The 247300-nt window shown below is 42.7% G+C and overlaps 2 protein-coding genes and 2 pseudogenes across 7 annotated transcripts; 2 read left to right on the top strand and 2 right to left on the bottom strand.

The window, feature by feature from the left end:
- The first annotated feature begins 18945 nt into the window (after nucleotides 1–18945).
- On the top strand, nucleotides 18946–150464 carry FBXW11 (F-box and WD repeat domain containing 11). 6 transcript variants are annotated; one of them, XM_070774518.1, is made up of 14 exons: nucleotides 18946–19137; nucleotides 60720–60821; nucleotides 109411–109473; nucleotides 112498–112723; nucleotides 122136–122322; nucleotides 123198–123288; nucleotides 130283–130420; nucleotides 132398–132516; nucleotides 134143–134392; nucleotides 137208–137326; nucleotides 139014–139124; nucleotides 139987–140065; nucleotides 141108–141293; nucleotides 141624–142075. In XM_070774518.1, exons 1-13 carry the CDS (start codon nucleotides 19093–19095, stop codon nucleotides 141267–141269), a joined length of 1692 nt encoding a protein of 563 aa, XP_070630619.1. In that variant the 5' UTR covers nucleotides 18946–19092; the 3' UTR covers nucleotides 141270–141293; nucleotides 141624–142075. The 6 variants fall into 6 exon arrangements, with proteins under 6 accessions (XP_070630619.1, XP_019838366.1, XP_019838369.1 ...); XM_019982807.2 differs by lacking the exon at nucleotides 141624–142075 and adding an exon at nucleotides 148013–150464 and having other exon boundaries at nucleotides 18947–19137; XM_019982812.2 differs by lacking the exons at nucleotides 60720–60821; nucleotides 141624–142075 and adding exons at nucleotides 27687–27848; nucleotides 148013–150464 and having other exon boundaries at nucleotides 18950–19137.
- Nucleotides 92332–93316, bottom strand: LOC109574834 (small ribosomal subunit protein eS6 pseudogene; annotated as a pseudogene).
- A 5107-nt stretch (nucleotides 150465–155571) lies between the features above and the next one.
- Nucleotides 155572–196744, top strand: LOC109574661 (pyruvate dehydrogenase (acetyl-transferring) kinase isozyme 3, mitochondrial-like; annotated as a pseudogene).
- A 32832-nt stretch (nucleotides 196745–229576) lies between these two features.
- Nucleotides 229577–234782, bottom strand: SMIM23 (small integral membrane protein 23). The gene is made up of 4 exons (XM_019982662.2): nucleotides 234673–234782; nucleotides 230493–230544; nucleotides 230227–230294; nucleotides 229577–229984 (listed from the first exon to the last, which is right to left on the bottom strand). Exons 1-4 carry the CDS (start codon nucleotides 234748–234750, stop codon nucleotides 229772–229774), a joined length of 411 nt encoding a protein of 136 aa, XP_019838221.1. The 5' UTR covers nucleotides 234751–234782; the 3' UTR covers nucleotides 229577–229771.
- Between the last annotated feature and the right edge of the window lie 12518 nt (nucleotides 234783–247300).

Below are 247300 nucleotides of genomic sequence, written 5' to 3'. Positions count from 1 at the left end.
CCAAAACCAGAAAAGGATACTATCAGAAAAGAAAACCACAATAGGTACATTAAGTTACATCAGTACACAAAGATACATTAGGTTCAGTATCCCTAATGGATACAGATGCAAAAACTCTCAATAAAATACTAGCAAGTCAAATTCAGCAGCATATTAGGTTCATTCATCGTTATCAAATGAGATTTACACCTGGGATGTAAGGATGCTTCAACACATTCAAACCAATTAACAAGACACATCACATCAATAGCATCAAAGAAAAAAATCACACCATTTCTACAGACACAGAAAAAGCTTTTGACGAAATTTAATATCTGTTCATGATAAACACTCTTAACAGATTACATATGGAAAGAATGTACCTAAACGTAATAAAAGTCATATATGATGAGTGTACAGCTAATATACTCAGTGGTGAAAGCCTCTCGTCTGAAGATCAGGAACAAGACAAGGGTGCCTAATCTCAGCATCCCATAGTCAACATAGCACTGAAGTCCTACTTGAGCAATCAGGCAAGAAAAATTAAAAAAGGTATCAGACACAGAAAGGAAGAAGGAAGAAGTGAAACTGTCTCTCTGCAGGTGGGTTTTTTTTTTTTTTTTTTTTTTTTTTGTGGGGGGTGGTGGAAATCAAACCATTTTAATGAGAAGCTTCAAGAGAATAAATTTTGTTGTTCTCAGCCATGACATTTGTGGTAGTTTCTTACAGGATCCCCAAGAAGTTAATATAATAGAAAGCCAACGTCTTTAAGTGTGGAAAGAAAAAATTTCTTAACCGAGAATTCTAAATCTAGCCAAAATATCCTTCAAGGATGAATAAAGGCATTTTCAGATAAAAGAAAAAACAAAGTAATTCATTGTCAGCAGGGAGGTACTGAAAAAAATGCTAAAGAAAGACTGAAAAGAAATGACACCAGATGGAAAATTGGATATGCACAAAAGAATAAAGAGAATCAAAAACGGTAAATAACTGGGTAAACATAAAAGATTGTTTTTTCTTCTGACTTTTAAAAGAAATACTATTTAAAGTAAAATGTAGAGCTTTGCCTTGTGAGGTTTATAATGTATTTAGACATAATATTAGTAAATATGACACCTATGGCATAAAAGACCCCCTCCAGTATTCTTGCCTGGAGGATCCCATGGACAGAGGAGTCTGGCAGGCCATGGTCCATAGGGTCACAGAGAGTTGGACACGACTGAAGTGACTAAGCATGGCATAAAAGATGGGAAGGGATAAATGCATCCATACAGCTGCCAGGTTTCTGTATTTTAGGTGGTGTTAAAATATTAATTCTAAATACACTGAAAAGTTAAGGAGGTATAATGCAAAACCTGGAACAACCACTAAGAAAATAATGAATAGATACAGCTAAAAAGCCAGTAGAAAAAAAAAAATTAAAAAAAATAAAAAGCCAGTAGATCAGGACCTGGCACTAACTGCATTGAATGGAGTGCTTTAGGTGGGATGTGGCAGAGGATGTTAAAGATTCTTCTAAGGAAAAGGAACAAAAGCATTGGTAATAAAATTGCTTGTAGCAAAGGAGATTAGAATGGACACTGTAGCGGGCTGAATGGCGACCTCCCCCAAATATTTCTACACACAATTTCAGAATGTGACCTTATTTGGAATAAGTGTTTTTGCAGGCACAACTAAGTTAAAGATCTCAAGTTAAGATCATCTCAGATTAACGTGGCCAGTGATGGATATCTTATAAGAGACAGGCACAGAGGAGAAACATGGAGACAAAGAGCAGAAGGCCATGTGAAGACAGAGACAGAAACTGGAATCATGTTTCCACAATAAAAGGGACCAGGAACCACCAGCAACTGGAAGAGGTAAAAAAGCAAAAGAATGAAGTTGAACCCTCACTTTACACCATACACAAAAATGAACTCAAAATAGATCAAAGACCTAAATGTAAGAGCTAAAACTATAAAACTTAGAAGGAAATGGGAAAAGCTTCAAAACACTGGATTTGGCCGTTATGTCTTGGCTTTGACACCAAAAGTACAGGCAGCAGATGAAAAATATTTACATAAAATGTATAATTTATGTGCATCGGACACTATCAACAGAGTGAAAATATTGGAGGAAATATTTTTAAATCATATACTTGATAAGAAATTAAAATCCCGAATATATGAAGAACTTCTACAACTCAAGAATAACACCAACAAAACAAAGAATAATTGGGTTGAAAAATGAGTAAAGGAACAGATATTTCTCCAGAGATGATATGCAAATGGCCACATGAAATGATACTCAACGTCACTAATCATAAGGGAAATACGAATCAAAACCAGGGGATACACCACTTCACACTCATTAGGATAGCTATCATCAAAAAGCAGAAAATAACAGTTGTTGGTGAGAATGCAGGGAGACTGAAACCCTTGTACATTGCTGGTGGGAAAGTAAAATGGTACAGCTGCTACAGAAAACCGTACAGCAGTTCCTCAAACAATTAAAAATAAAATTTTCATGTGATCCAACAGTTCCACTTCTGAGTATATACCCAAAAGAACCGAAAGCAGGGACTTAAGATATTATATACACAGGCTTATAGCAGGATTATTCACAGAAGCCCAAAGGTGGAGGCAGCCCAAGTGTCCATCAATGGGAGGACAAAGAAATAAAAATGTGGCACACAAATCCAGGGGAATACAACTTACTCCTTTCTTATATGTTAAGTCCTGCCTTAAAAGAGAAGGACTTTGGACTCATACTACAACATGGATGAGCCTTGAGAATATACTAAGTGAGCAGAGCCCATCTCAAAGGACAAATAATGTATAATTCTATTTCATGAGGTACCTTGAGTTGTCAAATTCACAGAGATGGAAAAGTAGGATAGTGGTTTCCAGGGGCTCGGGGAGGGGAAACAGGGAGTTGTTATTTAATGGGTATGGAGTTTCAGTTTGGGAAAAAATTTCTGGTGATGGATAGTGGCAATGGTGGCACAACCATGTGAGCGCACTTAGTGCCCCTGAACTGCACACTTAAAGGTGGTTAAAATGATAATGCACACCTATTTTACCACAACTAAAAGACAGATGAAAAATAAAAAAAGAGGAAGACACGAATCTCACCTAGAGCCCTTGAGGGAATATGGTCCCGCCCATACCTCGACTGCAGAACTCTGGCTTCCAGAACGGCGAGAGGACGCGCTTCTGCTGTCTGAAGCCCCTGGGTTTGTGGTCGTTTGCTGTGGCAGCACAGGAAGCTGATATGGACACACTGAGACTGCAGGAGTAAAATAAGACAGAGACAGAGCCAGAAGACGCAAAGACTGGGTAGATGTGACACATCACTTTGAAGAAGAGCTAGAGCAGGACTTTGTTCGGTTCTCCTGTGAGTAAGGGTGAGAACTGGGGGCCGAATATGGTCCCTTAGAGGTCCTAGCTCAGCCTGTGTTCTCCCCCAGGCCAGCTGTAATGGTGAATGGCCAATCCCAGCAAGCTCAGCTTCATAAAGGTATGAGTATCCAGGGCCTCAGACCTCTCATGGATGAAGATCTGGGACACCCTGCAAGGCAAGCCACCTCGAACAGCAGAAACAGTATAGTCAAAAAAGTATACTGTATATATATAAAGTATTTTCTCGCCTAGAGAATCCTGTGCAGAGGAGCCTGGTAGGCTGCTGTCCATAGGGTCGCACAGAATCAGACACGACAGAAGCGACTTAGCATGCATGCATTGGAGAAGGAAATGGCAACCCACTCCAGTATTCTTGCCTGGAGAATCCTATGGACAGAGGAACCTGGTGGGCTACAGTTCATGGGGTCACACAGAGTTGGACACGACAGAAGCGACTTAGCAGTATATATATATACTTATTATTATATATTATGTAATTATTACAATATATATTATATATATAATTATACATATTTATAAATATATTTTTATATATTAATATATATTATATAATATATAATATATAATATAAATATATAATATATATAATAAATATATAAATAATTCTATATTATATAATTATATAATAAGTATATTATACTTATTATATATATAATATATATATATTAAGTATACTGCTATACTATATAGCAATATAAAGGAGGAAATCCAGAACAGAGAGAGGAAGATGACAAATTATTATTATTTACAGCCTTGGTACCAACAGCTCAGTGAGAGCTGTTGCTCATCCCTCTAACATCCTTCTTCTAGAAACTGTGACCAATTCAAATCTTGAAGTTGTGATGACGTGAACTTAATGTAAAAAACAAGTGGATCTGAAGAGTGTGCGGGGTGATCTGCAGCAGGCGCTGTTGAGTGCTCAGACCCAGATTCCCTTAACCTCCTCCTCTGGCCTCGTGTGCTTTTCTTTCCAAAGGCCATACCAGCTGCTCTCTGGAGGATAGCACCCTGTGCTGGTGACGCTCTGCACAGGCCAAAAGCGCCAAGGGGCAGCCTGCTGATCCACGACTATGAAAGCCGAGTTCCCTCCCCCCCTCATGACAGACCCTGAGGGGTTACTGACATTCTGGAGCACCACACCAGGATCAGTCTGCAGCTCAAACTCTTCTCCACGGAACTTTGCCTGAAAGCACAATTTCCCTTTCTTATTTTCCTCTCTAACAGGTTGGACAGTGCTGTGACCACTCCTGAATAAAGCCCTTTACAGGATCCTTGCCTCAGGGTCTGCATCTGAGGAACCCTATCTGAGGCAGGGGAAAAGATGTCTTGACTCGCCCAGTTATAAGCTGGCATCTGTATGTCCTAGGTGTTTCATGGCAGAGTGCTCTCATGGGCCACCCTGCGGTTCCTGTTATTCTCAGATGAGAGATACCTTCTCTGGCCAGATACCTGAACCCCCTCCTCTCTTAATCTCTGACTGTGGGGTACTCCCCCAACAAGGCACACCTGTTGAGATCACATTGGCCCCTCAGATGGTCCTCTTGGTCAGCAAATATTTCAAGACAATCTTTTTGCAAAATCTACAGCTGGCCCCCACAAACCATGAATTTTTGTCCCTCAGAACTCAAGAAGTATGAGCCTTCCCAAGACAGGTATTTCCCTCTGTGGCCACAGGCTGCTCCCACTCAGCCTCTGGCCTATGTACTTACTTTTCCGCACATGAATAAGGAACCACTGCCCATGTCTTGCAACTTCAGGGAACACATATCGGTGTACTTGCCCAGAACTGGGAGGGAAAAAGTCTCTAAATCCTCTCACACCTCTGCCAATCAGTCTCCACGGCTCTCCTGTACGCCCTCAAAGTCAGGGATGGGCTTACTAGCTGGCAGAACTGTTCTTTCTTCCCCTGCACTGTGAGGTTTGTGAAACTGTAGTTCTCCAACCAGGGAATGAATCTGGGCCCTCAGCAGTGAAAGCACAGAGTCCTAACCATTGGACCACCAGGGCATTTCCTAGGGTTTTCTTTTTCTTTTTGCAACAGTCTCTTCACAGGTCTTCCAAACTTCATGTAAGACTTTGCATTAAAATGACACCTATTGTTTTCGGCTTTGAGGCCACAACTGAAATTCTGGACTGAAAGAGTTGTATTTTAACATCCTGTTACATGGATAATGGTCCTGGTGCAGACACTTCACTCCAAGTTTGGTAATTCTGAGCCCCAACTGGTTACAAAGTTCTTCTAGCAGACAGAAAAAAGGCAAAAGGCAGACACACAACACTTCCATTCAGGTGGGAGGGACAGAATAAGGCCAGCAACGGACCAAACTTGAATACACAAGCACAACTCATTGGGATTCATGCCTGAAACCTCAGTCATATAAATTCTGTTCTTCCAGCTAGAATTTAGGTCATCAGGAAATCCCTATATAACTTCATCCCTCTGTATCTATTCTCTATATCTTATCTATATCTATCTTCAGAATTTAGGATATTCCTTAGGATAAATTTAATACCTGGAACACTCGAAGCTGTTCAGAGCCTCCAGAAAGGCCTGGGATAGGCTTTGGCAAAAAAAGACTCTTATCAAACTTGCTGAATTTTGCTCTTGTCAGTTCTCATTTCTCACCTCGTTTGCTAGTACCCAGCTCATCCTCCCCAGCATGGGAGAAGAAATGCCAGAAAGAGTGATCCCAGCAAGTATGGAGCTGTGAGGGAAGTGCAAAGAGCCAGAACACAGGTGGGGAGAGTGATTTTGAATGATTTTGAAAAGGTGTTAGACTCTTAACAGTCTTCAGTGGTAGGGTAGGTAGCCTGCGTGCAGCTACTCATGAGTCAGAAGTGGGACAAAAGGATTGACTATCTGATGGTTATTTCAACAGGTATGTCTTTGGTTATTAAATTTTTTTAAACATTTATTTTTATTTATTTGGCTGCACACAGTCTTAGTTGTGGGATCTTTAGTTAGTTGCAGCATGTGAGATCCAGTTCTCTGACCAGAGACTGAACCCCAGCATTGGGAGCAAGGAGTCTTAGTCACTGGACCACCAGGGGAGTCCCCCATTATTATTGAGGAGGTATATTATCCAAATCCAATTCTTTCACATTTAGGTCAAGGACTTCTTGGCAGATGTCTAGTCTTATTCAAGATTGAAGGTTTCAGATTTTGGCACTCAGAGTAGCAAGACCCTTTCTTTAGTCACCACAGTGATATTCAGTAGTAATCTTTAACCTTTTTTGCTTACATCACCACCCCCTTCAAATCTTCAAACATTATGCAGTTACACATTTCTTAAACTAAGATCATGGCATCTGGTCCCATCACTTCATGGAAAATAGATGGGGAAACAGTGGAAACAGTGTCAGACTTTATTTTTCTGGGCTCCAAAATCACTGCAGATGGTGATTGCAGCCATGAAATTAAAAGACACTTACTCCTTGCAAGAAAAGTTACGACCAACCTAGATAGCATATTGAAAAGCAGAGACATTACTACTTTGCCAACAAAGGTTCATCTAGTCAAGGCTATGGTTTTTCCATTGGTCATGTATGGATGTGAGAGTTGGACTGTGAAGAAAGCTGAGTGCCGAAGAATTGATGCTTTTGAACTGTGGTGTTGGAGAAGACTCTTGAGAGTCCCTTGGACTGCAAGGAGATCCAACCAGTCCATCCTAAAGGAGATCAGTCCTGGGTGTTCACCGGAAGGACTGATGCTGAAGCTGAAACTCCCAATACTTTGGCCACCTCATGCAAAGAGGTGACTCATTGGAAAAGACTCTGATGCTGGGAGGGATTGAGGGCAGGAGGAAAAGGGGACAACAGAGGATGAGATGGCTGGATGGCATCACCAACTTGATGGACATGAGTTTGAGTGAACTCCCGGAGTTGGTGAACTCCAACTTGAGTGAACTCCAGGGAGGCCTGGCATGCTGCAATTCATGGGGTCGCAAAGAGTCGGACACTACTGAGAGACCGAACTGAACTGAAACTGGTATCTAAAATTTTCAACATAAACAGATGAAAAGAATTTTCAGTGTGTTGATAGTGAAAAATTGTTTCAATACTCTTCTCAATGAAATTTAAATGAGAATTTTATACCATCAACCTTTAAAAATACACACGAATAAGCTCTTTTCCAATAGGAGGAAATTTAATATTCTTTTCTTTTCCTCCCTGAACTCGTATTTCCATTCCATTTTCCCCAGATAATTTTATCCTAATTTTATCCCAAACATATTCTAATGCTTAAAAGTGTTTTATTGATCACCCTATCATACTTCTCTTCTATATGCTGTAATTTGTATTTTCTGTGGCCACAGGGTCAACCTATTAGTAGAAAAAAACCTTTCTGGGTTAAAATAACATGATAATTATTATTAAATACAATTGATTAAACAATAAGTACATTCGAAGTTTAATAATGATTAAAGATAAACAGAATTTTATTAGAATTATATCTTTTAAATCAACAAATAATTTAAAAAGTAGTTTGCATATCCATTTTACCTTTTTTTTTTTTGCATTTCTTTTTCTTGGGGATGGTCTTGATTCCTGTCTCCTGTACAATGTCACAAACTTCCGTCCATCGTTCATCAGGCACTCTATCTATCAGATCTAGTCCCTTAAATCTATTTCTCACTTCCACTGTATAATCATAAAAGATTTGATTTAGGTCATACCTGAATGGTCTAGTGGTTTTCTCCACTTTCTTCAATTTCAGTCTGAATTTGGCAATAAGGAGTTCATGATCTGAGCCACAGTCAGCTCCCAGTCTTGTTTTTGCTGACTGTATAGAGCTTTTCCATCTTTGGCTGCAAAGAATATGATCAATCTGATTTCAGTGTTGACCATCTGGTGATGTCCATGTGTAGAGTCTTCTCTTGTGTTGTTGGAAGAGGGTGTTTGCCATGACCAGTGCATTCTCTTGGCAGAACCCTATTAGCCTTTGTCCTGCTTCATCCTGTACCCCAAAGCCAATTTGCCTGTTACTCCAGGTGTTTCTTGACTTCCTACTTTTGCATTCCAGTCCCCTATAATGAAAAGGACATCTTTTTTGGGTGTTAGTTCTAGAAGGCCTTGTAGGTCTTCATAGAACTATTCCACTTCAGCTTCTTCAGCATTATTGGTTGGGGCATAGACTTGGATTACTGTGATATTGAATGGTTTGCCTTGTAAACGAACAGAGATCATTCTGTCGTTTTTGAGATTAAATCCAAGTACTGCATTTCGGATCCTTTTGTTGACTATGATGGCTACTCCATTTCTTCTAAGGGATTCCTGCCCACAATAGTAGATATAATGCTCATCTGAGTTAAATTCACCCATTCCAGTCCATCTTAGTTTGCCGATTACTAGAATGTCGATGTTCACTCTTGCCATCTCCTGTTTGACCACTTCCAATTTGCCTTGATTCATGGACCTAACATTCCAGGTTCCTATGCAATATTGCTCTTTACAGCATCAAACCTTGCTCCTATCACCAGTCACATCCACAACTGGGGATTGTTTTTGCTTTGGCTCCATCCCTTCATTCTTTCAGGAGTTATTTCTCCACTGATCTCCAGTAGCATATTGGGCACCTACTGACCTGGGGAGTTCATCTTTCAGTGTCCTATCTTTTTGCCTTTTCATACTGTTCATGGGGTTCTCAAGGCAAGAATACTGAAGTGGTTTGCCATTCCCTTCTCCAGTGGACCACATTCTGTCAGACCTCTCCACCATGACTGGTCTGTCTTAGGTGGCTCCACACAGCATGGCTTGGTTTCAACTGAGTTAGACAGGGCTGTGGTCCATGTGATCAGCTTGGCTTATTGTCTGTGATTGTGGTTTCGGTCTGTCTGCCCTCTGATGTCCTCCCTCAGTGCCTACCATCTCACTTGGTTTTCTCTTACCTTGGACGTGGGGTCTCTCTTCACGGCTGCTCCAGCAAAGCGCAGCTGCTGCTCCTTACCTCAGACATGGGGTAGCTCCTCCTGGCCGCACTTGTGCACCGTCGCAGCCGCCTGCGCTGCAAAATGGCTGTCTGAGGAGGCCTTACAAATAGCTGTGAAAAGAAGGGAAGTGAAAAGCAAAGGAGAAAAGGAAAGATACATCCATTGAATGCAGAGTTCCAAAGAATAGCAAGGAGAGATAAGAAAGCCTTCCTCAGCAATCAACGCAAAGAAATAGAGGAAAACAATAGAATGGGAAAGACTAGAGATCTCTTCAAGAAACTTAGAGATACCAAGGGAACATTTCATGCAAAGATGGGCTGAATAAAAGACAGAAATGGTATGGACCTAACAGAAGCAGAAGATATTAAGAAGAGGTGGCAAGAATACACAGAAGAATTGTACCAAAAAGATCTTCACAACCCAGATAATCATGATGGTGTGATCACTCACCTAGAGCCAGACATCCTGGAATGTGAAGTCAAGTGGGCCTTAGGAAGCATCACTACGAACAAAGCTAGTGGAGGTAATGGAATTCCAGTAGAGCTATTTCAAATCCTGAAAGATGATGCTGTGAAAGTGCTGCTCCCAATATGCCAGCAAATTTGGAAAACTTAGCAGTGGCCACAGGACTGGAAAAGGGCAGTTTTCATTCCAATCCCAAAGAAAGGCAATGCCAAAGAATGCTCAAACTACTGCACAATTGCACTTATCTCACATGCTAGCAAAGTAATGCTCAAAATTCTCCAAGCCAGGCTTCAGCAATATGTTACCCATGAACTTTCAGATGTTCAAGCTGGTTTTAGAAAAGGCAGAGGAACCAGAGATCAAATTGCCAACATCCGCTAGATAATGGAAAAAGCAAGAGAGTTCCAGAAAAACATCTATTTCTGCTTTATTGACTATGCCAAAGCCTTTGACTGTGTGGATCACAATAAACTGTGGAAAATTCTGAAAGAGATGGGAATACCAGACTATCTGACCTGCCTCTTGAGAAATCTGTATGCAGGTCAGGAAGCAACAGTTAGAACTGGACATGTGACAACAGACTGGTTCCAAATAGGAAAAGGAGTACATCAAGGCTGTATATTGTCACCCTACTTATTTAACTCATATGCAGAGTACATCATGAGAAATGCTGGGCTGGATGAACACAATTGAGATTGCTGGGAGAAATATGAAGAACCTCAGATATGCAGATGACACCACCCTTACGGCAGAAAGTGAAGAACTAAAGAGCCTCTTGATGAAAGTGAAAGAGGAGAGTGAAAAAGTTGGCTTAAAGCTCAACATTCAGAAAACTAAAATCATGGCATCTGGTCCCATCACTTCATGGTAAATAAATCGTGAAACAGTGGAAACAGCGGCTGACTTTATTTTTCTGGGCTCCAAAATCACTGCAGATGGCGACTGCAGCCATGAAATTAAAAGATGCTTGCTCCGTGGAAGGAAAGTTATGACCAACATAGACAGCATATTAAAAAGCAGAGACATTACTTTGCCGCCAAAGGTCTAGTCAAGGGTATGGTTTTTCCAGTAGTCTTGTATGGATGTGAGAGTTGGACTATAAAGAAAGCTGAGCACAGAAGAATCGATGGTTTTGAACTGTGGTGTTGGAGAAGACTCTTGAGAGTCCCTTGGCCTGAAAGGAGATCCAACCAGTCCATCCTAAAGGAGATCAGACCTGGGTGTTCATTGGAAGGAATGATGATGAAGCTGAAACTCCAATACTTTTGCCACCTGATGCGAAGAGCTGACTCATTGGAAAAGACCCTGATGCTGGGAAAGATTGAGGGCAGGAGGAAAAGGGGATGACAGAGGATGAGACAGTTGGATGGCATCACTGACTCAAATGGACATGGGTTTGGGTGGACTCCGGGAGTTGGTGTTGGACAGGGAGGCCTGGCGTGCTGCAGTTCATGGGGTCGCAAAGAGTTGGACATGACTGGGCGACTGAACTCAACTTGCATATCCAAGTATGAATATTACTTGTTGTTAGAATGAGACAGGGTTCAGTGTCAAATATAAATACATTTTTAGATTTTATTTTTACCGATGTTAGTACTAAGAAAACTTGTTCATAGAAGAATGAACATTTCTCACAGAAATAGCATGCAACTTTAAAGATTATTTCCAAGTTGTCATGTCAAATACTACATAGTGGTCTGTTAGGAAAATTATCTTAAATTATCATTAAAACTCAATTCAATCCTCCAATTTTTTGATAGCAAAGTATTGGAAACCACCTGACTAGTAAAATGATTTTTTTTGTATATTCACTCATTTTTTTGTATACTGAACTCCTTTTCTCAATTTCTGGGAAATGTACTAAAAAATCTTAACCAAGATTTATGAAATGAATGTTAATTTTGCTGGTATAGCACAGATCCTCTACCAAAATTCCTTTGTGTTCATCAAATTCAGCTTCCTTTGCCGCTTCTTAGGGCCACATGATTAGGTACTAATGAATAGTGAGCAGGAATAATGTGCTTCTGAATAAACCAGTGAGCTTTTCCTCTATCCTAGCAATACCAGAGACCATGGATTCTAGATGGCGTACAGTAATATAGGATGCAAGGCTAGCTGACTCCATTAGACCTTGTATGAACAAGACATATATATGATGCCACTATGTTTCCAGGATGCGGAAGCTGAGTAACATCTCAGTTTGACTAAGCTAAACTACATTTCTCCAAATTCTGTTCCTATATGGTTCTGATCAGGGTGAGCCACCAGATGCCAGGATTTGGAAGGTGGAAGTGAAACTGTAGTCATTTTGTAGCCCACATACACTGTCACTGATCTGCTTGCTCACTTACCTCCTTCATGTGAGGAATAGCTGGGTCTGTAATCACTCCACCTTCCTCTAGAGACTCCTCCAGTTTCTCCAATTCCTGGGCAGATGTGTGTGTTCAGTTCCCTGACAAAGGGCTGCAGGCTCTGCAAGACATATACCACCAAGGTCAGGGCAGTGAGAACTGACACAGGTTTTTGTCTGACTTTTCATGCCTGCTCTCCCCAACCTTATATCTGTCTTCTTGTCTTGACTGCCTGCCCTGTAGACTTGAAAATCCAGCATCAACACAAAAACTGCAACCTTACAGAGATTGCTGAACTAAACTGGACAATTATGTGAGGCCATCTTGCACAAAAAGCCCCTTAGTAATCATCTTGCTGGTTCTGTTTCCCTGATTGAATTCTGAATGACACACAGTTAATTTGCCATGGTGGCACAGTGTACTCCACTCTACACCTTTTCTCACCCTTTCACTTGGAGGTCTTATGTAACTTGATAAGTTAAAAAAATTGGTGGGGAAGATACAAATGTTAATTTCAATACATTTGCCAGTAAATTAATTGATGGAGTGTTTTTCCTTATGTGCTTTAAATGTATCTTCCTAAAAATCACAGAACTAAAGATTTACCTCTCTATTAGTAACATCTATTAGTGGTGCTATCAAACCAGCCAAGTTAGAAAAAGTATGGCTTTGTCTTTCCTGTTCAAATAAATGTACTCATATGGGGCCGCACAGAGTCAGACACATCTGAAGCGACTTAGCAGCAGCAGCATGGATATCATAACAACTATCTTTTTTTCTAGATTCTATACATAGATGGATAAGGCATAGAACCTTGTCATGTGGATAAAATAAGGGGCTCCTATCTTCAATACTTCCCAACATTCTTTTTCCTTTGGTTTCACAAGATTCTTCTTCAAGAAAATTTTGTTCTTTACATTAGTTGGGAATGAGTTAAGTCAAAATTTCACTGTACTATCCTGTACAATGTATTTGAATTCAGAAAAGTCAGCACAGATCAAAATATACCATTTTAAAGTACGACTCTTTACCTTCAGAAGTATTCATAAGAAAAGGCAAGACACAAAGCCCTACCAAGGGTTTATGGTGCCTTGATTACAAGAGAACTCACCAAGTTCAGTATTTGAACCAACTCTTTTTGGGGGGGTGGGTAACTCTCAGCTTTCTGTTGCTGCATATCAAATTATCTAAAAATTTAGCAGCTTAAAATAAGAAACATTTATTATCTCACACAGCCTCTGCGGGGCAGAAGTTGAGGAATGGCTTGGATGGGTGGGTCTTGGCTCAGGGTCTCTCACGAGGTCAAGTTTCGAATGGGACTAGTCATCTAAAGGACCAATGGGGTGGGAGGAGACAGCTTCCAAGACGGCTTACTCACAGGTCTGGAAAGGTAGAGCTGGCTGTTGGCAGGTGGCCTCAGTTCCTTACCACACGGATGTTACGGAAGGCTGCTTAAGTGTCATCATGACACGGCAGCTTGCTTCCTCCACAGTGAGTAATCCAAGATAGAGGGAGCAAGGAAGAACCCACAACTCTCATGACCTAGTCTTGGAAATCACACACCCTCACATCTGCCATACTCTCTTTTGGGTAAATTTAATGTAAAAAATAATTAACTAGTAACAGGGTATTGGAGTAAAGACAACTCCGAAAAATACAGAAGTAGCAGTTACAGGGAGAAGCCACTACCTTTGAGACTGAGGCAGAGTACTCAAGGGAAGGAAGAGACTTGGAAGAATCCTCCCACCCCCACTGCTCGGATGAGATTCAAACCTTACTAGAGAGAGGACAGTTATGGCCCGCTGGATGGTGAAGTTTGCTGAGGTGCTACAGGTTGGGGCTGGTAAGTAGGAAAGTGCCTGCTAAGGTGCCCCTGAACTCACTGCAAGCATTCTCTGGATGTTCCCACCACACGCGTGTGCGTGGGTTCTGCGTGGGTTCTGTGCCACATTTGCTGCTGTGCCACAAAGGCAAGAAGGAAAAGACTATTCTGGAACAGGGAAGAGAAGACCCTTCATTTGGCTGTTTCCCTCTAGGGCTCTCTATTGACAAAGTTAAGCACTGTCAGCTGGCAAATATTTACAAGGTCCCACTCCAGTATTTCAAATCATGGAAAGGAAGGGTGGATTTGGAACTGAGAGGCTATAAATTGCTAATAGGCACTTACAGGTTCTGCTACAGAAAAATGCATGTATTTGATTATGAAATGCTGTCCGAGACCCCTTGGGAGTATCATGTTATATATACAGTATGTACATCACACTGCCTTTGTAGAATCTGAACAATTCTGAATATTGAAGCATATCTGGACCTCAAGGTTTTGGCTGAGGGATCATGGACCTGTATCAGTTTGTTTTTGGCATGTCATATAAACCCCAAGGTCTTCTGCCATTGTCTATGACAAATCTACTTGCCAGTTGCCATCAAGCCTGAAGAAATAAAAAAATATGTAAGTACCTGAGTTCTTGTTTGAGGAAAGAGCACAGTGATAGGTCTTGGCTCAGCTTGCCTCTTATATAGCTTGGGAATGATTTCTATCATATACACAACTTTTTCATCTCACTGAGCTCCTAGAATCTGACCCAATAATATTAGTATTTTTTTCCTCTTAAGGTGGGATATGGTTTTCATAAAAGGATAGAAACCTTGAGTTATCTCCATTACAGTTCCAACGCCCAGGGTTTCAAACTCAAATATCTATACGGGTTAAGTGTACAACTTAAACAAGTAAAGCATGCAGAAATAAGGCAACAGGGAGCAGTGGTAACACTGGCAATCTATAGAGTTCATGCTTTACATAAAGAAGGTAATTGCTATTCACGTGCAAGTGTGCTAAGTTGCTTCAGTCGTGTCTGACTCTTTGCAACCCTATGGACTATAGCCTGCCAAGCTCCTCTGTCCATAGGATTTCCCAGGCAAGAATATTGGAGTCGGTTGCCATTTCCCAGGGGATCTTCCCGACCCAGGGATGGAAACTGCATCTTGTAGGTCCCCTGCATTGGCAAGAAGGCTGTTTACCACTAGAGCCACCTCAGTTCAGTTTAGTTGCTCAGTCATGTCCGACTCTCTGTGACCCCATGAATCGTAGCATGCCAGGCCTCCCTGTCCATCACCAACTCCTGGAGTTTACCCAAACTCATGACCATCAAGTCAGTGATGCCATCCAGCCATCTCATCCTCTGTCGTCCCCTTCTCCTCCTGTCCCCAATCCTTCCCAGCATCAGGGTCTTTTCCAATGGGTCAACTCTTTGCATGAGGTAGCAAAGTATTGGAGTTTCAGCTTCAGCATCATTCCTTCCAGTGAACACCCAGGACTGATCTCCTTTAGGTTGGACTGGTTGGATCTCCTTCAGTCCAAGGGACTCTCAAGAGTCTTCTCCAACACCACAGTTCAAAAGCATCAATTCTTCGGCGCTCAGCTTTCTTCACAATCCAACTCTCACAACCATACATGACTACTGGAAAAACCATAGCCTTGACTAGATGGACCTTTGTTGGCAAAGTAATGTCTCTGCTTTTTAATATGCTATCTAGGTTGGTCATAATTTTCCTTCCTGCTGTTGCTGCTAAGTTGCTTTAGTCGTGTCTGACTCTGTGCAACCCCATAGATGGCAGCCCACCAGGCTCCCCCGTCCCTGGGATTCTCCAGGCAAGAACACTGGAGTGGGTTGCCATTTCCTTCTCCAATGCATGAAAGTGAAAAGTGAAAGTGAAGTCGCTCAATCGTGTGGGACTCCTAGCGACTGCATGGACTGCAGCCCACCAGGCCCCTCCGTCCATGGGATTTTCCAGCCAAGAGTACTGGAGTGGGTTGCCATTGCCTTTTCCAACTTTCCTTCCTAGGAAGCCCCAATTCTATTTAACCCCTGCATATTGCTGCCATGCAGATCCAATACAACCAGATAATCTAATTTTTCAAGACAAGTTAGAAATTCAGATTTGAAAATGTGGAACTGTTAACTTGAAACAATAAAAAAGTGCAGGACACACATATATAATGGGGGTTCATATTTAGTTTGTGATTCCGACCCTAGCCCTTTGCTAGCTCCTGTGGCAAGTGCTGATATTTTAAAGGTCTTGATTGGCTGTTACATTAGTGGGCCCCAGTGAACCATGCCTCTGAATTCACAACCTTGTATAGGCCCTTTCCACGCTGACTCTGGGCTTGGCCATCTGGCTGGTCTTAGCCAATGGAATGTGGGCAACCAAATCTTGGTAAGCATTTGCTCACTGGGGCTTGTCCTCTTGGAAGCTAGTCACCATACAAAAGCCTGAATGGTAAGAAGCTGGTAAAGAGAGGCCCTGGAGGATGAGAAACTGTTTTGATGAGCTCTCAGCTGATTGCGTTCCCATGAGTAACCGCAGCTTAAACTACGTAGGCTCAGCTGAGTCCAGTTAACCCACACAATGTAAATAATAATAAAGCGCTGTTATTTTAAACTACTATGTCTTATGGAAGCAACCTAGATGTCCATCAGCAGATGAATGGATAAGAAAGCTGTGGTACATATACACAATGGAGTATTACTCAGCCATTAAAAAGAATACATTTGAATCAGTTCTAATGAGGTGGATGAAACTGGAGCCTATTATACAGAGTGAAGTAAGCCAGAAAGAAAAACACCAATACAGTATACTAATGCATATATATGGACTTTAGAAAGATGGTAACGATAACCCTGTGTGTGAGACAGCAAAAGAGACACTGATGTATAGAACAGTCTTTTGGACTCTGTGGGAAAGGGAGAGGGTGGGATGATTTGGGAGAATGGCATTGAAATATGTATAATACCATATATGAAACGAGTCGCCAGTCCAGGTTCCATGCGCGATACTGGATGCTTTGGGGCTGGTGCAAAGGGACAACTCAGAGGGATGGTATGGGGAGGGAGGAGGGAGGAGGGTTCAGGATGGGGAACACACGTATACCTGTGGCGGATTCATTTTGATATATGGCAAAACCAATACAATATTGTAAAGTTAAAAAAAAATACTATGTCTTGGAGGTGGTTTGTAAGATGCAATATGTAACTGAAACAGAGGTCATTTATTTTAACCCCTTTATTCTACTAATGAACGTCTCAAGGCTCAGAGAGGCAAAGGGTATGGTGAAAATAAGACACCAAGTTAGCAGCAATAACTTTCTAATTCTGTGCTCTTTCAGTTCCTTCAGTGGAAAGCAGCAGATAAGGACTATGAAACTCAAAATCTACCTGCACAGAACTTTACACTGTGTCCTGCCTGCATATAAATTACTCTAATAACTTAATCCTTGGAAATGGAACGATTTCTAGGTCATCTAGTTCCTTCACTTTACAGGTGCAGAGAATGCAAAACACTTGAGAAAGGCTGACATTTGGAAGCCAGCCTGATACAATTGGACGGGTAGTGATGCAATTAGATGATAAATGTGGCCGTCTTAGCTAGGCTTTGTGTTCCTCTGTTAAATATAATTTCACAGAACAATTAACGTTAGACAAAGCCATTCTGTGACCATGACAGATCAATACAAAAGCAATACCACTCCTTAATTACATTTGAATACAGATAAAACATATACATTGTCCAAACCATAAAAAATGACCAAACATCCCCCAACCTGGCTAATGAGGGACTCCTGCTTCTCTACCAATTAGAGTTTTAGACTCATTCTAGCATTCCTTCTTTCTAGGTAAGGTTTATTGGGATACCCAGAGAATTTCCCCACTTCCTGACAGCATCTTATCCAGAATAAAGCCCCACTTCCTTAAACCCTCTTCCAAACCACCTGACAACTCCTTCTGAGATGTTCTACAGTTCTTCACGGTATGTGTCCTCCCTTCCTGCACCCAGTAGTAAACTCAACTTGCTCAGCTATCGGTGTGCCCTCGCTCCCCTTTGGTTAGAGGTACTGACAGACTTGACAAAGTTCACACAGAGCTGAAGGCAGAATTCACTGGAAGGCGTCTCCAGCTGTATTCCTTCTTAGCACCTGTCACTCCTGCGATTAATGCCTGTCTTCCCCTCACTGGAATTAAGCTCCTTGAGCAGAGAGGCCTTGTCTGTAAGGTTCAGAGTTGAATTTCCAGTGCCCACACTGGTACCCAGCAGAGGCTGGAAGTTTAAAAACGTATTTTCTGAACAAATGAATTAAAGGGGCTCAATATACACAGATTCCCTTTCATTTCTCAGTTCCTCCCGGTACGTGGTGCATATAGACCATAAACCTTCTCTTCCCCTACTAACTTTCCTAACACTCACTTCTAGGACGCCTCTACTGTCACAGCCTACCCGTCTGCCTGAGATCCTCCCGTTCGTTGGCCGCTCTCCCACGCCTGAGCCCCACGACCACCCCCTCCTTGTCGCACGTCGAACCCACCTGTCGCCCACACCTCACCCTATCCTAAACGCTAGCGGATCAGCAGCGCCGCTACTTCAGCGTCGAGTGGGCGCTGCAGACATCGAACGCGCATGTGCGGAAATCGGTCGCAGTATCTCTGACAAGTGAAGAGTTGCCTCGGAGTTTCGGTGCCGGTCCGGGTAGCCTCGGGCTGCCAGGAAGTCGGGGGAAGGTAGCCGGAAGGAGAACCCGAGAGCAGGGCTTTCTGGGACATGTAGTTGGGGCGCTGCCCAGGCCCTACTTTGAGAGAGCCCTTAAGTCTTCAGGTTTGCAAGTCTCGCATTCACAGTCCAATGCTGCTCTCCGCTCCGAATTCCGCTTCGAGCAGCTGGGAGAGAGTGGCCTGCTGTCGGACTCTGGTCCCCACAACGCTCTGCGGGGCCCGCGGCGCCTGCCGGGAGCTGTAGTCCTCGCTCTGCGTACTGCGTTCGCCGAAGGGGAGGGCGGAGCTGCCGGCGGCCCGGGCGGGCTGGCAGCGAGAGTGGGTGCGAGAGCCGCCTCCGCCTCTGCCGCCTCCGCCGTCGCCTCCTCCGCCCGGGCCGTTCGCTGCTGCGCGGGGAGAGCGAGGCGGGGCCGCCGGGGCCGCCATGGAGCCCGACTCGGTGATTGAGGACAAGACCATCGAGCTCATGGTGAGTGCGGCCCGCTGGACCGTCCGTTCTTCCGTCCTACCGGCCCCGGGCGGGCCTGCCCACCTCAACGTCCGGCGCGAGGCCAGCCTTGGCCCTTCCCTGCTGCCTCGGCCCGGACCTGGGCCCCCCGCCTTGCCTGGCCTCTGGCCCGGCGCGGTTCCTCCGGATCCCTCGAGCTCGCAGGCCGGACCTGGCCCGGCCCCCTCCATGCCACTCGGTTTTCCTCCCACCCTCCCTCCCTTCTATCTCCGGGCCCGTCCCTCGAACGACCCTCGCTCGCTCAGGCTGTGGCCTTAGCTCACACTCACTCTAGCATCCCGTTCCCCCTTTAGAAGGTGTTTTTTTATTCTTCCCTGTTTCTCCAGCCCAGGCCTGCATCGCTCTTGCCAGCCCCACTCAGGCCGAGTGAGATGGTGATGGGAGAGGGTACAGAGTAGATCGACAGGGCCGTGGCCTCCGCATCCCGGAAGGGGTCTCAGCACCCTCGTCTCGACCTAGGGCTGTATTGGTGCCGGCATCGGCCCTATAGGGGAGGAGGTGGAGAGCTCTGGGGTTGGAGGCTGTGACCGAAAAGGGGCCTCTTTCCCGGCCCCCTGTGGTGTCCGGCTTCTCGGACAAAGGGTTTCCTACTCGGCCGAAAGAGATGTTTGCAGAGCAAGGCCCTAGGTACTCTGGATTCCATCTCCCTGGAAAGAGAAACTGTAACTTCACGTTTTCCTCAGCTGCTTTGGGAAATTGGGGAGGAGGGGGGAGGGGCTGTCCTCATCACTGCCGCCAGTTCTTTCTTCTAGAAAAAAAAGGAGAGGGGGAGCCTACGGCCCAGGGGAAGCGATCTCTCTTCTGTTTAGAAACCTTTGGTAGCCAGGCCAGACTCCCTGAACCCACCAACACCCCAGCCCCCTTCCGCCTTAGGACTTGGATCCAGAATGGGTTTTTAGAAACAGGACCACGAGAGAGTGGCTAGTGGAAACGAAAAATTTGCTACTTGGTGGATGATTTGGCGCAAAAAGTAGAATATGGCAGCTGTTACTGCCAGTTTGAACATTAGGGAAATCAAACTGGGCTCTGGAGAGTTGGGAGGGGGAAGTCTTTGCCTCAGCAAATGAACATGCCCAGGTTTTCTTCCTGTGGAAACCTTGACAGTGCCTTTGTATCTCTCCAAACAGTAAGCTCTTCTACCCTAGGGTTGAGAAGAAAGATGAAAGAATCTACTTAACACAGCAAAATGTTTTCCTAGCCAGATTTTCTCCAGTGTGAAAATGTTTATTGAGTCAGTGATTCCACTGGGTAGGGTCGGTGACATCAGAGCTACTTCCCCCATTTAATGCTATAAATAATAAATGGTGACACTGAAAGTCTGCTGGATAGCTGCATGGTTTCTGTGGATGATGGTGTCTGGGGAGTTGATATGCATGTTTTAAAAATGGAAGTACAGTAGCGTAAATACAGAGGCAGCTTAATATTTGCTGTCCTTTGCATAATTCACTGCACTTCTCCAGCAGTCTTGGAAATTAGAGGGCAAAAAAAAGCTCTGGTAGTTTCTGATTTGTGTGTGTGTGTGTGTGTGTGTGCACACGAGCACACGTGTGGTTGCTTTCTAAGGGATACTGATACGAGTTTTTATTTGATTTTCACTTATTAGGTAACTTGTCAGTACAACTTATCAAACTTTTGTAATCAAGCTTTTGATATTCTGCAGATTTTGTAGGGATTATTTTGGTAAAATATCCTAATGGAATTACACATATAGTACATAGTACATATTCTTACATATGTACAATACCTGTACTTACAACAGGAGAAGTAGGACATAGCAAAAAATTGTAACTTGGTATCTCTTTGAAATTGGCTGTTAAATTCTCCTTCCATTTTCATTCATTTAAAAAATAACTAGGGACTTCCCTGGTGGTCCAGTGGGTAGAACTCACTGCGGAGGGCCCTGGTTCTATCCCTGGTCAGGAAACTAAGAATCCACAAGCTGCACAGTGCAGCCTAAAATAAAATAAGTAGAATGTTTTTTTCAAAAGAATTAAAGTACAGTGTAATCCATTTAATGTCTTTGAATGGATATGGAAAAAAAAAATTCTTCCTAAATATAACTGGCTTTCTGTGTGTTTTGATTTTACATGATTGTACTTGTCTGATCTGAAAAGATATTTCAGACTTTTCAGGGACATTATTAAGTGGAATTCTTAGAAAATTTAACAGAGAAGACTTAATCAGGTAATCATCTGGATCAGTTTTAAAAGTGGCTTTTCATATACGGATTGTGATATTCCCTCAAAGGGCTACCAGTTAAGACTCTTACGCATCTGTTTCGTAAACATATATGTATTTATTTTAGTGTTATAGATAGCACAGATACTTAACAACTGATTTAATAAATCCAGGATCAGGAGTAGGAATGATAATGCCTTAAAATCTAATTGCACGTGGCTTTCTGTATTCACTGCATTTTAATTACAGTTTCCAGAACTAGATTAAAAACACTTTTTACACTGGTTTCAAAATAACATGATGAAAGGAGTGGAAGGGGTTAAACTGACGGTATTTTGAAAGCCTAAAGCATGAAATATTTTTAGATTTTTATGAGTCAGCTTCAGTACTCAAATATTTGTGATTGTGCTGCCTGTACCAGTTCGGTACTTAATGGTTAACAGGGTAACTTTAAATTGGTATTCCAGAGTGTGCTCTATCAAAGAAAGGAAACAGGGTTTCACCAATTTCTTAATCTTCATCCCTCTACTTTCTTTGATTTTCATTCCTCCTTCCTTTTTTTCTTGCACTTTTTGAGTTTCCTAGGAAATAAAACTGGTGATAGAATAATTAAATATTCAAAATATAACCCCCGTTGTTACTCCTACGCCTGCCTGTGACCAGGTTCACAAAAAGTGCCTCTCCAGCTGACCTACCTCGTAGGTAGGATTCAGTCTTTAATATAGACTGTAAACTCTTGATTGAGACAACTGAATTTATAATTCCTGATGGTGAATAATTTAACCATCAGATGACTTTCATGGCCTTATATTGGCCCAATACATACCTAGTTTGTGGGACTGCTTCTTAAGCTTCTGACTCTGGTTTTCAGTTCAGTTGCTCAGTCATGTCCGACTCTTTGCAACACCATGGACTGCAGCACTCCGGGCTTCTCTCTCCGTCACCAACTTTGGTTTTAATTAGCCTTAATATTACTGAGCTAGACAAGGAGTAAACCATTTGGAAATACACAGAAGTTCACCAGGCTTTGTCTAGTGTGGTGGACTTCACTGGGAAGAATGAAAGCTGCATTATGTATCACATGATATTTAATGCTTGAATTAGAAGTATAAGTTGTGCTCAGGCCCTTATTACTAGAAAGCATTCTCAGACCTGCTAATTGGAAGAAATGATCATTAGGCCTGCCTGTTAGAAAATAGCAAAAGTTAATGTTAAAGGTTTGGGAAGGGTAATCCTGCCTCCTCTGTGGGTGTGAGAGTACCCTTTACCCCCTTTACTCAAGTAATGGGCAGTTTATCCTCTGTTGTTAGCTGCTTGGTTCACTTCTTGGCTAAGTGACCTTAAGTGAATCATTTCCCTTCTGGTTACCTCTGAATGGCTATATTACTTGTTGAATGTAGTAACATGGGTAAAATACATTGGATCTCATTAAGAACTTATAATATCAAATCTATTTTTAGAGCTGTTGAAGTACAGACAGGCCACAAGACCAAAGAGATGAAAGAAACTAAATGACATTATTGGAAGTAATTATCTTTTGTTCTTTTTACATCTCTCCCCCTGCCCCCTTCTAGTCTTTGGCTTTCTAAGTGAAATAGTGGGATTGTTTAGTGGCGCCTTTAAAAAATTGGGTCTTTGTCACCATCACTTATCCTCATTGCCTCTAGCCGTGTGCTGCTTTACCAAATGCAGATTAAATAGACAAAGGCTTAAGTAGGGTCCAAATGAAATAAATCACATGCTATTTATAGACCTCACTGACTGGCCTCAAGAGGCTTGTGGCTCAAATATTATCAATTTTTAGTCCTGATTTTGGAGTAGGTTAGATGTCCTTTCAGATTTGATAAGGATAAACCTGATCCTGCTCGCACGTCTTGGCACTCTTGGCCCCTGACTGCTGTCTCCTGGAAACCGAGAGAGCTCTGTAGCACAGGAGGATTGCTAGCCCATTTCATAGGTTTACAGAACAGCACGTGTATTCCTCTGAGTAGTTATGTTTGTTCCTATGAATTTTAGAAACAGACTTTCCTGCGCTGTGAGGAGCCTGGGATCTTGGCTTCCACCTGGTGATATTTACAGTTAAAGGGAAAGAAAGCATTTGAAGTCCTCACTATTCAGATTCCTGCCTCCCTTCCAGCTTTTTCTTCTCACATTCCTCACTTATTCTATATTCCAGCCAAAGTGTGGAGGACCATTGTTCTTCAGATTTCCTTTGTCAGCACTGATATGAACTGACCTAAGCCCGTGTCTCAGGCTACTGATATTAATGGGAAGGACCTAATAGCTCTCCAGCCAAATTGATTTAGGTGAGATCTCAGCAATCCTCTCTTTCACCCATGTTGATAACGTCCTCTTCTCTCCTCTCAGAACACAACTTAGATACCTCTTCTAGATGTCAATTTATATTATGGTGGCAGATATAATTTTGTTTTTGTATCGATAGCAATGCCTACATGATAATCATCGTTAAATGAATGAGTGCTGGCACTTTGGATTTATCCTGTGGCACTTGGCATCTTCTGCGCTTGTATTAGAGTTTCCTGTTTGTGTCCCCTGTTAAATGATAAACTCCTCAACAGCGCCTTCTTGTAGAAGGTGTTCAGTAAATGTTGAGTTGAGCTTTCCTGTTGGTTGCTTACTTGGGTTATTGCTGTCTGCCTGTATCTTAGCCATCTTCTTTTCTGGAAATTCTCACCTATATCACTAATTCTCATAATGACTTGTTCCTAATGCATATGGGACTTACCAGACCTTCCTGTGTATCATGGAAGTTTGATCATGTCTAAAGCTGATTGTCCTTTGAATCCTTCACTATGTTTAGCGCTTGGGTGTGCAATAGATATTGATTTAAATTAATGTTAGATTTTTTTTTCATGCTATGAAGCCTTTTTAGCATTTCTGTTTGATAATTCTTAAGACAAGTGGGGATAGATAGGGGAGAAAGACTGCTAAAGGGAAAAGAAGGGTGGTATGTGTTGCACAAACTTCTGTTCATGGACATTTTAACCATTATTTACAGACTCTTAAACATATACAAATTGAATTATATACATCCCAGAGCGTGGGTGATAGCAGAATATTGAGGAAACCAAATTCCTTTTATATCTGTTGATGTGAACTTGCCAAATGGTGATAAGTTCTAAGGACCTGTGACCTTAGAGACACATGATTTAACATAAAGGGCATGGGCTCTAGGGTGAAACACCTGAGTTTGTATCATAACTCTCACTTGCTGGCTGTGTGACCTGAAGAAAGTTAACCTTTCTCTGGTAAGATTTCACTGTGTGTAAAAATTAAAAAAAATGCAGGTATCGCTTCAGTGTTGGGAGGATTATGAGAGATGTATGTGAAAGGACCTTGCAAAGACTTGTCTCTCAGCAACTGTCTGCCAAGCTAACTCTCCCTGCAAGTACAGGGACCGTATTTTGTCAAGTACAGTCAAGACAGATGGTGTGAGAAAAGTTTTAGTTTTTGTCCCTGATGTGTGCATGTACTTAATTGTGAAGCTTTGCAGAGGCCTAAAATTCAGTTGCTTTTAGCCATGCATTTAATGAGGCTTCTTTGGGGAAAATGATGAAATCATACAGAGTCAATACTGCCTTGGAAATCTGGGAAATACTCTTTCAATTACTAAGAACTACCAATTAGACATAATTAGACCTGTACTGTTACGGAGAGAACCCACTTTAACCCTGTTTTACGTTTCCTGGTAGAAGGAGACTGGTAATTGTTCATACTAACACTGAGCATAGTGATTTATGTTTGATCAATTTAGTTTAGCCAAGGAAATTAGAATTTTTAAATTCTTATTCTTGTTTGCTGGTGATTTTGACCTTTAACAGAGTAAGCGGTGACTGGATACAAGATTTCCTCCTGAGTTCTATTGTTGTTCATTGAATTAGTTGACAAAAGGGGAAAAACCTGTTGGTCAAGAATGTGCTTGTTACCCTCAGTTCAGTTTCTGCTGATCACAGTTGCCTAACAGGAAGTTTGTAGGCAAATGAGACACCAGCCAGGTAGACCTGACAGTCCAGTAGGGTATCTACTCTGGATTTTATTAACAGAAGTCAAAGATTGCTGAGTCCAGTTATGTCAGCAGGAAGCATTTTTAGGAGATTCCCTCTCAGGGTTAGTCAGCAATGAAGACCTTCACAGAATGGAAAGCTGTGAAGTAGAAACTGTGGGACATTAACATGTAGGTGGAAAAAAAGTTTGTGAATAGAGAGATGTGCAAATACCTAAGTACTATGAATATCGAAAACTGTTCTCTAAGAGCAAACCACTGGTCCACGGAAGAAAAAAAATTAAGTGAGAACTCTGTTAAGAAAAAAGAACCCAAGTAATTATTATTTCAGAGTTAAATTGAGAACTCTTAACCAGTTTTGGGAACTAATGATAAAATGTGTTTTGGTTCTGTGAAATGATTGCTTGGGAGACTCAAAGAGGAAGGGGCAGAGGACGTGAAGAACTTAATCCTTACTATCCTGGTCTGACATCTGTTAATCTTTGTTTCTCTGGCGGAAGGCCTGCCACCAATTAGGCATTCAGTAAATGTTTATTTGAAGGAAAGAAGGGGAAGTTAACTCGCTAATGGAAGAAAAGGCCTGATGGTGCAGGAGGCTCAGAAGTGAGTCTGTTAGTCAGATTGTTTGTGGCTGTGTTTTGGTTGTAGCAGTGAGTTACGTGCTTTGAAAATCAGACTGTACTGCTCTAGCAGGTAACTACTAGCTGTAGCCCACTAGCATTTTTTGTCAAAATTGGGTTTGTAGTTTATTAGGCTCTAGACTAATGAGAAGGGCTTGAGCGCTTACTGTTTGTGATTTAAGTTGGGGGTTTTAAGGTATTTCTACCTATTTGCTATGAAGAGGTTACTCTTAGACTGGTACTTCAGTCACTTCAGTGCTTTGCCAGTACATGAAAAACCAGAACATCTTTAGTCTTTGCCTGTGGACTATTTATTGACCAATCTTGGAATTCAAGAATTCTTTGGTTTCAGCTGGGGTTGGGATTCTGTGTCTTTGTCACAGACACATCTTTGCCACTAGGCACACAGGCTGCGTGGGCAAGGGTATAAAATTCATGTTGTAGCCTTAGAATTGCATGAGTTTTTGATATTGAAGTGCTTTTAAGTGGCAAGATTAAGGGAGTTAGCCCTCTCAGGATGGCTGAACAAGTTCAGTTGTATTTTAGTTCAGCTAGGCTGAAATACTTATTGTTTTGTATTTTTGTGGTTCTCTGTTCTGACATCAGTTAGCTTAGAGCTTGGTTTCTTCTGCCCCAGGAATCATGGTCTTTTTGGTCCTTGGACTTTGGAGGCCACCGTATTCTATGAAAAGGGCATGGGCTCTACCACCTAGTGGATGTGGGACTTTGAGCAAGTTCTTTCTTCTCATATTTTTAAATATGAGTAGTGAATGTAAAAGGCCTGGTCCATTAGTAGCCCTTCAGGTATCATGGTCACTTCAGGAGCATTTTGGCAGTAGTATGGCAGTTGAGGAAGTAGCAAATGTATGTGCAAGCAGCTTCACAGTCTTTGGATTTTTAACTTTTTATCTGTGGCATCCTGTTGAATACCTTTTCCTGTCCTCCTTGTAGTTTGCTTAGAATTTATAGTCTAATTGTAAGAGTTGGTATGGTAATAAAAGAATGTTGATATAAAGTGGACCGGGCTGATGTGTTTAAAGGTGTTATCTAGTAAATTGTTTATTATGTTCTTTCTTTTCCCTGGTGTACCCAGTGACTGGCCATTGTGGGGGATTGGCCTTTACTGAGTTAGAAGTTCACTCTTAAAGTTATGTCACATGTTTTGAAATGTCCTATATTGTAGCTGAGAGTTTAAGATTTGAGTGATGTGTAGATGTCTTATGTGTAGCAAACTTAAAATTTTTTGTTAGGTGCTTAAATAAATTTTTATTAGGAAATATTTGAGCCTCCTCCCCTATTAATTATGACTGACAAAGTTTCTGTAATTGTAGAGGAATGGTTTTAGGAAATGGTTAAAATTCATTGTAGCTGAATGATCTGGGACAATTTATATGGATAGTAGAGGAAATTTTTATCATGTATTTGGAAACTGCATACTTGTCATGACTGAGTATTAATGTTAGGGATGCTTCCTTCTTTGTTTTGTGGAATTTCTTGTCCATCTCTCAGCACAGAGGTGAGCAGTGCTCCTGCACACCCTCTCGTATGAAACCGCAGACTCAGGGCTTGTACCTTTTTTCTGTGCTTCAGATCCACCACTCCGTTGACCCCTCCTTCCATTTCTTGGTGGCTGTCCTTTGCCACTGGTGCCATGGTGGGTGTATGGATTGCTTTCTGTCTTTCAACAGTTACCGAAGTGCATGTTTGGGATTTTGTTGAAGAAAGCTGGATACAGTAAACGGACAGAATCTTGGAAGCTGCTTGACTGCTGTCTTTTCTCAGACTAGTCTGAAAGGGAGTGCCCCCATTCATTCTGGATTGGTGGATCTGAAGTACAAAATATTGTCCAGGTAAGCAGTTACCTTGTATTGTTTTCTTATGTAGAACTCGACTCATTGAGAGAAACTTAAAATTCCTTTACTTCTTTTTCCAATATAATAGAGAAAGGAAAAAAATGTTAGATATTTATGTTTAGTGTTTATGTTTTGGTGTGGATTAGCTGGGTATTTGCTGGTCAAAACTTTGTTTCAGTGTAAGAAATGTAGTTATTTTTATTAAATAGGCCCAAAAGGTTTGTAGTCACAGCCTAACAGGAAATTCAGTTCAGTAAACAAGGGACTTTTTTTGAGGAATAAGTTGGAAAATAAGGGAGACAGATGATTATTTTGTATTATCTCATGATTTATAGTTATTACCTGGTCAAAATAATTTTTGTCTTTACTATGTAAAGTAGTGGTCTTTTATTCTTAAGACTCTTGGAGAGTCTTCTCTAATTAGCTACTGTTTACAGAGCAGCTACTAAGTACCAGCCACTACTGTAGGCTCTTTGCACGTTTTTCTTATTTAGATGGCCTGTGCTCCGTGTGTATTTTACAGACAATAAGATGAAGCTCTTGAGTTTAAGTAAGTACAGTAAGTACAGTGGCAGAGCCACTTCCAGCTAGTGAGTGGCAGAGCCAGGCTCTTAAGCTGGAGCCTGTATGTCTCCAAAGCTCTGGCTCTTTCCATCTGGCTACATTTGCTGAAGTTTGCACTTAACTTCAGGATTTTCATATTGTCTGTATACCGTTAGAGCAAGGTGTGGTTTTCTCCTGTGGGGTTCCACTTGGAGACCACCTGACGGGTCGCTGTTGGGTGTGATATTTTACTTACATCTGATGCTCTCTCTTCTTAATGAAAAGATTAGAAGATCTTTGGTCAGTTTATCAAGTGAACCTAAAGCTAACTTAGGAGAGGCTGTACGTTTAAATGTCAAAATGTGCTTTATACAGGGAAGTATCATTTGGTCTAGTGAACTCAAACCTGTATCTTCTCAGTTCGTCCTTAGTTTTCATTGGTTATTTAAATAGCTCGGTAGCTTATTATATAGACTAGTTTTGACCTGTGGTTTGTCAGTCTTACAAGTAAGACATTTTCAGGAAACTCATGACTTTTTCTGGTGTTTAAGCACTCCAGAGTACTCATTTCCTTTAATCTTAAAAAAATTCTTTATCATAGACTGACCCTATGGCTTTACGATCCTTCTTTTATTTTATTCCTTTATATTTGTTGATATTTCTTCTGGGTGAGCATTTTTCACGTTTCCACATGGAAAGTGAAGAGCTTTCAGGATGCTGATGCTGATAGTAAAAGCAGTAGCAGTTAACATTGGGCACTTACTCTGTATTGAGCACAGTTCTAAACACTGTGCACGTATAAACTCATTTTCATGGGAACCCGGTGAAGTCGGTACCCTTATTTCTACTTTGCATATGTGGAATCAGAAGGCTAGAGTACTTAAATAACATATTCAAGGCCACATATCTAGTAAGCGCCAAAGATGAGATATGAATCCAGGCAGTTTGGCTTAGAGAATGTGCTTCTAATGTCTGTGCCTCAAGTTTGTGGAGTATCATCTAGTGATAAAAAGAGGGGTGGAAATCCTGAAGACTAAAATTGTGTATTCTGATTCCATGAAATCATTACAAAGGGAAAGGAAACAATTGTTGAGTATCTATTTTGTACCTTCTGTAGAAGATAGTCTAGCTCTAGGATTCTGTGTCAGTCATCCAAGACTGTCTACCAGGCTGTTTCCTGAGAGGACTCACAATAGGGTGAGTTTAAGGTTATCTTCCAGAACAGTGCTGTCCAGTTAGAACTCTCTGGATCGTGGAAATGTTCATTATCTGTGCTGTTCAATATGATAGCCACCAGCTGCATGTGACGCTCTGTAACTGAGGAACTGGATTTAAAATTTTAATTTAAATAGCCACAAATACAGTTTAGAACTTAACTTCAATCTTATGTCTGATTCTGGACTTAACTCTTAGAAATCTAATCTTGTCAGCTTGCTGAAAGCCAGTTCCTTATCCCATGGTTGGACTTACAAGACTGATATGTAAAATCAGAATTCCAGTTTATTAATTTATAATGATATGTGCATGTTGGTGTGATTAATGTAAACTTTTCTGATTGGTAGATTTGCTTATTAGGTCCTATTCAACATGCCAGTTTAAGTTTTTCAAATAAGAAACACTAGTTAGAAGGACCTGAAAACTCAAGCCAATCAAATGGTTTAGTTAGCATGGACTTGACCAGGGAAGTGATATATTTGCTGACCTGAGACTGAGATGACCTCATTCATCTTTTACTTTAAGGATGGATGATTTTTCTGTCTTCTTGCAGCTTCTGTGCTTGCTTTTACTTCCCATATCCTTTTCTGATTATGGCATTCATTTTAGGCATGTTAATACATTCAGCTTGAATGCAGTCTTGTCTTACAGATCTGGGAAGCTCTTTGTTTTCCTTAAGGCACTTCTATCACTGTTAGGATCCATTTTGTGTTCCTTTTTGTCTCTAAGAAGGCAGTTGAGTTTTCCTTGCTTCCCTGAGGCCTCTTTTTACTGAAATACACTTACTAGCTCATTTAATTTGGTCCTATAGTGTGGGGGTAGAATAGGAACACACTCATATAAAAACGCCTGACACATTCTCTTTGTATTGGTTCATGCTATTAAATGGTCTTGTTTTTAGCTCACTCTATCATTGTTTTGGGACTTGTTCTTGAGCCTTTTGTTCCTTAAGTAGAAAGAGTGGTGTAACCAAATTTGCATTTAAGAAGTTAACTTTTCAGGTGTCTGCAAGATGGATTGAAGTGACTCAAGGCAAGGGGTCTAGTTAGTTCAAGTGAGCAATGATTAGGTAAACCAAAGCATTGACAATGGGCATGGTAGAGGTGGGGTGGACTTAAAAGAGACGTAGATGGTAGGACCTACAGACTTGGGGGTTGGCTATAGGAGTAAAAGATGGATGTAACAGGAATTTTAGATTTTTGCTTTGGGCGCCAGAATGGATATTTGTTCTCTTTTTCAAGATAGGGAAGACTAGAAGAATAGACTGGAGAGTGTGGAGGGATGAGAAAGGAGTGAGTTCAGTTGTTGTTCAGTGAGTTGTTCAGTGGGTGAATCCTCTAAAAGGAGAAGTATCTAGTAAGAATATTGATTGGGAACTCACCAGAGAGAGCAGAGAAAGAAAGGTTTGGGGATTTTTATTTAGCCTCAAGTGGTGGCTAACTTTATTTAGTGGAATTAGAAGATTAATAAATGGGGAAACAAATAGATGGGGAAACAATGGAAACAGTGACAGACTTTATTTTTCTGGGCTCCAAAATCACTGCAGATGGTGACTGCAGCCATGAAACGAAAAGACGCTTGCTCCTTGGAAGAAAAGTTACGACCAACCTAGACAGCATATTAAAAAGCAGAGACATTACTTTGCCAACCAAGGTCCATCTAGTCAAAGCTTTGGTTTTTCTAGTAGCCATGGATGGATGTGAGAGTTGGACTGTGAAGAAAGCTGACTGTCAAAGAATTGATGCTTTTGAACTGTGGTATTGGAGAAGACTCTTGAGAGTGTGGACTGTAAGCAGATCAAACCAGTCCATCCTAAAGGATATCAATCCTGAATATTCATTGGAAAAACTGATGCTGAAGCTCTAATACATTGGTCACCTGATGCAAAGACCTGACTCACTGGAAAAGACCCTGATGCTGGAAATGATTGAAGGTGGGAGAAGGGGATGGCATAGGATGAGATGGTTGGATCATATCACCGACTCAGTGGACGTGAGTTTGAGAAAGCTCTGGGAGTTGGTGATGGACAGGGAATCCTGGCGTACTGCAGTACACTGGGTTGCAAAGAATCGGACACGACTGAGCAACTGAACTGAACTGAAGATTAATAAGAGTAAATAAAGATTTGAGGAATCTATATCTGTGCCTGGAAATGCTAATATAAAGAAACGGGCTACAGCTCAGGTTATGATGTTGAACAAGAGGTGTTACTACTCTTTTTTCACACTGATCTGGGAATTCTGACAGCCTGTTCCCAGTCTTCACATTCGTCCCTTATGTTTGGATTGTGGTATTTTTTCCACTGTAATGATTTATTTCATTCAAAGAGATACAGTTTTTGAAATGTATTTTTAAAGAGCCATTTTGTCATTACACATCTTACCTGTGTGTTAGTCACTCAGTCGTGTCCGACTCTGCAACCCAGTGGGCTCCTCTGTCCATTCGTAGATTTGTCAAATTCATTTTTTACATCCAATGACAAAAACAAGGGGAAATTAACCTAAACAGTGAACGTTCTGGATTAAGTGTGAAATGGGAAATGGAAATTTGCTCTTCTCTCAACCTGTCTCAGTTCCTGAGTGCTTCTCATATGGCTGTGATAAGACACATTTCTAACATCACAGCAGGAGGCCTGAGTAGAAACCAGCTATTCAGCGTCTACTAGTCAGTCAGTCGAAGAAACAGCAAACTGTTCAAGTGCTTGTGTGAAAATTAGCTGTGTAGAAATAATTGAGATGATGTGTTGGTCCAGTGTGGCATATATTTAAGAGATTTTTAAGGCAGATTTTTTCTATGTGCTATTTTCATCTTATGCACAGACTTTAGACTGTAATTCTCAGGTGAGCTATAACTCCACTGTAATTAGGCTTTGATCATGAAAGCATGAAGATATGATGATTTCATCATAGCTACAATCAATAGTTATCAAAAAGCTTTTTTGAATATATCGTGTATGTCTGTGTTATAAGGTGCAAAAAAGAGTATTCAGTAAGAAGAAAAGTTTCCCATTCTCTTCAGTGTCAGCTTCTCCACCATCCCAAGGGAAAAAAAATGCAGGAAGGCAAGTGGTTGTCTGAGGAGGCTTTACAGATAGCCGTGGAAAGAAGAGATGGGAAAGGCAAGGGAGAAAGGGAAAGATATATCCAACTGAATGCAGAGTTCCAGAGACTAGCAAGGAGTGATAAGAAGGCCTTAGATGAACAGTGCAAAGAAATAGAGGAAAACAGTAGAATGGGAAAGACTTGCAATCTCTTCAAGGAAATTGGAGGTATCAAAGGAACATTTCGTGCAAGGATGGGCACAGTAAAGGACAGAAATGGTGAGGACCTAACAGCAGAAGAGATTGAGAAGAAATGGCAAGAATACACGGAAGAACTTTACAGAAAGGGTTTTAATGACCCGGATAACCATAACCAAAGGTGTGGTCACTCACCTAGAGCTGGACAACCTGTAATATGAGGTCAAGTAGGCCTTAGGAGGAGAAGGCAATGGCACCCCACTCCAGTACTCTTGCCTGGAAAATCCCATGGACGGAGGAGCCTGGTAGGCTGCAGTCCATGGGGTTGCTAAGAGTTGGACACGACTGAGAGACTTCACTTTCACTTTTTACTTTCATGCATTGGAGAAGGAAATGGCAACCCACTCCAATGTTCTTGCCTGGAGAATCCCGGGGACGGGGGAGCCTGGTGGGCTGCTGTCTGTGGGGTCGCACAGAGTCCACACGACTGAAGTGACTTAGCAGCAGGCCTTAGGAAGCATTGCTAGGAACAAAGCCAGTGGAGGTGATGGGATTCCAGCTGAGCTATTTAAAATCCTAAAGGGTAATGCTGAATATTTATTAGAAGGGCTGAAGCTGAAACTCCCAACACTTTGGCCACCTTATGGAAAGAGCTGACTCATTGGAAAAGACCTTGATGCTGGGAAAGACGGAAGGCAGAAGGAGAAGGGGCGGCAAAGGATGCCGGTTGGAGGGCATCACTGACTCAATGGACATGAATTTGGACAAACTCCTGAAGGTAGTGGAGGACAGATGTAACCGGTGTAATAGCATTACACTGTTTCTAAACTGGTTGCTTTTTAAATTGTTCTTTTATTTTTCTCATAGCTTCTTCTTATGAAGAATTTAATTTATATGAGAGTTGAGGAAAAAACAGTACAACAAACACTTGTATACTCTCTCCACCTAGGCTCAACAGTTACTAACATTTTGCCTTATTTGAATCACTTCTCTGCTCCCACCTTGGTCTTCCCTTCCCACCCTCTTCCCTTTTGTGTCCTCTCCCCAAGTAAGCACTCTTTTATGTTAAACAATTTGAAAGTACCTTGCAGACACTATACCTCACTCTAAATATTTCAGCATGTACCTTTTAAGAATAAAAATAACCTCTCCTCTCTGAAAGCCAACACGCACATAATACATGTACCATGTATATAGTATATATCTCCATATTACAACCAAATATTAAATATAGTCATATGCATTTTATACATAAAATAAAAACCACAAAAGCTATTTTTATCTGAGAAAATGAAAGTAATTCAATAATATAATATTCAGTTAAATTTTTCCACTTGTCCCAAGAATGTCTTTTCGAGCACACCTTCTTTAAAAAAACAAAAACCAGGTTCCAAGCAAAATAACCCCTTTGTATTTAGTTATGATGTCTTTTTAATTTCTTTTCATTTTAACAGTCTCTCTGCCCTTTTCTGTCTTCTGCGATTGACTTTCTTTTTTTTTTTTTTAAGTCCAGTTCAGTTGTCCTGTAGGATGTGCCACATTCTTCACTTGTTTGAACATTTCCTCATGGTGTTATTGAGCTTGCTTTTCTAGCTCCTGACTTCCTGTAAACGGGAAGTTATATGAGAGGCTTGATTGCAGCTCATTTAAACATTTTTGACAAGAGTGCTTCATCACAGGTGAAGTGTACTTTGGGTTGAGTCATGTCGGGAGGCACCTCAAATGACAAGTTATCCCATTATGAGCTGGGCTAAATTTGATGCTTTGTCTAAGGTGGCAGCATTCACATCTCTCCATTAAGGTACAGTTTTATCATCTGTTATTAGAAAGGACTCTATGGAATAATATTTCAGTACCTTGTAAATAACCTGTTACATTATAGCCTTTCACCCTGTGGTTTCAGCTTCCTGAGCCTGAAATCATTTATTACAATATAAATTACAAAATTTTGGCTTTCTGTCATTTCGTCTGTATTTATTAGCTAGCATTCACCGAGGCCGTCCCTGTTTCTCCTCCTCCCTTTTTGTGTATCACTGTACTCTTCATAGACGTTTATTTATTCAGTGTGTTAATGGTCAATTACAGTCTTTATGGGTGTTCACATTTGGCTAATAAGAGCCCCTCAGGGTAGCTCCTGCTTCCTTTTCAACGTGAGTCCATCAGTTTTGGTGTGCTCCTTGGTCTTCTGCTTTGCCTACATATCAAGAATCAACCATTTCTCCAAGAAGCTCTGGTTCCTTTTAGTGGAGAACGGTGTTTAGAAACCAAAATCAATACTATTGGGTTTTGTTGCTTCTAGATCTTTTCAATAGACAGAACTAAAATATGTATTTGAAAGAATCATGGGTTCATGTTAGTTCTGAATCAAAGTTAATATTACAGGGATATTTTTCTGAACCTGTTAGCCTTTTAATTTTCAGAATCCTAGGGATCATACTGTGTAATGGCCATCTAGTTGAAGTACTAATTGCCATGCATATAGGCAGATAAATAGCTCTATTCATTAATTATTAAGCACATAATCAACAGGTTCTGTTTGATCATGTAGGGAATACAGAACAGCATCAGGTGTATATCTTGTTTCTAGAATCTTGCAATCTTTTATGTTAAAAACTGTAGTACAATGTGAAAACTGCCAAGGATCATGAAAAGTGGATATACACTTTTGTGGAATACACTTTGTGTGGAAGCTAGAAAAAAAAGGAAATTCTATAAAGGACAATTTTAAAAGTTATCCTTTGAGGCCTGAGCAAAGTGGATGTGGATGTACTGGGTTGGAAGAGGGATTTCCTAGCAAAGGTGAGTGAGTGAACAGTCGTAGCTGGTGGGCTGTAGTGCGTGCTGTCTGTCAGGAGGTACGAGTAAGTGGTTGTGTGGACTCTTGTGGTGTCGTTTGTGTGAAGGAACTGAGGTAGATTGCAGATGCAAAGAGATTATAATCAGGTCTGGGGTTATCCTTTAGGTCAAAAGTTACAGACAAGTAGCCTGTAGATAGAGATCCACAGATGTAATTTATTTGATCCACATAGATTTTTAAAAATTGAGACATTTCTCATCAAAACACTGGTTTATCTGAAAACTGGAGCTGAGTCATGGCTGCTTTTTTGAGCCAAGGCTCGTCCTTTCCGGTTCACCACAGCTCCTGTAAGACTTTCTTTTGAACTTGTCCTCCCTGTAGGAAAGGAAGGATGAGAGAGTAGTGGGTGTAATGGGAGATGAGAGGTGACTTGAGTTTGAGCAAAATCCATGCTTTAGGAAGATCACTGTGGCAGTCAGCTTGGAGGATGCAGTGGAGCAGGGAGACCAATTAATAGACTGTTGTAATGTTTCAGGGAAGAACTCACAAGATAGTAACAAATGGTGCAGAGAGGAGGAAGTAAGACACTGTAAACGCAGAACGGGTAGAGGGTATTGATATGAATTTCTGTCTATGTATTGAAAAGAATGTAAATCAGACTCTTAAAACATGAAGTCCAGTTTGTAAAAAGCTTTGTACACATAAATCAGTATCTGGAGGTTTCTGGAAGTTAGCCACGTATTTTTTAATGTATTGGTTAGTTTTGGAAGACAGTGGTAATAGTTTCATCCATGGTCTCTGTGTTTAGTTTTGCTGTATGCACAATAACATGCTTCACCAAAGCCTCTGATACGCCTTTATTCCTGAAAGTTGTTTGTAAACTTTAGGGAACTAAACTTCCAAGCGAAATATTGGTGATGCTGGAACTTCTTTTCAAATGCTGGCTGCTTGTATTTAGTTTTCTCCACAATCTCAGCAAGAATTTAATCAACAGGGTAGTGAGTCAATAAGGGATTGCACCGTAGACTTAAAGTTGCACCTTTATTACAATCTTACATGCTGTTAATAAGTATTTGGGCGTCTCCCCTGTCTGGTTAGGGCGCGACTCTATCCAGTCCTGTTGGCAGTGGCACTGCCCCAGATACTTAGTGGCGCTGCCAGCTCAGATAACCTGAGGGAGGTGGGCACGAAGAGCATGGGCTTGAGGAGCCTGGGAGTGAGAGTGATGTACACCAGTGGGAACCACACCTGGGTACTGTGTAAAAGGCTTCCAGCTTCAGGGTTGAACAAAGATTGGTTACAGGGCAGCTGTATGTGTATGTGTGTGTGTATACACACACACACACACACGTGTGAGTATTTAACTTACAAAGAGTATAGAACACCAGTCTTAAGTGCACAGCTCAATGATTTTCTTTTTAACATAGGTATGTACTACATTGTGTAACCACTACCCAGATCAAGATAGAGAAGATGCTAGAGGCCCTTGAAATAAACCCTCCCAGATGTCTATTCTGGCCTTTTTTTTTTTACTATTGTTTACTTATGGCTGTTTTTGGATTTTACATAGATCGAGTTATACAGAATGTATTAATACATACTCTTATATTTCTGCCCCCACCCCCATCATGTCTGTATCTGTGAAACTCCCCATTCTGTTGTATATAACAGGTTTCCCCCCTTGGTCCATTAATCCATTGTGTATATAGTTCATCTTTATTTTATTGTTGACACATTACTTGGCTTGTTTCCAATTTTTGGCTTTTATTATGAATAACATTTCTAAGGTGAACATAAGCACTTGGGTCTCTCAGTTATAAAATGCCCGGAGTGAAATTACTGGGTCAGAGGATAGGCATGTATTCCGTTTCAGTAGATCTGTGGAGCTGTTTCCCAAACCCTTCTGTCCATTTAGATGCCCTCTCTAACGTGGAGCACTCCAGATATCCCCTTGGCTTTGCCAGTCCTTTTCAGTTTAGCCATTCTGTTCAGTGTGTATGGATGTCTACATTGTAGTGTTGTTTTTTTTTTTAATCAACTTGCTGCTGCTACTGTTGCTGCTAAGTCGCTTCAGTCGTGTCCGACTCTGTGCGACCCCATAGATGGCAGCCCACCAGGCTCCCCCGTCCCTGGGATTCTCCAGGCAAGAACACTGGAGTGGGTTGCCATTTCCTTCTCCAATGCATGAAAGTGAAAAGTGAAAGTGAAGTCACTTAGTCGTGTCCGACCCTCAGTGACCCCATGGACTGCAGCCTTCCAGGCTCCTCTGTCCATGGCGTTTTCCAGGCAAGAGTACTGGAGTGGGGTGCCATTGCCTTCTCCGTTAATCTGTACTCATTTCAGGTACACTATTTGAGTTTTGAAAACTGTATACACTTACATAACTACTACCACAGTCAAGATAGAACATTTATACCCCCAAAGAATTTCCCTCATTGCCATTGTCTCCTCAGCAGCATCCTTGGCTGCAGGTCGCCTGCTTTCTGTAACTGTTGGTTACTTGTGTGTGTTTCAGAATTTCATATAGGTGAGACAGGTACAGCGTGCATATACTACATGTATTCTGACTGTGATTGGCTTATTTTGCCCAACATGTTTTTGGGATTCTTTCTTGTTATATCAGTTGTTTGTTCTTTTTCATTGCTTAGTATTGTTTCATTTTAAGAGTATACAACAGTTTTGTTTATCCATTCTCCTGCTGATGAATATTTGGGTTGTTTCCAGTCTTTGGCTGTTAGTAATAAAGCTTACATGAACATTTGTGTTCAAAGTTTTGTTTGGACATTTCTTTTCTCTTGGGTATACCTAAGAGTGGAATTGCTGGCATAGTGTAGATGTATGTTTAGTTTTTCAAGGAACTGCCAGATCTTTTCCTAAAGTGGCTGTGCATTCTTAGAGTTCCTCTGACAGTGTATCAGAATTCTAGTTGCTGTATATCCTCGTCAGCACTTGATACTGTCACTGAATTTTAGCCATGCTGATAGGTGAGAAATAGTATCTCATAGTGGTTTTAATTTACACTTGTGTGGTGACCCAAGGATGAAAGAGCAGATAAAACCAAGGAGGGTCTTGGAATGCAGAAATAGAAAAACCAGACCCTCGTCCTTCCCTACCCCAAGTTGTAACTTTTAATGGATTTCAGGCCCTCCTGACCAGTATACCTGTCTCCACTCCTACCCCATAGGGAGAAGGTATTTGCCTTACTCTTTCCTCCACCCAGTATATGTGCCTCATCCAATCAGCAAATGACCTGCAAGACCCCATCCCGCTCTTTGTACCCTGGGTATAAAAGTGGAGTAAGGACCCCTGTTCAGTGTCAGTTCTCCTTTGAGCTGGCCTGCTGTTCTAACAGCGTCTCCCACTCTAATAAACTTTATTTCCCTCTCATTCTGTCTCATGTCTGGAAATTCTTTTCCAGCCTGCTCCCAGACCACGACAGTTTGCTCAGTGACTAATGATGTTGAGCATTTTTTCACCTGCCTGTCAACCAGTTAGCTATTTTGTCTAGAGACATGCCTGTTCAAATCTTTTGACCCTTAAATAAAAATTGAGTTGTCTTTTTCTTATTGATTTGTGGGAGTTCTTTATAACAGAGTGGAAATGAGTTCTTTATCAGATACACATATTGCAGACACCTCTTGTTCTGTGGCTTTTCCAGTGTCTTTTGATGGGCAGAAGTTCTTAATACTGATGAAGCCTAATTATTTTTTTCTTTCGTAGTTGGGCTTCCATGGTGGCTCAGATGGTAAAGAATCTGCCTGCACTACAGGAGACTTGGGTTAGATCCCTGGGTTGAAAAGATCCCCTGGAGGAGGGTATGGCAACCCACTCCAGTATTCTTGCTTGGAGAATCCCCATGGACAGAGGAGCCTGGCAGGCTGCAGCCCATGGGGTTGCAAAGAGTCAGACCTGACTGAAGTGACTAAGCACAGTTAATCATTTTTTTCTTTCATTGTTACTGGTTTTTGTAACTATTCCTGTTTATGAAAATTTTGCCTGCTCTAAAGTCTTAAAGATATTGTGTCTTCTAGACTTGTAATGGTTTTACTATCTCAAAATGATTGTTTTCTGTGGTTGAGATAAAGATTCATTTTTACTTCCCATGGTTATCCAATTAGCCTAGTACCATTATTTACACATACATTACAAAACTATTGAAAAACTGTTGAATAAGAAGTCTATTTATTTTTACAGAAGTAATCCATATTTATTATAAGAAAGTTGAAAATAAAAATTATGTAAAATAAGAAATAAAAAGAATTAAAAGTTCCCCTTATAACTACTGTTAGTATTTGATATACTTCTTTGCCTTCATATACGTATTTTTTTCCTTCATATACATATTTGTATGTTTTGAAACATACAAACGTATGTTTCAAACATTTGTTTTTCACATTAAAATTAATTTGCAAACTGCCTTTAAAGCTCAACAATATTTGTGACATCTTTCAGAACCATCATGTATTTCTTTATAATTTGAAGGGGTGCCTAATATGCATGGATATTCAAGTGGATAACTAGTTAAACTACTCATTTATTAGACATTTAAGTTATTTTTAATTTATAGCAACTTAAAACTGGTGCTCTTTCTTGTAGTTTAATCTTTGAACAAATCTGTGTTACCTTGGGGTAAGTTCTAAGAGGTGGAATTGTTGGGTCAAAGAGTGTACACATTTTTAAGAGCAAGTGCATTTTATACAGTCAAAAGTTTTACCCACTTTCTCCTGTTTATATGAACATGACATGTCACACCGACCATATTCTATGAAAGTGCTGTTTTCTTCATGTTTATGTTGTTTTAAGGTATTAATAATTGTTTAAAATCCCAATTTGGTTTAAAGAATTTAAAATTTTCTTTAATTACTAGTGATATTGCACATATTTTTCTTATGTTTATGGCTATTAGTTTCTTTGTGAAGAAAGAACTGTTGAGGTTGAGCTGTAGTTCTCTTCTGCTGATTCTCCATCCAGGTGCATTTGGGGAGTGGTGGAAGGAAGTCGCCAGGAGGAGCTTCTGAGTTTGTTGTGGCCAGGCCATTGCTGCTCTTTTGTGATTGAAATGGCCATTTTCATGGGAAGCCAGCTGCTGGAGCGTTTGCGTTACTCAGCACACTGTCTGCAGCTGGCTTATGCCAGGTCCCTGCTCTGGCTTGCCCTGGCTGCAGGTGCCTTTATGAAGCACTTCAGGACCTGTCATTCTGGCCTCACTGACAGCTTCAGGGACACTCGCTTCTACTAGCCTTTGCTGCTGTAGCTAGGAAGTAAGGTTCTGCTGGGAATTTCTTGCACTTTTCAGGTAGATTTTCTTTGTTTACATGCAGTAAACCCTATTTTCCAGTCCAGTTTTTCTCTGTTGAATGGAAATTCCTTGAAGCATCTTATATTTGTGGAGAGTACTATAGCTACGGTCCTGATACCATTGTCTTTTACTTGTATATTTCTTTGGTGATTTCAGCTGCATAGTCAGAAACTGCAGCCATGACATCCATTTTCCTCCTGCATCTTGTCTGTCTGCGCTCCTTTTCACTCTGTCTTTCCATGCTTCAGCCACAGTGATTTTCCCCCACCCCTTCCTCCAGAGCGCCAGGTTCTGTCTTGACCCAACAAGCGTTAACTTCTGTTATTTGTTATCAGGGATGCGTCATCCTTAATTCCTTTCTTGCCCATTTAACCTCTGCTAGTCTTTTAGAGCTGAGTTCAAGCATTATTTCTTCAGGGATTGTGTCTGGGCTCCCTATATACTCCTACGGGTTAGATTCCCTTTGTCATATTCCTATAGCACTCAGTTCTTTTTCTTCACAGCTGTTCACATAATTATAATTGATGAATGTATTGCATAATCCCCCACTAGACAGTCAGCTCCTTTATTAAGAAGGGATCTCTGTGGGGACAAGGATCATGTCTGTTACGTCATACAGTTCATACCATGTTCCCAGACTCTATCTAGCACATAGTGCGTACCGTACAACTAGTTGCCCCGTTGATTGAAGGAATAAATTTAGGAGGGCAAATGAGAATTACTATCTTGTATCAGAAGTTGATATGTACTTTTAAAATGAATACATTTACTCCATTTAATGCTTGGTGTTTTCTGTTTCAATATCATCTTAGTTTTAAGTGACTTGATTATGAAAATTAAGCTCTTGGCATCAGAAATTCCTTTCAGAAGATTAGAAAGCTTCCCTTCTTTCCCTCTCTGACTCTAAACCAGATTTTAAAACCTGTCATTGACTTCTAATCTATCCAGAAAGTCTTATTTCAGTAATACTTCAGCTGTCATTTTGAAGGATTTGCCAACTGCTATAAACTGCTAACCTTCCCCCCCCCGCCCCCCCACCGTTTCCTTGTGTGTGTGTGTGTGTGTGTGTGTGTGTGTGTGTGTGTGAGAGAGAGAGAGAGAGAAATTAATAGGATCATTCTTACTGAGAGTTGCTTCCTTAGGTCTGGTAATTTTAGTAAATGCTGCGTGTAATCTCCTCTAGGAAATTCATTTGATAATTGCCATTTTAATAATATGTTTCCCAACATATCCCACATTTTCTGACCCCAGGATTCCTCTCCTTTATTTTGGCTCAAAACTGATAGAACCCGAGGCTGTTCTTTACTATTTTTCTGTATTTCATCCTAACAGCTTTTATTCATCAAGGGTTTCCTTCACCCTGCCAAAGTAAAGAGGGAGGGAACTAACACTGGTTAAATGTCAGATTTACATCTACTGTATCTTTTAATCTTTTTTAATCACCATAACCTTGAAAGATAGACTTGCTTCCACATTTTAGCATATGAGGAAATGCAGTCTGGTGAAGGTAATTATTTTTTGTTTGAGGTCACGTAATGAGTGATTGTTTCTTTCTTGGACCTTCTTTGCTCTGTCCCTCTCTCCTCTCCCTTCCTGTCTGTGCAAAGCCTTGTGCTCTTTCTTAGATTCTGCACCTCTAGCTATCATCACCTTAGGTGAAGAGTGTTAGGTGGCAGCTTGGAACTCTAAAGAGCTCCAGAGACTCTGAGGCAACAGGGTTTCCAGGTTGTAGGTGGGCAGCTGCAGGTTATCAGTATTGGGGAGACTGAGCAGGAGAGGGGAAGCCTTGCCTGCCCTTGCCCAGATTGCCTTTGCAAGCCCTCATGCTTCCTTCCCTCCCTCATTCTGCACTTGACTCATTCTCCTCAATTCCAGTCTTTTCTGTTCTGTGGGAGTTCTAGATTGGCTTTTTATCAATAGGATATAGTTAACATTTATTTAGTATCTACTTTGGATGTAGCAGGTGCTGTATACCTTGGAACGGGTGGCTTGCTTAATGTCCTATTTTGTGAACCTGGGATCTTAACCTGCCTCTGTCTAGGCTTTTTTTTTAGCCTTACATTTACTTTTTTTTTTCCTAAGGAAAACCGAAGCAATTAAAATCTATGAAATCATGTTCGATGCGCTAGTTGTGTATTTTTACAATATGTATTTAAATTAAATGTGTTGCTATTAGAACATTAAAACACCTTTACATGTCGCCAGAAATCACCTTGAAGACTAAACCTTGGCAACACTGCTATAAAATACCCTTTTAACTTTATTCATTCGTCTCTCCATGAATAGTTCAGTATGTATCTGTTTTAAAGATACAGACTTAAAAACAAAAGACTGATAAAAACATGCACATACAGAGCACACAATTCCATTATTACACCTAAAATTAATAATCTTTAATATCAAATAGTCTTTATATTTCCTTGTCTCAAATAATTTTTAAATTGTCTTTATTTTTTAGAAGTGTTAGATTTGCAGAACAATTGAGCAGGTAGCGTCTTACATTAGTGTGGTTGTGAGCTGATCCTGATGCATTATTATTAACGATAGTCCATAGTGTATTCAGCTGTCCTTAGTTTTTAATTCATATGCTCCTTCTGCTCCCAGATTTCACTCAGGATCATACCTCACATTCAGTTGTCATGTGTTCTTAGGCTCCTCTTGGCTATGTCAGTTTCTCAGACTTCGATTTTGGTGATCTTGACAGTTTTTCCGGGACTGGTCAGGTATATCATATTGTCCTGTATTGAAATTTGTCTTATTTTTCTCATATATTTTTTTAGTAGTTTGTTTTTTCAGTTCTGGAGACAGACTTGGTTCACTCATTGTTTATAGTTAATAGTCTCTCAAATCTCTTTTAATCTATAAAAATTGCCTCTCGCATCTTTTTTCTTGCCACATATTTATTGAAGAAACTAGACTGGTCATTTGTTCTGTATAAGTTCCCCGGGTTTGGATTTTGCTAATTATGTTCTTAATAGGTCTACATAATTTTGTTCTTAAATTTCTTGTAAATTGGTAATCACATCCAGAGATTTGTAGGATTTTAGTATGCTTCTCTATCAATTAAAGTAAAACAACAATCAAAACTCATCCTCTGTTGTTCAGTGGCTCGATCGTGTTGACTCTGCAAGTTATATTTTTACAAGGGAAGAAATAGGTGAAAGTGTTAGTCACTGAGTCATGTCAGACTCTTTGTGACCCCGTGGATTGTAGCCTGCCAGGCTCCTCAGTATATGGAATTCTCTAGGCAAGAATGCTGGAGTGGGTAGCCATTCCCTTCTCCAGGAGATCTTCCCAACCCAGGGATCGAACCCAGTTCTCCTGCATTGCCACAAGGGAACCCATTTATGTAATTGGTGCTTGTATTTGATACTGCCAACCTCACTGCTTATTTGGAAGGAAGTGCCTGTAAAGAGGAGGGTTGAGTTTCTCAGTACTGGATTTCAGAGCTCCTTGGAAAATCAGGACACATTTTTTTCTCTTGTGCTTTCTTTCTGCATTCTTCTTAGTGTTCAGTTTATCCTGTAACTTTTTTTTTTTTTCTTTCTCTAGTATCTGTATTATAGCAGGAATGAGATATTCTTGGAACATTTCGTTTTGAATATTTTTAGTAGAATAAGACGGAGAAGGCAATGGCACCCCACTCCAGTACTTTTGCCTAGAAAATCCCACGGACGGAGGAGCCTGGTAGGGTGCAGTTCATGGGGTCGATAGAGTCGGACATGACTGAGCGACTTCACTTTCACTTTTCACTTTCATGCATTGGAGAAGGAAATGGCAACCCACTCCAGTGTTCTTGCCTGGAGAATCCCAGGGACGGCGGAGCCTGGTGGGCTGCCGTCTATGGGGTCGCACAGAGTCGGACATGACTGAAGCGACGCAGCAGCAGCAGTATAATAAGATGACTTCCTAGGAAAATAAATATAAATTGTAAGAATGTTTCATTGGCAGGGTATTCCTTATCTCTTAAGATCTTGACCATGTCAAATACCTTTTTGGCTTTTGCTGTTTAACTAAATATTTAAGGTTTGTTATGACTTTTTTTCTAGTTGAAAGTGGTAGAAAACTCAAGGCTGAGTTAAGCCAAAGCGAAGAATTTAAAATTTGAAAAATCCAGAGGTGGATGTGGATTCAGGTTTCTTTCCTAGAGAGAATATGGTCCCTCCTAGAACCAGCTCAGTACTCTGCTTTGTGGTAGGCTGAGGGCAGCTCTCGCTTTCTTCTCAAGTTCAGACTCAGAGGGGAAAGAGAGTTCTTGTGGCTTCCATAGAAGTCCCAGATTCAACTTAGAATATGTGCTTATTCCTGAATCAGTTACTGTGATTAGGTGATGTGGCCAAAAAACAAGTGTAAAATTACAACATTATTCTTCTCTAGCCTCTGAATCATATTTTTGCCCTGTGTGTAAACTTTCAGGACTTTACATATTAATTATTTGATAATTTAACAAATATTTATTGAATTCCTACTCTGTATAGGTGCTGTGAGGACCTGAAAGCATTACATTGTAAATTGGTAAATCATCTTACCAATTGGTCGTATTACTTTAATTGTTTTAGAAATATAACACCTAGTTTATTTGGAAATAAAGTACAATTTCAACAGGAAAATATATTACTTTAAGCGTTTCCCTGTGGTTTATAGACCAATTTTTGGTTTTTGGATTTGATTATTTTCAAAGTATAAGTGATATCACCTTTCAACCTTTTTTGCTCATATCCCAATCTTAGTGGCTCTTTCATTGTTTTTCTTTAGACTTAATTCATCGATTAAAAGAAATGTGGATCATGGGTTATTTGTTTGTTTTAAATGCAGCAAGAAATGCTCGTATGAGGTTTGTCTTCTGATCCTCCTCTCAATTCTATATTTTCTCAGTTAATGAAAAATTTATTATTATGGTGACATCTGTGTTCTGTTCGTTATAGAACATCTTGACCAACTGCATATAGCTGCGTCATGCGTGAAGTTAAAGCAGTGGCGCTGAACATGGTTTTTGACAAAGAAGTCCAGTATTTCTTAAATTGATATTGGGCCTTTAAATCATTACTTCCTTTGTGTAGGAACTTCCAGAGTCTTGTAGTCCACCTGTGTTCATCTCTACTTCTGCACAAAGAGTCTGTAAGGTGTACGTTAATCTTACCGCATCATGTGTTTTACAGCAATTACCTGCTTTTGAGACCGGGTGCTTTCAAGGGGCCGAGTACCAAAAGTATCTCATGAGACATTTAGAGGACCTGGGCTAGAATAACAGTTTAAGAAGATGAATAAAATGATCTCTATAAGGTCCCTTTCACCTCCAGAATTTAATGATATCTCTGACTTCAAGTGGTAAGAACTCCCCTTACCCAGTTGCCTGCAGGAAACAGACAACGTGAAGGGAATCAAAGACGTCCCTGCTCTACAGCAAGCAGCAGGAATCCTTACTAAGGCAGTCCTAGCCCCTGGCTGAAAGACACATTCATTTGTTCTTAGAGCCCAGTGGATTGTGAGGCACAGAACTTCATTCTTACTTGAAACCAAGGTCAGCTTAGGATATGAGAACACTGGGGACTATAGGAGAAAGTGGAGCAAGTGCAAAGTTTACTGTACATTTAAAGGTTGATAAACCTCTTTATGTGTATCAGCTTGGACAGCTTCTTTCATGCTGTTCATTTTGTTCTGAAGCAAAATGTTGGTTACAGTTGTTTTCTAAATCAGTCCGTGTGTGTATAAAACTTTAAACATGAGACTCTACCAACTTGGAATATGTATTTCTTTGGGATAGAGGATGGTTAGGTCTCTAAAAATAAGTATGTATTTGAGAAATGAGCAGTGTTTAGAAAGTATTGGAGGGGTTGTCTGTGGTGTAATGTTTGATTCCAAAAGGTTTCTTAGCAGGACCAACTTTCAATAGGTGTGATGAGATGGGAAGCGGTTTAGATAGTGGAAGCTTTGCAAGTCTTTGAAAGTGACTTTTAAAATACTGTTATAATAGGTGGAGTTTAAGTTTTAATACTCTTGAAAGCAGTGAAACTGTATTTCTTTAAAATATTTGATACTTTAGAAATTTAGCCCTCTTTCTCCCTTTAGTGAACTAGGAAATGAAACCGCTTTATTTCCAGAAATACTTTTGATACCAGAATATTTGGTTTTAAGAATTCTTGTGTTGTCTCTTGAAGCATTTAGTATATTGACATGTTCAGTAAACTTTTTGAATGAATAATCAGTTTAAAGTGAAAAAGTTAAAATAGAATTAACATATGATCTGACTATAATGAAGTCAGACCCTTTGAGAGTAGGTGCAAAAACATTCCTTAAGTCATGTTTCTGAAAGTGATACTTCTTCCTGGAAAGAATGAGATTGTTCATTATATCAGGGGGAATAATTTTCCACTTTCTTTGTGGTTTGTTTGGTTTTTGGCTGTGCCATGTGGCTTTTGGGATCTAGTTCCTAGACCAGAGATTGAACCTGTGCCCCCTGCAGTGGAATCGTGGAGTCCTAACCACTGGACTGCCAGGGAATTCCCTCTAACGTTCTTTTTAAAACACAGTAAACTTTGCACTCTCTCTTACATGAAAGTAGGGTAAGGATTTTGGCTCAGTACTAATATTATAGGGCAGTCAGATCTTGCTGTCTGGGTACTTCCATAAATTCTCTGATTACAGCTTTTTGGCTTCTGAGAGTTGATGGAAGGACAAGGAGGGGGAACACGAGCACCTGGGTCTGGAATGGTGGGGAAGGGGAGGCTGGTGCCCTGGTGCGTGTGGTAAGACCAGGTGCCTCTTGGTTCTCAGATGGTGACTACGAAACAAGGCGAGCTTTTAGTTATCTCACCTGGAAGTCCTCTCTGGTGTCATGAAGTTTGGATTATCAGATATTTAGAAGTTGTAGCAGGGAAGGCAATGGCACCCCACTCCAGTACTCTCGCCTGGAGAATCCCATGGATGGAGGAGCCTGGTAGGCTGCAGTCCATGGGGTCGAGAAGAGTCGGACAGGACTGAGCGACTTCACTTTCACTTTCATGCGCTGCAGAAGGAAATGGCAACCCACTCCAGTGTTCTTGCCTGGAGAATCCCAGGGACAGGAGCCTGGTGGGCTGCTGCTGTCTATGGGGTTGCACAGAGTCGGACACGACGGAAGCAACTTAGCAGCAGCAGAAGTTGTAGCCTTGTAAAACAGAGCACTGTTACTGAAGAGTTTTCTCTGGCTAGGTAGCCTCAGAGATTAGGGTTGTGTCTTTGTTACCTCAGAGTGTAACCAAACTCTGATAGCTAGCTTAACCCCACCTGTTCTTCACCTTCATTGGAGAAAGGGCTTGACCCAAGGGAAAAGTTGCTAGGACCAGAACCCTAAGTTAACAGTGTGGAAATGCTAGTTATTCTGGAGGAGAAAGGTATGAGAAGAGAAAGGTGGAGGAGAAAGGTGTGAGAAGCTTAAGTACTACATTGTCAGTTGTATATTGACTGCATCTGAAAAACTATGGCAGACAAAAAGAGTAAAATAAGAATCTCCTGTATTTAATCCTATGTTTTATATGTGTTGCTGCTGCTGCTGCTAAGTCGCTTCAGTTGTGTCCGACTCTGTGTGACCGCATAGACGGCAGCCCACTAGGCTCGTCTGTCCCTGGGATTCTCCAGGCAAGAACACTGGAGTGGGGTGCCATTTCCTTCTCCAATGCATGAAAGTGAAAAGTGAAAGGGAAGTCGCTCAGTCGTGTCCGACTCTTCGTGACCCTATGGACTACAGCCTACCAGGCTCCTCCGTGCATGAAATTTTCCAGGCAAAAGTACTGGAGTGGGGTGCCATTGCCTTCTCCATATGTGTTATATGTTATCAAATAAAATAAGATCATAATGTAATGAAAGTCCTGATTTTGTAGTCTTTATTCACTTAAGATTTCTTAAACTTTTTCAATGTTTTATAACTTTCTTTTCATATATAACTTACTTCTAGGTCAATAAACATACTCTTATAAAAATGATTTTTATTTGGTGGATACATCATGTTCTGTCTTCTGGATGATGTGTAATTTATATAACCAGTCTATTGTCTGTTTTTAGGCATTCTTTCCTTTGCTCTTATGACAGAGATGTGGTGAACATTTTCTTAGCTGTATTTTTGGGCATATCTTTAGTTTTTCCTGTAGTGTAACTCCCCACATATGAAATTGCTGAATCAATGACGTGCATGTTTTCCAAGTCTTAAATGTGTATTGATAAGTTGCCACCGGGGAGTTATACAAATTACACTCCTGTAAGCAGTACAAATGAGTAACAAGTAGATAATATTTGAACATAAATCAGAGGAAATTGCTTCTTTAGGGAGTTTAATGTCCAGCAAAGGAAGTGGGGATTTTGGAGTCAGATAGTATTGCACGTCTGCTACTTTTGACCTCTGGCATGTGGTTTGATGTCTCTGCTCCTTAGTTTCTTCCTCTTTAAAACCAAAATACCAGTCTGGCCAGAGGTGGTGTGACAGTTAATGAGATCAAGGTAACTATACCTGTCTGGCACATAGTAGGTACTCTGAAAATACAAATTTGCATCTCCTTCCCAAATTATTCTTTTTTTGTAAATTTCATTTCCATTTAACATTTTTAAATTGGAAATGTTAGATTTATCGTTTAGTCGTCTGCCGTAGTCCTGAAAAATGTTCTTAATTGGAGCAAAGATGCTAACTGACAAGGCTCAGATGTACTTAATTTAACTGTCATTTGGTTCTCACCTGTCTCAGGTTTTGTGGATCTTGGATAAACCCCATTGGGATTGGGTTCAAACTCATCTGACCTGGAACTTGCTAGGGGAAATCTGTTCTTTCTTGGCAACTGAACCTCAGACTGGTCCTGGTACAACTGAGGACCCATGTGGCTATGCCGGAAATAGATTATTTTGTTACGTCCTGTTCTTGTCTTGCTGCTTAGAATAGCGATTCTGCTTCCCCCTCATACATCTAATCCTTCCTCTCTCCAGCTTCTGTAAGAGCTCTGAAAAACCCTGGTGACAGTTTTGAATTATGGGTGGTAGTTGTGAAGAGGACAACAGTGATTTTTTTTTTCCTTTGAAATTACTCGGAAATAAGCTGTTATCATTTTGCTGCTTACTGCTGTTTCTGAAAGTCACTAGGTAAAATGTTTTTCTGGCACTCAGCATTTTAACACATTTTAAACCACACGTATTTGAGACAGACTGAATTAAATCTTGGGAAGAGAACTTGTTTTTATTTAAATTGTCAAGTTACTACTTGTAACTTATAATAATTTACATTATTCATTATATAATTAAACAAAAAGCATTACTTAAAATTATACAATGTAGTTTTAAAATATTATAAGTACTAGATGTTCATTGGAGAAAAAGTTAGAAAATAGGCATGAATAGAAGCTATAAAAGAAAATTTACCCTTCATCTCCCTACCAAAGAAAACTGTGAAGATCCATTTTAGTTTTGGGTTCTGATATCTTAACTTTAGGGGCTTCCCTGGTGACTCAGATAAAGAATCCACATGCTAATGCAGGAAATGAGGGTTCGATCACTGGGTTAGGAAGATTCCCTGAAGGAGGAAATGGCAACCCACTCTAGTATTGTTGCCTGGGAAATCCCATGGACAGAGGAACCTGGCAGGCTACAGTCCACAGGGTTGCAAAGAGTCAGACACGACTCAGCGACTAAACAGCATCTTACTTTAGATAGTTGAGTGTGTGTGTGCGTGCATGCATGCGTGCGTGCGTGCGTGCGCGTCCACAATGTCACTCAGTTGTGGCCGACTCTTTGTGACCACATGGACTGATGAGGATTGTCTGGACGTTAAAAGTGTTTGTTTTAATAGTAGAATTTAAGGAAAGTTTGAGCTCTGGCTTTGAATTCTGATTCCAGGATAAGTTGGTTGGGTTTGAATCTCTAAAACTTGGCAGAAAGTAAATTTCAGTTTTCCACATTCTTATCCCTTTTTCTTTTCTCATTTCATTGCCCCCTTCTCCCCATGCCCTTTTCTTCCTTTAACGTATATCCCAGCGTGAAAAATACCGTATGTTGTATTATCTATAAATATGTGGTTCTACAGTACAGTTGCTAAGAGTTAAAGCATTAACATTCTTGGTTATATGTCACATGGTTACTGTCAAATTCTGTTATAATAAAATACACTATAAGGAGAAGAAAGCCTTTCACATATTGAGGCTTGGACCTCAATATTATGAATACTAGGTGTTCGTCAGAGAAAAACTAGAACTAGGTGGTCATTAGAAGATATGGATAAATAGAAATTATAAAAGAAAAATTATAAGTGTTCAGTTCTTTAAAATGCTTTGGAAGATACCTTTGAACTATGAATTAACATTTATCCTCTGACCTGATTATTATGATTCTTGGTTTTAAAAACAGTATAATTACTTGGTGAGAGTTTGCTATTTCTTATAGATTGCCATCAAACATTATAATACAGAGCAGAAGTCTGTGTTGTAGGCTCTTAAAAGCTCTGTGGCCTTATTTTCATTACAACTACTATAGCTTCTTGGAAAGCAACAGTCTGAGAATTCAGACGATAGGATAGTTCCTAACTTGGATGAATTTTAATTCTTGCTTCATTTGTTTGGCGTTGAGGACCGCCTCCGTCAGAAACTGAATGTGCGCTCTGTAGCTTTCACACCCAGGTTTAGGGAGCCGGAGTTACATAATCTGTCTGAGCCCACTTTCTGTATCATTCTTCAGGACAAATTCCCACTCCTGGATAGACATTTCAGTGGAGAGTGTGTTATCACCACGTGATTACCGTGAAATAGATCTTTGCTCCCACTCCTTTATTCTACTGTTTCATTACCTGTTTTATATTTTCATTACTCTGTTTTATATTCAGTTGGTAGGGTATGGTGGGAGTTCTACTGGAAAAAAATTGACTTGAGGCAAGTATTTCTGAAGGTAAGTATTTGCCCTTGAGTCTACTCTTTGTAGCTTAGCTGAAAGAAATTTGCATTAGTTGTAAAATAAAAATAAGAGACTGCCCTTAGGCTCTCTAATAGACCTATCTTTCTTCTCTTCAACACTCTTCACTCCAGCTGCTAACGGTCACTTCTCTGATTAAAAGTTTATTAGTTGTCTTATCATTGTCTCTAGCAATGGTTTCAATATTAAAAGTTTTTGATGTCTCATTTGAAGGAATTACATGATTTTAAGCTGTTATTTCATAATATTTATAAAAACATATGGCTTTTATGCTGTTTACTTCATATCTTTTATCATTCAGTTCAGTTCAGTCCCTTAGTCATCTCTAACTCTTTGCGACCCCATGGACTGCAGCATGCTAGGCTTCCCTGTCCATCACCAACTCCCAGAGCTTACTCAAACTCATGTCCATCAAGTCGTCAGTGATGCCATCCAACCATCTCATCCTCTGTCATCCCCTTCTCCACCTGCCTTCAGGCTTTCCTAGCATCAGGGTCTTTTCCAGTGAGTCAGTTCTTCGCATCAAGTGGCCATAGTGTTGGAGTTACACCTTCAGCATCAGTCCTTCCAATGAATATTCAAGGCTCATTTCCTTTAGGATTGACTGGTTGGATCTCCTTGCCGTCCAAGAGACTCGAGAGTCTTCTCCAACACCACACTTCAAAAGCATCAATTCTTTGGTGCTCATCTTTCTTTATAGCCCAACTCTCACATCCATACATGACTACTGGAAAAACCACAGCTTTAACTATACAGATCTTTGTTGGCAGAGTAATGTCTCTGCTTTTTAATAGTTGGTCATAGCTTTTCTTCTAAGGAGTAAGCGTCTTTTAATATCATGGCTGCAGTCACCATCTGCAGTGATTTTGGGGCCCAAAAAAATAAAGTCTGTCACTGTTTCCATCGTTTCCCCATCTATTTACCATGAAGTGATGGGACGGAATGTCATGATCTTAGTTTTCTGAATGTTGAGTTTTAAGCCAACTTTTTCACTCTCCTCTTTCACTTTCATCAAGAGGCTCTTTAGTTCTTCTTCTCTTTCTGCCATAAGGGTGATGTCATCTGCATATCTGAGGTTCTTGATATTTCTCCTGGCAATCTTGATTCCAGCTTGTGCTTCATCCAGCCCGGCATTTCGCATGATGTACTCTGCATAGAAGTTAAATAAGCAGGGTGACAATATACAGCCTTGATGTACTCCTTTTCCTATTTGGAACCAGTCTGTTGTCACATGTCCAGTTCTAAATGTTGCTTCCTGACCTGCATACAGATTTCGCAGGAGGCAGTCAGGTGATCTGGTATTCCCATCTCTTGAAGAATTTTCCACAGTTTATTGTGATCCACACAGTCAAAGACTTTGGTGAAGTCAGTAAAGTAGATATTTTTCTGGAAGTCTCTTGCTTTATTGATGATCCAGCGGATGTTGGCAATTTGATCTCTGGTTCCTCTGCCTTTTCTAAATCCAGCTTGAACATCTGCAAGTTCACGGTTCATGTACCATTGAAGCCTGGCTTGGAGAACTTTGAACATTACTTTGCTAGCGTGTGAGATGAGTGCAATTGTGTGGTAGTTTGAGCATTCTTTGGCATTGCCTTTCTCTGGGATTGGAATGAAAACTGCCCTTTTCCAGTCCTGTGGCCACTGCTGAGTTTTCCAAATTTGCTGGCATATTGAGTGTAGCACTTTCACAGCATCATCTTTCAGGATTTGAAATAGCTCAACTGGAATTCCATCACCTCCACTAGCTTTGTTTGTAGTGATGCTTCCTAAGGCCCAGTTGATTCCAGGATCGTATTCCAGGATGTCTGGCTCTAGGTGAGTGATCACACCATTGTGATTATCTTAGTCATGAAGATCTTTTTGTATAGTTTTTCTATGTATTCTTGCCACCGCTTCTTAATATTTTCTGCTTCTGTTAGGTCCATACCATTTCTGTCCTTTATTGGGCCCATCTTTGCATGAAATGTTCCCTTGGTATCTCTAATTTTCTTGAAGAGATCTCTAGTCTTTCCCATTCTATTATTTCCCTCTATTTCTTTGCATTGATCACTGAGAAAGGAAGGCTTTCTTATCTTTCCTTGCTATTCTTTGGATCTCTGCATTCAAATGGATATATCTTTATCTCTGGGTTTCCTATATTTATCATTGGGTTACTCTTGAGCAGGCTTCTTTGCTCTCTTGTCTTGCATGTGGAAAATGTTCCCCACATGGTCTAGAAAACAGCATCTTTCTTTGATGCTTGCTTGAATTAGCTTGGTATTGATTTGATATTTGATATTATACTTTATCTCCTACCTTTTAGCCTAAGAACCTCACCCAACCCTTGCCAGTGTGTTGCATGACCTGCTTCTATTCCCGTGACACATATTGTTGAAGCAGTATATACTGAGTTGCAGGAAATTAAAATCTTTGCATGCTCAGTCATGTCCACCTCTTTGTGACTCTATGGACTGTAACCCTCTGGGCTCCTCTGTCCATGGGATTTTCCAGGTAAGAATACTGGAGTGGGTGGGTTACCATTCTCTTCTCTAGGGGATCTTCCCCACCCGGAGACAGAACTCTTGTATCCTTCATCTCCTTCACTGGCAGGCGAATTCTTTACCACTGAGTCATTGTTAATTTAATAAAAAAAAAATTGGACCATTTTTTTTGGTCCTGGGAAGGATTGGCTGTTAACTGGTGAGCTGTCACACATAGTGTAAGAGCTGTTGTCCTACAGGATGAAGTCTCAAGTTCGATAGAAAGGTATGGGGAGAGCTCTGTGATTTGGCCCCTCTCTATCTCTCTAAGCTTTCTTTAGCTCACACTTAGAAACTTCCATTTGAGCTATTTCAAATCCTGAAAGATGATGCTGTGAAAGTGCTGCACTCAGTATGCCAGCAAATTGGGAAAACTCAGCAGTGGCCACAGGACTGGAAAAGGGCAGTTTTCATTCCAATCCCAGAGAAAGGCAATGCCAAAGAATGCTCAAACTACCACACAATTGCACTCATCTCACACGCTAGTAAAGTAATGCTCAAAATTCTCCAAGCCAGTCTTCAGCAGTACGTGAACCGTAAACTTCCAGATGTTCAAGCTGGTTTTAGAAAAGGCAGAGGAACCAGAGATCAAATTGCCGACATCTGCTGGATCATCGAAAAAGCAAGAGAGTACCAGAAAAACATCTACTTCTGCTTTATTGACTATGCCAAAGCCTTTAACTGTGTGGATCACAATAAACTGTGGAAAATTCTGAAAGAGATGGGAATACCAGACCACCTGACCTGCCTCTTGAGAAATCTGTATGCAGGTCAGGAAGCAACAGTTAGAACTGGACATGTGACAACAGACTGGTTCCAAATAGGAAAAGGAGTAGGTCAAGGCTGTATAATGTCACCCTGCTTATTTAACTTCTATGCAGAGTACATCATGAGAAACAGTGGGCTGAAAGAATCACAAGCTGGAATCAAGATTGCTGGGAGAAATATGAAGAACCTCAGATATGCAGATGACATCACCCTTATGGCAGAAAGTCAAGAGGAACTAAATAGCCTCTTGGTGAAAGTGAAAGAGGAGAGTGAAAAAGTTGGCTTAAAGCTCAACATTCAGAAGACAAAGATCATGGCATCTGGTCCCATCACTTCATGGGAAATAGATGGGGAAACAGTGGAGACAGTGTCAGACTTTATTTTTTTGGGCTCCAAAATCACTGTGGATGGTGACTGCAGCCATGAAATTAAAAGACGCTTACTCCTTGGAAGAAAAGTTATCACCAACCTAGATAGCATATTGAAAAGCAGAGACATTACTTTGCCAACAAAGGTCTGTCTCGTCAAGGCTATGGTTTTTCCAGTGGTCATGTATGGATGTGAGAATTGGACTGTGAAGAAAGCTGAGTGCCGAAGAATTGATGCTTTTGAACTGTGGTGTTGAAGAAGACTCCTGAGAGTCCCTTGGACTGCAAGGAGACCCAACCAGTCCATTGTAAAGGAGTTCAGTCCTGGGTGTTCTTTGCAATGAATGATGCTAAAGCTGAAACTCCAGTACTTTGGCCACCTCAGGCGAAGAGTTGACTCATTGGAGAAGACTCTGATGCTGGGAGGGATTGGGGGCAGGAGGAGAAGGGAACGACAGAACATGAGATGGCTGGATGGCATCACTGACTCGATGGACATGAGTTTGAGTGAACTCTGGGAGTTGGTGATGGACAGGGAGGCCTGGCGTGCTGCGATTCATGGGGTCGCAAAGAGTCGAACACGACTGAGCGACTGAACTGAACTAGAAACTTTAGGCGTGCTAGATTAATTCCAGTTCCTTGCATAGGACTGTCATTTCTTATTCGGCTTTGCTTATGTTATTCATTCTGCCTGGAATATCTCTTTCTCTCTTTTTTTCCCTTGGCAGCTTCCTACTCATCCATTATGGTTAGTTCAGGCATCTTCCTGCTTTGAGTGTGTTAAGACTGTGTGTATGTGTGCGTGTGTGTGTGTTGTATTTACATGGCATATTCTCAAAGTTCCCTTCTATGAGTTCCCAGAGGCGAGAGAAGGTCTTAGTTGTGTTTCTGTCTGCAGATATAAATTCAGATAAGTTTTTTGTTGAATGGAGTAGAATTTAAGCACCTCAACTCAGTTATCTCAAGCGTGATGATAGGAGGCAGAAGAGGTGGGTAATGGTTCTGTGGAAAGTAGTTTAAAGAAAAAAATTGGAGAGATTTATGGAAAACCTAAATCAGATTTATGGAAAATCTAAATCAGAGTGACATCAGAGAGACAATTAACATAAAATACCCCTTTGAGTAGCTTGTGAAAGAATTGCCTCTTTGAGAAGGAATCAGGGCAAGATATTCAAAAACTATTCCATCTAGACACAGACCAAAGTTAGCTTTTGTGAGTTCCTCTAAAAGCCGGCCAATCAGAGGCGAGGTGCCTGCAGCCACTTTCCCTTTTGATTTGTGGTTCCTATGGCAATAGGAAGAGAGCCTAGGACATTTTTCTCCTACCTCTGTTAATAACTTTGCTTTTGAAAAATGCCAAAAGCTATTATTCTTTTTGTCCTTTCAGAATTACAGTGTCTCTCAGCATGGTGGCCCTGATTTTGGTTTTTGATTATACAGTGTGTGTGACAAAATTAATAAACACTGTCAGTTTCCTTGATTAATGTTCTTTTCTTTGGCTATACAACATATAAATATAAGTCAATCTAATTGGTTATTTGCTCTTACTGTTAGAACCCCGTTTGAATTAGTTCCTGTTCTTTGTGGACAACCCTAAATTAGAGTATTGGTTGCTAAATGTGAACATTAAAACGAACATTTCTTAGGGATTTTGTACCCCTTAAGCATCTTCATTGTGATCCCAGTGTGCTTCTCTTGAGCTCCAGGCTGAAGTCTCAGGAGGAAAGAGGCTTAGTTTGTATTGTTGTTAGCTTAATAAGTAGGTCAATAAGTGTTTCTTAAAATTGATAAATACCCATGGTACCAGGATAAGTACCATGGTACTCATATTTTAACAATGAGGTAGTGTTCCAAAAGTTTAAAGATATGACCACTGTTAGCGTTTTAAAAAAAGAAAGAGAGCGCGACAATGGTGTGCGTTGTGCCTCTGTGGAGCTCAAAGGAAGAGACCTTTGCACTATTCAGTAAAAGAACGATAGACAATAAGTTACTCCACAGTAGTCAACATGGGTCTTCACCCAGGTCCCTAGATTTAGAATCAGCAGCTTCAAGAATCAATTACTGCTTGTGGTCAAAGCTGCATTTTAATGCTCTTAGGTTGATAAATATGGAACTTTTATGTTTAGCCATGCTTTACAAATAGATCAATGTCCTCTTGGACTGTTAGCCCTAAGAGTAGCCTTATTTAGACTAGCAGGCATAGGCATCTTCATAAAAAGATGGATGTATTTCCTAGAGTGGCATTTTCTGTTGAGTAAAAACTATTTTTCAGCGCTGTGGTTGGTTATTTAGCTCCAAGGTAATTGACTGTGAAAGTAGAGCAGTTCTAATATGTGTTATAAACACTGGCATCACTCTCTTTACCCCAGAATATCTTCCATCGGTGTTACAAAGATAAGTTCTTAGAAACTGGACTGTCTTTAAAAGTCTTTTTCTGAATATACAAGTTCAATGTCAAACTTTAAAAATACCTGTAATAAATATTTAATATTTTGAAATTAGGTTCTCAGGTTTATTTTATGTTGTTTTCCATATTTTTATAAGTATTAATTAGATCATTAGATGATTAGGAAACTGCTCACTACTTTTCTTCTTTGGGCTTTATTTAGTTTCTTTACTTCTGAAGTCGTGGGGGGGTGGTTTGAACTAATTGGTCCAGTTCTCATAATCTAAATCTCACAGACTCTAAATTCTTTGATTTAGTGAATGTGAAAATTGGTCTCTCTTTTTTTTTAAGTTTTGGATCTCAGGTTATTAGCAGAACCTAATCAGAATACATTACCTACCTTATGCCTTCATGGTGTTTACCCTTTGAGGTAAATACATACTGAACTCTGCAACAGGAACCTGTTTTTACTGAATCAATGAAAATTGATTTGCAGATGAGTTTTGGTGTTAATTGGTATTAGTTGCTGAATACAGGTGTAATCCTTGAAGTCTGTTCTCAGGTATAAGTGATTCTGTGATTTGGATAACTACAGAGATTCCAAAAAGGGAACTTAAATTGAACTATGAGGATGTTGGACATTTAAATTAAATAATATATGCAATCCACATATATATACACATGTAGTGTGCTTGGGCATTTTCTCTGCCCTAAATGTTTCGCTAGGTATCTCTGGATAGTTTGTTGTAGTGGAAAGAAAACATGTTTGCTGAGAGTCAGACGGGATTAACCTCTTGTCCTAGTTCTGCCATCAATTAGCCCTTGTTTCCTTGCACTTTCAATAAGTTGCTGTTTAAGCAGATCAAGCTCTGCTTTCCTGATCTTTGGTTTCCTCATCTGTAAAATGGAATCATACTTGTCTTACAAGGGTTATTGTGAGGGTTTACTATGTCGTCTGTCTGGCATATAACAAGAGCTTGATAAATGGCAGCTATTGTCATTATATTATCCAAACATTTGTTCAACATCTTTTATGGCCCTCTTTGAAAGTGTTGGGGTGATGACATATGTATGCCTTGAGTATCAGCGATATAATTCTACCATATTGGCTATGGGAAGCTTTGAAAAGGAAGCATACTATTGGAAATACATGGTGTTTTCTTCATTACCAAAAACCTGCTTAGTTTTTTATTCCATTGAATCCACTGGTTTCGTATTCTTTAAATGCCTTTTCCAAATAATCTCAATACTCCATTACATTATTGGTGGGATTTAACTAGAAAGTACAGATGGCGGATAGGAAGGAGCCCAGGCTTACCTGAGTTCAAGCATAGTGCCCTTTGTTTATATTGTAGTTGGGGTAACCATAGAATTTACCTCCCAAACCAGAACACTTTTGAGAGTGAAAGTTATGCTGAGACCAATGTAAACTTGGACTGTCCCAGGAAAGTGGGTATATTTAACCATCCTAATTATAGCTAGAATAAACAAGTTTATGAGGTTGGGTCTGAGACTTCTGGAGGATTTTGGTTGAACCCAAACACCCAGCTTCAGTTTTGTTTTTTTTTTGATTCTTCATTTTGCCAGAGTAAATTAATTGACCTTAGGTTTGAAAAAGTACTTATTGAGTACCACAAATAATCTAACGGTTTAAAAATACTAGCTGTATTGTATTTGTTTATATTTTACTTTTTTACTTAATTCCCTTAAAACCAGCAAGCTCTTCAAGAATAATGGGAATGGGTAAATGAAATAAGCTTTTAATACTTACTTGTGTTAAATGAATATTGTAAGCAAAGTCCAAAATGAAAGTCATGATTATTCTAAAGTTTTTTTTTTTTTTTTTTTTGCCTTTGCGAAGGCAGAGATCTGGGTGACACTCAAAATCAGATGTGTTTTTATCAGCTCTTTTGTCTCCTTTATCTATCAATCTGTCGCTCATCTTTCTTGCTCTTTTTGCCTTGTGTCTCTAGGTGCCCTGTGATTTTATCTAGGGAAGTGCAGAAACTGCCCAGATGATCAAGTTTCAGGTGATCAAAGCTTTTATAATAGAGGCATCATAGTCTTGTGGAATGAATGTGGGTTTTAATAGCAGCAACCAAAGTTTGAAATTCTGACTTTCCCCTCTTTTGCTGTCTTTGTGCAAATGACTTACCTTTGAACCTCAGTTTCTTGACACTGTGGTGTGGTAATTAGAGAACACATTTAAAGTGCCGGCCCCATAGTAGGTAATGTAATGATGGCAATTGTAATTATACAACATAGACCAAAAACCATTGAGGCTTCCCTGGTGGCTCAGATGGTAAAGAATCTGCCTGCAGTGCTGGAGGGTTCAATCCCTGGGTTGGGAAGATCCCCTGGAGGAGGGCATGGCAACCCACTCCAGTATTCTTGCCTAGAGAATTCCATGGACAAAGGAGCCTGGCGGGCTACAGTCCATGGGGTCACAAAGAGCTGGACACAACAGAGCTACTAAGCACATGATGTTAGAGTCACAGTCTCACCACTAATCTTGTTTTGCCCTCAGACTTTACAGTTCCCTTTAATGGGTTTCCACTGAAACATCTTTCTCTCCCTCTTGATTCTGCTCACTGTACCCTGAGGAGTTAGTGGTTGGCAGCAGAAACCTCCTTTCCGTAGGACAGAAAGTGGGCCCTCTCCCAGGTTTCCGTAAGTTTTGCTGGACTACCACCCCTGACCTCCAGGCTGCCATGGGTGCACCCCCTGCCCGACTAACATTCAAGTTGCCTGTGTGAAGGAGTGATTTGTTGCGGCCTCTAACTGCTTCTTCTCTTCCTTCCTTTTTGTCATCCTGCAGTGTTCTGTGCCAAGGTCTTTGTGGCTAGGCTGCGCCAACCTGGTAGAGAGCATGTGCGCACTGAGTTGCCTGCAGAGCATGCCCAGTGTCAGATGTCTCCAGGTGCCTCTCTTCTTTCTTGTTGTAAATGTGTTTTTTACGTATACCATGAACATTTGTTGAAACTTGCAGTAGTGTGTTTAATCCAATGTTAAGTCTGCTAAATGTTCTGTGTAACCCTCTGCTTTCCTCCAGCCTGGGTGCCCTACGTGGAGGAGTTCATACCTAGAGGGGCCCTTCTGAGCAAATGGGTCTTTGGCTGGGCCCTATTCTGCTCCTCTTTTTCCGCTCCTGCTTTTTATCCTCCCAACCCCTACCTTGAATCTGTGATTCTCATGTTTAATAGTTGTGCATGTACCCCCAAAACCTTGACATTTTCCATTTGGCTACCTTTAACAGTTCTTTCTTGAGTTGGGAGGGTTTCATAATTAAAGTGGTGATTTTTCTATTTTGAAACTCATCCTTTTGGCTTGCTTTCTCTCCCTCCTTCCATAAAGGAGTGGAGAGGGAATCACTAACAGTATAAAGCCTCAAATTGAAGTTTATAAAGATCACAGCTTTATGCTGGCAATAACTGTCAGTTTGGGCCACCTCCCAAAGACCAGAGCTGACACCTGTCCTTAGGGTCCACCCAGTTTTCCAGGCCGAGGCTGGCAGAGAATTCCACAGATAAAAGTAAAACTCTTTGGGGGTGTGGGAGGGGTTGCTCCGATAAAAGCTATTAGCAGGAGTGCAGCTGGGCTAACCTCATATGTTGGGATGGATTCTAAGAGAGTCAAGGCGGAAAACATTGTGACTTTATTGGGAAAGCTCTGTTTAGAGAAAGCATGTGTTTAATTTAGTATGGTTTCAGTAGCAGTATTCAGTTTTCATCACTGTATATTCCAGACAGTTTGATATATCTTTAAAAAGCAGTATTGAATTCCTGGCATCCTGTTGAGACTGCCCTGTTTTAGGAAAACACTGTAGAATCAAGAAATGATTTAGAGGGATCTTACTGATGGAATGAGTTTACTTTACTGTTCTCAAGGTAATCTCTCTATTCATGTTTACAGTCTTTAAATGGAGTTGGGGAGCCAGAAAGGGGGAAAATTTCCTTCATATTGGGATTGTGAACATTCTGAGCTGCGCTAGTGTGGTTATTGATTCAGATTGCTTTCTTTAGAAAACAGTTAACTTGAGAGTGAAGTCAATATAAGATCCAGTTGTCTTAGAGTCTATATGAAAAGTTGAGTTAGGACTCTTAGGGTCCAGGGATTGGGTGTTTCAGTAATGCGCCAGTGTAATGCATATTTACTCTTGGAAAAGCAGCTTCTCTGCATGTGATATAACTTTAACAAAAATGTTTTTGAAATAGCAGACTGAGATTATTGCATGTGCTCTCCTTGGTGCTAAATAACGGATATTTGCATTATAGTAATAGTGTGTACATCTTTGTCTTCTATTTTTCTGAAAATGCTTACTTGAATGTTATAGTTGCTTTTTAGTGGATTGATCCAGTTTCTATCCAGAAATTTAAGCAGGCGAAGAATTGTAGTTGTTAATGACATCTGGAAGTGCAGATTATTTTTATTGCATTTAGTTAAAAGTAATTGACCAACGGAAGGCCTTATTCAGTATATTTTAGTAGCAGTATTGTGAATTCTCTGGAGTTGGGGTGAGTGGGAGGGAGCAAATAGGGTTTCTACCTTGAAAATGGAAACCCAGATAAGTTACTTCTTTGACTCATCTCTCCCAGTGAAAATCATTTAAGAGAAAAAATATAAACGTTGCCTTGAATAGACCTTAAAATAAGGTGAAATATTGAGTGATATTCACTGAAATGTTAATGGAACAAATAGTATCTTCAGAGGTGCATTGGGGAATTTTGTTTACTTAGATTTTTATTTTCTTTAGTTTATGGAAGAATATGCAGCACAGTAAAGTGAAATATGCACTCAGCTGATTGGAGTTAGATCATTCTATTTTGTTCCATTTGTGAAAGGAAAGTAAACATATATAAATGAACTTCAAAGACTTTCCTTCTGTCAGTTCTTTGGTTTTATATATTATTTTAATTGTCTACCTCCAGTATCCAAAACAAATACTAAAAGTTAGTGACTTAATTTGAATAGGGGCTTTTTCAAAGAATGCCTATTGCTTATAAGCTACATCTTATTTTTGTCACAAAGATGACTTCTGCATTCACATTCTCAGCAAGCCCATTTTAAGAAGGCCTTAGAAAAGCAGGAACAGGCTACCTGAAGAGCCTGGTTGACTATGCTAGAGCTCTGGAATTGCATGAAAGGGCCCCCTTAAAATGACCACGTGCACCAGGGAACAGTTGCAACTTCAGCCAACTAGCCTATCTATTGGCTGATTTATCATACCATTTGAAAAGCAGGAGTAAAGTTAGTACTGTAGTTGCCTTTAGGTATAATGTATTCCTCTAGTTTCTGCTGTGAGAGAGGAAAAGGAATAGGAAAGACAAAAAAATAAAAACCATTCATTTGCCTCAGTAAAACTGTTTTAAAGAAAACTCCACTCACCACCAGTTCTACTCAGGGCTTCATATATATTAGTTTTGTGACAACCCTATGAGGTAGGTATTATTCCCATTTTTTCAGATGTAGGAACTGGGACTCAGAGGTGATATGTATGATTCAACTCAAGTTAATCTGTGAAGTGGTAGAGCTAGCATTTGAATTCAAGATTTGCGTGATTCCAAAATTGATTTTCTTTCCTCTACACTGGAATGCTACTATTTCTAGAGTTTTCCATTTTAGTTTTGTTTGTTAAAACTTTGCTACTGAGATATCCGGTGTGTGGCTTGTTTAGTCATTATTTGAAAATAAAAAAAGAAAAACCTGCCAAATATCTCTGGAGGGAGGAAATTACATTCCCCTTACCAAGCTGAGCCCTCCTGAATCTTAAAGCTAGTGAGGTTGCTGAGTGGCTTTTCTGAAAATTCAGTTCTATGAATATTTCCTGAGCAATTGGTATGTGCCAGGGCCTATATTGGTGCTGGGTATATAAAGATGAGCAATGCAGATTTAGTCCCTGCTGTCTTGGAGTTCATTGTAATAAGCAGACCTGTGGACACAAATTCAGCCTGAATCACCAAGTCCAGGTGTGTATGTGTGTGTAATGAAATTCTGATGTTAGCCAAATATACGCACACATACACACACTTACATATTTACACATACATACATACTTTTAAAAATTGTGACTAACCCTCAACATTTTTTTGGAACAGTTGAACTAGAATATCTGAATGCCTCTGAACTAAGCTGAACTAAATCAATATTTCAGTTGGTTCAGTTATTCAGATTCAACCAGTTGATTGTTACATCATATAATCAAGAGTTCGGACCATGTATCTATGTATCACATATTATATATGATTGTATAATTATCATTTAAGTATCATTTATGACTATATATGTATTACACGTGTTGTAAAATACCCACCTTGTTTTTAAGTGTTGGGCTCTGGGTATTGGTTATCTCATTGAATTCTTTATGGAGAAGTTATCTAGTTTGGCTTCTTTGTCTCTGAAGTTATGGAATTTAATTGACTTGTCTAAGGTTACACATTTATTTAAGTGGCAGAACTAGGTTAAGAGCTGGCTCTGGGCACTTCCCTGGTGGTCCATGGTTGGGACGCTGCACTCCCAATGCAGGGAACTGGAGTTCTGTCACTGGTTGGGGAGCTAGATCCCTCGTGCCCCAACTAAGAGTTCCCATAATTGAGACCCTAGACAGCCAAGAAGTAAGTAAATATTAACAACCAAAAAACCTAGATCTGGGTAACTGCAAAACCAGTGTTCTGGTCAGCATGCTGTAGTGACCTTAACTTGACAACTGCCATTTTGGGGTTGAAAAAAATTCCCTTTTATTTTTATCATTAAAAGTTGAAGGCTGATGCACCTGGATGTAGAGGTTCTGTGCAGTGAACTGACACACAAGTTCCCAGCTAGGGATGCGCCTTTTTCAAGAGTTGCTCTGATGATGATGACTTGGAGTGACAGAAGGGATTGTGAGAGTCCAGCTTCAGTGCCTCGCTTCTAGTTCCATTTGGGTAGTTGTTGAGTCACTAAGTGGCGTCCGACTCTTTTGCAACCCTGTGGCCTGTAGCCTGCCAGGCTCCTCTGTTCATGGAATTTCCCAGGGAAGAGGAATTTCCCAGGGAGTGGGTTGCCATTTCCTATCCCAGGGGATCTTCCCCACCCAGGGGTTGAACCCACATCTCCTGCACTGGCAGGTGAATTCACACTGAGCCACCAGGGAAGCCCCACTGTGGATAGTGCTGTGCAGCAATGAATAGAACTTTTGACAGCTGCCTGTCTTGTTTCTTTTCTGTTCACTATGTATAGTGATCCACACTGATTGGAGGACACTACAGTTGGAACTTACAGCTGCCAACCTAAGAGAATATTTTTTAGAGAAGGGAGATAGCTTGGTAGAAAGAATCGTGATTCTGGAGCAGACAAACCTCAATTCTAGTCTTCTCTCTGGTGCCTGATAGCTTTGTGATGCTCGCTGGTCAGGTTTCCTATTCTCCTGACCCCCCCGCCCCCGCCCCGTTTCCTCATCCTTTACATGAAGGTGGTTATATCTGCCCACACAGTTTTATGAAGTAGAGGGAGATAGCATCTACACCCTGCCATTGGTTGGCTATTGAGGGAATGAAAATTCGTTTCTTTCATCACTTGCCCCTGGTGCCCTGTCTGGCCTGACAGCCTCAGAGCCCAGGGCAGGATCAGAGTAAGATAAAAGGTTGGGTGTGTGATATGGCCCCTGCTGTCAGGGGTTCTTGTTTTGTCCAGGGCTGTGTCCTTAGGTCATACGTGGCTGTTCCAACTCAGTGTCTTTTTTTTTCTAGTAAGTGTTGGGGATTTATTATTTCTTGTTCATTATTCTGTTGAACTCTAGGGCCAATAATGGGAAGGCTTGACATAACCTTTCAATGGTAGAGTGTAGTATTTTATGAACATTAAAAACCTTTTTTTTCTCTTTATAAGAAAATTTACTCAATATAGTTTATTAAAAAAAAAAAATCCATTGGTAACCTCACCACTCAGTGAACATGTGTTGCTGTTTTAAGGTCTCTCTTCCTCCTGCCTGTTGGGCAGGAAGGAATTCATCAAATTGTGCAGGTTCTCTTCATTATTGTGGTGATGAAAATGATTATAAGAGTGGTGTTTTAATGTCCTATGGAACCCCACAGTGTGACTTTGGAATCATGAGAAGGATGAAAGAGGGTTTAGCATAATGCCGCTCACACTTCTACTCACCTGGAATAGCTCTGGATTTAGCTGTACTAGATAGATAGCAAGACTCTTAGCAAGATTTTATGTGAAAAATTCTATGGAAATTTCCAAACACACAAAAGTAAAGAGACCCTTTCAACTCAACTGTGAACAGTTTTCAAAATGAAGCTATTCTTAGTCCAACTTTCTCTTTCTTGAACTTTGTTTTTTCTGGAGCATTTTTAAACAAATCTGAGATAGCTTTTAAAAAAGAAGGAGCATGACAAATCAGTGTTTTATGTTAGCAAAAAAAAAAGAATCATAAAAAAGGCTCAAAGAATTAAAAATAGTACAACTAATATAGAAAGTTATAAAAGACATATGTTTCCTTTGAACCCAGGTCTCACTTCCCAAAGTGTTACTTAGGAGTTTCTCCTGTTATCCTTTTAGATAGAAGCTTAAAAAACTACAAATATGACCATATTATACATATTACTTTTTAATTAATAGCTTTTTCAAATTAGTAAGATACGTTGCCCATCTTCCCATATCAGCATATGAGATCATGTGAACCCTGTTCTTTTTAATAGACACAAAAATATTTCATTATGTTGGTTTTATCATTTAAAAATATATATATCCAGTTCCCTATTAAAGTAATTTTGGGGCTCAATTTTTTTCTGTCATGGCACTGTATTTGAATGAATGTATATTTTTAGGCTTGAATAATTATGTATGTAGAATAAGTTCCTAAAAGTACAGTTGCTTGGTCAACAAATATCAGTGTTTTTTATTAAATCGTCCATTTACAGAAAAGTAATAATCTCTCCTATCCATCCCCCCAACAAATGTTAACAGTTAATGTTATCTAGCATTGCATATTTCAGTTTTTTCATTCATAGAATTTGTTACTCTACAATTATAGGGATTTTCTTATTTTATTAAAATAGGGAAAATGGGCTCACTGTAGAAAAACCACAGTACAGTCTCCTTTATTTACTTATCATCATAGTACAGACATGTCTCCAGATTTTGTAAAGCCTAACTCTTTTTACCAGTGGAAATTTCACCAACTTTTATCATCCATAGATTTGAGAGGAGTACAGTTTTTTTTTCTTTCTGAATTACAATACAATGTATATAAATATAAAAATCTTAATTGTTGATTATACCTCAGTGATCTGTCACAAAATGAAGTGATTTATTTTGATAGAAGTGGCTAAATTGTTTCCATGGAGGGTGGACCACTTTATAATCTAGTTTATTTCTATAAGCTCTGGATATCATTTAAAAATATTTAAGGTTTACTTTTAAAATATTATTAAAAATAACCTATACTTGTTCAAAATTAAACTAATAATAAAAAATGACAAATAGTAACATGGTGAATTAAGACTTTCTACCATCATTTTAAATCACTGAATAACATTCCATTTAATATACATATTGCTGATTTTAAGAAACCCTCCCTCTTTGTCAAGACTTTTTCAAGTTTTTGAGACATCCATGTTGAGTAGAAGGTCATTGTAGATAAGTCTTTGGATACTTCTTTGATTATTTCCCTAGGTGAAAGAGTGTGCACATTGAAACACTTTAGGTTGCTAAATTGTACTTTTGACAAGTTGGGTCAGTTTCCACTCCTTAGAGCAGTGGATGAGAGATTGCCTTTTTATATGTCTTTGCTGGCATTGGATAGTTTAATTTTTAATTTTTTTTCCATTCCTGTGAATGAAAATGTTAAAATACGTATCTATTTACTGGCCATTTCTACTTGTCTTCTGTGCCTTATCTCTTCATACCTACTTGGTATTTTTCTAAAATGACTTTTTAAAAAAAAATCTCAGTTTAGGAACTCTTTATATATTAAATATGGTAACTCCTGTCATTTATTGCAGATGTTTTCCCCTGACTTTGGCCTTTCAGTTTGGTTGATAATGCTTAGAGATTTTTACTTTAAATATAGTCATATTTATTCTTTTTATTAATTTATTTTTTATTGAAGTATAATTGATTTACAGTGTGTTAATTTCTGCTGTACAGAGTGATTCAGTTATGTATACACACACACACACACACACACACACACACACACGCACGCACGGTTTTTTTCATCTTCTTTGCCATCATGGCTTGTCCCGGACGTTGACTCTGGTTCCCTACGCTGTAGGGACCTTGCTTGTCCCTCTCTGTAAGGGTCCACCTTTGCCTGCCCCGCACTCCAGTGTGTCCTCCACGCCCGCCTCCCCCGGCAGCCGCGTGTCTGTGCTCTGTGTGTGCGTCTGTTTCGTAGATCGGGGCACGTGTGTCGTGTTTTAGATTCCACATAGAAGCGTTTTCATGCGGCATTTGTCTTTTTCTTTGTGAGTTGCTTCACCTGGTGTAATCTCCAGGTTCTTCCACGTTGCCAGAAATGGCACTTTGTTCTTTTGCATGGCTGAGTGACATTCTCTTCTGTGTGTGCACCGCATCGTTTTTCATCCATTCCTCTGTCAGTGGACATTTAGATTGTTTCCTTGTGTGGCTGTTGTGAATAGCACGCTGTGAACGTAGGGGTGCATGTGGCTTTTTGAATTATAGTTTTGTAGGGATATACGCCCAGGAGTGGGATTGCTAGATTGTATGCTGACTTTAATTTTCTGAGGAGCCTATCATTCTGTGTTCCATAGTGGCTGCACCAACTTACATTCCCACCAGCAGTGTAGGAGGGTCCCCTTTTCTCAGTACCCCCTCCAGCATTTGTTATTTATAGACTGTAAGAAAATAATCTAATTTCTGGTTGTGCTGGGTCTTGGCTGCTGCCTGCAGGCTCTCTCCAGCTGTAGAGTCAGGGCTGCTCCTCGTTGCGGTGCATGGGCTTCTCACTGCGGTGGCGTGTCTTGTTGCAGAGCACAGGCTCTAGGTGCTGCAGCGCACGGGCTCAGCAGCTGTGGCATACGGGTTTAGTTGCTCTGTGGCGGGTGATCTTCCTGGGCCAGAGACTGCACCCATGTTCCCTGCGTTGGCAGGCAGATTCTCATCCCCTGTTGCTGTAGACTTTTTACCATGGCCTTCTGGTTAGTGTGAGGTGGTTTTCATTGTCGTTTTCCTTGGCATTTCTCTAATAATTAGCAGTGTTGAGCATCCTTTCATGTGCCTATTGGCCACCATAGTCATTCTTTTCCTTTGCCATTCTTCCAGTGGTCTTTGGCTTTGTTTTACATTTAAATCTTTCTGTTCCTTCTGCAATTTACTTTGGTAAATTCTTTGAATCAGGGATCCACATTCTTTCCAAATGGCCACTCTGTTTTCTGCATACTATTTGCTGATCCAGCTTTTCTCCATTGCTTTGAAATCATATGATTATTTCATTTCCTTAAATCTGATAATGCCCACTCATACAAATCTCTTTCAAGATTTTGTTTTTCTTCATTTCCCTAGTATCATCATCAGTTTTTAACTTCTGTGGGGTTGCCATGGTCTGCAGTATATCATGCTGTCTTTTATACAGATAATGCTGGTTTCAAAGTGTCTTGTTAGTGATGATAAACTTTGAAAGTTCAAAATTTCAAAGTGCCAAACAGAACGATTTATTTTAGCATTTTTCTAAAGAAATGATTTTTCCTCTGTTTTTTACTATGAATTGAAATTGTTGGATATTTTTAAAAATCATTTCCATGTCATATTTTCTGAAAACAGAGTGACTTTATGATCTCAGAATTTGAAGCAGCGGAAGCAGTAGCAAGTAAATTCATATTTTGGAGAAAGTTCTAATGACAGCACAGTGGTTGGCATATAGTACTAACATTCAAGAAGTAGCACTTGATTAACTCATGGATCATACACATATGTTTAAACACTCAAGAAATCACATACATTTGCCATGGTTGAGAGCTTCTGCTATGGGAAGATGAAAATGACACCTTGTCTTACTGATAGTTTTAATTTATGGTTTCCAAAACAGTGTATGTGATGGATAAGGTTTAACAGTGTACATAATTTAAGGATAGGTAGGTGGATAAATGAAATTCAGACCACATCAGAAAATGCCTTTTTAGTTTTTCAACAAAAATAACACAGTATGCCTCATACTAAAGTCTTTTATATTGCTTGTAAGAATTCTGGTTTTTGTACTTCTGTTGATTTATACTTATTGTTCTGTTTATGAAAGTAACATTTTTTCATTGCAAAAATTATGGATAGTAGAAAAGTATAAAGAAGAAATTAATCATTCAACCATATTCTCACTTTTAGTGTCCATTCTTTTGTTTTTTTCCCTTGACATTTTATTTCTGTGTGTGTGTGTATATTTTGTTTATAGATAGGCTTATACTCTATATATACTGAATTATAACCCCATTTTTACCAATATGGTTCACATTAATAAACCTAGGTCTTCATTTTAAATAATTACATAGAGTTTTAATTGTCTGGATGTATAGTAATTTAATCACTCTCCTACTGATGGACATTAAGGTTATTAAATTTTAGTCTGTACTTACTTATTAGGTTGTATGTACAATAATGTAATCACTCTCCTACTGGTGGACATTAAAGTTATTAAGTTTTAGTCTGTACTTATTTCTTAGGTTTTATTCATTGGAAAAATTCTAAATCAAAGGGTATAAACTTTTTAAGGTTTTCTGACATTGACCAATCCACCACCAAAAAGTTATTCTGATCTACATTATTCTCAGCAGTATATGATAGTAGAAATAAAGACCCAATGTGGAAAACTGGAAAGCATAGGAAAACACAAAGAATGCAGTAAAAAAAATCATACTTTGTTTACTCATTTGTTTATTCTTCAAGCAGCAAATATTTATGAAGCTTCTACTATGTACCAGGGATTATTGTAGGGGCTGGAAATACAGGAGTGCACAAAAAGCCACTCTGTCTTGAAACTTAAATTTTAGTGGGGACAGAAAGGAAATAAGTAAATCACATGGTATTTTAGGTAGTAAGAAGTGCTATGGAGAAAGGGGGAGGTAGGGCCCTCCAAGGAGGCTTTTGTTTTACAAGAGATGGGACGTCATTAGAGAAAACTGTCTGCAGTGCAGGAGACCCGGCTTTGACCCTTGGGAAGAGCCCCAGGGTTGGGAAGAGCCCCTGGAGAAGGAAATGGCAACCCACTCCAGTATTCTTGCTTGGAAAATCCTATAGACCGAGGAGCGTGGTGGGCGACAGGCCATGAGGTTGCATGAGTCAGGCCCGACTTAGCGACTAGCCCACCACTAGAGGAGCAGTTTATCCTGCTAACATGTTAATAGGATCTCTGTCTTCTGTATAGATGATAGAATGAAGAGAGAAAACAAGGGGGCCAACTCTAAGGTTGAGCAGTGTATTAGTCATGGTTCCCCAGAGAGATAGAACCAGTAGTGCTAGGTAGGTAGATGGATAGATAAGATATTTTAGAGAATTGGCTCACATGATTGTGGGGACTGGCAAAGTTGAAATTTGTGTGGCCAAGCAGCTTAGAAATGCAGCCAAGGTTTCGGTGTTACAGTCTGGAGGCAGAATGTTTTCTCTGTGGCCCTCAACTTACTAAATAAGCCCTGTGTACATTTTGGAAGGTAGTATGCGATCAGATCTACAAAATAACCTTCACAGCAACCTATAGATTAAGGCTTGACCAAACAACTGGCTGACTTGACACATAAAATTAACCGTTACAACTGTGACTGAAAAGAGGCCAACTTTGGAGTTAGGGATACAAATGGAAACAGAAGCAGCCCGTGACCAAATGAAGAAAAGTGAGTGTGACATTAGTAAGCGTGATACCAATCTTACCAAGCCAGTACCATTTGTATCACCAGTATCTAATAACCATAGTCAGAGGTGATTTGGACTTTTGAGTCCCCAGTATGGGAAGATAAAAATATGGTATATGTCTACTTGTGACAATGAAGTGCTTTAGTATTGACTCTTCACGAAGAATCATTCAGTACATAGTACTCATTTTGTAGAAGAACCATACGTGTGTAGGGATCTCACAGTTAACACTTAGCCAGTCACATTACTAAGCCTTTTCCTGTACTTTTTTTTAATCCTCTGAACAGTTTTATGAACTAGGTTTCGTTATGTCTGTTTTATACATGAGGAAATGGAGATTCAGAGAGAAAGAAAGCTTGTGACTTGCCTAAGGGCACATAAAAGTAAGGGGCAAAACCAGAATTTAAACAGTCCCTTCGGTTCCCGTACGCTTTGCTTTGGTGGTATTAGTCTCTCAGTGGTTTTAGTCTCTTAAGTCATATCCAACTCTTTGCGATGTCATGGAGCCTGCCAGGCTCCTCTGTCCATGGAATTTCCCAGGCAAGAACACTGGAGTGGGGTAGCTATTTCCATTTCCAGGGGATCTTCCTGACCCAGGGATTGAACCCAGGTCTCTTGCTTGTCAGGTAGATTCTTTACCATAGAGCCATGTGGGAAGCCCCTCCAATACACCTTACTGCCTCTCAAAGTAGAAACTGTTTTCATAGAGACGATTATGTGCATTTTAAGTTGTAAATAGAGTTTTCTAGGACAATTACGCAATAGGAATGCTATTTATGTTGTTACACCAGTAGCTTACATGATCAAATATCTCTTCTTTAGAGCCCTTCTCTGGCCACCCAGTCTAAAATAGCTTACTGCTTTTCACTCTGTTCCTTACCCTACTTTATTTTTTCTTCATGGCACTTAGCACTGCCTGAAATTACATTCTGTGTGTTTTTTTTTCCCCTCCCCATTGTCTTTCTCCCCATGGAAACCCCAAGTTCCATGAGAAAAGGGTCATGTCTTAGTCTGCGTGAATAAATTCACCTGTTTGTAAAATAGTTTCTGAACAGGCAGAATAAACTGGAGAAGAAGAAATGGCTGTCTAAGCTAGGGACTGTTGGGATTGTATGGTGTAGTAGTATTTGCTGTCATAGCCAGAACTACTTTGGACTTAGTTCGCTGAGTTCTTTGAACTCAAGTATTCTTGTGAATTGAAGGAGTTTCTTGAGGAAAAAATGATTTTGCTTTGAAGACTAGCTTGTTGTATTGTTGTTTTGCTTAAAAAATAATCTTTTCTGATTATAGAAGTAATGCATGCATATTGTAGAATGTTGGGATAAAATTAGAAAGAAAAATGAGGAATAATTTAGGGAATATCATTCTTAATAATTTGACATATTTTATTTGAGTTTTTAATCTGTGCATTGCTTTACATCCTTGAGAATTATATCTATATAATTATATAACCTTATATGCTTTTATTTTACTTTACATACTTTGTACACTTATTCAGGCTTATTGTGTTTATATGTTACTATTATTAAAAATTTCTCATGATTTGAAATGACCACATTCCATGAACATCCTATAATTTGACATTTTTCTGGATGCTTAGACTCTTCACTTTTATTTATTAAAAATGAATCGCCATCTTTTGGCACAACTCTTTGCCTTCCTTTTCAATTACTTAGGATATATTCCTAGGAGATACACTGTATATATCTTGTCATATTGCTTTCCAGAGGGTTTGCATCCTCACTAGGATTGAACATTGCTATTTTGAATAAGTTTAACTAGGCTACTTTGTGTAGCTCAGTAGTATACTCTTAAAATCACAGGCCTCTTCACAAATGGCAACTCTTCTCTGAGCAATTTGAGTATATGTTGAGTCAGCTAAGCCATGGCCTACTAAAAGAAGATCTAATAATACTGGATATACTTGGCCAAGAGAAAGAATTTGAGAGACATTTTCAAACACAGAACACCTGTGCCAGTCTGTGCCTTCTTACTGAATTACTTGGGTGCTCTGATAGTAATTCAAAAATGAGATCATGCAGTTTGGATGGGATTATTTAGAAACTACTTAGAACATAGTGTTAAACATATCGCCCATACATTTTGTACATTTTTTACTGTCTGCTGTGTGCCACGCACTGTACTGTGACCTGGTAGCACAGAACCTGCTGCCAGTTTTTGTAGATGGGTGGCATATGAAAACTCTTCATAAGAAGAGCTTTCTATTCCTTCCTCCCTCCCTCTAAAAAACCAGGAGTCGCTTACTGAAGTCCTTGTAAAATCTCTTAGAGCTTGCTTCGTTTTTAAATTCAGAGTAAAAGGCAAATGTTAAATCCTTCATCTGTGGAGACAACAAGAGATGAAAAATTAAGGACTAAAGTAATGGTAACCAGAAGAATTAAAAGATGCTTACTTTTTGGAAGAAAACATACATAGCATATTGAAAAGCAGAGACATTACATTGCCTACAAAGGTCTGTCTAGTCAAGGCTATGGTTTTTCCTGTGGTCATGTATGGATGTGAGAGTTGGACTGTGAAGAAGGCTGAGCACCGAAGAATTGATGCTTTTGAACTGTGGTGTTGGAGAAGACTCTTGAGAGTCCCTTGGACTGCAAGGAGATCCAACCAGTCCATTCTGAAGGAGATCAGCCCTGGGTGTTCTTTGGAAGGAACGATGCTAAAGCTGAAACTCCAGTACTTTGGCTACCTCATGTAAAGAGTTGACTCATTGGAAAAGACTCTGATGCTGGGAGGGTTTGGGGGCAAGAGGAGAAGGGGACGACAGAGGATGAGATGGTTGGATGGCATCACTGACTCGATGGACATAAGTCTGGGTGAACTCCGGGAGTTGGTGATGGACAGGGAGGCCTGGCGTGCTGTGATTCATGGGGTCACAAAGAGTCGGACACAACTGAGCAACTGAACTGAACCAGAAGAAACTATCACCTCATTAATTTCAAAGTAAAAACTTTGCCAGAAGCATTGCACAGAGGGATATGTGGAGTTCACAAGGAAAGAGATGGATTAACCCCTATTTGTCAACTGGTAGTGATGGCCTGGGGAAGACGCTGAGTCTGTAATGTCCTCAGTCAGCACTAGATTGAGTTCTTTACTAAGGCCATCTGATGGTAGTGGTGAAAAAGGGCGCAAAAGATTTCAGCACATGTTTTTTCCTGGGGAATCCTGTAGCTTGAAGTGTTGGATATTAATTATTAAAAACCAGCCATTGAAAAATATATTTTTATTTATTTTGAGACAGTGTTGAGCTTAGTTATAAGTACACAATACTAAGAACCTTTTGCTTCTCAAACTGTATGAAAATAAAGCTGACTTTATGGTTTGTCATGTTCTAGTGTTTTGGTGTATATTTCTTACAAAGGAAGATGTTCTACATAATCCTAATTGAGTCAAATCAGTAAATTAGCATTTGACACGTTACTGCCATCCGGTCCTTGGTGTCTGAGTTTCATCAGAGGTCCAGTTCTGTCCTTTGTAGCAAAGGCATCTACTTCAGAGTAATGAACTGCCTTGAATTGTTGTACTTTAATTTATTTCAGTCTGGAACAGATTGTCAGGCTTTTTCTGGACTTCTGTATCCTTGGCACTTTTGAAGATTACAGATCAATCATTTTGTAGTATGTCTGTCAGTTTGGATTTGTTTTCTTATGATTAGATTTAGTTTATACTAGGAAGTCTTTCCGAGAAGGCAATGGCACCCCACTCCAGTACTCTTGCCTGGAGAATCCCATGACGGAGGAGCCTGGTGGGCTGCAGTCCATGGGGTCGCTAAGAGTTGGACATGACTGAGCGACTTCACTTTCACTTTTCACTTTCGTGCATTGGAGAAGGAAGTGGCAACCCACTCCAGTGTTCTTGCCTGGAGAGTCCCAGGGACGGGGGAGCCTGGTGGGCTGCCATCTGTAGGGTCGCACAGAGTCGGACACGACTGACGCGACTTAGCAGCAGCAGCAGGAAATCTTTGAAATCACAAAAGTGATGCTTTATTTGTGATTCTGATTTGTTTCATTACTAATGGTGGCCATCTTGATTACTTGAATAAGTAATAATAAGGAGCTTTCTTCACTATAAAGTTACCCTTTTTCTCTTTGTTACTAAATATTTTGTGGAGAGAGACTTTGAAACTATCAGTTCGGTTCAGTTGCTCAGTCTTGTCTGACTCTGCGACACACCAGGTTGTGACACCAGGCTTCTCTGTCCATCAGCAACTCCCGGAGCTTACTCAGACTCATGTCCATTGAGTTGGTGATGCCATACTGAACTGTATGAATGTCCTCTTTTCATTAGAATTTCAGTTTATTTACTTATTGGTATAGACTTGTGGTTTCTTGTTTTATTCAGTGGGTTTTAATCTGTTATTATGATTATTTATTTTGATGGTTAGATTATTCAGTTTGGTCACTGCACTTTCAAGCTGGGTCCTGTGTCCTTTTGATCTGTCCTCATAATTCTTTAAGCACTTCCTTACTTTCTGCTGCAACAAAATTTTTCTCATCTTGTATTTTCTCATCGTCAGCCCTGGAATTAGTCAATGCTGTAAGGAGCCTTGGTTTCTTTTAGTGAGGAATGACACAGTGGTAAAGAATCCACCTGCCAATGCTGGAGGCACAGGAGAGATGGGTTCAATCCCTGGGAAAATCTCCTGGTAGAAAATGGCAACCCCTTCCAGTATATTTGCTTGGAAAAGTCCATGGGCAGAGAAGCAACCCATGGGGTTGCACAGAGTTGACACAGCTGAGCGATTGTTACACACACACACACACAGAGTAAGTGTGCTTAGTGCTATTGGGATATCACTGCTTCTGTAAGCTCTCAGCCAGCAGGGTTAGGTAATATATATATAATTTTGTCTCTTGTGAAAAATATACCTCTTTTTCTACGTATTAAAAACCACGAGCTCACAGTGATAGCTTCGATTCTAGTCCTGTCTTACAGATTTCATTCTAGTATTCTAAGGTAGCCCTTTTCATATTTCAAACTCCTTTCTCTAACAGTGAGAAACAGTGACTCCTGTTTTCCACAGTATATTTACTTACTTGGTCAGTTCTAGAATGAACAGTAGTTTTAGAATTGCTTACCTATATCATTGAAAAATAAATTACTAACCATACTGAATATTTCTTTACCATTAACTTTTGTTTTTGGATCTATATTCTAGCTGCTGAGTTCCAAAGTCACTTAATTTTTTCCTCATCATTAAGAATGATTATGTTACTCATTTGAAATGTGTTTAGGTTCATTTGTTTCTGTGGATACTCCAACTCTCTTCCCAATCCTTGTTGACTTTATTTTAACTTTTTTGAGTATATAAAGCATTTAATGTAGTTCTAAGAGTAAAACCAAAAAGGTATTGTCAAGCTTTCTGTCCTGTTCCCATTCCTCCATTCTTTGCATCCCATTTCCGTTGGGTAACTGATGTCACTAGTTTCTGGTTTATCCTCCCTGGGTTTCTTCATTCACTAAGGAATAGATACACAGATTCATATTTTCTTATTTCTGCTTATTTCTTACACAAAGAGTACCATATGGGTAGATGCTATTTTGCACTTTGCTTTTTTCACCTAAAAATGTACCCTGAAAATTACTCTGTATCAGGCCATGGAAGCCTTTCTTTCTCTTGCTTAAGGCTGCATGCCGTGTGTTGATACACGATAGTGTATTCAGCCAAAATTTCATATATGGCCTTGTAGGTAGTTGCTTTTTTGTTTTGAAGTAACAAGCAGTCCTCCAGTGCATGTGTTTATCTTGTGCTGCTTATGTATTTTCATAGTATTTCATTATAGTGGGGTTGTTGGAGAAAAAGGTTGGTGTAGGATCAAAGGTAATGCTGGATGAAAACGTAAAGCTGCTTATGTAATGTTACATGTTTCCAAATTCTCCTCTAATAGGGTTGCACACACATTTGTCTTCTCCTCAAAAGTATACAAGAGTGCCTGTGGTCACTCAGTTACTAACAGAATGTCTTTTCATACTTGGGAGTATTTTTCAGTGTTAGGTGAGAAATGTGCAGCCTTCATTTGCATCTCTTTAAGTATGAGTAAGCCTTAACAGCTATTCTTAAAGGGCCATTTTTATATCTTTTAAAAAGTCTGTCTGTGTCTTTTCCTCATTTTCCCATTGGGATTTTGGTAACTTTTTTCCTCCTCAATTTAAAAGAAAAATTTAGGTATGTAAGTCCTTTTACCTGTGACATACATTGTAAATATTTTTTCCAGTGTTCTAATTTTACCTTTTTCCAAATCGCTGAGCAGTTGGCCCACTTACTAAATTTATTAAAAATTCCCTCAGTTTAGCAGATGCAAACTAATACACAGTGGGTAAAGAACAAGGTCCTACTGTGTGTGTGTGTGTATATGTACTTATCACAGGGAACTGTATTCAGTTAAACCATAATGGAAAAGAATATAAAAAAGAATGTATGCACATGTATAACTGAATCACTTTGCTGTATAGCAGGAACTAACACAGCATTATAAATCTACTATACTTCAATTTTCAAAAGAAGTTCCTCAGTGATCTGAGATGCCACTTTGCCATGTACTAAATCTCTGTCTGTACCTGGGTCTATTTCTGGACATTCTCCTCCGTTAGGCCAGGATGTGGTTTGCCACATGGCCCTCTGGCCCAACCCAGCCCTGTTTTTGTAAATAATGTTATATTGGATCGCAGCCGCACTCATTTATTTACCTATGGTCTATGGCTGCGTTTGCGCTGCAACAGGAGAGTCAAGCGGTTGTACAAAGTGTGAGGCTCGCGAGGCTTGAGATGCTCACTCTCTCAGCCTCTACAGCACCTTGCTCACCCGTTTTTCCATATCAGCTTCTACTCTCTGTCCTGTTTTCTTTGTCTTACTGTCATTCTCTTAGGTTATTTTTCTGCTTTTCTTTAATGACTCTTAGTTACTACATTTTTCATTTCAATTTATCATTTGGGGCATTATAATTTACTTTCATTTCTGTTATAGTCTCGTTTTTATTTCTTTTCTGAGTTAAATTTTATTTCTGCTTTTGGTACATTTTCTTTCTTGAGTTTTGACTCAAGACATTTAAGGCATTTAAGAAATTCATTCAATTCATATTCAAGGCATTTAAGAAATAACATCAAATGTTTGTTTGAGCATGTTTAGTGCAGTTTGGAGTACTCTTGTCAGTCACATTCTGTAAGTACAGTATGCCATAATGCACTAAGACAGTCACGGTATATAATAAATTTAACTTTCTTACGCTTAACTATAACGGTAGTATCTATGTACCATTCTTAGGAAAATTAAAAAAACAGTTACCCAGAATCACTCATTAGAGCTTAATTATCTTAATTATCTTGACGATCCCCAATTAAGAAAGGTTGATTTGAGGTTTTGGTTCTCTTCTCCTCCCTGCCCTTTGTTTTTTCATGTGTGGGGTTTTCATTAGCTGAATTTTCTTTTTTTGTGTGTAGATGAAGATTTGCTATGTCACTACATTTTGAGGGGCAGGACTGGCAGTTTGAGGTTAATTTTATAAGATTCCTAATTTAAGGACATCTTTTGCTAGTGTAATAAAATGTTTTTTGTTTTTTACTGGATGGCTTGTTTTGGGGTGGGGAGCAGGAGATTGAGGAGTAGGGGCTTTGCATCCTTTGAATGTTTTAGAACATTCTTTGATCCTACAGGATCTTAAAATCTCTCCCCTGCCATTTCTTTTTCCGTTGATCATATAGTTTGCAAAAAATGCTTAGCTTTTCCTTTCCTTTTTTTAATTAATAAACTTTTAATTCTATTTTAGTTTGGCCACACTGTGCAACTGACAAGGTCTTGGGACCAAACCCATGCCCCTAGCATTTAAAGCTCAGACTCTTAACTGCTGAACTGCTAGGGAATTCCCGAATAATAATTTTTAGAGCAGTTTTAGCCTAAAACTGAGTGGAAGGTATAGAGGGTTCCCAATTCCCATGTATTGCTTGTTCTTACATAGGCACAGTCTCCCCCACTGTTGACATCCTGCCTTAGAGTATTCTTGCCTGGAGAATCCCATAGAAGGAGGAGCCTGGCAGGCTACAGTCTGTGGGGTCGCAGGAGTTGGACATGACTTAGTGACTAAACCACCACCATCACCATGGACGAACATCACCATCGAGAGTCCAGGGTTTACATTAGGGTTCACTTTTGTTCATTTTCCGGATTTGACAAATATTCAGTGACATGAGTCTACCATTATAGTGGCATACAGAATAGTTTCCTTGCCCTAGAAATCCTGTGTGCTCTGCCTGTTCATCCCTTTCTCCTCCTAACCGCTGGCAACCTCTGTTATTTTTGTTCTTTCCATAGTTTTACCTTTTCCAGAATGTCATATAACTGGAATCATTTAGTATGTAATATATAGCCATTTCACATTGGCTTTTTTCACATAGTGATATGCATTTGAATTTCCTTCATGTCGTTTTATAACTTGATGGCTTATTTCTATTTAGTGCCAAATAATATTTCATTGTTTCTGTTTATCTGTTCAGCTACTGAAGGACATCCTGATTGCTTCCAACTTTTGGCAGTTATCAGTAAAGCTGCTGTAAACATGAGTGAGCAACTTTTTGTGTGGACATAAGTTTTCAGTTTATATTTGGGTAAATACCGAAGGACATGATTGCTGGATCAGATGATAAAAGTATGTTTAGTTTCCTAAGAAACTGCTGAACTTTCAAGTGGCTGTCATTTTGCTTTTCCATCAGTAGTAAATGAGAATTCCTATTGCTCCACATCCTCATCAGCATTTGGTGGTGTTCTTGTTTTGGGTTTTGGCCATTCTGATAGGTGTGTAGTGGTACCTCATTGTTTTATATCAAATATGACATATGCTGTTGAACATCTTTTCATATGCTTACTGCCATTTGTGTATATTCTTTGGTGAGGTGCCTGGTAATGTCTTGCCCATTTTTAAAATTGTTTTTTAAAGTTCATCTTTAATTGGAGGATAAATTGCCTTGCGATGTTGTGTCGGATTCTGTTGTACAGTGTGAATCAGCTGAAAGTGAGCACGTGTCCCCTTCCCGTTGAGCCTCCGCCCTGGCCGCATCCCTCCCGCTCAGGCTGTCGCAGAGCGCTGGGCTGAGCCCGCGTTAGCAGCGGCTCCCCGCCAGCGGGCTGTTCACCAGGGCAGTGCATTTATGTCAGCGCTCTCTCAGTTTGTCCCTGCCTTCTCTTTCCCCCCGCCCCGTGTCCACAGGTCTTTCTCTGTGTCCTGCCCTTCAGATGTGTTCATCGTGCCATTTTCCTTGTGGTCAGTCGCTCTGTGACCCCATGGGCTGCAGCAGGTCAGGTTTCCCTGGCCCTCACCATCTCCTGGAGTTTGCGCAAACTCATGTCCATTCTTCTAGAGTCCCTATAGTATGTGATATTTATTTTTCTCTTTCTGACTTCACTATGATGACAGACTCTAGGTCTTACTAAGTTTTAGAGTTTTTTGGGGTTTTTTTGGCTAACAGTCCTTTATCAGATTTGTCTTTTGAAAATATTTTCTCCAAGTCTCTGGCTTCTCTCTTTTTTCATTCTTTTTTGATGTTGTTTTTCACAGAGCAGTGTTTTTTATTTTAATGAAGTGCAGCTTATCAATTCTTCCTTCATGTATTGTGCCTTTGGTGTTGTATCTAAAAAGTCATCACTATATCCAAGGTTACCTGGAGTTTCTCCTATGATACTGCAGTAACACTTGTTGAAAAGATAATCTTTGCTCCATTGTATTGTCTTTGGTCCTCTTGCAAAGATCAGCTGATTACAATATGTTTGCTTCTGGACTCTTTCTCTGTTTCTTTGATCTATTTGTGTGTTCTTTCAGCAGTACCACATACTGCCTTGATTAGTGTAGCTCTCTATTAGGTTAGTGCAAAAGTAATTGCAGTTTTGGACTGAGAATTTTAAATCATTTTAACTAGGCTCAAACATATTTTTATTAATCAAAATAGGAACAATTACAATCAGCACATTTTGCCAGTGAGAAATAGCTTTATTCCTGTAGCATAAAAATCCATGCCTTGGGATTCAGTGACATCAACATGCTTGGAAAGCATTTTCTGCCTTCTCCTTGTAGAACCATTTCCCCTGAGAGAGGTTGTTGAGATGCTTGAAGTGGTAGTCATTTGGCGAGAGGTCAGGTGAATACTGTGGATGAGGTAAAACTTCATAGCTCAGTTTGTTCAATTTTTGAAGCATTGGTTGCGCAGTGAGTGGTTGAGCGTTTTGGTGGAGAAAGATTGGGCCCATTCTGTTGACCAATGCCAGCTGTAGGCATTTTTGGTGCATCTCATTGACTTACTGAGCATACTTCTCAGATGTAACGGTTTCGCTGGGATTCAGAGAGCTGTAGTGGATCAGACGGGTAGCAGACCACCAAACAGTGACCATGACCCTTCTTTGGTGCAAGTTTGGCTTTGGGAAGTGCTTTGGAGCTTCTTCTCAGTCCTTGCCAGTTGTCCATTTTTTGTTACATGTCACAGTCTGATCGAGAAATAGGTCGTTGTTGCATAAAATAAGAGAAGATGACACTTGAAAATGTTTTTTTTTTTAAATTTTCAGTCGGCTCACGAGGCACCCACTTATTGAGCTTTTTCACTTTTCTAATTCGCTTCAAAGGCCGAACGACTGTAGAATGGTCAGCATTGAGTTCTTCGTCAGCGTCTCATGTAGTTGTCGGAGGATCAGCTTTGATGATTGCTCTTAGTTGGTTGGTGTCAGGTTCTGATGGCTGGCCACTGCACCCTCCATCTTCACAGCTCTCGTCTCCTTTGCCAAACTTCTTGGCTGACCTCTGCACCGTGTGTCCCAATTCCTAGGCCACATGCATTGTCGATACTGTGAGTTGTCTCTGCTGCTTTACAATCCAGTTTGAACTTGAATTAAAAAATTGCTCAAATTTGCTTTTTCTCTTAACATCATTTCCCTAGTCTAAAATAAATATCAAATAAACACCATGTAATAAGTCATTCCAATACTTTGGCCACCTGATGCGAAGAGCTGACTCATTTGAAAAGACCCTAATGCTGGGAGAGATTGAGGGCAGGAGGAGAAGGGGACAACAGAGGATGAGATGGTTGGATGGCATCACCGACTCAATGGACATGGGTTTGGGTGGACTCTGGGAGTTGGTGATGGACAGGGAGGCCTGGTGTGCTGCTGTTCATGGGGTCGCAAAGACTCGGACACGACTGAGCTGCTGAGTTGAACTGAACAAGTCATTAGCAAAGAAAGCGAGAAATGTGCATTAAAATGCTGTATAACATAACCACATTCACTTAAGAACGTATTCCAGTATCAAGCAGCAGAGTTCAGCAGTGCAGAGCTGTCGTTGCTTTTACACCAACCTAATAGTGGTTCTTGAAGTCTTCTGTTCCTTTAATTGTTTGACTCTTCTAGATCTTTTACTTCTTCATATAAACTTGAGCATTAGTTTGTTGTTATCCATAAAATAACTCTCAGGTTTTAGTTGGGATTACATAGAACATTTAGATCAAGTTGGGAAGAATTGATATCTTGATAATAATGAGTTTTACCATTTGTGAATATGGAATATCACTCTCTAGTTTGTTAATATCAGTTTTATAGTTTTTCCTCATACAGACTTTGTACAGTTTTTGCTAGCTTTATACCTAAATATCTCATTTTGGGTCATCCTAATGTAAATGGTGGGCTTCCCTGGTGGCTCAGTGGTAAAGAATCTGCCTGCCAGTGCAGAAGACACAATTACGAAGATCATGGCATCCGGTCCCACCACTTCATGGGAAATAGATGGGGAAACAGTGGAAACAGCGTCAGACTTTATTTGTCTGGGCTCCAAAATCACTACAGATGGTGACTGCAGCCATGAAATTAAAAGATGCTTACTCCTTGGAAGGAAAGTTATGACCAACCTAGATAGCATGTTGAAAAGCAGAGACATTACTTTGCCAACAAAGGTCCATCTAGTCAAGGCTATGGTTTTTCCAGTGGTCATGTATGGATGTGAGAGTTGGACTGTAAAGAAGGCTGAGCGCCGAAGAATTGATGCTTTTGAACTGTGGTGTTGGAGAAGACTCTTGAGAGTCCCTTGGACTGCAAGGAGATCCAACCAGTCCATTCTGAAGGAGATCAGCCCTGGGATTTCTTTGGAAGGAATGATGCTAAAGCTGAAACTCCAGTACTTTGGCCACCTCATGCGAAGAGTTGACTCGTTGGAAAAGACTCTGAGCCTGGGAGGGATTGGGGGCAAGAGGAGAAGGGGACGACAGAGGATGAGATGGCTGGATGGCATCACTGACTCGATGGACGTGAGTCTGAGTGAACTCCGGGAGTTGGTGATGGACAGGGAGGCCTGGCATGCTGCGATTCATGGGGTCGCAAAGAGTTGGACACAACTGAGTGACTGATCTGATCTGAAGTTGGGAAGATCCCTTGGAGAAGGAAATGGCAACCCACTCCAGTATTTTTGCCTGGAAAATATCATGGACAGAGGAGCTTGGCAGGCTACAGTCTATGGAGTCATAAAGAGTTGGATGTGACTTAGTGACCAAAGAACAACAAAATGAATGGTAATAACGTATCTTCATTTTAACTTGCACTTGTACATTGCTGATATATATAAATGTGGCTGATTTTATATCAGTCTTGCGGTAATTGCTTTTTAGTTCCAGGAATTTGTTGGTCATTTTTTTTTTCCCCTACATAAGTGATCATGTAACCTGTGAACAAAGATAGTTGTATTTCTTTCTGATGTGTATACTTTTAAATTTCCTTTTGTCTCAAATATGACACATTAACTAGGACTCTCACCATAATGTTGAAAAGCAGTGGTGAAAGGGGACATCTTGGCATTGTTCCTTAGCACGAAAGCATCAGATTTTTTATCATTGCTATTGCTATTGCTGTTGCTAAGTCACTTCAGTCGTGTCTGACTCTGTGTGACCCCATAGACGGCAGCCCACCAGGCTTCCCCGTCCCTGGGATTCTCTAGGCAAGAACACTGGAGTGGGTTGCCATTTCCTTCTCCAATGCATGAGGGTGAAAAGTGAAAGTGAAGTCGCTCAGTCGTGTCCGACCCTCAGCGACCCCATGGACTGCAGCCTAGAGCCTAGAGGCTCCTCCGTCCATGGGATTTTACAGGCAAGAGTACTGGAGTGGGAGATGTTCTTTATCAAGTTGAATAGCTTCTTGCATTTGCCTTTCCATTTCCTTAAAGAGTGACCCTGGAAGACTGTTTCTTTGCCTCTCGAATCCTCTTTTTTTTTTTTTTAATTTTATTTTATTTTTAAGCTTTACACAATTGCACTAGTTTTGCCAAATATCAAAGTGAATCCGCCACAGGTATACATGTGTTCCCCATCCTGAACCCACCTCCCTCCTCCCTCCCCATACCATCCCTCTGGGTCGTCCCAGTGCTCTAGTCCCAAGCATCCAGTATCGTGCATCGAACCTGGACTGGCATCTCGTTTCATACATGGTATTTTACATGTTTCAATGCCATTCTCCCAAACCTTCCCACCCTCTCCCTCTCCCACAGAGTCCATAAGACTGTTCTATACATCAGTGTCTCTTTTGCTGTCTTGTACACAAGGTTATTGTTACCATCCTCTTTGGATTCATTTGTATTCAGAACTCTTTCTCAGTGTTTTTTGTCAGTCTTCAGTCTGCTGCTTGTTTACCTGCTTTTCTTTTTGCAGTCATCTTGTATTACTTTTGCTCTTCGTGAAGGCTTATGGGAGGAACATACGGGCGTCCTGGGATCTAAGTATTTATTTTTCTCCCTATGTTATATTCCTATGTTGAGTGCTTGAGTTTTGTGTAGCTTTGTTCTTTTTTTTATCCTGTGATTTTGCCAACATCACATATTGATTCTACCTGTTTTATACATTCCCTAGGGTTTTCTTTCTAGACAGTCATGACACATCCAGATCCTTCCTGGTATTTATGCTTTTTATTTCTTTTTCTTGCCTTATTGCACTGGCTGTGAGCCACCAGGGAAGCTCCAGTGAAATAAAATGAATTACCCTCTCTATATCCAAAAAGAGTTTGGGAAAGATTGCTGCTATTTTTTCCTCAAATGTTTGAAACTATTTCTTTATGAAGCCAGTTAGGCCTTGAGTTTTCTTTGTGGGAAAGTCTTTGTTTTTCTGTAGCACTTAAATTTTTTAAAAAGTTAACTTTTTTGATTTGTAGTTTATATATAATAAAGTTCACCAGTTTTAAGTACAGTTTATTTAGGTGTGACAGATGAATGTAGTGTAATCACAACAATCATATATTGGTCTTTTTTTTTTTTTTTTCTTGTGATATTGTTGATAGATTTTTGTTATCAAGGTAATACTGACCTCAGAATATTGTTGGTGATGTTCCCTTTTCATCTACTTTTTGGAAGAGTTTGTAGCATTGATATGTTTCTTCCTTAAATACTAAATAAAATTCACCACTGAAACCAGTTTCTTTAATAGCTGTTGAGGTTATCCATTTCTTCTTGTATGAGTATTCTTGTATCTTCTAAAGAATTTGTCCCTCTTATCTGAGTTGTGGAATAGATTACTGTAAGTCCGTAATATTCCCTTATTTTCCTTTAATGTTTGTCAAAAGTCAAAGTGTTAGTCATTCAGTCATGTCCGACTCTTGCGACCCCATGGACTGTAGCCTGCCAGGCTCCTCTGTCCATGGACTTCTCCAGGCAGGAATACTGGGGTGGGTTGCCATTACCTTTTCCAGGAGCTCTTCCCAACCCAGGGGTCAAATTCCACATTGTGGGTAGATTCTTTACCACCTGAACCAGCATCAGTTTTCATGATCCCACTTTTATTTCTGAGACTGAAAATTTGGTTTTTTTGTATAATTTTTTCCTTAGCAGTATGGCTAGAAGTTTATCAGTTTTATTGACTGTTTCAAAGACAGGACTTTTGGTTTCATTAATTTTTTTCCTTATTGTTTTTCTATTTTTTGTTCTACTAATTTTGGATCTCATCTTATTTCCTTCCTCTGCTTATTTTGGGTTTAATTTGCTAATTTTCTGTTTTTTTTTTAATGGTGAAAGCTTAGATTATTACTTTGAAGACCATTTTCTTTCTTTTCTAATTTTCTAATGCATTCAGTGACATCGGTTTCTCTCTAAGCACCTCTTTAGTTATATCCCACAATGTTTAATATGTGCAGTTTTCATTTTCATATAGTTCATGGTATTTTCTAATTTTTCTTGTGATTTCTTTTTTGACTCGTGTTGTTTAATGATACATTGTTTAATCTTCAGATTTCAGGGTTTTTCTATTAGGTTAATTTTGAATTAATTCTTTGTCATCCAGGACATATTCTCAGCCCTTTTAAATTTATTGAAACCTATTTTATGGCCTAGAATAGCATTTATCTTGTTGAATGTTTGATGTATACTTGGAAAGAATGTGCTCCCTTGTTGGGTAGAGTGTTCTCTAAATGTCAGGGTAAGTTGTCCGATAGTGTTATTCATGTCCTCCAGATCTGTACTCTTTTCTGTCTGCTTGTTCTATGCCTAACTAAGAGAGGAGTGTTAAAATGTTCACATCTAACTTTGGATTTTTTTTTCCTCCTCTGAGTATGTTATTATTTTCTCTTACACATGTATTTTAAAGCTCTGTTACTCAAGGGCATATGCATATAGGATTACTGTATCATTTTGATAAATTGATCCCATTAACATTATGAAAGTGTCTCACTTTATCCCTGGTTACATTCTTTGTTCTAAAATCTGCTTTGTCCAGTGATAGCATAGCTACTCTGGATGTGTCCTTTGATTAGTCATGAATGTTGTGTTTCTTTTTCTGTCCGTTTACATTTAACCAGTGTGCCTTTGTGTTTAAAGTGGGTTTCTTATATGTAGTTATCCAATTTCACAATCTCTGTCTTTTAATTGAAATATTCTGACCATTTACATTTAACCAATTACTAAGATTTTAGTTTTCTTATCTCTCCTTGCTATTCTTTGGAACTCTGCCTTCAAACAGGTATATCTTTCTTTTCCTCCTTCACCTTTTGCTTCTCTTCTTTTCTCAGCTATTTGTAAGGCCTCCTCAGACAGCCATTTTGCCTTTTTTTGCATTTCTTTTTCCTTGGGGATGGTCTTGATCCGTGCCTCCTGTACAGTGTCATGAACCTCCGTCCATAGTTCTTCAGGCACTCTATCAGATTTAATCCCTTGAATCTATTTCTCACTTACACAGTTTAATCATAAAGGATTTGATTTAGGTCATACCTGAATGGTCTAGTGGTTTTCCCTACTTCCTTCAATTTAAGTCTGAATTTGACAGTAAGGAGTTCATGATCTGAGCCACAGTCAGCTCCTGGTCTTGTTTTTACTGACTGTATAGAGCTTCTCCCGCTTTAGCTGCAAAGAATATAATCAATCTGATTTCGGTATTGAATATCTGGTGTTGTCCATGTGTAGAGTCTTCTCTTGTGTTGTTAGAAGAGGGTGTTTGCTATGACCAGTGTGTTCTCTTGGCAAAATTCTGTTAGCCTTTGACCTGCTTTGTTTTGTACTCCAAGGCCAAACTTGCCTGTTACTCCAGGTATCTCTTAACTTCCTACTTTTGCATTCCAGTCCCCAGTAATGAAAAGGACATCTTTTTGGGGTGTTAGTTCTAGAAGATTTTAGGTCGCTATTAAGAACCATTCAACTTCAGACTTGGATCACTGTGATATTGAATGGTTTGCCTTGGAAATGAGATCATTCTGTCGTTTTTGAGATTGCATCCATGTACGGCGTTTCAGACTCTTTTGTTGACTATGATGGCTACTTCATTTCTTCTAACGGATTCTTGCCCACCGTAGTAGATATAATGGTCATCTGAGTTAAATTCACCCATTCCAGTCCATTTTAGTTCACTGATTCCTAAAATGTCGATGTTCACTCTTGACATCTCCTGTTTGACCACTTCCAATTTGCCTTGATTCATGGACCTAACATTCCATGTTCCTATGCAGTATTGCTCTTTACAACATTGGACTTTACTTCCATCACCGGTTTCATCCACAACTGGGTATTGTTTTTGCTTTGGCTCTATCTCTTAATTCTTTCTGGAATTATTTCTCCACTTACCTCCCATAGCATACTGAGCATCTACCGACCTGGGGGATTCATCTTTCAGTGGCCTATCTTTTTGCCATTTCATGCTGTTCCTGGGGTTCTCAAGGCAAGAATACTGAAGTGGTTTGCCATTCCCTTCTCCAGTGGACCACATTTTGTTAGAACTCTCCACCATGACTCGTCCATCTTGGATGGCCCTACATGTCATGGATCATAGTTTCACTGAGTTAGACAAGGCTGTGGTCCATGTGATCAGATTGGTTAGTTTTCTGTGACTGTGGTTTTCATTCTGTCTGCCCTCAGATGGATAAGGATAAGAGGCTTATGGAAGCTTCCTGATGGGAGAGACTGACTGAGGGGGAAACTGGGTCTTGCTCTGATGGGTGGGGCCATGCTCAGTAAATCTTGAATCCAATTTTCTGTTGATGGGTGGAGCTGTATTCCTTCCCTGTTGTTTGACCTGAGGCCAAACTATGGTGGAGGTAATGAAGATAATGGCACCTCCTTCAACAGGTCCCATGCATGCACTGCTGCACTCAGTGCCCCTGGCCCTGCAGCAGGCCACCACTGACCCACACCTCTGCTGGAGGCTCTGGACACTCATGGGCAGGTCTGGGTCAGTCTCTTGTGGGATCACTGCTCCATTCTTCTGGGTACTGGTGCACACAAGGTTTTGTTTGTGCCCTCCAAGAGTCTGTTTCCCAGTCCTGTGTAAGTTCTGGTGGCTTTGTGGTGGGGTTAATGGCGACCTCCTCCTTCAAGAAGGCTGATGCCATACCCAGGTCTGCTGCACCCAGAGCCCCTACCCCTGTGGCAGGCCACTGCTGACCTGTACCTTCCTAGGAGACAATGAAACACAGTTCTGGCTCAGGCTCTGTGGGGTCTCTGGGTCCTGGTGTGCACAAGGTTTGTTTGAGCCCTCTGAGTGTCTCTGGTGGGTAAGAGGTTTAATTCTAAACACTGTTTCACCTCTCTCGCTGTCTTGCTGGGGCTTCTCCTTTGCCCTTGGACGTGGGGTATCTTTTTTTGGTGGATCCAACATTCTCCAGTTGACTGTTGTTCAGCAGCAAGTTGTAGTTTTGGAGTTCTCGCAGGAGAAGATGAATGCATGTTCTTCTACTCCACCATCTCCTCGGGAAGATGGTCATCTCCTCTGTGTTTGATCATCTCCTCGGGAAGATGGATCATCTCCTCAGTGATCAATGCAAAGAAATAGAGGAAAATACTAGAATGGGAAAGATAAGAGCTCTCTTCCAGAAAATTAGAGATACCAAAGGAACATTTCATGCAAAGATGGGCCCAATAAAGGACAGAAATGGTATGGACCTAACAGAAGCAGAAGGTATTAAGAAGAGGTGGCAAGAATACACAAAAGATTCATGCAAAAAAGATCTTCATGACTCAGATAATCACAATGGTGTGATCACTCACCTAGAGCCAGACATCCTGAAATGTGAATTCAGCTGGGCCTTAGGAATCATCACTACGAACAAAGCTAGTGGAGGTGATAGAATTCCAGTTGAGCTAGTTCATATCCTTAAAGATGATGTTGTGAAAGTGCTGTGCTCAATATGCCAGCAAATTTGGAAAACTCAGCAGTGGCCACAGGACTGGAAAAGGTCAGTTTTCATTCCAATCCCAGAGAAAGACAATGCCAAAAATGCTCAAACTACCACACAATCGCACTCATGTCACATGCTAGTAAAGTAATGCTCAAAATTCTCCAAGCCAGCTTCAACAGTACATGAACCATGAACTTGCAGATGTTCAAGCTGGATTTAGAAAAGGCAGAGGAACCAGAGGTCAAATTGCCAACATCCATTGATTGGATCATTGATAAAGCAAGAGAGTTCCAGAAAAACATCTATTTCTGCTTTCTTGACTATGCCAAAGCCTTTGACTGTGTGGATCACAAGAAACCGTGGAAATTTCTTCAAGAGATGGGAATACCAGACTGCTTGACCTGCCTCCTGAGAAATCTGTATGCAGGTCAGGAAGCAACAGTTAGAACTGGACATGGAACAATAGACTGGTTCCAAATCGGGAAAGGAGTACGTCAAAGCTGTATATTGTCACCCTGCTTATTCAGCTTCTGTGCAAAGTACATCATGTGAAATGCTGGGCTGGATGAAGCACAAGCTGGAATCAAGATTGCCAGGAGAAATTTTGAACTGTGGTGTTGGAGAAGACTCTTGAGTCTCTTGGACAGCAAGGAGATCCAACCAGTCAATCCTAAATGAATCCTAAATATTCATTTGAAGGAGTGATGCTGAAGCTGAAACTCCAATACTTTGGCCACTTGATGCAAAGAACTGACTCAATGGGAAAGACCCTGATGATGGGAAAGATTGAAGGCGGGAAGAGAAGGGGATGACAGAGGATGAGATGGTTGGATGGCATCACTGATGCTATGGGCATGATTTTGAGTAAGCTCCAGGAGTTGGTGATGGGCAGGGAAGCTTGGTGTGCTGCATTCCATGGGGTCACAGAGTCGGACACGACTGAGTGACTGAGTTGAAGATTTTAGTTTTAAATCTACCCCTTTGTTATTTGTTTTCTATTTGTTCCATCTGCTCTTTCCCCCCCTTTTACTCTTTTATGCTCTCTTATGGATTAATTTAGTTTTGGGGTGATTCCGTTTTCATCTTTACCATTGGTTGATTAGTTAAACCTTGTTTGTTTAATATTTTCCCCTCATGTTTGTTGTTGCATTTACAGTTCACATCTTTAACTTACCACAGCCTGTCCTGAAGGGATAGATGCTGCTTCATGAACGTGGAAGAAAGACCTTACAGCTGTATACCTCCCCTTCCCTCCTTCCATCCTTGGTGCTGTTTGTTCTGTTTGTTGTCTTACATTTGATTTCTATAAAGGATATAGAGTCCATGATATGTTGTTGCTGTTTTTGCTACTGTGTCATATTTATGTGAGTAAATACATAATTTCAAAAGCTGTTTATTTTTCTAGTGTTGTAGGTCAGTTATACTTCACAACAAACAGACTTTTAGAAAATTTCAGGTTTGTAGTTATAGAGTCAGGAGGTACGGCCTGGGGGACTTACAGTGGTCAGTATTGCTGTATTTAAAATGGATATCCAACAAGGACCTACAATATAGCACCAGAACTCTGCTCAGTGTTACGTGGAGAGGAGTTTGGTGGAGAATGGATGCGTGTGTATGTATGGCTAAGTCCTTTGGTGTTCACGTGAAACTGTTCACAACACTTAATTGGCTATACCCCAATAGAAATAGAAAGTTTAAAAAAATTAAAATATTCTAAAGTAAAAAAAAAAAGATTAAAGTTGTCGAAAGGTATAAAGACTAATACAAAGTTATTAGATAAATAAGTATTAGGAATATAATTACAACATGATTAACAAAGTTAACATTGCTCTATGTTACACAGTGCATTAACCACTCCTCATTTCCCCTGGTGGAGCAAGAACAACCATTCTATTTTCTGTTTCTATGAATTTGGATGGTCTAGATACCTCACGTAAGCGGAATTGTACAGTATTTCTTTTTTTTTTTTTTCCGAGAGTTGATGTCTGATCTTATTTATTCGTTACTCTTAGAACATCTTATTTTTGACTGGACTCAGACTTAGAAGTAGAAGCTCTCAGAGAGGACAGCCTCCGTCTCTTGGCAATCTGTTCCTGCCGTTTTTCTTTGGCCTCCTTCATTCTCTTGGCCAAAAGAGCATATTCTGCAGCCTCTTCTTTATTTTTCTTAGTATGCTGTTTCTTCAGAGCAATACGCCGGCGTTTGTGCTGCAGAACTCATGGAGTCACGAGACGCTGAATCTTGGGTGCTTTAGTCCTAGGTTTCTTACCGTCTTTGTTTAGGGGCTTTTGCACAACATATTGGCAGACATCATCTTCTTTAGAGAGATTGAGAAGTTTGCGGATTCTGCTGACTCTTTTGGGACCCAGGCGACGAGGCACTGTAGATAAGTCCAGGAATATCCTTTTCCCCTTTTTTCACGATGACCAAATTGAGAACACTCAGATTGGCATCCACAATGCAACCCCGTACCGATTTGCACTTTCTCTCTCCAGTCCTTCTTGGTCTGTAACAGGAATGCCCCTTACTCAGTAGCAGGCGAACTCTGCCATGGGTCAAGACACCCTGCTTCATGGGGAAACCCTGCTTGTCGTTCCCACCACTGATTCGGACCACATAACCCTTCCATTCTTCACCCAGAGCGTCAACAGCAACTTCTGTGGCCATATGCTTCTCGTAGAAGGTACAAAGTTTTCATTCATCGTCCACTTCAATGAGCTTCTGGCAGCCCGTGGCCGGGAAAGAGATGTTCAGCTTCATTCTGAAGTGGCCGACAGCCTCCGAGGCGCCACGAAAAAGAGCAGTATTTCTTTTTATAACTGACTTATTTCACTTAGCTTAGTGTCCTCAGTGTTCATCCATGTTACAGCACGTATAAGAATTTCCTTTTCTTTTTAAAGGCTGAATAATATTCCTTTGCATGTTAATACCATCTTTGTCTAGCATTCCATCCTTCAGTGAGCGTTTGGGTTGTTTCCACCTTTTGGTTATTGTGAATAATGCTGGTATATGGACACAAGTGTATAAATATTTCTTTGAGATTCTTTTGATTCTTTTGGATACAGATGCAGAATTGGTCTTGCTGGATCGTATGGTAGCTCTGTCTTTACTCTTTTGATGAACCGCCGTCCACTGTCCCACGGCAGCTGCCCCTTCCACACCCCTGTCAGCGTGTGTGGGGGTCCAGTTTGTCCACGTCCTTGCCAACACTGGCTAATTTCTGTTGCTTTGGTGCTAGTCATTGTGATAGGTGTGAGGTGATATCTCACAGTGGTTTTGATTTGCATTTCCCTGATTGGGGGCAGGAGGAGAAAGGGACAACAGAGGATGAGATGGCTGGATGGCATCACCAACTCGATGGACGTGAGTTAGAGTAAACTCCAGGAGTTGGTGATGGACAGGGAGGCCTGGCGTGCTGCAGTTCATGGGGTCGCAAAGAGTCGGACACGACTTAGCGACTGAACTGAACTGAATGATTAATGAGGTTGAGTATCTTTCCATAAGCTTTTTGGCCACTAGTATGTATATCTTTTTGGAGAAGTGTCTATTCAAGTCCCTTGCCCATTTTGAATTAATTGTTTTTGCTGTTTAGTTTTAGTTCTTTATAGATTCTGAATATTAATCCCTTATCAGATGTATGCTTTGCAAACATGTTTTCCCATTTCATAGGTTGAATTTTCACTCTGTTGATTGTATTCTTTGATACACAGCAGTTTTAAGTTTTGATATAGTCTGATTTATATATTTTTATTTTTGTTGTCTTAGCTTTTGGTATCATATACAAGGAATCATTGCTAAATCCAATGTAGTAGAGTTTTTCCTTTATCTTTTCTTCTAAGAAGTTTAGAGTTTTAGCTGTTATGTTTGGATCTTTGACCCATTTTGAACTAATTTTTTATGTGCTATCAGGTAAGGGCCCAACTTCATTCTTTGATATGTGGATATCTAGTTTTTCCAGTAGCATTTGTTGAGAAGAATGTTATTTTCCTGTAGAATAATCCTGGTACCTTTATCAAAAATCATTTGACTGTGTATGTGAGGATTTATTTCTGGGCTGTCTACTCCAGTTGGTCTCTATATTGGTCTTTATGCCAGTACCACGCTATTTTGATTACTGTAGCTTTGTAATAAGTTTTGAAATCAGGAAATGTGAGGTGGTATTACTGTTGTTTCTAAGATTATTTTGGCTATTCAGGGTCCCTTGAGATTCTGTATGAATTTTATGATGGGTTTTTCTGTATATGCAAAAAACTCTTGACATTTTGATAAGGATTGCATTGAATCTATAGATTCTTTGGGTAGTACTGACATCATAACAATATTGAGTCTTGTAGTTCATGGCTAAAAGATGATTTTCCATTTACTTGTGGTGGTTCAACATTTTGAACTCCTCAGGTAGTCAGTCACATTTCAAAGAAATTAAAAACTAGAAATATTATTTTATATATACTGTCAATTTTACCACTTCCTCTTCATTTATCTCTGCATTCCCTCACTGGATTCAGGTTTTCTTCTGGTTTTCCTTGTGTCTGAAAACCTCTAATATTTCTTGTGTTAGAGATCTGAGAAGTAGATGAGTGCAGAGTCCTGGAAGCCAAGTGACTGAAGCATATCTGGGAGGAGAGAATGCTCAAGTCTTTTTGATAGGTTCTGAAATGTAAGCAATGAGAATTGACCATTAGATTTTATAATTTATAATATGAACGCTATTCTGATGAATAGAAATGATTAAACAAAGGAAATGAAATTCAGTTTAGACATTCATTTATTAAATACAAGTTCTTATGGATCCAGCATTTCTAGGAATTTGATCAAAAGAGGCAATTATTCAAAGTAAGCATAAAGTTTAATTGTAGTTGTATGTGACAGTAAAAAGTTTAATGTTTACTACTTACCTGTGCTGAGTAAATTATGGGATGAAGTAAACTATTGGCATTAAAAATGAAAATGAAGGTCTACAGTGATATGAAAAGATATCCATGACACATGTGAAAAGCAATTTACTAGAGAACATGCTTCAAACAGTTAAAAAAAAAATATATATATATATATATAAATCTATAGTTTTCAACCTTTGTAACCAAAATGCAAGTGATTGTTTCTAGATGATAGCCCTTGGGTTGAATTTTCATGTTATAACTTTATTTGGGTATTTTCTTTTGTGAAGTGCCTATTTAAGTGTTTTACCTATTTTTGGGGAGGAGGGGTTGAGTGTATGTGTTTGCATTCCTTATTGATTTGAAGTGAGGGTTGGCTTTTTTTTAACGTTCTGGATGTTTTATCAATTTTCTCTCACTTCGTGGGTTGCCTTTTTTTCTTTTAAGTTTAATTCCTTAAAAATTGATGTATTTTGTATGTTGTAAAATCCAGCCATTTCAGATATGCAGTTCAGTGTTGTTCTATCCCCATAAATCAGTTTTAGAGCATTTTAGTCTTCAGTCTCTTATTGATGCTTTCAGTGAACAGAAATTTCTCATTATAATCCAGTTTATCAGATTTTTCTTTCGTGTTACCAGATGCTTTATCCTGTTTAGGAAAGCTTTACCTATTCCATGGTCATGGAGATGATCTATGGTTTCTTCTAGAAGCTTACCTTTGACATTTAAATCTGCAGTCTATGTAGAATATACTTTTTCCCCTTGGTGAGAGGGTAGGTAGGGCTCAAAATAAGAATATCCAGTTGATAGTCTTTTACTGGAAAGAGCATTTTTTTTCTCCACTGCACTGAAATGTTACCTTGGTAATTAGTGAAGGGAACTCATAATGTGTGGATTTGAGTTTGGATACAGTATTTGGTGGTGGCTTAGTTGCTAAGTTGTGTCTGACTCTTGCGACCCCTTGGACTGTAGCCCACCAGGCTCCCCTGTCCATGGGATTCTGCAGGCAAGAATACTGAAGTGGGTTGCCATTTCCTTCTCCAGGGGATCTTCCCAACCCAGGAGTCAAACCTGGGTCTCCTGCATTGCAGGCAGATTCTTTACCGACTGAGCTAGGAGGGAAGCACTTTGTCTACCTTTATTCCTATATAATACTCTCTTTGTTCCAAGAGCTATATAGTAGATCTTGATATTTCATAGTGTAAATTCTCTCACTTAGTTCTTCCAGATTGCCTTCACTCTATATATTTTCATAAAAATTTTAAAATCAGCTCAATTGGTGGGGTGGGGAGGGGAGTAGAATGAAACCTGCTGGAAATGTGATGGATATTATGTTAAATTCATCATCTTTCTCTTAAGTTTTTGGTGGTTTTGGTTTTGTTTCCCTAGTTTTAGTTGAATGATATAATTTCTAATGTGTGCTCAATAAGTGGTAGCTACTGTTATTATAATTCGTTGCTTTACAATTTCTTGGGTAGATTTTACGTTTGAAATCTTTGCTGAGTCTGCCAGGTTACCCCTTAACACAGTAATATGAGAAATGATTGTGATGTGGTATCGCATTTCTCTAACTTCCCTTCACATCATTAATAGATACCTTCATGTTTCTTTTAAAATAATTTATAGTAGAAGCAAAAGAGTAAAAAGGTTTTTCCGGTTTGTCGTTATCCTTCTCTGAGCAACGTTACGTTGTAGGTCGTTTGCCCATGTTATTTCTTTTCCTTCAAGGTAGGCAGAGTTATACCTGCCCTATAAAAGAGGGAACCAGGTCCCAGAGAGAAGGCAAGTGACGTACCGAAAGTCCCACAGTTAGTAATTGGCAAAGCCTGGAGTTTGCAGTGGGGACTCCTGGCTCTAAAGGCCTGCTCCTTACCTTTCAGCGGACGGACTGCCTCCGTGGCGCTGTGCTTCATGACTCAGTGTCTGTTGCCTGTTCTTCTGTTCCTGCTTCTAAAGCACCTTCTTTTTCTGGCTTTCTTTAGTAAACATGAAACACCTTACAAGTTTTGCTTTAAAGTTCTCTTCAAAGTCTCTTCCTGAGCCCTAGGAAGCATTGAAGCGCACATCCTGCCACCCAGCGTCTGCTTTCTTAGGGAGATTCTAGCAGACTTGTATCTGGGCTGGTTTTGGACCTTTGTAAACAGTCACATAGTTAATGAGGTCTTCTTCTTTTATCTAGGTAAATGAATACTATGGAGGTGATAAGGGTGACTGCCTTTCTGAAAATAGATTTTATTTTTTGCTTCTTTCCTGTGACAACCAGAAATGGTGTTTCATGGTTTCTTGCCCTACATGTTGAAATCTTGCTCATTGTAGACAGTTTGGAAAATATGGGAAGGGAGTTAAGCAGAAACAAGATTACCAGTTTGGTCATTACAATTAATAGGAAGATATACCTATAGTAGTTCTAGGTAGTATTCATTGTCAGTATATACTTATTATGCTACCCTACTTGTGTGTCAGGAATTATTCTAAGTGCTGAGAGTACAGAATGAATAAAACAGCCAAACACTTCTGTCCTGTGGAGTTTAAATTTGACTAAAGGAGCCCATATTAAGTGCCAGGATTATCTTTTAAAGTTTTCTCACTGTCTCGGGGAGAACCTGTTTTCACTTCAGCTTTATAGATCAGGAAGCAGACACAGGTCACATGTGTCTGCAGGATCTGACTGCTGGAAGTTTCAGTGACTGACTAGTTTCTGTTTTTTAAAGTTAGAGCATATGTATCTGGGGTCTTGGTGTGGCTCTTTTGCCTTTTGCAGTTTCCGTTTTTAAAAAGTCACTGTTCATTGTTATTTTAAAAAGAATTAAAATATGTGTCTACACTGAAACTTATACATGTCTGTTTATACAAGCATCATATACAATACCAACAAGTGGGAACAACCCAATGTCTATCAACTGATAAATATTACTAAATAAATAAAATATGATATATCTATACAATGGAATATAACTTTCTTTGCATTTACTTAGATCTTTTCAAATTTTTTGAACAAAGTTTTGTTGTTTTCAGTATATAAATTTTGCATTCCTTTTGTTAATTCATAAGTATTTTATTCTTTTTGAAAACTTTGTAAATGGATTTATTTCCTTAATTTCATTTTTGGTTTGTTCACTGCCATTGTATTAAAGCACAATTGATTTATATATATACAGTTCTATTTTTAATCTTGATGCACATTTTTATTATTTATAATAGTTTCTTAGTGTATAGTACAGTCTTTAAGGAAAGTTGCAAAAAAAAAATTTGACCCTAGGAGGAAGCACTATTAAAAAGAAATACATATATAATGTAAGTGAAACGCACCATAGGTATTTTCTCATTCAGATACTTTCCAGATAGTTAAGATAAATAGTATCTCTAAGAATCTTTAAAAACAAAAACAAAAAATCAAAGCAATGCATGTAAATGATTTTGGCATAGATTTAAAAAATACTAATTTTGATACAGATGTCAGCTTTATGTCTTTGATACAGATGTCATTGCATGTCTTTAATTAAGAGTGCCTTTCTGAAAAAAAAAAAGGAAATGTGTCTTCCTTAAGGAAAATTTAGATGGGGTATATAAGCAAAACAGAAGAATTACAGGGATAGTATTGTCAGCATTTTAACACTTTTTCTAGTGGCTTCTTTAAATAAAGATTGATAGGTAAAACATTGTAAAGATGGGATCATACAGACTTATTTTGACTTGCTTTTTTCCACATTTAATATAGTTTACATGGTTTTTTTATGTCGCTGTTCTTTTCAGATAGTATTTCACAAATTTTAGACAGATTACAGCCTTCACAGTTTTGGACAAATCTGCATACCATTTGTTCTTTTGTTGTATATTTTAAAAACCTTTTTCCTTTAAAAAAATCAGAAAAGGGAACTATGTAGAGATTGGTTACTGTAAAAAAAAAAATACCATAGAAACAAAATGTATAATGAAATTCTAGCTAAACACTGTTACAGTAACCTGAACAAGAGACCAGTTCTTTGTGTTAAAAACAAACAACAAAATATATGCCCATATACACCAAAGACATGACGGAATTATTTTAAATTCCAAAAGTGTAAGTGACCCACACATTTATCTACACTAGAATGAGTATGTAATTTTTGAAGTACTGTACAGCAGTGAAAGAGAATGAAAATATCTTTTGATATAATTGGGAGAATTGAAAGAAAACTGAAAAGGTAGTAGCAACATGCAGTGTGAGCTCCGTGTGCTCTAATACCTTACTCAGGGATTTCCAGTGTTTGACAGTAAGAAGTAAAAATTATATTTAGACCTAATGTACGTGAGCATGTGTCTTTATGTCTGTATACTATATGCATGTGTGTATGTCTTGCTGCTGCTGCTGCTAAGTAAGTCACTTCAGTTGTGTCCGACCCTGTGCGACCCCAGAGACGGCAGCCCACCAGGCTCCCCCGTCCCTGGGATTCTCCAGGCAAGAACACTGGAGTGGGTTGCCATTTCCTTCTCCAGTGCATGAAAGTGAAACGTGAAAGTGAAGTCTCTCAGTCATGTCTGACTCTTCGCAACCCCATGGACTGCAGCCACGAGGCTCCTCTGTCCCTGGGATTCTCCAGGCAAGAGTACTGGAGTGGGGTGCTATTGCCTTCTGTATTTGTGTCTGTATCACATACATATGCTTTCATACAGCGGCCCCCAGTATATTGTATTCCATCACTGAATGATCTTATATGAGAGCTTAAGAGAAACCCAAATAGGCATTTTGGCCCAACCCAATAATATACAGAAAAAGTGCTACCATTTTTAATTGTAAGTTGCCATTATTATAAGAAATAGCCCAATTTCAGAGATGTTAATTGTAATTGATGAAATAGCAGATATACTCTGTTTTGTTCTTAGATATTTCAGGTTTTTTTTAAATGCTGGTTATCCTTTAAATTGATACTGTGAGCTCCAACCTGCAGTTTGAAAAACATTGCATTCAAGTTTTAGAATATGAGCCCTGACTCCTACTGTACATAAAAGCCAGTGTAGATGAGTTTTAGATGTAAGTATAAAAATTAAAATTAAACTTCTAGGCTACTACGCGAGAGAATAGCTTTATGACCTTAGGAAAAGAAATATTTCTTAAGCAAGGCATAAAAAGCACAAATTATAATCAAGGAAACAATGATAAGTTACTTTTCATTAAAATTAATTACTTCTGTTTATCAAAAGACACTGTAAAGAGAATGGAAAATTAACTCACAGATTAGGAGAAGATCTTTGTAATAATACATTTGAAAAAAGGACTCCATTCTAAAATACGTAAAGTTTCTAGAAATCAGTAAGAAAAGACTGCCACTATAGTGACATTTTTTTTCACTAAAAAATGGTGAAAAGCTTTAACTTCCGCTTTACAAAAGATGTTATCCAAATGGCTAAGTTTACAAAAGGTCCTCAACCTCATTAGTCACCAGGAAAATGCAGATTAAAACTACAGAGAGATACTACTATATACCCAACAGAATGTTAAAATTAAGCAAACAGGAAAAAAAAAGCAACCCAAAACCCATAGCTGGTAAGGAGCAATAGAACTCACATAAACTGCTGATGGTATTGATTACTGGGTAATATTACTTTAGAAAAGTGGTAGTATATATTTTATAACCTAGCTGTTCTCTCCTAGTATAGACCTAATGAAATATGTATCTATATACACCAAAAGACATGACAGTTATTTTAAATTCCAAAAGTGGAAGTGACCCACACATTCATTTACAGTAGAATGAGTACATTTTTTTGAAATATTGTACAGCAGTGAAAGAGAATGAACTACTACTTAAAGATCTCAAAATCACAATCGTAAGCAAAAGAAGCCAGACTCAAAATAGTATACAATATGATTCCATTTATGTAAAACTGAAAAACAGGCAAAATGGATCTATGATGATATTTAAAAAATAGAGCTTACCCTTAGCGTGCTAATGACTGGGCAGTGTTTGGGGTCCTAGTAATGTACTTTATGTTGTTCTGAGTACTGGTTACATTTGAGAATTAAGCTCTTCACTATGTTACGCTAAACTAGTTAAGCGTAATAAAGCTTAAGTAGTTAAGTTTTGAAAGAACTTAAATTTTCTCCTGTTGTATCATATTTTTAAATGACACCATAGTGTTGAACATTTACATTACTTTCTATTTTTCCATGTTATAAATTGTTGTAGCTACAATTTTGTGTAGGTTTACAATTTTTAGGATAAATTGCTGTAAGTTATGTCCAGTGTTATATAGTAATTTTTGAAGTTACATGTTGATAAATACTCTCTTTCTGAAAGGTAGCAATTTATAATCCTACCAAAGATCAAAGTATATAAGAATTAAAGTTGCAGATTTAAGATAGGTAAAAAATTGCATCCTTTTTTGTTATTGTACTTGTTCATTTTTGACAGCCATTTAAATTTCTTATTTTGTGATATTGGTAGTTACTCTTTATTTGCCTATTAAAGTATTAATTTTGGTTTCCTAACCAAGAGATCTTTATATATAGTAAGTTATTTACTATATATCAAAATGTTTCTCCCAATGTATTTGTCTTTAAAATTTGATAATGAACATTCCTGAGTTAAAATTTTTTTTAAGTCAAATCTAAATTTTATTTCTGTTTGGTAGCTGCTCTTAGGAATGGTTGTAGAGTTTTTTGCATTTGATTGTTTTTATCCATAGTATATATTGGTATATAAAATGAGGTAGCATTTAATATTTTTTATTATTATTCGTTTAAAAAAAATTTTTGGCCGCACACAGTGGCATGTGGGAGCCTAGTTCCCCAGGGATAGAACCTGTGACACCCCTTGCATTAGGAGGAGTCTTAACTACTGGACTGCCAGAAAAGTCCCTAACTTTTATTTTTAATACTCTTTCTTGAAAGATCCCTCTTCCCCTTATTTGAAATTCTGACTTCATCATATGCAAATTGTAAGTGTAAATGAATCTGTTTCTTGACTTTCTGTTTTGTTTCATTGGTCTTACTTTGTCAGTACCACACTACTTTAATTATTGTAACTTTTAAGAAAAATTTTAAAATCTAATAACATAGGCCTAAGAAATAAAGTTTGTGAGGAAAGGAAGAAATATCTCCTTTATTTATTCTGCCAGATACCTTAGTATAATCTTGTCCTGTAATGTTACTAACAGCCATTAAAAACTTGAGTGGAACTGTAGGCTGGCAAGTTGGGAGGAAGCGTACTACACTAGTAATATCATGAACAGTAATTTCAGACTCCCAATGGATTTAAAATTTATTACTACTTTTTATTGTAGAAAGAAAACCACTAGTTTGTTCCTGCATTTTAATGTTTGTGTGGAGGGAGGAGAACATTTCTGATTAAGCTGGACTTATTGGTGGCTGGAATCATTGTATTAAAAGACATGAGTGCGTAGATACAGACATGGTGCATAGAACTTCCTTCTGAGTTGCAAGAGTAGTGTGAAAGATAGGGACTGCTTTTTTGGAAAAGTTTGTCTCCTCTTTTTTCCAGGTGAATGCTTCTGGCTTTCCACTGACCTCATTTTCCAGCAATGTGTTGGTTAACACTAGGGGGAAGAAGTGTAGGCTAGGTTAGGGGCCAACCTGGCATTAACAGTAACAACTCAAAGGTGTTTGATATGCCTGTGACAGTCATTGTTCCATGTATTTATCTTTGGTTTATGCAAGTAGTAATTGGCATACTAAATCTAGACTTTACTGCTTGGTCTGATCTCAAACATAAAATCTCTTCCTGCTTCCTGACTGTATTTGAGATTTCTTCTCTGGCTTGATGCTCTATCATTTTTTTTTTTTTTTTTTAATCCGTGGAAAATCAAGTGTTGTTTGTTGGTTGGTCTGTTTGATGTGTCGAAGATGAAAAGGTGTTTAAATTTTTTTTTCAATATTTGTAATTTTTTTGTACTTTTTGGAATTTTATTCATTATATAAAAGTACACATTATCCTCTTTATAGATTTTTGCCTTTTAGAGAGGTTTAAAGCCCTGTGTGTGATTTACTGGTTTGACTTGAATATTGCTCTCCTTGCAGTAATGACTTTTGCTTTCCTTTTAATTTGAATTTTCCTGTTAATGTTTTTGCTTATTGCTTTTAGCTTTTTTTGTGCGATTTTTGTTATGCTTACCATTGTGGGCAGGGGAATGCCCGGATTCAATTTCATTTTATTAAAAAAATGCTGGTTACAGCCCATTAAATTTATTTCATAGGCTGCAGCCAGCAGTTGGAAAACACCTGAGAGAAGTACTTTTCTGTGTAGAAAGTTCATTTATTTCTGAGCACAGCAGACCTAGATCTGAGCCCTGCATTTCTTGTTTACTGGGTAACTCTTAACCAGTTACTTCTTTCTCTGACCTTCAATTTTTTCTGTAAAATTGGAATTATCTACTTTCATATTTTTTCTGAAGAACAAAAGATAATGTAGGAAACAAGCCTGGTGCAGGGACTAAATAAAGCTGTCTGATAGCATTTTGCACCATGTATCTGTTGCCCTTAATTTCTTAAATCCAAAAATTTAAAAACACAGGAGAAAACGGTAGAATGCCCCCATGTTTTCTAAGGTCTTTTGTAAAGTTTTTAGTTTTGTTTTTGCTTCGCCTCAGGAGTAAAGATGTTTCTGATATGCATCTTACACTGATAAGCATTTATCATGAAGCCAAAATGCAGAATTTGTAGCATTTTTAAAGTAGGAAGTTGATCCCTCTTATGTAACTCTTTAAAGTAGAGCATTTTCCAAGTGAAGTATGTTCTGTGTTAGTTGGTGGCACCTACTGGCAAAGATAAATCACTGCTTAGAGCCTGCTTTGCCTTTACAGAGACTAACCCCACGTGGCAGACTGGGGAACATGACTGGAAATAGGAGAGGAATGTGTTGTGTTTAGCGAAGTGGATATTCCTTTTGCCCCCAGAAAGGGTTTGTCTGGTGAAATGGGAGGAGGGGAGTCATGCCGTGTTACTGCCCTAGTCAGGGTTGTGTGGCGCTCATATTAAGAGCTTGTGAAAGGGGGTGGCCATATCCAGCAACTTTGGGAAAGCTAGGTTAAGCTAACCTAGCCTCATTTTTTAACTAAGAGATATTACAGCGCCTTTAGTATCCCTTTTTTTAAATTAGCTTATTTTTGTTGAAGGACAGTTGCTTCACAGAATTCACCTTTCGTGTCTTAAGGAAGTGTGTCACCTCTCGGAGTGGAGTGGGGCATCACTCATGCAATGCACCACAGTTGTCGAACATAATCAGGCCACAGGATCCTTTTTTCTCTGAGCATCTCTTGTGTTAACCTGGAATACTCTTTGGAAATGATCCTCTGGCTAGTGTAGCTTGAGAGCAGCATTTTCATTTTGGCATCTTCTCCTGAAAGTTTTATAAGGGAAGGAACAGACATTAGATCTCATGGTGTTTGGTAGTTTGGAAATACATGCGTTGGGACAGAGTCTGTTACCAGTGGCATCAGTGCAGTTTCCCTAGGATGGTGGTCCTACATGGACTACAGCATTGTGCCTTAGCAGTAATTTTAAAGCAGAGATAGACACAAAAATTACTGGGAGAACTTTAAATCAAAGCAAAACACATAAAGCTAGGCTCCATCCACCCTGGCCTCCTGTTTGGTCAAAGACATGCTTTGTTATTTTATCACATTTGAGATGCCTTCAAGATCTAATGAAAACTCTGGATCTTTCTGGAGGAATGTATATACACTTTTGTGTATGACTTCATGAAGCCATCCTGGTGGCTCAGAGGTTAAAGCGTCTGCCTTGGATGCGGGAGACCCAGGTTCGATCCCTGGGTCGGGAAGATCCCCTGGAGAAGGAAATGGCAACCCACTCCAGTACTCTTGCCTGGAGAATCCCATGGAGGGAGGAGCCTGGTGGGCTACAGTCCATGGGGTCGCAAAGAGTTGGACACACTGAGCGACTTCATTTTCACTTTCATGATATTTATCACCCTCATGCATACTCTGAAGCCCAAGAATCTCTAGTATAAAGAACTTCTTATATCAGTTTTCCTGAATAGGAATTGAATGGCAAGCAGGATTTATCCCAGAATTTAGATACGTGTGTACTCCATAAATTACTTGACCAAAGATTAAACTGTGTTTAAAGAAATCACATATTGTCACAGGGGTCAAAGGAAAGAAGCCTGAAGAGAAAGGCCAGATCTGAGATGGCAGTGTTTTTTAGTGTATTTTCCCAGGAAGGTGAGTTTAGGAGCTCAAACCCCTAGAGCAGTGGCTCTCACGTGGAGGGGGCCGGTTCTGTTGCCCCTCATCCCCTGTCCCCAGCCCCTGACATCTGGCAGTCATTCGGAGATGCTTTCTGGCTATCACAGTTAGGGCTGGGGAGGATTTGCTACTGGGCTCTAGTAGGGAGAAGCCAGGAACGCTACTTACATCTTATATGGTACATGACAGCCCCCCCGCAACAGGAAATTAATCTGGCTCCAAATGTCACTAGTACTAAGGTTGAACTGCCTTAGAGTCTAGCTGATTCTTGCTAGATTGTATCTTCTGTTGGTAGTAGGAAGGTCGACATGTTTTATATGCATGTGGTGCTTCTTGGTAGGTGTAGGAGGAAAGAGATGATGAGAAGGTAGGAAGTGATTAAGCCATGTTGGTATTTCCAAGAACTTTCTTTTCCCAGAAGTGTTGGAGGCATAAAGAGGATTTCAAGTCTCAGATTGGTTTACCTCGTGGTTTAATCTGAGAGCTTGGATATAGGAAGCCACCTTTCTTTTCTCCTGGAAGGAAGGCTCATTGTTTGTTCTTACCTCACCCTTGAACTTGTGACCTTTCATTTATTAAACCTTTAAGAAATAAAAGTCAAAGTGATTTAAAAAGAAAAAAATAACTGTGGCTCTGAGAAAATTCTACTCTTGCCATCCATTCTTATTCCCACATATTGCTAAGTCACTTCAGTCGTGTCCGACTCTGCGACCCCATAGACGGCAGCCCACTAGGCTCCGCCGTCCCTGGGACTCTCCAGGCAAGAACACTGGAGTGGGTTGCCATTTCCTTCTCCAATGCATGAAAGTGAAAAGTGAAAGGGAAGTCGCTCAGTCATGTCCGACTCTTAGTGACCCCATGGACTGTAGCCCACCAGGCTCCTCCGTCCATGGGAGTTTCCAGGCAAGAGTACTGGAGTAGGGTGCCAGGGCCTTCTCCAATTCCCACATATAGCAAGTGGCAAAAGATAATGGGGACTAGGAAAGGTATATATCGTGTTTACCAAAAGTGGGCATTTCCTTTGTCTCCCAAAGTCTTCATGTGGCGACGTGGGAGGAGGAAGGAACCAGGCCATGCTGTCGGCCCAGTCCAGGGTGTGCCTGTGCGCGGAGCTCTTGGTTAGGGATTGTACAGCAGAGCAGGGAGGTGGGTGGCCATATCCAGTAAATTAGGGGAAGCTGGATTAAACTAATCTAACCTGATTTTTTTAAATTGTGAGATGTACAGAGCCTTTAATATCTTTGGAGAAGGAAATGGCAACCCACTCCAGTAATCTCACCTTGGTGAATCCCATGGGCAGAATAGCCTGGTGGGCTACAGTCCATGCGGTCGCAGAGTTGGACACTTCTGAGTGACTAACAGCACGTTAGTATCTTAGTGAAGGCGTTGTGGTGTGTGTGTGTCTGTGGTGGGGCGGGAGGGAGGGAGGAGGAGGTGGTGGCGCGGGGAGAGCCTGCACAGGAGCCTGCAGCGTTTCTCAAGCTTCACGAGACCCCAGGGCCCTTTTCACTCTGAGCATCTCTTGTATCACCTGGACTGCTCTTTGGAAAAGATCCTCTGATCAGTGTTGCAGCATTCTTCCCTTTGACATCTTCTGCTGAAAACTTATAAGAGAAATTGAAAAAATGTGTATTCTAGCCCCCACAGTACTCTCTTAAATACTGTTTTACTAAATTGTATGTATGACTTTATCCACTTTTGTCAAGCCTTAAAGAGAATAGTTGCTATTTTTATGGGGGGGGGGGTGGTTTCCTTCTCAACTCTGTAAATAAACACTGTTTCTCTGTTTTGGAGTGACTGAAAGGAAGAACTAAATTTTCTTGGTGGAAAGATAGTTGTTTCTTGTATGGTCTGCCTATCTTTTTGTTTCCTCCTTGAGTGAGGAAAGTACTTATGTCAGAGTGAGGAAGGTAGCTTATGTCAGAATAGCTCTGGCGGATTCAGGCTCCCATATTTTTAAAGTTTTGAGTTCAGAACACTGCACGTCTCTTTCCATCCATCTTCCGCTCGGCTTGCTCGCCTCTTCATGTTCCTTCTTGCCACTCTTGCAGAACCCAGGCTGTGGTGGCGTCGCGCGTTGCCATGCCTCTGTGACTACCTGGCAAACCCCCGTGGTCTGCTGAGACACTGTTCCCCCTTTCCCGCTGCTTCCACTTGCTTTGTTCCCCTGTGGAAACCTGCCAGCTTTATTAATCCACAAGTCCTTCAAGATAGCAGTAAAAGGGAAATACTTGGAGAGAGGAATACTACTTCTGTTTCCATATTCTTCATCCCACTTTCTCCATTCAGGATCATTTTTCACTGCCACCACTCTAGACCTGCTTGGGATGCTTGGGCACACTGCCTTCCTTTCTAACTCACAGTCGACTTGGACACACTGCCTTCCTTTCTAACTCACAGTCGACTTGAACATATGGAGCCCTGCCCTCCTGCCCTCCTTCTGCATTGCAGACCTTGGTGTTCTGTGATCTGTAAGGTTTTACCGAGGAAGCCAATGGCTTTTCCCTATCCGGCAAGCAAGCGTCTGGAATCTTTCTTTCAGAGTCTGAGGTCAGAAAATCATGAGAGGATAACACTTAAGGGAAAGTAGCAGGGTGTGAACAGGTTTTGAATACCCATACACACCAGCCACTGTACTGCTACTCTCGATGCCCACGACTTTGTGTGGTTTGTTTTTGTCCATGCATGGAACAACCTGCTTAGGATGTCTCTCTCTCTCTTTCTCTCTCTCTCTCTCACACACACACACACACACACCCTCCTTCCCTGCCTCCCCCACCACCCATTCTAGCCTCTCTCTTTTCTTCCAAAGCCTTTGACTTTCCTACTCCACCATTCTGCATCTCTAATCAGACCCTGCTGTGAGATCAGACCCTGCTGTGAGACCACTGGTGTCACGCAGTGATTCTTCTGCCACCACCTACATTGGGTGTTTTCAGATGGATTGTTTGGAAATACTGTATGTGTCTTTTAACATTTTACAACTTGAAGAATGTAAAGGAAAAAGAGGGAAAATTTAAGAGAGAGGTTTATCCTCTATAGGCAATAAACAGGGTCTTGTAAACACTTAACAGATCTACAGGATCTTTTTGACTAATACTATGGACAAATGTGGTAGTTTAAATTATATACCCCAATCTTGAAATTTTAGATTTGGGAAGAGAGAGACTGCCATCCATAAATGAGTTGCTCTTCCTTTCAGAGTACAACTCTCCCACTTCCCCTTCTCATTAAGTTTCCATTTAGCTATTAGGTGGGAGCTTCAAAAGGGAAAATCCAATCATGTATAATCTCTAGTTAATGGGCATCTATTGAGCGACTGGGTCACCAGAAAGAATAATTACACAGTGCCTCTTTGTGCAGTAAACACAAAAATCAAAAGCTAATGCATTCCCAAGGCAAGCCAGATTGTTACCGGCTAACAGCATCCTCCTCTTAAGGGAAAAGGCTGGGCACCCACCATGCTTGCTAGGGGAGACTGCAAAGCCATTCCTAAAAAACAGGACTATCAAGGGAGGAAAGAGAGAAGCAGGGGGCTTCCAGGGCTTTGTCACTTCTAATTGCTGATGGCTGGGGTGGGTTACTGAATAGCGGACATGCTAGTAAATGTTTTGTGCAGTCATCAGGAGCTTAGTGGGTCTCTGGGGCTTCTTTCCGTGAGTTAAAAGAGTAACAGCAATGATTGAGGTAGTTTCACCCCACTCCCGTAATTCAATTCAGCCTGTTTTCTCAGTATACCCTACCTTCATAAATAGGTTTATGCTTGCTTTTGTCCAACCACTAACTGTATTTATTTATGAAAGATAAAAACACCCCTGTTGACCCAAAATGGCATGTGTTAGCCGTAAGTCAAACAGCTTTTGGGTTGGTATTGATTGGTACACTCTAATTTGGGTTTTCAAAATTACATTTTGGTATAGTTATTTAGGATTTGCAAAACTCGGCATAATTCAAATAACCTGTTTTTCCCCCCTTAGAACACTTCAGTTATGGAGGATCAAAATGAAGATGAGTCCCCAAAGAAAAGTACTCTTTGGCAGGTAGGAATGGCGGCGCACAGAGAAGATAGCACCTGACTTACTGCAGATAAGATGCTCCCTCAGCTCCTGTCCTCAGTGAAGCGTAGAGCCAAGGACTTTTTTGTTTTGTGCAATTTTGCTAGTTTCAGAATCCACCCTAATTTATCTTCTGCTCCTTAGGGAAGTGTCATTATCAAGATTTTGGGAGTTTACACCAAGGTTCTGAAGTTGGCTGCAGCCCAGAGATATTCAGTCTTTGGGGCCACTGTCTAAGCCACGAATGTGGTGGTGTCCTTTGTCACCAGAGTGGAACCTTGCCACGCACCAGTGTACGCACTGGCCTTTTCTCCCAGCCACCACCCTTCCCCCCACTTCATTCTTAATGTTTGTCTTTTCCTTTTAAATTCAGTTTCCTTTTCTCCTGGCTCTATTTTAGTTTGCCAGTGGCCCTCCCCATCCCCCAGTTTTTTGGTAAGGTGGGAGATGGAGAGCATATACATTTCATGATTTGATGTTTTTCATCAACCATTATGGTACACATAATTTTCCTTTCATGAAGATACAGTTGCAGGCAAAACAAATCTAAATCCAAAAACAATAATGATTAATAAAATATTCTCTGGGTTCGAGTTGAAGCAAAGGAGTAGTTTAGTTATTAACAAGAATAAAGTGTTCTCAACAAATTTAAGATGAAAAGTACCAAAGTGGAGCAATTTTAGGAAGATCTCTCTGGGCCAAGCAGGTGGCTAGAAATAGAAATGGAGAGTGTGCTGTGGAGTTAAGCACATGCTGTCATTTCAGGGGGAACTGTGCGCAGACTGACTTCTGTTCCCTCCTTCACGTTTGGTATTTTGCAACAGGATTCTCTTACTTTACTATTGATTTTTCAACTCACAGTGGTTCTTAACACTTTAGTCTTCAGGCTTTTTTTCGTCTGTCTTTCAATAGACTAGTTAATGGTATACCAGTGCTCTAGGGAGGCTAGAGGGCTAGGAACCCTTCTGAAAATGAAGTAATAACCCATTTGCTTATCAAGTGAGATAATGAGTGTGAAAATATTTTATGAATTACAAAGCAGTACACAAATGCTAGTTGTTACCGTACTTATATTTAACCTGTTAGGAACGTAGTTATTTTGGCTAATTACTATGAAAAAATATAGGAGGAAAAGGGGAAGGAAAAAATGCACAGCTTTCTCTCTCACGATGAGGCAGTTTTACCACTTTCACATTTATTCTTTACTCTGTCTTGGCGTGTACCCCTTAACGCCAATTATTGTGGTCATATGCTATATAAAATTCTTTTGTTCCTGATACTTCATAAACATGTTCTCTTCTTATTAAAATCTTACTTTATAAACCTAATTTTAATGGCCGCTTTATAGTACTTTGTGTAGATGTATTATAATTTACTTGAACCAGTTGCCTGTAACAGGGTAGTTTTTTTTCTAAATGTTCCTTATTATAACATTATGGTGAACATTATTATGCGTAAAAGTAGCAAAGATGCTCCTATGCTAGCTGATTTTCACCACAGCAAATAATTTTCATTTCATCTGACTGTTTTGAATGCTGCTGTTTTGGTCCTGTTTGGTACAAATGTTTTACCACAAGCGTCAAAAATCTCTGCTCAGTGCTGCCCCCTGGTGGTGCATGGTGTCAGTGAGCTCTCCACCACCCAAAGAATGCAAGGGGAGAAAATTAGATGAGGAAGTGGTGAGATGAATGAGGAGGGAGATAAAGACCTTCCAGGTTTATACCTCTAAATGTCGACAAAAGATATGCATCAGATATGAAAGATTTTTAGGACGGTCAAAGACTGTGTTGGATACTTACAAAGGATGTTTTCTTTCTGGGATGGGTTCAGTCTACTTTGTTAGGGGATATGCTGATAACAGAAGCTCTTGGTTCTTCCCATGCAAGACTTCTGAGACAAGCTCCTAATGGAACTAACGAACGTTTGGGACACAACTCTTCGGCTTTCACAATTCTCTTGTCTGTGTTCCTTCTAGTTACACATGAAGAGGCTGTCAGAACAGTGATGGACACATGCCCTGACAGTGTTTGACAAAAGTATTGAGGTTATTTTGTTTGTAAACAGGGAAGTTGCTGAGCCTTATTCAGTCTAGGGATTTAGATTTTTTCGGATATTGTTGTCCAGATGCAGTGTATGCAGTTTCAGTTTTTAAAAAATGTACTGGTTGTATGCACGGGCCATGTAGATTTGATGGGAGATGCAGCCATTAGTATAGGAGTCTGTGGGATATCCACAAACAGACTAAATAAGATGAGGACGTTTTCAGGCATATGTGGTTTGCCTGGGGTAACTTTCAGAGTCGGTGATCAGAAAGAGGGAATGAAAGTCTATAAACTATTTTGTCAGCAGTTTAGCAGCCCTGGAAATAATACAGAGGCGATTGAAACTGTTAGGTAAAATGAAGCTGTTTAGATTGAACTGCTTTCTGGTTTCTCTGTTACAGAGAGTGTGAGGTCCCTGAAGTGCAGGCTTTAGAGCAGCAGCATCAGCATCATCCAGGAACTTGTTAGACGTTAGCTCAGGGCTCTATTCCAGAGTGGCCCCTGGCAGTCTCTGTTAATATACTCTCTGGTTATCTGATGCATGCACAAGTATGAGAACTGTTTGCGTAAACACATATAGCTTTACCTTTCAACTCTGAGGAAGAAAAAAAACCATTAATAGTCCAATAGTCAAGTTGAACAGGTTTTCTAAGATGGCCTTCTCCAGCATCAGTTAACTGATAACAACATGGTTTGGGAATAAGCATTGGAGGAGGATAATTTAGGACACCATTTAACTTTACAAAGAATTCTGACTTTGTCATTTACTTTAGTGACTAATCTGAGTACATGATCTCTGAATACATTTTTAATTATTGCCTGAATTAATAAAGGAATGAGTTTGGCTTTAGGGTAAAACTGGCATTTTAAGTATAAATACACCTGGCAAAAATATGTTTCTGATGAGAAGACTATTTAGATTCATTTTCCTTGTCAAACTAATTACTCTTTTGTTTTTCTAAAATAGATAAGTAATGGAACATCATCAGTGATCGTCTCCAGAAAGAGGCCATCAGAAGGAAACTATCAAAAAGAAAAAGACTTGTGTATTAAATATTTTGACCAGTGGTCTGAATCAGATCAAGTGGAATTTGTGGAACACCTTATTTCACGAATGTGTCATTACCAGCATGGACATATTAACTCTTACCTGAAGCCCATGTTGCAGCGGGACTTTATTACCGCTTTACCAGGTAACCATGTTTGTCTGTAAAAAACGCTGAAAAGTGGAAGAATGCCCATCCCAAGAGCCTAGATGGAGCCAAGTAGGTGTTTGCAAAGTGAATGAGTGAATGAATATAGTGTGAGACAGCCTTTCTTTGGGATACACACGGTATTTTGATATGTGGTACTAGAAGAGGAGTTATAATTTAGCATCTATCTAGGAACTGTAGGCAGTTTCTGTGATTAATAGTGTTGACTACTGGTTAGTACTGTTGCTATATATATATATATTTTTGATGTGGTCTCTATACCGTCTGCATTTTGTCGTTGTAATACAGTATTTGTTTTTTAATATGGGACAGTTTTTCCTACAGTGTTTGGAAAGTGCCCTCAAATCTAAGATGTTCACTTACATCTTAAGTGACTTTTAGGGAATGGCAGCAAAGCATTGGGGAAATTGATAGCGTGTCTCAGTAACTTTCTTGAAACTCACTTCCGCATCTTCTCCCTCACCGCCTTACCCCTGCTTGAATGTGTGCTTCGCCCCCTGGTTTCTCCCTCCTCACCCCCCGTTGTTTTCTTTGAATAGACTACTTTCACAGCACTATAGGGTCACAGCAGAACCGAGCAGAAAGTAGTTTTCACCACCCGCCTCCCCGCCCCCAGCAACCACCAGCACAGCCTCCCCACTGTCAACATCCTGCAGCATCAGAGTGATACATTTGACATGTCAGGATCACCCAGAATACATACTTTAAGGTTCACTCTTGATGTTGTCCATTCTGTGGCTTTTGACAAATATATAATGACATGTATCTGTCATTATAGTGTCCTATATAATTGTTTCATGGATCTGAAAACCCTCTGTGCTCTGCCTGTTCGTCCCCCTTTGATTTTTTGATCACTTGGTAATTCTTTTCCCTCGTTTAAAAATTTTTTTGTTTTAAATTTGTTCAGGTAGAATAGAGAGGTTTCACTCTTGAAGAGAATTTGAGAATGCTGGCCAGAAAACTTTCCTCTGACATGGTCAGGGTAGCCTGGAAGTAACAGCTGCCATGCCAGGATTGGCCTACAAAGAGCCAAGGGAAAACCAGTAGCACTGCTCCCAGCCCTCCCCTTTGTGAGAGCTTCTGGATGGCTCCTCAGAGAGTAGCTTCTCGCTTAGCCTGATTGATTTACAGCGCATTGCTGGCCCTAGTGGTAAAGAACCTGCCCGCTGGCGCAGGAGACATAAGAGATGCGGGCTCCAGCCCCGGGCCAGGAAGAGCCCCTGGAGGAGGAGATGGCAGCCCACGGAGAATCCCACGGACAGGAGCCTGGCGGGCTACAGTCCGTCGAGTTGCAGAGAGTTGGACACGACTGAGGAGACTTGGCAGGCACACGTGCACAGTGCATCACAGCTCGTCTAAGTATCTCCCGCAGTAAACAGCCCTGGGCTCGTGTTCCAGGCCTGAGACCTGGGGCTGCAAGGCACATGCCAGCCCGTGGTTTCTAACCTTGCTTTCAGAACTTGGGAGTTCACTTTCTACAGTGGTAGTATTTAAGGATATTTGAGAGTTAGCTTAAGAAAATTTGAGCCTACTGCTCTTTTTGTGCTGAAAATAATAGCATTTTTTTTCCTCATTTCTTGAATTAGTATTTCTGGGAACCCTCTTTTTTCTAGAATCATAGTATTTAATTGCTGAAAGGGACTTGGGGTGTCATTTCGTGCTGTTTTTTCATTAGATAGGTTATAAAGCCAAGGATCAGAGAAATTGGATGAAATGCCTAAGATCATACATCTTGTTTATTGTGATTGTGTGATGATGATGGGGGTTGGTTCAAAAGTTAGTGTGAAAGCTGAAATCACTTGCAGTTAAGATTACTCTGTATAGACTACATGGCTTACAATCCATTTCAGTAACTTGTACTTTTAATTAAAGAGAAAGCATGGACGAGAAGGAGAGAGATACGCTTGTAATTGTATGAGAGAAGTATAGGTGCGTGTAAGTCAGGCGAGTGCGTATGTGCTGCAGCTCCTCTGTGTGTGTCGTTCTAACTCAGAGCCCCATCATCCAGGCTCTTCTACTGACCCAGGCTGCATCCAAACCAAGAATAGACAGGGTCATTTTTGTTTTATGTTTGTATGACTCCCTGGTGGCTCAGGCGGTAAAAGCATCTGCCTACAATGCCAGAGGCCCGGGGTCGATCCCTGGGTTGGAAGATTCCCTGGAGAAGGAAATGGCAACCCACTCCAGTGTTCTTGCCTGGAAAATCCCATGGACAGAGGAGCCTGGCAGGCTACAGTCCATGGGATTGCAAAAGAGTCGGACATGACTGGGCAGCTTCACTTCACTTCATATATATATAAATTTACTTTAAACTGGAGGTTGGTTTCTTTATAGTACTGTGTTGGCTTCTGCCATACAAAAGTGTGAATCAGCCATAAGTATACCTGTGTCCCTTCCCTTTGAACCTGCCCCAGCCCTCATCCCACCCCTCTAGGTCGTCACAGCCCCGAGTTGACTTCCCTTTATACAGCAACTTCCCTTTAGCCCAGGTTGACACCTAGACTTGTTCCTCTTAAGTGCTTTTAAATAGATGAAGCTGTGCTTCCATTTTCCCAAGCAGATCTGTTCTGTTTGCTTGTTTGCTTTTGATTGTTTTGTTTTTGTCTATAATTTGCTTCTCAAACATTTTAGAATAGCAGAGAACCCAGCTTGTGTTTACAGAACATCCACGAGGTGGCACTGTTGAAGTTCTCTTGATTTGCAGAGTGTAGTTCAGAGGCAGCCCCTTCTCTTGGGGAGTGTGCAGAGTTGGAGAAGAGACAGAGCAGATGAACATGTGTTATGTATATAAATATGGTTAGTATAATTGCACACAATTCAGTTTTCATTACAGCGAATTTTAAGGCACTGTCCATATCTCTGTTAAAGTGGAATTTTGTGGTGCTGAATATTATATGAAATGAATGGACCATTGGCTGGGACATGGAAATATTTTTGTTAAAATGCTATTTGTTTTAGCAGGATTTGATCTGAACATATATACATGTGTCAGTATATATCATACATATGAATCTAATAGCTGGGGACAAGCTGGCCGAGTAGATTGTGTTAGTTGCTGTCTCGTAGACTTGGATTAAATCTGGCATTAGTTCCTTAGCACAGACCATGCCTCAAGAAAAGAGCTTTAGGGAAGAAACAGGTCCATGTGTTTGTTCATAGTTAGATTTAATAACGTGTGGCGTACTTACTAATCATTATTCTAGTTTGATGTTTAGCTTTTACTGTAGATGATCCTGAGTTTGAATTTTTACTTTGTTGAAATTGACAGTCAACTTAAGACTTCTTTTGATTGTAAAAACCATTAATTCTATAAAAATGGTCTATAGTTTTCACTTTTTAATACTTGCTGTGAATATCGTACCTGTCAGTATAGGGAAAATGGAAAATGTTTGTGGTCTCTGGCTCCTTTTGGTTCAGTGGAAAAAGTGATAATTATGATATGCTTTTTTAAAAATCATGGTAAATGTTTAGTCTGCAATGTCAATTTCTGCAGGCTAAGTTTGTGGTTTGTAAGAACTGTTGTTAAAGGGAAAATTTATACCATTTGAAGTAGAGACAGATTGTACTTCAAGAAGGATGATAAGTATTGGTGAGGTGTCTGAGCAATTAAGAATTTTAAAAACACTTAGCTTCGTGGCCATAGTTTATTCCTTTGTCCCCCAAGTAAGGATGATAAACCATTACAGACTGTAAATGGGACAGAGATGAGATCAGCGGTCTTGGGACCTGTGGAAGTACCAGAATACGCAGGACCAGAGGTCCAGTGTGACGCAGTGGAGAGGCCGATTGTTGCATGTGACGACCCCTGCGTTTGAATCCCATCACCTGCACCTGATATGTGGGCCCACGTTTTGGAGCCTCAGTTTCCTGATCAGTGTGGGAATAATACTAATACTTAATAGGATATTGTGAGGATTAAAGATACTGTACATAATATGCCTGGCATCTGGTAGGTAGTCTGAGGATGACAGTTTAAGGGGGGGAAAAAAAAAGTCCAGAGAGGCAGGAAACACCTGCTTCTCCAGGGGCAATGCGATTTACTGCCAGGAAGTTTTAATTATTCACCCACTGATTTCCGAATTGATTCATCCTGACATCATTTAGGTAGGTGTGTGTGCCACTCTGTTGGCATAACAAAATGTTGGACTTTGTGACCTGAGCGTTATTTTACTTCATTTTAGTCAGAATCTTTAGGTCAGTATATTCCAAGTTAAAGAAATCCAGTGACATGCTGTTGCTATCAGGAAAGAAAGTCTCTGACTTCAGGTTTTACAACTAGGTTTGTGACTAGGGAGGGGGAAGGGACAGCAGGGGTGGGTGGGGAAGAAAATTTCTTTGCAGCTGCTCTTTGAAATGCGTTTCTAAAATAATAAAAGTTTCTGTAATTGTATGATCTAAGCAGCTGTCTTGAAACTGGCTATAGTCAAGGGCATTGAACTGACATTACACATTTGAGTTTCATTTTGGTGCAGTGTTATTTACATACTGAGCTTTGAAATTTTGCCTTTTAATTGTTTTAATTTATTATTGAAAAATTTCCAGACCTTCATCTGGTGCATATAATTAGCACCAGCAGCACTTCTTCAGCACTGTGTGTGCAGTATTCTGGACTCATTTTCCGAGGCCATAATGTGTCCTCTTATTGCCTTGGGGAGGGGGGTGCTGTGGGAGATGGGGGAGTCTCAGCACTGTAGAGTAAATGAGAGCCAGACATTGGTACTTTAAGAAAATGCTTAGTTGTAACACCTCAGAGCACTTTTTAGCTTAGGCAAATGGGCCACCTTAGTCAGTAACCTCTTTGTTCTGAATAGTCTTAAAACCAGAAAGTTATAAAGTCTTCATGGCTCCTGGGAGTGGCTACTCCCAGGTGCCCAAATAGAGGTTGTGTGATTCCTGTTCTTTCAGTATTTAAGGAATATGAGATTTACTCCAAGCTATTAGGGAAGACTTAGCGACTTGCCAGGGAAGGCATGTCATGTTTTCTCCGCAGAAAATAACAAGGGAAGGGAATACTGCTTAGCTTCCTTAACCACTGATACCAGCTAAGGCAGTTTCTGCAAGAGGGAAGAAGAGAGACTGGTGTTTACCAAATGTCTGCTCTGTATCTGACTCCTGAATAACCTCTTCTTATTAACCTTCCCAACAGGGTTAGAAAGATCCTTCTCTATAAAATGAGGCTATTGATAGCCTATCTCAGAGGGTTATCATGCTGATTATAGGATATAATCCATTTTAAGCATTTAATATTACTCTTCTTTTATGGAAGACTGAGATCCAAAAAGGAAAACTGATTTGCTTCCACGAGGTTATATGGCTCTATAGCCAGTATATTTTCCAAGAGATTGAAACATGCTGCACCCTAAAAAGATGGAGTGAATTTAAAGTATTAACAAAAGGAAATAAATCCCCCGATTTCACTGAGCCGTTGCTAGATTGGACCAGTGGCATTTGAAAGAGTAGGAGGTATGTGTCTAATAATGAGTTTCCTTATGCAGAATCTTGCTGATCGCCCATAGGCAGGGGAACATCAGTGAGGACTAAAAGGGATATTGTTGCTATAAAGCAGAAGTTCCCAGTATGTAGGAATTATCTGGTGATAATTCTTAAGAACTGACTCATTGGAAAAAACCCTGATGCTAGGAAAGATTGAAGGCAGGAGGAGAAGGGGACAACAGAGGCTAAGATGGTTGGATGGCATCACTGACTCGATGGACATGGGTTTGAGCAAGCTCCGGGAGTTGGTGATGGACAGGGAGGCCTGGCTTGCTGCAGTCCATGGGGTCGCAAAGAGTCGGACACGACTGAGCAACTAAACTGAACTGAATTCTTAAGAAGATAGATTCCTGGGCCTACCATCTACATATTCTGACTCAGTTGGTGAGAATATTCAGAAATTATTTTTGCTACTATTGTTTCTCAAATCACTAGCCCTAAATGATTCAAGTATAACCACACAGGCTTCCTAGAACCAGCTCATAGACTACCCAGCCAGGTGGAAGGATTGGATGCAGCGTTCCCAGTTAATATTCAGACCATGAGGATGTGGCAGCCATTGAGGCCTGAAAAGACAGCATGTAATGTGTTCTTATCTATTTGTTTTCTCTCTCAGCAGAGGATTTGAGAGGCGTGTTGGTTAGGGGTGTGTTTATAACCAGTTAGCAGAGTTTGGTTAATAATTGGAATTAGCATAAACCTTAGTGACTGTGTGCTAATGTTAAGTGTAGAAACTAGAAGACAGACAGAGAAGTACCCCAGAATTAGGAAAATTGAAAAGAGTTAAGTTTATTAGGCCATGGGTGGAGACTCTGAAAATAAATATGATCAAAGAGGGTAGAGAGATTCTGAAATTTGAAGTTCAGATGAATAGTTTGTCAATCTTGTCAATGGAGAGACACAAGTAGAACCCCCTGTGATTCTCCATGAATTTCCCTCACTTTAAATACACTTAGATGGAAGAAAGGGGCCTGGAGATAACAGAATGGTAGCCTGAATCTTTGAGAATGGTATCAAAAAGTCCAAGCCCTGAATAATGTGAAATTGTCTAAAATGGTTACATAATTTGGGAGAGTTAAAAACAAAATAAAATAATCCACTATTTGGAGCAAGAGTGAGAAGAATGAAGGGACAGCGTACTTCGAATACATGGTGAAGTGGTGATAGGAAGAAACGGCATGTTTTCGCTCCTCGTTTAACTTATGCCTTTTTCTTTTGCCACTAAAAACCATGGCTTTAAAACTAGAAGGGTAGAAAAATTGTCCGAGAAAGAAAGAAGATATTTAGGAAACACACAGCTCCTGTAACAAGTAGACCTAGAGATGTTGTGTGCCAGGATAGTGACAGAACCTGAGGTGGTTTTTTTCAGAATTGTGAAACATTGAGAAATAATTGCAAACCAGTGGGCAGAGCTGCTGGGTGCGCTTGCGCACATACACCTCGTACAGCTGTGTTTGGTCGTCTCCTGCGCGACAGGACCCAGAGATGACTGAGGAGCCAGTTTCCTGGTTTTTAAGAACTAGAGAACTGGGAGACGGCGTATTTGGGAGATACTGGATTTTGAATTTGATGTTTCATTCTGGCCAAATTCTCAAATGGGTTATCAAAAGTTAATTAGCTGTTGAAAAGACTATGTAGTATTATGTAAGCCTAGAAGGATATAGTGTACAGAATGTCAAAGGTCATTATCTCTTGAGCAGTGAGGTTTGGGGATTTAAAGATATTTTCTTACAGGCAAAGTTTTTCCAAAGTGAACATGGGTTGTGTATGTTTAAAAGGGACACAAAGCAGGTAGTGCCAACTTGTAAACAAAAAATTGCAATGCCAACTTTATGTAGTAAGCACCAGCAAGGTAACACAAAAAGTAACCATACCAAATTCACCTGATAATGTAAAGATGGCAGTGTCTTCATGGGGCAGTTTCCCCAAGTATCTTTGAGGACTGAATAGAGAGATGTGGGCTGGAAAATAGTATACAATCCAGATAATTATAGAACTGGTGGCTCAGGGTTGGTACTTTGTATTTAGTGAATGGATGTATAATAGCCTGAAGGGAAATATAGAATCATGGGTGCTGTCCTTGGTTCTGACCCATTTAGCATGTTTGCCAACAGCTTGGAATAAGACTTACTACATTTGCCCGTCATGCAGATCTGGTGTGGAATGTCCACACTTCTGGGTGACGGAATCAGAATTGTAGAGGCTGAATTCAAGGGTCAGATAAAGCTTTGAAAGTGAACTATAGTGAGGATAACTGTAGACTTCTGTGTGAATCTGCCCTCCCCTTTTAACCTAGCCATACCAATGCAGAATTAGGGGGAATTGTTTTTAATAGACATTTTATGGGGAGATGCGTAAGGTTTCAGTTCAGCTTCCTAACATCTTAGGAGTCTGCTGTGACATGGCTGTTAGATGAAGGCAGTGTAACCTTTGATTGCCTTATCTCTTGATATAATGACACGCACAAGAAAATACAGGGACCCCAGTGTAGCTAGTCTTCGTTATCAGATCATAACTCGAGTATTAGATCTAGTGTAGAGTGGAACCAGCATGTGAAGGGCATGTAAACCATAATCAACAGTGTAAATACTCAAGAGTGGGAAAAAACCTTAGTTTGTAAAGCATTTTTTATACATCATCTCATTATATTTTCAAAATAAGGCAAATTATTATTCTCATTTTATACAGATGAGGAAATTGAGGCTCTGAAAGTTTAATGTTTTACCTAGACCCTGTCAAGTTAGTGTGACTATACTGCTTCTGTTTATGGTGAAAAAAGAAAATATTAACCTTGAATGATGCATTGTTATCTTTAAAATCTTATCATAAAGTTTTGTTGATTCATACAGGTAATATGAGAAAGGATAGTTACTGGCCATTGCCATGTTACATGGTAAAGAAGACAAGGTGCAGGGATGTTTCAGTATTGTTTCAGTATTTGTTTCATGTCATAGAACTTCTTGGTGGTGAACCTAGACTTGAAATTGGAGTTTTCCGACTGTATGTTTAGTGTTCCCCCTGCAACGCAGAGGAGACCTGGGGAAAGCTTTATTTCTTGGGGCTGCAGAAGGACATGTCCAGAACCACAGGATGGGGGTGTGTAGGTGGCGACACTGTTGACCGCAGGGATCGTCTTGCCTTTGAGTGTCAGGCAAAGGCTGAATCTTGGTTGTCTTTGAAAGGATACTTGCATTGTGTAGGATTAAACCTCCTAAGGGTTAGAAGTTTTAGGATGTGGTTCATGGTTTTGAGGATTTTACCTGCATAAGAAAGAGGTGGAGAAAAGTGACTGACAAAAGTACAACTGAGTACTCTTGACTTAATTCTTGGATTGTTGTGTTTTTTTCATAAGCTTTTTCATATAAGTTAGTGTTCCACCTTTCTGTCTCCTTAGCCCCAGGGGATTCACATAGGTCATGAATTAATGGGATGATTTGTTATGAGAAGCAGTAAATCAAAGGGGAAAGAATGCAAACTTCGGAGGAAGAGATCAGAGTTCCACTCTTGACTTCACTATCCTCTAGTTGTGAAACCGTGAATCTTTTAACCTCTCTCTGCCTCATCTGTAAAATTCGGGGTGTCATTGCCCCATAAAGTTCTGTAAAAGAAAGTGAAAAAATAAATATTTTGTTAGAATATCTGACAAATATAGAACTGCCCAGGGTTGACTTTTACACCCAGGAACTGATAACATCAGTTGTTTTTTCTTAAAAAAACCAGAACAAAAAGAAGTGTGTATGTTTAGGTACTCATGTACATGTGTATCTGCAGAACTTCTGATATTACTCAAGTATGTTTCCTGGTTCAGGATTTCTTTATCCTCTTAGCTTTAAGGAAACGGTAGCTGGTACATTTCCATCTCCCTTTCTATTCCTTCATTGCTTTTTGTATTTTGTAGAGCAAGGCTTAGATCACATAGCAGAAAACATTCTTTCCTACCTGGATGCCAGATCTCTGTGTGCAGCAGAGCTGGTGTGTAAAGAATGGCAGCGAGTGATCTCTGAAGGAATGCTTTGGAAGAAGCTGATTGAACGAATGGTGCGCACTGATCCTCTGTGGAAGGGACTTTCAGAAAGAAGAGGGTGGTAAGTATTCAGGTTGCTCGTTCCCTTGAAAGACAGTTTCTTTGACCTAGGGTCAGTTTGAGTACTAAAAAATGTAGTTATAAATACTGGCTTACTGTGTTGGCCTATTTTAAACAAGTGGAGAAAGATGCATGGTCAAGAGTTGAGAGGAGGAAAGTTAAAGCTGTTAGAATAACCTCTTCTGAAATGCATATTTCCTTTATATTTATTAACTGTTGGATGTATTATACAGTTTGAGCAGTTTGACTTTTCAAAGCTCTATGTTTATGCTTTTCCTTTCACATTTTCCTTGGGCGTTGATACCATTACCAAGAGATAGATACAGAAAAGGGAGAGTCATGAGAAAGTCAGATAATGCCATTTTGCTGTTAGATATTGATCCTGGTTGAAGACGGGAGGTATACAACAGGCAGGATTTTTCAGAGACAACCCATCGTCTCTGAAATGCAGCTTTATAGCTCTGTACATGTCAGTAGTCTGGCCCAGTTAGCGCAGAGAAAGCGCCACAGCCAGGACACACAGGCGGTGGCATGAGTGGTGGCTAGGGCTGTGTTTCCTTTATAGGAAGAGATTTGATATGTACTAAGTTAGATTTTTCACAAAGCTACATTAGCCCTTTTTATTGAACTGTAGAATGAAAGGCTAGATTATTGTGTTGGGTATTCAGAAAATAAAAAGTTGGGATCATGTAAAGAACTGTAAGTTGAACTTAAGTCAAACGTGCACATTTAATTGTCAGAAATCCTGCTTTTGAACTGTTAAGGCTCAATGCAAATCAAAAGACTTGAAAGATACAACTTTGTAAGCACCATGTTTAAATAAAATTCACCCTTTTATGTGCAAAAATGTAACATCTGTTTGTTTTTATTTGCCAGGGATCAGTACCTGTTTAAAAACAGACCAACAGATGGCCCTCCCAATTCATTTTATAGGTCATTATACCCAAAGATTATCCAGGATATAGAGGTAATTTTATGATTTATCTTTTTTATGGGCTTAGTGTTCAGTTGATCTAAAAATCATAGAATGGGTCTTTTTTTTTTAAGGTGAAGTCTTAGAGCAAATATGTTACAATGTGTGATCTGCACATTACAGTGTGTAATTCTTCAGGTTGGATAGTCCCTTTTTGTATTAAAAAAAAAAGTCTTAACTTTTCTAAAATGTGAAATGCTTTTGCAAGGCTGCCAGTTAATTGAAACCTTAATCCAAAATTACCTTTTTAATTTGATGAAATTTCCAAAATCCAAGGCCCAGTTTTTCAGGTAAACGTAGTTTCACCTTTTTGAGCCACCTCTGGAGAACCAGGGAAGGCACAGTCTCAGTTTCCTCTGTAAATTTCCCATGCTTTTTCATTAAAAGGCTTCAAATATGATTCTAAGCAATAGTTAAGTGGCTTTTATGGAGCAAATTACACTCGTGGACCATTTTGGATTTGAGTGCAACTTCCCCAGACCAGTAAAACTCTGTGAACTTGATGAGAGACATTGGAGATGTTTGATATTGTTCATGTGTTCTAATTAGTTCGGTTTTATTATTTAGCCCTTTTCCTTGAACCAGGAAAGACATGCACAGGCATTTCTCATTAACTCTTTCACATGTGTTCTTGGCAGGTCTTGGTTACTTCACTATTTCCTCCTTGGCGAAAAAAGTTCAACCTTTGCTAGGCAGTGCTGTATCACCCATAAAGTTATACTCGGCTTCCCAAATGTGAAGTAATCCTCACCCCCAGGTGATAGGCATAAAAGTTATTGTGCCAAAATTCATTAATAGAGAAACATGTGCTTTTTGTAGCCGCCCACTTCTTTTTAAGGCAGATGTGATGTGAACTAATGGAACTGTTTGGTTAATGGTAAATCTGAATGTGACTGAATATCATTATTTCAAATGCAAGCTGTTGTCTTGAGTATTCTGTTCCCTAAAATGAGCTGTAAAGTAACTTTTTAGGGAAGTAAAAGCTTTAAGTGAGTTAAAGCTTTTGCCAGACACATCCTAAAATTTAGGAATTAATTGATTTACTGACAGTTCAAAGCTTAGAATAAATTGCTCCGACAGTGTTAGTAACTGAGACATAGTGTTAGCTTGGACCTTAAATTGGTGTGTGTGTTTCAGGTAAGAGAGATTGTCTTTTACCCCTGTGTAGTTTTACTAAGACTGCTTATGCGTATATCTTAGAAACTATTTTACTTTTTACTTTTTTCCTCCCAACTATTCTTTATAACATATCTCCAAATTTCCTTGAATAATTTTTAGCAAGTCCTTCATTATAAGAAGGGTGATGTCTAAGATCAATCATTAATAAATAGGAACTCTGCAAGGACTTTGATCAGGTTGAAGATTTGGTGACATAGATTATTTTAATTCTCATGAGTATTGTCATAACCTACAGTATGAATTCAGTTTTCTGTGGCATGACAGTATGTGACACCACCTAACATAACCATTTCCTCAGGCTAAAATAACATTTTAAAGTTAGTGGAGGAGGCAGATGTGAGGGAAAACGGAGCTATAGGGCAAAACCCCTACATCACGGTGGTCTACCCAGTGGTTCTTAGAGTGTGGTTGAGGAAAACCCACTGGTAGGCCACAAGAGTCTCCTCCAGATTTTTGTGGGCTAGATCTCTTAATGTAAGGGTTGGTGTTTTATACTTTGGTACATTCACTCATAGTAATAATAATAAAAATAATGTACTACGTATGGAGTGATTACTTGTCAGAGATACTTTAAGCGTTATATAATGCATTTTCTCATTTTACACTCTGGACAGTGCTTGAAAGGGTAAGCCCTGTCCTGATTTAAAGCTGAGGAATCTGAGGCTTACCCAGATTAAATAGCTTGCCCATGATCACACAGGCAGTGGGTAGTTGAGTCTGATCAACCTTACGTTCTTCTGCACTCAGTACGGCTTTTTTTACACTAGAGATCAGTGGTACTTCATCAAAGTAGAGTTCTTTACCTCTCCTTTATAAGTGTGTTTTATCTTCTCCTGGGTGGACACGCAAAGTAAAGAGTTGTTTCAGTGATGCCTGGATCAAACAAATGGGAGACTCACAGGCTTGGCTGTTACCACGTGGCTGGTATAAAGCCCTCACAAGCAAACTATAATAATTATAGGTACTCTCTTCTGAGCCCTTGCAGTATACTCATGAACTGTGTTGTGTGATTTATATAGATTATGGATTGCTTGTAATTCTCACAAGATACCATCTACACACAACCTTAGAGTCGGTTTTTTTTCCCACATACTCTGCAGGGTTGCCAGTTCACAGCCCCTTTTGCTTTCTCTCCTTCTGCTTTCTCTCCTTCTTGCTCTGCCTTGACAGTTCTAGCTCATGTGCTGGCTCCTGTCATCTGTGCATCCCCATATTTGGCTCTGACAAGCAGATGACCTTGCCCTTCCGCACTGACCCAAGAGGAATTGGCTAATTTTTAAGAAGAGTAGGGAACCTGGCTTAGTGTAGCCAAGCCTTATTATTCAGGAAATGAGAATATAAGAAATGAAGCCTGGAGAGAATAAGAATTCTTAGCTTTCTGCAAAGTTTCATCTCTCATGGGTATTCTTGCCACACACATGCGTGTGCGCGCGCGCGTGCACACATATACACACACACACACACACACACACACACGGGTAGAAGGGAAAAGGGGAAGGGGGTAGGGTGGGAGGGAGAGAGTTTAGAGATCCTCTGAATTGAGAAGGAATTCCTGGAAAACCTGAGGCACAGTCCTAAAAGAAACAACCATATTGCCATTGCTTTCTAGAGTCTTAATTGTTACCATCATCATCATTATTAATAGTGAGCTTACTGTTAGGTACTTTGCCACAGTGATTTAATTCATCTCTCAAATTGTCAGAACCAAAATTTTTAGTCCAAAACCCTTTTTGTCCTACCATGCCCTTAGGCGTTCCTCGACAGGGAGATGGGAGTTGTTATAGTAGGCTCAATCAGTCAGAGTTCTGATGTCCTGAACTTGGATTTTTCTCTTTGTCATCTCAGAGTAGTGACAAACTCTTTCATGTAGAATGCTTTTTTTCCTTTTTTTTTTTTTTAATTCTCTGGATTAAAGCCTTTGAAGCCCTCTCCTTGGAACAGACCACTAGTAAAATGATGGTGTGTTGTATCGCACCTTTTAATAAACCACATTTTATTCAGGGAAAGTGGGGAGCTTTTTTGTGGTTTGCAGACTTGATATTAACATTGTCCTAACCAGAAAATGCCGAAACTTGCCCACCCACCCAGTTGTGTTTAGGCTTCTAAAAATAATGTTATTCCTTCATACTCAGACATCTGTTTTCACTCTATTGCCAATTTAAATGCTGCTGTATACTCTGTGTATCATGGCTACTTTCCCAGTTATTTTGAAAATTTGCACAGGGTAAGGGGATTTTAAAAGTTCTCAAAAACATGAAATATTCCTCTACAGTAGCCATACCACAGGATGTCCAAGTGAAAGGCAGGTATCTGCATCATTAAAAAGGTGCACCTGTGTATGCCCTGTATTCCTGCTGCTGACATTAAGGTAATTGTTGAATTGCATTTGAAGGCTGAACCCCTTCCTGGGAATGGTTTGGGAGGGCTCCGGCTGATCAGCGTTGAAGATCAGCCTAGACCGAGACAGCAGTTCCTAGCAATTTGGTGAGATTTTTTCTGGTCACTGCCTACTCCTTTGGCCATTGTTCTCTACAAAGCGGAAGAGCATCGCTGGTGCCATCTGTAGGCCCTGTGCTAAACACCTTACACACGTAATCTCATTTGATCCTTCCAGTAGGTTTGAGAAAGTATATAGTTTCCATTTTTACAGAAGAGGAAAAACTGCAGCTCAAATAGTCCCAAGTCATTTGCCAAAACTGCTAATTGACCTAGGTATTTTCTGCCACAGTGGGCTGCCTTCCATTTTAAAAGGTCTGTTTTTTTCTGAAAAAGACCTGGCTTATATAAGCATTCTAATAAGAGTTGAGGTCGTCACATATAGTGGTAGGTAGTATTTTGGGCAGGCACAGTCAGCAGGAAGTGCTGCTTTCTTTTGTGGGTGGCCTTGAGACTTGAGAAGAGTGAGGTCTTAGGAGTTACACAGGGTTGGTGTGCAACGGAGCAGTCCGCTGCCGGCTCTGCTGTAGCGTCCCTTTCCTGGCATTTTGAAACAAGCTGCTTTTGTTTTGGGATTCAGGAACCTAGTAATTTTTAAAATAGCCCTAGATGGGAACTTCCTAAAAGGACCATCAAAAATTATTTGGTAAGATTTTTCTTTTAAAATTTGGAAATATATTCTAGAAAATTAGGCTCCTCCTCAGTTTGAGAAGCTAAGCTATTTCCTAACATCTACTTGACTTAGAATGAAAGCAGAGCTTTTGAGAGATTCTAGCAGAGCTTTTGAGAGATTCTGGCCTCTGGCTCTTGTTTGAGAGTTGGAGCTACAGGTCTGGGTTGGCCTTTTATGTTGGGTAGTATTCTTTGTCCAGACATCTCAGGGGATGGGGGTACTACCACAGGCGGATCGTGTTGCCGTACCCAGCTTCTCTCTGCTGTGTCCTCAGGACTTGAAGTACAGTAATAGTCTATAACCAAGTCACTGGGTTCTAGAAAACATTTTAGAGTCGTGGGAGGGCATGTAGGAAATTCTTTTGAGGATTCCCATACCAAAGTTAAAACAAAATTTTTTTTCCCCAAAAAATAGGGATAGTAAATGTGCTTTTTCTATTCATTGAAATATAGGGTAGCAAAGCTATTTACTGATTCAATAATATTTTAAAGCAATTGTGTATGTTTTAAAACTAAGAATGGTGATTTGAATTTTAAAAATAATACCAAATATATTGAGAAGACAGGTTATGTATTCATCTTTGAAATACTTCGGGTTTATATGGAGTCACATTCAGTAGCAACTTTCTGGGCCCCAAGAGTGTAGCCTGAATACTGGTAACCACTGCCAGGAGTCATTGGTCATGAATAAGACTTGTTACCAGTAGGTCTGCCTTCTAAGTCAGAATTTTCCTGGTGTGCTTAGCATGCTGAAGTGGCTTAGTCACTCTCTAAAAATATAGCATTTCTCTAAATGGTTCCCAGCACTGAGTTCAATTTCAGAGATTCTTTATTGTCTGGATCCCTTTTTATAAAGTTGCTTACACAGACAGGTCTTTCGTCTACCTTGATAGCAGTAGACATAGTGCAATAAATTTTTTTTTGTTTTTGAAATGTGGCTTTATGTCTGGCATTTTATAGACGCACTAGAGATGATGATGATGGCTAAGAAGCTCTAATTTGGTAGCAGATGGACAGATGAACTATTTCTTGCTCTTGGGACCTCCATGGCACCTCTTTGCATCCCCCTGGTTGTTGGAAATATGTGATCCTGCCCTCTCTCAAGGCCATGTATGGGAGCTCTGAGAACAGGGCGTGCATTTCCAGGCTTCCTGTGCTAAGTACGGAGGCCAAAAATGAGAAGGCATTTTCTTTTTAAGTATAAATGTATCCGTATCTCCAATGCTCAATTTCTTTTTCTGTAAAATGAGAATAATAATTTTGGCTTCAGACTCATGATGATCAAATGAATATTATAAGCTGTATAAAACACGTGGCATAGTATTATGGAAACATGGCACCTGCATATAACATTCAGTAAATTGTAACATTTTAGAGCATACAGAAGCTGTTGCCTTCAAAATAAGAAATGTGGTTTGTTAGATGTCAGAAGAACCAGTAATTAAGTGCTTAACTTTGTGAATAACCATGAGATTTATCTCCTTTCTTCACTTAAGCAATTAATTAAGCTTTTAACTACTCAGATGAGTATTTTGAACTAGTATAACCAATTATTGTAGTCCCTATTGTCCCCTGATTTCAAGAATCAGGAATTTATACTTTGGTTGTCCTTAGTGGAAACACTGTGTCTTTTGATGCTGAAAATCCCTGACATCCACTGCCAGAGATAGGCCTAGTGTTCTGGGCATGGCCCACCTCCTCATTAAACTTTGCCCACTGGTCTCAGGCCATAGCACTATATGAGACCCTTTAAGTCCTGCAGCACTTAGTTTTAATCACTTGTTTGACTCTGATACTTTATGTGGAGTTGTTACTGATCTAAGTTCTGTGTTCATTGCCTCTATACTTTGTGGACATGGCATATTTTAAAAGAAAAACCATAGGCTCCGAGTCAGGAAGGAACTGGGTGTGGTTTCCAGCTCATCCAGTTACTAGTTTTGTGGCCCCAGGCAAGTTAAACTCCTTGTTTGTAAAAGGGAAGTAAGGAGAACTTCCTTCCAAGGTAGATGCATGGATCATTGAACCAAATAAACATGATTTAGTGTGTATCCAGCTATGCTTCCTGTCAATCTTTTCATCCCCTTGCCTGGCACAGTCGGTCAGTCAGTACCTGGAGTATCCAACATCTCAGTAAGTGTTGAATGAATGATGAAAGAATGAAAATCAGGACTGGAATGTGCCATTCTTCCTCTGAAGGAGCTTCAGTCTGTGGAAGATTAGAAATGGATGACACAGTTCTTTCTGTAGTAGTCGGCATGTGGTATTTTCAGTGTGTTTTCTCACTAATCAAGACAGTGTTTTGCATAGATACACAGGTTGTTAGTATATACTTATGTTAGTGGTGGTCTTCTGCCAAATATTTTAAGTGGCATTAAAGAATGATCCAGTGAGTTACTATTTGTTTGTATGTTTTGGGTTCAAATAGCATTGTTTAAGCATATTGAATTGTATCTAGGCCATTTTTTCCAAACCCAACCCACACTCATTGGAAATCTTGTGATAGTTGCCAGATGAGCAGTGAACGCTTGAGGAAAAATACTGCTGGGCTAATGTCTTACTTGGAAAAGAGTTTAATTCCTATCCACAGACAGCTATCAGACCAAGATGGAGTATCCCTGGTGTGCTGTTTGTGAAGTGCAAAGACTGCACCCTGATAGAACAGTTGACTGACGGAAGCTCACCTGTCGCCCCCTTTCCCCAGACTATAGAGTCTAACTGGCGGTGTGGGCGGCACAACCTGCAGCGGATTCAGTGTCGCTCTGAGAACAGCAAAGGCGTCTACTGCTTACAGTATGACGACGAGAAAATTATCAGCGGCCTGCGAGACAATTCCATTAAGGTAAATGACTGTATTTTGTGTGTGTTATTTTTAGAACTGTGGTTACATGTTAGACACTAGATGTAACAGTCTCTTCATTTCCTCCTGATTGGTTTTTGTCTGTTTCACTCAACCTTGGCAGCTGTCTGCACTCTACTAACAGCAGACCCCTGGATCCTCTCACGGCTTTCCCTTCCCGAAGCACATTCACTTCTGTATTCTGTATGTAGGTGCAAGTGGGCAATACCTCAGTGTCACAGGGCTCCTGGGTACTTTGCTAGCTGGTGAAAGTGTTGCTAACATGCACATAAATCAAGAGTCATTACCTTTTATGGATTCTGTGAAAGGCTAAGTTGATAACACGAAAGAGCAATTTATGTTGTTTTTATCCACTTTTCAGTAGTAGATAAACTGGATAATTTCTTTGTGTTTAATGTTTAATGGCTCTAACATGTTTTTTCATATTGTTTGTAGCTTATTTTCTCATATTTAAGAAAATGTGTGATTTTTAGATTTTTGGTTATAATTTACATATGCTCTTTCGGTGTAAAGTTCTGTGAGTTTTGATAAGCACAGATAGTTGTGCAGCCGTAACAGTGATCAGGACCCAGAACAGCTCTGCCGTCCCCCAGACTCTTTGCCCTGCTTCTTTGTGTTTACCTGTTTGGTTCCTCAGGCGCTGACAACTACGGATGTTTTTTTTTCTGTCCCTATAATTTTGCCTTCTTGAGAATGTCCTGTAAATGGACTCACATAGTAAAACCGTTTGAGTCTAGGTTTCTATACTTAGCATTGTGCATTTGAGATTCTGCTACACTGTCGCATTTGACGACAGTTGACTCCTTATTACTGCTGGGTAGCACTCCTCTTTACGGCTACACCACGGTGTGTTTATCCGTTTACCTATTTGTGTTTATGGTTCTTCACAATTATCAATAGAGAGAGCCACTATGAACATATGCATGCATGTTTTTGTGAGAACATACTATCCTAATTTGCATTGGCCATTTGTAGTTCACTTTAGGAACACTGCAAATTATGATAGTATTTTTACAAGGGAAGAAAGAGGTGAAAGTGCTAATCAGTCACTCAGTCGTGTCTGACTCTTTGTGACCTCGTGGATTGTAGCCCGCCAGGCTCCTCCATCCGTGGAATTCCCCAGGTAAGGGAGTGGGTAGCCATTCCCTTTTCCAGGAGATCTTCCTGACCCAGGAATCGAACCCAGGTCTCCTGCATTGCAGGCAGATTCTTTACAATCTGAACCACCAGGGAAGCCCCAAGAAATAGGTCCACAAGAATCTATTTTTAACAATACAGTCTTTGAAGAAAATCACTTCCCATCGTTCCCATTATTTGTGAACAGTCTCAAAAACTTGGAAACCACTGGAAAGATCAAAAGAAGGGAGAAAAACAACACTCAGAGTATAGAGCCAACTGTCACCATTTTACTTCCTTTTAATCTTTGCTTTAAAACATACTTAGTATTTATGTCACTACGTGGATGACTTTTAGTCTGGTTTTTCGAAAAACATAACTTAATAAAACAGTGTATTTTCTCATTAAAAACTCTCCATAATTTACTGTGAAATTTTTTGTAAGATGCTGAACATTTTTCATTTTAAATTTTTCGTAAACAATGTCATGGGTTAAAGGGTGTGCGTTCTTAAAGACTCTTAATAGATACTGTCATATTGTTTTCCAGAGGGTGAGCCAACTCTTTTTGCAGAGTTTATTTAAAAATTCTCTTTATAAGGCTGCTGAGTATAATGGACACAGTAGTAACGGGGACAGAGTCAACAGAATGGTCCATCTGTCGTGGAAGTCGTTCAGTACTGCCTCTTCCCCCTCGTCATTTACCACCTGTTGGATGTTCATTGCTCTTATGTACTGGAACACAGCTTTGTCTTGTTTTATGATTCAGAAAATAAGGTGAGATAAGAACATGTATCAGAATGTGATATACTAAATTACTGTTTGTGGTTGATCTTGTCTCAATAGATTTGGGATAAAACCAGCTTGGAATGTTTGAAAGTGTTAACGGGCCACACTGGCTCTGTCCTTTGTCTCCAGTATGATGAACGTGTCATTGTGACTGGCTCTTCGGACTCCACAGTGAGGTGAGGATATGGCTTCACTAGTCTGAACTTGTATACCTTCCATGAGAAGACTGAGGTTCATACCTTCTTCTGCAATAAAGTACACACATACCGTGTATATGTTTTTGTATGCTCTATTTAAAAACCACTTTTGGTGTAGCTGCATTAGAGCAAAATAGATAGGAGAGCTAACTTTGTTAAGCAGGTCCTATTCCCATTACCATACGTTACAGAGATGGCACCTGCTTTCCTGTAAAAGCACATTACCTCGTATCAAGCTAGCTTTTCCCCGGAGACCATGCTCCAGAGGGTAGAGGAAGGAGGTGGGGTGTTGTAGGAGTGTGATGGGTAGTAACCTATGGATACTAGAAAGAATCAGAGACAGCTATTTGCAGCACTCTTAATAATGTGCCAAATAATGTGCCAGATATTTTGTATGATGTTTTCCTGTTGAATTCTCACAGAAACCTTTCCAAATAGGTAAATAGTATCTTCTTTTATATAGGTGTAGTTTTGGGAAACTGAGGCCAGAGAGGCAAATAATTTACACACATAGTTAATTTTGAGCCTTGCGTTTTGTCATTCAAGACTGTGTTGATATGTAGCTTTTCCAGTAGTGGAGACTCCAGTTCTCAGATGCTGTCACAAGGCCCAGGTGATGAAGACAGAAGTGGCAGTGTTCTGTAGTAGAAGGGAAGCTAAGATTGCTGGTTGGGATTGAGAGTAGAAAGGAAACCTTACTTGGATCTACTCCTAAACCCCTGGGACAAGGACATTTTTCACTCCAAATAGTTTTGGATTTTGGTATAGTGATGAGTTCACCAGAGCCTAGAGATAATACGGTACAGCCTCAGCTGGACTGCTGGTAGCTGGAGAAAGGCCTGCCGTGTGGAGGAAAGGAAATGCCTCTCCTAGGGTGAGTCAGAGACTTGAAGAGGGTTGTTTTACAGGCACACCTAAGAGATAGAGATAGTCACCAGCACGCCTATATCCTTTGCCTGACTCAGGGCTTCAGGCTGCTCCTGCTGACACAGATCATGTCTCAGCTCCAGAAGTGTGAATCTTCCTCCTCTCCTCCACGTGAACTTGTACCCTTAGGAGTTTGGGGTTACAGAAAAGTTATGATGTGACGGATTGCCCCTAAGAACCCAAGGAGCTGGAGACACTGACTTTGTCCATAAAGTGGTCGGGTAAACAGACTGGTGTGTAATTGAGGAGACACCATGACTTACAGTCTCCAGTTTGCAGTGGATACATAATAGACTCAGAAGCTTTCCAAAGGTCATAAAGAACCTCATGCTTGAAACCCAGCCACCAGGCCATCTTCTCTGTCATCTTGGGCTCATTGCAAAGCCCAATGATTTCTTGAATCATTTTTTTGTCACCAACACAAGCCTGCAAACACCATCCCTGAATACCTGGGCAGAATTGACCTTTTTGAAACCATCTGCACATTTCTTTGCAGATAGAAAAATTGCTTCCGGGGGCTCCTTTTAAGCAGGTCCCAGTCACCAAATACGTGTGAAGTCCACACTTCCCCCTCCTGCTGTTAGGGTTAGTACTAACAGTGGGCCCAGAGCACAGACTCTGGAGTCTTTTCCTGGTTGTCTCAGTAATTAAGCATTGTGCTCTTCTGTTCTGCTCTAGAGTCTGGGATGTGAACACAGGCGAAGTTCTGAACACGTTGATCCACCACAACGAGGCCGTGCTCCACTTGCGCTTCAGCAACGGGCTGATGGTGACCTGCTCCAAGGACCGCTCCATCGCCGTGTGGGACATGGCCTCTGCCACCGACATCACTCTGCGCCGGGTCCTTGTCGGCCACCGGGCTGCAGTCAACGTCGTGGACTTTGACGACAAGTACATAGTGTCCGCCTCTGGGGACAGGACCATCAAAGTGAGTGTGTCCACAGTCAGAACTCTGTTTATTCCCATCCCTTCTGCACATAGAGAAAGCCGCTGTGGCTTATACCAGCCTCACATCTGGCAAGATCTCGATTCTCCTCCATTTGTGCTTGTGAGACGTCAAGGCACGCTCAGTCTTTGTTTCTAGAGTCATAGGCAAGGTCTGAGAAGAGGGTCACTGGCAGTCCTCTGTCTCATGAAAGGAGATTGTTACTGCTGATGGCCTTTTCATGGGAAGAGAACTCCCTGCGGGACGTGTGTCGTGCGTGGATGCTTCCCATCACTGCCTCACACCGCCCTCTTAGCACTCTTGTTGAGCCACGTGTTACAGATGGGCTGGGCTGGAGACCACCACACAGCTAGTCAGTGGCAGAGCTGAAGTTTGATTTATTCACCTAACCTTGAGAGCCTGACGTATCATCAACCTTGGGCTTGGTGCTGAAGATGCAGTGTTGGGCAAGACACGCCCCTGCCTCCAAGGAGCTCAGCATGTGGTGTGAGGCAGACGTGATAAGCAGCGGTCCTGGGTGATCCATCGGACGTGGTGAATGCAGTGCTGATTCCAGTACCTTGTGAACCTTAAAACGTTTAGCTTTCCTTTTATTCTTACAGCAGCCTTATTGAGATATAATTCACATACCATAAGATTTATTATTTTAAAGCATACCATTCAGTGATTTAGTATATTCATAGTGGTGTTTGACTCTCACTAGTTTCAGAATATTTTCATCACTCTCCGTAAAAACCTCATGCCTGTTAGCAGTCAACTGCTATTCTCTTCCTCTGATCCCTGGTAATCTACTTTCTGTCTGTGGATCTGCCTATTTTAGATGTTTAAGGTAAATGTCACCGTATATTACGTGTGGCTTTTTGTGCCTGGCCTCTTTCACTGCGTGTAGTATTTTCAGGGTTCATCCATGTACTTTGCAGCATGCATCAGTGCTTCACCCCTTGTGATGACTAAATGAAATTCTGTGTGTGGATGGTCCACATTTTTATTCATTCATTGGTTCATGAATATTTTGATTGTTTACGCATTCTATCTATTATAAATAATGCTGCCATAAATATTTGTGTACAGATTTTTTGCAAGTACATATATTTTTAATTGTCTTGGGATGGTAACTGTGTTGAACATTTTGAGGAATTGTCAAACTGTTTTCCAAAATGACTGCATCAGAAGCCTTCCTTTTATGACCTATACTGGCCAGCATTCTAGTATCTAGTTCCACACATCAAGACTAGATTCCATCAAACTTCAGATTGGATAGCCTGGAAGCTGAAAAACTAGGATTTGTGGCAACTCACTCATCACTCAATCAGACCAATTTGTGCAAGACCCGTGTCTGCAAGCCAAGAGGGTTTGGGCCCTATTATAAAACAGATTGCATAATATCAGCCCAGATATTTCGCCACGTCCTCACTAACACTTGTGCGTGTGTATGTGTGTGTCTTTTTATCATAGCCATCCTAGAAGGTGTTTAGTAGTAGTATATCTGCAGTTTTGCTTTCCATTTTCCTAATGACTAATGATGTTGAGCATCTGTTCATGGACTTATTGACCATTTTTATAAGTTCTTTGAAGAAACATCTACTTAAATCTTTTGCTCATTTCAAAGCTTAGATTATTTGTCTTTTTATTATTCAGTTGCAAAAGTTCTTTGCATATTCTGGTTACAAGTCCCTTATCAGATAAAGTTTAAAATTTTTTAATTTATTTTATTTTTTGGCTATGGGGGCAGTCTTGGTTGCTGCACGTGGAGTTTCTCTAGTTGCCATAAGCAGGAGCTACTCTTTGTTGCGTTGCACAGGCTTCTTATTGTGGTGGCTGCTCTCGTTGCAGAGCACAGGCTCTGGTGCACGGGCCGTGTCGCTCCGTGGGCCGTGGGGTGTTCCCCAACCAACGATCAGGGCGGTGTCCCTTGCATTGCAAGGTGGATTCTTAACCACTGGAAGAAAGTGGAAGCAGGGAAGCCCATGTTTTCACTTTCTTGATAGCGTCCTTTGAAACACTTTTAACTTTGATGAAATTCAGTTTACCAATTTGTTGTTGTTACTTGTACTTTTACTGTCATATCTGAGAAGTTGCCTAGCACAAGGCCACAGAGATTTACTCTTGTTTCTTCTGAGGGTTATAGTTTCAGTTCCTTCATTTAGGTCGTTGATCCATGATGAAGTAAATTTTTGGATACGGTGTGACATGGGGATTCCACTTCACCCTTTTGCCTCTGGATAGCTAGTCGTCCCGTTCAACTGCAGATGCAGCTAATAAAATAGTTCAGGGCACATTGGCTGCTTTGCATCTCATTTGGCCTGTGTTAAGTGTGTTTGTGGACATCTGAGTCTTGCAGACAGCTTCACAAAAGGGGGATTGTTTATTTCACATACATAATATTAGCAGTGGTGTGTCAAAACAAATGGAGCTGTTTGAGAAACTGCTGGAAAAGAGGAGAATGTGAAAGGTGAAGCCTTTTCACATCAGTTACATTGGGTTTGACATGTCAGCTGGCGTAAAAACATAAAATCTGGCCCAAACCCTTCCCTGTAGGCAAATGGATGTTGGAAGCCTCCAGGAGAAGTTCTCTTTGAGAAGATCTCAAGGTTTGGAGACTCCACAGCTCCCTCATTCCAGTTCTGTCCCTCCACAGCTGAGAGAATGTAATGCTGTCCAGTCTGTTCCCCAGCCCCCACAGCATATTTCCTAATCAAGTGTTTTGGTCGTTCTTAGCAGCTCTGCTTGTGTTTTAAGGTATCTTGTCGAGAGCTTTTCTGCATCCATTCTTGACAGTATTGCTAATTGCCTGCAGGTCTGGAGCACGAGCACCTGTGAGTTTGTCCGCACTCTGAACGGGCACAAGCGTGGCATTGCCTGCCTCCAGTACCGGGACCGGCTGGTTGTCAGTGGGTCATCAGACAATACCATAAGGTGGGTGGAAGCGGCTGTGCCGAGCCGGTGGGCTCACGTCTCTCAGTCCTGATGCTCAGCAGACTTGGTTTGGGGGCTGCTTCTGATAAGCAAGCTTCAGGTATTTTTCTACGTGTATCTGGCTCTGCGTACTAAAGTGGGCGGATTGTGTATGTCCTGGGTGTTCCTGCAAGACTCCCCAGTGCACAGGGTTTTACAGCCTCACCTCCACCCAAAATCGCTTACGGCCCAAATGCCTCAGAACAGAGCATGCTCCCGCCTGATGCCCTGCTTCCCTCACCTGTGAGCTCCTGCCTCTCTCCCCAGCAGATGGGAGTGTCATCAATTCCTGCTTAGTCGTTTATCTCCCTTTTTTCTCCCCAAGGTTCGTTGTTCTTTCTTTCTAATAAATATGCCTATCCTTAAATACTTTTTATTGTATTAAAAACTTTCCTCAAATATCTACTTAATTATCCCAGGTCTTTTTTCCACCATCCCAACATCTGCTAGTAAGTTTTATAAACAAATTGGCTGTTTGAGCAAAATACGGATTCGGTTCAAGATTATTTTTTAAAAAAAGAATGAAAGCAGATACAATATAGCTATAACTGCCAAGAGTTTTCTTTACCATTTTAAATGTGAAGATATCATAAAAGTCCGTTGAGAATTTGAATCTTCGTTCTGTTGCATTCTCTGTGCTTTGCATTATGTAATGTTTCAGCAATAAACAATCTATAACTTCCTCATTGGAATCTCTTAGCTTTTGCAAAATAATAATGTGCATTGCTGTCTAGTTTAAGGAAGGGAACCTCTGGAGTCATAGGGGCAGTGCTGACTGGCTGTCTTCACAGTAGATTAGGAAGCCACCCTCACTGATGGTGGAGAGCTGTTGCTTAGGATAGAATAGTCATTGGATGTGTGACAGGAGCTACTGGGCTCTACTGCTGGAGGCTAAGAAAACAGCAGTATAGATTTGCTAGCTTTGTTTGTGCATATTAGTTTACTGTGATTTCTTTTTTGCAAATAATGTAGACATATCAATGATAATAGAAAAAAAACTCTATTTCCAGAATTGCTACATAAATCGTATAGAGAAAAGGGCTGTATGTAGTCAGTGGGTTCGTGTTTCTAAGACATGGACCCAGTAAGAGATCCCCGCTGTGCTCTGGGTAGCCCGAGGTTGCAGTCTGTCATAGGAAGGGGATGTCCGTAAGCTAATTGGGAGATGAGACCACCAGCTGGTCCACTGGTCCTAATCACAGCGGGCCTCATGGCCTCCAGGCTCCAAGTGCCTGGCTTGGAAGCCTACCCCCTGGGCCATCTCTCTCATCTCCCCTACACCCATATGCCTCTTCTTTACAGCCTACAATCCTCATCTCCCTCAGAAAAATCCTTCCCAGATCATTTGACTCCTTGGTTTCATCCATTCAGACTTTACTAGAATGCCTGGGAACTAAATATAATTGATATTTCTTGTTTGTTGGTCTTATTTAAATAATAACAACATGGTTTTTAAAAGTTTCAAGTGAAAAGTAAGGCCTCTTCCCAAGTTCTTAAAAAATACCTGAATAAGATACACACATGCGTCTTTGAATGTGTGTAATGTGGCAGGAATGAAACAGAAATACGTGCTCCCAGGATGGTGAAGATGTGTGGGTAGTGTGGTCATGTGCGAGGCTGGCTCACAGAGCTCTGTTTTTCACTGAAGGCTGTGGGACATTGAATGTGGCGCCTGTTTGAGAGTCCTTGAGGGACATGAAGAATTGGTCCGATGCATCCGGTTTGATAACAAGAGGATTGTCAGCGGGGCCTATGATGGGTATGTGTTTCAGATTTTCAAATGGCACAGCCACAACTATTTGAAGAGGAACAGGAAGTACTGCTTATGAAGCAGCCGTGTATTGCCGGGCCCCGTGCTGGGTGTTCTATTTCCTTCGTGATAGTGGATGGCGGGTGTGACACCACTTGATGTGTGGGGACACTCAGGCCCAGAAGGATGAACTAAGCTTATGCTTTTAACCATTATCATAAACTGAAGGGAGTAGCTTAGGCTGTGCGGAAATTCAGTTCTTTGTCCCAGCCCTAAATTAAACCAGGCTTTTTTGTGTGTGTATGGTGAGTTCAATGATAAATTTATTTTCCCCTTTTGGTAGATTGAACACATCCTCTTTAAAAAGCCTCATGACTTTTAAAATGAGCAAATGGCAACCATAAACCTTTCAAGATGACCTTATATATACTTCACTGAGTTAGTTGGTCTGTTCATACTCCTATTATTAACTTTCAGCGTTTGCTTAGTTTGGAGAAAGGTATCCTTGGAATTTCACCAAGAGCCCTAGCTTCTGTCAGCGGCACCTACTCAGCCCTAGAGAGCCCCCTGATGAATGAATTTGGTGACACAGATTATCAAGTCAGGAATTGAATTGAGATAACATGAAGTTGTTTTCTTGTATCCCCTCAAATAATAGTTCTTCACCATTTCAGCAATTCGGAGAATGTGTAGGTCCTTATTTCTTCCAAAGCAAGTGTAATTGGTTTAAATACCTTGTCAAAACATCAGCAGATTGCCCACTAGCTTTTAAAATAGGCAGTTCAAATGCACTCCTTTTTGTCAAGGAAATGCTTGACAGTGTGTAAAACGTTAACTTTCCCACCCATTGCCATCTCATTCTCCGTTCTAGGAAAATCAAAGTTTGGGACTTGCAAGCTGCTCTCGACCCGCGAGCCCCGGCAAGCACGTTGTGTCTGCGCACGCTGGTGGTATGTGATCTGTTGGAATGGGAAGTGCTTCCCTGTGTTGGCAGTTGGCTCCCTGCAGATAGACCTCCCTGAGCCCGTCACTGGAAAGCTTCTACATCTCACAGCGTTCCTTCTGCGAAGTGGACTCTTCCATTAGTTTAGTCAAAATCAGAGACTATTTTCCATTCATATCACTGTGAGCTCTTTCCTCGGGAGTGTTAACACAGCTTAAAATATGAAAGCAGGCCTCCTCATTTGTAGATGGCCTGGCTTCCTCCTGGAGCGTGGAGTATTTCCTGTCTGCAGGTTTGGGAGATTTCCTAATACGGGTGTCTGTGGCTGGGTTGTGTTTTACAACGCAGCACGTTTTGTAGGTTATGGTGAACTTTCCCCTCAATCTGTGTTCTAGGCATTATTGCTGGCATACAGGAATACTTGTTTTTATATGTTAATTTTATTTTAGCAAGCTCATTAGCAAGCTTACTTCACCAAGCTCATTATTTCTAATAATCTGTTTGCTTTTGTTGTATTTTTGAGGAGACAGTTGTCTGAAAATATGGATTGATTTTTCTTATTTTTAATAGTTTTAGCTTCTATTTCTTCCCTCCTTGCATTGACTAGAACATGCGGAACTTCAGTCAGGGCCATTCTTGTTTCCTTCTTGATATTAATAGGAATACTTCTGATATTTCACCATTGATTTCGACGTTGGCTGTGGTTTGAGATAGGTATGCTTGGTCATGTTAAAAACACTATCCTTCTGGGCCTAGTTTTTACAGTGTATCAAGAATAGGTATTAAATATTGTTGCGAGACGATCAGGCAGTTTTTCTTCTTTGACATATTAATGGGACAGAATCTAGAATACAAAGTTAAATTAAAGAAAACCCTTGAAGTAGAAGCAGAATATGTGTTCCTTGGGTGAAGGGCAAAGCTCAGTAAGCTCTGGAGACTTATTTAGGAAACCTGGATAAGGAGCTGTATTTTTAGCCTGTGCCAGCTCCCTGGTGATAGGAGGGATTGTCAAGGTCTCGTTTTATTCATCAAGCTGATATGTTTCCCAGGAACACTCTGGACGTGTGTTTCGGCTACAGTTTGATGAATTTCAGATCATCAGCAGCTCGCACGATGACACAATTTTGATTTGGGATTTCTTAAATGTGCCTCCCAGTGCCCAGAATGAGACCCGTTCTCCCTCCAGAACATACACTTACATCTCCAGATAACAGTCTGCACTTCACCCGTTTCAGGTGAGTACTTCCCCACTTGTAACTTGGCTGATTGAGTCCACCTTCCCTCTGGGGAAGTAATAGGAACCAATGTGGTTAGTCTTTATTAGAGGCATCAGCTTTGCAGAGTTCTAGTATAGAACTCTAGTATAGTTCTAGTATCTTTATGGTCACATCAAAATAAGGTCTGAATCAGAATCCTGATTATTGCGGGTTTTCGTATTGCCAGAAACTATGGTTCCTGTTTTTAAAACTGTTTCCCAGGTCATATCAATTTAATACCAGTAAAAATCCCCCAATCTGTTTTGCAATATAAGGATCTTCTTTTTCTCTTTCTTTCTTGTCTTTCAGTTAAAAAAAAAAATCACCGTCCACCAAACTCTTAAAACTACCTCTCCTTCCTCCCATTACAGTCCACCCACCACCGCCATTCCCTGAAGGAGGAGTCAGAGAAGGGTGTTTGTTGAGGGAGCCCCTAAAACTCACTTTTTATCCATTAGACTCAGCAGGCACCCTGGAGAGTTCTTTGCCCTGGTTACAGGCAGCCTTAGAGCCATTGTGACCATGGATGATGGCATGTCTTGATTACAAAGGTCATCCGTTAATAGAGAACGAGAAGCCTTCCTTGGCTGTGTCCTTGAAACTGATGATCGTGTGCATCTGGACCAGTAATCCCAATTGAGAATTCCGCAAGGAGGCCTGTGCATTCTGTGCACATTAAACTTTGTAGATTGAAGAAATAATGTTGTGCATATTGTACTACCACGTATGTAAAGACTGTTAATAAAATTCATATTTATGTACATTGCTTAGTGCTTAGTAGCTTTTTATCATTGTATATTTTTCTATTTATTGAATATTAGAAGTGTAAAGAAAGTCCATGTGTAGAATTGTGACATTTGTTGGTGAAAAGATAGGGAATCACTGGTTTATAGATCACTAAGTTGACATCTTTTCAAATACTCCTTATTTCTGCTCCAGGAAATTTGACTTACTCAAGGGTCAGGCCTACAGCGAGAGGCCAGATTTGACCCTCTGCCAGTCTTCTGTATCCTTAGCACAGCAGTTTAAGAATAGTGTTTTGCACTTTAAATACTTTGAAAAACTTAACAGTATTATTTTAAGACATGTGAAAATTACATAAAATTCAAATTCCAATGCCCATAAATAGTTTTATTGGAAACAGTCATGTCTGTGTCTGTGAAACCAGGAGTTTCAACATCTAGCTCTTACCTTCTGTCCTCTATACGCTCTCCCTCACCAGCCACAGCTATTGTCTGTGGCTTTTTTCCTGCTTCAGTGGCAGAATTGAGTAGTAGTTGCAACAGAGACCATGTGGCTGACAGCATCTAAAATCTGTACACATTCTGACCTTTTAAGAAAAGTATGCTGACCTCTGGTCTTGCCCCATTCCATTATTAGTGAGAAGCCAGGGTCTGCATCAGGAATGGCCAGTGTGTTTTTTCTTCATGCCAACTCGGTTTGAGCAGCAGTGCCTGGTTGGAGTACTGCCGGTCAGTAGGAAGGATGACGGGACCCCACGTGGACCCAGGAGGACTCAGTGCCACCACGGGTTGGCTGTGCCTCCTCGGCTGTAAGAGCTGAGCCACGGTAGTGACCCTTAAGTCACATACATCGTTGCTGATCCTGGTCTCAAGTGTGTTCCTGCTGTCTCTTGTGATAATGGCCATCTCCCTCGCTTTTTTTCTCTCTGGATAGATTCTTTACAAGTCAGTTGAGAAATTCACATGCCACACTTTTTACATTTATTAAATTACAGGAAATTACAGAGGAAGAAGGCAAGGATCTCTTGAATGCTTGCTCATCCCCGGCTCAGCCTTCCTTCCCCCAAAGAAAAAGAAATACATGAGGAAGGAGGAATGGACCCGAATGAAAACTGGTTTCCTCCTTCCTTCCTGGGATTTTCTTCTCCCTCTTCCGGCCACCCTTGATCCTACTGACACCTGTGGTTGTCTTCGCCCTGCCTCTGCCCTGCACTACCGCCCTGCCTCTGCCCTGCACTACCGCCCTGCCTCTGCCCTGCACTACCGCCCTGCTGCCTTTAGGAACAAGGCTTAGCTAGGACCAGCTACCAGGAGTTTCACCCTCTAGCTCTCACCTGCTGTCCTCTCTACCCTCCCCCACTTCAGCCTCTCATTGTTCCCTCCCAAAAACCCAGTGCTCCAACCAGACTGAATTCTGTTCCTTTTCCCTCATTACTCCTCAGACTTCTGGCCCCTTGCTCCCCTTGCTTGCGTTGTCAGGGCTTTGTAGAGACCAGCACCCCACCTTCTCTCCTTCACCTGATCTGACTTGGTTTATTCTTTGGCGTTGAAATGGTGTGCACGCCTGTCTCTCTCACGAGGCTGTGGTGCTCCTTCTTGTTCTGGAGCCCCAGTGTCTGACCCCGCACAGTGCACCGTGAGCGCTTGCTGGCCTTGGTTGGCCGAGTGGCTCCTGGGGCCAGCATGACATCGTTGTGCCCTTTCTGCTCAGCCAACCAGAATCTGACCGTAAATAAGTAAGTGTGCATAAGAAACTGCAGTGTATTCATACAGTCACCTTCCACAAACATAGAGAGTAACTCAGTAAGAAATTGGAATAAATTGTCCGCACTAGCATAGTCAAAGTACTAGATATAGTCTTCTATACACAGGTGCCTATATGTACACGTCTCCCTCTGCCCTTTCCCTTCGCTAATCTCCATTTTTGTTTTTGAATCAATTTTATTGAGGTGTGATTTTTATAAAACAGATTGTACCCACTTAAAGTATACTGTGTGACAAATTTACATTCCCCTGCAACTTCCTCCACAATCCAGATAAGAACGTTTCTGTCACCCCCAGAAGTTCCCTTGTGTCCTTGAGTCAGAACCTGACCCCACCGCAGCCTTAGCAAACACTGACCTTTCTTTCACTAGATTTCAGTTTTCCATAGTTGCACCATCCACTTTGGTAGTCATGAGCTGTGTGTAGCTATTAAGCTCATGAAATGTGTCCAGTTTGATTTAGGAACTGAGTGTTTAATTACATTTAAATTGAATTGGATTTTTAATTATATTTAATTATACTTCATTTAAACTTAAAACAGCTACATGTAGCTAGTGACTACCATGTTTGGACGAGCATCATTGTAAGAGCTTAGCTTTGACATTTAGGTCTTTGATCTCTTTAGAGTTAATTTTTGTATATAGTGTGAGGTAAGGATATCAATGTTCTTGTTTTGTATACAGCCATCTAGTCATTCCAGCTCTATTGGATTAAGAGACTGTCCTCTTCCATTGAATTGCTTTAGTAATCTGTCAAAAACTCAATTCCCCACTTGTTTGTAGTTGTTTTTCTGGCCTCTCTTCTGTTCTGTGATCTATGGCTATCCTTTTGCCAATACCACACTGTATAATAAGTCAACTTTAAAAACATTGTTTTGATTCTTTTAGGTCCTTTTGGTTTTCATACTCATTTTTGAATGAAATTGTCAAATTCTATGAAGATTATGGGATTATGATCAGAACTGCATTGAGTCTAAAGATCATTTTGGGGAGAATTTCCATCTTTAACAAATGTTGAGTCTTCTAATCCATAAACCCAGTATATCTCTTGATTATTTAAATCTTCTTGTTTCTCTTGAGCAGTGCCTTGGCAGTTCTTAGTGTCGAAGTCTTGCACATCTTTTGTTAAGTTGATTCCGTTCTTAACTTCCATTCTAAGCTATACATTTCTCTCTCTGCGTTGCTTTTGTTGTATCCCAGTGCCTCTGCTTTTATTTTTCCCGTGTTGGAGATATGCGTAAAACAGAACATGGACAGCTCCAACTGACCGACCTGAGATGGGTAGGGTCAGAGGAGGAGGTGTATCATACAGCAACTTAAGTGTATCTCTTTGGTGGTTTTGAAATGTGCCACTCTACTAGAGAAGCACATGGTAAAATCTAAGACGTCTGTAGTGTGTTTTCTCCCCCCTCTGGCATATTTGATAGATGAATTATAGAGCATAGTAAACATTCACAAATTGGACAACTTTTATAGACTTTGTGAAACTGCCCTGAAACATGGTTCCTTTGACTGAGAGATGGAATAATGATCACCAGGGCTCACTCTCTCATTGGCTCTGGTGGAAAGAAAACTGAGGTGTTACTTCTTCCAGTCCCTCCTCTCACCCCCTTTTTGGGAGCCTAAGAACAACTGCGTTGTTGTGATCCACAATCACAAATCAGTGGAAAAATCTTATCTGCTTTTTAAGCAGCACAAGCATTGAAACCTCAAATGTGTTTGTCTCTTCAAAGTGAACTACTTTTGACAACTTTGGCAGTCAACTTTATAAATTTCATTGCTCTTTTCCAAGTTCTTTTCATTTATTGTAACAAGGAAAAATTATTACCATGTGATACTGTAAGATTTATGCATAATAAGAAGCACTACCATAATGATGATTTAACCTTGCAGTAAGATATTTACCCCTAAAATATAAGGTAAGAGTATTTCTGTGTCGGGAAATTAAAGCAGTAGATTTATTTGCTGAGTCATTTTTTAAAAAATTACTGACTTCTAAGAGCTATGTATACAGTAGCTCTCTTTTTTATTAGAAGACAATATAGGATCATTATTTGGAAATTAGTAAAAGTTGGTAGGCCAAAAGAAGAGAATAAATTCCTCGGTTTGCTGTTATTAACTCCTTTGTATATAGCCTTTCAGGCTTTTAAAAATTGTGGTTGATAACTGTGCTTCTCCCCGCCCCCTTTATTGTGAAATTATTGCCTGTTAGCAAGGTCACTGTTTATCTAAATTATTGTTCCTAATGGCAAAATAAAATTTGATTGTTTGGATATGGCCCTGTTATATATTTATATTTTCCTCCCAGCTTTTAGCTATTATAAAACACATTGCCATGATTCTTTCAGCTTAGTCTTTGCCCAACCCTTTATTACCTTTGGATAGAATTCTAGAAATGTCTGCAGTGTCTAGGTTGAAAAGTATGACATTTAAAGACTTTGATACTTGGGGATACCCTGCAGAAGAGTTACATCTCTTGACATTCCCACTAGTAGCATTTGAGAGTGCTGACTTCTAATCTCTGAGTGTTAATATTTTTTAAATAATTCAAGTACTCTTCGTATCCTTCATGGGGAAAATAGTGGCAGATGAAGTTGAATCTGTCTTGAATTTATTGAGAAACATTAGGATTCTTGGTCTTAGTGAAAATTACCAACCTTTTAGGAAAATTGTCTTTAAATAGTATATAAGCTTTAAAAACAAATCAAAAGCTTTAAAAAACAACCCCCACCCCTTTTTCTTTCTTTCTATTTTACACCATAGAGTTTTAGACCTAAAGGCAACTTAGATCTTCCAGGCCAGTGGTGTTTGGAAAGGATTGTAACTTATTAGTGGTTGTGAAATCATTTCGATGGATTTTGACTTTGGGTGAAATTTAGGATATAAAGTGTGAACCTGCGTTGTTCATAGTAATGATAAGTATTGTTTCGTGAGTGTTCTGCTTAGGAGTGTGTGTATGTGTTTGTGTACGTGTAGAGACTGTGATTAAAACATGTTCCTCACTCAAGGTCATGTGTGCTCAGTTGCTTCAGTTGTAAACGTCCAACTCTTTGCGACCCCTTGGACTGTAGCCCGCCAGGCTGCTCTGTCCATGGGATTCTCCAGGCAAGAATAGGAGTGGGTTGCCATTTCCTCCTCCAGGGAATCCTCCCAACTCAGGGACTGAACCCATGTCTCATACATCTGCATCGGCAGGCAGGCTCTTTATCAGTAGCGCCACCTGGGTAGCTCACTCAAGTTCATGGTCAAAAAAAATAGAGACCATTCAGTTGCCTCCCCCTCTGCATTGTGTTTTCCTCTTATAAATGATTTATTTCAAAAAGGAGTAATTCCTGACTAGTAGCATTCTATTTAGAACGAATACTTTAGGGGCTTTCTTGGTGATCCAGTGGTTAAGACTCCACACTGCCAATGCAGGGGGCCTGGGTTCCATCCCTGGTGGGAGAACTAGATCTCGCATGCTGCAGCTGAGATCCCAGCACAGCCAATTTTTTTTTTTTTTTTAAAGAAGGAATACTTTATTTACTAGCCTTTACATATTTTTTGTTTTACAGTGACAGATAAAGGCTCTTGGTCTTTCATAAGAGAGGCCTGGTGGGCTCTGGGTGGCATAAATTTAAGATGATGCTAATTACAAAATGTAACTTTGAGCATATATTACATGCATAACCTTTAGCAGTGTGAAAAATGATAGGGTATAGGGTCAGTCATCTCTTTGAATCCCCTCTCTGTCACTTAAGCTAATGCTTTTTTTCCCCTTGAAGTCTAGTTTATTTGCAATGTTGTGATAATTTGTGCTGTACAGCAAAGTGACTGAGTTATACACATAAATATATTCTTTTTTATATATTCTTTTCCATTATGGTTTATCCCAGGATATAAGGGCTAATGCTTTAAACTAAATAATGTTTCTGAGCCTCAGTTCTCTCTTTTAAGTGAGTATAATAGCTGCTCCCTCATAAGTTTGTTGTGAGGTTTAAATAAATGTGACGCCTGGTACGTAGTATGCTCAAAACAGTTTGCAGCGTCTGTTTTGATGCTGGTTATTTGACAATCAGTGTTAACGTGTGCACAGCAATGTATGTGTCTTTGTGGAGATGTATGGGCTGTGATATATATCTTCACATCCAACCAGAATATCCATCCATGCTCCCTTTGGTTTTTTTTGTTTGTTTGTGTTTTTTTTTCCCAGGGTTTCCTAGTCTTGAACTACTGGCTACGCGGCTACCAAATGCCTAAGGGAGTTCTTCACAGCTGAGTTAAGAAGCTGGAATTGGTTCTAGACGCTGGGTAGATGCAAAGCAGCCTAACTCTTCAAGTACCGATATTTCTCACCTCCGATTCCGGCCTCTGCTTTGAGAAGGATACCTTAGCCTCACCGACTTTCAGTAGTACAGAAGCCCACTTCCTCCCCCTACCAGTGAAAACAAATCTAACGCTTCAAATGTAAATTGTTCATATGAGAGGAACGTAAAGTCTGTTTTGCAGAAGTAAATCGACCGTCAAGAGAAGACTTGGCCTCTAATTTATATTGCTTTGCACTTTGGTCTGATATTAAGAAACAGCATTCTTCGGTGAAATTTGGGTGCCAAACACCTACCCAGAATGTCCAGGGCTTCCCTTTTCAGAAGTTAGCATTCTCCTTTTGACCGTCCAAGTCATGATGAATTCTGACTTGTATTAGGAACATGTTGGACAATGGAAACATTTCTCTGGATTGATTGATATTTTTTTGGATTATACTTCCTTTCTGTACCAATTTCTTTTAATTTAAAGAACTATATGCCAGGTTATATTCTCTCCCAACAGGTGATACAGCTCCTCTTCTTCTGTTAACTGTTCTCCGTACCCGCAACCATCTCCTGATATTCAGTAGAGTAACACCTTCACACGTGTGCTTGCCTCCTAATTTAAAATACTGTGTCGCATGTAGATATAATGTACATAACAGTTTAACCTCAAGGTTGCTCGAGTCGGGGCCCCCGTGCCTGAGACACTAATCCACAGTGTGTTCGCACTTCACCATGGGCTGGGCTCAAGAACCCGCTCCCGGGGTCGATGTGGATGACCTGGAACCCTTCCTGCAGTATTCATACAGTGTTTTCATTTTGTCATTGTCATTGTGCGTGTGTGGGGGGGGTGTGTGTGTTTTAATGAGAATCTTGTTTTAAGATGTAATTTCTGAAGTTGAACACAAAATGTTTTGTTTGTCATGCAGTATATACAATAAGAGAGGTACCTTAAATGTTTTTGTTGTTCTTTTCTTCATCAGTACTCCTCTGTATTCGTGGTTACTTCCCATGGCATTCATTCATCTGATTTCTCATCCCAGGTCACGCTCTGTGTGTTAGTAACCCTGGAAAGGGAAGGGCGAGACAGACCTACTCACTGACTGCCCCACCTCCAGCGTTTGTGCGTCCTGCCCGGATCGGGTTGGTGGCAGGGCCCATTTGTGTGTTGGAGCCCCGGGTTCCAGGTCAGGCTGGTTCAGGGGCCCGTCTTGAGTGGAAGAGTCCTCCCAGGAGGTGTGAAGCCTCAGGCTCACGAACCCCATCCCTGTCATCCCTGGTGCCTGCTGCCGTGGCCCCAGCAAGCTCCCCTGGCTCCCAGGCGCTCTGCAGCCGGAAATGTGTGAATGGCACTGTCACGATGACCCGCATGGAAAGGATGTTGGTGTCCAGTTGGCCCTCCTTTTCCCTTGTCCAGTATTAGGTTTTGATTTGCCCTTTGCCACTGTTTCCAAAGATCAAGGAAGGTCGCTAACATTTTCAAGGACCAATGAGAACCTCCTGTTAACTAAACCTCTTCCCGTGAGAGCACACTCTCCCCAGAGGGGAAGGTACCTGGGCTCTGCTTTGTCCTTTTGCATTAAGAACGGTGTGGGGATCAATGTGTGTCTGTGATTGCTTATTGGGTTGGTTGGTTTTGTTTTCCTTTGTCCTTTTAAAAAATAACATCCTTCTCTCGTATATGTTATTAAGTTAATTTCTATTTTTGAGGAGTCTCAAAGTATAAAAAAATACATCTCCATTCATCCAGTGGATGTGTGAGCCTGAGGGTGGTTATGCGAGTTGTTTTCACTGACCCGCTCTTCATTCTACAGCTTAAACAGCAGGCTGGGTAGGAGAGCCCGGGGCGGGGCAGGGGGGAGGGGAGGAGGCGCTGCTTCTGAACGGATGGACTTTCTGTTGTTTTGCATGTTTAATATAGAAGTTCCTGTTCCTTGGGAGATCATGGCCTTTGAATATGCACACAACCTTTGAATTGTGCCTACTAAATTATAGCAGGGGACTTTGGCACCCAAGGAATTCCGACTTTCTGGGATTATAGTAGTAATTCCCAGCCGTACTCTGGACTTTATTTTGCTAACCATAATTGAGCAACTGTAAATTACTGCTATATTAATGTTTTAAAGCACTGGGATAGTCTAATTCTAACTTGTAATTAATTATGTTTGCCAATTATCTGTTTGAAATAAATTTGTGTCTGAACAGCTATTAAAACTGTTAAATTGTACAGATATTATTCATGACAGCTTTGTACTGTGGAATGTGCTTAATAAAAAACAAAAAGTTTGACCTTTGTCCAATAAATTGCTAAGTAATGTCAATAAATCAAGTATGAGTATTATGCAGTACACCTGATCTGGCTTCGTGCAATTGTTCTTTCAGCCACTAATTCAAAGCCAGTACTGTATTAATAAAGTGTTGCGATGCTATGATGTTCTATTAAGAAATTCCCGCCCTCACCCCCCAAAAAAACTGTTAACATGCTGTCAGTAATTCAGTGACGTACAGTTAAAGTTTTAGATTAAAAAAAGAAAGAAAGAAAGAAACATCTGCTCTGTACCACGAGGTTAAAGGCAAAGTACTCTCTTTGGCCTGTGAGAACTGGTATGAGATAATGCCTGTCTCTGCCTAGGGACCTTTTCCTGAAAGCCAGCTTTAACCTCAGGAGTTGGAGGCTGGTTCAGATCTCCTCCCCAGCTAGTTCACTTCCCACAAATGCTTAATTGCTTCACAAGTTACTGTGAGAATGGTCCCTTAAATGTGCCCAAGGACTCAAAGTGGGAGTGGATCCTCTGAATCCAGGGGGTTCGGGGGGCATGTACAGTTAAGGGGGGGGCATGTACAGTTAAATTGCAGCCCTTTAAGGGACATGAAATTGTCTTTCCTTTTGCCAGATTGACACATGACTGAGGACTAAAGCAGAAGGAATACAGTTAGTATCTTCAGGATTCTGTTCAGAAGTCCTGAGTAGTTGCTGAGCTTTCCTGATAACTAGATTCACACCAGCCTTTAGTCAGCTCAGTTGTTTATTTGGACTTTTTTTGAGATGAAATTAGAGTAATTCTACACAGCTTTGCTCCCACTCATTTTTCTTGTAAAAATTTTTTTTAAGAATAGGTAGTACACATACGATTGTTGTGGTTTAGTTGCTAGGTCATGTCTGACTCTTATGCGACCCTGTGGACTGTAGCTCACTACAGTCCTGTACATGGCTTCTCTGTACATGGGATTTCCCAGGCAAGAATTCAGGAGTGGGTTGCCATTTCCTTCTCCAAGGGAATCTTCCCGACAAAGGGGTTGAACCCACATCTCCTGCATTAGCAGGTGGATTCTTTACCTGTGAGCCACCAGGGAAGCCTATGCATGTGGTTAAAGAAAGCCAATTTACAAGCCATAGAAAGATGGTGTACACAGTGGTTTTCCCTTTCACTCTTGACTGTCAGTCCTCCAATCCTTATTGACCAGTTTTTTGGATATCCTCTGACAGATAGTAGTCTGTGCATAGAAGGCTGCGTGTGTGTGCGCGCGCGCAAATGCCTTCCTGCCTGCTTCATAGCTGCTGTCCCCATGCCCTGCAATAGTTGGCGTAGCCTGCTGTACTTCACCTGTTTCATCTAGTGTTGGGATTTGCCTGTGTCAGTACATGTAATTCTACCTCATTCTTGCTGATGGTTGCATAGTATTTGGTTATAATGATATTCTATAAGTCACTTAGTTCCTTGAGGTTGATGTGGTTTCTTGACTTTTCCTGTAATGACTGTTGTTGATCACAGGTCTGTATGTCCCTGCCTGTACTAAACGCTAAACAGGATAAACTGTTCTTGGTGATTTGGGCTAGTCATTACGAACAGCAGATGTTGAACCCAAGCCGTGCTGTGGAGTGGCCAGAGGCTCCGGGGCCAGAGCAGACCCTCACCCCTCAAGCTGTCTTCTGCCATCACATATTGGTGCTCAGTCAGCGCAAGACAGCGAACACTAGTTTTCTTTTATCCTTGATAGGCGATGTTACTGCAAGAAATTCACGTTGTGAATGAGTGGAGATTCTCAAGTTTCATAGAACTCCTTGAATATACAGTCAGGTTAAGTGGTGCTTTGCCGTCTCAGCCTGTTTGTTTCCTAGTTAACAAGGAAAAAGGCGGTTGGACCATCTGGCTGGTCATCCTGTTACTAATGAGCTGTGGCAGTACCCCTTTTGGATCTCCATTTCCTCATCTATAAAGGAAGGCTTCACTAGCTCAGTTCCCAGAGGACACAGTGTGCTCCAGCTCCCGATGACCTGTTGCTGGAATGCAGACACAGTGATGCCTCATCTGAGTTTTTAAGAACTGAAAATCCAGATTATGAAGAGACCCATAAGTCAATTGCTCAAGCACCAGTTTGCCATCTCTGAATTAACACCATCTTAATTCTGAAAGAGATGGGAATACCAGACCACCTGATCTGCCTCTTGAGAAACCTGTATGCAGGTCAGGAAGCAACAGTTAGAACTGGACATGGAACAACAGACTGGTTCCAAATAGGAAAAGGAGTACCTCAAGGCTGTATATTGTCACCCTGCTTATTTAACTTCTATGCAGAGTACATCATGAGAAACGCTGGGCTGGATGAAGCACAAGCTGGAATCAAGATTGCCGGGAGAAGTATCAATAACCTCAGATATGCAGATGACACCACCCTTATGACAGAAAGCGAAGAAGAACTGAAGAGCTTCTTGATGAAAGTGAAAGTGGAGAGTGAAAAAGTTGGCTTAAAGCTCAACGTTCAGAAAACGAAGATCATGGCATCCGGTCCCATCACTTCATGGGAAATAGATGGGGAAACAGTGGCAGACTTTATTTTTTGGGGCTCCAAAATCACTGCAGCCATGAAATTAAAAGACACTTTCTCCTTGGAAGAAAAGTTATGACCAACCTAGATAGCATATTGAAAAGCAGAGACATTACTTTGCCAACAAAGGTCCATCTAGTCAAGGCTATGGTTTTTCCATTGGTCATGTATGGATGTGAGAGTTGGACTGTGAAGAATGCTGAGCGCTGAAGAATTGATGGTTTTGAACTGTGGTGTTGGAGAAGACTCTTGAGAGTCCCTTGGACTGCAAGGAGATCCAACCAGTCCATTCTGAAGGAGATCAGCCCTGGGATTTCTTTGGAAGGAATGATGCTAAAGCTGAAACTGCAGTACTTTGGCCACCTCATGCAAAGAGTTGACTCATTGGAAAAGACTCTGATGCTGGGAGGGATTGGGGGCAGGAGGAGAAGGGGACGACAGAGGATGAGATGGCTGGATGGCATCACTGACTCGATGGTTGTGAGTCTGAGTGAACTCCGGGAGTTGGTGATGGACAGGGAGGCCTGGCGTGCTGCGATTCATGGGGTCGCAAAGAGTTGGACACGACTGAGCGACTGAACTGAACTGAAGCACTTTTAGCAGTGACCTGTTGAGGCATTGCATCCAAGATGACAACAACTCTGGAAGGATGAAAGAGATTCCAGAGAAAAGGAACAAATTAATGATAAGCTTTTTGGCACACAGTATCAATACAGGTTGGTTAATGAAAAATGACCAAAAGGGGGAAGTGTTTGAAAAGACAGGAGGAGGAAGGAGCCAAGAGCTGGCAGCCACTGCCTTCAGTCACATTTAACATCAGAGGTAGCATGCTTGTACTTGCTACACTTAACGGCACACCAGCTGCCTGCTTTTGTGTTGGAATTGAGTTTGTGCTAAAGCAAGGCAGGACTTGGGTCTAAGGTCAACTTGGTCTTCTAACTGGGGAAGCCTCTGGGAGCTCCAACATCTCCCAGCTCTGTTGCACAGAGCTGGGTCTAACACCTCATAGACCGTCAGCATCTGTGGCATAACAGAACAGGGCCATCTTCAGGTGTTTACTTGCGCAGATGCACTGAAATCCTCATTCAGTGTTGTAAAATTTTTATCGGTTGTGTGAAGCCATGTGGAAGAAGTGTGGTGCAGCTCAAGAAGTAATTATTTCCTCTGTGCACCCAGGGCAACCTGGAAAGCAGGCTGTCCTGTAAATGGATTTGTCTTGCTCCATGGCTTTCAGGTTGTGGCCGTCTGCTTGTCCTGTCTCCAGGAATTGCCTGATTATATTTCTCAGAGTAGACGCTGTTGGTGGGTTGGCCTGGCAGAACCGGGAAGTAACCACACCAAAGACTTAATCTGCGGTGGGCATGCCTTAGGAACAGCTCAAAGCTGACGTTCTGGGGGAGAAGACCTCAGTGACTACAACTTAAACTCCCTCCACCCTTTCTGGATCCAAGGGACCTTTCTGTGCTCATGGGCTGTGTTTGTTCTCCCAAATACCCCTCAGTTCTGATGATTGGGAAGAAATGCTCTTAGAACATCACGGCCTTTGGATCTTGATGAAGACCATCCAGGGGGGATCACTGGTCTACTGGATGGCAGGGAGGAAAGAAACAAGCTTTGGGGCTGGCAGACCTTGTTCAAAACCAGACCTCTGGTAGCTAATTGGCAGCAGGCCCCCTGGGCAAGAGCATTTCCTGCCGTGAACCTGAGCTGCTTCATCTAGGAAGTGGAGACAGTATTTTAAGATCACTCTGGGTCACATGACATAATCTAAACTGCCTAACACAGTGCCTGGTACATAACAGGTTTTTGGTGCCAGCTTTTTTTGGTAGCTTCAACTGTGGCATTTAAACAGATGGTGCAGCATTTCCAGAGCAAAGTATAAGGGTTAGAGTTTAGGAAGGTGTGATATGAGACAAATTTAAACGTGCACAAGCAGACTGAGGCCTATCTGGGCCTCTTGAGGGGGAAAGACTAGGAAGTACGGTGACTGGCCCCGGTGAGGACTCGGGCTGTTCAGTGGATGGAACAGAGGGAGATGGACCAACCGAATCATGTTTCTACCAAGTTATTTTTGTTAATTTTTTTTTATTAAGAATAACTAAGCTTTAAAAGCCTGTCCTATCTGCCAGGGATATTTCTGGAAAAAGAAGGAGACCTCAACATGCCAGTATCCTCAGCTCGTTGCAGCGTCTCCAAGTAGACAGGAGACAGCGTTATGTCCTCAGTGTACCTGTAGGTGTGGGACTGAGGGGAGTGGGTGGTGAAGGGGAGAGAGTGATTAATACCAACCACAGCTCAAATAAAAATCACCACCATTGGTGAGTACCAGGCCTGCTGGTAAGCGGTTTCATCTGGACAGTAATCTGCGCGATTATACCATTACCATTTCACAGCTGAAGAAACTGAAGCTCAGGTGTGTTTCACTGGTGAGCCCTGGGCTTGATTCCAGTCTGCCTTGGCTGGAGTCTCAGCACACTGCCTAGCCTCTTCCTCTCGGTGGGCACCATGATGCCAGCAGTTGCCCTGAGGAGCCAGGCCTCACGCCGTGCAGTCTTCTTTCAGTAACAGGCCCTCTGCACACCTCTCTCCCCGCTCACCGGTGTGTCCCTGGCATCTCTCCCTTGGTCACTAGCAGATGCGCGTGGTGTGCCTTCAGCAATGCACAGTGTGTGAGGAGTGCGTGGAGCAGGATGGGGTGGGGGCCGTATCCTGGGGGCAGTGGGCAGCCAGCCCCTGGTGGGGTTTGGAGCTGGACACGTCCAGTTAGAAGGCCAGCATCAAGATTCCAGAGACGGATTGAGGCCTGGACTAGGGGCAGAACACTGAGAGCAGTGTTGAGGGGTATTGCTCACGTGTGCTTAGTCGCTTCAGTCCTCTCTGACCCTGCGACCTTGTGGACTGTAGTCTTGTCAGGCTCCTCTGTCCACGGGATTTCCCAGGCAGGAATACTAGAGTGGGTTGCCATGCCCTCCTCCAGGGGATCTTCCCAATCCAGGGATCGAACCTGCATCTCCTGCGTCGCAGGTAGATCCTTTACCGCTGAGTTACCGGGGAAGCCCTGGCATGGTATCGAGGAGATAGAAACCTTGATTGGAAGAGTAGCTGGAGCTGACGAGGGCACCGGTTGTTCTGTGTGGGTGTGTCTCCGTTGCGCCACTAGGTGGCGCTCTAACCGATGTAAGAAGATGTGGTCTTGCTCTCAGGAAGCTTACATTCACCAAGAAGAAATGGACTACACACAGCAATGGCTACACTGCCCATACATTCATGAATTCACAAGATAAATTCAGATCGTGATAAGTGCTCTGAAGAGATTACACAGGGCGCAGTGGCCTGGGAGACATCTGACCCAGGACCTCAATGATAGGTGGTGGGAGTCTGCCATACAAGGCTCCGGGCTGGGTGGGCGGAAGTGCCAAGGCCTTGAGGTGGGAAACCCTCACACCCCCTGCACCAAACTAGCCGGTGGGGTACTTGGTCCCCCAGGTAAGGGGAGGAGGAGTCCGGCTGAGGGGGTGGAAGAGCGGCTGGAGGCACATCGCAGGTGCCTGGGAGATATTCAAGCGGCGGGGCCTCGGGACGTGAAGGAGAGAGAGGCCTGCGGCAGAGCCCAGAAGCACAGGGCCCTGAGAAGAGGGCCCAGGAGGGCAGGCAGCTACCGCGCGGGAGAAGAAGCCGCCGGAAAGGTAGGGGTGTGATAACCAGCGGGCCTGGCGGGACGGGAGGACGCGCCCAGAACTTGGAAAACCTTTTCCAAACACTTGCCTCCGTCCGAGCGGCCCAGGCCTTCCGGGCAACAATGCCTGTCCGCTAATCATACCGCAGGACACCTAATCCCGCTTCCGTCTCTTTCCAAGACCCGGCCACGCTCTCCGGACCCCATGGCAAGGGCTCAGGGCGCCCGGGAGAGCCTCGCTCGCACCCAGCCCCGCTTCTCTCGCACCTTGGGAGCGTTCCCCGCGGCCCCCGTCTGCACGTACAGCCGGGGCCAGGTCTGCACCTCAGGAATGAGGAGATAAAAGGGACCATCGGGGCTTTTTCCACCAGAGGCGAAAGCGTTTTATAGAACGGACTGCGAGTTTTTGTTTCAGGAAATTTCATCATGTCTCCAAGAAGGGGAGGGGAGAAAAAGAGGGTGGGAGGGGGAGAGAGAGAAGTTAATTGGCCTCAGATTCTCTCACTCCCTTTTCATGTTGGTAACACGAGGCGGCCCAGGTCAGCCTCAGGTCAGCGACGTTCGGGCTCTTTAGTGCCCCTCTGTGAATACCTCATTTCTGTAATAGTTTTTCCTTTAAAAACAGCTCTGCCTTCTTTGGCAGATGGTGACATTCCATTAGCATATGGAATATTTTTCAAAACACATCCGAAAGCATGTCTCTTACGGAGGAGACTGGGCAAAAGCAAACGAATGTTTGAAAAGTATGCTGGGAACGGCTCAACACTGAACAGAAGGCTCCCACTCCCCGCCCCCACCCGGCACATCCCCTCCCTGGCTCCTGGGCTGTTACTGTAACCAAAAAGGGGAGAGGATTTTCCTCCAAATCTGTCTGTTGGCTTTACTGTGACCATCAAGAGTACCCAGAGGGTAAAGAGCACAGTCTTGGCTTGGAATGGACATTGGGAAGGCTCCGGGGTAAAGAATCTGCCTGTCAATGCAGGAGATGGGAGTTCAATCCCTGGGTCAGGAAGATCCCCTGGAGGAGGAAATGACAACCCAGTCCAGTATGCTTGCCTGGATAATCCCATGGGCAGAGGAGCTTGGTGGGCTACAGTCCATGGGGTTTCAAGAGTCAGACACCACTGAGCGAATAAGCACATCCAGCCTTTGTGGATGTGGCACTGGGGGTAGTGAAGGATGCCTCTTGTTCATCGAGTACCTATTGTGCGCCAGGTGTGGGATGTATATTATTGTCTTTCCTGCTGAAATCTGTCTACCACACAGTGGGCAGAGGGAGCTCTTGAGCGCACAGGTTGGTTCACACCCCTGCCCTGCCGAGCACTCTGATGGCTGCCCACTGGGTTCAGTTCAAGGTCAAATGCCTTGTTATCGGCAGTGATCCCGCCCCTGCCTGCCTCTCCGTCAGCTTCCCGCCGAGCTGCGTGGCTTTTTCTCCAGTCATGAGTTCAGCCCAGGGCCTTTGCATGCGCTGGTCCCTCTCCCTCGTATGCATTTCCCCCAGCTATTCCTATGACTCTCTGCTCACCATTCAGGAGTCAGCTCAAACACCCACTTCTCCGGGAAGCCTCCTCTGACCATGTCTTAAACTATCCCTTGTCACTTTCTACCACAGCATGTATTCATTCTATTTACTCTATAGTAACTGCCGTTTTATTAGTTTACTCGTATTCATTCAAGACTTTATTTTTTGAAGGCCTACCTTGTGGTGGGTACTGAGCTAGGCAGTAGTGAAAGAAATCTCCTTGCCTCCTGGAGCCTACCAGATGACTTAGGAAGGCTGATGATGAACAAATTGTGTGTTTCCTGACTTCCCTGACTGGAAACGTAACCTTCCTGAGGCCTATAAGGAACTCGGTTTGTTCTCTTCAGAGACTGTTCTGGGGTTTAGTAATCAGAGGGCTTAGTGACTTACAGTTCAGTGCAGGACTTGAACCCCCTTTTATAAACCTGGGCATTCAGGCACAGAATAGGAAGTGGCTTTCAAGATCACCCTGCTAGTGAAACAGCAGAGCAAGGATGTGAGCCCAGTCCTCTCTGATCCTGAAAGTGGGTCTCCTCAAGTCCTGCCCAGCCCGAGGCCCCTTGCCGGGTGCCTTGCCCACTGCTTCCTTCTGGCCCATATCTAGGCGCTGCCCTCCACATGCCCAGCCCCCATCCGTGACTGCTTCCTCAGCACCGCACCCTCTGTGGGGCTCCTCGCAGCTCTGTGGCCCCTGTCCTTCCGCTCTCTGTTTCCTTGTCAAAATGAGAACGGAAACAGTCCATCTGCGGAAGCTCTTAAGAGTCTATTATCCTGCTTTCTGATCAACCAACCTGGAAATTGTATTCAAGAAAAGTTCACAAAGTAGATTTGATTTCTGTATCTCCAGCCGAATATCAATGTCAAGGTCCAACATAATTTCAATCGCCACCTCTTCTAGGACTATTCTACTCTGCTCACTCTATTGATCTGAGGATAGAAGCCCAATTCAAACCGGCCTCCTCACAGAAGGGGATTTCTTGGCTTGCCAGGTAGCACTAGTGGTAAAGAATCCGCCTGCTGAGGCAGGAGACACAAGAGGTATGGGTTCGATCCCTGGGTCAGGAAGATAGATCCCCTGGAATAGGAAATGGCAACCCACTCCAGTATTCTTGCCTGGACAATTCCATGCACAGAGGAACCTGGCGGGTTACAGTCCATGGGGCTGCAGAGAGTCAACACGACGGAGGGACTAAGTGTGCACACGTTAAGCCCAGGGATGAGGTACCTTTAGGCGTGGCCTCCAAGGCCCCCCTGCTCTGGGGACTCTCCCTGCCTGCCTGGCTCTCTTCTCTCATGGTCTCACTGGAAGACAGGCTGTCTCCCTGTAAGGTGGCCGAGTGGCTCCTAGCAACCACTGGAGGACATCCTAGTCTCTTAATATCTCTGGTGGGGCAAACTCTCTCTTCCTTGAGGACCCTAGAATTCCTCTCCTTGGCTCAGATTGGGTCATGTGCCCACCCTGAAACCCCTCGCTGTGGTCAGAGGAATGAGATGCTCTTGACTGGCCAGCCCTGGATCACAGAGCCACCCTTAGCCAGGGGGTGGGGTCTGCCTCATGCAATCCACATAGCCTGAGACGGGAAGGGAGGCCGACGCTCAAAGAAAGCCGAGGCGCTGAGGTCCACAAAGGAGAATGGAGGCCGGGCTGACAAAACCCGGCGCCCACTGTTCCTGCCACTGCGCTTGCATTTTCCCCAGGGAATGTGACTAATTTTGCACGCTCTTCAATAACCTCCTTCCTGATCCACTGAGTGAGCTAATTCCTCTATGCCTGGACTCATTTCCTGCCTTGTCACTTTCTCCTTGGTGGTGTAGCTATTAATGTGCGCATAAGGGACTTCCCTAGTGGTCCAGTGGTTAAGAAGCTACCTTGCAATGCAGGGAACATGGGTTCCATCCTTGGTGAGGGAAGATTCTACATGTCCTGGAGCAACCGAGCCAGTGCGGGACAGAACTGCTGAAGCCCTCGCGCCTAGAGCCCAAGCTCCGTAACAAAAGAAGCCGCCGTCATGAGAAGGCTGCACACCTCAGCAGAGTAGCCCCGACTAGGTACAGCTGGTGAAGACCCCACACATGGCAACAGTGACCCAGTGCAGCCAAAAATAAATGTTAAAATGTAGAAATTGTGCACATTTGAGGACTGGAGAGTGAAGAGGGTAGAAGAGTCCTCTTTGGAGATCAGAGGGCTTGGATTCAATTCTCCTATTTGCTCTTCAGGGATTGGATGATCAAGAACCAGATACTTCTGTCTAAGCCCTCCTCCTTTTCAGGCCCGTTCTGAGCGCTCAGCGAGATGAACCAGCCCAGCCTGGGTTTAGAGGGCTTTTGATTTCCTTCACACCAGGATCCATCCTTGGCCATCGCTGTGATCCCAGCCCTGATCGCAGGTACTGATAAAGGTGTGTTGAATGAACAGCCTTGTGGATTCCAAAATTCTCAGGGTGTACAATAGCGCCTCCCTTTTCGCAGTCCTTGGATTCCAAAGTGAGCACTTTAGGTGAGAAACCATAGCGTCAAAGACTCTTAAAAACCTTTAAAATGTGAATTCAGTGTAGGATGCAGAGCCTGTGCTCTCCAACCCAGGGCAGTGACTCTGACATCCAATTAGAGTCTGAGAACCACCAAGCTGGTCAAAGGAGGCGAGTGTCAGTCACTCAGGTCAGTGTCCGACTCTTTGAGACCCCATGACTGTTCCTGCCAGGCTCCTCTGTCCATGGGATTCTCCAGGACAACTGGAAGGCAACTGGAATGGGTTGCCTTTCCCTTCTCCAGGGGATCTTCTCAGCCCAGGAATCAAACCTGGGTCTCCCGCGTTGCAGGTAGATTCTTTACTGTCTGAGCCACCAGGAAGGAGGCAAGAGAAGTCTAAATGCAGAGACTCCATCATTCAAATGATGCTGCTCTTAAAGTAACTTTCAGGAGGTAAGAGGGAAAAAAGAATAAAGAAAATAGTAAATCCCAAATTTCATTTTATTTTTTGGCTGTGCCACACGGCATGTGAGATCTTGGTTCCCAGACCAGAGATCAAACCCACGCCCCCTGCAGTGGTAGCACAGAGTCTTAACCACTGCACCACCAGGAAGTCTCGGTCCTGAATTCTAAATTTCCTGCAGGGTTCACTCCATTCTGGCTTAACAGGCAGCCTTATCCTGTAGCTTTAATACGTGCCGAGAGACTTGTTTGTTGCAGAGGGAACAGATAGGGTCACACATGTAAGGGCGTGGTGGACAGTGTAATGCAAATTGGGAGTTCAGTGAGTATGACGGAATTGAACCCAAGCCTTGCTTGGCTGCCTGACATACAGGCGACCTCCTGGGTTGTTGCCAAGGAGGTCCTGCCGGCTGCCTGTGTGTCTCACTGGCTCTCACACTCCCGCCCCGAGACACTGGTCACTGACGCTTAGGTCCTAGAGTCCGGGGTGAAATTGAGTGCCGTGTGATCTAATTCTGCTGCTCCTGCTGCCTCCAGGACGCTGTTGTTGGCAGCAGAATTCAGGCAAGTGAAGTCAGTTTTTCTCTGCATCATGGTTGGCATGACTTCATTAAGACAAATATATAACCTTGACCACCTCCTTCCCCTACAAATAGTCACCCATCCTTCACATCAAGAGCACTGTGACCTTGTTATTCTATGCACAAGGTTTTGTATTGTGTTTTTGCAGTGCCTTCTGTGTGATTTCGGGGACAGCCATGCAAGCCCCTGGGTGTGACATTAGCTGTAATGTGTCAGGACTGCAGAATCTGTGAAGTCCCAATGGTCCTCCAAAGATGCCTTGGGAGGCGAAGGGGCTTCTGGCTGAGGACTGGTCCCAGCCAGCCTTTGGACGCTGACCGTCACTATTAGGGTCCCAGTTCTCCTGACTGCAGGCTCTAAAACAGTGCCTTTTCCTGGGTGACATCAGCCTGAGGCTGGCACTGGCTCTTCGAGGAATAGCAGGCTCCGGGCTCCCTGTGCTGCCCTACTGATTAGGAGCCAGGACTCTGGGTCGGCAGCCTGGGGCTTGGGCTCCTGGCTCTGCATGTAAGCCTCTGAGGTCAGGATTTGGGGCAAGCTCTTTGCTGTTTGATCCCTTCAGAGCAGGAACTCACACATCTTTATCGGGGCTGTGTCTGTATCTTTTTCTTCTGCCACCAACTTCTTAACTCACTCCATATTTTTCCTATTTAAAACCCAGAAGGACAGAGTCTGTCAGCTCAATGACTTGAAAGTACTGGGCGGGGTTTTTCACACTGGCGGCCTCATAGGTCACCATCCAGCCAATGGAGGGCTCCCCTTAGGTCAGGTGCCCGTCTTCTGTCCGGTCTGTGGCCATCCCTTGCTCAAGCACTCTCTGTGAAGTGATTGGCCGCCCCAGCAGTCTTGGGTGGGTGGTTGCCTTTAGGAGGACACTTAGTTGTGGCTGCCATCACCATTCACAGGTCACCATGCTCTCTTCCCTGACTCCCCCGTGTCTGCCCTGCTCCTTGTTAAACTTTGACAGGTCAATATAACTGACTGTTATGTAGGAATCATGTGTTCCTGAAATTACTTGGAGATTTTAGGATACAAGGGGCCAATCTCTCCATCTTCCTTCACATGAGAAGGCTCTCCAGGAAGGCTGGCATTCACACAGCAACATCATCTCTTCCATGGTAGTTTCTCCAAATCCCACCCATCATTGCAGGATCTACTGGAGTCTGACTTTTCTCTCAATCCTGTGCTTTCTAGCACAGTCGATCAGCCCTCAAGAGCCTCTTTTGGAAGAGCCATAGAAATGTAGGGACGTGCAGATGTGGTTCAGATGAGCCACACTGAGAAAGGAGTTTGAAGGCACAGTCCTCTGGACAGGGGGTCTTGGTCTATTTCCACCATGACTTGGTTTCCCCAGCTCTGCTTGTACATCTCATTCATATTTCCTTTTCTCTGTAGTTCCCTTGAACTGTCTCGCAATGTGTGTCCTGTGGGACAGTAATTCTATGAATTATTAAACAAGTATTGTAAAGTGAATGGGGATCCTGTGTTCATGTGAATTTGGGGAATACCATGTTGAAGAAAGATAAACAGGTTTTTTTAAACTGTAGGACTTAATATGCCTTTAATATGCTAACACATGCTATTATTACCCAGAAGGTCATGAAGGCTTTCGTGTTTCCCATACTGGTTTGATTTTGAAATCTTTTTTTTTTTACCCAGAAAACAGATCAAGAGGAGTAGCAGTATGAGAAATATTCCTCAGATAGAAAGGGAATGCTATCTTTCCTCTTTATTGGATTTGTGAGATTTATATTATGGCTTATTTGTTTGATCATTACTGCTGGATGTGGGAGGCCGTGCAGGTATCGCTGGATGAGACTCTCTGTCTTCAGAGAGGGTGCCGGCTCATCCTGTTGATCTGCTAGCTGTGAGCTGTGGTTGTTATGGTGATGGGAGGGCAGCTGCCGACCTAGGAGGGGATGATGTATAACCTGTGTGTAAACTCTGGGCAGCTTCTCTGAATTGGGTTTGAGTCACATTTACCTACTCCAGAGAACATCATGAAATATATAAAGTTCCCTCCCAGCCTAGGTTTTGTCTTCAAGTATGTTGTACTTTAAGATCCCAGGGAAGGTATGGTTATAGAGGAGAACCGGTGGGAGTAAAATATTGGATGATGTATTACTTCTGGGTTTCTCAAGCTCAGCACTGTTGATGTTTGGAAGGGATCACACTTGGCTGGGGGAGGGGAGCTAGCCTGTGCATTGCAGGATTTGGGGCAGCATACCTGACCTCTACTCTCTAGATGTCAGAAGCAGATTTCCTCCCCTTTGCCCCACTGTGACAACCAGGAACATCTCCAGACACGCCAAATGTCCTCTTGGAGCAAAATCATCCCAGCTAAGAACCATTGCTTTAAGGAACGCTTGACCAAAGGCTTTCAGAGTTTATTAGCACGCTCTCAGAAGAAGGAGAATAGTGTTGTCACACTCAGAGCATGATCTGAGAGCCTATAAGAACTACCAACTAATTAAATTTCCTCTGGGGCATTTTCTTAACTCATCTTTAAGTCTCATGTATCTGTTGAGGTTCTTGGCTGCAAGTTACAGAAGACCCCATTCATAACGGTCTAAACAAAAATGGGAAATTTTTTTTTTGCTCCTGTAATGGAATAACCCAGCATAGTGCAAGCTTCAGGCACAGCTGGACCCAGGTGCTTAAGCAATGTTATCAAGAATCAAGAATTTTTCCAACTCTTTGCTCTGATTTCCTCGATGTTGGCTTCATTCTCAGGCTCTCCCCACGTGGCGATAGATGGCTGGCCCCAGCTCGGGCCTGCTCCTCACTAGAGCAGGTTTGGGGGTAAAGGGAGCTTCTCTTTCCTCAGAGTTTGAAAGCCTGGGTCTGGTTCCCATCAGCCCAGGTGACTATGCAACTCTTATCAGCTACGCCTGATTCACACGCCTGTCCCTGCAGCCTTAGGTGGAGCCAGCACCAGTTGAACCATTAAGTTGGGAATGAGGAACATATGGTTCCCCACGGGAAAACCAAGACTGTTACCTGGAAAGGGGTCAGTGGATGCTGGTCAGGCAAACACTTCTGTTCCCCCATTAATCATACAGACTATCACAACAGCAGCCAATAATGCAGCCCCCATCGGTGGTAGATGAGCGCCACATCAGATGCTACACTGCGTTGTTCCTAATCCCCACCGGTATCCTGAGCAGCTCTTATAGCCCATTTTACAGATGGGTAAGTGGAGTCTCAGAGGGAGAAGCCATGACACAGCTAAAATCACAAAACTGGGCCGTGACCGAGCCACAGACCGGGGCACCGGTTTGCCTTCTGCAGGTTACTCTCCTAACCCTCTTTTGCTCTACAACACTCTAGAAGGTTTCATGAGATCACCGTGATGATATTCTGGAAGGACGAGGAGGAATAGTGAAGGGCCACCGCCTTTCGGGTCACTGCCCAACCTATTTAAAATTCTCTTGTCAGTTTGTGACAATAATCTCTTAAGGGCCATTCCTGACACAGTAAGACAGGAAATGGTTGATTGGCTTTTTCTGACTTGGCCCTGTTCACCTGCTTGATCGGTTTTCTTGGCCCACTCCTCCTGTTCTATCTTTATCCCTCTGGGTGCATTATGAATAATAGCTAACATTTCTAGAGGGCTTACCATGTGCTGGGCATTGTGCCAAGGAATTTCCGTGACATCAATTCATATAATTTTCTCAAATACCATCTTAGTAGATGCTGCTATTATACCCATTTTACAGATGAGGTAACTGAGACTTGGAAAGGCTAGATCACTTGCCCAAGTTCACCCTACAGCAGATGGGAAAACTGGGGTTTGAACCCAGACAGATTCCATTGCCTTTACCATGACACAAACATTCAGAAATTGCAAACCCATGGTCTGAGTCAAATTTGGCTTACAGATATATTTTGTTTGGCCCACGTAGTATTTAAAAAAAAACAAACTTGAATTTGCTGCCAGTGTTTTAAAATTGAGAACCTGCACATTAAAAAACAAAATTTATTCTTTCCTATTTCTCTTGCAAAAAAATTAGAAGACTGGCAACGCTGGGCCTGTGCTCCCGCCTGATAGAAACTGGCCAGAGCTGACAGCTCAGTCCCAGCTGGGACCAGCGCCCCAGTCCCCATCTCTCGCTGTTGTCTTCCCCAGACCAAGGCTGAGCATCCTTTGTGAGGGCCATCCTGCGTCTGCTGTTCTCTTTACGCTCTTCATGCTTTACCTGCGTGGCCTTGGAATGCCTTTGAGCTCGCTGCCCCACTCTCTATGGAAGTGCCCCTCCCAGCTTCTGACCCCAGTGGGGTTTGGGCTGTGGGGGGCTGGTAGTCCTTCTCGAATGTAGTGGAAAGCTCTCTCACTGGTGAAGGTCTGACTTAGGTACTAGAAGAGTTGGAAAGAGCCCCACTTTTCCTTTCCTCCTCCGCCTCAGCCACCGCCCCCCATCTTTGATTTAGTGACCCTCTGAGGCCACTTTCTTGGCAGGGCTTGCCTTGGGTCCACAACTGTTTTTCTCTGCTCCCCTCCGAGCCCCCAACCATTTTCTTCCTAATCCTCCTCAGGAGAACCATCACTTGGATTATCATGAAACCTGAGAGCGCAAGCGTGAGGCGCAGCCCTTTACAACCAACGGACCATTTCGTTTCTGCGCAGTTCTGTTTGTTTAAACTCTTTGCTGGCAGGACCCCGGCTCCGGAGCAGGGTTCCGTGGTGTTCTCAGGCAGATGTGCTGGCTTGCTGCAGGGGCTGCCGTAAGAGCCAGGACAGGAGGGCGGGTGGCTGGAATCCAGGCGGTGGGGGGCGGCGTGGATGGTGCGTACCTCACAGGTGTGCTCAGGGGTGAAAACCACAGCTCGAGGTACTTTTAGAACTGAGACCCGCAGCCCTAATTCATGCATGAGAATACTGAGGCTCAGAGAGGTAGAGGCGCTTGTCCCCTGTCACAGAGCTAGTTAGAAGGGAAGAGAAAAGAAATATTTAAACTGCAGCATTAGGGCATGCCAAAGTTCAGGCAGGTAACCACTAACTGGCTGAGCAAACTTAGGTGAGTCATGTAACTTCTCTGAACTTCAGCTGGAGCCCACTCAAGGACTGAGGGCTCCTGAAGCTCTCGTCGGCTTTCCTCAGGCACTAAGAGCCAGTGATGCCATCTGCACGGCCCTCCTGTGCCCCTGGGTGGGGGCCTGTTTGCTTTCTCATATTCTAGGAATGCTGTGGCCTGTGCATCCACAGCACGACCTCATACTGGCAACAACCCTGAAAACAGCTGGGAACCTGTTTTGCAGAAATAAGTGCTCAGGGATATGGTGAGTTGCTTCGGGTCATTCAGTCGCGAATTCAGCATTTGAATCCAGGGCTGTCTGATTCCAAAGCTTGCCCGGCTAGTTTGTAGTACAGCCTTGAACCTAATGATAACAAGCGACCCATGTTTGCTAAACTCTTACAAAAAGGACTTTCAGAGTCCCTTCTTTTTCATGGAGGAAACAGAGAGGCCCAGAGAGGGAAAGTGACTTACCCAAGGTCACACAGCTTGAGAGGTAGTATCAGGATCTGAGCTCAGCTTTCTAGTGCTTAACTCACTGCTCCTGTCACCCCAGCCCTGGAAGGCCTTCCGGCTGGGGAAGCCATCACCGGAGCCTGAGGATGACCTGGATGTCCACTGGATGTCGTTATTTCTCTACCAAAAGAGAGCGAGGCCTTCTTCTTGGCAGGAAAATAGGACTTTCCCCCTTCCTTGGGCAAGAAAGTAGCATGTGGGATGCTCAGGTGTGGATTCTCTCTCCTTTTGGCTCGAAGACAGGAGGTGAAGCTGGCTTCTTCTTTTTCTAGGATAAGGAAGAAGGTCTGTGAAACGCTGAACCTCGCCCGCCCCTCAGATAACTGTGACCGCCAAGGCTGGTCTTCATCCCCTGCAGCCCTTCCCCAAAGCTTCAGACCCTCAGCTGACTCTGCCTTCCCCAATTTCTAAAATAAATATTCCTCCCAAACCTTCCTTCTAGGGGGAACAGGCTGCCATCTCTCATAGCCCTCTCTCAGTTCAGAGCCTACTCGCTGGGCAGGGTTGCTCGGCCTGCCCTGGGCTGCGCGATGCTGAGGGTAGATCCAGCAGTCACAGGAGAGGCTCCCAGCCCCAGGGCGCCCGTCACTGGCTGGACTACTGTACCCAGTCGAGGTCGGGGCTATGCAGTGAGATTAGAGGCAAAGGGGCGTAGGCATTTCTGGGGGAATCTTGAGGGCGGGGACGATGTACAGGAGGGTGTTCTTGGCAGAGGCACAGCCTGTCAAAACCAGAGCACACGTGTGAGGGAAAGTGGGCGTGTGATGGGCCATGAAGTGAAAGGTGGGTGGGTGGGGGGGAGATGGCAGGGGCTGTCTCAGAGCAGAGCTTCCTCCAAAGAGGCCCAGGGTCCCTGCCATCACCCACACTGCCTTAAGATACCACCCCCACCATACACACACACACACACACACACACACACACATACACATACTCCAGACAGTGGAGCAAGGCCAGCGCTAGCGTCAGGCAGACCTGGCTCCTTATCGTTCAATCCAACTACTAGCCAATAACCTTGGGAAAGTCAGTTGACCTCTCTAGGCTTTTGTTTTGTCATATGCAAAACGAGAACCACCCAGGAGACAGTGGAATCAGAGGTATGGAAAGTGCTTTGCAAAAAAAAAAAAAGTCCAAAAGTGTTATTCCAGTGTTTGTCAAAGAAATATTATGATAATATTTATCAAAATAATCTTCATGAGACATTCCCAGATTGAAGAGCGCAAATGAGGGGAAGATCTGAAAGAAACCATGAGGGGTTATTTGGCAGTAACCAAAGGTTATGGGATGGATTGTGCCCACCTCAAACTCCTACATTAAAGTCCTAACCCCCTGGACCTCAGAATTGGACTGTCTTTGGAGACAGGGCTTTTTAAGAGGCAATTAAGTTAGAATGGGGTCATTAGGACAGGACCTAATCCAATCAGGCTGATGTCCTTATAAGGCAATCTGGACACAGAAAGACCCCAGGAATGTGAGGACACAGGGAAAAGCATGTGAAGACGGAGGATGAAGTTCTTGGCCATCTGTAAGCCAAGAAGAGAGGCCTCAGAAGAAGCCATTGCATCACCTGATCTTGGCCTTCCAGCCTCCAGAATTACAAAACAATACATTGCTGTTGTTTAAGTCACCCAGTCTGTGCTTTTTTTTTTTTTTTGCAGCCCTAGTAAACCAATATACCACTGAAATCTCATTTTATAAGAGAGAAGAAAAGGAATTTATTCTTTTGTTCAATAAAACTTTATCAGACGCCTCCCATGTTCTTCTAAGCCTGCTTTTAGAAGCTGGAGGAAGTGTAGTGAGCAAGAGAGACTTGCAGCAACTTGGTAACCAGGAAGAAAGTGGTCCACACTTTCTCATGAGTGTTCCCCTGTCATCTTTACACCAGTCCAGTGTGGAAACAGGGGCTACAGAGGTAAAAATGACTTTCTAAGAACACACAGCAAATTAGAGAAAAAAGGAAAGATGAAAGCCAGGATCACTTATTCCAAAGCAGGCTTCATTTTCAAGACCCCTTGTGGTCTTCCCAGGACTGAACTTTCCTGTGTTGTGTGTATACCCGTTGTACTAATTAGGATATATTTGGCTGCAGGTGAGAGAATACTCAAGTAGTAGTAGTAATAAGCAATAAAGACATCTTATACTAGATACCTTCAGCGAGACAATTGGTCCCAAGTGGGTTCGATGATTCCAAGTTAACATCTGGACACTCTCTTTGTTTAAAAAAAAATGTTTTTATTGGAGTATAGATCATTTACAATGCTGTGTTAGCCTCAGGTGCACAGCTAAGTGAATCAGTTATACATGTGAATAGAGCCACTGTTTTTTTTTAAAGATTCTTTTCCCCTATAGAGGATTACGAGTATTGAGTAGAGTTAAGGACTCTCTCTCTATGTTGCCATCTTCCATGTATGTCCTTTAAGAGTCCAGCCATATTTCCTCATGGTCCTAAGATGGCTGCCACAGCTCATAGCGCGTGTCTTCACACGTCGTGTTCAAGGCTGAAAATAGGGGCCTTCCACTATTAGGGAGGAAAGAGCTTTCCCAGAGTCATAGCGGACATCTTTCTGACCAGCACTAGGTAAACAGGTTCAGCCTTCGTTACAAGGGATGGGAAAATAAGTATATAATATAGGGGAATATTCTTGCCTTGAGAACCCCATGAGCAGTATGAAAAGGCAAAATGACAGGATACCAAAAGAGAAACACCCCAGGTCAGTAGGTGCCCAGTATGCTACTGGAGATCAGTGGAGAAATAACTCCAGAAAGAATGAAGGGATGGAGCCACAATACCCAGCTGTGGATGTGACTGGTGATAGAAGCAAGGTCCGATGCTGTAAAGACCAATATTGCATAGGAACCTGGAATATCAGGTCCATGAATCAAGGCAAATTGGAAGTGGTCAAACAAGACATGGCAAGAGTGAATGTCGACATTCTAGGAATCAGCGAACTGAAATGGACTGGAATGGGTGAATTCAACTCAGATGACCATTATATCTACTACCGCAGGCAGGAATCCCTCAGAAGAAATGGAGTGGCCATCATGTCAACAAAAGAGTCTGAAATGCAGTACTTGGATGCAATCTCAAAAACGACAGAATGATCCTGTTCATTTCCAAGGCAAACCATGCAATATCACAGTAATCCAAGTCTATGCCCCAACCAGTAACGCTAAAGAAGCTGAAGTTGAACGGTTCTATGAAGACCTACAAGACCTTTTAGAACTAACATCCGAAAAAGATGTCCTTTTCATTATAGGGGACTGGAATGCAAAAGTAGGAAGTCAAGAAACACCTGGAGTAACAGGCAAATTTGGCCTTGGAATAGGGAATGAAGCAGGGCAAAGACTAATAGCGTTTTGCCAAGAAAATGCACTGGTCATAACAAACACCGTCTTCCAACAACACAAGAGAAGACTCTATACATGGACATCACCAGATGGTCAACATCGAAATCAGATTGATTATATTCTTTGCAGCCAAAGATGGAGAAGCTCTATACAGTCAGCAAAAACAAGACCAGGAGCTGACTGTGGCTCAGACCATGAACTCCTTATTGCCAAATTCAGACTTAAATGGAAGAAAGTAGGGAAAACCACTAGACCATTCAGGTATGACCTAAATCAAATCCCTTATGATTATACAGTGGAAGTGAGAAATAGATTTAAGGGCCTAGATCTGATAGATAGAGTGCCTGATGAACTATGGAATGAGGTTCGTGACATTGTACAGGAGACAGGGATCAAGACCATTCCCATGGAAAAGAAATGCAAAAAAGCAAAATGGCTGTCTGGGGAGGCCTTACAAATAGCTGTGAAAAGAAGAGAAGCGAAAAGCAAAGGAGAAAAGGAAAGATATAAACATCTGAATGCAGAGTTCCAAAGAATAGCAAGAAGAGATAAGAAAGCCTTCTTCAGTGATCAATGTAAAGAAATAGAGGAAAACAACAGAATGGGGAAGACTAGGGATCTCTTCAAGAAAATCAGAGATACCAAAGGAACATTTCATGCAAAGATGAGCTCGATAAAGGACAGAAATGGTATGGACCTAACAGAAGCAGAAGATAAAAGAAGAGATGGCAAGAATACACAGAAGAACCGTACAAAAAAGATCTTCACGACCCAGATAATCATGATGGTGTGATCACTCACCTAGAGCCAGACATCCTGGAATGTGAAGTCAAGTGGGCCTTGGAAAGCATCACTACGAACAAAGCTAGTGGAGGTGATGGAATTCCAGTTGAGCTATTCCAAATCCTGAAAGATGATGCTGTGAAAGTGCTGCACTCAATATGCCAGCAAATTTGGAAAACTCAGCAGTGGCCACAGGACTGGAAAAGGTCAGTTTTCATTCCAATCCCAAAGAAAGGCAATGCCAAAGAATGCTCAAACTACCACACAATTGCACTCATCTCACACACTAATAAAGTAATGCTTAAAATTCTCCAAGCCAGGCTTCAGCAATATGTGAACCATGAACTTCCTGATGTTAAAGCTGGTTTTAGAAAAGGCAGAGGAACCAGAGATCAAATTGCCAACATCTGCTGGATCATGGAAAAAGCAAGAGAGTTCCAGAAAAACATCTATTTCTGCTTTATTGACTATGCCAAAGCCTTCGACTGTGTGGATCACAATAAACTGGGAAATTCTGAAAGAGATGGGAATACCAGGCCACCTGATCTGCCTTTTGAGACATTTGTATGCAGGTCAGGAAGCAACAGTTAGAACTGGACATGGAACAACAGACTGGTTCCAAATAGGAAAAGGAATTCGTCAAGGCTGTATATTGTCACCCTGTTTATTTAACTTCTATGCAGAGTACATCATGAGAAACGCTGGACTGGAAGAAACACAAACTGGAATCAAGATTGCTGGGAGAAATATCAATAACCTCAGATATGCAGATGACACCACCCTTATGGCAGAAAGTGAAGAGGAACTCAAAAGCCTCTTGATGAAAGTGAAAGTGGAGAGTGAAAAAGTTGGCTTAAAGCTCAACATTCAGAAAACGAAGATCATGGCATCTGGTCCCACCACTTCATGGGAAATAGATGGGGAAACAGTGGAAACAGTGGCAGACTTTATTTTTGGGGGCTCAAAATCACTACAGATGGTGACTGTAGCCATGAAATTAAAAGATGCTTACTCCTTGGAAGGAAAGTTATGACCAACCTAGATAGCATATTCAAAAGCAGAGACATTACTTTGCCAACAAAGGTCCGTCTAGTCAAGGCTATGGTTTTTCCTGTGGTCATGTATGGATGTGAGAATTGGACTGTAAAGAAGGCTGAGTGCCAAAGAATTGATGGTTTTGAACTGTGGTGTTGGAGAAGACTCTTGAGAGTCCCTTGGACTGCAAGGAGATCCAACCAGTCCCTTCTGAAGGAGATCAGCCCTGGGATTTCTTTGGAAGGAATGATGCTAAAGCTGAAACTCCAGTACTTTGGCCACCTTATGCGAAGAGTTGACTCATTGGAAAAGACTCTGATGCTGGGAGGGATTGGGGGCAGGAGGAGAAGGGGACGACAGAGGATGAGATGGCTGGATGGCATCACTGACTCGATGGCCGTGAGTCTGAGTGAACTCCGGGAGTTGGTGATGGACAGGGACGCCTGGCATGTGCGATTCATGGGGTCACAAAGAGTCGGACACGACTGAGCGACTGATCTGATCTGATCTGATAGGGAAATGGAGGTGTCATGGCTTCTTAGATCCATCATGTGTCCCCTAGGGCTGGGCACAGCCCACCAAAACAGTATTCTGTTAGCAAAGATGATGAAGTGGCAGGCTGGCTGCTGGGAGACAGAGGGCAACAGCTTCTCTCCAAACCATGACTTTGCAGAAGTGAGGAAGGAAGCCCCCCGTAGCCTTCAGAGGAACACTGCTGTCTCGGTGTCACTGATGGGTGGACGTGTTTGGGGAAGCACACTCACTGAAACCACCCACCCCAGCCAGAACCCACAGTGACCTTCTGTGTGCGGTATTTTCCTAAAGGAGGTCCCAGTAAGGAACACAGAACTAACAGGGCGCCACCAAGCGGAAGAACGTGGAAAGGTCAAAAGGAGAGGCCACGGGTCCTGCCGCCTCCCACAATCCTTCTCTCTGGCATCCATGTTGGCCGAGCCCGGCGTGCTCCGCTAGGAAGGACTCTGAGTCAGATGATTGGCCAGAGACAGCCCAGAAACGAATCCCATCTCCATAAAACCCGAGACTGCGAGCCACGTGGCAGAGGGTTCTCCTGGGTTCCCCTGCTCTGCTGCTCTCTGCCGGGGCCACCCTTCCCAGTAAGGTCTCCTGCTTCGTCAGCACTTGCATCTCCTCAGACAGTGCATTTCTGAGTGTTAGACAGGAGCCCACTCTCCGGCCCTGGAAGGGGTCCACCTTCCTGCCACCGATGGAGGTGCTAACCTGAGGACGGGCATCCTCAGTGCTAAAGGAGGGAATGACCCGGCAGCCTTGGGCAGCAGGAAGTGTGCCCTGCCCTCTCAGTGGCCCGGTCCCAGCCCAGGGAGGCACAACATACCACCTCAGCAGGTGTCTGTTCTAAGAGTAGAAGAGCCAACACGAAGCCAATGCAGCTGCAGTTGCAGAGCCCACGGCCCTGTCACCCACTGTCCTTTAAACCACAGTGCCCCAAGACATTCCTTCTGCAGCCTGGTTCCAGTAAAAATGTTGTCTCTGCCGAGGTTTGAACATGCTTTCTGTTGTTGGAAAATGAAAACTATGCAAGCCCGATGTGTTTCTCTTTCTGCCTGAGCTGCCAGAAGCTGGAGCCAAATGTGTCGCCCAAGGGCTGGGGGCCTTGCTCCCTGGTTTCTCAAGCCCAGCTTTGACTTCCTCTAGGGGGCGCTGTTCAAGTTCTCCTGCCTGGGTCAGAACCTTTGGCCACTTCCAGGGCCAGTCCCAGGAGTACGGGGCTCAAATGCTGGGTAAACTTGAGGCGTGGGGAGGCAGGGGGCACAGAGCTTCCAACCTGTCCAGGTATCTTCTGAGGCTCTGCCTGCTCTGATCCTAGATGAGACCAAGTAGGGACGAGGATAGGTTCCGTTCGGGCTGAAACCAAACATTTTGGCTATCTTCACGACCACTGAATCACCAAATCCACCATATTTTTCCACTTTCAAGTTGTTTCTGGGCAGCTGTGGCGACACGCCCTTCCTGGGTTTAATGGCTTCACGGTCAGGTGGTGGGGAGGAGGTGCTATTTACTTTTCTTAGGGAAAATAGTGGTTAACGGTGTGGTGGGTGGACCTGGTTAGTAATCAGGTGATTTATCCATGAACGTTCTTTGGGTTGTCCTGGTGGTTTGCACTTGAACTTGGGCTGAATGAAGTAGGGGGAAGAGGGTGGGAGGAAAGTGGCTTGGAGGAGCGGCCTGGGGTTGCTCGGAGGTGAGCCCTTGCAGGGGCAGGAGGGGATCTGTACAGACTGCTGATCGAGGTGGAATGCTGGTCCACTTGCTGTGGCCGATGGAGTCTCTCCTACTCTGTGTGTGGGCACTTGCTTGCTCACTCACTCATTTCTGCATTTGGGTTTTGAAGTTCCAAGCACCTTCTCTGTGCTGGGGAAACAGCACACCTACAGAGCGCCAGGGGTCCAGTGTGTTGCACAGACATCCCTCCTCCAGAGGCTCTGTGGGGGGAACGGACAGGTCATTCCCAACAGGGATATGTTTAAACAACAGGAGGTAATGTGATCAAGCTTCTTAGGCTTAGTAGCAGATACTGTTCCAAGTATCTTTCATGTCTTAACTCATTCATTTCTGTCAGCAGTCCTGGGAGCTAGGTCCTGAGAAAATGGAGGCACACAAATATAAATTAACTTAGCCAAGGTCACATAACAAACGGATTTGCACCTCAGCAATCTTTCCAGACTTTTACTATCATCCTACCCAGCTCTGGGGATATTCCCAGGTGGCTCAGATAGCGAAGAATCTGCTTGCACTGCAGGAGACCCAGTTTGATCCCTGGGTTTGGAAGATCCCCTGGAGAAGGGCATGACAACCCACTCCGGTATTCTTGCCTGGAGAATTCCATGGACAGAGGAGCCTGGTAGAAATACAGTCCATGGGGTTGCAAAGAGTTGGACACGACTGAGTGACTATCACTTTCACTAATCAGGAAACATCAGTAGACAAAACATGTAAACATTGCTAGCTTCATGTAACTTGGGAATCCAGCTCTGCTTTGGAAATGAAGTGGGTCTGCTTAAAAGGGAAGGATTCCCAGAGAGAGTGATTTTTAAAATCTGGGTCTTGAGGATGGAGTGAGGATGTTTTTGAGGTAGAGGAAGCGGTGACACAGGCCTCCAAAAATGAGGGTGCTATCAAGTACTCTGGTGCATCTGGAGAGGTCCATCCCAAGGCAGCAAATGGAAAAGGCAGGCCGGGAAAGATAATGGCACTTTACTGAAGGAGGAGAGTAAGATGGTCAGATCAGATATGAAGAAAGCACTCAGGCAGCTCTGTGGAGGATGGATTGTGGGTGGCGGTAGATTAGAGTCGACGCCTGCTGTTTTGGCACCTCCTGCAATAACACTCTTCTCCCCTTTGCCTTCCCTTTCCCCAGGGGAGTGCCCCCCTCCCCCTGTTCTCAGGCCAAGTGGGCACAAGATTCAGATCTGACCAGGCAGCCTCTTCTGTCTCCCTGGCCACAGGGATTGGCTCAGGAGGGTACACGTGATGCCAGTCAGGCCAATGAGACTCAATTCTGGGTTTTGTTTTGTTGGTTTGTTATTTTAGATCTGCTAGGGGGAAGAGATTCTTTCAGGTTGTGGAGTTAGGCCATACTGCAGAGGCCATACTGTCACTATGTGAGAGGATTCCACCTGAGAACAGAGTTGTATTTAGCTTGCTAGAGCTGTCTTAACAAAGTGCCATAGACCGGGCGGCTTTTTGTTGTTTTTCAGTCACTCAGTCGTGTGTGACTCTTTGGAACCCCATGGACTATAGCACGTCCGGCTTCCCTGTCCCTCATTATCTCCCAGAGTTTGCCCAACTCTGGGTGGCTTTAGACACACACACACACACAAAAAAAAATGCAGAGAGAGAGACTGAGTCCTACCTTGTTTGAGGTCCTGGATCCAGCTGTGCCTGAAACTGCACTGATACTATCCTGGACTGTTGAGTTTCATGAACCAATGATACCTAAGCCCCATCCCCCTCCTTTGTTTTCTTAAACTTGTTGAATTGATTTTCTGTTACTTTCTGTTAATTCCTGAGTAATACACAGGGGGACCAGCAAGTAAACTATGAAGATAGTCTGCTGCTGCTGCGTTGCTTCAGTCGTGTCCGACTCTGTGCGACCCCAGAGACGGCAGCCCACCAGGCTCCCCCGTCCCTGGGATTCTCCAGGCAAGAACACTGGAGTGGGTTGCCATTTCTTTCTCCAATGAATGAAAGTGAAAAGTGAAAGTGAAGTCACTCAGTCGTGTCTGACTCTCAGCGACCCCATGGACTGCAGCCTACCAGGCTCCTCCATCCATGGGATTTTCCAGGCAAGAGTACTGGAGTGGGGTGCCATTGCCTTCTCCTCTACCCTTAATTAAATTACAACTTGCAAGGAGAGTGCTTGTATTTGCACCCATTCCAGTATCTGGAGGTAGCAAATACAGAAATACAATGAGGTGAGTAGGCATCAGCCTCTTCCTAGTCAGGCAGGAACTCACCTTGTCTCCAAAGCCATGTAGGACAGAGCTGGAGAAAGCGCCTTTACCAGCAGCATTCCTAATGTGTAGAGGAGGCTCTGGTGCTGGCAGGTAAAAACAAAGGAGTTTGGGTTTAAAGGCTTTCAAGAAGGAAGAAATCATTTTAAAAAGCCCTTGATGGAGCTGTGAAGAATGAGCCTGACTGTCTCTTCATAGGATGCTCAGACAAGAACTCAAAGGAGCAGCAGATTTCAGGTGGAAGCCACTTCTGAGTTTGGCTTCCTGAACTCTCATGGTGGGGACTGAACCGAGAGGGGCTGTGGCTAGGCAGGCCCCACCAGACATCCAAAACGTGAGGAGAAAGGAATAGAATAAGGTGAGGACCAGTTCAGCACTTTTTATTTTTGACCCTGACTTTCCCGTGGTTTCTGTCTCTCCCATTCTCATTACAGCTGAGTCAAGCTTGGAGTCTCTTTCTGTGAAAGAGGGTTTTTGAGGCACCTGCCATGTACTAGTCCTTGGCCTTCTCCAGGGGTGTTCAGAGGTGTTCTTGCTGGCAGCAAGTTGAGGGCACCACAGCCTGTGGATTCATAAATACCAGGATTTCCTTGGAGCTGTGGGTCCAGTCAACCTGGTGACTTGTAGTGAGTGACTTCTCCTAACTCAGCCTCCTTTATCCTCATCATTGGCAAGACAGTGCCAGATAACCTGTACTGCACAGCCTTCTCATGAAGCTTGAGTGAAACCAAATAGTAATAAAGGGAGGGGCTCTGGAGTCAGGTTTGATTCTTAGTTTGACTATGGGCTAAGCTGAGTGATCTTGCACATGTCACTTACCTTCTCTGAGCCTCAATTTCCTAATCTATAAATTGGGCATAACAGTAGTACTTACTTCATGGGATGAGCATGAGCACTGACTGAGAGAAAGCACTGACCCTCGTGAACTTCATGAGGGCAGGGGTTTTTTTTTTTTTCATCATTTTATTTTATTTTGATCCCCACTGCAGTTCTTGGGACATAGGTCACTGAATAAATGGGAGCAATGATCATTGTTATTACAATTCATGGTTGTCCAGCATTGGTTGAGACTTTCCTCTGTGGCTCCCACAGGGACTAGTCTGTGGGCTTGTGGTCCAGGTGAGGAAGACAAGTCCATCACAGCTGGCATGTGTAACTAACTCTGCCTCCCAGGGTGGGTAAGTTCCCTTCACTCCAGAGCAGGTGAAGGAAGGAACTGAGCTGAAACAGAAATAATCTACAGGGTTGACTGTCTAGACAGGGCTCTGGCTGGGGAGGGGAGCAGGCAGAAGCGGGCTTTGGCCAGAGCTGAGCAGAGAAAGGGGATGTCCTGGCGTTGCTTCAGCACCTCACTTGCATCATTTCACTGCATCCTTAAGGTGGCCTGTAAGCTAGGTCCATTTATTACCCCCATTTTACAGATGATAAAACTGAGGCTCAGAGAGAGACAGTGATAGATCATACTAAAAGAGTGAAACATCCAGGGCTCAACCAGAATTTGTGCCACTCCAAACCTCTTGCTTAAACAGGGGGATGCAGGGAGGAAAGGGCTGAAGGAGAGGAGGGGTGACAGTCTGTGGGTGGAGGACAGGTTCCCAGTGGCTGCAAGGCCCTCCAGGAATAATCCAACAATGAGCAGCAGGGGCACGATCCCCTCCCTTTGGGTGGGTACTATGCCCTGCTGAATTCTTTACCAAGTGGCTTGATGGACCAGCTATCAGTCAAAAGAGGGCCTGAGGGGCTCTTTACTGGCAGAGGATTGAGTGCAGAAACCGCCCTGGCCCTGCCAGCCCTGGCCTTCGGAGGTGAATTAAGTGCAGCCAGCGTTGGGACGGCAGTGCCCGATTGCACTCAAACCAACTCTGTAAATGACCCCTTTCCTGTGAACCCACAAACAGTGGTGAAGAAGGTGGCTAGAGCCAGCCCCAAGCCTTTCTGCAGCCTGGCCCAGCTCTCCAAGTCAGGGGCGGTGGAGTGGGACACCCACCCACCTAAGAGACCAGGTGAGCCCGTCCTGAGGGGCTGGGGTCACATAGGGTGGGTCTCAGCCCCTGCCCCCAGCCTGGGATTGCCCGGAGACAGTATAAGAGCACGGACTTCTTTTTTTTTTTTTTAAGCTCAGGAGATACCTTTTGGAAAATTATAGTTAAAAACGCATGATCAGAAAAGGAATTCCTTGGTTGATTATCAGCTAGCTCTGAGAATCAGGAGGAAGGTGGGAGGATGTGCCTTAGCAGGAAGGAGGAAACTGAGGCAGGGACAAGACCCCACCCTGTGGTGGCTCCAGTCACACAATGCCGCTGGCACTATCGCCATGGCACACTTGTCATCACCAACAGTGCTGCCAGCTCTGAGTCTTCCTGTGCCCTCCTGGACTCTTAACCCTGCTAGAGCCGCGATGAGCCATCTGTTACTCTGTGCCTTTGGGTCATTCCTTCCAGGAGGCGTTGGGGAGAAAACAAAGGATGCCTCATTAGTTTGAATTTTCGATAATAAATATTTTTTTTAGCAGACAAAAAATGGTTGTTTATCTGAGATTCAAATGTAACTGGGCATCCTATTACTTGCTAACTCTGGTCACTCCATATCCAGAGGGCTGTGCTCTGCTTCAGGTTGGTGGGAGGGGACTTCTGCCCCTTCCACTTCTGTGGCAAGAATGCCAACTTTGGGGCATTGGAATGATCACGTTATTGAATGCAGAATAGCCAAAAAAGCAAATATCAACTGCCACTTCTCAAAAACCTCTCTTTATGAAAAAGTTACCTGCCTTAATTGTTTTCAAAGCTGCCTTCACCCACAGAGGAGCTGGGTGGTGGTAGGTATGACCCCCATGGGCATTCCTCTTCTGTACCCATTTTTCATAACACAGAGAATGCCTCTTTCCTCCCCTCCCCCTGCTGAAACATCCTGAGGGCAGAGAACACAAGAATCTTTTTGGAAGGGCCCCTAGTCCTTTCCAGTGAGTCCCCATCACTGCAGTGCAGGTGAAGGGAGGAACTGGGCTGAAACAGAAATAATCTATGGGGCTGACTGTCTAGACAGGGCTCTGGCTGGGGAGGGGAGCAGGCAGAAGCGGGCTTTGGCCAGAGCTGAAACTCAAGGCTTCGCCGCCAGTCCTTCCCAAGCCATCCTGAGACTGGGCTGTCTGAACCCTGGCCGGAATTGGCCTGGGGCTGTCGCTTGCTCTCGTTTCAAAGGATTCATGCTTCCACTGAAGGAGAAGCTTGAACTTTCACAGTTAGAAAGCTAACAAAAGAGAAGAAACATCGGATGCTTCCTTCTCTTTCTTATCTGTTTGTTTGGAGGAGGGCTGTGAGAGAAAATAAAGGTTTTAGTTATAAAGCGTTGGCCTGAGATCAAGTTTAGAAAGAAAGGCATCTACTAATTGAAAACATCACTTTGGGGGCCTTTAAATTAGGGGAAACAGGTGCAGGTTTGTGGTTTTAGAGAGAGTATTTCTTTTGGAAAAAAATAAAGGAAAGTGCCCCAGATAGGGTCCCTCCAAGGCCAGCAGGCTTTTATTTTTCAGCCCTTAATTACCTAGAAGGTGAGTGAAAAGATTAACTGGAAAGTTAAAAGAAAAAATAAACTCTTGGCCTTCTAGGTAACACTCCAAATCCTTCTCTTTTTCTCCCTCCTTTTCCCTTTTGGGCTGAACATTTTGATAACACTTTCTTATAATACTGTCCATTCTCAAATGGATTCCCACACCGCATCCACTTTTATTCTTAATCCTGTGATGAAAAACCTGGGCTTCCCTTCTCAGCAGAGCTGGGATTTGACCATTACAGTGACATAGGTTCCAGGGTGTTCTCTGGGTGTGAAGGGGCAAACATTTTAAGGTCAAAAGTCTCGGGAGAAAAGGTAATAATTCTGTGCCTACTGCGTGTTGGCTGCTTGGTAACATCATGTATCTCTGCATCCCCATGGTAAAATAGGTTTCTTTTTGAAACCTCTTGATGGTTGAAGAAATGGAGGCTTAGAGAGGAGAAGTGACATGCCCGAGGTGGCCCAGAGAGGAAGCAGCAGAGTTGAACTTGAAGCCAGGTCCATCTGACTGTCTTGCTCTTCCTGTTACAGTGCATCACCTCCTGTCTTGGAAAGCATGGAGTGGCAAACCAAGCTACCAGCCGTGAACATGCCCGGAAGCTTTGTCTTTGAAATAGCTCGCAACATCTTCCTGCTTTAGAGAGCTATTGAGAAGGTTTGTTTGCAGTTAAATGTACATGACTCTCATGTCTTTAGGAGAGAGGCTACTGACCAAGAAAGGTGGTCCTCAAGAAACTAATGCCATGTATCACTTATCTGCTGCCGTGTAACAAATTACCCCCAAACTCAGTGTCTTAAAAGCACAGCATCTACTACCTCATAGTTTCTACAGTTCAGGAGTCTGGGTGCGACTTAGCAGGGTCCTCTGGCTCAGGGTCCCTTACAGACTAGCAGTCAAGGTGTCAGCGATAACTGAAATCACCAGAAGGAATGGCTGGGAAACAGTCTCCTTCCAAGCTGACTGACATGGTCGTTGGCAGCTTTTGGTTCCCCAAGGGCTGTTGGTTTCTCTCTCACTAGCTGAGAGCTGGAGGGTGCCCTCTGTCCTTGAAGATTCACTAGGTTCAGCCCACACTCAAGACGAAGTGATTACATGGGGTGGAGGTGGGGGAGGTAAATGCCAGGAGGTGCGGAATCACCAGAAGCCATGTCAGTAGCCACCTATCACGCATCAGCAGAGTGGAGATGGTGGTCATTGATAATAATAATGATAGCTGCCATTTAGTGGGTGCTTCTGCTATGCCAGCCCCTGGGCTAAATCCCTTCTGTGTGTTGTCTCATTTAATTGTCACATTGCTCTTTGAACCTGGAGAACGGACTGGCAACCCACTCCAGTATTCTTGCCTGGAGAATCCGGTATTCTTGCCTGGACAGAGGAGCCTGGCGGTCTACAGTCCATAGGGTAGCAAAGAGTCGGACACGACTGGAGCCACTTAACCTGCGTGCATGCTCTGTGAACCAGGAAGATACATGAACTTCCCTGAGTTCCTGCAGCAAAGACACGAGAACCTGACTGGTGCTTTCCACTCCAAATACCCTTCCTTTACATAATGCAGATCCTTGACCTGCACCGACTGAGCTTCTGGGGCCAAAACAAGCCCCTGTTGTGATAAGAATCAGGAAAACAAAGCTGAACTCACTACTCATCAGAAAATTGCAAGGGAACACACCAGAAGCCATTTCTTACCCATCAGATTAGGAAAAAAAAAGTTGTTGAGAGTGTGGGGAATTCTCATGCACTGCTGAGAGACTATAAATTTGTACTGCCACTTTGGAGGGAAATTTGGCAGGATCTATAAAATTTTAAAAGGACATAAAAATAAAAAATGTGCATAGCCTATGACCCCGCAATTACACTTCTGAGTATCTACCCTAGAGAAATACTTGCACATGTACATGAAGAGCCTTGGACAAGAATTTTCATTTCAGTGTTGTTTCTAAGAAGTAAATAGTGACATTGGAAATGGTCTCAATGGTTTCACTGTCCATCAGTAAAAAAAAAAAAAAAAGGCTAAATTGTGGAGCATCTGTACTATGGAAAATTATGAAGCAGGTAAAGAGCATGAGGTAGATCTATAAGTATGGCAAGAAAATATCTATAAGGTATATTGTTGAATGAAAAAGGCAAGATACACAATGATACTGTCAATATGATTCCATACATGTAACCCCAGCAATATTATATTTTATTTATACACTATTAAAGGACTTCCCAAGTGGCTCAGGAGTAAAGAATCCATTTGCCAATGCAGGAGATACAGGTTCAATCCCTCGGTCATGAAGATCCCCTGGAGAAGGAAATGGCAACCCACTCCAGTATCCTTGCCTGGGAAATCCCATGCACAGAGGAGCCTGGGAGGCTACAGTCCACGGGATTGCAGAAGAGTCAGACACAATTTAGGAACTAAACAACAACAACATACACACAATTACATACCCACACACATATGTATTGAATGTATACAAATACAAATATATTCAAATGCATGAGGATGGTCTGGCAGGGGGTTTACCAACCTGATAACAAGAGAGGAGGGGAGGGTAAGAGGCAAAAGTTGAGGGATGGTCAAAGGAGACTTTAATTTTATATGTAATATTTTTGATATATATTTTTTAAAGTTAAATTGCCTTACTTATATCAGCTGAGCCTGTCTCTTTTAAAAAATCATTACTGGAATCCCCACCCAATGATTTCCCTTACATTGTAGTGGTCAGAGCTGGGTCACTACACCCTTAACTACAAAGGAGATTGGAAAGGCAAATAGTTTTTAGCTGTGCCCCTAGGGGGACATTAAGAGGAAGAGAGTTGTCAGCGGCTGTTGAGTGGCCAATTAAAAATGTCTGCTGTAGCTCATCCTTTTAGTTACCCAACCTCCTCACAAACCTTTCTTTCTGGACATATACTCTATCCAAAGTCTAAAGTCAATTACTGCATCCATCTCGAAATCCAGGAATCCAAGTGATTATGTGCAACCCCCTCATCTGGTCCAGTTGTGAGAGGATGCTGCCTATTATCTCAGTTACATCTGAGGCAGGTATTGAGGTGCGGTCTTTTCTGGGGGCTTCACAGCTTTAGTGGCTTATTTCTTCTTGTGAGAGTTTGACTTCCAAAGATTATTTTTAGGGTTTAACAGTTCCAGGTTATCATAGGGCCAGGCTCAGATTGTTTTGAAAATATGTATCCCTCAAAAATGTCAGAAAGAAAAGCACCAATACAGTATACTAACGCATATATATGGAATTTAGAAAGATGGTAACGATGACCCTATACGCGAGACAGCAAAAGAGACACAGGTGTAAAGAACAATCTCTTGGACTCTGTGGGAAAAGGCGAGGGTGGGATGATTTGAGAGAAAAGCATTGAAACATGTATATTATCATATGTGAACAGATCGCCAGTCCAGGTTCGATGCATGAGACAGGGTGCTCAGGGCTGGTGCACTGGGATGACCCTGAGGGATGTGATGGGGAGGGAGGTGGAGGGGGTTCAGGATGGGGAACACATGTGCACCCATGGACGATCCATGTCAATGTATGGCAAAACCACTATAATATTGTAAAGTAATTAGCCTCCGATTAAAATAAATTAATTTTTAAAAATGTGATAGAAATCCAGTCTTTGATTTCAGGGACTTTTATGTGTGAGTAACCACAGCATGTAAGGCTTACATGTGTAGTCAGTTCAGTTCAGTCACTCAGTCGTGTCTGACTCTTTGCGACCCCATGAATCGCAGCACGCCAGGCCTCCCTGTCCATCACCAACTCCTGAAGTTCACTCAGACTCACATCCATTGAGTCGGTGATGCCATCCAGCCATCTCATCCTCTGTCGTCCCCTTCTCCTCCTGCCCCCAATCCCTCCCAGCATCAGAGTCTTTTCCAATGAGTCAACTCTTTGCATGAGGTGGCCAAAGTACTGGAGCTTCAGCTTTAGCATCATTTTTTCCAAAGAACACCCAGGGCTGATCTCCTTTAGAATGGACTGGTTGGATCTCCTTGCAGTCCAAGGGACTCTCAAGAGTCTTCTCCAACACCACAGTTCAAAAGCATCAATTTAAGCCTAAATAGTCCCATCTCTTACCCATTCTTTCTCTGTTCTGACTAACCCTCTAGTCCTAAGTTCATTGGGTGGTTCTTTGGGGCCATTAAAAGTAGTAATCTTGGGACTTCCCTGGTGGTCCAGTGGCTAAGACTCTGCTTCCAATGCAGGGGGCCCAGAGTCATATTGCTGGTCAGGGAACTAGATCCCACATGCCACAACTAAGGGTTCACATGCCATACCCAAAGGCCCCGCACGAGGCAATGAACATCCGACATTTTGCAACTAGGACCTCGTGCAGCCAAATAAATCAATATTAAAAATAGTAATCTTGGGTGGAGAGACACCTCCTCTTGTTTGATCTTTGCATGTTGGTCGGTGCTCCTCCTTCAAGGGCTTCCCAGGTGGTGCCTGGTAAAGAACCTGCCTGCCAATGCAGGAGATACAAGAGACGCAGTTTCAGCGTCTGGGTGGGAAAGATTCCCTCAAGTAGGAAATGGCAACCCACTCCAGTATTCTTGCCATGGACAGAGGAACCTGATGGGATACAGTTCATGGGGTTGCAAAGAGCTGGGCACAATTGAGTGAGTCCACATGCACACACAAACACACACACACATCTTTATTTGACAGAGAACTGTTAAGGGGAGGGTCTGGACAATAACCTGGAAGTGAAAGTGGAAGTCGCTCAGTCGTGTCTGACTCTTTGTGACCCCATGGACTATACAGTCCATGGAATTCTCCAGGCCGGAACACTGGAGTGGGCCGCTGTTCCCTTCTCCAGGGGATCTTCCCAACCCAGGGATTGAACCCAGGTCTCCTGCATCGCAAGCAGATTCTTTACCAGCTGAGCCACCAGGGAAGCCCTAGACAATAACCTGAGATGCTGATCTAATTTTCTGCTGATGCTGTAGCCTCATTGTTGTTACTTGGGCTTTTCCCACTTATAAAGCTTCAAATTATGGGATTCTTGGTCAGTTGAGATTTTGGGTCACAGTCAGACAGTGCCTCTCTCAGCAGAGCTGTATCCCTTCCACCTGCTTGCAGACTGGCTCGCCCTTGTCTGAGATCATCTCTCTCTTTTAGAATTTTATTAAAAATGGCAAGAAGCAGTCAGTATGGATGACTATTCTGGAATTTTCCTACTATTTCTTCTGTCTCTATAACCTCAATTGGCATGAAGTCTTATGGTAGAGCAGACAATTTGACCAGATGTTAGCCACTGCGTAAAAAGTCATCTGCTTCAGTCACTAACGAGCAGGTCCTTCGTCTCCTAAGTTTCAAGTTCTGTTACTGCCATTACCCCACTCCTGGTAACAATATTTTTAAAAAGAATCAGGCAGGACTTTCAGCTGTGTACAACAGAGATTGAATGCATCTTCTTAAGCAGAAAAGGAGATTAACTAAAGGATACTGGGAAATTTAGAATTGTCGCAAGGAGGAAGAGTTGGGGTCAAGGCTAAGTTGCCAGAAATAATGTCCTCAGAGTTCTGGGGAATCGGTATGATGAGAAAACTGTTGCCACTGGGAGGACCAAGCGGTGAGTGCTATAGCATGCATTGCTGTCAGGATTTCAAGCTCAGTGTAGCTAATGCTTCTACCAGTACTGATGCTCAAACACTGCCAGTAATGTGACTTCAACCATCAGGCAACCAGAGGCCTCTACTGCTACCTTTACCAGGAAAGTGTGTTTTGAGCAACCCTCTCTTTGCCTAGGTTGGCTACTTTATATTCAAAATCTGCATAAATACATTTTATTGGTGGCACGCAGAATACAGGCCTGTGACTAGGTGCAAAGAGGCTAGAGAAGCAAGTTTTCTGAGTTCTCCTGTAGGAAGACTTCATAAGGATGAAGAGATTATAAACATATTGGGATATTGTGATTCATAATAAGAAATATGTTTTTGATCTTCCTCCCCATTTCTGGCATGGAGCTTCTGAAACCCTTGAAATTTCCTAAAGGAGAAACTGGAAAGGTGCCTTTTGTTATGTTATGAGTGGCTTGTGGAAGGGTGCTAATGGCAGTTTGATCCCTGAGTGGGAAGCTCCCTCAGATGAGGAAATGGTAACCCACTCCAGTATTCTTGCCTGGAGAAGTCAATGGACAGAGGAGCCTGCCAGGGTACAGTCCATGGAGCCGGACATGACTGAGTACAAGGCACTTGGGTCAAATAAGGATGGAGGCAGGTTGCCCAGGGGAACCAACCAGGAGATTAAAGGGTTAGAACTTTCCTATCCCCTGACCTCCAAAGAACAGAGAGGGGATGAAGATTCAGTTCAATTACCAGATGACCAATGATTTACAAACCTATATAATTTAATCAAATTCCTATATAATGAAGCCTCCATAAAAACTCTACAGGATGGTTTGGAGAGCTTCTAGGTCAGTGAATTTGTGGAGGTCCTGTGAGAGCGATGCACTTGGAGAGGCTATGGAAGGACAGTGCCCTTCCCACATACCCTGTGCATTTCTTCCATCTGACCGTTACTGAGTTGTGTCCTTTAATAATAAACTGGTAAATGCAAGTGAATATTCCTTTGAGTTTTTTGAACCACTCTAGCCAATCATTGGAACCTGAGGAGGGCATCATGGGAAACTCCAGTTCACAGCCAGTTAATCAGAAACACAGGTAACAGCCTGGACTTGAAAATGGCATCAGAATTGGAGCAGTTTTGTAGGGCTGAGCCCTTCCTCTGTGGGATCAGATGCTCTCACCAGATTTGTAGTGTCAGGATTGAATGTAGTTAATTGCTTGGTGGCATGGAAAAAAAACATACATACATATCAAGGATGCTCACCAGTTACTGGGCCTCCAGACTTGGAGGGCCCAGATTCAGAAGGGTTTCCCCAAGAGTTCCAGTGTCTTCCTTTATGATGACCAGATGGCTGAGAAGCTCCAAAATCACACTGTTTCAAATTCAAGCCCAGTGGGGAAAAGCAAGAATTTTTTTGTTCTCACAAACCTTTTTAGGTTCGCCTTGATTGAACAGGCTAGGTCAAGTGCCCGTTTCTGAATTAGTTCCAATGGGCAAAAGCATGGCCTGCTTTGATGGGCCAGGAAAGCATCATGTGCTCCACACCTGAAACAGAGATTCTCATCCAGACCTCAGGGCCTATTTTCCCTCAAAATATTGGGAAGTGGAGAATAGTTTCTTAAAAGCAAGCAAACCAAAGAGTTCCTATCTTCTATCCTTTATAAAGGGAGGAGCATTTTGCACAAGTCCTCTAACACTTCTGTACATCTTTTGTCTGTTTTGTTTACTTATATTAGTATAAAGTCATGGGTTCCTATCTTATTCAATAGGTTATAATCTGTTACTATCATTATTTATTTTGACGTTTAAATTGTCCCAGATTTGACCAATAAGAACTCCTTCAAGCTGCATTTTGTGTCCTTTTGAAGTTGCCATCTTTCTCTGAGTAGTCTCTCATTTTCACCGGTAAAAGATATTCCAGGCGTGTCTCATACTTTCCCTGGCCCAGCCTTGGAATCAGTAATCACTGGGTCTGGGATTTGATTTTACCTTACTTTCAAGTAATAACAGCCTGTTTCTCTTTCATGGATACTGGCAGAGTACATGAGACGCCTGAGTCAGAGACAAAGGACTTTATTACTCATGACACAGGAAGTAACATGAGCACCAGCATAGTTGAATCCGTTTTCCTGCCCCCCAAGTCCAACTGAAGCAACGTGAAATGGCCCAGATAGATGCATGGCATTTGCATTACAGCTGAAGAACACTGAGCTTAGGAAAAATCCACTGCTTTTATAGCAAGTACTAAGCAAGACTTCTCTTCATCATGGAGGGAGACATTATTCATTCTGGAGATTGTTCACTGCAAACAACTCTGAGATGGGCCTGGAAAGGAGTGGTCAGGTCGGATCCATTCATTCTTAGCATAGCAAGTTAAGAATATCCAGCAATGCTCAGGCCTATAGCAAATTATGTCTTCGAACAGCCATTTCTGCACAGACCCCTTGTTCCTTTTAATGGAAAGTGATGTTTAGAAACCAAGATCTGCTTGCTGGGTGTGCTCATTGTCTTGAGCTATTTTTACTCTTAGGTGCTCTCAGAAGACAGAGTTGGGAATATATGTACACACACACACACTTATGCTTAATTATCTATCATCTACCTATCTAATCATCTGTCATATATCTACCTTTCTTTCTCCATAAGTTCACACTGATATCTCTAATCCAATACCACAGGTTGATTCCAGATTTATGCCTTTCCGTATTTATAATGTTCTTCTCTAGTAATCAGAAACCTAAAATATTTTATTTTAGCTTATTTTCTTCGTGCTCCTACAGTCTCGACCCTGATGCTGCTACTCACCCTCCAATCATGTGGGCGACCTCCTGATCACTCCGGCTCTAACCTGGTGTGCTGGGGTACGTCTCCCCTCCCCTGCCACTCTGTCAGGCTCCGATGCCCTGTGCTGGCCCACAGCCCCTGCCACTGCTTCTGAGGACATTCTCCTCCACTCACCCGAGCTCTGAACCCCATGCCAGGCTGCTCCCACATCTCACCTGCCTGGGGAGGCAACCTGTGCCAGACCACCCCCCTACATGCTTCACCATGCTGGGCAGGCCCACTCCTGCTACTGCCACCACTCTGTAGACACCTCTCACCTCACTCAGATTCTGGAGCTCCCCACTCTCACCTTCTGAAGATGCCTGCCTTGTTCAGCTGCAGCTAATGGCTTCTAGACAGAATTAATCAAGGACAGAGGAAAAAGGGAGAGGAACCAGTGACCATTTTTAATGGCTGCAAAAGACTATGTTTGTGGCTGTGATCTAGTGTGCTTAACCACCTCCCTATAGTATTAAATAGAGGCTATTTGTATTTTTTTTCCAGGAATCAAACTATGAACATAAATTTTTGTGCATCTTTCTCTGCACCTCCCTGATGATTTTTTTAGGACAGATTCCTAGAAGGGGAATGGTTCCTGGGTCATAGGGGAGGACTATTTATGCAGCTCCTGGTCTTTATAGCATAGCTTCAGTGTTCATCTTACAATTCACACACTCTTGAAGAAATAAGCAACCATGACTCTGTCCCAGAGACTGCCTAGTATTTTCTACAGATGATAGTTGTTTCACAGCTTGATGACATCACCTCCTTTTTTACACCAAGATTGATGTGGGAAATTCTGTATAAATACTCTGCATCAACAAGGCGTTGTGTCACCAGGCCTCTTAAAGATGGGCAGCTTGCTGCAATACGGCTGGCTTAGCCTGTGTGGGACAGGCGCCCATGATTTATAAGGTCCAAACATGAAGTCTTCAGGAAAGTTGGTGAAGTACTTTATAGGTCACCTGTATTTTTCCTACCATAGATGTTTTGACTCACGGGTTTCCTTTATGTCACTCTGTCCATAGTCTAAGTATTATTAAGATGGAATAAAAAGGTTACTGTAAGAGAAACTGAGTGGCACACAGGAGGGAGTTTGTGATTCTAAATGAGAAAAGAAGGAAATAACAGGTGAGGGAATTAAGTAGGACAAACATTGGCAGCCAGGCAACTGAGTATTCATTGCATGGGGGCCACTGGCCTGGCTTTGTGCTGGGAGCTGTTAGGAAGTTCATTTGTTCATTCACTCAATACACACTGACCAGTCACCAACTCCATCCAGACCATGTCCTAGACTCTGGGGACCTAAGAGAAAAGACATCATCCCCACTCTAAAGGGGCTTTCAGTCTAGAAAAGGAGAAGCCAAATCAATAATGTAATATCTGCTGGATCTTTTTCTTCTCATTTATTTTTTTTGTGGTTGATTTCGAGTTTCATGCCACTGTGATCAGAAAAGATGCTTGGAATAATTTCTATACTCTTAGATTGATTGAGACTTGCTTTGTGTCCTAGTATATGGTCTATTCTAGAGCTTGTCCATGCGCACTTGTCTTCTGGAGCTTCCAATCCAGCTTGGGGAAGGTTCCGTGAAGGTTGTGAGCAAAGTTCTTGAAATATTAAAAACTGTATTGGTTAAGTGGCTGAGATGGGCGAAGTTTTCTCAGACAGAGGAACCTGCATTCACCAAAGCACGTGATCCTGTCAGCTTATGAGTAGGGATTCAGGGTGTATGTTCCACAGGTCCAGCACCTGCCCTAGGAACTGAGGGGGATAAGTTTCATACTCCGTATTTTAGCAGGGAAGGTTGTGAGAGGATCGTCTGCATAAGATTATTAAATGACTTCTGCATGTAGGGTAAATTCCAAGTGTCTTCCCTAAGTACACAAGGCTTATTTGGGTAGCATTTGCTGTGTAACAAATAACCACAAATTCTCAGTGGTGTACCACAGTAAGCATTTATTGGTCTTGCTCATGCATCTGTGGGTTGGCTGGGATGTAGCAGATGTTGCCTGGGCCCAGCTGGGCTTGACTCCAGGCTGTGTGTTGAGTCCCAGGTCTGTTCCATATGTCTCTGCCTTCTTAGATCACCCATTGCTTAGAGCATATTCTTGATATGGTGACAGGCCAGAGTATAAGGGGGGCAGTCCTAGTCTTGGAAGCACACGTCTTGCCTTGGCTCTCTTCATGTCCGCTAGCATCCACAGGTCAAAACAAGTCACATGGCTAAACCCAAAGTGTAGAGACAGGAAAGCATGCTCCGAGGGCCATAGCAGAAGTAGGGTTTATGATATATCCTCTGCAATCTGGCCCCTGTAGACCTCCTCTTCTTATCTCTTCTTCTCTCTGGCACCTCTGCTGTAGCCACCCCAGACCTTTTGAGTCTCCTGGACCTGCCTTGATTTTTCACCCATGGTATCTGTACACATGCTATTCTGTGAGCCTAGAATGCTCTTCTTTGCCTGTCCACCAGGTCAATTCCATCACTTCCTTTCTGAATAAGCAAGGCTTGGCTCTCAGGATCAGGGGTGTTCTTATTTTTCTTTATTTTCCTCTCCATCCCTATGAGTGGTAAGGATGCTTTGGGGCCTCACTTGGTGCCTGGTTCTCTCTCATGGTTTCTCTCTTTTTCTCCCTCCTGCCATCTTCCCCTCTCTTTCTTCTATTTATTCTCAGTATACATTGATATGGAGAAGGCAATGGCATCCCACTCCAGTACTCTTGCCTGGAAAGATGATTTTATTTTATCTTAAGATTTTTTGATGTGGAAATTTTTTGAGGTTTTCATTGAATTCGTTACAATATTGCTTCTGTATATATGTGTGTGTGTGTGTGTGTGTGTGTGTGTGTGTGTGTGTGTGTGTGTGTGTGTGTATCAGGTGCAGGAGGGCCTAGAGGAGCTATCCCACATTGAAGGTCAGGAAGGGTGGTGAGGAGATACCCCTCGTCCAAGGTAAGAGAAACCCAAGTAAGACGGTAGGTGTTGCAAGAGGGCATCAGAGGGCAGACACACTGAAACCATACTCACAAAAAACTAGACAATGTAATCACACTAGGACCACAGCCTTGTCTAACTCAACGAAACTAAGCCATGCCCATGAGGCAACCCAAGACGGGCGGGTCATGGTGGAGAGATCTGACAGGATGTGGTCCACTGGAGAAGGGAATGGAAAACCACTTCAGTATTCTTTTCTTGAGAACCCCATGAACAGTATGAAAAGGCAAAATGACAGGATACTGAAAGAAGACCTCCCCAGGTCAGTAGGTACCCAATATGCTCCTGGAGATCAGTGGAGAAATAACTCCAGAAAGAATGAAGGGATGGAGCCAAAGCAAAAACAATACCCAGCTGTGGATGTGACTGGTGATAGAAGCAAGGTCCGATGCTGTAAAGAGCAATATTGCATAGGAACCTGGAATGTCAGGTCCATGAATCAAGGCAAATTGGAAGTGGTCAAACAAGAGATGGCAAGAGTGAATGTCGACATTTGAGGAATCAGCAAACTAAAATGGACTGGAATGGGTGAATTTAACTCAGATGACCATTATATCTACTAACGCAGGCAGGAATCCCTCAGAAGAAATGGAGTAGCCATCATGGTTAACAAAAGAGTCTGAAATGCAGTACTTGGATGCAATCTCAAAAACGACAGAATGATCTCTGTTCGTTTCCAAGGCAAACCATTCAATATCACGGTAATCCAAGTCTATGCCCCAACCAGTAACGCTGAAGAAGCTGAAGTTGAATGGTTCTATGAAGACCTACAAGACCTTTTAGAACTAATACACAAAAAAGATGTACTTTTCATTATAGGGGACTGGAATGCAAAAGTAGGAAGTCAAGAAACACCTGGAGTAACAGGCAGATTTGGCCTTGGAATAGGGAATGAAGCAGGGCAAAGACTAATAGCGTTTTGCCAAGAAAATGCACTGGTCATAACAAACACCGTCTTCCAACAACTCTATACATGGACATCACCAGATGGTCAAAACCGAAATCAGATTGATTATATTCTTTGCAGCCAAAGATGGAGAAGCTCTATACAGTCAACAAAAACAAGACCAGGAGCTGACTGTGGCTCAGGTCATGAACTCCTTATTACCAAATTCAGACTTAAATTGAAGAAAGTAGGGAAAACCACTAGACCATTCAGGTATGACCTAAATCAAATCTTTTGTGATTATACAGTGAAAGTGAGAAATGGATTTAAGGGACTAGATCTGATAGAGTGCCTGATGAACTATGGAATGAGGTTCATGACATTGTACAGGAGACAAGGATCAAGACCATCCCCATGGAAAAGAAATGCAAAAACACAAAATGGCTGTCTGGGGAGGCCTTACAAATAGCTATGAAAAGAAGAGAAGCGAAAAGCAAAGGAGAAAAGGAAAGATATAAGCATCTGAATGCAGAGTTCCAAAGAACAGCAAGGAGAGATAAGAAAGCCTTCCTCAGTGATCAATGCAAAGAAATAGAGGAGAACAACAGAATGGGAAAGACTAGAGATCTCTTCAAGAAAATTAGAGATACCAAGGGAACATTTCATGCAAAGATGAGCTCGATAAAGGACAGAAATGGTATGGACCTAACAGAAGCAGAAGATATTAGGAAGAGGTGGCAAGAATACACAGAAGAACTGTACAAAAAAGAGCTTCACGACCAAAATAATCATGATGGTGTGATCACTCACCTAGAGCCAGACATCCTGGAATGTGAAGTCAAGTGGGCCATAGAAAGCATCACTATGAACAAAGCTAGTGGAAGTGATGGAATTCCAGTTGAGCTATTTCAAATCCTGAAAGATGATGCTGTGAAAGTGCTGCACTCAATATGCCAGCAAATTTGGAAAACTCAGCAGTGGCCACAGGACTGGAAAAGGTCAGTTTTCATTCCAATCCCAAAGAAAGGCAATGCCAAAGAATGCTCAAACTACTGCACAATTGCAGTCATCTCACACGCTAGTAAAGTAATGCTTAAAATTCTCCAAGCCAGGCTTCAGCAATATGTGAACCGTGAACTTCCTGATGTTCAAGCTGGTTTTAGAAAAGGCAGAGGAACCAGAGATCAAATTGCCAACATCTGCTGGATCATGGAAAAAGCAAGAGAGTTCCAGAAAAACATCTATTTCTGTTTTATTGACTGTGCCAAAGCCTTTGACTGTGTGGATCACAATAAACTGTGGAAAATTCTGAAAGAGATGGGAATACCAGACCACCTGACCTGCCTCTTGAGAAATCTGTATGCAGGTCAGGAAGCAACAGTTAGAACTGGACATGGAAAAACAGACTAGTTCCAAATAGGAAAAGGAGTACGTCAAGGCTGTATATTGTCACCCTGCTTATTTAACTTCTATGCAGAGTACATCATGAGAAACGCTGGGCTGGAAGAAACACAAGCTGGAATCAAGATTGCTGGGAGAAATATCAATGACCTCAGATATGCAGAGGACAGCACGCTTATGGCAGAAAGTGAAGAGGAACTCAAAAGCCTCTTGATGAAAGTGAAAGTGGAGACTGAAAAAGTTATCTTAAAGCTCAACATTCAGAAAACGAAGATCATGGCATCTGGTCCCATCACTTCATGGGAAATAGATGGGGAAACAGTGGAAACAGTGGCAGACTTTATTTTTTGGGGCTCCAAAATCACTGCAGATGGTGACTGCAGCCATGAAATTAAAAGACGCTTACTCCTTGGAAGGAAAGTTATGACCAACCTAGATAGCATATTCAAAAGCAGAGACATTACTTTGCCAACAAAGGTCCGTCTAGTCGAGGCTATGGTTTTTCCTGTGGTCATGTATGGATGTGAGAATTGGACTGTGAAGAAGGCTGAGTGCCAAAGAATTGATGGTTTTGAACTATGGTGTTGGAGAAGACTCTTGAGAGTCCCTTGGACTGCAAGGAGATCCAACCAGTCCATTCTGAAGGAGATCAGCCCTGGGATTTCTTTGGAAGGAATGATGCTAAAGCTGAAACTGCAGTACTTTGGCCACCTCATGCAAAGAGTTGACTCATTGGAAAAGACTGATGCTGGGAGGGATTGGGGGCAGGAGGAGAAGGGGACGACAGAGGATGAGATGGCTGGATGGCATCACTGACTCAATGGACATGAGTCTGAGTGAACTCTGGGAGTTGGTGATGGACAGGGAGGCCTGGCATGCTGCGATTCATGGGGTTGCAAAGAGTTGGACATGACTGAGCGACTAAAATGAACTGAACTGATATATACATATATATATGTGTGTGTGTGTGTGTGTGTGTGTGTGTGTGTTTAGTCCATTAGACATGTGGGGTCTTAGCTCCCTGAGAAGGGATTGAAACCCTCACCCTCTGTATTGGAAGGCAAAGTCTTAACCTCTGGACTGCCAGGGAAGTCCCCAGTATGATGATTATTTATTTATTTATTTTTTTGATGATTTTAATATTAAGATTTGGAGTACGGCAAGACACCTATTCTGTGGGCCAGGGTGGCTGGATATGGTTCATCTGGTGACAAGGACAGTTACCTGCCCACCCTCCCACCCACCCCAAAGTTGGCGTTAGGTGAGCTTGCTGGTCTGGGGGTCCTCATCCCTCAGCTGTGGACTCTGAGGCCTTGGGTGGCTCTGTGCAGCCTGGCTGGGTTTCCAGGACAGCCTGGGCCTAGGAATGGTAAGAGGTGCACATCCTGCCGATCAGGAGGTTCCAGGAGATTTCCGCTGCTGGTGCTCTGGAGCTAGCATCCCCAAGGGAGAGAAAATGTGTGTGAGAAAACTTCATACATGTTCCTACAAAAGGAGCTTCCTGTGCGCCTGGCTAACACAATGCGAGAAGTTAATCTTCTGCTGGAGGACTTGCTTAACAACCCTTCGGTGGAATTGGTTCAGAGCTGGTATATGCAGAGTTTTCTTGAACTTCTAGAATATGAAAATCAGAGCCCTGAAGATCCACAGGTCTTGGATAACTTTCCACAAGTCCTAATTAAAGTCAGAAATAAACACAATGATGTGGCTCCTACAATGGCCCAAGGAGTGATTGAGTACAAGGAGAAGTTTGGGTTTGATCCATTCATTAGCAGTAACACCCAGTATTTTCTGGACCAATTTCATACCAACCACATCTCTTTCCACGTGCTTATTAACCAGCACACATTTCCATTTGGCAGTGACACCAACCCTGCACATCTGAGACACATCGGGAATATTGATCCCACCTGCAACGTCACTGGCCTTGTGAAAGATGTGTATGAAACTGCCAAGATGCTTTGTGAGCTATATTATCTGGTAGCTCCAGAGCTGGAAGTTGAAGAATTCAGTGCCAAAGCTCCAAACAAATCTAATCAGGTAGTTTATGTGCCCTCACACCTCTTTCTCGTGCTGTTTGAGTTGTTCAAGAACTCAATGAGAACAACAGTCGAACCATATGAAGAGAGAAAAGAGGGTACCCACTGTTAAAACCCTGGTTACTCTGGTAAAGAAGACTTATCCACTAAGAGAGGTGACCTAGGTGGTGGGCTCCACTCTGAAAAATAGACTGCCGTTTTCACTACACGTGTTCAACTACTCTGAGACCGAGCTGGAGCTTACCCAAGCCGCCCCGTCGGCTGGATTTGGTTGTGGCTTGCCAATTTCTCGTCTGTATGCTAGATATTTCCAAGGAGATCTAAAACTCTATTCTATGGAAGGCGTGGTTACTGATGCTGTCATTTATCCTTTCACGTGAAGCATTTGAGAGACTTCCGGTTTTTAACACGTCCACGAGGCGCCATTACAAGAGCACAGCTGAGGCTGACAATTGGAGCAATCCCAGCGGTGAGCCCAGGGACGCTTCCAAATACAAGGCAAAACAGGACAAGATGAAGGCTAACAGAACTTTGTACAGAGCTGAATGCTTCAGTCCTCTCCGTGAAGAAAAGATGGCCTTCTGCAAGTCACCCAGAAAGAGCTCCTTTCCTCCACCAGCTCTGAACGTGGCGCTATAGATGACCAGTGCTTGAATGCGTATGTTTCTCCATATTAGCTGGACCTTTCCCGCAGAAGTTTCCCGTAGCTACTTCATATCTTCCACTCAAGTAGTGACTTGAGTCATTTTTCATAGTACATTGCTGCGGTTTGGTTGGCGCCTGTCGTGAGGGGACACAGAGCCTTATTAGCACCCGTGCCCTCATACTTCTGTCTGCTTTATCATAGACTGTCTGCAGTCCCCCCAGATGTCTCACCTCCCTCCTCACTCCAGATACAGCCGATCTCTACTGCTGCTCTTTGTGACCAAATACTATGTTTGTCCCAAACCACCAACTAAGGCCTTGGGGCGTCTGGAAGTTGAAGACGTCAGCTGAGCACGTCTTGATATTCCGGTCCCAGGGCCCGTCCTCTCTTACACATCCCTCTGCACTCTCTGCTTTGGACTCTGGCCTTCTTCCATCTGACCGGTTTCTCATTGTGAGCTGTAGGTACTCTCATATTAGATCTCCCTCTTGGGTGCATTGATTTAATTTTGAAATTCATTTGTATACTTCCATCCTGTTGATTAAAGCATTCCAAAAATTGACAACAACAAAAAGATTTGGAGTAGAGATCAGTGGCCTTACTTTGAGCTCAGATTTTGTCTAGAGTGCTCTGCCTATAAAAGTCATCTGAGATACTGTTTCTGAAATGCTTCCTTGGTTTCTCTTCTGTTCTTGCTCCTTGGGTTTCCTCAGGGGGAGGGTGGTGATGGTGGTGGTAAAAGGAAGGATCCAGGCATTCCTAGAGTCCCCTATGGTGATACCATCAAATAGTTTCCAATTTACACCCCTCCACCCTACACCAACCTCAGGCCCAGGGGAGGCCTTTCAACAGTTTTTAATGAATGAATTAGTGAGTGAGAGAATGGCTGGATACATTTTCTTAAGGCAGCTTTCTGCTCATTGTCAGGGCCTTGGTGGAGTCTACCAGCCCGGCTTCCAAAGGCAGGAGGTTGAAGGAGCAATGAGAAGACCCAGGGCTGCACACCTTAGTCAGCTTTTAAAGCTGCTTTCAGCAGCAGTCCCAGAGTGCAGTTCCGAGGGGCAGGCATGTTTGTAAGCAGACCCAGCTTTGGAGTAGGAACTTAGCTGTAAGCATCCTATTTGGAGAGTCTGTAGAAAATTACAGAGCTCTGGGGAGCCAGCCTGGGGCCACTCATAGTCCACTTAGTGCAAGTGTTGTCTTTAGGGGCCTCTAATTCCTTTTATAAAGAGCTTAAAAAAAAATGGAGCCTGGATATAGTTAACTTGGGTGTTGAGCAGGTCAAGCATTTCCAGCCATTATGGATAGTAAATAGAGAGATTCTACAAATGCAACAGTCAACCCAGTGCCCTAATAGGCTGCATTTTTGTTGTCCAAACTGTGGCTTGTTCTTGCAATTTACTAGAGAAGAAAACTGAGGCTAGGAGAGATAAAGTGATCTCCCCAAGGTTACACAGCTGGGATATGGCAGAGGCAGGCATTGGGTCTTATTTGTGGCATGGGGGCTTCCCTCTTTTTGTGACTCACAGGCTCAGTAGTTGCCCCAGGGGATGTGGGATCTTAGTTCCCTAACCAGGGATCAAAGTATTAAAAGGTGGATTCTTAACCACTGGACCACAAGAAAGTTCAAGGAAACTGAATTCTTGAAGGCAGAGGTTGAAGGCTTTGACATTTACGTAGGATGTGGGGTAGGGTCAAAGCCCAAGGTCAAGTCTGCAAATAATAACAGGTATTAGAAACTCGTTTTAAGGTGGTGCCAGGGTTATATGTGTGAGCTTAGAATAGAAGAGGGTGATGCAGAGCCTAGCTTGTTCAGCATTCTCCTTCCCTAGGCACCCCCTTCCTGCTGCAATTTAAACACCCTCCTCGACTGCTTCACGGACAAAAGTGCTCTTTGGTAAAAAGTTTGGAAACCAGTGATTCCAGGGAGTTGGGTGACCACAGACTTTTTCAACTAAGACATTAGTCAATTAAGGAGCCATGTTTACACTGGAGAAAGATGATCTTATCAGATTCACTCGTCTACCTTCAGGAGAATGGAGAGCAGGGAACATGCTGGAAGAATCGGAACTGATGCCTGTCCGGGCTGCTGCTGTTGTGCTGTGCTCAGTCGTGTCCAACTCTTCATGACCCCATGGACTGTAGCCCGCCAGGCTCCTCTGTCCATGGGATTTTCCAGGCAAGAATACTGGAGAGGGTTGCCATTTCCTTCTCCAAGGGAATTTCCCAACCCAGGGATCAAACCCACATCTCTTGAGTCTCCTGCATTGGCAAGTGGATTCTTCACCATTACACCACCTGGAAAGCCCATATCCAGGGTAGGCAAAGCTTTTGGTGGTGTTGGCTTCCCATTGGCTGCTATTGGCTTCCCAGCTTTCACTCCCCTTTTATCTTGTTTTCACCAGGTTTCAACTGGGTGCTGTCCACACGTATCTCTTGTACTTCAAGGGAAAGCAGCCCTAGTCCTCACTACCAGAGGTGGACCCTGGCTTGTGCTCACAGCTCAATACCCTGGACGTTGTGATTGGCATTTGCTAGGGGCTTCTGAGAAGGAAGCTTCTCCCCCACTTTTATTTTGTTGTTTGTTCTTTCACAGAGGCTCTCTTGAAGGAGCTCTCTTTTTCCAGTGGACTAGGATGTCCTTCCACCTCTACTAGCAGCCACCTTGTGGCTGAGAGGGGAGGAAGCCTTGAGCGAGGCAGCCTTGGGCAGAAGGCAGAGGGGAGAGGTGGAAAGAAACAAACTTCTTGGATTCACCACTGTAAGTTAGTAAGTTTCACTAACTAGGTTTGCTGAAACCTATCTTGCCTCTGGACTTCTCAGTTTCAGGGGCCGACATGCTCTCTTAATTCATTAGTTTTGTATTACTTGGGAATGAGCTGTTCCTAAGTGATTTAGAGAGCTCCTGCTTCCACCGTGTTCTTCTCCTTGGAAGCATTTCCAGGCCATCTTGCAGATGCAGCCTGTGAGTTATACCCTGCACTGGGCTCAGGGGACAACATATGGGGGAAGTCATGGATCCCTGCTTGGCTGCCAAGGGCCAGCCTCTCCATCCTTCCTCTGTCACACTCTCCTGCCATGGTCCATATATCAGACTCACACAGCAAGCACGGATGATGGCAAAATCTCAGAAACTGGGGTGGGAGAAGACACCTTCTCACATTTTTCTTTTGAATAAAATATTGTCTTGGTTTCTCTTCTTGAGACCTCTTTACCCATTCTGGATGAGGTCAGCCATAAGACAGAAGCCTCAGGGGCTGTAAGAATTAAATATTCAACTGAAGCTCTGCGTGGTCCTCTCCAACTCTGACAAGCTCTGATCCTATGAAAGCCGATCCAGTTATGGTAAAGGGACTCCAAGACAGTCCGCTGAGTTCCAGGCACCTCACGACTGTACTCTCCTCTGATCCATCAGTGAAGTCAATTAGTATTCCTGCTTTACAGATGTGGGAACCGAGGCTCTTATAGCTTAAGACCACACAGAGACAGAGCTAGGATTTGAATTTGGCTCCTTCTGACACCAAATCCTCTGTACTTTCCATTATACCACCTGGTGTTCCCTTGCTTTGGGCCATTTTGCTCCATAAGGACGGTTACCCTACTTTGGAAAAGGTCGGCTGAACTGACACACTGCTGCCCAATGGGAATTTTTTTTTCTTTTCATGAACTCACTCAGTTCAGCCAAGGGTGCTTCAAGAGACCAGTTTTCAGCCTCTGTCCCCACTGACACCTGGAAGCACGTGGACCGGTGCCACTGGCCTTGCTGGATGGTTTTGGAAGTGGCAGAGCCCCATGGCAGGCAGCCTGTGTACAACGGGGGCATGTTTGTTGTTTCAGTGGCTGCCGAGCAGAACGCGTGGAGAGGGCGCGGAGCGCTTGGGGGCCGAGCACCCTGAGAGGATAGGGCGTGTGCACACCACACAGCAGCTTCAAAAATACCCACCATTCAGGGGAAAACCCCAGCCTGCCTTCATGAGCTCTCATGATCCCTGAGGAAACCCTCTGTCCTGCAAGACAGTCTGGATTTTTATTGAGTGTTCCCTGTGTTTCCAGGAGGGCATTTTGAAGAGCGTAGGTAACTAAAAGAATCTGGAGAAGGAGAGGTGGCCTTACTTTGACCTTGAACTTTAGCATGCTCTGCATTTCGTAGAGTCACCTGGGATGCTGTTTCTCAAATGATTCCTCTGTTTCTCATCCACTTCTGCTCCTTGGGTTCCCTCTGGGGGAGGATGGTGGTGGTAGTAAAGGCAGGATCCAAGCATTTTGGGGGCCCAGGTCGGGACACCATCAGAAATTCCCAGTTCACCCCATCTCAACCTCAGGCCCAGGGCAGGTCACCCAGAGTAGTTGTCAACAAGTTTTTGGTGGATGAATGAATAAATAAATGAATGAGTGGAAGGCTGGATGCATTTCCTTGATGCATCTTTCTGCTCACTGTGAGGGGCTCAGGTGAGCTTAGCAGCCATTCTTTATTTTGGATGGGATGATCCCTTATGTAGTATATCTATTCTTGCCTGCTTTAAGCCGCAAAACTCAAAGTTCAATGATGTAGAGGATCTCTGAATTTTTGCAAGTTTTCTGTCCCACACTCTGGAGCTTAAGGGTCCTGTCAAGGCCTTCAACATACGTATCACTTCTTGCTCATCCAGTTTGACTAACACGATGTCACTGATATAATGATATCTGCCATGTTCGTCGTTGATAAACGGGATGCTCTGTAGAGTGTCCAGGCCCCTTTGGACTGTTTTATGAAAAAGGGTGAGAGAGTTAATATGTCCCTAGAGTAAGACTGTAAATTTCTACTGTCGACTGTCCCATGGGAATGCAGTCTGCTTTTGGTACTCTTTCTTGACAGGGAGAGAAGAGAATACATTTACCAGAGCCGGCTTGTATACTATGAATCAGAACTGTGTTAGTCTTCTCTAGCAAGGATACCACACCTGGGCCAGCAACTATGGTAGCTGCTTCTTGATTGAGTTTGGTCCACTGTCATCCTCTAGAATCTATCTGGTTTCTGTAGGAGTGGGGTCAGGTTGGTAAATTAAATGGAAGTATTTTGCAGACCACCATGCCTGCTCTTTTAGGTCATTAAGCATGTCTTCTGAAAGATTCTGCTTGAGATGTAATATTGTTTGTGATTTAATATCTTGGCAAAGGGATGGGGGCAATTTTAGCGGATTTCTCCTCTAGGATGGCTCCACACATTAAGGAACCAATGTGGGTATCCACCTAACTGTGATGAGTATCCATTCCACTTAACACTTGAGGACCAGGAATATGACCACCAGGTGGGTTCACTGTAGACCTGACTTGGACCGGGCCTCCTCTGGTGACCTGGCTCCCTTCTGCCCCCCGCTGTCACTGGGGACTACAATGTGGCTGCAACTCCGATCTGGTGTCTCATGGTCTTCGGAATGTCTGGATATTTTACTGAGTTAATGGCTACAGTTCCCTTTGGGGAATGGTTGGGGAATTCATTACTTCTGTGCTTGCTGCCATGTGCCTGGGTCCTTCCTCCTGAGGATGAGGACTCTCCTTTAGTTGACAGCTTTCAGGTCTGAATACTGGGCAGTAGCTTGTGACTTTTTATTGATGTAGCTTCCCTTGGTTTCCTGATCAATCCTCCTTAATTTCTTTTAAGTATATAGTCTGAGAAACATCCTTTTAGGGATCCATCTCTTTTGCCCCTGGGGCACTGTATTCTACTTCCCATCTTCCTGAGATCTCTGGAGGCCGGCCCCCGTGGCTGCCACCCAACCCTGCTACTCATTACTATGTTGCTCCAACCTGGCTTCTGTGAGTTTAGCACCACAACCGGGCCTTGATTACTTTGTGAACCACTTGCTCTCACGGAGCCCTGCAACAGTGTCTCCTCCCATCAGCCCTGGCCTTGGGGAGAACAGCCACCCTGGACTTCAGTGATACTGTGCTCCCTGTCATCAGTACATTACTTCTTGCATCAGTAGATGCATCCTCTAGGCTCACCTGCAGAAGAGATTGGAGAACATATCCAGCCCATGTTTCCAAGTCCTTTGATCCCCTTTCCTGTCATCTACAATGGCAGCCCTAGCATTTCTACTTTGCTAAGAGTCAGCCATTCTAAAAGCAGCTGAGCAGCACGTTTAGTGCTTTCTCCTGGGGTCCTTGCCAGGGTGTCAGATCCTGTGTACGAAGGGCGTGTGACCATATTGATAAACTCTCTGCTTTTCAATTATATCCTGTCCCCTTCATCCAGTGTGTGATCCCTTCTTGCCCATGTTGGCTCCTTCAGAATACAGTCCCTTTCTACCCTTAGTAGGCACCTGTAGAGAGGGAAGCAGGACTGGATGGATGAAAAGATGAACTTTGATGCATGTGCAAAAGAGGATTCTGCTGATCCCTCTGGGGACTCTGAAGCTGAGATGGCCCTTCAGAGGCATCCTGAATTTAGGCATGGGTGTTGGGGCCTTGGCAGCCCTGCATCTACCAACCATTTAATGTGGGCTTCTGTGCAGAGCGGGTGTAACTGGATGAGACAGTCTCCTTTAGCTGAATGTGGTAAGGAAAAACATTATTCTGATATTTTTTTAAGGCAAAGAAGACTTTCAAAAACTATTGCAATAGAGAGATCAGGCTTAGCTCTGAATATAAGGACAAATGAGGGTTTATAGCCCAGGAGAAGGTAAGGAGGTTAGTGGATGGGAAGTGACCGAGAGGAGACATCAAGGGTAAGAAGATTCTTGCTAAACTGGCCTAGAAGGATTCTTGCTAAAGCAGGCCAAAGACTTATATACACCAAAGTGAAGGATGAAGAACTTGAGCAGATATCAAGGGTGATCAGATATTGAGTGCTGGGTTGGGGGGCAGATTCTTGCTAACTGATTTAGCAGGATTGCTGCTGAGACTAGACTCAGCATGGATGTACATGGAGGCCCAAAGCTTAGGTTTAGTCTAGAGGGGGGTTTAGGGGAGCTAATTAAAGTTTGGTCAAAAATAGTCTTTGTCAAGGGAAACTCCCAGGGTGGGTCTCAGTTGTGAGCCACCAGCAAGCGTAGGAGTGAGTGCCTTAGTGTTGCAGATAGCATCAGATCTACCAATGTCTGATGCTGAGGTTCTCCTTACCTCTTGACTGATTGTCAAGAAATATGCAGGGAGTCTGACCTGTTTTGAGGACAAGCGTCATTTTCTGGGCTTCACTTTTCCCTCATAAGTGCTACCTGAGTAGATCCAAGCAGAGGACTATTAGGCTGAAGGGAGAGGAAATGGGATTATTGGAATGATTGGAGCCAGACTAGAAACTTATTTACTTAAGCCAACTTCCTTTTACACGACTTGGGCTGTTCAAGTTAATGAATAAATTGGGTTGATTGATGTCTGAGCCTCTCCCCTGACTGGGCAGCCAGGATAATTGACCATCTGGAACAGGTTATGCCAGTGGAGGGTATCTCTTGCCAGGTGCTCTGATGCACAGAGCCAGAGGGGACAGATACATCTGGGAGAGGGCCGAGGGTCAGGTAGAAGGGTACAAGTGGATCCCTAAGGGTCATTAAAGCAAATGGAACCTAATTTTTCTCTGGGGTTTTCCAGTTTCATGGTGCAAATGCATTCAACTTTTATAGACTTTTATTACAATCACGCAGTGTAGAACATTGGGCTCCTCAATGTCTCCCTGTTTATTTCTGGGAATCCCCTGGGGTGTCTTGTGTGAACCCACAAGCAGTTCTTTTAGATGATTCTTTTGTTCCTTTAGTAATATTTGTTGTCCCCAAATCCTACTCGAGCACGTGCATGGCCAGCATCAGTGCCACTGATGACCTCTGTGAGATCAAGATGTTTGCATGATGACTTAGTGTCTTGTGAGCTCCCATAGCCAAAGACCTTCAAGGGGCCAATCCAGTCAATGTTCCTTGGGGCTTCACTCTGTGTATGGGCCAGGATGAGTTCCAGGCAGAGGGGGGAGGGTGTGTTCTGAGAAAAAAAGGTTTCTTACTGTTTTGAGAGGGCCATAGGGAGCCAGGCTCTCTTCCTCTCCCAGCAAACCTTGTGAGGCTATGATAGCTTTGCCTGCCACTGACAGTCTTCTCATAGACACAGGGGACCCAGCCTGGGGATGAAGTTGACACTATGGATGGTGGATGGAAAGACTGAAAGACCCCAAGTCCTTGATGATATGTTGAGTCACTGAATCAGTTGACCTTGAAATACCTACCCCACACCCTCCACAACACTTGCTCTTATTTGTTCTTGTTATTCAGTTGTTGAGTCCAAGTCTTTGTGACTTTATGGACTGTGGCTCGCCAGGCTCCTCTGTCCTTCACTATCTCCTGGATTTGCTCAAACTCACATCCATTGAGTTGGTGATGCTATCTAACCATCTCCTTTTATGTCATCTCCTTCTCCTTCTGCTTTAATCTTTCCCAGCATCATGGTCTTTTCCAATGAGTTTGTTCTTTGCATCAAGTGGCCAAAGTATTGGAGCCATCTCAGGTTCAGCATCAGTCCTTCCGGTGAATACTCAGAGTTGATTTCCTTTAGAATCGACTGGTTGGATCACCTTGCAGTCCCGGAGACTCTCAAGAGTCTTCTCCAGCACCACAATTCGAAAGCATCAATTCTTCGGTGCTCAGCCTTCTTTATGGTCCAACTCACATCCATACATGACTACTGGAAAAACCACAGCCTTGACTGTAGAGACCTTGGTTGGCAAAGTGATGTCTCTGCTTTTTAGTACACTGTCTAGGTTTGTCATAACTTACCTTCCAAGGAGCAAACTCTTATATGAAGTGATAAAATGACTATCTCAAGCTGATTTGAATTGGGTTTTCTTTTATTTGCTCTCTGAAGCATTTGACATACACCTAGCTCTTTTTGGCTTCTGTCTTTAGCTTCTCTCTTGAAAGGAAACAGATGCAAACCCCTGAGCCTTGATTCTTTGCTGTTTACAAAAACCTCCTCTCTCTTGCAGCTATACACACCCAGTTGACCCTGTGGTCACACTAGCACACTCAGTCCCAGCTCAGTCTCCCAACTGGGGCTCCCCAAATAAGGAGAACCTGGGGCAGAAACTGGGAGCCAGATATGGCCCCAGTGACTGGAAAGTCCAGGGGGTAGACAACGGGTATTCAAAACAAAACATTCTAGAATCAGACCTTGGATTTCAAATCCCAACTTCACCACTGTGAGACCAGGGGAAAAGTCATTTTATTTCTCTGTGCCTCAATTTTAAATTGAGTTCTCTTGAAATTTGGTGAGGATTATGTAGGATAATGTATACAAAGTGCTTAGAACAGGACTTGGTATATGGTCAGTGCTTAATACACCTTACCCATCGTTGGCCATTCTAATGGGTAAGCTGGTGTGATCTGGGTGTGCAGCAAGCAAGGAAGGTATATAATATGCCCCGGGCAGCTGGGATAAGTATCTGGGTTGAGTCTGCTTAAAAGGCCAGAGAACGAATGGACAGTTGGGTTCCTCTTTGGTCAAATTCTTTGCCAGCTTCATCTTACTTCACGCATGGAATCCAAACAGCTCAGTGGTGGTGATGGGTGGGGCAGGAGGGGAGGGTAAGTTGTTGGTTGGCATTTCTAAGAATATACCCCTTCATTCTTCTGTGTGAGGAATTATTCTGGATTTGAGTGTTCCGAGGGCTTCAGAAGGTGGCTCACCACAGCTTTAAATTTTTTCCTTTCATCTTCACTGGTCCCTGTTGCATCTTTATTGGGTTTATAAATTCTTTTTTCCCATTTCTTTTAAAAATCACTGTTTATTTGTAGAGCCACTAGTTCTAAAACTTGTGTAATATCTTAAATGTCATTTTTGCCCTGGTCTGCTCATAATGCATGAGCTAGTGCCTCTTACATAATAAACTTTGAGAGTAATGATTCCCAGCAAGCATTTAGCATGGGCAGTCCTTACATAACGTGGAAAGTGTACAACTCCCATCATCAAGCTTATCTAGTCTTTTACAGTTGAGAAGGTAGGGGCCACTGATAGATCTTGCCAATAAGACTGATTAATTTGAATTAGTTCAATAATTAATTCAGGCTGAGTCTGCCAAGGGCCTTAAGGTGACCTGATACAACCAAGTCTGCTGGTCAGTGTGGTGAATTAACGAGCCAGATTCAGTTCTCAACTGGGTCATCTCACTGAGATGACCGTCTTTGTTTATTTTCTCTTTCCATCGTATTGGCCAATGGAGTTGGGTTAATTGGCCTGTTGTTTTGGCATCGGGTACAGACACAGTTACAGTCAAATCATGGGCCAATTCAGTGGGGAAAACATCTGTCAAGCTTGTTGTTCCTCTAGCTGATCTGGAAGCCCCATGGAGACACAACTGTAGTGAAGATCAGACGAGAAATGTACGCCCAAGGAATGGTGGTTAGATGCACTGTTTCCCTTTTTACACGCTGTGTCGTGTTTGTGGCCTGACACCCACTCTTCCTGCATGACGCCTCAGTTTTGCTAATCCATTCCGGATGACTAACTGGTTGGTTACGTGGTTGATAGGAGAGGCCTTGCTAAGGGTTGGGAAGTGCTCTAGAATCAGAGGGATGTTGGCTTGTACCTTGGCTCCTCTGCTCATTACTTGTGTGACCTTTGCCAGCCGATTTCCCTTTCTGAGCCTCAGTTGCCTCATCTGTAACATGGGAGCAATACCTGCCCTGGAGGTCATTGTCACGAGGTGTGAGGACCACCTAACCCTCCTGGGTTGTCCATGAATGAAGGAGTTCCTGAGATGTAGGGCTTTTAGTTTTTTTATTAAAAAATGTTTTTTGGCTGTGCTGGGTCTTCGTTGCATTGTGGGGGCTTTCTCTAGTTGCTGTGAGCAGGGGCTACTTGTTGCTGCTGTGTGTGGGCTTCTTACTGCAGGGACGTCTCTTGTTGCGGAGCTTGGGCTCTAGGCACGCAGGCTTTAGTAGTTGCGGCTCCTGGGCTCTGGCGGATGGGCTCAGTGGCTGTGGCCCATAGCCTTAGTTGCCCTGTGGCATGTGGGATCTTCCTGGATCAAACCCGTGTTCCCTGCACTGGCAGGCAAATTTTTAACTGCTGGATCACTAGGGAACTACCAGGACTTTCAGTTTTAAACCTGGGACATTCTTGGCAAAACCATGAGCTGGTCACCTAGGTGGTGAGGACTAAATGGGACAGGGCCTGCAGGTATTTAAGACATGTGGAAAATATTTCCTGAAGGTTGGATATATTTTTTTCTGTTGAGTTTTTGACCAAGTACCTGTTGACTGGGGCTAGTAAAAAAGAGGTGTTCCTTTCTGCAAGACACCATGAGTTCCCCTAGCATAGGACAGGCCATTCTCCTCTCCCACATGTGGCACTTTCCCCTCAATTCTTCATCAATCAGTCAGTCAAACAAACAGTCACTCAAAGAAGGGTCCGACTGCTCCTCGTGGTCCAGAGTGCACTGGCCTTAAAGCCGGAGGCTGCACTCCATGTCTTGCCCCGTTACCGGTTAGTTGCGTGTACTGGACAGAGGTACTTTCCTTCCGTGAGCCTGTTTCTTCAAAGGGAGAGCAGGCACGATACAGCTGCCTCCCAGGGCTCTCATGAGCCTTCTACGAAGTCATGCGTGTGGAAGGGCTTTTTGAGCTGCAAGTTGTCGTTCAGATATGAGGGGTTTTGCGAGGGCCCTAACTTGGCAGCATTCACTTAGCCTCTGGAAAGAAGGAGCAACAGAGTCTTGGATTTGGCACTTCAGGCCCCAAATTCAACAGTTTGCCACACTTCCACTGGGTACCCTCAGGGCACTGGGCCCCAGCTACCTGATGAATGAACTAGTTTTGCCCTCAGGGAGCTCAAGTTCTATAAATTGGTAAGTTCAAGGTCATGTGTTGAACTAAGAGAGGAGCTGGGTCTGGGCTTCGTGGGAAACCCAAGGAGATGGAATTCTGGTCTGGGTGCAACAGAACCCCTGAAGAGAGAGGCCGACAGCCTGGCCTGAGAGGTCAGAGAAGGACCAGATGACGGAGCTCAGGAGTGAAGGAAGTGGGTTCCAGGCAGAGGGAAGAGCTTGAGCCAATGTGGGGGTAAGGAGCTGCAGAGCATGCGCAGGGAACTCTGAGCATTTCTGTGTTATGGGATGTCACTTCTGAAATAAGAGCATGATAGAAAGGAAAGGGGATGGGACCAGCCCAGGTAGACCCTCCTGCTCAGTGTTACTCTGGACTCTTTGTTGTAAGAGGCAAGAAAGAGGGTTTGTTAAAGGATTCTGGGGACTTGAGGGCAGAGGTAATGTTCTTTCTCTCCCGCTCTCCCTACCTCAGTTACATGCTTCCCCACCACAGGAGGCAAACATAACAAGGAACATGGTCATCAGCAGCCCAGAGTCACATCCTTCCAAGTCTTTTCCCCAAATGCAAGACTCTTCCCTCCCACTTCCAGTAGAAAAATCCCAGGAGAGGGCTCTGACTGACTGTGCTCCGGCCACATGCTGTTCTCTGGATTGGTCACTGTAGCCAAGCCCCCAGGACACTGGGACTGGATGTGTAGTTGTATGCTCACCCTTAATGTTCACTCTGCTGCAGATGGAAACAGGACAAAGAGATGTTGAGCATGCAATGGTAAAAAATGCAATTCATCTCCATTATTTGCAGATTTCATATTTGCAAATTTACTTACTCAAAATTTATTTGCAACCTCAAAATTAATACTCACAGTGCTTCTGTGGCATTTATGGACATGTAGAGAGCAATGAAAAATGTGAGTCGTCCACTGGTCACATTCATGGCTGAGAACTAATAAGGCAGCCCTCTGCCTTGTGGTTTCAGCTCTCACACTATAAATAAGTATCCTTTCTTTGGTCTATTTAGTGCCATGTTAGTCCCGTTTTGAGGGCTTCCCTGGTGGCTCAGATGGTAAAGAAACAGCCTGCAATGCAGGAGACCCAGGTTCAATCCCTGGGTCAGGAAGATCCCCTGGAGAAGGGACTGGCTGCCCACTCCAGTATTCATGCCTGGAGAATTCCACAGACAGAGGAGCCTGGTGGGCTACACTCCATAGGGTCACAAAGAGTTGGATACAAGTAAATGATTTTGACTTCACTTTTTTGGGGGGACTCCAAAATCACTGCAGATGGTGACTGCAGCCAAGAAATTAAAAGACACTTGCTCCTTGGAAGAAAAGCTATGACCAACCTAGACAGCATATTGAAAAGCAGAGACATTAGTCTAGTCAAAGCTATGGTTTTTCCAGTAATCATGTATGGATGTGACAGTTGGACCATAAAGAAAGCTGACCGCCAAAGTATTGATGCTTTTGAACTGTGGTGTTGGAGAAGACTCTCAAGAGTCCCTTGGACTGCAAGGAGATCAAACCAGTCAATCCTAAAGGAAATCAGTCCTGAATATTCATTGGAAGGACTGATGTTGAAGCTGAAACTCCAATACTTTGGCTACCTGATGCGAAGAACTGACTCATTGAAAAAGACCCTGATGCTGGGAAAGGCTGAAGGCAGGAGGAGAAGGGGACAACAGAGGATGAGATGGTTGGATGGCATCACCAACTCAATGGACAAGAGTTTGAGCAAGCTCCAGGAGTTGGTGATGGACAGGGAGGTCTGGTGTGCTGCAATCTGTGGGTCACAAAGAGTCAGACATGACTGAGCGACTTTGACTTCACTTTCACTTGTCCCATTTTTGATGGCGATTTTTCTATTTCAAATGGCCCCCAAGCATTGTCCTGTAGTGCCATTTACTTTTCCCAGCTCCAGAAGGGTGATCACATCCTGTGTCTTATGTAGAAAATATTTGCATTGGAAAAGCTTATTGAGGCATAAGTTATGGTCCTGTGATTCAATGTTAATGATGAATCAGCAATATATGTTAAATATATATTACAGTTAAAGAGAAAAACATACAACAAGGTTATTTATTTATTGGTTAACAACAGCGATGACAACAACAAAAAGCTCGTAAAACTTTGAATTTGTATTTCCTGTAAGAGCAATGGTTCTGTATTAACTAATCGACTCTTAGTGGTGAGTATAGAACAGGACTTCTGTGGATAACAAGAATGGACTGCACCCATACAGGAGTTTAAGCTTTATTCTGGAAGCAATAGGGAGCCATTGAAGGTTTTAGATAAGAGAGAGACAGATATGATTTTTTGAAAGAATCTCTCTGGCTACTCGGTGGAGATTGATTAGAGGAACCAAGACTGAAGGCAGGAAGAATAGTTAGAAGGTGGTTATAGACTCTAAGTGAGAGATGATGCGGCCCAACCCAGGAGATAATATGGAGGATTCGAGAAAGTGATGGATTTGAGAGTGGTATTTAATGGGTCAGTTTAGCAAGAATGAGAACTCACTGATGTTGGGGGCAAGGAAGGAGAACCCCAAACATCACAGTGCTTTTAAAATGCCTACATGTGATTTTTTTAAAACTGAAAGCTCTGTCTCATTGGTCTGAACCACGTGTTTCCTTCTCTGAGAGGTGGTGGGGACTTTCAGCATTGTGGGGGGAGCTGAGCAGCTGTATGGCCGCTGTTTGGGGACAGGCACACGTTCCCCCAGCGCCCTCTCTGTAAATTGCACGCAGGCCCAGCTGTGTTTTCTCTGCCTCCTTACATCATCACCAGTCATAAAAGCCCTACCGGGGGAATTGTGCTGACGATCTGGGCTGGGATGTGTGAGACAAAGGAGACCAGGGGGCTGATTTCAGAGTTTGCAAAGTTCAGATTCCTGCTGGTTGGGAGAGGAGGCAGTTTGGGGCTGACACGCTCTGTGTTTGACAGTCGTCTATGGTTGCTCTCCAGGTCAGTAATTTCCTGGCTTTAAGCAAGTCTGACTGTTTAGTTCAGCCTTGGTCTCCTCACACAGCTGGTGTGCCCTGGCAAGGTGCCCTGGCTGGGGTGAAGCACCTCTCTGCCCCTCCCCATGCGCCTTCAAAAACCTCGAGGTCCCTACTCCCAGCTGCCAGATGACCTGCACCCCCGGCCTTCGGAGTCCTGTTCAGCGCCGTCCTCCAGCTTTGCTGTCTGCTCTTGGCCTTCTGGGTGACCTGTTGGAGTATTTCACCCGAGGCAAACTGCAGTCCTGTGTCTACATATCTTGGGTCTCTCCCTGCAAAGTAAAGAGCTCTCTGATGAGTATGAAAGGACCCAGTTCTGCTCCGTTCAGACATGGGGTTCTTGTGTGGTCCTAGTCTGCCGGTGGCAGCATTAATCCACATCCTTATTTTAAGGGGAAATGTTCATCTGTTGAATTGGATCCCATCATGTATTCGTTTGCTGCTGCTAAGTCACTTCAGTCGTGTCCGACTCTGTGTGACCCCATAGACGGCAGCCCACCAGGCTCCTCCGTCCCTGGGATTCTCCAGGCAATAACACTGGAGTGGGTTGCCATTTCCTTCTCCAGTGCATGAAAGGGAAAAGTGAAAGTGAAGTCACTCAGTCGTGTCCGACCGTCAGCGACCCCATGGACTGCAGCCTACCAGGCTCCTCCGTCCACGGGATTTTCCAGGCAAGAGTACTGGAGTGGGGTGCCATTGCCTTCTCTGATGTATTCGTTTAGAACATATAAATGTAAGAAGAAACTTTACAATGTGTCCAGTCTCAACAGTAACTCGTATTTTAGTCACTGTGCGCCATTTCCTGTGCTAAGTGCTTTCACTTGATTTCTCTATCCTAATCCCCACCACCACTTTATCAGATGACTTCTGTTCTCATCTCCATTTTATGGCTAAGAAAATGAGGCACAGAGAGGTCAGGAGAGGTGTCCTAAGTCCTATTGCTCGGGAATGGCTGAGTCAGGGTGTCAGTCCAGGCTAGTGGATCTTAGTGCCTTTATCCTCACTGTGCCATTAGATACAGTCTCATTGCTGATGGACAGTTTCCCCGGCCCTTCCCCTTGTGTGCTTCTCAAGTGCTTCAGTGTTTGACCCAGTCGGGGTGCAAGAACATCCAGTAATTCCCCGGGCCCATTGCACACTTGGAGTTATAGGTTCTTTAGTCTTTGGGGTTTAGGAGCTCAGTAGGAGTGCTGTCTCACTGCTGCTGCTGCTGCTACTGCTGCTAAGTCACTTCAGTCGTGTCCGACTCTGTGTGACCCCATGGACTGCAGCCTACCAGGCTTCTCCGTCCATGGGATTTTCCAGGCAAGAGTACTGGAGTGGGGTGCCATTGCCTTCTCCGACTCACTTCTCCCAACACACAATTTTTTTTAACTGAAATATATTGGGTTTACAATGTTGTGTTAGTTTCAGGTGTGCAGCAAAGTGATTCAGTTATACGTGCATATGTGTGTGCTTGTGTGTGCCTAGTCGCTCAGTCGTGTCTGACTCTGTGAACCCGTGGGCTGTAACCACCAGGCTCCTCTGTTCATGGGATTCTTCAGGCAAGAGTACTAGAGTGGGTTGCCATTTCCTTCTCCAGGGGATCTTCCCGACCCAGGGATTGAACTCAGGTCTCTGGCATTGCATGTGGATTATTTACCTTCTGAACCACCAGGGAAGCTGGATACCTACATATATATCTATTTTTTTCTAGATTCTTTTCTCTTAGAGGTTATCATCAAATATTGAGTATAGCTCCCTGTGCTGTACAGTAAGTCCTATCTATTTTATATATGGTAGTGTACACATGTACTTTTTAAAATTAACTTTTATTGGAGTGTCGTTGCTTTACAATGCTGTGTTCATTGCTGCTGTACAGCAAAGTGAATCAGCCGTATATCTCTTTTGAAATTTCCATCCCATTTTAAGTCACAGTATTTTTTAAAGTTAATTTTTACTGGAGTACAGTCGCTTTAAACTTTTTGTATTATTAAGGACGTTCTCTTTACACGAGTGTTACATGACTCCGCTCTCATTGTAAACATTTCAAGCACATTCTGAAGAGACTATGAAAGCCCCCCTCTCGTCTCTTTTATCCCCCACCTATGCCTTCCCCAGGGGTGCTCACTGTTAATAGTTCACTATCCTTTTTCCTGGCCCACTTCCTGTGCCTTCTCACGTACATACCTTTGCTCCCTGCACAACACCCTTTTAAATAAGCGGGCTCATCTTATCTCTGTTGTTCTACAACTCTATTTTTCTCACTAGGTAGGTGTACCTTAGAGGTCTTTCCACAAGAATCTCTGTCATTCTCCCTGGTTCACTGGAATGGCCAGACAGTATTCCACTTCGGATTTACCATAATTTAAATTAACCCACTTGACCGAACACTTTCTAAGCAATGCTGATCATTTGAAAAAGTCAATTATTCGTAGTTACTGGGTAGTAAAAAAATGTATAAAAAAGTCTCCGTGGGGAGAGGGTTGTCAAGGGCAGAATGTTAGTTAGGGGTTAGGGAAAGCCAGGAGGTGTGGGGTGTCCTGTCTCCTTCGCCCCGTCCCCCCCACAGGCTTTGACTCAGCGCATCGCCTGTCTGCATCAGTCCTTCATTCAGCTCCCCGGCAGGCGTGGGCTCTGCTCTCTTCTCTAATTTCAGCATTTCCCTCCAAGTGAGGACACACCCCGACTCCACCTGGGCCGTGACCACGTATCCCCAGCATTTCTCCCCCCAGCACCCAGCAGCGGTTCGGAGACGGGTTGCCTGGGTGCCAGGACTCTCTTGGCAACACCAAGCGTGGCAGGGACAGAGCTGGTTAAAACCTCTCCTCAGAGGCACCAGAAAAGTCAGTCTGCAGCAACTCAGATTCCATGCAGGCATCTCACCCAGTTTTACTCGGTGAAACCCAAACACCCACTTTTGTTGAGACTCTGACGAGCCCTGGAAACCACCGAGGGCCTGGCTCGCCTCGGCACACGTCTGAAATATGTCAGGCAGGTGTTTCCAAAGAACTTATGCTACAGGAAAATAGATCCTGATGTAATCTGCCTAATTTGGCTTTTGCCTGACTTTCAAGAGAAACTGGCTATTTGTAATGGAAACAGTTCTCGGGCCACTTCAGACAGGGCTTTGTAATGTGAGCTGGTAAAACCCTGCAGGTGCTACGGGGGCCCCTGTTTTCATTTTACATCTCAAGTTTGTTTACTTTAATGTGTTTCTCTGGGAGGACAGAGAAAAAAAGGGGACCTGAGAGGGCTTTAACAAGTCATTTTTCATTTCAAAAAAAGGAATGGTTTTGTATTAAGAAAATTAGCATCAAGAAGGCCTCGGGGAGTCCTGCAGGCGACAGGAAGTGCACATGGCCTAGGGGATATGTTTCCTGAGACTAATTCCCCAAAGACGCGTGTTCAGGAGCCGGCATACCTGGGGCCGTTGGCAGAGGCATCAATTAGAAAGTGGGAAGCAGTGTTTTCCTTGCTAATTCTTGACTACCGGATAGGGGTTACTGAAAGCTCCCCTTTCCCCCCACTTGGAGTTAGGCAGTTTTGAAAAATTGTGAAATTATGAATTCAACCTTGTTTTCAATCAGGGGTGGGGGAAATGGTTTCCAGCGTGCAAAGCCAGTACAATGGGTAGAGAGGGCCGTGTGGCCAGAACACCCACTGCCAAACTCAGCGACTCATCCAGGCTGTGGGTGAGGGCGCCCTCCCACAGGATGGGGGTGGGGATGGGGGTGTCAAGGAGGCAGCGGCTGCAGGCCCAGCCCCAGAGCAGGAGTTCCAGTTAGGGAGGAGGGAAGAGCCGCGTCTGTCCCCCGCGCCCCCCCCCCCATTGTTCCATGCAGGCAGTGCATAGCCGTAGTGGTCTTCCATGTGTTATAGAAGATATGATGTATCTGTCAGCTAGGGCTGTCTCCTGCATCCTGGAGATTGGGTTCAATGAAACTGAAGCCCCTGTTCCCTGCCCTTGGTGTGAAAGTGGAGTGTATGCTCCCGGATACGCCTCTCCCTCCTGGCCCCTGCGTTTGTCTGTACTGCCTTGGGACTGACAGGCTGACGTGGGTCTGTGCAGGAAGCTTAAGCCTTTCACCAATTTTCACAAGAAAATCTGCTCCCGAGCCTGTCACGTGCTTAGTGATGTCACTGACAGCGAAGCTATGGGAAGGGTTGCTCTACAAACCCACACAGCCTCCCAGCATCCTGTGGGTCTATCATAGCTTCCCTTTTCTCTTCTCTCTGGAATAAGTAGAGTTATCTCCTTTCCTCTGATAAGAACACTGCTTCCTCGCACATTCGGGTGCCCATGGAGGCTGACGTGTAGGTGTCTGACTCTTTGCAAACCCATGGACTGTAGCCCACTAGGCTCTTCTGTCCATGGAATTTTCCAGGCAAGACTACTGGAGTGGGTGGCCGTTTCCTTCTCCAGGGGATCTTCCTGCCTCAGGGATGGAACCTGTGTCTCCTGCATTGGCAGATGGATTCTTTACCACTGAGCCACCTGGAACCACGGAGACTGACATCCCCCAACAAATACATTTTTCTTTAAGAATTCTGGTGAAGATGATGTTCAGCTCATATATAAATGTACCCACAGGTGCCTCACAGAGCACTTAAAACAGAGTGTGTATACAGACCCACAGAATCATGTGTGATCACAGCCAATTCTGGAAAAGGGCTCAGAGACCCGCTAATCTAACTCTTCATTTACAGTTGAAGAAAGAGATACCAGAGGGGGAAGGGACATGCCCAAGATCACCGTGAACTAGAGGCAGAGCTGGGCTAAAACTAAGACCCCTTGACTCCTGCCCCAGATTCTTCGCCGGTCACATGTCTTTAGGAGCCTCCAACCCCAATTTCTTTCAAGGCTACTTTAGGGAAAACATTTGAGTGCCATGCAGACACACTCTGTGGTAAGTCCTGTTGGTCCAGTTAGTCCTCCAACATCCGCAGATTTTGCAATCACAGATATGGTGGGCCGATTATACTGTGTCATTTTTTATTATAAGGGACTTGAGTATCCATGAATCTTATTTTTTAAGACTTTTATTTGATGTGGGACATTTTTAAAGTCTTCATTGAACTTGTTACAGTATTGCTTCTGTTGTTTATGTTCTGGTTTCTTTTGGCTGGAAGGCATGTGGGATCTTAGCTGCCTGACCAGGAATCCAGCCCTCACCTTCTGCACTGGAAGGCAAAGTCTTAACCACTGGACCACCAGGAAGGTCCCTCCATGGATTTTAGTATCTGCAGGGGTGTCCTGGAACCAATCCCCCACAGACACTGAGGAACAACTGTACTCCCTATTATATTTAGCTCAAGCTTCCCTTCTTGTCCTTTCCTACCACCTTGGCTGGGGGGAAGGAAGGAGTAGAAAGAAAGTGAAACAGTTTATCCGGATTCATTGTAGCTTGTATTTGCTGGTTTGCTGGATAAAATCAAGTTAAAATGAAACTAAAGAATGTCTTGAAGGTTAGAATGCTCACAATTTGGGAGGCTTTGTTTGGGACACAAGGATGCTGGTGGAAATTGGTGCAAAGTTACTCAAACATGATTTGGCATTAGGTATTGTAAACTTTGGGGGCTTCCCTGGTGGCTCAGACGGTAAAGCGTATGCCTGCAATGCGGGAGACCCGGGTTCAATTCCCGGGTCGGGGAGATCCCCTGGAGAAGGAAATGGCAACCCACTCCAGTATTCTTGCTTGGAAAATCCCATGGTCAGAGGAGCCTGGTAGGCTACAGTCCACGGGGTCGCAAAGAGTCGGACACGACTGAGCGACTTCACTTCACATTGTAAACTTTAGCACTATTCATGTAGTAGGTTTTGCTGAACTTCAACTGAAGAATAACGTGATATAGCTTCATGTGTGAGCCTTAAGTGCAGAGCCTGACAAATTTTTATAAAGTGAATATACATAGGTGCACATCTTCCAGATCAAGATATAGAGAATTACCAACATCTCAAGCGTCTCTTTTGTATTGTCTTCTGGTCATTACCCTCTAAAAGAAACCAACATTCTGACTTGTATCAGTATAGATTAAGTTCATGTGAATAGAGTCACAGAGAACTGTACCTGACTTTCAGTCACATTGTATCTGTGTATGAATGGAATACTATTTGTTTATCCATTCTACTGTTGATGAGCTCTTGAATGGTTTCTAGTTTCTAAGTATTAAAAATAATATTCTATATTATTTTGGGGCATGACTTGCAATACACACACATACGTCTGAGAATCTACATTTGAAGTAGAATTTTGTGTTCATAAAACATGTATGTGTTCAACTTCAGCAGGCCCTGCTAACAGCTTTCCAGAGCAGTTGTGCAAATTTACCCTCCCACAGAAGTATGTGAGAATGCCAGGAGCTCTACATCCTGGCAACACTTGGTACCAGTTTAAAAAGTGTAGACATTCTGATGGTAGGTGATGGTAGCTCACTGTGGTTTAATTAGGTTTTCATGAATAACTAATTGGCCACTTGGGTACACCCTTCTGTGAAGTGCCTGTTCAAAACTTTTCCCATGGGAAGGGGATAGTGTCTCTTTTTCTTACTGATTTGTAGAAGTTCTTTATATATTCAGTATACAGGTTCTTTGTAGGAGATACACATTGCAAATATCTTTGCAAAAAAACCCAAAACACCTTATGTTTGTTCCTTTATTCTTCTAATAATGTCTTCTGATGAACAGTAGTTCTTAATTTTGGGCGTCCCAGGTGGCTCAGTGGTAAGGAATCAGCCTGCCAATGTAGGAGATGCAGGAGACATGGGTTCAGTCCTTGGGTAGGGAAGATCCCCTGGAGGAGGAAATGGCAACCCACTCCATTATTCTTGCCTGGGAAATCTCATGGACAGAGGGGTCTGGTGGGTTTCAGTCTGTGGGGTCACAAAGAGTCAGACACAACGGAGTGACTGAACACATACAAACACAGGTCTTAATTTTAAAATAGTCTGATTTACTAATTTTTTCCTTTATGTTTAGTGTTCTTTATATTTTAAGAAATCTTTGTCTATCCATAGTCGTAAATATTTACTCACATTTTATTCTGGAAGCTTATTGTCTTACTTTTCATATGTAGGTCTATGACTCACCTGAAATAGAATCTTGGATGTAGTATGAGGTAAGTCAATGTCCATATTTTCCACAAATTGGTGCAATTTATCTAGCACCATTTATTGACAAGGCAGTTTGCCCCCACTATGTTGTAATGGTATGTTTGCCATAAACCAGATGACTGAATAGGTTTGAGTCTGATCAAATTTATTATTCATGTTACTTAATCTTAATATAGCTGTATTGATTTTATATCTGTATTATCATTTACTGAGAGACATATTTCTAAACATTGTGCTCTGATTATGGGATTTTATTTCTTAACACTGTTTGAGGCTCCATTATTAAACTCATTTGAATTTAAGATTGTTATATATTCCTATTGAATTAATGCTCCTATATTTATGAATTGCTATTCTTTATGTCTAATAATACTTCTGGTCTTAATATCTATTTGATCTGTTATTAGTAGACTTACAACTGCTTTTTAATATACTTGTTTTTAATGTTTTTATGGATATGTTTTCTCATCCTTTTATTTCAACCTTTTTGGGTCCTTATATTTGTGTCTCTGATAAGCAATGTACATTTTACATTTATTTTTTTAGCAATGTACATTTTAAAAGATGAGACTAATCATCTTTATGTTTTAACTGGAATATTTAATCCATTTACAGTTTTTGTCTCTTATGAACAAGGTTGTAATGAATATTTTTATACCTGACTTTTTGCGAGCACATGTGCTTTTCTTGGATAAACATCAAGGAATAAAATTGTTGAGTCATAGAGATGGTGTACAGTTTTATTATTTTTAATGTTTTTGAGGCATAATTTATATACAATAAAGAAAGAGATACAGTTTGATAAATTGCAACAAATGCAAATACCCATGTAACCACCACGTCATACGTATTAAGATATACGTTATTCTCAACACTCCAGAAAGTTTCCTTGTACACCTCCCCCGAAATGCTGACCTGATTTCTATCACCCTAGTTTAGTTATCCATGGACTCAGACAATATATATTCTTATATCTTGTTTATCTCATACAAGATAATGCTTTTGAGACTCACCCAAGCTGTTCTATGAATCAGTTCAGTTCAGTTCAGTTCACTTGCTTAGTCATGTCCGACTCTGTGACCCCATGGACTGCAGCACGCCAGGCCTCCCTGTCCATCATCAACTCCTGAAGTTTGCTCAAGCTCATGTCCATTGAGTCGGTGATGCCATCCAACCATCTCTTCCTCTGTCCTCCCCTTCTCTTCCTGCCTTTGATCGTTCCCAGCATCAGGGTCTTTCCCAGCATCAATGAATCAGTTCTTCACATCAGGTGGCCAAAGTATTGGACTTTCAGCTTCAACATCAGTCTTTCCAATGAATATTCAGGACTGATCTCCTTTAGAACAGACTGGTTGGATCTCCTTGCAGTCCAAGGGACTCTCAAGAGTCTTCTCCAACACCACAGTTCAAAAGCATCAATTCTTAGGCACTCAGCTTTCTTTATAGTCCAACTCTCACATCCATCCATGACTACTGGAAAAACCATAGCCTTGACTAGATGGACCTTTGTTGGCAAACTAATATCTCTGATTTTTAACATGTTGTCTAAGTTGGTTATAACTTTCCTGCCAAGGAGTAAGCGTCTTTTAATTTCATGGCTGCAGTCACCATTTGCAGTGATTTTGGGGCCCCCCAAAATTAACTCTGTCACTGTTTCCACTGTTTCCCCATCTATTTGCCATGAAATGATGGGACCAGATGCCATGATCTTCCTTTTCTGAATGTTGAGCTTTAAGCCAACTTTTTCACTCTCCTCTTTCACTTTCATCAAAAGGCTCTTTAGTTCTTCTTCGCTTTCTGCCATAAGGGTGGTGTCATCTGCATATCTGAGGTTATTGAGATATCTCCTGGCAACTTGATTCCAGCTTGTGCTTCATCCAGCCCAGCATTTCTCATGATGTACTCTGCATGTATGTTAAATAAGCAGGATGACAATATGCAGCCTTGACGTATTTCTTTTCCTATTTGGAACCAGTCTGTTGTTCCATGTCCAGTTCTAACTGTTGCTTCCTGACCTGCATACAGATTTCTCAAGAGGCAGGTCAGGTGGTCTGGTATTCCAGTAGTTTATTCTGAATCAGTAGTTTATTCTTTTATTTACGAGTAGTGTGCTATATGAATATAATTGCAATTTATTTATGGGCATTTGAGTTATTTCCAGTTGCTACCTTTTTAAAACAATATTTATTTGGCTGTGCCAGTCTTAGTGTGGCACGTGGGATCTTTAGTTGTGGCATATGAACTCTTAGTTGTAGCTTGTGGGATCTAGTCCCCTGACCATGGATAGAACTTGGGGCCCTGCACTGGAAACGTGGAGTCTTAGCCACTGGACCACCAAGGAAGTGCCTTAGTTGTTATCTTTTATGAATAAAGCTGCTATGCACATATTTTTGCAAGGTCTTGTGTTTGTGGTGTGTAAGTGTGTGTGTGCATGTGTGTGGCCCATTCATTTCATTCTCTTGGGTAAATACTTAAAATGGAATCATTAGGACACAGTGTAGACATGTGTTTATAATAAACTACCAAATTGATTTCCAAAGTGGTTTGCATGATATTGTACCCCATCAGCAACTTACGAGATTTACAGCCTTCTCGCCCATGTGGGCCATCTCTTCTGGTGTCCCATGGTGATTTAACACATGTCCTTGACGAGCAGTGATGTTGAGCACCTTGCTCTTGCTTATTGTCTGCACCGTTTTAAAGTGTTCAATTCAGTGGCATTAAGTACACTTACAGTGTTGTTCGACTATCACCGTGGTCTAGTTCCAGAGCTTTTTCATCACCCCAAATGGAAACCCCATGCCTATTAAGCATTCACTCCCAGTTCCCTTCTCCTACCAGCACCTGGCAACCACTAACCTGCTTTTTGTCTTTATACGCGTTTGTTTTTTTTTAATGTACATTTGTTTTATTTTTACTGCATCTCTACTAATGGGTATGTGTTTTGATATGAGAAATAAAGCAGAGACCAAAAGTAACAGAAGATGCGTAGTGAGGGGAACAGGGGAGTTGTACTGAATTGAGTCGTAAGCTCGGTGTCAGAGGGCATGGGACACAAGAATTCATTTCGCGACCATAGCTGAGAATGTTCAGCCCTGACTGTGCTGGGTGCTCTCCTTGCACAATTCCTCTTGAATATGTATCTCACCACCACTGGCAGCCAGGTTCTAATATTATGTCCGGCTTATCCGTGAAGCTCCTCCCCAGGCGCCGTTTTCTCTGACCGCGCAAGCTTCCGGGGGCTCCATGTGGGCAGAGGCCGTATTGGTTCTCGCTCTGCCCAGTGTAGCCATAGCTCATCGCTGTGGTTCATTAAGGGCTGCGGAGGAAATGAATGCCTGGGTGCAAAAGGCCACTTTGCTGGGGCTGGAGAATGAAAAGAATCAGGTGGGTTTCTAGGTGTAGCTTCAGAGTCAAAGGCAGGCTGGGAGGAAGTACAGCTGACGGACCACGTCCAGCGCTGTGAGAAAATAACTGAACGGTAGATTCCTGAGGTCCCTCCTGGCCTTAATGACCAGGGCGGGAGGAGAGAAGTAATCGTGAGTGACATTTATATAGTGTGTTACGGTTTACACAGCCCTTGCACGCGCATTACCTCATTTAATCCGGAAGGAGCATAGGGTGGGGTAACAGCACGTGGTCCCAGAGTTTGCCTGTCTGAGTTTGCATCCCCGCTCCTCCACGCAGTCTGTGACCCTGGGATGGTGATGCATCCTGGGTGCTGGTTACCTTACGTATGCAGGGAAGACACAGATAGGACCTGGTGCATAGATGTGTTGTGACGATTAAATCTTTATGCTGCCCATAAAGCACTTAGAACCATGCCTGGAGCATAGTAAACACTAATTAAAAGTCTTAATCCTCTCAAAAAGCCCTGGAGATATGTAGACAAACCCCATTTTATGGGCATCCCTGAAGGGTGGAGTGAGCAGTCTGAGGGCGCAGTGCAGGGGCCGGGTGGGGAGGCAGGGCTTGGACCGCTGTTTGACCCCAAAGTCCTGGTCTTTCAGCTTCTTCATGCCACCTCCACTGATGCGTGCTTTGCCTGGGTTCACAGGCAGGAGAAGTGAATTCTGCTGCAGTTGGCCATGTATGAGGGTGTTATAAAAGATCACTGTCTTGTCTAGAGCTCAGATCTACATGAGGTGGGGTAGCTGAGAAAACACTTTATACCCTGCTGGAGTGTGAGGCAAATGACAAATTGTTGTCATGGATACTTTGACAAAGCATTTAAGTTTTATTTCCTGCACGGATTTCTCCCATTCTGGTAATAGTACCTTGATTTCCCTTGGGGAGCCACAGCTCCCCACCACTCAGTCTGTGCTTAGGATAATCATTGGCTAGAGGAGATGAGCATGTGAGCAAGTCTGGCCAGTGTGAGCACTGCCTCACCGTAGCCATGAGGGGAAGCTCAGGAACAGTAGGTGATCCGGTCCGAGGGCCGCCAGGCTCACCTGCAGGACTCTGAGCACAGCTCTTGGGGAAGAGGCATTTCTTCTCCAGAAGCCGTGTTGCCACCACAGTGGGGACAGCCTGCCAGAGAATGGGGCCAGCCCAAAGGCAAGTGGGACTGAGAGACGGAGAGAGAGAAGGGGAGGGAGGGAGGGAGGGAGAGAGAGGGGCAGGAGACAGAGAGGGTCAGGGCTGTGGGAGGAAAGCCCAGTGCCCTTGAGTTGGGATCTACTCAGACTTTTCTGCTATGCTTCCTTTTCTAAGCACCTACAAGCTTTCCAGCACTGTGCTTTACTGTCATCATGTCCTCTTCGTGTCCCAACAGCCTCTCCAAAGAGGTGCAGTAGCACCTTACGACAGAGCAGGAAACTGAGGCTCTGAGTGATGAAGTGCACTCAGGTGACTGCGGGCTGCCTGTTGAAGGCTCAGCCACTCAGCTCAGAAGGATATGCACACTGTTGGAGGAAAGCCTGACCCTGTCCTCGGGCAAGGATGCTCCTCCTCCTGGAAGTGGGTATAACAGAGAGGATTCGGAAGCCCCTGAAGGCGTCTTCTTTGGCTCCATCCCTCAATTATCCTTCTGACAGCCAGATTTGGACCAAATTGGATTTAGTGCATTTCACAATTTTGTTGAACAAATTTGTGGATTAAGGAAACAAATTAAATCCACATTTTTATTTGACATCATCAAAAATATGACATGCAGACTGGAAATGAACCTTCCTGGTCTTGGAATAATTTCAATGGAGACTGAGTCCTTAATTCTTAAGGACTTTTTTCTTTTCTTTTCTTTTTTTAAAATTTATTCTTACAAAGACCTTTAGGAAGTTGCCTCCAAATCTTACCTGAGACCTGGGATCTGATCCTTGGGTTTAGTTCAGGCTGCAATACCCATCCCATTCTAGAGAGAAGGGTCCCTCTCTCTCCTCACCCATCATTTATCATTTCTCCCCTTCCTCCCATGATTTCCTCTTGGCCATAGCCTAATTTAAGTTTCAGCATTATTCTGTAATTGGACTAATAGATTTTCATGTTAGTACCAATGCAAGTATTCCATCCTTTCTCTGAACTCTTAAGGTCAATAAATATATAGCTCATTTGATAATTAGTTAGGTGCCTTTGACACTTCACCCAATAGCTTTGAAAACAAGGTAGATATTTCATTTTCTCCATCTTTGTTTCTTGACTTCATGGTAGACAGACTAGCTGTATGTGGGCAAGAAATGAGATTTCTACTTCTCTATATAGGTACCTGACATGTAGTAGCATGCAGTGAATATTTACTGCTTTATAAATTTAATTGGCATATGATTCCTTAACAATAAAATGGTAACTTTTTAAGAGAGAGAAGACATTATCTTGGCTGGGCTTAGCGGAGGGGAGACATTGGGTTAGTGTGGGGGCTTTGATGCCAGACAGCGTGGGCTTGAATCCTGGCTCCCCATTTATTGGTGATACTACTTTGACAATGATGTAATCTCTCCCTGCCTCAATTTCCCCTCCTATAAACTGGAAATAACAGTAGCATTTGATCAAGCCCCTAAAACAGGAATAGAGGAAGCATTTTCTAAATGTCAACTATCACAATTTTATTATTGCTTCCCAATCATCACAACATGCTTATGAAATACTTATGGCTAACACACAGGTGAACTTTACTGTATCGAATTTTTGTCCAGATGATCAGATTCTTATCTTTAAATCATGAACTATTTGAGTGATTGTGGTTTTCCTTTCCCATTATATAATATATATAAAGTGAAAGAACAGAAAAAAAGATGACCAAAACCAATAAGACAAACCAATTAAAAAAGTAGAATGAATCAGTGTTAGCCAAAGAGAGGAGCCTGGGGGAACGTTAGGAAGGCTGCCAAATCTATTGAGTAAAAGAGAGATGGGGGGAGAACCATCAATTAAAATTAATTAAAAGCTTTTAATTCTTGTGATGCTGACCTCATTCTCCAGGTGTCTGAGACAAAGGAAAGAAATGTGGGTATTTAAGTGGCATGACATTTTTCCAACTGGCTACTTTCCCTTCAACCAGACCGAGCCTGTCTCTTCCATCTTGCCCTGACTCATGGCTCAGGTTCCTCTGCTGAAAAGAGAGGCAGTCCTGAGGCCTGGCAAGCAGCTAACTAGACCCTTCTCCCACATTCTCATCCATCAGCATGTCCTGCTGATTACATTTTCAGAATGCATCCTGATTCTGGGCACTTCTCCCCCATGCCAAATCTTCATTTCCACCTGGAACTACAGTGATTTGCTATGTGGTCTTGTTTCCACTCATATTTATTATTTTCTGAAATTGCCTTGTACTGACTTTTCTGATTTGATTTTTCATTTGTTTTCACCATTAGCTTTAAACATCTCATTCACCAGGGGCTGGTGGATGCACGGTCCAATCAATATTTCTTTCTTTTTAAAGAAATTTTTATTGGACTATAGTTGATTTACAATGTTGTGTTAGTTTCAGGGGTACAGTAAATGAATTAGTTCCATGTCCAGTTCTAACTGTTGCTGCAGGTCAGGAAGCAACACTTAGAACTGGACATGGAACAACAGACTGGTTCCAAATAGGAAAAGGAGTACGTCAAGGCTGTATATTGTCACCCTGCTTATTTAACTTATATGCAGAGTATATCATGAGAAACGCTGGGCTGGAAGAAGCACAAGCTGGAATCAAGATTGCTGGGAGAAATATCAATAACCTCAGATATGCAGATGACACCACCCTTGTGGCAAAAAGTGAAGAGGAACTAAAAAGCCTCTTGATGAAGGTGAAAGAGGAGAGTGAAAAAGTTGGCTTAAAGCTCAACATTCAGAAAACGAAGATCATAGCATCTGGCCCCATCACTTCATGGGAAATAGATGGGGAAACAGTGGAAACAGTGGCAGAGTTTATTTTTGGGGGCTCCAAAATCACTGCAGATGGTGACTGCAGCCATGAAATTAAAAGACACTTACTCCTTGGAAGAAAAGTTATGACCAACCTAGATAGCATATTCAAAAGCAGAGACATTACTTTGCCAGCAAAGGTCCGTCTAGTCAAGGCTGTGGTTTTTCCAGTGGTCATGTATGGATGTGAGAGTTGGACTGTGAAGAAAGCTAAGTGCCGAAGAATTTATGCCTTTGAACTGTGGTGTTGGAGAAGACTCTTGAGAGTCCCTTGGACTGCAAGGAGATCCAACCAGTCCCTTCTGAAGGAGATCAGCCCTGGGATTTCTTTGGAAGGAATGATGCTAAAGCTGAAACTCCAGTACTTTGGCCACCTCATGTGAAGAGTTGACTCATTGGAAAAGACTCTGATGCTGGGAGGGATGGGGGGCAGGAGGAGAAGGGGACAACAGAGGATGAGATGGCTGGATGGCATCATGGACTCAATGGATGTGAGTCTCAGTGAACTCCGGGAGTTGGTGATGGACAGGGAGGCCTGGCGTGCTGCAATTCATGGGGTCGCAAAGAGTTGGACACGACTGAGCAACTTCACTTTCACTTTTCCTTTCATGCATTGGAGAAGGAAATGGCAACCCACTCCAGTGTTCTTGCCTGGAGAATCCCAGGGACGGGGAAGCCTGGTTGGCTGCCATCTATGGGGTGGCACAGAGTCGGACACGACTGAGCAACTGAACTGAACTGATATATATATATATATATCCATTCTTTTTTTGATTCTTTTCCCATATAGGTTATTACAAAATACTGAGTAGAGTTCCCATGCTACACCATGGGTCCTTATTGGTTGTCTGTTTTACATATAGTAGTGTGTATATGCTGGCCTCCCTGGTGGCTCAGTTGGTAAAGAATCCACCTGCAGTGCAGGAGACCTGGGTTAGATCCCTGGGTCAGGAAAAGCCCATGGACAGAGGAGCCTGACAGGATACAGTCCATAGGGCTGCAAGGCTTGGATATGACTTATTGACTAAGCCATCACCAGGATCTAGGCTCTATTTACTTTTTTCCCCCACATATCCCCCAAGTTACATACACAAACATCTAACCTATCTTTTATGTATAAATACATATAATATATAAATATCATATAAACATATACATCTCTCTATATACACATATATATTACAGATGCAATATTTAATAGAATTACAACTTGGTTAGGGGCTAGAATCTAAAATATGTCTTAGGCTGAAATGAGTTGTTGTTTAGTTGCTAAGTCCTATGTGACTCTTTGCGACCCTATGAACTGTAGCTCACCAGGCTCCTCTGTCCATGGGGATTCTCCAGGCAAGAATACTGGAGTGGGTTGACATTTCCTCCTCCAGGGAATCTTCCTGATGGAGGGATTGAACGTACATCTCTCGTGTCTCCTGCATTGGCAGGTGGGTTCTTTACCACTGAGCTACCTGGGGAGCCTTCAAGCTAAATCTGTATATAGTAAAATTTCTACCTGAGAACCCTTTAAAGTACACAGAGAACATACATAATTTTGATCTGTAACTACAGCTTGTATGGTAATAGTAAACCGAAATAAAAGGAAATATCAATCAGCTCTTTCACGTACAACTCTGGAGGAAATAGCTGCAAATGAGAAAACAGATTCTGCTTCTCACCCCCGGCTAGCCTGTGACCGTAATTTGCAAAGACTTTTCCCAACCAGATGACAATTGATTCATTCCCTCCAGCATATGGATTGCTATGTCTTTCCTTGTAAGTCAATATCCTCTGAGATTATTTTAATTGGAACCCTTATGACTTTCCAACAATTGGAGGTAGTCCCAATAATTGGCAGATATATAACAATTCCATTAAAATAAAAAACAAAAAAGACATAAGAAGGGGGAAATAAATAACCTAAAAAAAGTAAGGCAGTTATAATTCCATTAAAAGACACTAAACTCTGAGCTTCCTGGAAGTCAGGAGAAAAAGGGAAAATCTTAGACAAGCATTCTCATTGCTTAATCAAAATAATCAAAAGACAGAGGTTCTCTTATGGCACTATTTTAAAAAAATAGGGAATTCCCCGGCAGTCCAGCAGTTAGGACTCTGTGTTTCCAATGCAGGGGGCGCAGGGTCGATTCCTGGTTGGGGAGCTAGGATCTTGCAAACTGTGCTGTGTGGCACAGACAAAAAAAAAAATTAAAAGTCACTCATAATTTTATCATGATGATGTTGTTGTTCAGTTACTGTCATGTCTAACTCTTTTGCAACCCCATGGACTGTAGCCTGCAAGGCTATTCTATCCATGGGATTTTCCAGGCAAGAATACTGTAGTGGGTTGCAATTTCCTTTACTAGGGGATCTTCCCAACCCAAGGATCAAACCTGTGTCTCCTGCATTGGTAGGTGGACTCTTTACCACTGAGCCACCTGGGAAGCCCAGTGATATTATTTTTGCATATATACCCTGTATTCCAGTCCTTGTCTGCAAGCAAAATAGTACATAATTTTATTTTAAAAATATTTGAATGGGCAAAACATTCACATAGTTTGAAAATTGAAAAGTGTGAAAGTAAGCAATGGAAAGTATCCTCGCTTTCTTGTCATATATTTGCCGCGATTCAACTCCCTTCAGTCTCCCCCTCTGTTGTATCCATCTAGAATTTTTATCCATATTCAATCACAACTTCGTCATCATCAACAGTAAAATATAGATCCTTATTTCTTTAATGACATACCTTGCATGCATTTCCACATCAGTAGGAAAGCCTCCCCATTCTCTTTCATAGCTACAGCAGATCTCATTATGTGGATGTACTGTTACCTGCCCTGCTGATGTCATCTTCATCTGGGCTGTTCCTTTTTTTCTGCTTGTTTGGTGTTAGAAATGAAGTGTGCAATTTCACAATATATATATATATGTGTGTGTGTGTGTGTGTGTGTGTGTGTGTGTGTTTGATACATCCCTGAAGTGATGGCTGGGTCAAGGGATAAATGCATTTGTGGAATTAGACAGCTCTCACCAATTTGCCCTCCAGAAGGGCTCCAAAAATTTATGCTTATACCAGTAGTGTCAGAAGGTTGAGTTGTCATATACTATCTCTATACTCCAGACCAACATCCTCCTGCTAACTTCAAAGGAGGAAGGAGGAGGAATGTGAGTAAGGGAGAACTGTTTATCAGGCACCTATTGTATGGCAGACACACACCGCAGACACACGTTCCAGCCTCACTGTAACCCTGTGAAGCAGTTTATTTCCTGGATTCTTACTACTGAGGCAGTTGTGTCTCAGAGAGGCTGAGGAACTTTGTGCAGTGACTCAAGGAAGTGGAAGAGAAGGGTCCTGTCCCTGTGGCTGGCTCTGAGGCTGCTGTCGTGCCTGCCAGAGTCCTGCTCTGTGGGAGGGTGTCTCTCACCTGGTCCTAGCTTGCATGCATCAGCCCTGCTGCTCAGTCCTGTCCGACTCTGTGTGACCCCAGGGTCTGTAGCCCTCCAGGCTCCTCTGTGCATGGAATTTTCCAGGCAAGAATACTGGAGTGGGTTGCCATTTCCTCCTCCAGGGGATCTTCCCGACCCAGGGGTGGAACCCACGTCTCCTCTGCCTCCCGCGTTGGCAGGCGGGTTCTTTACCACTAGTGCCATCTCATGGGCCAGCAGTGGTGCCAACAGTTTTTAGTGTCAACTGTTTTATTTTCTTGGCTGGCTTCAACTTCAAGTGCCACAGCCCAGCCCTCCTTAGAGGGACTCCTGGAATATTCACTCCCTTCTCCACCTGGCCTCCTGCCTAGGTCCTCTCAGCCCTTGCCCTCACAGGTGATTTCTGAGGGTGGAGCAGAGCTGCTCCGGGTGCCCCTCTCCCAGGAGGACATCCAGCCATTCCTCCAGGTCCCGGACCAGCTGCTCCAGCTCTTGCACCTCTTTCTCTAGCTTCTCCAAGAAAACATGCAAGTTCTCTTTCAACCAGGTCCTCATGACCTTGATCGGCTCTTCTGGGGAGTCACTGGTCTGGTATTCAAACACCTAAAAGGCAGACACCAAGGTTGTATCTTGAGCATTTTCCTGTAGACCTCTCTTGCTGTGCTGGTTCCTACAAGTTCCCCGAGCCTTTGCTATGCTTTCCTTCTGTCCCAAGTACCCATCCCCACCTTCTCTACCAGACCAACTCCTACCTATCCTTCAAGACCCAGTTCATCAATGACACCTACAGAAAGCCTTCTCAGATGTCCTCAGCCAAGCTTAAGGTCCCTTCTTGAATATGTTACCTGGGAAGTCACAGGATTCTGGGGGTAGTTACATTCTCTGATCCTTTCTGACACCTCCCAACTTCTTCCTGAAACAGGTACGAACACCACCTCTTACTAAGGTAAAGGAGCAGAAGTTGGAATACATTTGGCTGTTCATCCCTGGGGGATGAAGAGGATGGGAGAAGGCAAGCTGTGGAGGTACCCTTGGTGTGCAACCAGCTACAGATCACGGTCCCGACTCTGAGCTCTTGGCTCCTCCCTCCACAGTGCTCCACAGTGCTCACCTGATACTCCTGTGCCCACATAGAGCACCAGGATCAGCAGTGCCAACAGCGTCTGGGGGCAAGAAGAGGAGGAGGTGAGTCCCTGGAGGGTGGACGAGCACCCCGCCTCCCTCACAGAGGGCTAGGAGCGGGGATTCACTTTTTCTATTTACCTGAGTCCCACATGCCCGCTACAAAACCCGCGGAACTGTGGGGTTAGATAACAGGGTGACCTGTGGACATTTCCTCGGCATTTTCCCTCCTTTGTCCCTGGTGAGAAGGCAGGCTGACCTTTGTTTTCATTATTTGCCTCACTTTTGCCTTTTATTTTTTGTTTGTTGTAAATGCTATCTTAAAAAGTCGACTTTATTGTGGTATAATTCACATATGATAAAACGCACATTTTGCATGCACCGTAACGTCTATACTCAGTCCGTGGGGTCACAAACAATCAGAGCGACTTAGTGACTGAAGTGTCTATACTTGAGGACTGGGCCTCCCAAGTGACTCAGAGGTAAAGAATCCATTAGCCAATGCAAGAGATACAGATTTGATCCCTGGGTTGGGAGGGTCCTCTGGCAAAGGAAATGGCAACCCACTCCAGTATTCTTGCCTGGAAAATCCCATGAACAGGAGAGCCTGGCAGTCCATGGGGGTTGCAAGAGTCGAGACATGACTGAACACACACATACCACTACATGCATGCGGAGTATCGCCCCAGTGAAGATACAGAACATTTCCATCATCCTAGAAAATTCCTTTATGTGCTTTTGCGGCCAACTCCCTCTTCCCCCGACCCTGAAGTAGGGAACCGCTCAGCTGTTCTCTGTCACTCTGTTTGCCTGTCCTGTAACTTCACAGCAATGAAATCACATATCACATTCTTTTTTGTTGAGCTACTTTTACTCAGTATAATACTTCTGAGACATCTGCTTGTTTGGGGGGTTTGGGGTTATTGATGAGTTACATTGTAGTGTATAAATATAGAATGTGTGTGTGTGTACAGATACATGTGTGATATGTGTGCTCTCAAATGGATGCCTGTGGTGTTAAGGAGTTTCTTGGTTCTAGCTGGCCCAGAATTCCATCTACCTGCAGCACAACTGGCTTTCCAGTATCTCTGCTCTCAGCCCCAGAGCAGCTGCCCTCTGGTAAGCCATGGGTGAGCTAATCCTTTGCATGCACATCCTGGCCCACAGCTGAGGAGCATGGCAATCCCCACCTGAGCCAGGGTGCTGTCAGCACACAGCCCTTCTTTCCCTCCAAGGCCTTGTCCTCCAGAGGCTGGCAGCTCCGCCTGCCCAGACTCTGCAGCTCAGCAGGACTGCTGGGCTCTGTCTGCCCTCTAGCTCTTGGCACAGCCATTGTGGAGAAAGAGTTGGGGCAACCATCCTTTCCTTTTCCCCTCAGTGACTATAGTTTTGTGTTGTCCTTTACCGTCATCTGAAAATAGTTTCTCTGTATATTTTTGTCAATTTTCTGGCTGCTTACAATGACTGTGAGGGCCAGTTTGGCCCCAGTTACTGTATTAAGGCTGGAAATGAAAGTCTACCCCTTGGGGTTCTGGTGCAGGAATTAAATGGCTTCCTGAAGACAACATTGCTCCCTGGTACTTGGGTCAGTCCAAGATAATTTAGGAGATTTTGGTGGGCATGCCAGGATCTGGGGGGGATAAAAGTGAGAGAGCCTTTTGGAGAGGTAGGCAAAGGTGGAAGGGGAGTCTGAGTCTGCGAGGGGCCCGGCACCCTCTCCTGATGGCCTTACGGTGTGGCTGGGAGGTCTCAGCACAGGATATTTAGAGACTCCTGCTTTCAAAGACAATGTGAGTTGGGATAGTGACCAAGTCAGGCAAACAGAAGTGGAGAGAGGATTAAGGCAGACAGTAGTGACCAACATTGACTTTCTTCCCAACTCACTAGATGTGGGTTGAATCAGATTTAATTTGACTTGAAATAATACATTTCTTAGGTACCTGAGTTTGTGAAGTAAGATTTAGACCGGCTACCACAAACAAAGAAGATAAAGAGATTTACATAATTTGTTTCTTTCCTGGATAGTTTTTAAAAATATATATACTAGCAACGTTATAATTGCTGTTAACTTTAAAAATAAAAATAAACTGCATAGTAACAACGTGACCGAATCTCACAGACACACTAGAAGTGAAGAAAGCCAGACATGAAGGGGCACACTGTCTGATTCTGCTCCACGAATTCATGAAATTCAGAGACGTGCAAAACTCATTTGTGATGCTAGAACTCAGAACCGTGGTTATGGGGTATGAGCTGCGAGGGGCCTTGGAGGAGTCTTGGAAATGCTCTATACTTTGATTTGGGTAGAAACTGCCTGGGTGTGGACACCCAATGTGAAATCGTTGTAGATTAGGGCACTTTTTTCTTTTCTTAACAATATTTCCTGAGACTATCTAAGAACATGTTGTTGTTGTTTAGTTGCTAAGTTGTATCTGACTCTTTTGCGACTCCTTGGACTGTAGCCTGCCAAGTTCCTCTGTTCATGAGATTTCCCAGGCAAGAACACTGGAGTGGGTTGCCAGTTCCTTCTCCAGGGGATCTTCCTGATCCAGGGATCAAACTTCCGTCTCCTACATTGCAGGTGAATTCCTTACCGCTGAGCCACCAAGGAAACCCTATCTAGGAACATAGACTGATTCATTCTTTATAATGGCTGATGAACATTCCGTGGTCTGAACATTCTTCTATTTCTTTAACTATTCCTCTGTCAACGTGCTGTACAGGATGATGTCTTGATCTGCATGCTTGCTGCTAAGTTGGTTTTTGTTTGTTTGTTTTTTGTGCTGAGTGAGGTCAAAAGCAGGGAAAACGGACTAAAATTAAATTTTACTCCTTCTCTTGTGCTGTTATGGAGGCTGAGCCAAATCATTTCTTCTCTCTGAGCCTCAGTTTATTCATTTGTAAAATGGATTTTTTTTGGACTTTGTTTTTGGACTGCAGCACTCAACATGTGGGATCTTAGTTCCCCAACCAGGGGTTGAACCCACATGCCCTACAGAAGTCCCTATAAAATGGATTTTGATATATGCCATAAGGTCTTTCAAGAATGCAAAAGCAGGGCCTCTGTAGTTGAGTCAGTTTGGAAAATACTGTGGTAAAGTTACATGGATTTCCTTGCTGCAGGACTCGTTGGAGCCTTCATTATGTGAAGGAGCTGTGTGACCCTCTAGGGGAGAAATGAGAGTGTCAGCGTTTCCCGGACCACAGAACTTACATGACTTTTCTAGAAGGAGCGTTCCTAAGGTTTGGTATTAGAGGAACACTTTTCAGCAAAAACTGCAGCACAGCCGGAGCCCCACAAGGCCTCCATCTCGCAGTGAGTTCCAGCGTAAAGAAGTCGAAAGTTGTATTAAGCGTATAAGTGAACAAATCTTTTGAAAACATATATAGGTCCATCGTGTATTGCTCTGCTTACACCCCTGCAATGGCTGCTTAGTAATCTCAGAATAAATCCTACCCCTTCCCATTGTGTGCAGCGCCCAGCTGACTGTCCCCACCACCTTTTCCGTCTTCCCTACTACTTCCCCATCTGGCAGGCAGTGCAGTGCAGGGTCACCTTGCTAAGGGTTCTGGAATCAGGGGTACCTGGTTTCAAATCCCAGTGTGTCTCTGTTGTCTGGCCTTTCCGATCTCACTTTACCCATGTGTAAATGAGTTCATAACAGTTGCCTCTCGGGAATGTCAAGACATCCAAGAGAGAGGAGTAGAAGAAGCCCCAGGCTGTGCACACCAGGCTGTGCACACAAGTGCTAACATTTTCCATTTTGACAAAATCCTATGTGAATTTTGAATTCCAGCCCTTGGAACAAAGGCTCCAGGACGTCTCCAACTTAGGTAAAGTATCCCGTTTATTTTGGTTCATTTGTTCGTTCATTCAGCACCTGTTATGCACCAAGCACTAACCTAGGCACTCAGGATACAACAGGAAGCTAACAAGACTCCCAAGTCCCTCCAGGGCATTCCTTGTGCTGGCAGTGTGAGAACTGATAAGGTGTCAGTAACGGCTTCTAGAAGAAGCTCCTGAGTCCCTGTACTATGTGCCACCAGGTTGGGCTCTAGGGAGAGTCAGCCTGAAAGCCTGTCCCTGACTTCGAGGGCCTCACAGGCTGCCGGGAGCATCCAAGGGGGCCCAGATGGGAGGAGAGCCATGTCCCCTGGTCTGGCCTCACCTGCTTCCTGTCCTCACAGCGACTTCCCCTTCTCTCGGCTGCCACTCGGCCCCTGCTGCCCACCTGGTGGACCACCATGGCCTCAGGTCAGGCTGCCTGGGTAGAAGAGGGTACCCCCACCTCCCTGGCTTTTGGTCACCAAGCATCTCTCAGGCTGTGAGTTCTGATGTCACAGAAGGCGGGGACAGTCAGGCCCCAACCCTGCACCACCCTGATGGTTAGCCCTGACTTGCTTTTCACATAAATATAAAAACAAAGACTGGAAAGAGAAACACACTGAAAGGCTATATTTCAGGATGGTGATTTTTCTGATCCTTTCTCTTCTGTATTTTCAAATCTTTAATAAAATACAAGTCTTTAAATTCAAAAATGATAAAATTTTTTTAACTGAAATATTTATTGAGATAAGTATAGATTTACCTGCAGTTGTAAGAAAGAGTATAGGAGATCCTGGATATCCTTTACTCAGTTACCTCTGATGGTAACACAGGCTATTGCTATGGATACAATCTACCAATCTTATTAGTCTCCCCAGTTTCATTGTATTCATTTGTGTGTGTATTTAAATTCTAAATAATTCTGTCACGTGGCTAGATTTGTGCATCTACCACTATAGTCACCACCATGCAGAAGAATTTCCAAACTGTAGGGTCCTGTGCTGTCCTTTGGTGCCTGCCTCCTCCCCTGCCCCCTTCTCTCACGCTCTCTAATTCCTGGCAACCACTGATCTGTTTTCTGTTTCTAATTTTATTTATTTTTTTGCCTGTGGATGTCCATTTGCTCCAGCATCATTTTTTAAAAATGCTTTCATTTCTCTTTTGAATTTCTTTTGCATCTTGTCAAAACTAAATTGTGCATATTTGAGTGGGTCTATCTCTTGTTCTCTGCTTCGTCCCATTGACCTGTGTATCGATCCACATACCAACACCCACTGTCCTGACTGTAACTGTACAGTAAGCCTTAATATTGAGTACAGCGATTTCTCCACTTTGTTCTTTCTCAAGATCATTTTCACCACTTCTATGGCCTGAGCCTTTCCAAATAAACTTTAGAATAAGACGTCTGTCTTAAAAAAAACACACACACACAAAAAAACTTACTAGCTGCAATATTGACAGGAATTGCATTAAACCTACAGATCTCTTGGGGGAGAACTATCATCTTTACTATGTTGTATTTTCCAATCTATGGACATGGTATGCCTCACCACTGATTTAGGTTTTCTCCAATCAGCATTTTGTAAGTTTTAGCATACAGGTCCTATACATGTTTTAAGTGTATATTTAAATATTTCACTTTGGATTCCCTTCATATTTTAAAAGCCTCCATTTACCAAAGAAATTCCATGTGTTAAGACAGCATTAATTTTTAACATTTTGATCATCTAACTTTCCCCAAGTGACACATACAAAGTTTCTGATTAGCACCCAGATAACTTTTATTCATTAAGCATCTACTGTATGCTAGATATTTCATTAACTTTGTTTTATTACATCTTCTCCAGGCTATAATTCTGTAGGTATTTGGGAATTAAGTCTGTTTTATTAGCCATTGTTAACTCTAAATCCCCTTATGCAGCCTGTTACATACTACATGTTCAGTAAAAATATGTTGAATGGATGAATAATGAGCAACTTCAAACTGTGGCTTCTGAGAGGCCCTGAGCTGTGTCTGGTGAAGTATTCATAGTACTTGGATCAGAAAATATTTGTTGAATGAGAAAAGCAGGTGGTATGATTTTAATTTCACCAATGAAGAAGCTGAGGCCCAGGGCAGCCAAGGAAGGATATTAGCTGTAGGTGTCACATGCTGTTATCAACTCTGTTCCAGCACCCATGCTAAGTGCTGTCCATACATTATCTTATCTAATCCTCATAACTGCCCTGCAAAATTGGTGCTATCAGTCTGTCTGGACGTTACTCTCCTTATTCAAGATTATACACTCTGCTAGGGGTCTGAGTGCAGGTCTATTTAACTCCAAAGTCTTTTAGTTCACCTCAAGAGGTTAATGTAATTTCAGCCAAAAGCAAAGAAAGTTGCCATTCTTATTATCCTTTGTGGTTTTATTGTGGGTGAGTAGATGTGGGAGTCCCATGAAATTTTTTGAAATATCAAAAGTAGCTATATTCCTTCTTCAACTCCATGACCATCCCAGTTTGGCATCCAGAAATGTCAAACAATCTCTACCCCTTCTTCTTCCCCTTTCTCCTGCATATTCTTCTTCTTCTTATCATCCATAACTAAGATGAGTCAAGAAATTACTGAGTTCAGGGCTCTATGTGAAATGCTTCATATGTATTGACTCATTGTATTGCTATTTCAACTCTGGATGGTAAATACTATTATTATCCCCATTTTACAGATGAGGAGACTAAGACTCACTGTGGTTACATCAACTTTCTCGAAGTTACACAGCTCGTGGGAAGCAGGGCTGAGATCGGAACTCTGAGGAGCTGATTCCAGCTTCCAGGGTCTTGAGTGCCATGAGATACTGCCCCTTCCATGGGAAAACTCAAGACCAGAAAAAGAAAGGGGTCTACCCAAGCCAATAGGAAAAAAAGGGGACCAGATCTGAAACCTCTTGCTCCCACTTGGGAACTCTTCACAAGGCTACCTGTGTCATCTCCATGGTCTTGTACATCGGCAGCTACTGGCCTCTGGGGTTTCGCCTCTGGAAAATGTTTCAAATGTAATATGCAGACATTCAAGGACTGCCCATTAAACTAATTATGGCATATTGAATGTAATGAATTACATTCATGTTAAGAGAAGACAACCGGAAACATTTTCCTAGAAACCCAGTGAATTCTTCCAGGAAACTGCTCTGAAGAGCAGTGATGAGTTGGGGAACTTTTGGGATTAGTTCTGAGGGTCATTTCGTGGGGCAGGGATGAGAGGGAAGCCAGGCATCCCTACCCGGCCCTCAGTGCGCATGCCCAAAGCGGGTTGTGCAGGAGGCTCGGGCAGGGTCGGTGCTGGGCGAGGTGTCTTCCAACCTCCCCCGCCAGCCAGCGCTCAGTTCTCCAGCCAGCCAGCGCTCCGTTACCCAGTGCGGGAAGATGGAGGGGATGAGAAAAGAGGGAGGGGCCGCGGACTGGGGAATTAGGCTTCCTGAGTGAATGTGGGAATGAATGGGGGGAAGGAGGGGCGTATGAATGGAAAATGTGTGGGTGAAAAAGAGTTCCGGGCAAATCACTAATGGAAAATTACACCATATGAAGGGAGCAGTCTGCCCCGTGCGTACAGGCGGAGACCAACCAGTGCTCTGTACGTCTCCCAAGCACGTCTCAGTTCAAATCCTGGTGTCACGGTGTCTCTGAGTCTCAGTTGTCTGAAAAATGAGACCAGTACTAATGTATGTCTCGTGGGGTTACTGGGAGGACCAGCTGGGAGGACCTGACCGAATGGGGTCTGGCTCAAAGCAGGAACCCAGTTAGTCCCCCTCCCTCCCTCTCTCCTCCCCGCTCCTTTGCCCTCTCCTTTTCCTGCCTTACTTCTCCAGTGTTTATTGACTGGCTGCTTCTGTGCTAACTCAGTGTAAGTCTCCCCTAGCAGTTTCAGAAGGCAAAGACTTCCTATGAAAAATCTACCCAGGAAACTGATCCACATGGTCTAATAGGCAGGCCTGGATGGCAGTGGAGGAACCTAATGGGGTGTGGAGAATGACAGGGTGGCTCCATAGAGGAGGAGGCACCTTTGGCTAGCTGGAGGGTAGAAGAAACCGTACCTTGGGAAAAATCATGGGCAAAGACCTCCCAACCTTGGTCTTCCACTGGAACCCACCCAGTCCTAGCCTGGGTCTGACTTGTTTGTGTAACAAGGATTACAAACTCAGAGGCATAGAGGCACTGTACAATGCATAAAATGAGAGGAGTGGGCGGGTAGACAGTGAAAGGGCTTGGTGGGGAGTGGGGCAAATTATAGTGTGTGTCTAGAAGGGGGGCTTCCCGGGTGGCTCAGACTGTAAAGAATCTGCCTGCAATGCAGGAGACCGGGTTCAGTCCCTGGGTTGGAAGGATCCCCTGGAGAAGGAAATGGCTACCCACTCCAGTATTCTTGCTTGGAGAATCCCATGGACAGAGGAACCTGGTGGGTTCCAGTCTAAGGGGTTGCAAAGAGTCGGACACAACTTAGTGAGTAAACAACAACAGCCTCTGGAAGGACCAGCCAATTGTTGCCATGACAATGAAAGATCCAGTGTTGCAAGATCTTCTGTTTCTTTGTTTTTCAAGAGAAGCTAGAATTTCAGTCTTTTATGTGAAATCTCCTGACTCATAAATATTGGTAACAAATTCAACTTTAGGGGGAAAAGCACTGAATGAGTGAAACAGGCCATTGGTTTATGAACTCTGACTTATTGTGTGTCTGCTGTGTGACAGGCACTCTGCTGGGCCTAAACATGGCTTGTCTCTAATTTTCATAACAGCTTTTCTATTTGGGGGTTCTTACTGATGAAAGCAGGCAATAGAAGTCTTTATTGCTCACTAAATTTAGAAAAGGTGAGTTTGGCAGGGAGGACTGAAGGGAGCTCCTGGAATAATAGATGGGGAGGCTGCAGATCCAGGGACAGGAGTAGGTATTGGAACCACTGGCCAGGGCATGTCACAGGAACAGTCTGAACCCAGAACAGTATGGGGCAAATGCTGGGTCCCAAAGCCATGAAAGAATTCAAAATTCTCTTGATGTCTGCATTAGTTACCTATGTCTTCTGTAACAAATTGCCACAAAGTAGGTGACTAAAACAACAGAAATTAATTTTCTCACAGTTCTGGAGACCAAAAGTCCAAAGTTCATATCTCTGGGCTGAAATCAAGGCATCAGGCTGGCTGCATGCCCTCTGGAAGCCCCGGAGGAGAATCTCTTCCTTGTCTCTTCCAGCTTGTGGTGGCTGCCAGCATTCCTTGGCTTGTATCTGCATCACTCCAGTCTCTGCTTCCTCGGTCACATTGCTTCCTCTTCTGTGTGTGTGAAATCTTCATCTTGTAAGGATATGTGGATTGCATGGGAGCCCACCCAGATAATCCAAGATAATCTCATTATCTCAAAATCCTGAATTTAATGACATCTGCAATGCCCTTTTCTACAATATAAGGTAACAGTCACAGATTCCAGGAATTAGGACATGGATCTCTTTGGGGAACTTATTCCAGCCCACTGCAGTGTCTGGAACATTCCCTAAGATTCAAAGCTCTAGATTGGGCCTTGTCACAGGTCTGGCCCCTGGCTACCAAGAGGTGGGGAGGAGGATCCAGCCTCTGTTGCTTCTGCAGTGGGGGACAGGGCTGTGTCCTGCCCCCACTCCCGCCCAGGCTCACACGTGGGGGATCTTTTCAAGGAGAAGAGGGATTGGGATGCACATCAAACTATTACTTGCCGCTCCCATCTGCTCTGAGATGGAGACCCAACTCAGATGGACTGGGGTGTACCTGAGTTGCCAGCACTGAGGTCAGGGATCTCCGTGTCGCCCTCTGCAGGAACCCCAGAACTTGGTCTAATGCCTGGCGCCTAGTAGGAGCTCCGTATTTGTTCACAGCTTGCTGCCTCCAAAGTCTGTGTCTCTTTCGGCTCCTGTTACTGCAGCAAGTGGCATCTGGGACGCCAGACGAGTGAGGGGACAAAAGTGTACATTTACTCACAGCTTTGGCATATGCTTGCCTGCTGGGGATGTGGGCCACACCAAAAATACCCCTCTGCATGCCCCATTAACCAGAGGGCTAGAAGAACTGTGAACAGTGGACCAAAAAGGAAAAAAAAAGCAGGATTAATTTATGAGGCGTTCTGCTGCCTGGATGGCTCATTGCATACCCGTTTTGGCAACTTCGCTCTGTAATGTGCTTCTAGACTTACTGTACTTCAACATCCAGGGGCTCTTTTGTAATATGCCAAATATTCCGCAGTTATTGTTCTAGGCACCTCCTGTTGGTCATTGGGCTAATTTATTTCAGTCGGAATTTCAGGACCAGACACAACTCTTATTACTCACTGCTTCGAAGAGGGAATAAAAGAGCAATTGATATTTGGAAAAATGAAAAATATGTCCAGAAGACGTTGGGCCCTGAGTCCAAGAAGAAAAAAAAAAAAAGGTGGAGGGGAAGCTGGAGGGAAAACTAAGGCAGGCTCACCTCGTAATGCACTCTGTCGTGGCCTGTCTGGGAGACGTGGAGTCTAGATAATGTCTGCAGACAAATGAATTAACGACTGGGCTCTGAAAACTGCTCAGACACCTGGGTCCTTCTGCACATGACTTCAGCTGCCCCCTGCAGGAACAGAGCTGGGACAGATCCCAGTGTGGAGGGCACACCTCCATTAGCTGTGTGTTAAATTGGGACTTGGTTTGGAGGATGAGGGAGAAATTCTGGGGTGGGGGTGTTGAATTCCTGAGACTGCATGCTCCTGAGTCCACAAAAATGGACCGAGAGATAGAATTCTGGGATGTGACAGCTAAGCCATTTGTTTCAGAAGCAGTAGGATGCTGGATATGAGAAGGGCCCTGGGGACGGGTGTAGAGATGATCTAGAGGCATCCCCGAACCCTGTAAGTGGTCTTTCTAGGGCCGGAAGGGCGAGCATCTCCTTTGCCACCAGTGATGCTGGTGGGTGTCAGTGTAAAATCTGTGACTTCGCTCTTCCTGGAAGTCCTAGTTGAACTGGGGTTTTTGGCAGACAGAGGGGCTTCTGAAGATACCGGAAAGAGGAGGATGGGTTTAGCTCTGCTCTGGCCAAAAAAAATTGCATAAGATGATGACCACATGTGATTGTGAAGGGGGATCTACGCTTACCTTGGGCTTCCCTTAAAGAAACTGTGATGGGGAAGTGGTTGGGGTCCCAGGCTGTAGAGCAAAGGGGCCCTGAGAATAGATCTTACCTTCGTCATTCATGCACTGGGAGACCTTGGGCTGTACACGCTACCTCAGTGTCCTCATCTGTCAAGTGGGGACAAAAATAACTGCCTCACAGGTTTCTTGAAAGGAACATAAGATAATCCCTGTAAAACTCTTCTTTCAAAAAGATTTTCTGATGTGGACCATTTTTAAAGCCTTTACTGAATTTGTTACAGTATTGCTTCTGTTTTGTTTTGGCTTTTGGGCCCTGAGGCATGTGGGATCTTAGCTCCCAGACCAGGTATCCCTGAGCGCTCGCCCCCTGCCCTGGAAGGTGAACTCTGATTCTCTGGACCACCAGGGGAGTCCCTGAAACTCTCAATCGTTGGCGATTATGGTAATTGCTCCCTTTTGTTGCAACTTTACCATCAGTTGTTGAATTAAGCCCTTTGCCTTCATTCTCTCTGTTTTTTCTTTTTTTCACCAAGTCATGTCAGTCTCTTTTGAAACCCCATGGACTGTAGCCCACCAGGCTCCTCTGTCCATGGGATTTTTCCGGCAAGAATACTGGAGTGGGTTGCTATTTCCTTCTCCAGGGGAGCTTCCCGGTCCAGGTATTGAACCCACGTCTCCTGCATTGGCAGGCGGATTCTTTACCTGAGCCACCTGGGAAGCCCACTTTCTGTTTTACAGATTGGTCAGTCTGTAAGAGATTGAGGGAGAGAGACGGAGACTGAGCGAGATGAAAAGGCTCACCCAAGATCCCACAAATAGGATATGAATTACGGCCTATTTACCTCCAGAGCCCGAGTTCTTAACATCTACTGTCTTATATGAATATTAGGGTCTTAAAGAGGATCACTTATAGCAAAAACGTATGTTTTAAAGTAAGAGGAGACATGTCTATTGGAAAGTCCAGCGCAGTCTCCTTTCCCTGCGGCAATGGGAAAGTCTGCTGTGTCTCATTCGAGCACAAGTCGAAATTGCTACGGGAACATACGGGACTAAAAGATCCTTGCAAACAATAGAGTTAGCCTCCGAGGGGCAGTCCCAAGTGCTCGACAGGGAGGGCAGCACTGTTTGGATATGTTCTGACTGTGCATATTTGAATTTGAGTGAGGTAGACGGCCAAGGGTCCATGAATGCGACGACCCAGTAAAGACGCTACAAATACACGGCACACCTGGCACACAGCGTCTGTCAGATGAATGTGGCCGAGGATGAGTGTCCGGGGTTGGCAATCAGCCCTCTGAACCGCGCCTCGGGTGGAAACGGCTTCAAGATGAGACCAAAACATCCGTCTGGGATGTTTGTGGGCAGAGAGTGCTGCCCCAGTTCAGGCCGCCCTCACCCCTGAACCCTTGGCCCCAGTGACCCCTCCCCAGGGGGCTCTTGATGAGAGCTGGGGGCGTTTCTGGGGGACCTGCCCCTGACCTGTGGGTTGGGAGTCTCAGGTTAAGTTAATAAAAACAGAGTGACCGTGTAGACAGGGCCTGAAACGAGGCTCCTGCAGACATGGAGCCAGTTTCTTTTTGTTTCAAGATGTTTTGGGTTTTTGGCAATTGGGACTAGAGGGATCATTGACACAATAGCTGCAGGACAGGTTGTGCTTTTACAAGGAACACCATGAAACTCTTTCCTTGTCCAAGACACTTCCTGGGCTTTGGGGATGAGCCTTGCAACCCAGTTCAAAGGAGCCTTTAATGGGGTTGGATGGTGGGGCAGGGCAGGGTAAGACGTGTCATGGGCCTATGTGAGATGAACCCACAAGGACCTTGAAGGGTGTGGAGATCCTGGAATCCAGGACGCTCTCCATGGAGCAGGTCCTGTAGGCGTGGGGGGAGCGGGTGGAAGGTGAGCTGTGGAGCCAGGAGACCCAGTTTCCCATCTTTCCTCCAGAAGATTACTCTCTGTATAACCCTTGTGGGTTCTTCACTTTTCTGTGCTGCCTCAGTTTCCTCATCTGTAAAACGGGAGTATCGTCACTTTCCCAGGACCATCGTGTGAAGGTAGGGCAAGCGTGGGCTCTCTAGATGGAGTGAACTGGAACCAAGAGTGTCAGGTCGGTTTGTGACCTCTGTCCCTGCTCTTGGTAATAATAACAACGACAACAGCCAATGTGATTGGATCACAAAGGGCTAATACAACCAAGCTCTTGATTGTGCAGAATCTAACGAGCTTGATCTCACTTGATCCTCCCAATCACTCTCCAGATAGACTTCACTTTTCTTATTTTGCAGATGAGGAATCAGACGCCACGTCCATTACCACCCAGCTGCACCACCTCCCAAGTCGTGTCCACACAGTAAATACCCAAATAAGCGAGTCTAAATGCCACGCTGTATTTGAGTTCTGGCATGAGCCCCACTTTCTTGGTCAAACCCTCAAACCACAGTGATCTCCCTACTCATTTGGCCTGCAGACAGATGTTTAAATTTTAAAAAGCTTGTCAATATTAAAAACTTAGAAGCCTGTGTGTTCAAATCCAGATTTCTGTCTCTTCTTGAGGAATGAGCAATCTTGCCACACTGACCCACGTTCTTGAGAGATGACACTCCCCTGGTGCTGGCAACTGTCTTCAGATGGGACCTGGACCCTCCTGCTGTTACCAGAAGTGGTATGCTACCCGCCTGGCCCTGAAGGCGTGTGGTTTGGTGAATCTTACTCTCTCTTTAGTTGTCTAATTGAGTTATTAGCAAAAACTTCGTATGCACTTTTTGGTCAACCTCTTGTTGGCATCAGCTCCAAGGTGAGAGACTTCTTCTCCATCTTTAGAATCCCTCCTGTTTGGGCTCTTATACCAGCCCCATGATTTATGAGTCTGTTAATTGGATTAATGAAAGCAGGTGAAAAGCTCTCTTTTCTTCGAAGACCCCAGACGGAGGTCTCGGAAGGGATTCAGTGACCTCACCGAGGCTGCATATCTCCATCATTCTCCTGGAATGGTGGGGTGGTGGATTTCAAACCCATTCTTATTAAGCACCTCCTGCATACCACGCATGGTGGAAGGAATCATGCAAATGTCATCTCCCTAAGCCCCTACCATCTCTCTGAGACTAGGGCAATGTTTCACAGAAGAGGAAAGTCAGACTCAGGAGAGATCAGGAGGCCCACTGAAGTCAGACTGGCTTGCTGGTGGTGGAGTCCGGATTCGAACCTAGGTCTGTTGACTCCCAAGTCTGACTCTTTTCATACACACCCTGGGCCAGCTCTCTGTTGCCAGGCCCCCTCTCTGCCAAAGAGAAGACCTTTGCGATGTTTTGTGTCCTTGAAGGCAAACCAAAAGAATTCCCTACAATTCACTGCTGGCATTTCAAGTATTGCTTTATGGGTTTTTTGGTGAGAATGCATCCAGGGGCCTATCACCCTTAGTGAAATAGATACTTTTCCAATCAAAGAGTCAAACCAGAACTTGGCTTCTTAGAAAACCACTTGTCTGGAATGCCTGCCAGCAACCAGACGGTCCCACAGTTCAGATTTTAAAAACTGTCTCAAATGTATGGAGAGACCTTTAGGGTGGAGGGTGGGAAAGGCGCATACCTTGCTATGGAAATATATAGACGCTCAAGTCCTCGGGACTCCTCGGCTGGCCAGAGTCAAGTCAGCCTTTTTGTGGCATTTTCAGGAGTCTCACTGCCTCACTGAGCCAGAAATGAGCTTTTCTTTTATGGGACTTTTCTTTCATGAAACAAAAACAGCAATTAAAGAGAAAAACCTTCTATAAACAAGTGTCTATAGTTCTCGTTTGCTTAACTTTTTCCAACCTTATGAAAAATTGGAACTGAAATCGCCTTCTGAAAGAAGGTTCGGGAAGTATTTTCTTTCAGGTTCATTCAAAATAGTCACACCCCCTTCTCCACCCCTTCCCGAATTCTGATGTTTCCAATGGTCTCCACCATATCCTGGAGACTAATCGTGTGGTGTGTTTTCATTATCTCTCACCACAATTATAGGGACATGCAAATGACTTTGAATAGACCCTCATCTCAAATCTGGATGGAATCTGAGACCCCAAATGGTCTGAGCATTTAGACTGAAGAGCTTGGTTAGTTCCATCTGAGCACCAGTTGTGGGCGCTGGTTAGGGACTGGTTAATTCATTCCAAACGGTCAACCGAGGATGGTGAGCAGACATAACCTGTGGTTCAGAAAGGTTTCCCTTAACCCTTCCTGAGTTTTGATCTGAGGTTTATACAAACAGAAATTATGTGTGGGGTGGAGTGCAGCCAGGAAGTCTCTGAGAAAACTCCATCTTACACATTTTCTTTGAGACGGCCAGACATAAATCTTTGAGGATATCCGTCTTCCTAACAGAGTGGCTGGATTTTATGATTACTACACCCTGGTTAGATTTTAATGGATAAAATACTTTTTTGAGTCCAAGGAAAGGGCTAGTATTCCCTGAATAGCTAATATAGCCTCTCTAGTGGAAAGGAACAACCATTTTAAAAATGTTAGAGGCTGCACTACCAAAGGGAGAAGGGAGTTGTGTTGTGTATGTGTGTTTGAGTGGATGAATAAAAGAATAATACTTTTTCAAATAAATTTTCCCTTCAGTTCAGGATAAGCAAGTTTTTTTTTTTTTTTTTTTTCTTTTCTGCCTCTGAAATAATAGTGTAAACTGAAAAGAGGCTGACTATCTCCAAGGTAAAAGTAAATATGTGTTTGTCAACCCAAATTACCCTTCTCTGTGCTCTTATGAAAAATCATTAGTAATAGCAAAATGCCAAAGTTTTGATCCATTATTTGTGCCCAGTCCACAATACTCACTCTGTTTATAACCCCTCCATCTCTTCCTCCATCCCCCGCTGTCTACTTCCTCCCTTTCTTCTCTCCTTCCTACAAATATTTTTCCAAGTGCCCACTAACGCCAGACACTGCCTTAGGTTTTCTTGAAGCCCATACAGAGACCAGCCGAGAAACTGAGTTTATTAAACTGGCAGAGCAAGGGAGCGTACTGCTCGGAATGTGTCTCATTGTGTCTCAGCCGGGGACATTGGAAAAGGATACTGATGGGGGCTTGGAAGACGGAGGTTTGAGATGCTCTGTTGGGCACTGGGGATATGGGGACAAATGACCCAAGTAAACTTCAAATGAACTTCAGGGAGCTTCAAGTCTGCTGAGAGAGGCAGCCTGCAGGCAGACCATCACACTATAGTTTAAGTCTTAATAAAAGATACCAAGAAATGTGGAAGAGCACCTCAGCCTGAGATTTATGGAGAGGGACTCCAAAGGAGGCTTCTCCAGGAGTTAAATCACAAAGGAACGCACTGGTAGAGGAAGGCGTGGGGAGAGCGGCACAGGCGGGGGACCACGAGTGCACACCTGGCGGACTTACTGGGCACAGGAGGCCATGGTGGAAGGCAACGTGGTGGAAAGTAGCAGAGACCAGATCCTGATGGACCCTGGATGTGGGGTTAGGCAGCTCGGGTTTACACAGGAAGGCTATCATCGTGGCTTTGGTGAACGATGACAAGTGAAAGCGGAAGTGTTAGTCGCTCAGTCATGTCCGACTCTTTGCAACCCCATAGACTGTAGCCTTCCAGGTTCCTCTGTCCACGGAATTCTCCAGGCAAGCATACTGGAGTGGGTTGCCGTTTTCCTACTCCAGGGGATCTTCCTGACCCAGGGATTAAACTCAGGTCTCCCACAGTGTGGGCAGATTCTTTACCATCTGAGCCACCAGGGAAGAAGAGCCTACCGTATGAAAGATGAGCAGTAAATATGGCTGGAATTCATGGTTCAGAGGGAGGAGAGCTCCAGGCATACTTTGCTAATCAGGGAGAGCTCTAGAGAAGTGGAAGTGGGC

Source organism: Bos indicus, chromosome 20 (assembly GCF_029378745.1).
Source record: "Bos indicus isolate NIAB-ARS_2022 breed Sahiwal x Tharparkar chromosome 20, NIAB-ARS_B.indTharparkar_mat_pri_1.0, whole genome shotgun sequence".
NCBI classification, from domain to species: domain Eukaryota; kingdom Metazoa; phylum Chordata; class Mammalia; order Artiodactyla; family Bovidae; genus Bos; species Bos indicus.
Note: the sequence above shows the minus strand (reverse complement) of the source record. Positions and strands in the feature narration are given on the sequence as shown.

Coding starts and splice junctions, on each gene's coding strand:
- SMIM23 (XM_019982662.2), bottom strand. CDS start 234,750: ATGGTGGTCCACCAGGTGGGCAGCAGGGGCCGAGTGGCAGCCGAGAGA. Junction 230,545..234,672: donor GCTGTGAGGACAGGAAGCAG/GTGAGGCCAGAC, acceptor TCTTGCCCCCAG/ACGCTGTTGGCACTGCTGAT. Junction 230,295..230,492: donor TGTGGGCACAGGAGTATCAG/GTGAGCACTGTG, acceptor TACCTGTTTCAG/GAAGAAGTTGGGAGGTGTCA.
- FBXW11 (XM_019982807.2), top strand. CDS start 19,093: ATGGAGCCCGACTCGGTGATTGAGGACAAGACCATCGAGCTCATG. Junction 19,138..60,719: donor ACAAGACCATCGAGCTCATG/GTGAGTGCGGCC, acceptor GTCATCCTGCAG/TGTTCTGTGCCAAGGTCTTT. Junction 130,421..132,397: donor TGCGAGACAATTCCATTAAG/GTAAATGACTGT, acceptor TTGTCTCAATAG/ATTTGGGATAAAACCAGCTT.